A 288,358-nucleotide genomic window follows, 5' to 3' on the forward strand; every position below is an offset into this window, starting at 1 on the left:
GCAGGTGCCCCCGCGCACCCCCGGCTGCCGTCCGGGCCAGGCCGCCGGTCAGGGCCCCCCCCCGCGGCGCGGGGCGGGTCCGGGCGGCGGGGCAGGCCCGGTCCGGCGGCGCCGCCCCTCGCGCTGCCCGGTGGGGCGGGGGCGCCGAGAGCCCCCGGGGCGGCCCTGCGCTCCGCTCCGCTCCGCAGGCGCCGGCCGCCGGCGGGAACAAAGGCGGCGGCAGGCGGCGGTGGCGGCGCGGCCCGTGCGAGGCAGCCCGCCCGCCCCTGCTTCCTGGGCCGGGCCGGGCTGGGCGAGGCGAGGCGGCCTCCGCGCCCCCGCCCCGCCCCGCCGGCGCGGAGCGGAGCCGCCGCCGCCGCAGCAGCGCCGGTCGCGGGGCGCGCTCGCCGCCCGTCGCAGGAGCTGCATGTGCGCGGGAGGAGCGGCGGAGGATGGCAGTGCTCAAGCTCGCCGACCAGGTGGGCGCCGCGGGGCGGGCGGGAGCGGGGCGGCGGGCTTTCCCTCAGCCTGCCGCGGCAGCGCGCCCCGGCCCGGCTCCGCGTTGCGCGAGGCGGCCGAGCCGCCGGGGGAGGCCCTTCCGCGCAGCCGGGGGCTCGGAGGCGGCCGCGGCGGGAGCAGCGCGGTCCCCCGTTCCCCGGAGCGCCGCCGCTCGCCGTGTGGTGCCGGCTCCCCGCTGCCCCCCGCCCGCCGAGCCGCTGCAGATGCGCTTCTCTTCGCCTGCTGGCGGACATTGTCTCTGCCCGCGCAGGCGGCGTGTGCGGGCGGGCCGGGGCCGGGGGCGCGGGGCCGGGCAGGGCGCAGCTCGCCGGGCGTCGCGACGGCGGGAGCCGGCTGCCCGCCGCAGGCACTCGCCCGACCCCCGCCGCGCAGCCGAACGTGCCGCCGTCGCCCCGCGGTCCTCGGTGAAATCCTGACGTCTCCCGTCGGGGGGGTGGGATGGAAGTGGATGTTGGCTCGCTTCGGAAGGCCTCCCGGCTCTGCTTGTCCTTCCTTGGGATTTCTCCCTCGTTTCATTGCCGTGGCATATGTATAAATGATTTTTCCTGACGCCTTTTTACTTAGGAAGTGCCTGTTCGGTTTAGCTGTCGCCGTTCTTCGCAGGCTACTAGGAAAACCATAGTATTAAGCCCTTAGATCGTGTTAAATTTAGCAATGGCCAGACAGCTGTAATCAGTATTAAAGTATTTCTTATCGCTGGTAGTTAGAAGCATTTAAAAATATTTAGTAAATTGATATTATGGCTCCCACACCCTGATTTGTCCGCATACTCTACCAACTGTTACACACTTTGCGTGCTTTAATCTGCTATTTTTAATTTAACGTGGTCTGCCTGTGATCTGCAGCGTGGGTGTCCTGCAAGCCTCAGACCTTCCTGTTGGGTTCAGGAGTGTCTGCAACCAGCCCCTCTCCAAATACCCCTTACTTATAGATCGCAAGCCTCGCTCGCAGTCTATTTATGCTTTTCTAAGAAAATCTTCCACATGCACAAAGCTGCTATATAGCATATTGAAAAGAGTTCTGAAAGGAAAAAAGGATAAAAGCTGCTTCTAAAGTAAAAGTGGCACTGTGTGACCAAGCACAGTCTGTAACGCGTTTTCGTGTGTAACAGAAGGCAGTATTTATGGGCTGTCTCCTGACATGTCCCTCGAACATCCTCATCTTTAGATGTGGTGCTTATGACTGGCAAAGAAAATGTTTCACACCATGAGGCTTCACTACCCTGTGGTGCACAGACTGAGTCTCATAAATAAGGAGATTCAGGTAGGATCTGTGTATTAAAAATCCAAACAGCAAACATTAATACTAAAAATACATACATTATAGGGGACCAAAATTGCACCATTTCAGTGCTTTTCACATGTTTAATGAAGCCCTTGAATTCACTGCCTTTGCTGAAGTCTTGCAGCAAGGATTTTCCTTCAGCAGCAGCAGAAGTCAAAACAGATTTAAGTCAAGTGGATCACGTCTTGATGAAGTCTGTATTGCTATACAAGAAAATGACAAGCTGTTGTTTTCTCTTCTGAGAACCCTGAAAGCTGAGGGATGAGTCTCCTTAGAGCTGCCATTATGCCCCTGCAGCGCGCCTGCTTTGGGGATGCTCAAAATATTGGTGGATGCTCATGGTGGTTCCTGGCAGGCTGTGGCCTGGGACACGATATGACAGGCTGATAGTTTTTCTTCGTGGGTATGTGTCTCCTGTCATTTATGAAGGGATGTGTTGATCTACCTGTACTTATCCTACTGGATCTCTTTTGATTTTCTTCAGTTTCTTCAGCAGATCTTTTTCTTTCACTTCTGAGAGACTGGAGGAGGGGGAGGATGCGTTCAAAGCTGGCTGTGGTGCTTCCTCTTAAACCGAGTGCAGAAGTTTACGTGTGCCTGTTTCTGTGTATTCGGAGCCGTTGCTGGCGGAGCGTTTCCAACACGCAGCCTGAGCAGTTGTAACCAAGGCACTGGGGCTGCGCAGCCTGCAGCAGCAGCTCTGTGCGCATCAGGCCAAGCTGTACTTTTCATCTACATCAGGTTTGAAGAGCTCTGTCCCCAGGCTGACCCACCTCTAACTAAAAGAGGCACAGTAGCACAGTCCCACATGTTTATAGACAGACCCAGGCAAAACAGAGGTGAAGCTGGGATGAAGAATGATGTGCCTGGGAGGACTCGCTGAGCACGGTGCAGGAGCAGCCTCCTTATGCGTTTCTTCCTGCTCTTGAGGATCGAGGCAATTGTGGCAGCGATAACTTGCAGCGATTCAGGAAACTGTTTCCGTTCGCTTAAACACCAGAGGCCACAGCAGTCCGCGTGCTTGCAGTCTCCTGCAATGAGAATTACAGTACGTAGGACACTCTGTACCACGCGTACCTGTTGCGGTCGGCACCTGGGCTGCTCTGATCGTGGGCTGCTTTTCGTGCACTGAGTGTAAAGTCTGGTTCAGGTCTTAGTTGCGGTGCTCAGGGGAGGTTGACTCCGAAACCGAGAGCTCTCTCCTCTGCCTGTTGTTGTGATTTCTGTAGCACATGCTTTCCTCTGGATCCATGACTTTCTTGACCAGTGAGGAGAGCTTCGTGTAGGAGAAGACAGTGTAATGGCTTTAAACTGAAAGAGGGTAGATTTAGATTAGATATAAGGAAGAAATTCTTCACTATGAGGGTGGTGAGGCACTGGAACAGGTTGCCCTGCGAAGTTGTGGATGCCCCATCCCTGGAAGTGTTCAAGGCCAGGTTGGATGGGGCTTTGAGCAACCTGGTCTAGTGGAAGGTGTCCCTGCCTATGGCAGAGGGGTTGGAACTAGATGATGATCTTTAAGGTCCCTTCCAACCCAAACCATTCTATAATTCTATGAAGACTAGAGAACCCCCACCCTGAGAGTTTAAACACACATTTCTCTAAGTCACCTGTTTCCTCCTCGCCTCCATTCTTGGCTTCTCTTACCAACCGCATCTAACAGCACATTGAGCGTTCAGACAGATGAGAAATTAATCACACCGTTTCTCATACAGGCTTTGAAGATGGACATACTTCCATTATTGCTTCTTTTTTGATATAGCTGAAAGGTGCTAAGGTATTGCTATGCTTAATCCTTCAAAGAGATTATTGGTACTTTTGGCTGCATTCACTCCTTAGGCAGGAGAGCTTAGTTTAAGTTTAGCATTAGTGTAGAGTACTTGAATTTGCTTCTAGTGATGGTAATTGCTAGCTCATCAGTCAGGCCACGAGAAACCCTTAAATCATTTAACCACAGGAAGTGTATTCTACCATCATTCGTTTCTGCGTGAATTTCTTCCAGGCCTTCCTTTCTTCAGTTATCTCCCGCTAGCCATTTTTGAATGACTAAATGTTAAGCTGAAAACAACCTAAGATAATTCATAAAACTTAAATTAAATGCCTAGGATTGTCATCTTTTTCTGTAGTGGTGTGTCTGTGCAGTTGTAAACGTTCTGATGTTCTAAATATTTCAGTTGTCATACACAAATATCTCAAAAGTTACTCTAAATCTTAAAACTTTTATCCATTCCTTCTTTTTTATCATCTCTGTAGTGAATGTTGATTACAGCAAGCATGCAAATTCCTTTAAGGACTGAAAAAAAAATTTTTTTCAATTCTAAGAGTTATTGCTGTGTTGTTCCCCATGCAGTTTATTGGTTGTACCTTTTCCATTTTGATGTTAGTATTTTATATTATGTGAGGGTGCGGTTACATGTGATAAAAGCCTTTGCATTTAAGCTAGAGTTCAGAAGGAGCAGAAGACAAGTGCTTCAACAAGTGGGTGGCCAGAGGCTTTCAGGTGTGGGTTGCACTGACACAGCTCAAGCCTGGCTCTGCACGTATGACGGCATGAAAACCCTTGCTGTGCCCCTCGGGTGCTGTTTGAGGAAACCTGCTTGCTGCAGCTCTTCATTCCTTCCCGTGTTTTGAGTTTCCATTCCCTCCTTCTCATGAGTCTCCTTTCCCCTTCGCCAAAGCTCTCTAAGGGTGAAAGTATCGATCGGTTTTTGACTTCTGTGGGTGCTTTTTGAGCAGTAGTCGTTGCCTGGACCCACCTCTCTCCTGTCCTCTGAGTAACCAGCAGAGGCAAGGTGCTCTCCCTGCCCGCTGCCTGCAGTTCTTTGCACAGCTTATTCTTCATACTTGCACCGAGTAACTTGGTTTCTTGAGAACTGTTTGTTGCAAACTTTTCAAGAGAAAGCCTGTTAGTCAAAGTCCTGCTGAGTGTGCTTTTAATCTTCAGGGTTTCCATTGATGGTTCTGGGCAGCAAGCACAGACAATTGCTCCTCTCAGTGCTCTGTTGAGAGGGTAAAATATCTTAAATCATTTCTCTATGTAAGCTTCTGTGATATTTCTCTGTGTAAGCTTCTGTGAGTTAGCTTTTGGAAAATTATTTTGGAAGAATCCAAGTTTTGCAGTGTCTCCATCTCATTTCCAGGCTTGCCTTGCCAGCTGAGGCCCTCCTTGCAGGACTGCCAGCAGCGCCCACAGGCCTGCAGGTTGTCTCTGTAGCTGACTCCATCCTCTTCTTCCTGTCTGAAGCCAACGAAGTTGCTCCGTGCGTGGCTGTGTTCGATTTGGGATGCCAGCTCTCTGCCTGTGCAGACCAGGTCGCCTTCACACGCCTCGGCACAAATGCGCCCATCGTGCCGCGTCGGAGGCAGCGACGGTCAGAGCGGCTCCTGCGCGGGGACATCCTGCTTGTTGATGTCTGTCAGAGGCTGATGCAAGCTCTCCCCTGCCTAGTTGTTGATTATAGTATGCATGTTTACAGGGGAAATGTATCATTCTGTCTTTGAAAGACACTGAGAATGTTTTCTATAAACAAAAATAAAACGGGAAGTTACCTAGAGGTGAAGCCTGCGTAGCTACTTTTAAGAGATGTAGTGCTTAGTGTTTTTATGCCTGCACCATCGAATTCGGTGGGAAGCTCGCTGTAAATCTGAGACTGACGCTGTCTAGCCTTGAGCCAGCGCACCTGGGGGTCAAAATTCACTGTGACTTCAGTGTCACCGGCTCAGGCCCTGTATGTACAAAACAACAGAATTATTTTTAGGCTACCCTTACAAGCATGCATATGCATGCCTAAGGGTAATGAAGCCCAGATAAATGGTTGGTGTGTGCACTTAGGCTGCTATTAACTGCAAAACCTCATCCTGTCTCCTGGTATTTTGCCTGTTGTCCTTGATTGCTGAGAGTAATGCAGTGTGACTAGAACTGAAAGGACCATTTCTCTCCCTCCCTTTCCCAAATGTTTTCCTGTGTTTGACAGTTCTCTGCTGACCATCAGGATCCTTTTTTACTATGGTCACAGAGAAACAGCATTAAACAGATGTTTCAATAATTTTAAACAGATGTCAAAGATCATAAAAGTCAGCTGGGCAAAGGCTGGACTTGCGTCTGAATACACTTAAAACTAAAATGAATACAACACTAACAAATAATCTCCTAACAAACCTAATTAAATTTCCAAACAATGGTGTGTCTTTAACTTATTTCAGAACCATTCAATTGACAAGACTGTCTTTCTGTGTATCCTCTGACAAGTAAAAGCATCTGAGAAGATGCCCCTGAACCTGCTGTATAAAATAGGAAAAATAACGAACCTGTGCCCTGTGGCCACAGCCAGCCTGTGGGTTAATTTTGTGTGGCATGAGGTCCCACGATTCCTCCCCTCCTCATATTCTTGCTAGATAATACTAAGGTGTATATTAATTTGCAGGCTGCCAAGTCTTTTTGAAAGGGCTCACAGCAAGGAAGAGATAATCCGTTTTAGTACAAAATACTCAGGTAGCCACAAAACAAAGGTAACTGTGGGGGAGGAAGAAGGAGGAATTTACCCACAGGAGTGTTTCTCTCTTATTTCTTGTGACATGAAAATGTGGTTGGTCCAACATAACTCCACCGTGGCAGCCATTGGTTCTAGAGCCGTCATGTTCCTAGGCATGCCGTACCTATTGCGAGACGTGGCTCTGTGCGTTTTAAAATAAAATAAAACTTTTGAAAAAATGGGATGTACCAGCATTCCTGCCCTTGTTCAGACCTGTAGGAACGATGGTCGCTGCGGTCTGGTATAGATGGCACCTGAGCTCTGACACATAGTATCATAGAATCATAATATCATTGGGGTTGGAAAAGACCTTTAAGATCATCAAGTCCAACTGTAAACCTAACACTGCCAAGTCCACCACTAAACCATGTCCCCACACGTCTTTTAAGTGCCTCCAGGCATGGTCCTGTTCAGAGGAGGGGGGCGGAAGCTTTGAGTCGCCAAAGAGAGCAAGATACAGGCTTGAAAAGGAAGCTGCTTGCTTTTTTTTGGTCATGGCTTCTGCAGCAAGTATCACTTTCTGATTGTTTTGTAGCTTGTCTCAAGGTAAACGAGAAGCACTTTAATCAGGAGAATTTCCTGAGTGGTGTTGTGCGCTCAAGTCTATCGTAGATATTTCTTTAGCAGAGAAATCCTCCAGAAGTTTGCTGTTTGGTAATACTGTAAGGGTTTTGCAGTGGTTGCACCTAGATGCCTGGGCTGTTTTGAGGGGGTGTGTGCCTGTCATGTTAGGATGTTAGTTTTCTTGAATTGCAGAATGGTATCCAGCAAAACTTACCCTCCTGTGTGCACTTGAGGTGTGGTATTTTATCCCTGCATGACAAGTGCCTCATGACCTCTTCCTGCTCATCTCTTAAATGAAGATGTGGTTGTCATGACTACATTTAGGAGAGAAATAAATGTTCCTCGCCGCTTGGGCGCTTGTGTAATGGCTTGGTTCGGGCAAGGTGGTGTTTTTATGTGGATCCTTGCTCAAGAGCGGGCAGATGATTTCTGTGACCTGGGAATAAAAGTGCTCAAGCTGGAGCTAGCCGGTCTCTGAACGCGGTGGCTGCTCACGCTGCGGCTCTCCTGGGGGTGGTTTTGAGCCGGTGCTGCTCCATCGACAGCACCGCGGCAGTGCTGTCGGTCATGTGCTGGACTCGGGGGCAAATCCCTCAAAGCCAGCAAAGAAAACTTTTAAGGGTTGTTTCTAGAGGTCTGGGTGTAGCTGATCCTGCTGCTTCGTTTCCGGAGAGGCAGAGGCTCTGGGAGGTGGTGCTGACGGGAAGGGTTTCCCCGTGCTGGCCTGGCACTCTGCGGGCCAAGCCCCTTCTCCTCTTCCTAAAGCTGTCCCCCGATCAGCAGATCTCTGACTGCTAGAGAAACGAGCAGCTTCCTCTTTAGGAGCTATCGTTTCAAGTTGTCTGCAGGTTTGGGCAATATTTGTAGAAAATAATTAATGCTTCGGCATATTATCTTTTTAATCTCTGTTGCCTGGAATTTGTTTTTCTTTCAGTGGTACTAATACAGGTTCTAGTGTCATCAGATGCCTACAGGAGCCAGATATTGTAGGTATAAGCCTATTAGGCAAATGTTTCAAAGTATATTCTGACAACGTTGACTATTTCTTCTGTTTTTTATTCCTGCTTTTCTGCTCGAATGCCCTGCTTCACATATTGCTGCCTGTGTGTGTTGCAGAACATACAGGTGAGCTAAACTTGCTGGCAGAATACCTCTGTATTTTAACCATTTAGTTTGAACGCTTATTAGCTGAAAAACGTTGCATTTTCAGCTGTTTCCATTTTTAAATTAACAGTTTTTTTCCAGAAGTACATATCTGATGTTTGTCACTTTTTTCGTTAGCTGGAAAGCTTGAGCTGGAAAGTTCCCACAGCTGCTGTCTGTGGCTTCAGCTTTGTTTTAATTGCTGCACTAGAAACATGTAGCAGCATGCTGTTGGAGCCTGGTGATGGGTGGGAATCAAAGCATTACAAAATTACATTTAAAGGGGGGAAATTATTTTGCAGTTTTATCCAAGGGTTTGAGGTCATTATTGAAGTTTGCAAGGAGTTGGTCAACAAATTACAGCATTTAGTTGTGGCTAGGTAATTGTGACATTCTGAAAAAGTACGTGCTTTTTGATGACAGGCATTTGCATGTGTTTTGCTTTTGGGGGAAGAAAAAGTCTTTCCTGGCTGCAGATGTACAACCAGAAATGGAGGCTGTTTAATACGTTTCTGCCATGCCTCGCCTAACGTAGGCTTGTCTGGTTGATGTTTGTACTTCATGTTACGAGCTGGTTTTATGTACAGACGTGCGTTTTTGTGCTGGAATTATTTGTAATGGCTTGCTTTCTTATTTTAAAAAGAGTACTTGGAGAGAATGCCCTTGCAAAGCCCCCGCTTCCTCCTCGCAGCTGCCTGCTACTGCATCTTTATGAGGAAGTAAGCAAAACCGTAATGGTTGACTTCTGCACACCGTCTTAACAGATGTACCTGATGGCATCTGTTTATTGAGCTAAGGCTTTAGCTTTTTTGCATAAAGGAGTTGGTTTCTCATGAAAAACCCTTGTACTATTGAATAATGTATGTGTAGGATTGCTCCAAGGGCAACATGTTGATATCCTTAATGACACAGAAAGTCTGCAAATAATCGCTAGTGATGAATAATTTGCTGCTTAAGCATTACCATTTCGATTCTGGCATATTTTGTGATCTCATTATATGACCTTTTTTTCCCCATCTTGCAGCCTTTGTAATTTTACAGACTTGTTGCTTGATCAAATGTCTTTTGTCCATGTAAAAGCTTTTAGCAGAATAGTTGTTTGGTACCTACCGAGTTGCATCCCTTTAACTGATGTCTCTGTAAACGAAGTCTTACCAGCAGTAGAGAGCATGTAACTTGAAGAAATTTAATAGTAAAAATGTAAAAATCAAGTATTGCGATCTGCAATGTATAAACTGAAGAGAAGACAGCAGTCAGCTGCACCGTTAGATGCACAAGCTTTCACGTTCTAAATATGATCAAATCATTTCTGGGAAAGGAAACTAGTGTGAACATTAATAAGCTCTTATATGCATTTCATCATTAATAATGTAGACAGTACCATTCAGATGGAGAACATAACCCATTTTATCATAGCGTCATTTTACCGTGATAGGCTCCTTGCCTTTCCAAGGTGAAAGGGCTGCAGATTGCCTTCTGAAATCTCATCCTCGGACAAAGTTTTGCTCTCGGCTGCATTGAATCTAGACCAGCTTTGCAGGAATATGGGGAAGCTGCTTTGTGTTCATAGTAACACGCTGGTAGCAGCACCTGCCTTTCTTTGTTTCTATGTATGAAGTTCATTTTTTCCATACTTACAATAGACAAAGGTGGACAACATGTCCTTTTCACTAGTGTTTTCATTCTCTCCTTCCTAGCTGTTTTTTTTTTAAAATAAAGGTTATTTCTTTTGTCTTCTGTGCAGTAAGGCAGCACAGCAAAGCCGTGCCTGTGCTGTTGGGCCGTGCAGGCAGTAGGAGCCTGGGTCCACAGGCCACCAAGTTGGGCTGGTGTCTCTGCCTGAGCCAGCCCTTGCCCTGTGCGCTGGTGCCAGCAGGGAGCCTGGGATTTCGAAGCTAGAAGCCTGCAGTATTATCTGCTAAAACACTGATTTGCTCAGTGTGCTCTTTAGTTGTTTAACATGCCAAGGGTAAAAAATGAGAGAACAAAGGCCTGAAATACCCCATATTGTCTTTGTGCTTCCAGCTGCTTTAATGTGCTTGCCAATGCGACATGCAGCATTTATCTCCAATTTAAAATCAAGAGAGGGACTTATTTAGTCATTGACTCCAGGAACATTTCCAAAGTGCTCTACCAACCAAGTAAACGTGGTGTGCCAGATCTTGCCACCATTGCCTCTGTTTGAGGGGATGGCGCTTAGGTGAGTGATCCTGCTGCATCCCGCTCAGCGTGAATCAAGCCTAGTATGAGGAAATTTCCTTCTTTTAATGTAAACAAGCCCTGATCCTTACATGTGTAATCCTCTGTTAGGAGATGTGGCCCTGCTTCTGGTGGGGTTTTCTGCAGATGGAGCCTGTGGCTCGGATAGCCTTGGCTGGAGGCAAATCTGAGATTTTAAGAAGCTGCCAAGGTGGGAGAGAGGGAGGAGGAGTGGGAAGAGCTGCCCTGCAGAGCCAAGGCAGAGACCATGAGGGATGTGAGGAGGAGGCAGAGGAGGCAGGCAACAGGTAGCTGAAGGCGCAGTGCTGCTGCCTGATGGCACCGTCAAGAGAAGGTGGTCGGTACCCCGGTTTGCAGCGGGAGAAGTGGGGTGCAGAGAAACTGTGTGACCGAGGTCAGGCTGAGAAGGGAGCAGGTGACAGAGCAAGAGCCGAATCCTGATTTACTTCTTTCAGTGGCTGATTCACAGCGGTGCCCTTCCTCCCTGCAAGTTGTTTTAACACTGTTTACTGTGTGGGCTGGTGCCAATCTTATGATGTTGCAAGATGAGAAATGAACAGTGGCATGCAGTTTCATAGCACAGTGTTAAATTCAATGAATATATAGCTTATTTAGATATTTGTTCTATAAAGTGTAAAATCAGCGTTGGTGCTGCTTAAGAGAAAGTGCTCTGTTAGGAAATGGTTTCCAGGTCACCTGGTAGGTAAAGGTTTATTCTGGCTGATTGCAGTGGGTGGCTGTCTTTGGTCACTAATCCTGTGTCATAGGCGTAGCGTTGTGTTCTGGCAGTGCAAACGGTAAAAGTGAGATCAGCCTGTTGTGTATCAATGCCACTTGTTTAGACTAAATGTCCTAATAATCCAGGACTGTGTGACTCTTGGCCACAGAGCACACACACACAAAGCTGGGTGGGTTCAGAGAAATGGAGATAGCCTCTCAAATATAAAAACTTACTGTCAGTGAATCAGATGGTGCCCTTTGGGTGTGTTCGCACAAGGTCCATTTCATGTCAGGCTGAAACTGAGCAGTCTTCTCACTAAGTTTTGTTTATTACATGTAAATATTTATAGACATATAATCTAGTTTCTAATTAGGAGAGCGTGCTCCTTTTAGAAGCATTTTCACAAAGACTGGCAAATTTGTGCATCACCCCTGCTACCCAGAGGAGTGTTATTTCTTCTCTGCAATTGGAGCAAATGGAGCTGAACGATTTGTCCTCCTCCACAGAGAAGGGTAAGACTAGCTCACACAGCCGTGTAGCCAGTATCTCCAGGTAGCTCAGAGAGTGAACTGTCCGGACCTGAGTCTCTGAGGATGCGCCCACGGTTGGTGGGGAGATCGCACAGCCCAGGAGCGCCCGCGTGCCCTGGCTTTGCAGGTGCAGTTACCTGGGGTAGCTGGTCACAGCGAGCCTCGCTGTTAGCCTCTTCCTACAGGCATAGGCACAGCTTTCACGTTAATCAGGGATTGCATTTAGGATCTCCTGGTTCCTGTTCCTGGGTAGAGTTTGCATATCTTTAATGTTTTTTTATGAGTGCTTCGTGCCCTCCAAGGCAGGTATGTGATTTACCAGAGAGTTACCTGGAAAAGTAGACACAAATGACAGCAAACCGCAGAGCAGGCATGTGATCTTCAGCACTTCTTGTTCCCGCAGGGCCGGCTGAAGACAAGTCCAGACAACTGTCTGAAAACCCTTGTGTGACTCCTTAGAGATGACTCTGTGCAGACACATGGTCTCCAGCACTTTAAGAGGTCTTTAAAGACCTGTAGACTTTCAGACAGTTGTCTGGAGAATTTTTCAGTTGCCTCTGTTGTAGGGACAAAAATTAAAAGGAGGTGGACAAGCAGATGTAATTCAGTGCCTTAAGCTTTGCTCCTTTATATTCTGCCTCCGAAAAGCTCTAGCATGGAGCAAGCTTTCACCTAGTGCCTGTTGACAGCTGTCTGTCCAGTACCCAGCAAAGAGGGAAGGCTCTGACCCACAGAAGTAACAAAATCTCTTCGTCTATTATCTGGCCCTGTAAGATTATTGAACTGTTCAGAGTCTGCTGGATTGAATTGCACTGCTGCTTGCTGGGATACTGGAGCATCAAAAATAAGTGCTGTGTAAATAACTCTGCTTCAGCTATGTGGATGCAATCCCAGGAATAGCGTTGTATTTGAGGAAGAGTGATTGTTTCATTCCTGACACTGCTTCTGCTGGTGTATTTTGTTTGCTTTCAAGCAGTAGGCTTGGAGAGAAAACAGTCCAGATTTTTGCCTATTTTTAATAAAGTGTTCAGCTAATATATTAATTGCACCTCGAACGCATGCAGTAATCATTTTAAGCCACGGTAGATGTTTCACCAGAAAGGTAATTTTCTCTAAGGAGGGATAAACAGTTTGCTCAGCCAGCGGAGAGCTTGGTTACCTGTGCCTTACCGCATACGTTCATGCGCGTTGTATTCCCTGTAAAGTGGTCCCTGGTGTTTGTAGCATGACAAGTGGAATCAATGCAAAAGCCATCTCTCTGCAGAGGTCTGCTTTAAATGAGTTTAAAACGCAGTCAGACCTAGTTTATGCTGCTCATGTCCCTTTTTTTTGGAAACAAATGTGGTTGAAGAAAAGGGTTGCATTACCGACAAGCCCTTAGAGGGTAGTTAAAACTGCCGGCAGAAATACACATAGAAGGGGCTTTACTTGGTGGGGGCACAGGTGATGCTGCAGGAGCGAGGGTCTGTTCCCCGGTGGACTCCTGGGACCGATGCTCTCCCCACCTGCGTGGCAGAGCCGGGCTTGGGACGCTGTTTCTGATTTCTTGCCGTACTGCCAGGCAGGCCTGTGCGCTGAATTGCCTCGAGATGGGGGGGGATCGGCCACAGGTTGCTTAAAGCCGGCGTAGCTTTTTTGGCAGTGACTGCCCAGGTCCTTGCTGCTGGGAAGGGGCCACGTCTGTGTGAAGCATTTGCTTCCCCATCCTTAGGAGTAGGGATCCAACCTGTGGGCTTCTTTCTTTCACAGCAGGGATCTGCTTTGTTATGCTGCCAGCCCTTTCCCTAAGCAGAGGCTAACCCTGGATTTAAAGATCCCAGAAGAGACAAAGGAGTTCAAGTGTCTTTTTGATCTTTGTTGCTACCCTCAGGCGAAGTTAGATCATTTGCTGTGAGCTGATCTCAGTTGTGCTTGGAAATTTACTGAAACAGCTACTCCAAAATAATTATTCTGAATAGATATTTTGGTGTGGGCGCTCATAGTCTTGCATAAGAACATCTTTTGCTAGTCTGTCTTCTACCATAGAAGTAGAATAACTGCTGACTAATTATTCGAGAATAGCTCTTTTGGTAAGTGCCTGAGCACAGAAAAGTCCCACTACAAAGAACAAAGACACCCCCCATCCTACCCCCATTCAGTCTTCCCAAGGTATTAAAATAGTTCTGTTCATTCATGGCTGTTTAGAAAAGAGCATACCAGTGGTAAGTTTTATGGTGCATGACTTAAAATATTTCATATTAATTAACAAACAAGTACCAATTAATTTTACATTATGATGCTTAAGGAGTAGACTGCAAGGAATGGTATTTAGCTGTGGCTGTTTGGCAATTATGACCTTGTATATAATAACAGACTCAATAAATTCTTGATGTGAGAGAGCACCATTAATCAACACAGAGTTAATTAACTGTGCTGCTTACACAGGAAGCGCCGTGCAGAACTGTCTGGATCTCTGTAGTGCTACGGGCTGAAAATGTTTGATTTGTCTGATACCTGGCTCGTTCCCACAGAATTTTCCCTCAAAACTGGTGCTGAAGAGGGAGGAACGTTTCCTCTAGGTGAGTGGGCTCCGCACATGGGTCCCGCAGGTCGTTTCCTTCTGGCGGCACTGACGCTCTGGCAGACCTTAGCTGTGTCACTGGGTCACTTAGGCTTTCTGTCAACTTCACGGAGAAGATGGAAGCAAGCCCTTGGAGGAAATACAAAGGGCTCTTGCAACAATGATTTTGGTCAGGTTAATCCTATAGGACTGCTCAGGAAATTAGGAATCGATGTGATAATTAAAAGTTATACTCACCAGCTCTCATTTAGACTTTATGCAGGATTTTTATTTCTTGTGGGCTTTTTTTTAATAGTTTGAAAGGCAGCCCAAAAAGGGGAAAATGAACAAGATTCAGCACACCTTCAGAAAGAAAGCATTCCGTTTCTGTACCACTCACTCCTCCACACTCCAAATAGATCTTGTCATTTTCCTGAATATATGGTGCTTAGAAGTATGAAATTAGCTTGGCCTTTTGGAGTGACACTGACCATCATTTTGTTAGTTTGCTTTATTGTTGGCTCAGTGTGCATATTAATGTGAAGCATGGATTTCTAACTTAGGATTGTACATTTTTAATCATCTGGCTTACCTGCTTTTTGATGTCCTTTGAACCACTTTCCTATCTGGGGTCGCTGTAGGCTGTCTCTCGGGAGAATTCAAAGGTCTGAGCCGTGGGAGTGCTTTAAGCTTTGCAACAACAATGCCCAGTAACAGCCAGTTTGGAGCGTTTGAGAGGCTCCAGTATGAGAAAAAGCAACTGGGTCTTGTTTTCTTACTGCTGGTTTGTACAGCCTCCTGAGTTAGAAGGCTTCATGTGCCCTGTTTTTATTCTTGAGGTTAATTTAACTTAGAGGTATAGTACACACACTCTTCTTTCTTCTCTTTTTTTTTTTTTTTTTTAAAGAAGTGCAGTTCAGTGTAATCCCTCCTCTTCTTCCCTCTTTCTGCCACCTGGGCTATTAGTCTTAATTACAGAGGCCCATTTAGTAAATCACTAATACAAGAGTAGCTTTGTACACTGCCACAAGATACGGTGACCAAATAGGGCCAGAAATAGATGAGCAAAAAATGTATAGTCTGAATCTTACTCTTCCTTCTGCCTTGCTGTGGCTGAAAATGTACTGCCTATTAATGTCTACTTTTATTGGTATAACATTTTTAGGGCTAGGAGACTTCAAAGATTTTAACTGCTCTTTACATTTTTATGTAATGATCTCTTGCTTTGAGTAGCGAAGGAGGTATTTTACTTGCCTCCTCCGTCTACCGAAACAAATGGTTTCCCCATATTCACCCTCATTTACAAAGTGTAATGGAATGCTCTTAACAGTTTATAACGATGAACTAATTATGGGGGCCTGGGAGTGGGGAAGGGAGGGAGGGAGGAAGAGGCTTTCACTTGAGATCTCAAGGCAGAGGAAAGCGATGATTCAGCTAATCTCTCTTCTGCAAATGAGATTTTTCTGCCGCAGCCACACAGCTTTTGTGTTTGATACAAAGGGAGGCAATAATTCTTAAGTGATGGAAAAACAACTTTCCTCCCCAATCTGGGAAACAGCAGTCAACTGACACCTCTCCTTATTAACCCCAAAGTGTAGCTGGTGGTTATGGCCTGGCGTTCCTACTTTTCCGCTCTCCCATCCAGCTACCTCTTTAACTGGCTGCCGTGACTCTTGCCGACTCTGGTGGCTCATCCTCTGCTCCAGCTGCCGGCCGGTCAGCGCGTTCAGAAATGCTGCTTCAATTCGGTACGCAGCACTTTCTCAAATTCAAACTTGTGCCTGGTTTGTCACGAGCCGCAGGAGATTAAATGCAATGAATGGGCAATACTGTATTAAGCTAATATTAATGACAACTATTCCGTTTTAGTACTATGGCCAGTGGTCCAACATACGTATGTTTAAACATATGCACTACATAGTGCATGTATAGACCCTTAAGATATATTTTTTGGGATATCTAAGTTGCCTCAGCCATGGTTTTCTTTAGAGCCATGTTTACTGTTCCTTGTTTTGAGGAGCCCTTTCTCTCTTGCCTATATGCCAGCGCAATTTGTCCTTCCTCACACCTCTCGTGTTTTCAGAGCCTGAGGGTAGATGGTCTGTGCTTTCCCCTGTCCCCAGCTTGTGTCACAGGGGACTTTTCAATGTTGGACTTTACTCCTCCATTTCCCCCCCTTTTACGTTTTCAGCACAGTCTCTCTTTTCCTTTCTTGACACTGCCGCAGCATCTGCAGTGCCGTGGAGTCGGATGAAAGGTAGCGGTTAAAGCTCCCTTTGCAGCAGTCCTTCCCTTTCCTTAGGCGTGCTGGTCGAAATCCCTTGGATCTCCACTGAGGTTTCATCATCCCCTTCATTCTTAGCTTCAGAAGAACTAGGATCATTTTCTCCTAACCACAGTAAAAAACTGGAGCTGGTGGCAGTACAAGCAAGAGTCATTAGTTCTCAAATAGTTTTAGGTATCATATGTCATTTGTGGCTCATCGTTTCGTACATTTCTGAAGAGACTTTTCCCCGTTCTTTTTGGCCTTACGAACAGCCCATACTTTTTCTCTTTAAATAAAAAGGAAATGTTTTTATAAATATATTGGATGTAAGTTGAAGACAATAATAAATGATAGTAAAGATCTGTTACGTGATGTAACAGATGTAACCTCGTGATGTGGAAGGTGTGCAAATAATGGACGCAATCAGAAAAGACTGAAAAATTAAAATGTAAAATACCCATAGCAATGTGAAATCTTATAAAGATTATTTTTAAGTCTGTGAAGAATGGGGAAAATACAGGACTGGAGATAGACAAATGTTATGCCTTTTTTAAAAGGGGGGAAGTGAGGAGCCAGGGAATTAGTCAATGTAATGCCAACATTGTGAAGTATACAAAGCAAATTGTTGGACAGCAGATTTATAGGCATCTAGAGGATGTTAAGGTAATTAAAAAAAGAAAACCACAAAAAAGCATGGAAACAAATGTTCATCCTAATGAGGGGCCCATATCTTTACTTTTTTCTTGCAAAGATTCAAAGTGACGGGAAGACTGGCATTATTTCAGAGTTTGAAACTACAGTACCATTTGCTGTCTGTTCATGTTTTAAAGCCGTAAGTACAGAGGGCTGCATCCTGGTGCCCCAAATTTCAGCCCCATTTGAACTTCCCTCATTTAATGGCATCCAGCCTTTTTGATAGTATGAGAGAAGGAGGAGGAGCATAATGTTGAGAAGTCATAAAATGTCTTGTTCCCAAAAGGCTCTGGGATGGCAGAGGTCAGGATTTCTGAGAAATAAAGTCTCTGCTGTTGATTTTTCTACTCCATTCAGGGAAATGGGACTTTGTGCACCCTTTTTGAAACTTATATTCACAACACCAGCAGAAACAACCCGGTAAAGGCCCTGGACTTTGCTAACCGCTCTAGCCACAAGGGAATAGTAAGGAACAGTAAGTGCTAGGCTTGTTCCTCATACGAGTGTGATGAGATGGGCTGACACCTGGGCAATTTTTGGCTGTTTCTAAATTGAGAAGCTGATAAAAGAACCCGCTGTCTCTTCACCACTCGCTTTCTGTGACTCTCTTCTTTGCAGACCCTCGGAAAGGTGCTTTTCACTTTCTGCCAGTAATACAGCTTTCTGATCAAGCTCTTGCCATAGCTGCAGCAAACTTGGTCAGTGATACAGGAAGAAAAACGCTTTTGGCATGAATAGAAATTGCAGGATTTTGTTGCCAAGGCAAGCAATTCCAGTTTCAGCATGCAAAGAGGGAAAAAATATGCCATTGTCTGGTTTAATGAAAGCTGTAAAACTGAGGGAAAATAAATGTACTCTAAAGTATCCTTGTAAATATGCAAGGAATTTAACAGCGTCTGAATCTACCCAGCATTATAAGGTAGCAATGGCTTGTAGATACTGATTCTTCTATTCAGAAGCATTTTTAATCCTTAAATGGTGCACTATAGTTGCTTTCTTGCATGCCAGTACAAATATTTCCAGCGTGTTACAAGACAGATGAATGAATGGAAGGGAGAGAGATAAAGTGATGTTTTCTGATCAGAAGTTTTCTTTTTAATAGGTCTAGAAGAGCTGTCTGTTCAGGGCATTTTGGTTGTATGGTATAGCTGAAGGATGACAGAACGGAAATGTTGATGTTAGGAGGGTGACATGGGTCTGTTAGTATCAGAACTCTTGCTTGAAAAAGGCTTTTTTGCTTAATGACTTGCCAGATGCACAAGTTAACATCTTATAATATTTGTTAAATATTCAGGATTTTGAATACTTTATTCTTCTGGCTGCCACTGAACAAACCAGAATTTCTGCTGCTGTACGGATTTTAAAGGTTTGATATATTTGGCTTCTTTTTACATTTATAATAAGTTCCAGCTGAAAGGAATAGTGATTTAAGAGAGTTAAGAGCTGCGATCTATACACAGCAGATCTGAGAGTACATTTAACTGTTTCTCACGATTGCAGAACATACACTGTAATTGCTTGAGAGGCCTTTGAGGTGAAATGAATTAAATCAAATCTTGAAAACAAACGGATAAGTTAGATGAGGAGAGTAACAGTAGGGAACATGATTTCCGCATGCCTTAAATACCTGGGACAGGTTGTTTTGTGATTTGCAAAGCCTTTGTGATAAGACAGGAGCTCTCTGTGGCTGATGCCAGTTCTTTCTTTGAAGTCCGTGCTCTCAAACCACATTGTAAACTCTACTTTTACCGTAGCAGGTTGGCTGGGTCTCTCAGCTATATTTAATGCATTCTTGAAAGCATTTGAGCTTGTTGATCTCTTTCCCATTCCAGTCAGTTCCTAATGAAACCACTGCAGGTGCTTGTTCCAAACACAGGAGCCCTCAGAGGGACAGAGTGGAGAACAGGAATGATGCACTGCTGTGTTTCCATTGGGAAGGAGCAATACGGACATCATGCTTACAGCATTTCCTTTTGCAAATGTTAAGAATTGTCTTTCAATTGACTATGCTGCACCAACATGGAGGCTTCAGCATTCCTCTTCCTCCTCCCCATGAATGTAGAAGGAACGTCCCACCTGGTTTTGTAAAGATGTAGGTCTGCACATAACCAGCCACGCTTCCCTAATGTTCGAGAGGCGCTGACCCCACTGCGAGCTTACGTTGCAACCGAGCACCCCTGCGTTTGTAGTTCTGGTACTGGATAGCTTAGGTGAACCCGGTGTTCAAAAAAGAATGATGCTGTTTTTTCTTTTTTTACTGTACTCCTCCAGAGCTTGTGAAAGTCAGTATACACCACTTGGAGCTATTGTCCTTCTGTTGCCAAAGCTTGCATCTTTCATAAAAACTTAACGCCTTCTTTCCCACCTCATCCTGGCTCCAAACGGTTATTAAATTCAGCGTGTTGATCCCCTGTGACATTTCTCTCCTTGTTATCAGAATAGTTGAGACCCTTTGGCTGTCTCTGCTTTTCCCTTCATGAACTTTGTCTTGCTTCCTTTTAAGCCACCCAAATTCTGTCTCTGAAATTGTCTTATAATTATTTTCATCTGTTCACTCTCTTTGAATTTTTCTCTTGCTTTATTCTTGTCTTCTGAGCTTATTTTATGCTATGTGTTCCGCCAGCTGTGATTTTGCTTGACTTATGCTCTTGGCAACATTGCTGCCTTGCAGGGTTTCTGTAGAGAGAAGAGGCCTCTGCAGATGGCCCGTGGGCAAGCTGCTGTGGCCGTGGGGATCGGCTCAACCTGTGTCCTTAAAACTAGCACCCAGGTGGGAGGCCTGGTGAGGCAAACCCCGGCATTTCTTGTTAACTGAAGAATGCTTTGCGTGACTGCGCACGCACATGGCAGTAACGATTTTACACCAAAGTACCTTGTGAACGTTGAGCCTTCCGGATAGCTTTCCCTGTTTCATAGTTGAAACCATTTCAGTCAAAAATTCCTCTTTGAAAGTCATTCTCTATCATAGGGCCACAGAATACTGTGCCTCGTATTTTGTATTCTGTCTGGTTTTGAACTATCTGGTGCTAAAATATGTGTGTGAAGCACTCTGTCATGGTATTAGAAGGCACCTACTTTTGTAGCTGCAGTTGGGTTTCTAAAAATGTTGACTTTTTTATTAAAAAGAATTTCTTCTGGTGTGTGGTTCCATGTAGCTTCATGCTTAAAACAGCAATAAAACCATATCCTGTCTCTAAACGGTAAGAAGTGTTATTGAATGTTCAGGAATGTGTTCAATATACAGATATAAATTAAAAATTCAATCCCTGAATACTGTAATAAAAAAGTTAGGACTAAAATAGCGATAGGCCTGTGGGTTTTATTATGTTGTGGCAGGATTTTCTATGAACAGTGCATAAAAGACGTGGATTCTCTGAAACTGCCTGCCCAAAACCAGCCAGGTCCCTAGGAGCCGGGGCAGTGGCCATCAGATCCCTCTGCTGGCCCAAGCACTGCCTGCCAAAGGAGCTCCCAAAACTGAGTGGTGCTCCAACAGAGCCAAGGAAGTGAAGTAAATTTATTATACCAAAATAAGAAAAGTGTGCTGTAACCTAGCCTTACAAAGTCTGCCTTAAAAATAAAAAAAAAACAATGAACGCCTGCCTCCCCCCCAAAAAACACTTCTATTTGAAGGCTCAGTAGAGCGAGGATGTGGTGGCACATCATAGAGTTACACCCAGTAACCTACTGATTTCTCTTCTCTGCACTTGCGCTGCTTTAGCAAGATGCCTTGCAGCTGTGTAATTTCACCTTTATTGGTCCTATCTGATTTATTTCTGATGCATGTCTTCCCTCTCCTTTAAATCACATTTATTTTCCCCCTGAAGACTTTGTGAAAAGGGTGACAGTATTTTAGTTTGCACAGTATCTCTTGCAACCTTTAGGCGCTTGTACATAAAACATAAGCTTGATCATGAACCTAACAGCCAGCAAAGAAAACACGCCAAGACGCAACTGGCAGAGCAGCACGGGTCCCTTGCTGCCAGCCCCTCTCCCCAGGCTGTGCCCACGTGAGCAGCGGCGCTGCATCCTGTACTGCTTATTAGACCGCTTGCCTTGGTCTGAATTACTCCTCTGAATCATTTGTGCCTTAACATGTGCCGTTCTGGGATTTCTGAGACCAGCCGGCCTGGCACGCTATCAGAGGATGCAGAGGCTCCTTTATTTGGAGGAACAAAGTATGGGGAATATTGATCTTCTGAAGGGAATTCGTTCCTGCTTCCCTTTCATTCCTGCTTCACCTTTCAAGGTGAAGATGGTATGGCAGGACAAAGGAGTCGTTTGGAGGGTTGTCTGTGGCTTGTGGGGCCATCTGTTTCGCAGGCCTGGTGTAAACTCCCTGCATATGCGTTCTTACTCCACAATATGTTTATACAGCATGTGCAGGTTCAGGCTAGCAGAAGAAATGCATTTATCTTCTGCTGGCAAACAGCAGTCCGTAGCACTAACATAAAATGTAGTTGTTTGCTTGTGGGATAAATAGAAAACTCTCTTCTCTGATTGTTAACCAGTTTCTTCGAATGTCACTTACTTTTTACAATTAGCCTCTCATAAAATACCCTAACGAAACCTTTCTGGTATTTTTCCCCCCCAGCACAGCTTTTTGGGTTTACATTAGTGGTCTATAACAATAATGGTAAATATTATTGCCATTCAGGAACTACCTTTTACATGTGCAGACATAAAAGCTTGGCTCCACTGAAATTTATGGGTGTGTTGCCATTACCTTGAGCGGGACTAGCGATTCCCCTTGGATGTTGGCTCCCGGCGCTGGGTGTGCTGGAGAGGCGGTCTTGTTTGCATTTCTTCCGTGTCTGTTGGCACGAGCTCCTCGGGCTGGAGTTGCAGTGCTTGTGGAGCACCTGCTGGAGCTTTTGTACCAAAGTGTTAATCCAGAGGAGTAATTGGGGCTAAGGTAATAGGAATTCCCAGATTGTATTTAGAATTTTGGAAGATCGTCCCTAATTTCTAACTTTTGTCCTCAATTTTGGCGTTAATTTTGGAATTATTGAAATTGATTATTGAAACTATTCAGCCCTTGAGCCTGCCTGGTAACGGCACGCGCGGATCGTGCTTTTAACTGACCCCTCATAATTTGCTTATGTTAACAAAGCGTGCTGGAGGAAGCACCCTGATGCGGCAGCTGGCCATGCGAGGCACCTTGGAGGGGTTGGTGAAGGTTTGACAAAGGGTGGGCTTTTGGATTTCACCCCCTGAAAAGTCCAGGGTGCCTTTTGGGATAGGCATCAGTAAATCTTTTGCTTAGTGGGTAATACTGAGAAGAGAAATGAATTGGGTAGAAAATAGTACCGTAGTGGCACATAAAACGTTGATCTGCTTTTCAGCTGGCTCCTCGTGGTGTGCGCTTCCCAAGTGCTGCGGTCGCGGTGGTCGTGCTTGGCCTCCAACCCGTAAGTGGGCACATGGTGCCAGACGTGGGGTGGCCGAGTACCCCAAGCCCCTGTCCCGGCTGCAGCGCTGGCTCAGTCCGGCAACCAGCCTCAATTGCGGTGGCGGCCGCCGCATTGTGGGACCCTCTGGAGATCCCCCCTCCTCTTGGAGGTGTCTGGCACCTGCTGTGCGGCTCTCGGCCAGAGGCAGGTTTTGGCACGACACTCGCAGGTGCTGCCTTCATGTGTTCCCCTGTGCTTACGTACCGATCGGGTATCTCTCCTTCCCAAGCCACAGGCATTTTTCTGCCTGTGCCCTAGGTATTTCCACTGTGGTGCCGTGGCTATAATCAAGATGTCCTCCATCTCTGTGCCAAACATCTCCTGCTGGGCCATTACACCAGCTTTTTCCTTTGCCAGAAGGAGAAAATAAAGTCTGAACACGATCTTTCACTTGTGGTTGAGTCTGTCTTTCTTGTGGCTGCTGAAACAGCCTGCAACTGGAGTGGTTTTTGGGATGTTGCTGGAAGGAATGGAATGGAAAATCATGGGGGTGTATCGGATGGCACGGGCTCAGGAATTCTGTCTGACATCTCTTGCTTGAAAGTGATGAGCTTTGCTGCATTCATCATCCTCCTGGGGACTCGATGCAATGGGCCATGGGCACTTGGGGGGACATGAGGAAAGGGTGTTATTTTGGTAAATACTGGGTGTGTGAAATATACTTCTTTTCGGTCTAATCTTCGTGGGCATGGCGGTGCTGTTAGTTTCTGAATAATTACTTTGGATTTTCTTGATACACCATTGCTTGCTTTCTGTCCTAACCTTTTCAACACTGTTTTCAACTGTTACACAGTTGTCTTTTTGCACTCGACCATGTATATAATCATTTATATCCCTTTAAAATCCCTGCGAATAACTTTATTCTGGTACTGGTATATTTGACAATCGTCACAAACAAATGCCAGTTGTTCCTGAGGTTAAAGAGACAGAACTGGAACTGACATATACTGTCCTTTCGCTTCTGTACACCTGGTTAAAAGCTAGGAAATGTTCCTTTTTGTATATGGTAATAAGCTTTAGTTTAATTTGTTGTTAATGACTGAGTTGAGGGATCTCTTTTCCTCCCAACGAGGCTTGTACCTTCAAGAATCTGCTCCAGTTATTTGAGGATGAATTTACTTATGTCTTAACATTATAAGAAAGGGGAGAACATGATGTAGCTGCCACGTAGTTATTTGTTAACCATGTTATTTTGGACACTAAAGAGTGTTTTACTGAATTTTTAATTAGTAAAAATACAATTTCTGCATGCCTTGTTGTTCATGATATTAACTGCAAGTTTAAATGAATCTCTCCTGTCTTCGATTAAATGTAAACTATATATCAGTTTGCTGCAGTTAACGGCAACAACATTCTGTAATCGCAGTATTCTGCATTGTGACAGACAATTTTATATGCATAGTTTTTTCTGCCATCATTTCTAGTGTCCAAGGATCAGTGGTCCGTGAAATCAGATTCCTGGTGTATTAGCATTACCTAATTTTCTGTGATAAACTTTGGTAATGCAATATGCTGGAGGTTTTTGGTTGCCTTTGTTCAGCTGGAAATGACCTTAGTTATATGTTAACTTGACACGCTGCCTGACATTCTGGCCTAGTTGCCTAGATATACAAATAAACTTGCTTGATGAAGTGACAGCCGCCTGTTTTTCTAGAGGGACAGGTACTGACTAATTTAGTCTGGGTAGATCTAGAGAAGAGGGATTAAGATTACAGCGTGAGGAAACAGACTGAATCACAAAATCTATCTCTTGGCCTGATGACGTCCTTTTGTATAGGCTTTACAATACTAGAAATGGATGCATGTGTTTGTGCTGGTATATGTGTGCTTCGGGTAGCTGACTTGGGGCTCCTCGATTCTTGTATACACAAGCTGCGATGAAGGCAATGCCAGATGAAGGCAGGGGAGCAGAAATTCAAGAAAAGAAGGGTCTAATTCTTGAAACATTCTCTGATGTCATCCCATTTTGCAAGTCACAGCTTCACTGTTTGTGGTTGCAGCAAACGTAAAGCTACTGTATGGGAGTATGACTGAGAACTGAGGTTCAGCTTGGAAATCACCATGCATTGAAAAATGAAGAGGAGTCCTGGAGTCAGTAGATACAGGGGAAGGCTCAGTGGATAAACCTTCACAGCCCTGTGGCAGTGATGGGCTTAGGGGAGATTTTGGAACATCCCAAAGTTTTTGGTGTTTGGAGCAGTGGTGTTTTAAGCCCATCCTCTACATCTCATCGCTTACTCGGAGCTGCAATTCTGCTGAAAACTCTTGGAGCCTTTAGAAAAATGCAACTGTTTCATTTTCTTTCTTTAAACTGGAGGACGTACCTCCTGTGCATACTTAATAAAGTTGCCGTTTAAAATAAAGACCGGTTGCTTTTTAAAAGAAAATCAATGAACAGATCTTTAAAATACAGTTAATTGCATGTTTATCGCTAATGATATTCAGGTGATACCAATGTATGTGTACGTGTGGGGTCCATTTGCTGCACGATGCCGATACCCTGTATTGAAGAAAGAGAAGCTCAGGGTTTAGCAGGAACAGTGAAAATTCATGTCTGCTTACTTCTATATATAAGTGAATATATATAAATGAAAAGGTATGTTTTCAGGCTCTGAAAACTACAGCGAAGTAGTTTTAAAAGATACTGGAAGCTTTCTGCCTCCAGTAGTGGGTGTGTGTATATACTGACCAATAATGATGTTACTTTTAGTAGTACTCTGTGCAAAATTAAAATATAGTACATAAATACGAGCAACTGATGTAATAGCTAATGTTATCTTTAAGAATGAGGAGTATGGCGAGCAGCAATGTGCACCTCCATGAAATATTGCTAAGCTAGGAGTAAACTTTTTTCAAACAGGTCCAGTTTGTGAGGGACAAAAGTGTAATGTTGTGTTGTGCTGCTGCTGGGAATGGAAAGCTTTTGAAGCTGTTTTCAAAGTGCAATGTTTAATATGACACTAAACTGTATGTCAAAATACAGCTGGAGTCATGCCAGGACTAGTACAACAAAAGGCACAACAGAAACCGTGGCTGGAAATTTTCTACGGAGAACAATAATGTGAGCAAGTTGTCACATATCAAAGTATGTATAGAAGCTTAAGCTTGCCTTCTTTCAAAGGCTGTGTTGCATTTCTGAGTTGGAAGACAATATTACTACGTCTTAAATCAACTCTTATCTGATCTGTCTTACTAGTTCTTGTTGTTTCTGTGTGTGTTGGTATAACCTCTCTGTTTCTTCCCTAAACCATCGCAATGGAAAGGTTTTGCTGCTTTCTTTACATCCAGGCAAAACTCAACGGAAAGTCTTATGCTGAGTTGGCGGAACATGTTCATCACTGAACTGCTGATCAGAAGCGGGTCGCGCCCTGCTTCCCTGCCCACTGCCACCAATTCTCCCTGCCCTCTCCTGTGAAGAAACATCACGTTATTTCTAGTCAGTGGGATGTTCTCACCAGCAGTCCAAGCAGCTCAGGGTGGAACAGACCTTGCTGGTGACACACTGAAATAACTACGTGTGATGAAAAGAGCTACAAAAGCTTATTTTCAAATATGCCATTAGTTCAAAGAAAACTGGCAGAGTTGAGGGGGCAGAAGGGGGCTGTGTTCATGGCACGGGGCTGACTCCTGTGCTTTCTCACAGATAGCTTACGTGGGTAGGTTTTGGAAATTTTCCATACAAAGGCAAACAAACCATGCGGGCAGCAGTCAGGGCCCCAAAGATAAGGCTGTGTAGCAGTGTTTGTGTTAAAATGCTGGTCAGTGCTCCAGCAAGCTCACGCTGAGAGGCACTTTCTGTATCTTATACTTTAAAATACGTGTTAGTCAGATGTAGACCTACTGCTGCCATGATTTCTTTTGCTGTGCCTCATTAATAATGAAAGGACTGAATAATACATTGTGGGCTAATGTCTGGCAGTAGAAGCAGTGGCCTGGATTTGACATGTGAGTTGGTAAAAGTGAGCAAGACTCTCTGCTTTATTTTTCCCCTCATTGTTATTCCAGTTGAATTGAAAACCACTTTTACTGTCTCCTGCTATCTCCTCTTTCGTCAGTCAGATGGGATTCGCAAAATAAGCTGCACGACTTGAGACTTTTTATCTGGAAAATACTTACTGATTCAGAGAAATTCATGAATGCCCCAGGTTCAAGTGTTGAGCTTTTTTGTTATGTCTTTCTCTCTTCCCTGTTCTTAAGTGTTGTGAGATCCCGCCTTTGATCTGAGTGATCTCAGTGTGATTCATCTTGCGAGGTAGAAGCTGACCTCCGTCTTCTGGGTGGAGGGTGGAAGTCAGTCTAGGTTTTGGGCGGTGTTAAAGAATTGCAATGGTATAGCATAGCTTTCAAATACTCCAGTTGTCTTCTGCTGAGATAAATTCTTGAAATGACTTCTTTAGCCCATAACAAATTTCAGATGTGTTCAGACTCTGCATTTTCTCTCCTGAAACTTCTCAGCTTTCTCTTTTTCCCTTGCCCTGTAGCATGTTCAGAGGAGGCTGAGGGGTTTGGAAAGTGGGTGATGACTTTTCTCTGGGCGAAGACAGTTCAGCCGTAGGTGTCCTGTTCATTGAGTCTGTATTTTCTGTATGCACCTGCAGTTTGGATTATTGAAGGTTTGCAAAGTCATGAAGTCTGCAAGCTCAGGTAAAATGGATTGAATGCTATAAACATCCTACTTCCTGCCCTCCGTGCCTTAGTGATGATCTCATTCCCCTATGCAGTGAAATTTAGGATTGTTATAAACAGGAAATATTATCAAAACAAATTGGCTGCACCCACCCTTAGAGCTTCAATTATATTTCAAGATCTTCCTTGAACAAAATAGACTATATTTGTGCAAAAGCGTAGAGTCTGATTATATCATTATATTAAAAAAAGGGATTGTAATAACATGGGAGAAAATCACAAGTTTCACAAGAAAAACTGGAAGAGATCCATTTCTAAACTTGGCAGAGTTAGTTATATAATTGAAGGTCTGGGAGGTCAATCTGTTCCATGCTATGGTCTAACTTAATTTATATAATTAAAGCTGCTTCCACCTCCTTTCCCCCAAATAAATTTGGCAAAATGCTGTTCTCTCTATTCATGGGGAATAATGAAAGTTACTAACCGTGACTATGAATCACCTGGTGAATTCTGTAGAAGTAAGGGAGATACCATCTTTGTAAGTCTCTTATCCAGATTTATTAGGGCTCATTAAATAACAATGATACTGCCCAATTATTGTTTATACTGAAGTGTGCTTGTGGGTTTGTTTCCAGGAGGAACAGAGATAAAAAAAACAATACAAAAACCAAAACAAAACAAAAAAATCCCCAACCAACTTCCGGTAGCTTTTTAAAAGAGAAATTTAGGCTAAGTTGTAGCTGCAAATTTATTTTAATTTTCTGTGGCAGTTTGCATGTCTACAGATTGCTCTTACCTGGGGACAGGGGCTCCAGCTGGCTCCTTCAAAGGCCCCTCTGTACCTGGGCGGTCTGCATGCCGGCACGGCCACCTGGCTTCTCGGGGGCCACGGCGCTGGCGGCCTTGTACCTTACTGCTCCTTTTTGACTTTGTGCCTGTGCGGTAGGTCGTGAGGAAAACCTCTTCTTGTTCTTGCCACCTATTTTATAGGGTACTTCACCCGCGCACCGCTGTACATCCCTATCTGTCTGGTCTGTTTTGGGCCAAAGCACAACTAGTACGAGCAGGTAATTTTCAGTTTGGGAGCTGGGTGCTGCCCTGAGCGGAGTCCGGCACGAGCGGTTAGATGTGATGACGCAAAAAGGAGATGTTGAGTCATGACAGGGAAGGGGAGCCCTGCTGACCAAAAGCATAGCCAGGGTCTGCTGCCGGCATCGAAGCTGTTTATTTGGGTTTATGGTGCTAGTTTGGCGTTTGCTGCTGTTAAGCTGCCTGGCTGTTGTGGCTGGAAGCTCTGCTAGTTTCTGTTTTGAAGGATGAGCAAGAAGCCTGTAGGTAAACCAGAAGCCTCAAAGAGATGATCTTGTTTTGCTCCACTTCCTAATAAATTTTTTTTCCTTTGCTTGACCTTGTGCTAAAGAGACTTTTTGGGTTACTCGAGGGGAAAGGTAGAGGAGCGGGATCGATCGGCTGTAGCTAGCGGATGCACCCCGGGTAGCTGGTGCTGAACAAGGCGCTGGCGTGCCCTGTCCTGCAGCGCGAGCAGGCTCTCCCTGCCTGTGCTGCTCTCCTCCATCATAATTACAGCGGGAGACGTCTCAGCGGAGGAAGTTGTTTGTAACCCCGCTGCCGCATGTCAGTGCTGTCTGGTCGTTACTCACCCGGGCTGTTGCTGGAGATCCAGTGTAACAGGGAGCTCAGGAAGTCCCGGGGTCAAGTGCCCTGCAAAGCAGGCATCCAGCCAAACCAGGTGGTTTACATTTCTGTCGCTTCTTTTCACAGTGAGCTGTGCGGAGATGGTTATTAAAGTTATCACAGACAAAAAAGCACCGTTCCCCTTTCTTTCCTGTATTCTTATGTTAGTCATCCTAACCTCTTAAATCTTTATACATGCATAAGCAAGACTTGACTTGTCATTGAAGTTCAGCAGGTGCATAGATGTTAAAAGCGTTGTGTCTTCTGTAATTTTTCTGATCTAGTGATTCGGCCTTTACCAATAGCCCTAGGTTTAAATGGCACAGCATATAAAAAATGAGTTAGTTATGCTGCTATGCTTTGTTTTAGTAATAATTGTAAGAAGTGCCTTTGGGTTTCTGGGGACTTACACTAGCAGAAGTTGCATTTCAGTGGCCTCACATGGTGCCTGGCTTCTGCAGTGCTCAGCTGCTGTTCTCGGAAATAAAAATCTTTGTGGGAGATTTATGGAAATGCAGTGGATTTAGCTAGTGTTTGGACTTCCCCGCATCAGCCTCAGGAAAGTCTGGCACTGGGTGTCTACAGAAGGAGTACTGGGCAGGGAGCTTTCACATCTTTAAAAAGACATATAAAACCTGCTTTTAGGGGAGGGCAGCCCTAAGGACCTGTCTGTGGCTCTTGCCCTGTAGCCAGCGAGGGCAGGGAGGCTCTGGTGCAGAACTGGCTGCTCCTGGCCGAGGAGGGAGCCTGAGTGCCTAAAGCGCCCGCAGGGCTGCTCCTCCCTGCTGGTTAAACAGCAGGACTGGTACGCTCTGAAGCAGCCCGAGATACTTCATCTGGCATGGTCGTGGTATTTGGTGCAGTGATGTAGTGAAACTCTAATATATAATTTCCTCTTGAATACTACATACTATACTATATATACTTACTATACGATCCTTGCTCTGTTGTGACGCAGTAGCCATGCAGAACGATGGGATCCCTAAACCCACTACTAGATGTTATGGTAGAGCAAAATCTAACTGTTATTTTGGGTACTTGTAAAACAGTACTATGTTTACACAGAAAAAGGGTGTATATGATTTTATTTTACAATAAGATGTTTATTAGGAGTTGACTGCAGCTGTCTTTTCCAATGCAGTTTAAGTCTCAGAAGGGTATGATACTCAGCTGAAATGTATCTCACCCATTGACTGATGAAATTCGGATACTGGAGAGCTCTTGTTTTAATAGAGCCTCTAACAATGGCATATGTATGGTAAACATAGCACTTTGCTTGGTTTCTGATTCAATGGCCTTCGTCTACCACTTAGGACATGACAGTGCTTATACCTTGTGTTATACCTCAGGCTGTCCCTTCAGCCCACCTTACCCCTTTTGTGTGACACAAAGGCCCTGAAAGAGGCTTGGCAGAAGAAACCTCAAACAGCCTGCCCGCAGCAAACTGCCCCTGCTCCTCCCTGCAAAAACCCTCGTGGGTGAAAACACATGAGAAGCATCTGATGGAGTTGGAACCAGTTCTAATCCATTGCCCCACTCCTAGTTGTGGTCAGCTTCTGAAACCGCGAGGAAGTTGCAAGGATGCTGAAGGAATACAGATGGAGGATGATCTCCCCATCCACAGAGGTTCTCTCATATGCCCCAATTGTTTGATTTGGATTAAGGCCTGAAATCCAACTTTGTAGATCTTTTTCAAAATATGTTTGTGGTATATATGTGTGTGTATATACGTGTGTGTATATAGAATATACGTGTGTGTATAAAATATTGCATATGTTACTTATGAAGTTTTGACTTCTAGATAAAACAAATTTCTTGACCTAAGGAAGTACAGTGAAAGGATCCCAGTAATTACTGGCAATTTTCAAAACTGTCTGCCTCTGTCCATGTTGAAAGAGAAGATGAATCGTCCATCCCAGCAGAAAGTTACAGGGTAAATTCTGCTTGGCATAATTTCTTAGTGACTAAGAAACTCATAATTGGCTCCGTGTGGGCAGAGGATCTGTCTGTGGCGAGCTGAGAGCTGCATAGCAGACAGGGAAAGTGTGTCGGAGGGACTAGGTAGGGTATGGCGTTTGTATGGATGCTTCATGCTCTGGTGTGTTAATCGTTGCTCTTCAGAAGCCCAGACCAGCTTGGGAAGCATTTCTTCCCCCTCCCTCCCTGCCCCATTGTCTTAAGAGGAGGAGGGTCATACTGTGGATGTTAAAGGTTAATGTACTTGCTGAGAGACAGATACTTCATTGTTTCTTTCCTATATGAATTCAATTGACAATGAATCCTAAGCAACATTCCATAGCCTTGGGTAGTTTCAAATGCTTTCAAAATAGTTAGCCAAAGCTGAAATAAATAATAATAATTAAAAAAAAAACCATAATAAATAAACCAACTCCAAATTTTGCAGGTAAATCTTCTTAGTGATGATTACCTGCTATTATCATTCTTGAGGCTACTTTGTTGTTAATTACTACTTTGATACTGTTTTACTTATGTATCTTAAGTTTAGATGCTGCCCTCCTACGCCAGCCTTACAGCTATTTGGCTTAAACACAAGAAAATGACAAATAAGTTCTGCCCATTCTTGTTTAAATGCCAACCAACTCCATTAATGCTGTCATTGTTGTTGTGAGCCTAGTATTACAGGCCTTATGTGAGCATTTATTCATATTTTAAAAAATATTGATCCTTTTTTAGTTACAAAAGGGAAAAGGCATGACTTCCAGAATAAAAGTTGACTTCTTGACGCATGTTTACTTTCCTTTAACTCTAGAAAACTGAGGCCTTTCATTTGAGACTTTGAGGATGTTTTCCATCTGCGTCGTAAACTCAGTTCTTGCTTCAAAGCATACATGCAATTTGTAGACTTGCAATGGCATTATCCTTTCATCAGGTAAAAACTCCTCATCCTCACCGCCGTGGTGAACGTGCCGCCGTCTCTCCCCAGGCTGCGGTGCCAATGCTCCATCTCTTCTCCTGTGCTGCGATGTTGCTGGTGGCCAGAGCTGGCCTCTGCGGGCACGCAGGTTGTCGATGTCTCTCTCCTGCCCTCCTTACGGAGCTGGCCATAGCCTGCACGGAAACATCCAGAAACGCTAAGCTGTTATCAAGCTTCTCTTCCAGATGTTAATGAAAACCAGTTCGACCTGTAAGGTGTTAGATACATAATTCATTTTATAAGTAATTCCATCTTCAGCTTAGCAGGCAAGTGCTTATTAGTTAAAAAATTTGCCAATGCCTCAAGAAGCAATCTGAGCGAGCAGATTTTAAGGTGCTGAATGAAGCCCAGTTCCCAGTCATCAACTAAATGAAGCTGCCTAAGGACCAGCGGTGAAGGAAGAGGGCTATAGGGAGGCGTTTGTTTCAAGAAGCAAGGAAAAAACCCCAAGCCCCCAAAACCTGTGCCAACAGGCTGTCATTCTTTGTCCTGCCTGCCTCCTGGTAGGGAGAGCCTTCTGGCCTTGGCTTTGCTCTCCTGCATTTTGGACGTCATTTGAGAGAGCTGAAGCCCAGACCACCAGCTTTGGATCACCACGGTCCCTGGGTCATTTGATCGTGATGTGGTGGGACCTCAGCAGACCTGCCGGCCTGTCACCACTTACATCCTAGCATTGCTTCTCATGCTGGAGTTGTTCTGGGATGGAGGCAATGCTGAATGCAAATGTGCACGTGTACTTCCCTCAGCTGGCGGGGAAGAAAGCAGAAAAAAACAGCCCAGTGGTATACTTGCAAACGCTGATGCAAAATACCTATCCCGTTAGATAACACTTCATTCCTTGCAGGGGAATTGGTGACGTCTCTTCTCACGGTGACGTCTCAGTGAAATGCAGAATTATTTTTGGCCCTGCCCTCTAATGGATAACAATCTTGCAATTCAGCTCTTCACAGTCCTCTTGGTGACACGCAGTTGTCCTTCAGGCCCCCGGTTTCTCTGCTGTGCAGTAGGGATAGGAGTGTGTGCGTGTCAGATGTCATCGAGACAGCCTGTGGACAGGGTTTGGAACAGGAACTGATGGAAACTTTCCATAGTATGAGGTTTTGCTATGGAAAAGCTTAAACTGTATAGAGAATTTTAATGAACGTAGTTATATCTTGACACATTATTTGTTATTAGATTGAAACTTTTCCATTTTTGCTAGAACGCATTGCAACACAACCAAAAGCTGTTTTAAAGGTTTATTTTGAAATTGCTGCTGGGATGTAAAGCTCATGTTTGCTGGGAGAGGGGAAAGACCAAAGTGCAAACCCAAGCACATTCAGCTGCAAAGGCTACAAAGCGGCATTTTCTTAAAATATGTTTTTCTAGGTTTAACTTAAAACAGTGATTAATGCTTATTATTTAACACTGGAATTCAAGGACTTACAAACTTCGGAGTAATGACTTTTTTCCCCAGATTTTATCTTGAAAAACGTGAAACAGAGGTTTGTTATGTGAAGAGTTCATAGAAGGCTTTGGGATTTGCTTTAAAGAATTAAGTCAGTCTTTCTCCAGAGAGCTTCATACTGTTAAATAGCATCTCCATGTAGACTGTGATAGTATCAAAGAGTGCTTTATTTTTGCCTCCTTCATGACCTCCAAAGGGAAGGAGCAGAAGAACATTAACCTTTTCATATGTACGTTTGAAATTAAAAACTTAAAAATCTATGAATGTGCTTCTGTAAAAATCTCTTCCCAGCTGGGTTCCCGTAGCCCAACTCATTTCACTGTTGTCTTTTGGTAGTAAAAAACACTCTTGCTATTTACGATGTGTTTTTTGGCTAGTTGCCATTGCTTGCTGTTTATCAGCGTGCCTGATGTTTTTGGTGGAGGAAATACCCATGCTTTTTTGCTACATATAATCAAGCTAAGCGTAGCTTAATTTACTACTTTTTGGCTTTGTTTTGTTTTGGTTTTGGTGGTGGAGACCTGTAGACATTTGTTTGGTATGCCAGCTCTGCTGAGGGAATTGGCGAACATGTCCTTCATATTCCCTGGTTACTGTCTACTGAGCTGGAATCTACCCTGGCATTACTCAATAAAATTCTAAAATTTAACAACAGCTCTTTTTTTCTTCATGTGTATAAACTGAAAGAGAGACAGAGATTGACGTTTTCCTATGATTTCAGTTTCTGAAGGAAAACAGAGCAAAGATATGTGAGAAAGTGGTGTAGTGGCAGGGCTCAATTTAGTAAAAAATTGGTTTAGCAAGCTTTCAGGAATAGGTTACTTTGTCTGTAACGTAATTTATATCCTCAAAATAGGGTTTCCAAAATAGCTATAGTTAACTTCTTTAAAAAAAGTACTTCATCTGGCAAAATGAAGCATAGTTTTTCACCTGTCTGAAATGAGTTAGAGATTCAGACAGCAAATGGTGGCCTCTGTAAAGTAAATTGCCTGACTTCCTTTTCTCATTTTACTCTCTTGATGAATGGGGCAATGTCTCTCACCCTTAAGTATTTTATGGTAAGCTAAGCCTTGAGTGAAATCATCTACTTATTCTAGGCCTCTTTAGAGCTGTGAGGTTTTTTAATAGGGCACCTACCAGTGTCAAAAATGATTTGGGAAACTGCTTTGTACCTGTTCCTGATCCATTTCTATAGTTGGGAGTGAAAGTAAGTGCTTATGATGTGTGAAAATATTTGCTAAAGACTCTTCCAATGTCTGAAGAAAGCTCTGATCCAAACTTTTTTTCAAGCTGGGCTGAAATACAAGGGTCACTTGTAAGGATTTTAGGAGCTGACCTTCTTCAAAGTTGATAGTGTTCATGCAGGTTTTGGATGTGAGCTGCCCTAAAATAATGTGAATGTTACTCTTGTAATTTGACACACATAAACCATGATCTTTCTTTTCTCACATCCAAGTATAGCACCATGACTTTTTTGGGGTGGGACTACCTAACATGTAGTGTGTAATGGAAATTCTCATCCTCCTCTTGCCACCCCTTAGAGGATTTGTCACCTCCTTCCTCCACCCAAGATGTTTTGAAGAAGCTAATATTTTGAGGCAAACAGATAATTGCAAATAAATGCCACTATATTGCAGCATATCCTTCCTTTTATGCCAGCCAAGCCGCGCTGGCAGGAAGCAACGTTAAGACCTTCAGAAGAAACTATAAATCCTTGCTGTAGCACATCTAATTCTGTTTCAGGTCTGAAATGGCTGCCTATGAAAAGTGATTCTGTCCTGTCGAGCAAGAAGTGGTGGCAAAAGAATGACTGCGTTTTTCCTATTGCTGTTTTCCAGCATAATGAAGTGATGGAGGTGCTCGTGAACCTGACTTTGAACATTGGCATGTTTTGTTTATCTTGAATGTTTTCTTCATGCAGCTGAAGCTTACTGAGCAACTGAACTTCTGGAAACCCATATTCCCCTGGAGACTTGTTGCTTGAATTCTTACCTGACACTAACATATTGCTCTTCCCTGTGTTTTTCTGCCCTTTCACAAAAGATTTCTGTTGTTCTCTAAGTCCTTCCTCTCTTACTGCCTCAAAATCAACAAGAAGTTATCTTGTATTTCAGCAAGAACTTTTGTTGCATTTTTAGTTTATTTAGAAGGAAATAAGTGAAACAGCTGTCTAGCAAGGGTCTGTATCAGTGATTCTGTCTTTCTTTTGGAATAATATCCGAGCTAGTTGTTCCTGCACAAAAGCCTGTGTAAACATAGAGTTGTTGCTCACTTTTTCATGCTATTTTGTAGACAAAGGAATAGATTTTTCTTTCTTTTTAAAGAAAACAGAGAAATAAATATGGACAATTTGTTATATCACCCGGGTAGCCCTCATCATAAATTAGACTGTTATTGTGCCAGCTGATGTTCAAGTACAAAACAGCACAAGAGCTTCTCCCAGCAGGACATGCTCCTTATTCCCCGGAGAGGAGCCCGCTGTGGTGAAGGGCAGGCAGGGTAGGTGCAGTGGTGGTAGCCCTCACTCTGTTCTCGGCCATTAGAAGTGCCTCCATCCTCATGCAGGTCCCTTTGGTTGCCTCAGGGGAGGATGGTGTAAACGTCCTCCACGGCCCCGTCTGAGGAAGTGATTAACTTGGATCTGGGCTGGGCTGTATCCGACTGCACGCTGCCTCTTTCTGTCCCCGGTAGCTGCAATCACGTGAGCGTGGTGGGGCTGAAATCGCTTGCCTGTGGAATGGAAAATATTTTTCCTTTTCCCCTTCTTATCTGAAGAAAACCATGATTCATTCATGTGCTGATCTCCACGTCTTGGAAGCGTTGCTTGAAATAACGCTGGGTTGCACAGGCAGTGCTGCCTGCAGGTCCCGCTGCTAACGGTGGGCTCTGCCTTTGCTCCTTCTGGGACGCTGCCCTGTCCTCGCCTCTCCGTTGCCCTGCCTGCAAAACAGGGGCAAAGCACTCAGACCTTTGGTGTTTGTAAGGGCTGTAGCGAATGGCAGTGCTGCCGTGTGGTCTCCACTTCCCTTCTCCCCATCCATTGTTTACGCTGAGCCTTAGATAAGATGAGTATCTTTTGTTTTTCCTGTAGATAATAATAACAGCCTGTCTCTACCGACACAGGATTAGGTTCTTCTTTCAGGAAGACGTGGGAGGAAAAAAATGAATGTGGGTTTTGTAAAGTATGTGTGACAGAAAAGGTTTGAGGGCAGGGAGACAGCAGGCTGCACTCTGGATGGGAATGCAAAATGGCTCTACTGAGCACTGGTGCCCTTGGAGAACCTCTCTGCCGCAGCCACGTCAGCCACGGCTTGCTCACTCACGGGTCACACAGCAAGATCTCCTCAATGTCAGCATTTTCCCTTTGTGAAAATACTGTCTTGCTGCTCAATAGCAAAAAGCAATTGTCACGCTGCTGGTATGTGATGAAAAACAGAAATACAGGAGTTGCCATATGGGTTGATGGGTTTCCGTCACTGATCCGGTCAATCTTTGGCCTCCTGTCACCTTTCTTTTCAAAATAAGTGTTGTCCCTTCCTTATGCCTGTTCAGATTTTTGTGCCTCTGTCAATATGGAAAACTGATCTGCTTGTTCTGATAATGGTAGTGGCCTGGATTCAGTTTCAGGTCTAAAAGTGAGAAGCTCCGTTGATCTCTTGTTGGCCAAAGCTAACAAGGCAAAAGCTTTCTTTTTTACACTGTGTTTATGGGAATGTTCACATGCCAGTCTATCGCTCTGGATATTCTTGGATATTTGTAGGAATGCAGGTGGGTGGATTCACAGATCAACACCTGAAAGGAATTTGAAATCTTCAGACTTGTCATGCGTTAATTGGACTGTAAGCTGGGACAGAGCCCTCTTGTCTTTTTCCTGCTCTATGCTGAAACGTGGCTGCTGTAAAGTAAATGGGAAACATGTGCAGAGTGGAAACTCCCTGGAGGGTATTCACATTTTTCTGTGTTAATTCTGCTGTTGCAGTGGGATGCATGGTTTGTTCTTTTTTTTTTTTTTTTTTTTACCTCTCACTAATTCATTCACTAGCTTTAGGTAAATCAGTCTTGTAGATCTGATTTTGTTCACAGAGACTATATAATTGAACTCTTTGCTGTTTACATGATTCCTGTCTGCAATGCGTCTTCATTATCGTACGGCTTTGCTGTAACGCAGACTTCTGAGGCTGTGAGGATGTATTGGTTCTGTTCTGCCCCAACCTAACTGTGTCCATGACGTTTGGAAGCAAGACCAAAATTTTCTGGGGCCGAGATGGAAAATTAATCCTTTTTTTTTTTGTATTTGTATATATTTTGGCTGTCTTATCCCATGAAATGTGCTGGCATTTAGCTGTAACTTGCAGTTACTCATATGATTTATTCCCTACTTGCCTTCAGAGTTTACTCTTGCTTTAAATGGGACTTATTTGGATGGCAGCCTTTCACACCGCAACTCCTCTCCAGAACATAGATTGCTAGATCTTGTGCTTACCCGTCAAAATATGACTTTGGAGCAAAGTGACCGGGTTGTCACTTAGTACTGCTTTCTGTCTTTTGATACGGTTATGTTCATTTATCTTGTGTTTTTGGCTGCTTTCTATGATTCTAAAGGGCAAAACCCTCTAAGATGTCATCTTCTGCAGTTCATCTTGCTTCTCCGGAGGAAGTGCTAATCTGAGCTAGTGGATGCGTTTTCCTTAACTTTCTAACAACATGTTAGGAAGAAATTTCGGGCTGGCACAGTGTGGCACAGCATGAGTTGTTCGTGACAGCAAGTGTAATTTACAGCAGGAATTTTCTATTAACAAGGTGTCAAAACCAAGGCTTTAATGTTGCTGTCTTCTGAAAAGGGCACCTGCATGAGTGGAATAATCCTGACGGTGTTGCACTGAAAATGAAATTGCTGATGATTTTGAGGCGTAGGTTAAGAACCAGAATATCTTTTCTAATAAGAGGTTCATGGAACATAGGACGTGTGCCAAACTTGTAGACTAAGGTTTACCTTGCTATATCTTCAGATGCTGCATTTTAATAATTTCTTGCTATCTATTTGGAAGAGAGTGTCTCTTACTCTCTGAAGACTACATGACAATTGTCTTGTGTGCCCCTATGCTTTTCTCTTCTGGTTACATTTATTAATTTTTTTGCTGTCCGAGAGTCTTTGTGGGTATTTTGCAATGCCAAAATACCAAGGCTCCAACTGTGCAAATCAGTAGAAAGTGTTTGTCGTCCGTGCAACTTGGAGATGTGTTTATCCTTCTGATCTGCACAGTCGAGGCCCATCGTATCGCTGGGTGCTCTTGGCAGCACTCTTACATAGGGGTGAAGTTTTCCAGACTCTCTGTGTTTTCTGTTCGGGTCCTGACCCTACAAACTTGCCCTAGTTATGCTGTTTGTCTTGACTGAAAAGTTATCTGGTGCAAAGGATACTCTAGCTGGCTGGGCTGTAACAGACACCTGCCTTCAGTAATACACCATCCCCTATTCTCAATTTGTTCTAATGTCATCTGAGACATTGTGATCCTGTGTTTGAAATGGGGGAGGGGGAAAAAAAACCCACTCTTGGGACCTTTCTTTAAGATAGATACAAGGAAAAGCTGTGGGAGACCTCGATGTTTTAAGGTCTGGATGCTGTTGCCTAGAAGTTGACTGTGTCTTTAAGAAAAAACTAAGTATTTATATCTAGTGTCTATCTGAAATCATGTTTACGCTACAGTGTTTATTAAACCTGAGTTAATTTTCCTCCTCTCTTTCTATGGCTGCAGGAGCTTTGCCAGTAATGCATGATAATAACTGGTAGTCTAAGGCGGCGCGGGCCACGTGCCAGGTTCCCGTTCCCGCTTTGTGGGCTGGACTGGAGACTTGCTGCCTGGCAGTGCCACGCTGCTCCTGCCCGCGCTGCTCCTGCCCGCGCTGCTCCTGCCCGCGCTGCCCTGGAGCTGTGGCCAGCTGAGCCCCGGCGATCCCTGCTGCAGGAGCCCGAGCTGCCGTGGAGAGGCTCAGCCTTGTAACTGAGCACTCTTTTGTTTAAAAATAATAATTATAAAGCCTTAATTACTCTCTCCCCTCTCCCTCCTGTCCATTACTCTGAAGGGTTCTTGAAATAGAGCAATTAGCATCTCACTGTCACATGGCAGCCTTGCGCTGTTTTAAAAAAATAAGGTTTCTGTATCTGTCACCTTTTATTCTGCAAGATGACCAAGGATTACTTGCTCTTTCTAGTCCCGTGATATTTTTGTCAGGACTGTATTGGCCAAGGTGAGTGCTATGAGTCACACAGCTCTGTCGGCGCTGGTTTTTCATCTGGTCTTCCTCAACAACAAACACTGCTAGCCTGAAGCCCAGGGAGCTGATGGGCTTATTGTCACGATGCTTTCAGAGCCAGAATTTGCAGTTGGTTCAGGCCTGAAATCTTGCTTAGCTTGGGTATTCACAAATCTAATTTTCAGAGAAACTTCTGTATCTGACATATATGTCTTTGGCAAGTTTGGAAAAAGTTGTTGCCGTCTGAGCTGCCCACAGAGCTGGGTTACCTGAGGGAGACTCAAGGGGATGGATGCCTGACGTGACCAGCATGTGCAAATAGTAGAAAGGTGCTTGGTAAGTGTGTGCGTGCGTGTCTGAACAACACAGAGATACCTGTATTGCTGTAGTTTGTTTCTCTTGCACATCTTCTGGTATCCCTTGCATTTTGCTGGCATTACTGGGGACAGCCCCTTTGCTCGGTTTTTTTTTCCCTCCGTTATCACCAGGGTTCTCTTCCAGCTCTGAAAAGCACCAAAAAAAACAATTAAAGACCTGAGGATCTGGGGAGTATGAGAGTTGTTCTTGGTCCAACAGTAAATCACGGATCTGGGCTGTGAAGCCATCTAGGAACGTGGAGGAATGCCATGTTCCTAGAAAAGTAAAAGTGAAGATTTTTCCAGCAGGTTAGTGTGGTCAGTTCAGCTGTCTGGGCCAGGACTACTTCTGTGGAGTGGGGTGAACATACACAGTGCATGTATCCACGTATGCATATATCCACATCTGAATCACAATATTTATGTAATATCCTGCTATTAACACTATAAATTTCTGTTAACGTGTCAGTGCCAACCCAAGGCACGTGTTTTTTTTCTGAAAAATTTTTTTTTGTCTCCTAGTATAGACAAAGTCATACCAGTTATACTAAATCATACCAGTTTTAGCGCTGCTGTATTTTAGTTTGTTCAGTGACCTGCATAGACTAAAATTAAAAGCAAAAACCCACAAAATCATTGAAAATTCTTCTAATCTTTCCAGTCTTCACTAGGAGGTTTTTGTTACGCAGTCACAGCAGCAAAACTAAATGTGGACTATCATTTTCCTTCTCCCTCAGCTGGGTGGTTCATAAGAGATTATTGTCTTGAGTGTCTTACAGCATTTTAATGCTCAGCAGAGCATATTCTCAGAGTGTTTGTAAGGGATGAGTAAATAAGAACCATCTTTCCTGTAGATAAAAATTTATTTCTTCTTATTCTACTGCTCTCTTCTCTGCTGATTTATTTATTTAGTTTTTTCATATTGGAAAAATCTGGTTAAATTCAGTTACCACCTAAGATAATTGCACTAGTGCGTAGCAGTAATTGTGATTTCTTGAAAATGAGATTAGTGCATGAGACCAACGCCAGCTATGCGGTCTTGGGCTATAAAGTCACCTAAGCATAAGATGCTTGCATCTAGACATGATACGCATTGGTCATAGGGACGCAGAAACAGCACCACAGTTGTTTTTCATTTTCCACATTTTGCTTTTCTAACAAATTAAGCTCTGGTTTGGGTTGAATTTTCTATGAAGAGATGTGCTTTTTAGGAATATGGATGCTATTCAGATCACTGGGTAACCCTCATGTGAGAGCTTTGTCTGTCATTGATATGGGCCGGATTGCAAGCTGGTGTTTTGAAAGGGAAGAGCTCGGTGTTCTATTACGTCTGTCTTCTGCCTTCCCAGTTACTTTGTGAAAACAAATTTCCACCATTTAGAAAAATGCATTTTATGTGGTTGATTTTGTCCAGACTCTATGCCTATATGAAGGAGAAGACATAAACTGGCTCTCAGGGTTGGTTGTTGCCTTTCGTGCAGTATACGCTGGGTGTTTTCCCTTTGGGGTTAAACTGTGAAGCCTGTTGAAGCTACAGTTTAGCGGACAGGGGCTTTTACTTTCATGAGATGAGGTACAGTATCGTGTCATTTGAAGGTACCGCTGCTGTTTGGTCTTTCAGGGTGCTTTGTTTTGTTTGCATATCTCTTCCTTGACCTCTTTCCCTTGACCTTTTTGGAGATCTCAAGAAAAGTTGAGGGAGCTGCTGACAACGAAGAAAATAGGATAATCACAAGGAAAGGAATGTTGTCCTAAAGTGCAGAAAGCCCTGAGCTAGGTTAGCAGTCATCCTTAGAGCTTTTACTGCTCCGGTACTTGAGGAAATCTTTACAAGAAATCTGTATATCATTTGCATTCATATATGGCAGTGGGTTTTTTTTGTTTTTTTTTTTTTCTTTTTTTTTAAGCAATCAAAGGAACAAAATGATGTTGTTAAAGTGTTTGTTATGAAAGCAGAGGTCTTAAACCTGCTTTCTGTTGGACCTCAGTCTTGAAAATATTTTAGGTTCCTGGCCAAAGCGTGTTTCCCCTTTTGCAAAGCTAAGCTCCAAGTGCAAGGTTGAATCACTTTATCTTTGTGTTGATTTTCAAAGCATTGACAGCAATCCAGCATGGGGCATTTGAAGCACTCTGCATTCTTCAGTTTTTCTCAACACTGATTTTAACTGGGTTGAACCCTTGCAGGAGAGGAATTTTTTGCCCCATATAAGGGCTCTGATGGACAAGTTCTGGCAGATTTGATTGCAGCGTAAGGAATTCCTCCCTCTCTGCTACGGGTTCATGGCTGTTAGGCTCATCTGAAATATTTTTCTGGTGCTTTTTGTCCCAAGATCAGTGGGAACGGAATGGATGGCTTGCCGGTGCTGTTGTTGCCCTAGCAAAAGCTTGTCCCTGCTGGCCCAGCCTGACTGAAGTGCCATCAAGGTTTCATGTTAGCCGTGAACCGATGCGCTGTCTGGCTGGAAGGGATGGTCCCGGACCCTTGTGTGCTCCTTGCCGCGCGCTCCTCTCTCATCCTGCGCACTAGTGCTAGCGTTCGCCAGGCTGCTCATTGGGCTTCTGAGGCTCTGACACCAGCAGAAAAATACTCGCCGCCTCTTGGAGAGTAGGATTCAGCTCCCCAGAGCTGTTTGCTGTGGACTGCATGGTGGCCAGAGCAGGGTTGAGGGGGGAGCAGGACGGTCCCTTCTCCCAGTACAGCCAGCTGTGCTGGCCAGCTGTGCCCCTCGGACAGCCAGCTGTGCCGTGCTGCCGATGGCTGAGAGGCTGCAGATGTGGCACGTGCCTTGTTTTGGTGTCTCTGCGACCGGAGGGGTGCAGAGTAGGTGCTTGGGGACATTAGCACCTTAGTCTGTCGCAGCTCATCCCTGCCCGCGGCTTGCCAGGGCCCTAAGACAAAGTAGGTTTTTGAACTGGAAAACAAAATGCCAAAACACTCTGGCAGTTCAGCTCTCGGGCACAGAGGCAGTGCCTAAATTGGAGGTCTCTATCTTTTCAAGTCCATGAAAGTTAAGGTGACTGAACTTTCACAACAGCCTCAGTAGTGTTTGTGACGGTCAACTGACATCTCCGAAATTGGGACGGTGGTCAGTAGGCTCCCTGCTTTAACTTCTGGGAGGCACAAAAGACGGGCAGAAAGAATTGAAGCCATGCATTTTTCAGGCTGCTAAATGGAGGATGTTGGTGGATGCAGAGTTTCCAAAAAAGGAAGCTTGTCTAAAAATCCAGTAAATGTTATATATTTTCAGAAGATTTATGTGGCTGCATGAAGTTTAAATGTCAAAAAACTATTTAACAGTAAATGAAAAAAAATGCTGAAAAATCAGAGTAATAATTCATGCTTTATGAAGCAAAGCAGTTACCTCCTGCCTAGTTTAGAAAGAAACTTCCTCTGTAGATAGGGTTTGACAAACAACATGTCTTTACACGATTTAGAAAAAAGAAGAGTTAGAAGTTTGGTCTACTCACAGTAAGCAAATACAGTAACAGAAGGCTGATGGTGCCCATTAAAAATGAGTAATTTCTGCAGGAAGAAATGGCCTCATCAGTGACTACAACAAAGAAAAAGAGGTGTAGAAAACAGGAAGGCAAATCAGACAAAACCATGAGAGAGTATATATATATTACAGAGCCATAGCCAGGAAAAATTATCTGGAAATATGTAGGAAATGTATAATTTTTTTATGCAGTAGGTTTTACAGTAAATTTACCTATTTTCTAGTAACTGAAATGTTTGGTCCAAAGCAAGTTTTATTTTGAATAATCATGGAAAACAAAGTGATTCATTGCGGGCAAAGACAAAGTGAAAGGTGGGTAACAGTGATGACGGTAGTATCAACGCTTATCACTCACATTCCACATAGACATTGTCAAAAATAAGCATTAGCCCTTTCTTGCACTCCTGTGAAATAAGAGGGTTTGGGGTCACGAGAAATTTGTATCGGGACACGTAGGTTTTTTTACTGGAATAACAAAGACTAGACTGCTAGTCTCTGACCCGGTACGCAAGTGACAGACCAGGTAATGGTTCTGATAATGCCGTTACGAGGACTGCCGATTCTGCCTCCAAACCTGGCAAGTTATTTAGATAAATCCGTGCTGCATTTTTGGCAATGGAATTGTTGTCACTGGTATAGTATGGGTGAAATTGGGATGCATTGAACTTAAATTTTTAATTTGCTTTTATTGCATCTTATTGAAGCATGAATGGGTCCCTGATACTCTCTAAAAGGTATGATGGTCTCATATTCTGGTTGTTAATTTTTACCGCTACTTAGCTCATTTTCTCCTTGAGGGCTTATTATCGGGTTCTTCATTCAGTGACATCGTTGCCCTTTTTTAATCAGCCTTCTAGAATTTAACATGTGATGTTACGTGTAAGGATGAGAACATTATTACTTCATTCTTTTCACTCTAGTAATTTTTATATTACAGTGAACACCCTGCTTAAACATTTATCTGGAAAAGGCCATGATGAAAAGAAAACGTAATTAAATATAGGAACTAAATACTGAACTCCTGACTTGAGGCTGAACTGATAAATGAAATTAAATTTACATGGGGGGAAAAAAGTATTGTAAAACTCATCCAGTATTGCATTTTAATGTTTTATTCAACTCGATCTACAAAGCGAGCTGCATATATCAACTACGGGAACTGACAATTTCTGAAGGTCTTATTTAGAGTACACTTGTAATTGTGTTATACTAGAGTTGCTTGGTCTTTGAAAAAAGAAAAAAAAAAAGAATCGTCTGCATTTGAAATTCAAGCAGCACTGGTACAGGAGAGTTGGGTATGGCACAGTTTGGGTTCCCTAGTCAGATTGGAGAAATTAAAAAAAGCAAACAAAAAACAGTGAAGCACTATACTTTATAAACAAGATTGCTAGAGAGAAATGGACCTGTCCCCCCCATATAAATTCAGGTGTCAGAGCCGGTAGGCAAACATGGCGCTCGGTGACGTCGAAGGGAGCGGGGCTGGAGCGGGGCTTGCCTCCGAAGGCTGCGTTACCTGCCCGCCCCGCCTGCCCGCTCAGGCTCCCTGGCACTCGCTGTAGCTGAATCAGGAAGACAGAATTGACTTTCCTGTCGGACTAATTATAGTTCTTTAAAGAGATTAATTAACCCTTCTTTTCTGACACAGGGACTTTATCAGTGAATCCCGTGTCAGAGGGAGTTACCGGCCGCTTGGGCTGGCTTCCAGGGACGAGCAGAGGCAGTGCAATGGCGCTGGCAGCCGGAGTCTCGTGTTGGGCAGATGTCTGGCGACCAAGCCGCATGTACGATGTAGGGCTTCCAGAATTACACCTGTGAGCCTGGAAATACTGCAGAATCCATGGCTGGCAGTGGATTTAGAAATTAAAATCAACGTGTATTTCTGGCTTTCTGCTTTGTACTTTGCACAAAGTGCTTTTCATCTTCTTTATCTATAGCACAGTAAAATTACCTACTCCTTTCCTTCCTTCCTTCCTTATGTGTGCTGTGGGCCTGAGAAATGGTTGGTTATTTCTCCGACGGATGCTGTCTGGTTAGATACGGGATGTGTTTTGTCCTCTCGGAGTACTGGGCAGCTGGCAGCTGTGGTAATTGGTACCTAAGTGACGGCCCCTGTGAAGTGTGGGTGTTGAGGACACAGACCTTCTCGCTGCTCTGCTTCGATTTCTGAACCAGTCCCATGGGGAGAAGGGGCGGGGAGGATAATTTTCCCCCTAGCAGTACATTAATTATTGTGCCATCTGTGTGACCGAGGGCGTTGGCGGGATGTTTGGTGTGAGACGAGACAGCGGTGTGCTAGAAAGTGAATGATCACTAATCCCGTTCCTGTCCTTGGGACTAATTCATGACTGACGGCCGGCCGCCTAGGAAGGAAGGGAAGACGGGTCCCTGGGCCGCCCAGCTCTCCCTCTGGCTGCGTTTTCAAAGCACCGGCCAGTGTGGGAACGAGCAGCGTTGTCTGAGAAGTCCAGCTGAGGGTGATAGAAGTGAAATGTTATCTTGGCGGTGGGAACCAAGTCTGCAAAAAGATTCCCTAAAGCGATTCCTCAGTGCTCGGGTCTTCTCTCCTGGCTTATGATTAACACAGCTGGGCACTCGACTCCCATGAGTTCCTCTGATGCAACCGGGACGCCCTGTGTCCGTGGAGGATGAGAGGCCTGAGCAGCTCGGTGCTCTCTGTGTCCCGCACCCACCTGCCCCACCGCGTCTGCGGTGCCCGAGCTGTGAAACTCCCCTGTGTTGGGTTCTGCCTCATTGGTAGGGATGTGGTTTTCAGTCACTTGACGCAGTTTCCCTCTGGAAATCTTTGTGCCCGGTTGATGTTCTGATGGATGGCCTTTAAGGAGAAGTGTTTTAAGTATGTACCTATGCATCTTTGTTTTTGCAACCAGATTGAGAGCTAGGTGGCATTTTTCATATGGCCCTGATGATTTTGTGGCACCTGCCTTGGGAAGGGGCTGGGACTGATGTTCACAGCCTGACCCCTTGCTTCCCTAGGAGAAAGCAGACAGCTGGGAGTGGAAATGAACAGTCATGGCAGAGAGCAGGTATGAGCAAGGATCTTGAAATTTGGCTTTTTGAGTGAATGGTGCATATGCAGATGTGACCCCAGTACTGTGATGCCATACAGACTTACGAATGCCTGTTCTCTGTTCACATAAATGCCTTTTTTGGGTGGGACAGGATGAAGAGAAGAGCACAAACCTTTTTTCCTAGCTTCTTGTAATTCCACTTGTTCTGGGGCCTGGGAGTTCATTTACAGATCTTATCACCAATTCTTCTATAAATGCCAATTTACTTAAGAAATTTAATAACGCTGTCACTCAACAAAAAATACTGGAGAAATATTTTCAGTGCTTTGCAAATGTTGAAAGCATAAAACCTGAAAATACTTGAAAAGAGAATCAGTCCTATAACAATTTTACATGTGCTTCTCTGTGCTTTTTTCTTAGTCTGTGAAGTGGGGATCCACCCTTACGAAGTGCTTTGAGATTGTGGGATGAAAAAACGTTGCTGTCTCCAGCTGCAAAGCGTGGTGGCTCTGAGCCCCAGTTTGGAAAAGGGGGATGTGGCAGTTCAGGTGTTTTCTGCTGAGATGTTGAAGTAGTAAAAGGGAGACCTTCAGTATGCAGCAAGTATTCAAACCTACTCACTAGTGCTGGCCACTAGGTCTGTGACTGGAAGACCCAGGGCCAAACTAGTCATGGGTTATTTTTGATGTGAGGAGATGTGTTTAGAGCACCTGCAAATTTGACGTACTCAATAGATGCATTTTTTTGCCATGTGGAGTTCTGTCAGTCTCCTGCTACCTGTCTAGCTTGCTCACAAAGTGCAGTGAGTGCTCTGTTTAGTTTGGAGGCAGCGGCGCACACGTTTACTGGCATCGGTGTGACTTTCGGCACTTGTCGAAATGAACAGTGGAAATAAGTGAGAGGAGTATGTGTCTGTGCCTCGGTGAGCCGAGCCCTGGGCATGGACGGGGGGGGAGGGAGTACTTCCCGACTCCTCTGCTCGGCTGCTGTGGGGCACACCACGTATAAAACATGGTCTGCCGGAGACACCTGCAATGGCTTTGGCAGAACAGAATGGCAGAAGCATTAATCTGTCCATTTCTTCTGATTTGTGGATTTCATGGTAGTTGTCAGTGTCACCTTAGTGGAGGTTTGTAAATGCAGCATTTCATTTACCTGTCAATTTAAATCAATTTTAGGTAACGCGATTCTGACTTACTATAAACTAGCAAAGGTACCGCTTTATAGGCTTCAGGAACCTCCAGCTTGTTCGCTGTGGGTTTTTTCCCCCTCCCATCATGCAAATAGTCTTGTCATCTGTTCATTTATCTAGAACATCTTAATTACACTTTGTACATATGGAGGTGTTTGAGCAGCAATATTTGTGAGAAACGATTAGGAGAAATGAATTTGAGAAGTGGTTTTCTGACCATGAGAATGAAATTTCTTACCACCTTCTTTTAAAAATAGCACAAATTAAAGACTCTAAAATAAACTCTGGGCAGAGGTGTGCGAAGACATCACTGTCATAGGGCAAGCATCAGGCATTACTTGAAGACTCTAACTCAGGGTATAATTCTTGACTTTTTAGAAGCACAGACTGAAAGTAGTGCAGTACGTGATGGTTTGAACTGAAGTGGCCGTTCTGGGTGCTGGATAACATTGATAGTTTTCATAAATCCATCCTGGATAGCTCTAAAGGTGTTCTCTTGTTTTAAAGCTATGTGATCTTTAACATATACATTTCTAAATCTCCTTTTCATTACGTTGTTTCTAAATTTCCAGTCAAGGCTTGTGGGGACAGCACTGTGAATTGTACTCATGTTAGGAAAACTGCTTCACCTTCATGACAGGTCATGTAATTTTTTTTTTTTAAGCTGAGGTATGTGACAGTTCTTCATGAAGGCATGAAAACTGAGTCATGTTTCATGACAATAGCAAGAGAGCATCTCGCTGTCTGCCCCCAGTCACAGCGCACTGGTGCTGCTGACACATGTAATGCTGATAATTAACGGGGACGCATTCAGTAAGCAAGAGAGGTCTGAGTTCAGGCTGTACACATGGTGAACTTCCCTTACACTCTGCATTTCAGGACTTGGTTTTCAGTGGTAGCCTTAAATCTGGCTATTCTATACTTTTTTAAAAAGAAATGTAGTTCTTTATATGTAATTAAAAAAACCTAACTTGTTGCAGCGGGCAGGTAGTCTGCCTTTTATTTCTTCGGTTACTTCTGCTGTATCAGATAAAAAGGACAAATCTTTTTCAAGTGACATTGCTCTGGACCGGTGGAGTCCATATCTCTGTGAATGTAGCCAGGAGGGAGGTTGCAGAGGGCACGGGTGGTGGTCTTCAGAGAGCTTGTATGTTTGAATATCTACAAGCTCTCATACTTGTAGCAAATGAGGGAGAACACAGTATTTATTCCTCTTTGCTTTACAATATTTGTCACTGATTTGTCTTTAGAAATCATGATTCTTCCCTGCAAAATCATAGCTCCACGGGCCTCTTCCTCTCCCATGCTATCCTACCCTTCAGGAAGCTTAGCAGGAAGGATCAGTTCAACATTAATTGTCAGGAGAGAAAGAGAAAGTAGCTGAACTTGGGCAATAAGAAAGACGTAGCAGGTTGTGAAGATGGAAGGACGTAGGATTTGCACAGCAAAGGATATGTTGGCTTGGGATTGAACATAACTGCGCATATCCAGCTGAGTCGAGTGTGGCTGGAGGCTGACCAGTGACGTCCAACTGTGATTTACTTCCCCCTTTATCTCTGTTAAACACTGCTTAGCAAACTCGCAGTGCATTGCGGCCAACTTTTGCTCGCTTAGATAGAGCAAGCTGCGTGAAAGCTGGAGTCAGATAGCCCTCCAGTGAAAAACTGCAAAAAGAATGGCACGTTATCGGTTGTTACTTCCTACAAGAGCAAGCTGTGTTGTATGGTACGTCAACTATCTGAAACAGGGCGGGCTGGTGGGGTTGGGTGCAGCCATTTAGAAAGGTGATCTGTGTTGTTCTTTCTTCACAGAAACCTGCCTAAAGTATTTCCTGAGGCTTTTCTCAGAATCTGTGTCAGCGCAGCAAGTTAGCTAGTGGCAGCTCTGTCTCCGAGAGTAGAAATTTAACACAGTGACACTGTAATATCTTTATAAGATGACCTAGATTAGAAATGTCTTGTTCTTGGTTTGCAGAAATCTGTTCAAATATTTAATATGACTTGGAGCTGGGTTTTTTCTTTTTTTTTTTTTTCCCTCCTGTAGAGACAGAAATAAAATTCAAGTGAGAAATACTTAAAATGCCTCTAGGACTGGAACAGTTTTGGGGAACAGGGAAGCTGGAATTAGAATACATCAGAAACATGCAGTCTGCCCCCATGGTCTACATGCTGCTATGGCATGGAAAGGGATGAGAGTTTTCCTGTGTTTCACTCTGCTGCTTACGGCTGTATGGATTTTACCTTCTAAATTTTACAAGATGTCCAGCTTACAAGTTAGAAGTCTGACTTAGGTCATAAATGAGACCATTGAAAATCCAGATTGCCTTACTTGAAGCACATAGCAGGATAGCTCCTTCCTGTTGAGGCCTGGAGGAGCAGGACCAGTGCAGTCCCAGTTTTGGTCCAGTCAGATCTGAAGTCTAGACCGCAGAGCTGGCTAGTCCAAAGCAGGAGGGCAGGGTGCTGTGGGTGGCTTGTCCTCACCAGGAAGACTTTGCTGCTTTTCCCTCCCCTCTCTCTGGTTACTGCCTCAAGATTCTGCCTGTGTTTAAACACCCTGAAATCATCTGTGCTGGCGTCTCACTGGGATGGAGAAGGGTACATCCACCTTTTTTGCTAACATCACTATATTCCTATGGCTCAAAGCTCTCAGCCAACCATCCTTTTAGCTCAATGCATTGGACTGAATTCCCCTTGGGCAAGTCCCATTTACAGTGTAGTTTCAGTTGGTCGATGAGACTTTGCAGATAGTGTAGAGGAACTGTCGTCCTAGTCATCTTACCCTAGAGGAGAAGGGAATCTGGGCCACGTGAAGTGGCTGCAAGCAGAAGAGTCCTGTACTTCCCCGTGCAAAACTCACAGTGAAAGCAGTTCGGCAGACTTTTGGGAACAGGCTGCTTCCTTTTTCTCTTTCCTTTTTTTATTTTTTTTTTTAAACTCCTTGCAATCATGGTGAATTAAGATGGTGAGATGACACAACCTTTCCCACCCCTTTGAAACCTCTCCCATACCTCCGAAAGATCATGCAGCTTCATATGTTGAGGGTGGCGTTTTTAAAAGCACCAAGCATTGCTCTCAGTCTCTTGGCATAGTTTGAAAGTTTTTGCCATCAACTTAAATGCAAACAGGGTTAGGTGGCCCTTAAATGCATTTTGTTTGTCTCATCCTGAAAATCTAAGGTCTGTGACGCAGCAAGACTGTGCTTTCCTACGTACTCTTCCCAAGTGTTGGGTAGCCAGTGAGCGGTGAGCTACATACACCAGTGTAAACAAGGCGTCTGAGAAGGAGACATACAGGTCTTGAATTATGATCATCACCATAAAAAGCAGGCGAGAGCTTCACAAGGACTAAGAGGAGGCGGCTGTGAGATGCAGAGAGATTTGCTTTGTTTAACAGATCAGAGCGGCGGGGTGGCCTGAGAATGGACAAACCAGACAACAAAATACGACAGTGGTTTACAAAACCAGTTCCTTGAAAAAGAGTTGAGCAAGCCTGGGCCTAGCTTAGATACTCTCAGGTCTCACGAGCTTCTGATGCTTTACCTGTCACTTGTAAAGTGTGTGAAATGAATGAAATGTATGAAAATGAATGAAGATGATTACTAATTTAGTTCCACAGACTCTGATTTGGCATTTACATGGATTTAGAAGGGAAACTGTAAGGTCAACACCTGCTTCTTCTTGAGTTCAGGTAGGGGGTTCATCTCCCATAGCATGATCCCAGAAAGACATCTCCTTTTCAAAGAAGGCATCTGGGGTAGCTAGTGGAGCACAAACATGTTCCCCATGCTCTTCCTCAAACATCCTCTTCTCTGATGGGCAGAACGACTTGAAGAGCTCCCTGTGAAAAGGAAATGTTCAAATACCACAGGCATCCGCAGTGGTGTGGCCAGAGTGGGTGGCCAAGGAATCGTAAAAGAACGGTAAAGTCAGACTGGACTGGGAAATCCTCTGGTTTGTTTTGGTTTTATCATTTAGCTAGGTTACTGTAATTCAGCTTTCCTGATCTCATTAGGCAGTTGATCAAGCTGTCACCAGCTCTTTCTGCTGTTGTCATTAGAGAGAGGTTGAGAAGAATGTGCCGCTTAACAGCGCAGACAAAAATGAGTGTAAAGCACATTGCCACTGCCTTGACAACAAGCAGTTACATGCGTTAGCTGATTAAGTGGTGGTGGGTTGCTTTTTGTTTTGTAGCAAGGTCACACATTTACTGGGCTAAATTTGACAAGACTAATACAGGAATATTTACAAAAGAACTGCAGAGGAGATCATGATCTGTAGTCTTTGGAGACTCACGGTACAGATTTGTTGTTTTTTCATATAAAACCTCAGTTTTAAAAAAAAAAGCGCGCTTTTTTTTTTGTTGTTTTTTCATATAAAGCCTCAGTTTTTTTAAAAAAAAAGCGCTTTTTTTTTTTTAAAGCTTTAAAGTATTCCTTTCTGCAAGCATTCCTTTTGGCATCAGACTCATGACGCATGACAGAACAACACAGGAGAGTAAGTTTTTCACTTTTGAAGTGGAATGGTTCACAAAAAATAAATGAGAGGCTATGCAAGTCTAATTAACTTTCACCTTTAATAAGCTATGGCCTCTCTAGCAAAATAAAAAATGGGTTTGAATTACAAATGGCACATGCAGTTTGGGTTTAAAAAGGGGGTTGTAAAAACTGACTCTTCTTCCCCCCCCGTTTCTGGCTTGCCTGAGCACTTCGTGTTGCAGAGAGACGTCTGAAGTGGACTGCACTCTTTCCCTCTCTTGTGTTGCCTTTTGCTCGCTTGATGATTCTTTGCCCTCCTCTGTTGCAAGGAGACTTTTATGAGACTCTGTTTGGAAACGAGTGGGGCTTGTTTTGACCTTGCCAGGACGTTCAGTCCATGGCTGAGCCCCCCCACACCGAGCCTTTGTCTCCAGAAAAGAAAGCTCTGTTTGGGCAGCGATTATCCCAGGCCAGAGGGGATCAATGTGTCTAGATGTGATATGGATGGAGAGAGGGTCTCCAGCGTAGCTGGGCTCTGTCTGACTGCAAACCTTACCACTTGACTTGTACGGCAGGAACTGGAAGTGATAGTGAAGAGAGAGCTGCGTGTACAAAATGAGTACAAAATGTTGGAAGCTGGGGCGCTGAGCCCCTTTCTTGCCTCCCTTCTCAGTGCTGAAGGGTTTCAGCAAGAGATTGTGACCATGGCTGGAAGCTCCTTGGGAAGAAGGAAGATTTGTATCCTGCTTACTCAGCTGATGAGAATGCATACGCTTACGCTTCTGGCTGATGCTTCTCATTCAAGATTAATTTTTCTCGGATATGGAGATGTATTTAATGCATGGGATTGTGTGTGATGAGGGGAAGGTTCATACTGACTCTCTAAACTGTGACAGTAGTCTCAGAGACATCTTGCAGCCTTTCCAGAGGATATCCAGACAAAGGTGTTCATAATTTGTGATGGTACCGTGCTGGAAGAGAGAGTGTAATAGCTCATTACAGCTCTCAGGCTCATCTTTCAGTTTAATTTGGGTCTGTACAAAGTCATTTAGAAGCTGCTGGATTTGTCACAGTCAGATGTATCATGCTTGGAAGATCCTGAACTGGTTTCTGAAGTGGAGCCAATTTTGAAACTTTTTTAAATTTCTGTTTCATTTCTTTGGCCTGGCTACCTGACATTGCATTCATCAGCAGAGCTTGATTTTTTTTTTTTTTTCTTGTCAGCTTCAATAGTTTGGTTGATGATAAGTACGAGGATATTAGCAGGGTATGTTGAATCAAGCTAACTTCACTAATCTGTTCCAGATTCAAAATAGAGGTAAAACATCTGCTTCGGTTGTTCAGCGGAGCTCCATGCCAACTGTAGCATGCCTAATGCAAAGAAAGAGATGAAATGCTGTTATGGACTGATCTGCATGTTCACACATAGTTACTCTGCTATTAGTGGAAATAACACTGTCATCAGTCTCAGTAGTTAAACATTTTTAATCTGAATTTTATACTAGCAATGCAGAAGGCGAATGCCAGTGACTAAAATCTGCAAAGGATTCTACTGTTTTATGAAAACAGTAATAACTGACCATGGTGCTCTTCAAGAGCACTGTGAGCTCCATGACCCTCAAAGAGAAATCAGGAAACATAAACATGTCTTTTAAAGTATATTTGACACTGGCTATGTATGAGAAAGTAAGTTGGGAGATTTTCTGTTTTTCTGGAGCTGGCAGGAGGATGGCTGTTGGGATGGCACTTGTTCACCAGAGGAATGAGCTACATTGCAGAGCTTAGGAGACAGGCGGTGGTGAGGCTTTGTGTCTGACGTGCAACGCAAGGGGAAGTTACTTGAATCTGAGCAAGATCCGCCTGTAATATAATGGTAAGGCCGAGCAAGTCAGATGTTTCAGATTTTGCTCAAGTCCCTAAAAATTCTTGTCCCTCCCTTATGTCACTTTCATGACCCCAGAGGTTTGCTAGGGTCTGGGGCTTGGTTTGGACACCCGTGACAGCAGGATCTTGGAAGTGTTGCAGATCACTGCTAAGAGGAAGACGAGATTCAGGAGCATGCAAGATCGTGACTGCAAAATCTGTCCATGCTTAACAGAAACTCAGCGTGTGAACTCATGTGACGAAAACCGTAGCTGTAATTACCTTCTGACCAGTGAACGAAACAAGGTCTGAAAGTTCTGCTGGGGTCATGCCGCATGTTAGTGTTTCTACCCGAAGCAGGAGACTCCCCTTGAATTTCTGGAAATATATATATTTTTATTGATTTCTGTAGAAATTTCTCTAGCACCATGTGCCACACTGTTTAAGTAATTGCCTCTTTTATGGTGTAATACCCAGCTGAAATGCTAGAAAATGCATGTTCTCCGCTTTTTATTGGAAGTGCAGTCTGCTGTAGCTTATCCTTTTTGCATTAAGGTTTGTATTTATGTACGTGCAGTGTGAATTTCGTTTGGGCTCTTTTGCTTTCATATGTTCAATCCCTTGCCTACTGAAGCCTGCAGAAAAGAATCCCTTTGACTTTCAGTGATCCTTGGACTAGATCTGGTTTTGAAACGACGGTCTTCTGCAGTTCACTGTTTGTAACTCAGCCAAATTGGGAACCAAGGTCCTGGTTTGCGTTGTCTTTAATGGAGCAGAAGTGCATCCTCCTTGCATGCAACCATTCAAGCTCTGTGTCTTGGATGTGGAAAACAGGTGATTTCTTTTAGTAACGACCTTTTACATATGGCAAATTGTTCTCATGTTCCCTTTAAATTTTCTTCTGTGTAGGTTGAGTAGCTCTGATCTGTTTAGATTTTCCCTGTAAATCATGTTTTAGAGCTCTGTTTTGCTCCTCAAGTCAAGTGGTGCCCCAAACTAAATGTCTCACTCCAGCCGCAGCCTAAGCAGTACTGAGCAGCATGGAAGGACTACTGTGTGTTTTGCAAGCCGTATTCCTATTTTAAGGTCTCTTCCTCTTTCACAACATTGTTCGCTTACATTCCGTTAGTAAACTGCAGTCCCAAATTCTTTCTTGTACAAAATTGCTATGTAACAACTCTGGATTTCTTGCTAAAAGGCAAGCTGTGTTCTCCTCCGTTCTGAACAGTGTCCTCATCACCCTCCAGCCCAGTTGTTTGTGTAACTTGTCGAGGTGGTTGTAAATTCTGACCCTGCCCTCCAATGTCCTTGTATTCTCTTGTAGTTCAGAAGTCTCTGCAAATTTATGAAGGCACTCTTTGTTTCATAGCTGCCTTCTTTGTGTGTATGTTAACATAAAACAGACACCGTTCACCAGCGGAAGTCCTAATCTTACCGAGTAAGATCTTACAGCATCAGATGACACTTTATAGTTCTCTAAATCAGGATTAATTTTCTAAAATGAAAGGATTTTTATTACAGTGCATGATGAGTATCAATGCATGCTGCGTATATCAGATATAGCACCTAATTACAGTACAGATAGAGATTCATTGGACTATTGCTCAGTACCGTGGGATGTTCAGGACGTGAGATGAAAGGCAGGTCTCACTGCTGCTGCACCGAAGGAGGAAAATGAAAAGGTTGCTTAAACCAGCTGCGGTGTGTGTAGAGGTCCTTGCTGATGCTTACCTCTGCAAGGAAGAGAGGGGTAAGTCATGGTTTCATAAACTGAAGGAAGATAACCTTGCAACATTTCCGTTTCTCTCCTTTTTTTTTCTTTTTTTTTTTCTTTCGGTTGCCATTGCTGCTGGTACAGTCAGGTGAAGGCAGGATGTCAGAGGGTGTTGGGCCACTGAACGCAGGAGACGTGTCAGTTTAGGTGGACAGCTGCAGCCAGCATGAACCTGTTTGTTCCCCAAAGCATTTCCCTTGCACACACAATTGTTTTTATCGCTTTTTTTTTTTTCCCTTCTGGAATACAAGACCTTATGAAATTGGCCAAAAAGAAAAAAAAAAAAAAAATTTGGTGGTGTGCTTGAAATGAGTTGGAATCACTGCAGGACAAGCGAGCAGGAAATGAAGCTTTCGCTAGGGTTGATGTTTTTCAAGTGAGTTTCTCCCCTCACTGCTTTATTCTGAAATCTCTAGCGAGGAGCGGACCTGTCACCGGGGTTGCTGTTGCTCTGCCCTGCTGCTGGCCATTTTATGTCTCTTGAGGTTGGTAACCTCGTGCTGCCTGGCCACCTCTCAGCCCTGCTTCTGGCCGGGGGAGAGCTCAGGGCTCTTCTGAAAGCAGGTGGTGTAACGTGGCACAGTGCCTCTGGCTTGGGGGTTCACTTAAACTGATTTGCACCAGCTGGAATTTATGCCCCCAGAGATTTTACTTTCTGCTATCCTCTTGTTCAGAAACACTGCAGGGAAGGTGCCAGGACTTCTTCCCTACTCCTGTCTAGATGATAGATGGATTTTGGGGGAAGGGGGGAAAAAAAGGAGGAAAAAAAAGGCGGGGGGAAGAAAAAAGGTAAAAGCTCTGGGAGTCAAAATATCGATGTGACAAGAAGTCCTCAGATGGATTAGTAGTGCAGCACTCACTGCTGGGAATGTATAAAAAGAATTGGATCCTTTTTTTGGTAAAGCCATTACAATCCCATGACTGTTACTTAATGGTGTCGTTGATATGCCTGTTGTGAGATATTACACAGCACACACTTTGTATCAAGACAAACCCTCAAGAAATTGCGAAGAAACAAATTCAAGAGTACAAGAAAAATTCAGGATACCAACAGATCGATTATCCTCAATCTTTGTAGATATTCCAACAAATTTTATTATGCTGTCTGCAACAGACTTTTCTCCACTAAAATGGGTAACAAATGCTGGTGAATATAACAAGTTGTTATGTTACTATGTTTATTTTTGTCTCCTTTAAAAAATGCTTTCTTATTTTAACTAGTCTGCAGCATGCTGAGTCTTTGTCTCCACGTGATTAATGTAACTTCAAGACAGTATTTGTAATTAATTTTCTGATATGATCTGCAGGCACTTAAAAAAACCACACACCCCTCAATCCCAAATGCCAAAACCAAAACCCACCACTTACATTGAGACCAGTGGACAGCCTCCAGTAATGAGGATGAAGGGAAGGACACTGGGCAAGCTGAATTAAACATGCTTAGCTCTTTTCCTTTTTAGAAGTGATCTAAATTTAACATGCCATGAGTTATTTTGGTGCCTTTAACTGATAAGTTTAACAAAAGATAGGCCACTCACAGCGCATGTAGTGTGTAGAGGAATTTCAGGATTCCAGGAACGGCAGGATGTAACCTTCGCTTCACCTGGAAACATAAGCAATTCTTGGGGCAGTTGATAGGTTTCATAATGAAATATGGGAGGCAGCCAAAACCTGGAGCCAAGCTAACAGCCAGAAATAGATCTGCCGAGAGGCTTGTTTTGCACCGTCCGGAATGGCGTATCAGAAATGTGCGAACAGAAATACCGGGCTTGATCCAGCATTGCACAAGCAGAATCAATCCTGACTATTTTCCTTTTTAAGTATCATGAAAGCTTGACTAAATAAACATTGTGTTAAAGTTTCAGCTGTCACAATATGTTGTAACACTTTTTCTCCAGATAGTTTTCATTTTGCGTATGGTTTTCTTTCTTTCTCGCTTGAAACACAAGTGTGTATTTGATCGTGTGTATTTGCAATTAAAGGTGTTCAAGTGTGCGTCACCTAACAACTCCAGCTCCCCTGCTCCAGCAGCGTGGAAATGGGGCAGCAGAGAGAGAGGCAAAGGTTTAAATCTCTTGGAGAAGGCGAGTAGAAGAGGGGAAAGGGCCGGGCGCAGAGAGGACCAGAACAGGGGGGTGCGGGGGGTGACGGGGAGGCAGGGGTGTGAAGCAGATGTATTCTCGTTACTTCACAAGCTTATGGGAGAGTGAACTGAAGTATGTTCTGGTTTGCACATCACTTACTAAATGATTAATTGTGATTATGTTTAATTATAGAATCAGATCTGTTGCCTTCTCCGTCTGGCTGGAGACACGGAGTTTTGCGGGTGGGGTGTGAGCAAAAGCCGGGGTCCTGCTGACTGGGAGCAGAAAGCCAGAAGCCCCTGGGAGCCCAGCCTGGGTATCCAGTCCCAAGCCCAGTTGCAAAGGCCTAAACTGGTACAGAGGGGAAATAATTTTAAAGCAGGTGATGCAGGATGTGTTGTGACGACTCTGCTCTCTTTCCAGGGTCGAGCCATGCTCTAAGCAGTTTGGGTTGTCCTTTTCCAAACATAGAGTAAGCAATGTTCAAAGCAAGAGCCTTAATGGAAGGTGTTTTTCAGCTTGGCATCGGACAATCTTATTTCAGGCACCTTTACTGCTACTACTTCAACCCTTTGCCAGTGATCATACTTTTTTTTCCTTCCCCTAATGATGTACAGTAGCTGTAATGAAGGAGAACTTGTATTTCTGGAAAATACACTTGTTCACCTAAAGCTGATGATTTGATTTTTCCATCCTCAAGATGCAGAAAGGTGGTTTTTTTTCCACCTCCGTACCTGATCAGTATTGGATACCAGGCTCCCAGCGGAATTCAGCTGGAGGGGTGGGAGTGCTCCTGGGACGCGGGCCCTCCCCTGCTGCCCGGAGGCTTCGCAGTCTGCGCAAGCCACCGGCTGTCTGGCAGAGTAAGGTTGGAGCTGCTCTATTTCTGTAGCTGTTTGGTAGCTTGCGATTAATCGTCCTGCAGCTAGCAATGTATACCAGTGATTAAACTCAGGTTTTATTAATGTCACCAGCAATGGCGATGTCTGATGATCATGTTAGAATCACTGTGTTCCAACTACTTCTGCACCAAATATTTCTGGAAATATTCAAGTCTTCACTTGTGAAGCCACTATGGGAAAGGCCAAGTGCATGCCTAAGTGGGAACTACCTACAGACCATGTTAGCATAACGTGAATTATTCAGACATTTCTGAACAATTACTTAAAATCGGGAACCACTTATGCGTTACTGAGCGTTTAACTAATCGTTGGGAGGGGGGAGAAAGCACTGAATACAGAGCTAGCATTGTTTGTAAGACACTGAACGTCTTTGCAGACATCCTCGCCTGATGCCGTTGATGCTGTTCGGTACCTGTCCCTTAGGGTTAGACCATACCTGTAGCCGTAGGTGTGCGCTGGGGTATTTCCTCATTTGGTCACTGAGCATTTCTTCACGTTTTAATGAAGTTGCCATTCACCGTTCGAATCGACAGATTGGAGGGACAGGCTCTCGGGCACTGAGGCTGTGGGCAGGTTCAGGAGATGCTGGGTTGTCCAGGCAAACGCAGACAGGCCCCTCCAGCTCCTCTTTCTTTAAAAAGTTGAGGTGCAAAGTTGCTTTTGACGCTAAACATATGCTCTAGTTACAGTTTATAGATACGTTTTTTTTCCTAATCTCAGGAGGGAGTAACAGCAAATGAAGCAGTGATGGATTCTCCGCTGCTCCCAGAGCACGTTTGCTGTGTGCCCTGTGCCATCGACGCGAAAGTCCTTTTTATGGTCTGAAGGATGAACGCAGCCTGAGGTTTTGGAGAAGCTAAATAGAAAGAGGCTGTTATGAATGACATGGAGAGAAATGGGGAGCCATTACAGGAAAAACTAACACTTCTTGCAATGCAACTTAAATGCCCACCACATCCCTCTCTAAGCAACTTAGAGCCTCGTGTGGCAGGGACTTACAAAGTCATTGGGCGAGGGAAGGTGTCAGAGCACAGTTCTTTTGTGCCCTTTAAACAGTAACTTAAAAACAACATGAAGATCTCTTGAAGTTTGTAAGAGCCATCTACCCAGAGTTTTTCTTACCTTCAGGAGTGTTGATTTGTGTTTTGTTGAATACCTCCGTGTGTCATGTAAGTTTGTTGGTCCTTGAGCATGGAAACACAGTGGAAGAAATTGAAATAAGTAGCAACATAAGTGTAGGCATACATGCTTCCTTTCTGCAGTGGATTATGTGCAATCCTTAGAAATAATAGGGCTAGTCTGCAAAGAATGGAAGGACATAAGAAGATAAAATTAAATTAATGGAAAACTTTTTTCCTGCCGTATTTGAAATAGTGCAGTGTACAGGGTAATTGTTGATCTGGTCAGTATAAATGTCCTAGGTATGTACATTTGCTCACTTAACAATGCTGTCAGTTTGCCGTAGTGCTTCCAGAGGACCGTTACACCCTATTTAAGGATTTGATTCTCTCCACTGGCCTTTCAGTAGCTTGGATAAGTATTCCTTAGGAGTCGCTCAGTAGAAATCTGTAATTGCTCTGAAAGACCCCTTAGCAACCATCCAAGGACATTCTTCTCCAAATACCAGCTCTGTGAAAGTACTTTTCTGTCAGAAACCAGTATATAGAAATTCCAATAACAGAAATGCAATCTTTGAAATAATAACAAATTAAGAGTAAACTTCTCTTTGTATTTACCCAGCAATTAATTCCTAAAACACAGTAAAAGGCTAACCACTGATGCAAGTGAAATAGCCTGCAAGGCCTGTTAAAAAATGATCAGTGTTGAATAATTTCTGTACACGGAACTGTATAAATACCAAGCACCAGGGAAATGCGCTCTGAGAATTAAGAGAAATCCAGTGTATGACTGCTCACTCCTGCAGACTTGTAAGTTAAAACAGTATTTCAGATATTCATGTGTTGTACGCTCGGAGGGAGAAAGTCCTAAATTAAAATTAGGAAGAGGAGTAGTCTTTGTGCTGTGACCAGTGGAAGGAAATAGGTGTACATGATGTGACATCGCAGACAACCTTGTAATCTTGATTAATGGAGTACCTGCAGAAAAAAAGAGGTGTTTGGCAAAACACTGACAAAATCAATACCCCTTTGAAATGATTATGTGTCTTGCTACATTGTCTTGCCAGTTAAAGAGAAATGAGTACATGGACATATCCAAGTGTTTAGTCCAGCAGCTTGATGTAATGTAATTAGAACAAGTAAAGGATCAATATATGACTTCTTTTCACTCACAAGAGCAAATGGTAGTATATTATATCAAATCAGCATGGGAATCGATCATCCTTTCCCCGTCTGCCTCCGGGTCCTGTCAAATGAAAATCTGGCTTAAATAAGTCCTTGTTAGCAAGTCAGGATATCTAAACTCAAGACAAAATATTGAATGTATGTCACAGTTACTCGACAGAAATACTAACTGGTTTGCTAGGAGCTTCAGCACCCACTTCGGACATAGTAATTAAAATGATACTTGAAACGTACTTATGAAGGCATAAATGCTTCATCTCATTTGGGATTCGGAGACCTGCGAATGCCGCTTGGTGATAGTCTCGGCTTTCCTCTGTGCTGTCAGATCTATGGAGGAGAATTTCCCAAGGCCGGATTTTTTCTGCTGGTGTGGCTTGTCAGCTCCGTGGACGCCAGCTGAGCCACAGGACATTCTTCCATCTGGGTTTAAGCTCTCCGTTGCTGGAACAATCATTGTGCCTTCAGCACAATGAGCTCATTTTACCTGGTGGAGTGAAGTCCAGCTTGCGATTGGCCCGCATGCAGTAAAGATAGGGATATGTTCCATTGGAAGATGTCTGCAGATAAAATTTTATTTTTACTATAATGCTCGTTATGGCAGAAAGTAAAGGACACTCTAATAACACTTGTTGATGAGTTTCGTACTTATGATAGTAACTCTGTAGAAAAAGTAACACGGAAAGGTTTTTGTTAGCTGCTGGTGTATATTTTCAGGAAAAAAATGTGAACACTCCCAACTGAAACTCTTTTTAAGAATTTGGAAGCTCCAGAGAGCCGGGTTGGTGAAACAGTTGTTCATCATTCCAAATCCTGCACCCTTGCTTAATACTAATAATAGTTATACATAATGTGCTCCGTGATTTCTTTTTGTTTTTTTCTTCATTCTGAGTGTTTAACGACTTCTGAATTTGAAGAATTTTAAAGCAAAATATTTCTGTTAATGAAATAACCCGTTAATGATGTTGTCACAGGTTTTAGAACTTATTTCCAAAAATATACTGTATCCTTCTTTGGTAATTAGGAAGTGTCACGATCTGCCCTTCAGGAATTTAAAAAAAAAAAAAAAAAAAACAAGTTATTTAAGGTTGAAGTCATTCGTGCATGAACATGGTTATCACTGAAGATCAAGAAAGCAATCTGTTCAGGTCATTGGACATCCATCATCAACACGTACGTAACTGCACAAGCTCCGTTTCATCACTGTCAGCTGCTGAATGGAGCAATACTTTTTCCATCGTGCTGATGGATGCGAATGCACATTCTCGGCTCTGACCTCAAATTGCAGCAACAACGCTGCAACGTACTTCTGACATATTTTTCCTAAACAGGTCATTATACATGACTGTCCATCTTACACAGAAACATGTCTTAATATGTAATAAAAATTCCTTAACAATAACGTGTTTCTTATTTCAAAACTAATACTTTTGAAAAAGAAATAAAATCATGAAACAGTTAATTAGAGAAATGGCCAATTGGAGAAGGCTGCACAGCAGTGACTCGGGGTGGTTATTAACCTGTACTGGTTTTAGCTGTTCTTTCCAATTCACAGGCTCTGATCGTTCTCTGTTATCTCTGTCTCTTGCTGTTACAATTAGCAGTGATAGATTCTATTGTAATTCATTTACAAAAAGTAAATCTCATGGAAAAAAGGGCTGAAGGACTAAAGCCTTTGCAATTGGGTGTATGGCAGCTATCTCCTGTCAGCAAAGGTTATGTATATTAGCAGTGTGAGACTTATAATTTGCTTCAGAGGCACAGTAAATACTGGGATTTGATATAAGGAACTGCGTGTAGATACAACTGTGGTATGGTGGACAAAAATTGAGATGAGGATCTTATATATGTTACAGGTCTAAAGAACACAGTGTTATTCTCAGTCTGCTTTCTGCGTTAAGTAGGTGATGCTAATTAAAAAGGTCAAGCATTTCCTGTAAAACCAGGTGTCTCATTCAGATTTCTGGCAGAGGGAAGACGTGTCTAACAGTCTTATTGTAGACTTTCCTCTCTTTTTAAGATAACGATGCACAGTACTTTACTCTGTCCGTATTAAAAGAAAAAAGTCTCCTGTAACAGTATTTGAACTTTTAAAAAAAATCCAATAGATTTGAAGTTTGTTGAGTTTCTCTCTTGGTGATGGTACCTCTATCTGAAGTCTCAGAGCTTGGCTGATACCTTTCGCTGGGTGCCGGCTGTACCTGCGAGTGGGTTCAGAGACTAATGCAAGCTGCTGGGGGTACTTGTTGCTTGGCCACTGGATTGTGTTGCTATTCAGCTTGAAATTGAGGAGTTCTCTGCTTTCCTGTTCTATTTTGTTATTTAAATGTTATGATAAATGTACATGAAATGGAAATATTTTGGTGTGAGCATTCTAATTTCATAAACATTCTCTGATTCTTCATAGCTGTTAGCGTTAGGTTTGCGCCAAGTCTAGGAAATACTAATTTTTATTAGTGTGCTAGTGGGCATAAGGTTAGAGGATCGCTTTAAACGATTTCTTTTGGTGGAGAAAAATGCAGAAATGAGACCGTCTCTCTCTTAGCTAAATTCTGATTTGTTTGAGTTTGGCAGATGAGGGAGAAGGGAACAGACTCCGAGGTCTGGTGTTTGCAGTGGGCAATAGTCTGTGGCTGTTCTGACGTGGGCTGGGAAGGAAGCATGCTAAATGGTTCAAGTGAAATGCAATTTTTTTTTTCTTTCTTTTTCAAACATCCACTACAGTACATAAGACTGCAGACAGTTGTGATGAAAGATGCTGCTTTAGTTCTTTTTCCATCAGAGGAGTGGCGAGAATGAAATTCCAGTGTGAATCTTTCTCAAGGACATAAGGGATTAATATGTCTTAAAATAGACACCATCAGCTTAGAAATGTATTTTCCACATTTGAATATGATGAATTTTGCAGTGAAAAGGTTGGGCCAAAATGCTATTTTTTTTGTTCTTCCAACTTGTTTGTGAATCTTGAGATAACCTGTTTACAAGATAGTTAAATTCTGCAGAGTTAAGAACTGTTGCGGTTTCATGTGCTTAAGTAGTCATGCATGCTTCCATTTTGCAGGGTTATTTTAAATTCTGGTGATTGCATAGCACCACAAACTCTTTTTTGCTAGTAGGACTGTGAGGCAGCCTGGAGGCGGGCAGCGAGCTCGGGGGGGCACACGCTGCCTGCAGGAGGGGTGACGGTGGAAGTGGGGCCACCGCCTGTTTCAGCTGTGTGCTTCAGGGGATCGGTATCTTCGTAGTTTGTCCTTTTCTTTTTCTGAGTCTCCAGCAGCAAGGTTTTTGTTCTTTCAGTTCAGCAGATTGTGTTCTGCCAGCTTGGTTAATAACTCGGGTATTTGCTGCTGGGGGTCCAGAGCAAACCTAGGCAGAAGGACTGAAATTGCCAGCTCTGGACGTGTAACGGAGCAGTTGAGCATATGCGGCGCTCCCTCCCACCGACGGGCAGTGACGCCGGCATTGCCAGGGGAATGAGCATGGCATATTGTTTCTCCCGTATGCCTGATGATTTATTTATGCATTCCGATTCATAATAGCATAATAACAGACTTGAAACAATAAGATAATTATTTCGCTTCTTGGGTGGTTAAAATTAACTGTGCTCATTGCATATTTATTCAGTAAAAAGATACAAGATGTTTAGTAATTGACCAGAAATTCATTATCTGCATAATGTTCTGTTTCTAAATGTGTATTGCATGACCATTAATCTGTGCCAACAGCAAGAACGCAGCAATATCTGATGTAATTAGTTTTCCCCTTACATGCCAAGGAGAACATCTGGGCTAATTGCTTGTTGTTGACAAAAGTTGCCGTTCTAATGGGGGTCCCTGTTTTGTGCACACACACACTCATTACACGTACAAACATACTCCTGATTTCAGTTTACCCTCAAGCAAACTGATAGTTCTTACTGAAGAGACGCTCTTGGTGATTTGTTACTGGGGTCATACAATGTCTGCAGGCAGCATTAGTAAATGTTAGCAGGAATAATATGCTGTCCTTTTAAACGGAAAACAAACAAACCTGTAATGCTGCTGCTTCTGTTTTATTTTTCCAGCCACCACTGGTCCAAGCGATTTTCAGTGGCGATCCAGAAGAGATACGGATGTTGATCTACAAAACTGAGGATGTCAACGCCTTGGTATGTGACTTGGCATGTTACGTGCCTGTGATACGTAAGCAGCATGCTTATGAACTGTTGCAATGACAGTATTAATCATGTCCTTAGTAATTAACACGTAACAGAATGGAAATTATTTGGAAGTTAGAGATTTGGGGCTTCAGTGGAATCCTAATTAGTAGTCTGAACTATAATTATCTCCAGCAGGTGACTTTAAATTTTCTAAGTGTATGGTAATTATGCCAAATGTGCAGGTCAGTCAGGGACATTGTTTTCTCTCTTACTGAGAAAATGAATGAAAACAGCTGAAAGCTGCATATTTTTACTCTCTGTAGAGTTTCCTTTTATGAAGAGTCTTTGCAGATCAGGAGCTGTTATTCAGCATTTGACTGTACTTGAAATAAAACTTCACTATAGGTCTCAGCAGTGAGAGTAAGGAAGCAGTATCTTGGCCACGATTTGCCCACAAAGGAATTGCTGTTCTGCAGATTGGCTTATTCTAGCCAGAATAAGCAGCTGTAAACAAGTAGTAGTTAAGTGTTTTGGCAGTGAAAAAAAAATCTCCATTTGAACTTGGTCTTTTTGCAAAAGTTGGGTTCCTCCCCCGCTTTGATTTTAACTTAAATTTGTACTGTTAGAAATGAACCACTCTTGACTACAGTCTGTGGCCTCTGACAGTGGTGAAAATATCAAGCAGCAGCAGAACGGTGATTTCTAGGTGTTTCCTGGACTTTTGAATCAACCTTCCTTTTCTTCATGTCTTTCTCTAACATAAAGCCATCAGTTTATTCATAGCTAACTCCAGCAGTTTGTCTGGTGTAGTCTTGGCACAGCAGCTTTTGCAGGCAGTTAGGTCCAGCCATCTGGTTCAGAGCTGCAGAAAGGAACTGGAGAAGTGGTGCTGCAGGTCGGGTTAACTGGGGCTCCACTCCGTTTGCTGTCAAGTGGAAGGAAGGACTTGCTGCTGTTTTAAATGGGGAATCTGATCAAAGAAGACCTTGACGTTAGGCTTTCCCTGTGATTATCAGTACCTGGTTGTTTTCTTGAAATATTTCTTGAAACAAGTTCCTAAAAGTGCTTCCTTAAAGCATCATCTCCCTTGAGTTTCCTCCTTACTTGTTTTCCCTGACGGTCTTAAAAAAACAAAGAAAAAACCTCAAACCAACCAAACAACAAAAAAACCCCAAGCTAGATGAACATGATAGTCCTAAAATTTCCTCTGTATTTCATGTTGGTTTTTCAAAATAGCATTTCCTGTACAAGGTTATTGCAGGCTTCTCAAATGTTTTTATATCCTTCGGCTGCAGGTGTGGTAGTGATGGTTGCTAGGGAGATGCTCTCAACTGTCAGGTGCGATGTTAAATGAAGAATATGTATTTTATAGATGAGTACTATAGTACTTAATAGAAAAAGTCATTGAACTTGAATGGTCTTGCCCAGAATCCTGTTTAAGATGCTAAAAGTCCGTCCAAGAATGCTTTGCCTGAACAGCTATTTTGCCAGGAGCAAACCCAAAGCTTTTCTTTGGAGTAATTAGAAAAATACTGACTGGTCAACATGAATTCTGAAGATTGCGTTCTAGATAGTGATTGCAGACAAGTCTCAAATGCTTAAAATGTCACTAAAGAAGGATAAAAAGATAGCATTTTCCCCCCTTGTGCTGTGAGCTGGCAATTTGCACTGTGTGCTTACATTTCTATTTTAAGGGTGTTTTTAATTACTTCCATGTTAGTGTTTCTCTAGTGCTTGGTTGCTCACGTGAGAGGAAACTCTGACACTGTTTGGCAGCAATTTGTCCTTTGTTGATCGTTTTGGTTAGCTGTGTTAATATTGGAATAATTCAAATATAGGTAGGACAGGGAAACAAAATAAAACTCTGTTTTTGCAGCAAGCTTTGGGGATTTCTGAAGTTTTAAAAATTGTTTTTTGGGATCTGCAGCAAGAGAGGTATTTGGAAGGCAGAAGAAAAAAGCACATGGGGATACTATGCAAAATTAGGGATGTATATGCATATTTCCTAAGAGAAAATTAATCTCACAGGGAAGAGTTTAGAGCAAATCAGAAGTTTAGAAGGTTACTTTTTTTTTTGTCTGGTAAAATAATTAGTATCTTTCCAAGCCGGGAAGTGTATGTTGGTGGAAATGGCTATGTTCTGGATGCTGCTATAATTGTGGCTTCTATTTTGCGACAAAGTGAAAGCTGTAACTGTTTGGCTTAGAAGTGTGGTTTTAGTAATCATCACTGCCTCCGTAATCGTCACTTTGACCTCTCCAGTCCCTAGCTATGCTTTGGGGGAAGATGATGCTCCTTTTGCACCCTGAGGGCATGGACAGCGTTACACTTGGCTGGCGGTGAGCGATTCCCTAGCACTGAGTACTGAATACGCGCCGTTTCCGTGGGAAATGTGGTCTGGCTGTGGGCGATGTTCAGCAGCCTGTTTTCCCAGGGCATTTGGGATATTGGGTTGGACTATCGACACCATCGGATTAGTTTCAGGTAGACATCCTCTACACTTGCCGTTTGATACATTTAGAAATATCAGGGTGATCGTGCTATGTGTGTGTAGGTGGGGATTTTTTGGGGTGCTATTTTTACTTTGGGAAGAACGTGAGGGAATGACCCCCAGAATCTAGGGATCATTCTGGATCCAGTGGTAACCCCTGGTTAGCTGGGATTCGTAATACATGCAGCTGTGAAACACCCTGCATCTGCAGAGTCCAGTTCTTATGTGCGATGTCATCATTTTACCAGAATCCTTCTTGTAAAATTTCCATTTTCATCTCAGTCTTCCAGCTTAGTTTCCCTTCAAAATATTCAAAGCCAAACAAAAAAGGCAGTATTCCAGTATTCTTCCCCATAACTAATGTGATGTTTGCAAGCCAAACCAGACATTTCTTTCCCTCCAGTTTACTCTTTATCTCCTAATCCTGCATTTTCTCTTGGATAGAACCCTAAAAACCAAAATATATGCAAACCTTTGATGTCCCTAGAATATCTTCTATTGCATTCATATTTTTTTGGAAAGTAAATAATATACCACTTCACCTCACTAGTGAGACTGTTGAAGGCAACATCTGCTTTCCCAAAACTTAGTTACTTCTGTTTCTGCAGTTGGGGCATGCCTGCTGATACGGCCTTCTGGGCTGGATCCTCGTAGCCTCTTTGCTCGATGCTCTGCCAGCTGGAAAAGCTGCTGCTTCTCACTGCCCGTCAGTGTCAAGAGCTGCTTGTGCAAATGCTCCCCCACCCACTTTCGCCAAAACGAGATAGGTTAGGAGAAGGTAATGGTTTAGCTGAATTTGGCTTGTTTTCGTTAAAGCAGAGCTGCAGAGCCAGCAGATCTCGGTGGGCTGCAGGAACTCCTGATGGGCCAGGCTGGGGACGGGCTCCAGCCTGTTTCTCGCTGCAGAGGAAGGGGCAGTGGCACCAGCAGAGATTGCAAGGTCTTACATGCAGGACCATGTGTTTAGAGGGTGGTTTAGTACAGGATAAGGAGCGCAAGAAGGAAGCCCTTATGGAGAGACATGGATGTATGCTGTCATTACTTCTTTTTCTCATTATCCTACTTGGTAAGGCATAGATTTGCAGGACTGCTTTTGTTAGGGGGATTAAGGCTTTATCTAGGCACACAAAGTTGTATATATTTCTGTAATATTGCTAAGCATGCTTTTTGAGGTGGTATGAGTGCTTGAGGGTACAAGTGCGTAAACGTTTAGGATTGTGAGTCTGAAAGGCTTTGCACGCTTGGGATAGCTAATGTGGAAAACAGCTTGTCGTTCAGTTTGGAGTGACATGTTTGACTTGGGACTAAGAGAGACCGTAATGTGGTATTTCAGTAATCTTGGGAACCAGACCCTCATCTCTGCTCTCGTCCAAGGAATGATGATTTTCTTTTTGGCACTGTGGAGTCTTGCAGGAGAATAAAGCTATCCTGGAAGTAAATGCTCCTCTTCTAGATGTAGTTCTGCTGTGCTGGAAAGTCTTCTGGAGGATTTAGTCAAGAACTTTGGAAGGCTTCTGCTTTGACACAGTATGACAGTTTGGTGCTAGGTAATAGCTGTGTTTTCAGTGGGTATTTAGCCTCTAGTAGTGCTTGATATGCTGTTAATTTAAGTGGGAAGTGATGGAGAATTTTTTTTTCTACAGAAGGAAATTATGAACAATTCTCAATCATGTAAGGAAATTGAGTAATTGCATTGATGCTTGCGATGCAAAATAATTAGCATGACTTTTATTTAGAAAAAATATTTTTTCTTTTAGAAAATAAATATAATTTTTTGTATTTTACAAAGAAGATGTTTGAACTGTGAAGAAGATTCTGCTGGAGTTTACTGAGAGTCTGAAATATTCTAAGTTGCTTTGTATGGCATGCTAGTATACTAGTGGGTACTAAGTTATGTATATCTATGCTGGTGACTCATGTTATCAGCGTCCTCAAAATGTTTGAGACAGTTAAGGATGTATAGGCCATTAAAAGCTCATGGCAGTGTTCGGCTGTAGCTGCTTTATTTTCTTCAAAGGTAGCAATGTCAGCCTGAAATATCTGAATTGTCTAAATCTGCTTTTCCCATCAACTCACGAGTGATGTATGTTCCCCATGCCGTCAACCCCCCCCCCCCCAAGTCAATATTGCATTTATAAAAATGGAGGAGTTATTTAAGTCTATCTTTTGAGCCTTACATTGGAAACTTGCTGCTATAAACATTAAAATATTTCCATTAATTAGGATAATAGTCTCTACAGTCTCAGTCTAGGATTAGTAATTAATTTTAAAAGTTGTCTTTTTCTAGCATGAAAGCTACTGTCAGCTTCATGGAAGGAAAGTGTTAGTTGGGGGGGAGAGGGAAGATAATTTTTCTTGTCTCTAGAAGATCAAAGTATTTGCCTCTTCCACCTCATGGGCACTTGGCAATTAAAGACTCAGTCCAGAAAAGTCTTTGTTTCTGAGGCTAAACTGAGGACTGTGGACATGAGAGGTGCTGGAACCAGGATCTGTGTTTGCAGATGGGAATTTCTGTGCTTGGTAATAGCAGAAGAAAGAGCACCAGGCATAAGCTACACAGCTTGACTGTCACCTCCCAGCTGGTGCTCACAGTTAAGCATTTCGATTTGCTTTGTGAATTACGGGCTTTAATAAAAGAATCTGTGAGAGGGAGGAAATCCTGAAGCAGCAGAGATTTTCTTTGTACAGCATCAGCTTTTGGCTCTGAACGGTTGTAAATAGCCCAAGAAGTAGCTGCTCATTTGCTTTTAGCCTCTTCAGTAGTTCCTAACCAGTTCCCAATATTTAATTTTCCTGAAGTCAAGTTGTATCTGAATGTTTGATTTTTTTTGATGGTACCAGCTGTTTTGTGCTATTTAAATAAGGTGTGCTCAGATGTAACAACAGTAAATGGAGTTAATGAGCAGGAGGTTTGTTTCTGTTATTGTTTTGGTTAGACTTGTATCAATGGAAGTTGTAGCCATTCATGTGCCTCTAATAGCGTTCAGTTTATTCTGCCACCCTGACGGGCAGATCGCTGGCCGCCTGAAGGCGGTGGGAATCCAAACACTTCTTACCAGTGAGACTTCATTAACTCGGTTTCTGTGGTGCATTAACTCCTTCTGTGCTGAACTGTTCCTGTTGGCTGCTCAGGCAATTTGGTGACATAAAGAAGATACAGACATTTATTTTCTGTAGCAGTTGCACTTACATTTTAATAGTAAATAATTGTCCCAAACATCTTCTGATCTGAACAGCTGCAGTTGACACAAAAGTTCAAATCCATTATCTCCTTTGAGATGTAGGCTGTGTCGAGCAGAAACTGTTGGCCTTTTTCTTAATGTGCCTGAATACTTTACATATGCTGATACGATTCATCCAAGCCACTGTTCTGCTAATCTTCGTGTACTCCAAGGCTCTGATCCAATAAAGCACTTAAGGACTAGCCCAACTTTAAGCCTGTGAAGGGCCTTATCAGTGTCACTGTGATCACTTGAACGGTTTAAGCATGTGTTGAGTGTTTTTCTTGCTGAGGCCTTCTGTCCTCGATCGCCTGTTTGTTAAATTCTTAATTTCCTTTCTCTGTACTTGAAAAAAAAAAAGTGTACAGATAATGTTAACGTGCAGCATCATCTTTTCTGTGAACTAATATAAGTCACTAATACAGTTTTGGGGAGAGAACGTTTATGTCATCTCAGCATGATTTTCTAGCCACTGTTTAGCTTATTTGCTGTCTCTTACTGACCTTTTGTTCCTCTGAGAACTGCACTTGAAGCAGGTCTGATTATTTGTCTTAATGCTGTTTGTAATCCTGTTATCATTTCTTCTCCCCAGCTCCTTTCCTTGCCTTGATAATGTGTGTTCAGGTTTGGGGTACTGCCAGACCTTTCCCTGAAACGACACATTTTCTTTTTATTCCTCTCTCCGTTCGTAGCCTTCAGTTTTTAGATCATTATTGGTTGACTTATTTGTACTCCTTTTACTACCATCATGCCACAGGGACATCTGTAGCTCAGTAGACGTTAGTGCGTGGGCCAGATGCAAAGCCAGTGAGCTACTGAAGTCTCGCTGAAGCGGGACACGGCTCTGAGGAGGACGCAAGGAGTGTGGTTGGACAGATAGGCAGATGCCCCCGTTCCTCTCTTTCTGTCTCAGCCTCGAGCAGAGCGTAAACAGGAACTTGAGGATGTTCCTCCGTTGAGTTGCTCAACTGCAGGCGTTGTGTGCGGACTTCTCCCCGCCAAACTCCTGAAAACGTTGCCTGTAGGGCTCTTTCCTGTGTTTTTAATTTTCTGTACCACACATCGGGTTTTGTCGTCTGCTAGTTCATGTGAGGGCGAGCTCTGATTTGTGCCTGGTTGTGATAAATGGAGAAGTTTTAGAGTTTTTTTCCTCTTGGAGAAATTAAGCTTAAATTCAGTTGCGTGACTAAACCCATCTTTCTCTGAAGACTTCATTCTCACTTAATTTGATAGGATTTTGTGTCGATTTTAAAAAGTGAAAGCTGAGAATACTTACAGAGAGTTATTCCTGTTACAGAAGGATAAAAATTCGACTTTTCTGTTTCATGTCCTTTCCACCCTCAATTATCAAATTTCCATCAGATTTACAGTTTAGTATAAAATATTACTTATAATCAATAAAGCACTGAATAGCCTTGGTTCCTTGATATAGAAAATTGGTCTTGTATCATGAACATTCAACTTCAAACTACTCTGTTCTGTTGCCAAACTTGGCTGTGTTGCAAGAAGCTGCCGCAAAATTTATCACTGACAGGTACGATAGCTATTACAAATACTACATTGTGCTAATGAGAGATTCATGCATTAAAATGAACAAGCTAAAAAAATAAATAAAACCGATTCTATTTTTGTGCAAATGTTTGATCAGTCTTAGCATATTTTTTGCCGTGGATAGCCTTAGGATAGGTAATATGAAGCAATACTTATGGAAGGTCTCGTATGCACTCATGTAGCCTGTAAAAGCTAGTCCGTGGTGGATTATGTCGTAGGAACTGAGCTTATGAGAGAATCCAGCTTGTGATTTCAGTCCCTGAGCAGACACTGCTGGGTGGACGCTGCTTAATATTGTTTTAATTCGCCTACCGTGTGAGGAGGTGAAGTTCTGTAAGATAGCTTTCCCTCTGACCTGTGAGAACCAGGCTGTCATGTAATCTGTCTTTTGAGTGTTTTATGTGCATGCCCAATATGTAAGATCAAAACCCACTGCAGCAGAATTTGAGGACTACATACATCATGTATGTTTGAAAAAACATACAAATACAAAAATTAAACATAACTTATTCTGGTGACCGGTGGTTCTGTGCCTCGCAGTGCTGGAAAACAATTTTCGGCTTTCACATGGCAAATGGTTCTGCTGATCTGCACTGATTTGTCCACATTTATAGCATACTTTGAAGGTAGTCCAAAATAGCTTGCAGTTGATGACCTCTTGGGCACGTTAAAAGTGATATTTTACTTGACAGGCTCAGAGATATGTTTCAGGGAGTGTAAATACCAGTAGGGTTTCTGTGTCGGTATCATTTGCAGGAAGTGTTGAATCCGGTACCAGCTTACAGTATTTAGTGCTCGTAGGTTGTAATTTGATAAGTTTGATTGATGAGTTTCTTAGAACTTTTTTTTGTATTAGCGGTTAAGAAACTGAAATGAAATACATTTAGGACTGGAAACAGGGGTCGAATAACGTGATTAGCAGTTCTCATGATTTTATTTTGCCCATATTACAGTGTTTAGCAGTTTCTTTTAAAGGCCTATGTTCTGGAATCATCTGAATAAAGCAATAAAAGAAAGGGTTTTTTGTAAACACTGTGTTTACACCCCTGGAAGTTAGAAAAGAAAATCTTGAAAACGTGACTCCCTAAAGCTGAAAACTACAGAAATCAAATAGTTGATGTATTTCAGAAGTTGTATATATGATTATTAGCAATTCTTCTAAGTTTAAAGACACAGACCTGACTGGTAATATTTTCTTTATTTGTGTTTAAAGGTCGATCAAGGTGTACAAGCCCATTTTGGGCTGCTGTAGACAACCAGGCTAAATGGTGTACAAGAACCTTTGTAGCCTCAGAGGATTGCATCTTGTCCTTGTATGTGGTTCCAAGCCATTCTCCAGACATATCCTTCTGAAGAGTCTGGTGTTGCAAACTGCATTACCAAGTCGGATGTCCAGAAGCATCTGAATTAAGTTGCTGCAATACTTACAGTGGAAAATGTTTCCGAAAGAGACCCAAGGATGACGTCTTTCCTCATTTTAGATTTGATTTTATTTGATCTACCTGTAAACAGGATATCAGAGTAAAGACAGTGTCTCTGCAAGGTCTGGTGGAACCAAGTGATAGAAAAGTTGAGGATTATTGGGAGGAAGTGTGTTGTTCAGACCTTGAATTTTATTCTTTCACTGGTTGAGATTGCATTTCTAATTATAAACAGAAATACACATAGAAAAATAAACACTATATACAAATCTATTGCTCTTTAACACTTTAACGCTTGCAGTTGTTGACCATTTTTATAACTGGACAATCTATGGTTTTGTAGGATGCTGAGAAACGAACTCCTCTTCATGTTGCGTCATTCCTGGGGGATGCCGACATCATTGAGCTTCTCATTTTGTCAGGTAAGGTGGTGTCCCTCACTGTTATTAACAGGTAAATTAGCTAATTTTAAAGCTACAAGGAATCCCCAGCAAAGCATGTATGAGTGAGCTTTGGGCAGTGCCTATTTCTGAGTTTCATAGAGCTGGTTGCAGTTCTTGCAAGCTTAGAAAATATATTTAAATTTGATGACACAATTATAAAACATGCACTATGACTGAGCAGAATTAATAAACAAAGCAACTAGTTTTTAAAAACTTCTAAAGCATTCAAACTGACAATATTTGTGGATTCAGAAACTTGCTGAAGTACATGTTTGAAATGTGGGCTCACGTCCTGGAGTACAAGCCAAGAATTCCTGTTAAGCAAAAATTATTATGGAATAATAGCAAAAAAGTTATGAATGTGTTTGAATGAATTGTAAGTGGTATTTACATTAGAAACATGATTCTAAGAGACAGGGAGTTGATTTGGAGAATAGAAACTGTGCAGTAGGATGTATCTAAACAAAAAATCATGATCATGTGACAAAAAGCATGATCAAAATATGTCAGAAGAAAGCATAAAGCAGACATCTTTCAAGAAGTACACATAATTCATGGCAAACTCCTGGATGTGCTTGCAGATTTCAAAGGCAGTGTTTTTCTAAACTGGAGAACTGTAAGGGTAAAGCTTATGGGGGTTTAAGAATGTGGGATTGAAAGGAACCTTGTGGTACAAACGTCTAACCCCTTACTATATGATTGGTTTCACAAATTATTAGACTGCTTCTTCAAACGAGTTGCATATTTTTTTTAGAAAGTTATTTCAGATCTGTCAGTCCTGTGATTGTGAGGCACCTTTTAATTTCCAACCTCAAATGCTAGAATAATTCAGGCTGGAAGGGATTTCTAGGGGTTACCGGATCCAGCCCCCTGCCTAGAGCACCAGCCAATTTCAGAGTTAGATCAGGCTGCTAACGGGCACATGCAGACCACACAAACATATTTCTTTGGATTACCAGCCTAACCACACCTGGAGAAGGCAGAAAATGAGAATTCAGTTTGCTGTAGCTATGTGTTTCTTCTGTACATTTTTGGGCATTTTGAGTTGTCTAATTGCTTAATGAGGATAACTAGTGGGACATACATCATACATCAGATCTTTCTGCTCTAACCCTGATGCCAGCAGAATGATTTAAATGAAGATTCCTCCGCTGACAGGTTATGCTTGGGTGGGTTTTCAATATGCTAAATGCAACCATGATTTTCTTCACTGGCAGGTAAGAGTTAATAAACTTCATCTGTGCATGTGTTCTTGCAGTGTGTGTTGTTTGTCACATACTGTTGTTCCATTGTGGTGTGAGAAGGTTGCAGGAGCAGTATCTTTTTTCAAGTTTTGCAAGTAACAGCACAAGCAATATCCACATAAAGAGAAAGGTGTTCTGCCCATTTCTCCTCTGAATCCCAATAGCATTAAAAAATGTCCTGGTGAACATTCTTGTTTTCTATCACATTCCTAATGAGGCAAGGAGACTTTCTAGTGTTCTTCTGGGATGCTTAGTTCCAGCACCTCACTGCCAAAATGTCATCCACAGGCTATAGGGTTTGTCTGGTCAACAGCATAAAATGCAAGTGATATATCTTGGGTTTTTTTTTATATATCCAAGCGAGTGTGAAAAACTTATAATGTGGGCTTTTAAAAATTGGACTTTGTGTCAGTGGGACTTTGCTGGGGTTCAGTCTGCAGGAACTCTGTGGATCTTTCCCAACTAGCTCAGCACGAGTCAAAATAAATCTTGTGTTGCATATTCTACCTATTCATTGTCCTTTAATCTCTGAAGTATCATTACTCATGATAAGCATCAGTACTTGTATCCAAGAGCAGGTTTGGAGGTTTATGAGGTTTGGAGGAGCAGATTTATGATTTATTATAAACAACTCTTTGTTATTGTGATCTCTCTGTGAACGAGGCTCCAAAGACAACAGCAGCATCTTCCCTTTGCATCACCTCTTCATTCAGTAAACTGTATTAGTAAAAGTGTGTCATAAAAGATTATCTGATCGTAAAATTTAGTTACGTAAGCAGAAAAACTTTGTTGTCTGACTTAAAATGGGAGGGTGTTTTCACAGAGAGAAAGCACAAAAATTCTTGCTGTTGGCGTTAAACAATAATATTCTCAGCATGAGTAGAAGCTCGGAGGAGTAGCAACCCATTGCATTTTGCACAGGGCTCAGGAGAGAAATTAAACGAAATATGCACATTCTGAGATTTGTGGCCCATGAACTTGTGGCAGCAGAAATAAATGTAGTGTCTGTTGAATAAAACTTCTGCCCAGGTGGTTGGAGACAGATCAGAAATGGCTTTCTAGGTAGCCACTGAAATGTTTGGAATTGATACAAGAGAGAAAGTGCCAGATCCCTCAACTGGTATGAATCACCCCGGCCCATTAAATGTCAGAGCTAGGTAGATTTACACCAGCTCAGATGTCTGATCCATAATCATACGGTTCAAACTGGGGAAATGTGGTGTGTGGTTTTGTTTTTCCAGGCTACATGAAAGCAGGGAGCTTTGAGCACTTCTCTTTCACCTGCTTTCTGTCAAGAAGGAGAAGGACCAGGGTAACCATCTCACATAAATGAAGCTCTGTATGATGACACAGTCATGGCTGTGCAAGAACAACTGTCTGGGCAAATACAAGCTCCATTCTCATTTGTGCTGGTGCCTCTCCCCCTCCTGGGCTTTGAGCTGGTGCCCGAGGACATAATGTTTGAGCTCAGTCCCTCACCCCTTGTTCCCCACCAAGGAGCTTGCGATCTTGGCAATATTACCATGCCTTACTATTTCAAAAGGCTCTGAGCTTCTTGGCAAGAATTTTATGCACTGGGGGTGTGCATGCAATATTGACATCCCTCCTTCATAAATTGCACAATAGCTGAGGAAAAGGACAAACCCCAGCATGCTTTGGAAAGGTTCCTAGTAAGCTCTGCCACATGGATTTGGAAGCAAGACCGTCACGTGCACAGCAGGTTCTGGGCCATCCCTGTTGTGTAGGCAGCAGGGGAAGGTGCTGAACACGTATTCAGGGCTTCCTCTTTTATGGCAGGCTAAAGAATAGGCGGGTTGGAGAGGTGGCTTCTCCCTGCGTTTCCCATGGCTTTGAGACTCCTGTCCTTAGGGATTAGGAGTACCCCCTTCGGGTGAAAGTTTGGAGGGTGTCCTGGGACTATCTCCTTTCTCCTTCATGAGTGACCCAGGACCTGTGTGCTCTCACCGGCTGGGACCCCTGGGCCATTTCCCTCCCTAGCAAGTGACCCGGACTTGCCTCCGAGGAGGTCCTGCCTAACCTCCTGTTTCTGCTACGTAGGTGTTCGGTTCCTGTTTCACATCTAGCACGGTGGTGTGTTGCTCTCATGTTGTGCGTCCCAGTTCCATCTATCAGGTGGTGCCGCTCTGTTGTTATATTTTATTCCTGCTGATCTTTACTTTGTATTGTGTGTCTGTGGGGCGGGGGGGGGGGGGGGGGGGGGGGGGGGGCATTTAACTTACATTTTTGTGTGTCTGTTGCTGTGTTTCATAGCAGGAGTTGGTGCACGTTATTAATGTCATTAATAGGTTAAAGAGTAGAGTTTCCTTCCTCCATTGACCATCCCTAATTTCAGAGATTTACACTGCAGAATCTAGATTTATTAGAGACCTGTGGATTTGGCAGATGTGCTGGATGGAAAATTGTACTTTGGTTAGGATAAAGAGATACTAACTTTATTCCTGAAAGCCAGCATCGGGTTGTTTATTTCGGAACTCAAAAGAACAGAGGCAATTTCAGATTTATTTCCTCTTTTGGCAGAAAAATTTGAGAGTGAAAGATGGCAAAGATTACAAAACAGCCATATTAAAGAAGAGTGGATTACAGAAAGTTTCCTCTCTGTTGATTTTATCTGTAACGTTATACGTTATGTTGCGTACTTCAGCCTCACAGAGCAAATCCAACAGCCAAGCCTTTCCTGCAGGCCCACGAGTACGAGCCCTCCCGAGGGCAGAGTGCAGAGGATGGGGCTGAGAAAAGGTTTTTCTCTGGAGAAGGGTTTTTTTAAGTGGATATTTTATGGGGTGGGTGGGTGCTGTGGCTACCTGAAAGGATGTTAAGGGAAATCTTTAAAGCAGCTTATCTTTTCAAGGAAGATTGTACTGTGAAGGACATCATATACACCAATTTGAGTGTGTTATCAGCCCTCTTTGTCCTTATGAATACACAGATTAATTCATGGAGTATTGTAGGAAGTGCACTGAAACATGGTTAAGGTACTTGGTCCAGCGTGAAGAGAGGAACACTGAATTTCTGAGTGACTTTGAGGAAGTGTTGGGGGATGGACTTGAAAATTTAAGCTTCAGGTTTTTGGACACAGCTCATTTTAGGTGCCTTAGCATGTTGTAGAGCACTTAGAGTTGGATTTCTGTGTTACTCAGTGCTTTCAAAGAGCTGTCCCCCAGGCTGTTGCAGGATGGACACTTAAGTTCGTGAAGGGTAGAGGATGCCTTTGAAAACATGAGCATTGCTCCCCAGGTGCCTCTGCTTGATCTCCTTTAAAATGGCAGTATTTTCTGTCCCTGAAGGAGTGCATCAGTGCTGGTGAAGTTTTTTCATTGTCATTAACAGTTGCCTGCAAGGAACTGCTGGGAACCTAAAAGCTGAATTTTGGTGAAGGAAATGGGCAGTACGGAGGGAAACGTTTTGAAACGTCTCTTCAGAAAATGTGCACCTCAGTCAATGGACAACGGCGGCTCCTGTAACAGGCAACAGCTGAATTGTGCAGCTCTTTAAAAACAGAAATCACAAACGTATTCAGCCGATGCATTGCATTAGATATGTGAGAGCAATTTCACTTTGTCACATAAAGAGCCCCAAAGCACAAAGAGGTAAAGGGGTGTGGAAAACAGCTGAGGAAGAAAAGGCTGATAGCATGCTGTGTATGATTTTATTTATACTGGTATTGTTTTGCTTTTGTTATTTTCTTTAGCTGTTTTCTTGGCAACTATTTCAAAGGGTAAGTGGATCAGTGAAAGGCATGAATAGCTACTGACGGAGACACTTCCCTAGGTTTTCTAATCATCTTCGTATTCACCAATGCCACTGGAGTTGTTGAATACTGAGAAATGATATGTTTGTCACACTTTGCTACTCCACACATAAGCCTTTCTGATTTGCAACCATCTGCTTGTAGGAGTTAGTGAATGGGTAGAAATAAACCAAAAGAAACCTTAGTTAAGAACATAAGGCAAAAAACCAAGGCAAATACAAAATAAATTTCTAAACCCGAAAAGAGGTATTTGGTGGCAGTCATTAGGAATTCATCTAGGCAATTTGAACCCCCGAGGCCCTACCAGGACAAATCAGTATAATGGGATGGTGGGGGAGGTTGTTGGTGTCTCTAGAGCCTCGGGCAGTGTAGGCAAAGGGCAGGATCCTAACGTGTATCAACCATAATGGCCTTCTCATGAAGACAAAAGAAGGTAACAGCTTCCTTGATTAGACAGATTCATTAGAAAACTCTTTGAAACTGTTGTCTTTTCTAAATGGTGTTTTTCCAGAGGGCAGGTTGTACCACCAGGTACCAGGTTCTGAGGTGAGTTTGGAGGATTGCCTCTAATTGTTGCAATAGTTATGAAAGTAGCTTTCTTTTTCTTGCAGCCAAAAAATTATATCCCAACTTGTGGAAATATGAAAGAACTTGTTTCTTCTCTGATTATCTAGCACAATTCCCAGTAACCACTGTGATTCAGAGGCAAGCACCTTAATATTCCTGAGAAACAGCTCTCAGAAAGTACTTCTGATTCAGAGAGTGTGATTTATTAATTACAGGCTTTTGTATGCACTTAAGTTATGGTGAAAAATGAAGCTTAAGAATCCCTTTGTTCATGAAGTTCAGAGGCTCATCCAGGCTATGTGCCTGACGCTTGTGCTTCTCTAAAATTTTTCTGCACGTGCTAGTCTTCTCAGACTAGTACTGCTACCTGCAGACCTGAGAGGTATAACGTTTTCAGGTTAAGCCCTTTTTAAAATTGGTTTCTCTAGTCCTTTTCACTAGATTTCCTTTCTGGGGTATCACATCAGTGAATAGCTTTAATATGTCTTTCAAACAAATCTGTTTTCTCACACAAATATGCAGGATCCTTTTTTTTTTTGTCTGCAGGCAGCCAGCACCGCTCTAGTTGTTAAATATTCTTCCTTTACCCTTTATTCTGGCAAGCCACCCCAAACCCATCCTCTTGCACAGCTGTCTTTGTCAGAGTACACATTAGCACTGAACTGCACAGAAGGCAAACGGATAGTCTCCTTCATCCCTCTTCTTCTGATGTTTGCTGAATAACACCCACAGAAGCTGAGGTAGTAAGTGCCCAGTTCCTCAACCTGAGCATTTCTTGGTACTGTTTTCTTGATCCCAGCAAGATCTGCGAAGCAGGGAAGCGGTTATATCTTTTAGTGGTCTGCCTGATGGAGCTGGAAGCAAAAGGTGGTTGCTCAGGCTTGTTCCCTTCATTACGCCTGCAGACAGCAGCAGTGCTCTGAGCAAAGGGTTGCTTTATTTCCCCCAACGGTATCAGTTGATCTAAAAAAAATGCATACACATAGAGATGCCTGTACATACATACATACATATGTAATCCCCTTGCTTCTTTTGTGTCCTGTAAACAAAGCTATTCCTGATAATAATCTGACCTATCCAGTTCCTTTCTTTCCGAATCACGCTTCAGCTCCTATCTATCTGGGATCTGGAAATGCATTTCCAAGGTGAACCGGGTGCCAGGAGAGTCATGGGGAGCGCTGAGAGTACCACATACGGCTCAGCTCTTGTCACTAGGAAACAGCTGGGCAAGGCTGTCAGTGTCCCACCCAAGGCATGGATGTAACCTCTGCTGTTTACTTGCAGGCGCTCGTGTTAATGCCAAGGACAATATGTGGCTGACTCCTCTCCATCGAGCAGTTGCTTCAAGGAGCGAAGTGAGTAAGATTTGATCACCCTACTTTTGCACATAAACTATATGCTGCGGGAGAAAGCAAACCGTCGAGAGGCGTAGTAGGTAGCACAGTGATGCAAACAGGGAAAGCATTTTCTGTGTGCAGGGCCTTTAGCATTGCAGCCGGAGGCCAGCTTTTACGAGTTAGTTATAGCTGCTTTTGAGCCTTAATGTGGTTGATTTTCGCCTTGTGGAATGCTTTATATTACTGTAGCGAGTCATGTTGAGCAACCATCAGCTGGAGTGGGTGACCATGTCTGAAGTGGGATAGAGTGCACAGTGGTCTACAGCGGCCTCATCATCTTCAAGTGGTGAAATAAAGAGGAATAAATCCATATGGATGTGCGCACGCTGTGCGTGTGCCAGAAGGGAGTGGATGCGTATGTGATCCAACACGTATTACCACATAGTTTGTTTTGTTTGCATTTCAAGGCATCCATTAGGTGTTCCGTTAATGCATTTGATTCATGCATAAAGGAGGGTTAGCCCATATTTCTCGTACTTGACAACTAGAAATCTTCTGGCATCACGTTGTGCTTCTTCCGTTGCTATCTCAAAAAGGAGCAGCAATAACTATCAGGAATGCAGCTCAGGCAAGACTGTGTTTTCAACTCCACCATTATTCTTGGCTTTCCATTTTGGACCTCCCTGTATATTTTATCCTCCTAATACTTAGTTAACAGTGAGCCCAACTGCAGACCGAATTGGCTGCTGGGGGTGAGGGGAGGGGTTGTAAAAGAGACAGAGGGTGGCTGTCTTCCAGAGATTGATGGACTCGAATCACCTCCGTAACAGTCCCAGTGCTTGCCAAGCCTGGAGGCAGGAATCCTGGGCTCGCTTCTGAACTCGGGCATTGTTTGGCTGCTGGCTGAGCTTCCCAGCTGCTGGCATCCGCTGAAATCCTCTGAAAGGAATATCTGATAGAGTATGAATGCTGTAATGAGGCAAAATACAAAAAGCCATGTTGGAAAACAAAGGTCAGACTTGAACCTTAAAAAACAGCCACAATCTTTCTGATGTGGGAATTGCAGTGTGCTTGGTTTCTTTTTTTGGATATGTCAGAGTACATGATTTTTATTGTCAGTGACAGTCCTAATAGAAAATGTATGTCTTTCTGTGGGTTTGTGTCTCATCTCTGTCAGCTGAAGGCCAACTGCACAATGAGAAACTGTCTTCCATTGTGCCGGCAGTTCTGGTACCTGAAAGTGAGTACCCAGGTGCAACAGGGAGGCAGCAAGGAAAGGCACCAGCCTTTGATCCCTTTTCGTGGTCTGCCATATATTTTATAAACACACATAGCTTTCTTCTCCTGGTCTTTTTTCTTTGTTATTTATATGATAATTGCTACTTTTGGTAATAATTTTGAAACAAGATTCAGCGCTTTGAGGCTCTTTCAGTGCTGCTTTTACTTTATTATGCAAGCTAACAAATGTGCAGCTTCAATAGAATAGAATACAATTCAATATAATAACTTTCTAATAGAAACTGATAGTGATAGTAGTAGATTGCAGTAGGTGAATTCATAGTTCACATTGATAGCAGGAGATGAATTAATGGTCCAGAAGTTGACCAGTAGGACTTAGTGTGGTTTTTGAAGTTCCTGTGAGCACAGTTACTTTTAGAATGATCACCTACAAATTTTAAGTTCTATTATCAATCTTTTACTATGAAGCTTTAACAGGATTCAGAAGCTGTCTCCATGCACCCTTTTGTAGCTTGATTAAAAGCATGAACACATTTTTACTTAAGTCTTAATGATTTTTCAAGTGAGCTTTAGGGATTTAAATGTTTATTTATAAATCAACAACCCTCAGGTGTGTCTGTGCAGGATTGTTAATGGATGTCTTAGCTTTCAGCCTTATACGCTTTGAAAAAGCAAAGAGATTTCACTCGCATAACTTGGGATAGCTAGAGACACTGAATACAGAGGCTTACACCATAGCTGTGGACTGCACGCACGTGTAGAAATTATGTTAATAAAAAGGGATAGCTCATGCTCTCAAAAGCAATAAAATTAAAACTTCTCCGTAAGGATTTTAACATTTTGATCCCAAATCTGATAGAGCAGCAGATTTGCAGATGTAAATAAAATTGTGTAAATGTTTTTTTAAAAGTCTAAATATTTGTAGCTTAGTCTTTTCAGTCCTTACTATTTACTTCTAGAAATTCTGCTTTAACTTTTTCTTTCCTTCATTAAGAGTCAAAGTGCATGAATTTTCCTACTGACTTCATGTCCCAGCTGGGTAGGTCTCCAGTGAATTACATTTAAATGATTTTAAAAATAGTAGGCCTGTAATTTAAAAAGCAAAGTCCTGTTGAGACATCAACAGTGATATATCATTATTGGTGCTGTAAGAGATGCAATGTCACTAACTGAACAAATCTGTTAGAGGACAGTTGTGAGATGGCTGTGGAAAATGAAATTGCTGAAATCGGTTGAGGACAAAGAACTAATACTCCTAATAATGGCTGTACTGTTGATACAGACCGCAGCCACTCTCCTGGGCCATTCTAGACACAAAAGTGCTATTTAAACACATTTATGTGTTTGTTACTTATTAATAAAATTTTGGCTGGGCTTGCCAGAAAACTTTTCAGTTTATGGAAAAAGAATAAGGTACTATGTAGGACTAGGGGTCTCCCATTTACCAGCTGTGAGCTGTAATTAGCAGACAAGGCTACTTGAATGCTACTGTGTCCCAGTGGTTCCTTTGTGTTTTGTTTGTTTGTGGGGAAAAAAGGAAGAAGAAACAAAATGTAATTTTGTGAGAGGCTTGTTTTTTCATCTGACTTGCTTAATGGCAGATGTACAAGTAGAAACAGAAAAGAACTGATTGTGAATTCTCCAGTGAGACAGTCTCTCAAGAGAGAACAGTACATTTTTCTCACTGGGAAATATTCACTTTTAACCAACAAAATTAACCTTAAAAGATGTTGTTTGGTCTCAGGCTGACAGAATGGATGTTGCAGTGAAGACCCTTGGCCTGTGCTTAGCCCTCGGGGAGGGAAGGAATGCTAATGCTAACTTGGGGACACCAGCATCAACCCTTGCCTGTGATTCTCATGTTTTTGAAAGCTAAAATTTTGTTTTCACATATTCTGTTTTATTTTCTCCTTTTTCCTGTTTATAAATAAAACTTACAGCAATTTGCTATGATTTTACTGTCCAAAATGATGTGCTTTTCATTTTGTAAATAATTTTTGTAACAGTGAGCTCAAATAAGTACATTCATTTCTTCAATGAAAGCACAGTTATGATGACTGAAGGTTAATCAACCATACAGGTTGGGCTCTCTGCGTAGGCAGCTTTGTACATCCTAAAATCAAATCGGGAAATTTTGATTGTGAGGACGCTGCTCTAAATGACAGCAAAGGTGGTGTGTACTCTGGCATGTGAATCAATACCATTTCCCTAGCCTGGGAGGTTGTTTTGATAAATGTTGTTCTCTTTCCCTCCTCCTGGCCACGTCTGATATGCATAAGTAATATGCGTAGGTAATATGAACGAGCTGTCAAGAAGGTGGGCCATGTATTTGTCCAAACTGCTTGGTTATGGATACAGCTGTGTTGCCGTTGCAGGAAGCAGTGCAAGTATTGATTAAGCACTCGGCCGACGTCAATGCTCGGGACAAGAACTGGCAGACACCGTTGCACGTGGCAGCTGCAAACAAGGCAGTGAAGTGTGCGGAAGTCATCATCCCCATGCTGAGCAGCGTCAACGTCTCTGACCGAGGGGGCCGGACGGCATTGCACCATGCAGCTCTGAATGGCCACATTGAGGTGAGTTGTTTAAGAGCGTAATTGATCGTTGGTTTATTTTATTTATTTTCCCAGTTCAGACAGTTGAACCCCGCTGTGGCTGGGTCTAGACTGAGCCCCATATCCCTGACCCCCACGATTCCTATCATTCAGCTGCTTTCCATACTGTGCGACGGGTTTCCTACCTGCAGAAATGAGACAGTGGCTGGAAAGTACCTGTGCAGAGCCAGCATGCAATGAGTCGTGCATATGCAGGCTTGGAGAGCTGGCTGCGCCACTGGCTCTGGCAACTCAAGTGTGTCCTTGGCTCTTTTGGGCTTGACTGCCTGCGAAAATAAGAGTGGCAGAATGGAAAGAAGGGAAGACTGGGGGATTCATTTCATACTGAAGAAACATTCAGCTGTGTGAGATCCAGTCGGTCTGCTTTTCCAATTAGTCTTCTAGAAAATGTGCTTCTGGTTTTTCTACTTATCTTATACAAGCAAACCCTTCTAGTCTAATTACTGTTTCTGTATGAAAAAAACATACTTTTGTAAATAAAGTCCCTATTCAAAGGGTTTTCTAGTGTCTTTAGATGCAGGTGCAAGGATCCTCATTTGCCCATTCCAGACCTGAAGATCTAGGTATGGAATAAAACCCCTTAGACTGGAAGAGTAGGCTTCTGTCAACAAAAGTTGATCGGTTGTACTGTAATTTAAAAGAAGGAAGAGGAAGGGTAGTTCCTGTAAAACGATGATGGTGTTTGGCCCTTAAAATACTGCACTCTAGGAAAGAGAGAGTAATGCTTGAGTCTAACCGTCATAATCTAAAGCTCCTGAGCTTTTAGATAGAGATAGAGTATATCAGAAATGTTAACTGAGTATATGCTGTTACTAGCCAATCTCTGTGGCAAAGCAGTGTACAAGAGGAAGACAATCATCCAGCTCTGTAATTTATGATTTTAGAATGTTTTGCTGAAAAAGACAGTTATTGAATGTGTTTTCCATTCAGTTTCCTTTCCTTTTTGTCCCTGATTTTTCCTATGTTTAATGTTGGATGACTGGCGATGGGGAAAGCAGCTTTTCACCTCTTAGCCATGCTGTCTAAAAGGCCAGCGTCGTGTGCGAGGCTGCCATGGGCACGGGGGAGCTTAATGAAAATCACCGTGGTGTGGCGAGAAATAGACACTCCTTGTTGAAAGATCAAGCAGATTTTAGGGTTTGTTACCTCACGGTCTGGAGGAATCTTGTCCCAATCCACAAGAAAACGCCTTAAATTGGTTTTAGCGGTAAAAACTAAGAGCAGTGTTTCTCTTCCAGGTTGTTTGCCAAGCTGAATTTGAAGCACGCTGGAGTAGCAGCACCCTGCTTGCTCTCAGCCCCCTCCAAGGACACAGAACTTGTCCTGGTTACCTGTGTCCGTCACCGGTCCATGTCATTAATGCACACAGCTTTGAAAAGTATTTGTGTAATTCACGTATTTATCGTTCAAAAGCAGGATTTTGTGATCCCAACCTTATTGTTAGAATGGTTTGTTATAAACTGTCGCGCGTGTGATCTACAGGGTTGGTTTACTTGCTGTTGTTACTTCTAGATGGTGAACTTGCTCTTAGCCAAGGGGGCGAACATCAATGCTTTTGACAAAAAGGACAGAAGAGCTCTTCACTGGGCAGCGTACATGGGTAAGGCCTGGGCTGATGCTCCTTCTTTTTAGTTTCCTATTCACAAACCAACAGCATGTTTTAAAATGGACAAGAGCAGTCCTGGCCATGGAAAGTGGGCGTTGTATTTACCCTGAAGAGAGAAGGGTTCAGCTAATCTAAATACACACCGTCCATTTACGGTTTTGCAGCTGGTGAGAACTTGGCTGTGATTTTACTTTTTAACACAGTTAATTGTGGGGTTTTTGTGTTGCTTTTTTCATTTTGGTCTTTTTATCCTGACTCTAATTCCAGCCTGAAGTATATTTGGGCTTGAAAAAATACAGGTTATATTTTTTTCAGTTTTTGCTAAAAACTATATAAAATGAAGATAAATACGATCATAAATTTTGCTATTTATCTATGTTTATAAGTAGCTAAGTTATGATATTGTTATGAAGTGCTTCATAGACTTTCTTCCTGTTAGGAGCAAATTGTCGTCTTTTATTCCAGAGTGGACAAGAGCAACTGATTCATCTATTCAAAACATCAGTGGTGTTACCAAATACTGCTTAATTAAATCAACTGACCTTATAATTCCTTTCAAGTTACAGGAAAATTTCTTGTAGTGGGGCATTATAATTTAAAAATACTAGAACAAGATTGCCTGTGATAGTGGTCATGCTTGTTCAAGAGCTTTTGTTGGCCAAGCGATATATTCCAGATTATAATTTGTGAGGTGTTGTGTGCCCTCAGCCAGGAACTCTTTCATCTGACCTGTCAAAATCTTGATTTTAATCCTGGCACTTTTGGAAATGAGATAATAGGAGATTTCAAACTGTGAGAAAAGCATATTGTGCATTTTTTTGATATACACAGACAGATGGAAAGACTCTTGCCAACGAATGTGATTTGGCTTTTGAGCTAGCGGGCTTTGAACTCCACTCTGTAGAGGTGAAAGGCTTTTACATTGTGCTGCGCAATTCCACATCTCTTTTGCTTTTAATTCTTTTCAGAAATTTGTGATGTACTTTTCAAAATATTTAGATAACATTTAAGGCTTAAATTAGCAATGGGATTTAGGGGTCTATAGTGTAATTTGGACAGAATTTAGATAATGAGACATGAGCATCTTATGCTGTAAACCCTCACGTATTTTCTTGAATGCTTAAATATCTTTGGGCACTTCGGACTTTGTCCATAAAGTTTCCTAGGTTCCGCACGTGACCAGAGCTGCCTCTGTCATGAAACTGCTGTACAACTCCAATGGTGCACAATTTTATATGGTGTTTGACATAATAAATTTTTAATTCTAAGAAGGAGAGCTCTGCTTCAACATGAAGCAATAAGGACTATTCCTCAGTTAGCCTTGATATAATTTTGGTGGTTAGGGCACTACCTGGGAAGGCAGGCCAGATGGTTTGAGACCTTCAGGGAGAGGAGGAAATTGAAGATACAGGTGGGTTATAAGTTGCATTTTGAGATGCTTAGCTCTTCCCCTGTATTCTGTACAGAGATCCTAATTCAGAGGTAGGCATTTCGCTCCTGAAGATAGGTGTCCCATTGATCTGGCAGTCAGCTCTCAATCTGTGTGACTGTTGAGGCTATTGCAATTATTTTAGTCTGCAGACTAAGTATATATGTATAGACTATGAGTTCAGATTCAAACATTTTTAGACCTATATTTAGGATTTTTTGTACAGTTTTGTGTTAATGATACAGTTTTGGAGAGTCAAAAACCTGATCCAAAGATCAGTAGATTCTGTGGAAAGTCTTGTGTTTGTATTGGTAGGCTTTGGCTCAAATTCTGCACTCACTTGAAATTTAGTTTTCTGTCTTCAATGGTGCTAGAAAAGAGGATACCTTCATTTTATCATTTATTAAAGTTATTTTGTATTGCTAACAAAAACCAAGAAGTGTTAGCGGTTATGTTTGCAGATGACATCAACAGGATGCTGTTTTGGGAGACTTGTATTGTCATGCTCCCGTGCTCGCTGTTCTTTCTGTAACAGGGGGAATAAAACACATACTGTTATTTTTAGAGAAATAAATGGGAAAGAGGTGTTCTTTTAATTACTGGAAAACTGATTCAGTAAAGAGAACTTCGACACATCTGGTGAAGGTGAATGCATGGATTTCTTGACAAGACCTGGAGCTAGGATTAAGGACACTTACGAAAATGCTTTTTTTCCCTGTGTAAAACTGTGGGAGCATTGTGAAACAGCAGTGAAAGGGGCAGTGCGTTAGCAAGAACACAGTAGTTTGGGAGAAGTGATGCTGCAGGATGATATACTCATTGATTACTATCTTTCATCCTTTGAAGGTCACCTGGAAGTTGTTGCCTTACTGATTAATCATGGTGCAGAAGTGACTTGTAAAGACAAGAAGGGTTACACCCCACTTCATGCAGCTGCATCCAATGGGCAGATTAACATTGTGAAACACCTCCTTAACCTGGGGGTAGAGGTATGTGGTAATGTGCTCTTTGTGGCTTCCATGTTCCTCCATATTTGGAGATATTCTTTTCTTCTTTCTTATTGATGCTGCTACAGACATTGGCAGAGCTTCTAAAGAAAATGGTTTCCATTTTCTGGACCGCCTTGTGCTTCATGTGGTTTATTGCTTCAAGAGCCAGGAAACATTCTGGAATAAAAAATGTCTGATATGGACAGTAAATTCCAGGCCACCTTGCTGAAGAAATCAGGAAATATATGCTGTTCCTGCAGAGGAAGATGGAATAATGAAATTTCCCTTGGCTCAGCATTCCCTTTGATATGATGAGTGGTTGTTCTCAACATATACACTGCGTACTTTACTAAACAGCAGTTCAGACTGTTTAAGTCTAGGGACCTGTATTTCCTCTGCAGCTGACGGAGGGAAGGAGAAGAATTATTGTCACTTCGGAAAAGAACGTTTTTTCAGGGCACAGACTTCTCTTAATGTAATATTGTCAACTCAGTGATTCAAAGCAGCAGTGAGATGACCAGAAGAGCCCGCACTGGTTAATCAGAGATGTCAAATAAAGCCATTGCATTTGCCATTGCATTTTCAGCTGACTTGACCTGCCAAAAAAATGTCAGAAGTTCGTGTTCACAGGCTGTTGACTGTGAAGTTGACAGGGAATAGGTGTTTCCTGTTATTAGCAGTACTATGTTAATAACTACCTTTAGCTTCCACGTTCTCCACCACTGGGGATATGATCTTTGAGACGCCTGTATTTCATGGAAGGGAATTCACGTAATCCCCCAGTCTTTTGTACAATCTGTCTTGTCCTATTTTACAGAACAGCAGTTGAATACTAAGCCGGTCATCAAGAAGTAACATAATCTTAATTACATCTTTATAATACTGAGCTACTGAAAGTGGTTTCTTATTGAAGTGTAAATGGCTGTGCAGTTTCACCTTCCCTTCACTCAGACACCTTTACTCCCTTCCCAAAAGAAATCCGGTGAAAGAGCTCTTAAGCCTGATTCTGTTCACAAAAATTCAATAGTCAGTGCTGTATTTTTTTTTAATAAAGATTGTGAGCTTTTTATTTATCCTACTTTCCCACTTATATGTAAAAGCTTTCCAGCTTGTTAGGATTTCTGTCATCATCATCATCATTACATAGTCCTGCTATCAGCTTTAAGCTTTGTACTGGCTTTTAGAAATTGCCAGTAGGATAACAAGTTAATAATAGTAAAGGTAAAGCATTCCAAATTAAGCTCTCTGGGAGTATATTTTTGTCAATGAAATTTGCTGGTGAGAAATACACCCTATGACAGTTCAAGCCTCCAGCTATTTCCATTTACGGTATGTGATGCATTATGTAAAATGGTAAGCTGATGTCTGTAATTTTAACTATGTCTCCTTGTCTCATTTTAGATTGATGAAATGAACATCTATGGAAATACTGCACTTCATATTGCCTGCTACAATGGTCAGGATTCTGTTGTTAATGAGCTGATTGACTATGGTGCTAATGTAAATCAGCCTAATAATAATGGATTCACTCCCTTGCATTTTGCTGCTGCCTCCACTCATGGAGCACTGTGTCTTGAACTACTAGTGAATAATGGGGCAGATGTTAACATTCAGGTAAAACTTGCATTGCAGCTCTTCAGTTTTACTTTATCCTATTTTGCATACCTCAGGAGACTGGAGACTATAATAACGAGTGCAGCATGGCTTTAAATCCTTGATGGAAGTAGAGTGATGCTGAGAATGTTGATCACTAAACTGTTTGGATGAGATTACTTCCCAGCAGAGGAAGTAATCTCTGTGCCTTCATAAATATAATGACAGCTTTAAACTCTAGGCTAGCCACTCTCCTGAAGGCATGAGCCACTACTAAAATATAGTCCCAGGAGCTCTGTCAAAATGTTATCTCAGGGAGTGGTGGTAAGTCGAGGAACTATTCCTTTCTGGTGTTTTCCTTCCCTTTACAATATGGATTTAATTAAACCTGATTCTAAAAAGTTCCTTTTGACTTTCCCAGGGAAGTAAGAACTGAAGGTTGTTTGTTTACCTATTTTCGAGCCTGAGTTTACAAAGTCTGATTCTGTTTAGGATATCTGAATGCTCTTGAGATACAATTGATACATCTTGATGAAGCTGAAAGGGACTTGCTGTTATCCAACTTGCTATAATCCAATATATAGGTTATATACCTATACTCTTCTGGTATAGGTACCAGAAGACTTGATATCTCTGAGTTCATATAAGATTTTGACTGCTTTTCTTTAAACTCTGTGTGTTTCAGTTTCCCATCTGTAAAACTGGTCTCCTAGCATTTAACACCTCTGGCAAGTCCCTTGAGATCAGTGAATAGTCAGTGCACTATTTAAACTCAGAATTATTAAAACGAAATTAGGGGTCATGCCTGCCAATGAATGCAAAACCCCATGCCGATAAACATGAAGTGATGTGAGTAGTAAGGCTGGTACCCGTCCCTTGCTTCCCTCAGCTTCTTGGCTTCCCTAATCTCAGTTTCTTTCTTTGGAACCCAATACATTGATCTCTAGTCATTGTACCTTTCCTTTCATCTGACTTCTCTGTTTTCTAATTGTCTTTTGTAGACATCCTATTTTTGATTGCGTGGAAATTTATTAAGCAAAACTTTTTAATATAGTGGCTTTTATTCTGGGATGTATCTATAAAATGCAGATTGATAAACAGGATATAGTTCTTGAATCTCTCAGAGGCTGCTCCTACTTAGCTTTATGATTCCATTGCTTTTCTTTATTCCCCTTGTTAGGGGGATAAAGGGTTAGGGTTAGGGAAAATAGTGACTGAATGGGAAATGTTGCTTAAAAATAGTAATCAAGAATAATGTCATATATCTGTAGGTTTCTAGCAGGTATTGTGTACAGCCAGGCTGTAAGAACAGGCTCCACTCCAGCCCATTTCCTATTCATTGCTGAGGAACTGTTTTACTTGTATGCTTATATCTTCTGCATTTACCATCATGTATAGATTCAGTCCTACAGACTTTTGAAGCTCGTGGAGGTTTTATCTGAAGAATAGCTGTAGGATGTTGAGCTGAGAGACTTCAAATTGTTACCACCGCTTTACATGCTAAGTGATTGTTTTTATATTTTGTTTCTGTCAGAGTAAGGACGGGAAGAGCCCGCTGCACATGACAGCTGTCCATGGGAGGTTCACGCGGTCGCAGACCCTCATTCAGAACGGTGAGTTTCTGTGCCTGTTTGACTACTCTCCAAAAGATTATGCATTTCCAAGGTTGCAATTTTTAGTTGTTCTGACCCAGAGTGCCAAAGGACTATTCTGAGAGCTGCTTAGTTCTCCACCATCTCTGACTTTGAGCTGCACTGACAGCTCTCATTCCAGCATGTCATCACAAGTTGAGATTTTCGTTGATAACAAAATCCCATATTCCTCCAGCCGATGGTGGTCCAGCTGGTCTGTTGTGGTTCTTAACTTGAAAACAAGAATTCAAAGCTGTATTTAGGTCTTTTTTCTGCTGAGAAGCAGGCACAACTTTCTTTCTCAAATTATTTAAAAACTAAAAAAAGGAAAAGTTTCTGGTGTCCTCCCTTGGGAGCCCTGGTGTTCTGAGAGCTGAGACCATTTTCTCTACCTTCCATTCAGCAGCTGTACTTCTCTCACCTCCCTCAGCTCCACCCTCACCACTGTCTTCATTAAGTGTTGAATAAATACTCAGGAGGGTGGACCAGCACCACCTCGTTTGTTCTGGCATAGCCAGGATTCCTGATTATCAGTCATTTATCAGGTATCTCTTTTGTCTGAGAATACTACAGAGTATAACAAATATTATTGTTGGAGAACTGGCAGAAGCCTGTTTCCAATTGACAGAGGCTGCTATTAATGGTTGTTGACTTACGCTTCCCAGCTTTGGCCACTATACCAGACAGGGTGGTCTGGGGTTTGTTGGTTGGTTGGGTTTTTTGTTTGTTTTCCAAAATCCCAAACTTGGAACTTAAGTGTGAAATGTTGAAGATGGCTGAATAGTTACGCTGTAAACGTAAAGACACATTTACAGAAGATTTTATTTTAAAATGGAGGTCTTCAGTACATCATGCTTCTTTCAGGTCATCACGCAAATTGTTGTCATATCTCTCCTTGGATAAATAAAATAGTAATAATAAAAGGAGTTTGGGCAAACTGGAAGAAACTGTGCTTTAATGCAGTTTTTAGTTGTTTAGTCAAATATGCTCTCTGACTTGCAGCTGTTGTTTGCTCTCTGTTGGATTTGTGTGTGAAAGGACTGGCAGTTCTTCATCTGTCCTTCACGCCTCTCTAGTCTTCTTCAAGTTACTTGGGTTTCGCTTCTTTCTTTCTTCGTTTGCTGCCCCTCTAATTTTAGTGTTGTACACAGATCTGATTGCAAGTGACTTTATACCTCATTGCTATGAGGTATTGTGGAAGAGAGAAATGTCAATGATTTAAAGAAATGGAGTTTCATTCTGCATTAAGTAATGAGTTGGCTAAAGATGTCTCAGTTTCAGGCTGCTGTCTCTAGCGACTTGTAGAGGAAGACTGGATTACCTTAAAATTGAAAAATTGCAAATGTGATACCTATCTTTAAAAATGGGGAAAAAGAATAGAGAATTTTACATAGGTCAGCCAAACATTCAGAAATAAGTGAATGAACAAACTGTTTGTAAACACTGAGAGAGGAGTGGGCAATACATGGCATAGATTTCTCAAGAGTAAAAGATGCTGAAACATCATAATTCTCTTCTACAGCAGGGTGATAGGCTTTGTGAACACAGCACAGTCCTCTGACTTCTCTGTAATGGGCAGGTAATGTTTGTGGAGACCTCCGCTGGTGGAGGCTCCACCCCAGGGAACCTGTTCCAGCATTTCACTGACCTTTATTTACCGTTAGAAAATGCTGTATAGTGCTTTACTAGAACTTTTCTTGTTGCAGTTGTGGCCTGTTATCTCCTGTGAATAGTGAACATGCAGTAAATATTACCATATCCTGATGTTAGCAAGATTTTTTACATGCGTTCATAAAGTATTCTCACAGCAAACCAGTGGAGTATTAAAATATTACCGTGTTGGAGCATAACTAGTTGAAAAACTACACTCAGAGATTAGTAATAAATGGATTGCTGTTGAAATGGAAGGTGTAGTGAGGGGGTTTTCAGTTTCCCTCCTGGGTCTGGAACTATCCAGTATTTTCATTAACAACTTGGATAGTGGAATAGAAAATGTGCTTTTAACATTTGGAGGAAACATGAAGTTCGGAGAGACTGTTAGTTTGGCAGAAGGTGGAGTCAGAATGGAAAATGATCCTGTAAAATTGGAGATAGGAGTTATAACGCAAGTGAAGCAAAGGAAAGATCCCACACACAGGCAGGAGTATCAGTTGGACAGGTTCAGAATGGCAACGGCTGGGTGGGTGGCCGTTCCTCCAGAAAGGATCTGGGGCTTGTAGAAGGTCAGAAGCTTGTTGACCACAAGTCAACGGTGTCATGGTGCTTAAAAAAAAGATCAACAATGTACATGGTGCTGTACAATGTACAGGAGTGTATAGATAGGAGCATAGCCAGCAGGCATGAAGTAATCCTTTTGCTTAGCTCAGCGTTGGGAGACGTCAGCTGTAGTACTGTTTCTGGCTTTTGACATTTTACTTCCAGAAGGATGTGGGCCAGCTGGAGATGACTGGGGGAAGGACGAGAATAGTTGGAGTGCAGCAAACCTGACTTACAAGCAGAGACTGAAAAAATTACAGTTCCTTGGTCCAAAAAGAAAACAAGGACTTGATAGCAATCATTGCATGGGTCAAAAGCCGTAGCAGAGAAGAAAGAAATAATCTGTTTTTCCTGCTTGTGAGGATAAAATGTGAGATGACAGCTTAAATTGCAACAGGAAAAGCTCTACTTAGGCACTGTTTGGTTGTTCTTTGGTAAAGCACAGAGAAGGCACACAATACGCTTGTTGTTTGCAGTGTGTTCCTGCTGGCCTCTTGAACGAACTCTATTTAACTTTGTTGTCCTACAGGTAAGGTTAAGTGGCAATGCCTTTACGAATGAGGGCATAGTTTCAGCAGTTCATTTTGTTAGTTTAATTCAAGGCATCCATTTGTACCTTTAGATGAGCAGCATGTCTGAACCACGTACTTGACCGTTGTATGTCATCCTGTTTACCTATTTCCCACCATTTTTCCCCACCACTGCAGTTGGAGAGGGAGGTGCAAATGCTGCTGCCAGACCACGTTCAGTGCCAGTGGCTGGCAGCTTGCTGTGTGCTGGTTCTTGGCCTCTGAAATATAGTGTCTCTGTGGCCGCACTGGTTACGCTGCGTTCGCTAGTGAGAAATAATGTTTGTGGTCACTGGTTCATGCGTAATCTTTCAGTGTTAAACTGTATGAAAATGTCTTTTGCAGGAGGGGAAATCGACTGTGTTGATAAGGATGGTAACACCCCTCTGCACGTGGCTGCAAGATACGGACACGAGCTTTTGATTAACACCCTCATAACCAGCGGAGCTGATACTGCCAAGTAGGTGGCTGAAGTGGAGCTGTTTCTAATGATCAAGTGTTACGTCCGATGCCTGGAAACACAGTTACTCTTCAGGTTCTGAAGTGTGAAGGTTAAAATGGATAAGCGTGATTGTACTGTACTTCAGTGGGTGACACGGGGCTAAGATATGAACGCTTGGGAAGCGTGGAGGGGAAGGAAGCCCTGCTAAGTTCCTATTGTGCCCAGTTACGCGTTTACAAGTAGTGCAAGTACTGCTCCTTTTTCCTAAAGCATTGATGTGGCACAGTGGTATATAATGTACATGAAGTACGTACGTATATAAAGTGCATCTTGATCACAGTTATTCCAGAAAGTCTGCAGCAATGAGTTTGTATAGGAAACGTAATTGAAAAAAATTCAGATGCCTTCCAAGGGAATTGTGTGCATATACCTTAGTATCTAAATTAGCCTAATGTTTAGTGGCCTGCCATACATGGTGATTATTCTTTTGTCTTGTATCTTTTGGTGTGACATAGGATAATCAATATAAATGCAGTATTGCAAAGCAGATGTTACTAAGTATTTCTGATCTCAGTATAACTAGACCCTGTCTTCATGTTGCATGGTTTCTGATATTCAGGTGGCTGAAATAATAGGACTGCTTTTATCTGATTTGTGAGTTTGGGAGTCTTTTTTGAATAGAAGGACAAGGAGTTGAAATTAGACACATTTCTAAATGTTGTTAGTGCTTTCTGCTTCAATTCAATTTTTTGTTTGTTTGTTTTTTTTTTTTTTCTCTTGCACATGTGTCAAGACTGCACCCACAATATGATAAGTATTTTTCAGAGTACTTGAGTATTGGTTAGTTATGTTCAGGTTCTTATGGTCTGACAAAAGAAAATAGCAAACCTGAAGGTAAACGAAGGGGTATAAGACCAGAGTAATGCAATGCCATAAAGGATATCTGTACCAGGTGTTTAATAGCAGCATCAGATTTCATGACTGTAAGTTTTCGGCAATTAACTCCCCATGTCTCCAAAATACAATTTAAGAGTCTTCTACCTAGAACCTACTGTAGAAATCAGTGACTTCTCTTGACTTACCTAGTTAGGAAAACCTGCTTTCAGATGCAAATGAGCTGGTTTTAATTTTGAAGATACTTGCAGCTCTCAGTATCTTGTTTGTTTGCTTGACGACGTTTAAGAAAGTGGCACATTTGCCCATATTCCTTTATCAAGTTCGACTGTCGCCATGCAAACTCAGAAGGTGGAACAGATCTTCAATTGGTATGGATAATGAAATTCCACAGGCTTCAGCTAACGTCACTGGATTTTCTTAACATAGCCAGCATGAAGATCTTGGTGTCTAAATAGATGTGTATTTTTCCTAGCTCTTTCTCCAGTACAGTAAGTCTCAGTCTGTCTCTTACCTTGAGGCTTAAAGGGAAAATGAGATGCAGTGGATAGCCCACTCTTGGAATCAGGGTTATCCAGTTAGAAATTTCTATTTCACACTTGGGTGACTGGAACATTGATCGAATAAAATACCTTTTCCAGCAGCAGAAATAAGTGAAATAAGAAGTTGGCTCAGAGATGCCAGGCGGATCCAAACGATGCTGCTGTCTGTGCTAAACAAGGAGCATTGAAACACTGGGAATGGGCTTTCATATGTGCTGCATGTAAATAACTCTGGCTGAGCTCCCCGAACTGGCTCTGAAAAGAAAATTCTGCAGCGTTGTTAGCAACAACTGCAGGCAGCTCGGTCAGTCTTTGAGGCAACTGTATTTGAAGGGGAAAGTGTGTAAGTGATGGGAGGAACCAGTGTGAACAGCGCTATAGAAGTGTGACACTGGTTAGCAGATGTGCAGATAGTGTATTTTGATGGAAACCGGCCAAAACATGTGCTGGGTGGAAATCTTGACCTAAAAGAAGAAAAATACTGCTTTAGATAACTAGGTGGAGGACGAGATAGAGGGCAAGAGGTGTAGGAAGAAGAACAGCAATACAGAATGTCCAATGTTAGCTTAAATAAATGAATTCACAGCTGAAAAATGCAACCTGTTTTTACAGATGCAGCAGCTTGGTGGAGCTTGTGCTGTTTCCTTCAAAGAATAGGCTGTCAGATCATCTTTTAATAGATTTACTCTAAGATGTAGGTGCTGACACTAGCAAAATTAAAATTTGTACAGCACCACAAGTCACTCCTTGGTGTAGTGAAGCAGCAAGGAGGACACATTTAATGTGAAGACAGAGGAAGGATGGGCCTGTGGATTCTGGAAAGAATAAGTTTTTTAAAAAAAAACCCAAATTAGTTAAATACGTGTATGTATAAAATGTTGGAGAGAGCAAGATATCTTTACAAACATCCGCATTCATTTTTGTCTGAAGCTTCATAAGTAATTATGATTTATGGTGGGTCTTGCAGAAAGACAAGTTCCTTCGTCTGTGGGTCTGTATCTGAAATCCTCTTCCATGAGGTGACCATACTCTCCCATCCACCAATTGTCTCGCAGAAATGAAGGGCAGATATGAATCCATCTGCTATTGTTCAAGAGTTTGTCATTTTTCAAAAATATATCTGCTGAAGCAGACAGTAGATGATAATCTTGTCAAGATAGTTGGTTTCAGAGGCTCCATGTTTTTGTGCACTTGGAGGACTGGCGGTAAGATAATATTTCTAGAATAACAAGATGCTCTTCACAAAACAATGCTAAATGACAGAAGCCAAGATGTCCAAACCCAAAAGTCTTCTAAGACAGTAAACACGGGCATGCTTAGGGACTGAACTGGGGCAATTTGATGATATTAATAAAAGCTGCTGAGCTCTCAGCTTGTTTAAAAACTATGTGGTTGCCTGATACAGATTTAGCCTGATGATAGGTGCCTGCCTTTTTTTTTTTTACCCAGCATGTCTGCTCTGAGAAGTTTATAGTGTAATTGAAAAGAGGATCATGTGTTAAAGGGAGGAAAAAGCGAAGGGGAGTGTGAGGAGAGTAGCTGGAGCAAATAGGAACATTAGATGTTTAATTCTTAGGATGTGGGAAGAAAACTGTAAGTGTCACGGCAGCCTAAAGGAAAATGTGAAGAAGAGTCATCAGCTACCCCAGCCCCAGGGGAGAGAGAGAGAGGGAAGAAGGGGAGGCTTTGAAAACCCATATGGGAGTCATCTAAAGGATGTTAACTGCAGGAAAAATGGGTTTCAGAAGTAATAGTGAGAAGATTTCGGCATTTACTTTTACCTCAGAATGGCAGTTGCAGCACGTGTAGCTGATGCAGAAATTTGTGCATCCCACACCGGGAAATTGCCTCCAAGCACTATCTGCTCTCTTGCTTCTTCCCTTACCTTGGCTTTCGCCTTGAACTTTTAGAAACCTTCCTGCCACATTCTGTTCAAAGCGTAACACCAAGATTTTGCTGTATCAGAATATTTTTAACTCCTGAGAAGGCTGGTAAGGAAATACAGATAAAAAATAACATGACAGGAAGAATCTTCCTCGAAAAGGATAAAACATGCTGCCTTTGTGGAAGGAGCTTTTGATGTGTTGTGTCTGGATGCAACCTGCATTTTCACATGACTCTCTGTAATGACGCTGTTGTGCTTTTCAGGTGTGGGATCCACAACATGTTCCCTTTACACTTAGCAGCGCTGAATGCTCACTCAGACTGCTGCAGGAAATTGTTGTCATCGGGTAAGTAAATGCCGCAGTGTCTGTGGAGCTCGAGTAGTGTGTGTGTCTGCTGCTTACAGCCCCTTTACACTCCTCGTTGTGAATTGTTCAAATGAAAGACTTCCCGTGCTGCCGTGTTCGGCTGCGTGGTGTGGTGTACCGGAGCGTGCGAGGCTTTCCGAACGGCATGCTGGTACTTCCTCGCGTCCTGTATTCTTCATGCCCGAAGCTCTTTTCTCCTGGCTTCAGGAGAGTTTGTATTGATTCATATTAATATATTAATACTCATATATTAACTCTCCTGGTTCAGAGAGTTTATATTAATTCACCAGGAGGAGGGAGGAAATTTAAGATCCTTTTCCAAACTATAGGAATGTGAGATGCTGTTTTGTTTTGGGTTTTTTTTTCCCCAAAGGAATAATTCAATAATCCTCCTTGGGGCCTGCACTGGCGCAGGTATTTACATCTCACTGATGAGATATGTTTTAGATACAGCTCAAGTGTGTTTCTGAATCCGGCCAGAGTAAAGGAGTTAGGCTGGCCAAAGCTCTGTGGGCACGAGAGGGGAAAGGAGTGAAAGTGTAGTGTGGAGAAAGCAGTCTCAGGATCCTCACCAGAGCTCAAAACAGAAGCAGCAGGAGTTTGCTGACACAACCATTTCAAAAGAGGCAGTAATCAGGTGCCAAATTCCAAATTCTTTTTTTCCAGGCAAGAGTTCCCATGAGTTAAAAAATCACAAGGCAGATCATATGCTTTTTCTAGAAAATTCCTTCATTACTTACACATAAAATCTCCTACGACTACTTTTTCCCCTAAACTTGAGTCCTGTAGGATACAGAAAAGGTGTGAAAAATGGCAATTACGCACCCCGTTACATTAAGCCTTGGTGTGCTCTGGCCTTGACCACCAGATCAGGAAGGAAGAGAAAAAGCTCTGGGTGACCAGAGTTAACACTGCCAGCCTTATATCTTTGGCCTTGTGCATCTCAATGAATATCCCTGCGTGCCCCTGGAAGCCTCTTTCCAACCTGAAAACCACACGCAATAAAAATGGCCCCATTTCATGTTCAGGCTGACTCTGTGGTTTTTCCTCATTTCTTCATGTTTTCTGTCTTCATGTCCTGCTGTCGCAGTCTTCTTGATAAGTATCTGCCTCATAAATGCCTGTCACATGGTTTTAAATAGGGATGTGGCGCAGAGCTGGATGTGGAAATAGATGCTCGTCGACTTTGCAGCTCTTTTTATAGAGCTGCCAAACTGGAGCAGCCTCTCGCCGTTCCCGTGACAACTTCTTTCTGACTGTAGTTGCTTGCGTTCTGTTTTTTTCCAACTAACTGATTTTTCTGTCTCTGCAATGTTTCTTGTGGTTTAACTAGGACAAAAGTATAGCATAGTGTCCTTGTTTAGTAATGAGCACGTGCTGTCTGCAGGCTTTGACATAGACACCCCTGATAGTTTTGGAAGAACGTGCCTCCACGCTGCCGCTGCAGGAGGGTGAGTAGCTGCGACTGTAGCTGTTGTAAGTTATTTTGTGGCTTCATTGCAGATTTGGTGCCAGCCAACTTGCCTGTGCTATCCACAGAGGAATTTATTGCGGTGCAAGGGACGCAAAGCGGTCTGATGTCAAATTTTGGTCACTTGAGGCTGTCTTTTCCCACTGCCCTCATGTAGGGGTTGCTTGCAAAGTAAAGGAGGTGGTGTGACTCCCTCTGGCACAGGCAACCGGTTTGTCATTTGAAGCATGGGTTTCAGGCATAGGGTAACCCCCTTCCTTTTCACGCCCCTGTGAAGACTGCTTCAGGTTTGGGTGCTGGTGCTACATGGCTGTACAACACCCAGGTCTGTCTGTTGGCCACAACGGTCGCTGAGGGCCAGCAGTCAGCAGGAATTCCTCAGTTCCTAGGGAACTGACGGCTGGACTCGATGATCTTAGAGGTCTTTTCCAACCTTCATGATTCTATGATTCTATGAAAAGCGAGTGAGGAGAAGGAGCTGTGGCTCCTGGGATGCTGCTGGCAGGGGTTATTCCTGGCCTCCACCTTTGGACTGTGTCCTTGTCCGAAAATGCAACTACGCAACAGTGCCCATCAGATTGCAACCCTGGAGTCCAAATGCAGCTCATCTCCCTCTTTTTTAGGTGCAAGTTTAAAAGTTTCTAAAAGAAAAAACAACAAACCAAAACAACAACAAAAAACCAACCCCAAAACAAACAACCAACCCCCAACCTTCAAATTAGAAGTCAAAAGACCGTTGTTCTCTCAGGGTGATGCATTCCTGATAAGTGCTGGGAGGCCAGAAATGGAAACAAATAAAAACTGAAATACGTCGATTTAAGTTGTAAATGTAACATCCAGTTAGTTTAAATATTTCCAAATAATTGTCAGCGAAGTGCTGTGAAGTTAACCTAGCAAAAGAACAAAACATTTGGCAAGCATTGAATTTTGACTCCTCTGTTGAGGACTTTATGGCTCAGAAAACAGCTGAAATGGAGCCTTGGCTAGAACCCAGCTTGGATTCTCTGTGATTATAGCAAGCAGAAATGGTCATCCACAGCAAATACTTGGCAGTCTTTCTGGAAGTTGTTTTTTCTTCTCAGTGGACCAAAATGTACATCACAAAGTTTTAGTTATTACAAAAAACTAATAAAATGGATCCAAATAGTGTTTTTATTATTCTTATTATATTATTCTTCTTGATACTTGTCTCATATTAATAGAGGAGGTATGACTGTTGCTTGGATGGAGATTATTATAGTATAGTTCAAATGCTACCTCTTCGATAAGGTTGTACCCCAAAAGAATAATAAAAACAATCTGGAAGGCCTAAAGAGAAGGAGAGGCTTCATAAGAAGCAAAATGGCTCATGAAAATAAACCATATTTTTCCAGTGGTTTACTACAATTGTCATCTCTAACAAGTTTTTTTATTTTTAGTACGTTGTGGTGAGTGTTCTGAAGCTATTTTATGCAATAGCAATTTAGAGTAGGGATGAACATACGCCAAGATATTGCATCCAGTCGTTTTTTTTTTCCTGAGGCTGGAGCTATACAAAAGGCATTCATTTTTTTCCTGACACTTGCCTGTTACTCCCATTACATTAATGGGAGTTGCATGGGTACTAGGAAGAGAACACACTTCAAAGACCTGCTCATCTGATTGTGAACACAAATGATTTATTGCCCCTGTGAATGACAAGGAGTCTTGGAAAGTGCTGCGCTTCTTTACGTCATTTTATGGCTTGGAGTCATGCCTTGATTCGCTTGAATTACAAAAGATGTGAGAATTCATCTGTTTTATTTTCTGTTAAAAATCACCTGGCTTTAAACAAGAAGCAGCAGCTATGATGTGGTAAATTCTTTCAACAGATACAAAGCAATAGGGCCCAACTCATCCACTTATGTAAATGCAATATTGGTATGACAGTCACTTTAAATAGCTATGCCCCTTATTCAGCGAAGCATTTGGAGATGTGTTTAAATCTATCAATAGTCAACAAATCATATGAGAGTAAACCTAAAAGTAACTCCTGTGATTAAATCTCACTAAGTAAACAGGATTTGAGGAAAGTGCTTACTGTTGAATGCTTTGCTGAACGGGGGTGGATTTCGTTAAATGTCACCTCTTCATTATTAGACTGGCATTTTATAAGCTAGCAACAACTTTCTTTTAAAGTTCTCTTATAAAATACCAGTTCAGTGTGGGAAGCATTAAGAGTACAGCTCCCATTGAAAAGCTCCAAACACTGAATTCAGATCACATTTACTGTGCTCTCTTTGGAAAATTATTTTTTTTTTATTCTGTAGAAGAGAAGTTTGAGGTTTTCTAGAAAAAAAGGAAATGGTATTTTAAAGCTTCATTTTTTGTTTGATTGAATTTCACGTTGTAGTTGGTTGTACCCTGGTTTCGCACGGCAAATAATACAAAAATAGTTAGAGTAACTTTTTCCTTTTTGGGGGCAGGGGGCAACACAGATGTAAACTTCTGTTTTGTTCATGTTTTGTTTTCTTTACTTCTCTTTCCAGTAATGTTGAATGTATAAAACTCTTGCAAAGCAGTGGAGCAGATTTTAATAAGAAGGACAAATGTGGGAGGTAGGTAAATTATGAAGCTCATTTAAAAAAGAAAAAAAAAAAAGAATCTAGCGGGCAAGGAAGAAAGACCACCTCAGTCTGGAAATCATATGTTCTATGAAAAATGACAGTAAAATAAAGCAGGAGTTTGGCCTTCCCTGCAGAACTCCTGCTGCTGCAGTTATATGCCAGACAGACAGGTGCAGACTTCATTAAATACATAAAAGCCATCCCATCCTCTTGAGTTTTCTGTTTTAAAAATATCACAGGTTTATTTTTTTTCCTTATTGCTTCTCTTATTGCCTAAATTCTTGTGCTTGTGTGCCCAGACAACACCTGGGTTATGATGGGAGGATTGCTGCTATTTGACGTGCTTCCTGGAGGTTTTTTCCCCCCCTACGAAGTGTTGCTATGAGTGTTGCTATGCCAGCTAAATAAGATGCTGCGAGGGACACCATGCTTTGCTCTGTCTCCCAACTGGAAGAAAGTAGCGTGTATGTGGAGCAACAGCAGAGGCTGTCACTGGGAATACGTTGTTTGCAAGACACAGATTGATGATCTGTGTCCTGTTAGGCTTTGTAGGAGCACCAAAACTTCCTATTAACACAATATTTTGTTAAATTTCCATGACTTTGCATTTCATCACAGGAACATAAGGCACTGATATTGACTGCTGGAAATCTATAGGAATGCAGCAATTAAGATTTATCCTTATCCTCGGTGGTGCATATTGGAATATGAGGTAACAAATTGTCACTTATATTCCAGGACACCTTTGCATTATGCAGCTGCAAATTGTCATTTCCACTGTATTGAGACACTGGTAACAACAGGAGCCAATATTAATGAAACAGATGACTGGGGACGCACCCCTTTGCACTATGCTGCTGCTTCTGACATGGACCGAAAGTAAGAAAGCCTCTTTTTATTCTTTGTTTAAAGTGTTTTGCTAAATCAGTGTCATTCTGTTATCTTCATGATGCTATGTCATTTGAGCCAAAACAATGATCCCGCTAGCAAAGGAATTTCTCTCAGATGTATGCATAACTCCACACCGAGTTGCTCTGACTATAAGCCAAATCCCCAGATGATGTGGCATTTCAGCTCTACGGTTTACCTTTGATGTAACGCACAGTTTTGCAGCCACCCTACTGAACTATTTTCACAACATTTTGTCTTCTGTTTTCCTCTATGTGATTTCTTCACAAGAATAAGCTCAGAGAATTTTCTACATCTGCTTTGCAAGTCCAGCAGAAGGGATGGAGTGAGAGACAGCAGAAGGAGAGGTTTTCCCAGATGGGCTGCTGTGACAGACAAACATCTGGCCATTCTGACAGACTTTCTGGAAAAGATGGGATAGATCTACCCATCAGTCTCTCTCCATTGTCAGAGCTGATAAAAATGCTCACCCTGTCCAAACAGGTTGCTTTTTAGAGACTTTAAAAAGAGAGAGGCCTGGGGAATATCCTTTGGCAGAATGCAGTGCTGTTCTTGTGAGGAAGGGGGAAAACAGCTGCAAACCTTAGAAATCCTGTGGTTAGTGACTGCAATTTCTAATTCCCAGGTAGTTGCATATTTTGGCAATCTCTTCCTTATAACAGATTGTATAAAACAGGCTCAATTATCCTGTTAGTTCTCTCTTAAAACTGTTAGCAACCTGTATTTATTTTAGGTCATCCCGTGTTTCTCTGTCTCATTCCTTTAGACACTAAGGAACCATTTCTTTGGTTTCTTGTATAGTGAGATCTGGTAAAAATACGTCTGGCTCATTCCCAGCAGAATACCACCTCAAAGCCACTGCAGAAGAACTTAGGCTGAACTTTATGGTAGATGTTTGGATGCCGTACCAGAGCCTTGGTAGCTTCTTCATCATTTGCTGTGATAATACTGATATAAAAAATGTCTTCCCTATCACCCTCAAACCTGAACAGCTCTGGGAAGAAGGCAGCAGGATCTTCAAAGGCCCGTGCAATGGCGTTACAAGCAGAGTAGGCTTGTAGGAAGGCTTTCACCACTGGCTGTTTCTAATTCTGTCTTGCCAGGGTGAGATGTTGTTTGTGGTGTTGAGAATTGCAATTCAGTGTGTGTTTTTCAGCTTTCGGCTCTTCATAGGTGAGGCTCCTGCATGTAAACAAGCTCTTGGTAAACTTAAGGATATAGCTACTTCCATCACTAATTTAAAAAAAAAAAAAAAAAAAAAGCTCACTTTAGTCACATCCTGAACATTGGCAGGAATATGTGGCCTTTATTTGCCCTCATACTCCAAACCTAAATTGATTCTGATGTGGTGATGTTGTCTTCTCATTAAATTTTCCAGTTTGAGATGTTCTGGAAGAAGCCTTGTTACATAGATGGAATGCTATTTGCAGTCTGTGATTTTATAGGTCAGCATATTTTTTCTCCTGCTGAATAGCAAAAAACTCCCAAGGTCAGGCGATCTCAGTCCAAAAAATATTCATAATTATTTAACTTTGGGTGTGGGCAGTTAATGAACAGGGAGAAGTCTTGGTGCAGCGAGGTTGCCCTACTGTTTCAGCTACTTTGGTAACTGTTGTTGCTTATGGTCTTCAGAAAGTACCCTTTCCTGCAATGGAAATCACAACAGCATTTTCATTAAATAGATGATTGCAATTTCTTAGTATGTACTGTTTCTCCAGATCATCACTTATTCTGAATCTTATTTTGGGATCACACTGATTTGTACTTAACTGAAAGCAGATGCAGGTAGGACTCCCACCTGTTATGCAAGGTGTTTGAATTCCTGGTCTGTACACGGGTATCTCCTGCTGCTTTTCTGAGCTTTGAACAGTTGTCTTGATTCAGCATAGCACGAGTACTGTCCATGAGCTTACAATGTTAATATTCAGGGGAGCTATTTTATTAATAATTTTTTTTTTTCTGAGTCATTGGACATCAGAGAGACCCTGGGTTTGTGGAACAATCCATTATTGCTAGCACCCACATTGAAGAACGTCAAATCTTGATGTTACAAGTGGGAAATTGCATGTTAAAGAAAGAATGTACAGTTCTGCATTGTGCAGAATCCAGTCTGGAATTTGCCTGTTATATTGGGATTGAAATTAGGAAACTGTCCTTCTACAAACCTTTCAAGCTACTAATCTGTGATGATTCATAGCAGTTTGGAAACGTGGCCTTGGTGGCCAAGAAAGATCATAATCACAAGCTCATGATTGTAAGATCACAAATCGTAGTCTTCTGTCTGCCATCCATCCAGCTGGGAAGCAGAGATGCCAAAAATGATCCAGGTGTACAGGAATATGAAGACTGAGCTCTTTGAAGAATCTAGAGAATGTGACCAGGAGATCCACACAGTGTTGCCAAGATATTTCATAGAAAGTGAGGGGAGTCAGCAACACAGCTAATGCAGGTTCAAGATAGACTGATTTAGTATCAGTGATTAAAGTTTCCCAGTGCTCTGAATCTTAAAAGCCAGAGAAGAACCGGCAGGTTACTGTAGGAAGAAGCAAGCTGTGGTAATTTTGAGTTCCTCCCTGCAAAGGAAACAAAATGCACAACATTGCTGTGGGAGAAACGGAAGGATTCTAGAAAGTGATGATCAAACTCTTTCCGATAGAAACCAGAATTTTCCAGGTTTTTTTTCTGACATTGACTTGCAGGCTGATAAACTGCCTTGTAGTTGTCTCCATTGCTTGCAAAACTTATTAGCTGCTAGACCCGTGCAGTACACTCATTTAACTTGCATAATTCTTACTGTTGGCTGGAGGAGGTCAACTCCTTGAAGAGGAAATTGGGGATGGGTGGCAGACTGTGTCAAAATCATTGGTATGATATTTTGAAAATAAGTTGCATCTTTCTGTCCTCTATGCTAAGAAGAAAGAATATTTTAGGTAACTCCCATGAAAATGCTGAAGAACTTGAAAGAGCCAGTGAGATGAAGGAAAAAGAAGCTGCATTGTAAGTTTGGTGTCGATAAAGCAGTTAGATCTCGTTTCTGGAGAATGCCACTGCTTTGGGCTGCAGTTTTACACTCTGCTTTTGCTCATTCATTGCTCTGCTAAATACAGTGCTTGGCTTTAATGAGGGCTTGCCTAAAGGAAAAAGCTCTAAGCTCTTCTCTGTGCACATGTTCCCTAATATTTCTGTTTCTACGCTTGTTGCTGTTTCGTAATTGAAAATGTAGTGCTTCAGTAATTTAATAGTTCTTTAGTATCATGCACTGTCTTATTTTAATGCTTTGCACTGAGAATGTATATTGCAAAAAGAAGTAGCCAATGGCTTCCTCAATGTATTTACTCAGATTGACACTTTCATCTAGCTGCTTAATGATTTCTTTGTTTTAAAAATCCCCTGTTTCATACGACAGCCTTACATTCAGTACAAATTACAAGCTATGGAAGAAAGTACTAACAGCAAAATGATGATTTCTTGATGGTATAAGAAAAAGTGGTAGGAGCTATAAAGAGCATAAGGGATTCTTTGAAAAACACATGATATAAAAAAAAAAAGCCAACAAAGAAGAAAATATATCTATGTACGAACATGCCAGGAAATTAAGTCAGTTAAGTCTTTATTTTCCAGCTTGCCATAGCACATGTTTGGAGGCCAATGGTTTGATATATGAGTTATATGTGAGTAGTAGCAATTCTAGGCTGTTTACATCATGGTACAGAGTCATGTAGTTTTCTTTCAAGATTTGTAATAGAAAATAATTTTGTAATCTAGAGTAGCCGCAGAAGTTAGGTTGAACATTGTTTTTTATGAAGGTGATCTTGAAAGATGAGTGGGGATTGCCTGTGTAAAAAAAATGGTGAATTTGGGGAGCTGTTGGTGAAAAGTAAAGTCATTTGAGGTGCTGCTAGAAATACAGAATTAACTGCCAGTTTTCGGTGCCACTCCTAGTTGCAGTGAGGGATGAGTCTGTTAAATATTGCGAGCTCACATTTCACATTTACACTAGTGAATTGTCCACAGGTGTCTAGAGTTCCTTCTACAGAACGACGCCAACCCATCCATCCAAGACAAAGAGGGGTACAACACTGTGCATTACGCTGCTGCATACGGGCACCGGCAGTGTTTGGAACTGGTGAGTGCTCAGACAGTTCGGAGGTCTCTTAACTGCTGATATATATATGTGTATATGCTAGTATTATGAACTCCCCTGATGGTCACTATTTGAGTTCTTTGGATATTTACAAATCTGTGAATACCTGCAATATGGTGCAGTAAACTCAAATATATGCAACCAGATGTATCTTAAAACCATGTTAATCCCGTCCTTGTTCAACAAGCTGGTGCTTAAATGTTGTCTTTGAGTTTATGTGTGCTCAAATTATTTTTAACTGTGATCAAAATATTCCCGGTGTATTGTGTATGTGCCAGTAGTAAGGGATAGTTCCCAGTGCATGACAGTGTATGTGCCTTCTGCAGCTGGCACATTACCTGACTCACAAACTGAGTGAGTAAATAGCTGTTGTCAGCTGCATACCTGCAGTGCTTTTTTGCCTCTGGTGAAAAAATAGCAGCATTGATAAAGTTACCATAATCAAGATTAACCTTCTGTGCAATGTAGCTGGGTTTTTGTTGTTTGTTGTTTTTTAATATCCTGGACCTAAATGATTAGAAGTTGCCTCTCATAAGAAGCCAAAAATTTTTAGCCAAAAATTGGATTTGGGAGATGTATAGTATGGATTTATAGAAGTTTGTGACTGGTAAAAATAAGTGTTAAGAAGATGGGTGTTAATTGCTTGATATACAGGATGATCCAAAATTATTGTGTCACATATAAATAGACTTTAATTGCTTTTAAAAAAAAAAAGCTCTAATTAGAAAATTGTACAGATATTCATGCTTTAGTAAGAACACTGTGTGTGTTTAGTGTTTGATGTCGTTTGGTTCTTTCTTTCTTTGTTGAAGAGTCAAAATACTTAATTATTGAAAAGGAGCTCTGCACAGCACGTGCTGCTTTCCCACCACATTTACCAGGACTCTCAGTTACTGCTGCCACAGGAGAAATACTGCAGCTGGCCCACGTCAGGGTCACAACAGCCGGGAAACCTTGACCTGTAATTACGCCAGGGCAGCCCTGGGTCAGAATTTCAGGTGGGATGTTAAGCCTTTTTAGGTCCCACCTGCGAGCATATATATTTAGGACACTTAAAATATCACTGCTCCTTTGTTGCCGGTGGCAATGAGTTTGGCCTTTCCTTGTGTAGAGCCTTTTCCTAGAGATGATCTCTCATGACTCTGCCCGTGGGGATGGAGGGGTCCTCTGCTGAGCCTGCCGCCCGTTTGGAACAAAAGCAAATGTTCTTGATATTTGAAGGGTGTATATGTAGAGTAGCCTCCTCTGTGCTGTGTACAAGCCTATGCCTGTATGGCCACAGCAACGTGTATTACAACCTGTCTTACCACCAGATTCTTGCATGACTTGCATGAGCAGAGATCTCTGTAACAGCACCTTCACTGGGGAATTCTCTTTCAGCCTTCATGTCACAGTTCCTGTGTGCCGCGAGGCGTGGAGCAGGCACGGAGCAAGGTCCCCTCTCTTTTCTTTTGCTTGTTGCTGTGCACATTTTCTGGCAACATACCAGCTGCAGACAGTGACCTGCTATCGAGTCCTAGTGTTGCTTAGCCTTGCCAGACAAAAGGAAAAGCTGGGAATGCAGTGCATAGCAGAGGTGTTGGGTTTTCCTTTAATTTTGGAGGGTGAAATGCAAACTGTGGGCTAGAGACAGCTGTGCAGCAAGTGTTCTATATTTGGACAGAGAAATACAATGTGTTTCCATGTCAGTCTTCCCATATTTGTGACTATAGCTGCAGTATAGAAACCCAAGGTCAAGCGTCATTTGCGGAGTTATAGTCATCCAGCTATTCTGTGTACACGGGTGAAAGAAATGCTGTGAATTTTAGCCTTTTGCATGCAAAGGACTATTGTGTACTAGGGTGTCTGCCTGAAAGTTTTTTGGGGACCAGGATTTTGCACATTGGTGTTTAGAGGTTGACAGGCATCTCATTTTCTCTCTGGAATACAACAGCTAAATGTACCAGAAAGCATTTGTGCTCGATCAACAGTAGGACCAGGACTCGTCATCTTTGCACCCACTGTCAGAAGAAGGTGATTCTGTTTTGTTCGTGTGAGCGCTTGTCCCTTAGCTGTAACGAGTTACTGAGGCTTGAGTGTAATAACTTTATATTTCATAACAGTGACTAATTGATACGGGCACTGCCTTTACACTGATTTTTGTGCATTGCTTGGATGGCAAAAGGGCTGAGACCAAAGTCTGGAGTAGCTGAAAGGTAATTGTGCTGTGGGCATGAAATGGAAATAATCCTTGTGCCTAGGTTTATGCACTTACTCCAACGTGAGACTCCCAGGTGTTAAGACAATTGTTGATTCCCTTGCTTCATCTGATAAAGTAGTGTAGATCTATAGACATCACTATCCTGTAATGCAATCGAATTGGTTTTGACAGAGTTACGGTTATTCATGGCTGTTCAAAGGCTGTGTGTAAAAGCTGCAATAAGAATTTGTCTGGTGCAGATGGAAAGGAGCCTCGCTGCCTTGTGAGCCTCACTGGTGGCTTGGTCACAGTTTGTTGTGCTCTCTCTGGCAGACCTATGACAAGGACTTCGTCATGAACCATGGTCTTTATTCCTGGTAGCTATTAACCACAGTACATTGACTGCTCTAGTTACTCATAGTTGAATGAAGCATCCAGTAAGGTCTAATTGCTTCTAGGCATGACCTTTATCTAGAGGCCCCTTCTTTTCCACATAGCAGAAAGAACAGTAAGTCATCAAATGCCATCTTAGTCCTTAAGCCTTCTGTTTATCAGTTTTGAAACTTAAACCAACGGACATCCAGAAAATTGGCAAGTCTCTGCCTCGTTTCTCTCTCCTGAGCCGCCCCGGGCTCTCCCCAGTAATGGTGCAGGGAGCTGCCGATTCCAGTTGACGCTGCAGGTTGACTTGGTGGGTTAGTGTGTAGAGTAGGTGCACAAGGACAGCTGGTTATGTCTGAGGAGTACTTGGCTGGTTGTATTGCTGTATCTTAGAAATATATTTTTCTTGTTGTTTTTCTTATCTTCAGTGCTAATGAAAAGGAAAATAAGATTCACAATATTTTTAGTTGCTGTTACTTAAGGAACAGTGGGAGCCCAGCAGCCCTAATTCCAATATAAATATGTCTGTAGATAGGCAGGGAGATTTTTTGTTTGTTTGTTTTGGCTTCATGCATGCAATAAAGAGATAAATGGGTGTCTTTCTTAAAAGTGCTAACTTTGAATCACTAATCTGTATCACAGGAACTCTGACATATGGAATACTCCTCCTAAAATGTTTCCAATCCCTTCCATCCTGAAGAAGAGATTTTCAGGCAGGATTATTGAAACCAAAAAATTATTTTTCAGTACCAAACTAACAGTTCTTTTGCTATTTTGTCCCTTGGGTAAATATTTTCAGTTTATTATTGACAAATCATAGATGAAAATACATAGGAATGATCTTCCGTAGAACAAGACGGTTCTTTATGGCCATAAAACTGTTAGAAGAAAGAGTTCATATAAAATATGAAGCTTTAATTCTGATCCAAATTAAGGCAAAGTAGGTGCAACAATGAGCTTGAGTTTGAGTACAGTTTAGGAAAGGCTGGTTTATCTATGAAAATATATTTTCATTTTTTTGGCTTTTGTGTTTACTGTAAGCCCAATACCTTGGAATTTAGCTAAATTTCTTTGTGGGGAGAGAAGACCTATTAGGAGAAACAAGGATTAAAAGTGAAAAGGTCATGTCCTTTGACCCAAACAAATAAAGTTTGTGTTTGTGTGTTCAGCCACAGAGCTCAATGACAGAAGCTTTTTTCCTGGAGTACCTTTAGGTTGTCTGGGATATTAGTGGGGTAGTTGCCCTGCAATGAATGACGTGATGTTGCTAAAAAGAGAAGAGTGGGGAAGCAGATTCTTGAATTATTCCTCCATCTGTAAGGAGCCATTCATAAAAGCTGAATGGTGGGCACGTGTGCTCGCAAGCATCTGAAACTCCCATCTGCTTTCCTACTTCTAAAAATAACCTCACGTTTGTTTAGATTGGGACTGACTTCTTTGGTGTTCAGTAGTCGGGGATATCGGTCACAATCGCTAGCTGGTATTTTAGACCTGATCACATCACCAAACTAATTTGAAAAGAAGAAAAATGTGGTGGGTTTTTTCATTGAAATGATCTCTTACCACACAATCCTTATTGGTGTGAAAAGAGTGAAATTTAAATTGTAATTTCGCATTAAAATTCTATCTGGAGAGCCAGTCAAAGAGTCTGTGCTGATAAAAATAGGTTTCTGTGCAGTGTTAGGGCAAACAGAATTAAATGCCTGTCTTCCGTAGTGAAATCTCTTCTCTGACTGTAAGAATTGATGGTTTTTTTTTCTTTTAATCTGCTCTTCTCTTTATTCCAGCAAATGAAATTCACTCTTTGGCTAGTAGAAATTGAATTGGCACAGGGGCTAATTCATCTGAGGGTGGGAGGAGAGCATGGTTTAACCGAAAACCATGTCCAAAAGAAAAGGCACATCTCGGTCTGCCTGCCTGAGCAAGGTGATCTGCACAGTGTGTGTGTCAGGCAGAAGGGGCAGGGGCAGATTTCTCGCTAGCCATCTTGGCTGTGCCACGGAAGGAGAGGCTCGGTTTGAAGAGGAAAGACAACGCCTTTTATTAGGTGGGCTGTTACCACTGGAAAAAATAGTTAAGCCATGCCTTCAAACTCTTCGTTCCTTAACTCATGGAGAAATTGAAATCACAGACCCTATAAATCTTCGATGTGGCTGCTACTAATTATATATGTCTGTTATCAACAAGAATTTGTTCATTCATCCATCTGAGAGCAGGACACTGGTAATTAGTGACAAATGAATCTCAAGTGTGGTTGGGATAGGTGTTAAAAAACTTTTTGCCACATGGGGATCTGGCTCGGGTGCTTGTCCAGCGGCAGCCCCTGGGCCACCTCCTGGCCTGAATCTCTTCATTCAGGGGACATGTTCTGGGTGTTCTCCTTTGTGAATGCCTGTCCATTTCTGTGACCAACACCCTCTTTCTTAAAGAGAGCGTTTTGTCGGAAACCAGTGAATGGTTTCGTGTGGTGAATGGCTTCGTACCTATGTCTATGAGAGCTTTCCCACGTGGAAGCTCCTTTATTAGTGGAGGAAGCTCAAAGTCATTAACTCAGCTGGCTCTGAAAAGGAAAAGAACTTAGGAACCTAATGCTTGAAAACAGCTTTAATAAACCTAATTTGTCTGTCAGTCCTAGAACCCTGCTAATAATGGTAGATTGATTCAGTTACTTAAGTTGTGATGTCAACCTTAGTGCAATATGTACCCACTGGTTAAATGATCAATAGGAGCCTATATATGTTAGGTATGTCAGTATATTTTGGCTTAGATTTTATGTGTTGGAAACTAGGTAATTTTGATCCTAAAAATGTTTTCTAGAAAGCTAATGCTGCTTGTGAACTCCATGAGTGCAGGAATTTATAATTTTCTTTGGCACCCTGCTGGCACTTTGGCTTGTAGGGTAGGAGTATTGCCTAGCATCTCTGAGGTTTATTTTCTGTCTCTCTGACAGATTTTGTCTTTTTTTAGCTTATATTTTTATTTTCCTGGGGTGGAGAAGCAAGGCACTTACATCTGCTGTCTTCTGAGAGAGAATAACAAGGCCATTGCAGAACTGCAGGAGACATTTTTCCCTTAGTTTGGAAAGAGGTCGTGGATTTGTGCCGTTGCCTTAAATACCTGTCTGTGAGTGTGTATCTGTGTGTGTGGTGTTTAAATGTAAATGTGTGCAGAATATCTGATTCCCTCAAATTTACTGAATCCAATGAAAAGGGCATTTGATCATGGCATCTGGCATTGCATTAGACTGTATAGCTCAGAAAGAGCTGTGGGCACTGGGATGTTGGGGGTGTAATCAGGCTTATTTATACAAGGCAAGATGTTTGCCTGCATGAGCAGACTTTCAAAAAGAAACTATCACTGGTATTTGTAGGCTTACAAAGCAATCTAACTTCATTAGCCAAAGTCTCCCACAGTGTGTGCATTTTGTATCTGTATATCTGTATTTTGTCAGTTGAGTAGATTGATCTTAAACATTCTCATTGAACATTATTTTCCTCTTTCCCCTCCTCCCTTACGAAGTAATGCAGCTGGTATCTATTCACAGTGGCTGTCTGACAGTAGGCAGTAGTCCCATTGCTTCAGGAGTATGTCATCCATAGGTGGACAGCGTAGAGATGGATGCGCTCAGGATCAGGTCCTGCTTTACGATTCTGTTCGTGCAGCACTTGCAATGCAGTTTATTCTACTGGAAAAACAAAACAAAACAAAAAACCAAGAAACACTTGCAGATTACCATTATACTTGAATATTTATGACTTTAATTATTCTAATTGACATTTTTAATTAGATTGGAAGCAAAACTCCATTGGATATAGTGAGTAAATGAAAAATGATTGCATGTTGTGTATTTTCATTTTTATTTAAACTTCTTGTAGTATTTTGCAAATCCTTGTATTCACTCTGATAAAGCCTGAAGAAGAAAAATCACAACTCTTAACTAGCATGCCATGTACTTCAATCCACTGCATGTGTGCTGCTTTCGTTTCCGTTGGATTTCCTTCTTGCCGTTGCTTACAGCTCAAGCTTTGCTAGAAAGTCTGTTGCTTTTCCTCAGTCAGTCCTAGGAGCTGCGAGTCAAGTGCACGTACCTGACTGGCATGACATTTTTCTGGATGTTAAAGTAACTTTGCATTTGTTAATGTGAAATGGAACCAACACTTGTCTGTTTTCTGGAAGTTTGTGGCCAATTTCAAAGTGGTTCAGAAAAGAAATGTAAATTACACGTCTTCAAGTGAGTCAATTCAAAAAGCACTTGTGCGTATTTCACAATAAAGGCACAAATGAGAGGAGAGTAGCAAAAATACCATTGAAATGCACATTTTTAAAATTGACTGTCACTGTATTTCACCAGCGCTCAAATTTTCTAGCTAAAAAGGAAATTTTTTAAGGATAATAATTTCTCTAAATAAAAGCCTTCCTATACCTTTTACACAAGCATATGAAATTTTGCAAAACTTTCACTGAGTAAGAGGGTCCTTAAACCAAAGTATGAGGCTTTACAGAACCTCTCAGGTAGAATTTCTGGCCAGAAAGAAACATGATATATGTGATTCGAGTGTGAAAGTTTCAGGTTCAAATCTCTGCCCTGAGTGACAAAGAAGTTGGACTTCTACATCCCGGGAAGTGACCAACATATGATGCTGGTTGGTACTGGGCAAGATCTCTTGCTCTCCTTTGGAGCTGTCCTGCTTCCTATAAATACTCAGTGGGTGAGAATCTCCTGTATAACCCACTGAGTATGGCACTCGTATGGCTTAATATGAAACGATTTCGTATGAAATGGAAGAGCTCCAACAGAAGATTAGTGTCCCATGTGAGAACAGCCAGTGGCCAGGAGGTCTGCTTGAATTTTGAGATTTAGATATGTTTAAAGACTTGAACATTGTTCTCTTATATGCCAGGTAAGTGTCCTGTTTGTCATGGTAGTGACTGTTCTGGTAGGTTATTGGATATTTAAACTTTGTACTGGAAGAGTTGCATGGAACTACTAATAAATTTCTTCAAGACTCAGTCTGCCTAAGCTCTTGTGAAACAACTTCTTGCTTATGTTATTTTAGCTTCACCCGTAATCTACACACGTGAGTGAAATTGATGTAAACACTGATTAATCTGATTTTTTTAAAGTCTGATTTTAGGAAAGTGTATCAGACACTGGGTTAAGGATGTGTATTGGTTTTAACCTGATCAAATTAAAATACTTTGATCATTTGTTTTTACAAATATGGAGAGAGCTTATAGGATTGCTTGTCCCCTCTGAGGGTATGTTTGTACCACTTCACCTTTGAATTATTCAATCAAGAATAATTCTCAGATTTAAAAATGTGCTTCCCTGGTATAAAGTAATACAGAAGTTAATTCTATTACTCTTTTCTATCTCATCTGAAACAACTGATGAGAGTCTTCAATCTTGTGCTGGAAAAGCCTTTGTTTAAAAGAAGCTGCTGCTGGTATGTTTTCCCCCAGTAGAGACAATTATCTATTGCAATTTATCAGGAAAGATGAGATTCAAAGTGACATCCTAGCTGATATATTTTTATTCAGTTCTGAAAGTGACATTAAAAATTGTTACTAATTGCCACTTCTGAATGACCTTGTAAGCGATAAGCTACACCGCTCTGTAATTATTGCAGAAGAGCAATGTTCAACTATTTCTTTTGTCTTAATTGCCTTTTGATCAGCTCTTCGCATGTGTGAAAATTTCTGAATGCTGTTTGCTTAATAACCTTTCAGAGTAAAGGCCGTTTATAGATTATACACATGTAATCTAACGTTTTGCCATTTTATCATTAGTATTAAGAGCACCAAACTGAAGAAGTTCATTAACAGTGCTGGAAGTATACGTGTTGGAATGTAGAAGTTGCCTTAGTCACTAAAATAGTAAAGCTCTCAAAGAAAAGTCACTTTAACTTCAGTGTGGTTAGATCAAACCTTTAACACAACTACAGCAGTGCACTTAGATGGCTGTGCCTGGAGGTGTGGGTGCATGACGGCTTGTTCTGAATCACGCGTTCTGTTCTCTTTTAGGATTTGAGATAGCACCCATCGTTACAGTGTCTATGGTTTGAAGTTGCTTATGACATCTTCCTTTCAAAAGTGTAGCTTAAACCTCTTATGCATGATGAAAGTAGTATCTCCTTTTCTGCCTAGTGGTAATTTTAAATTACTGAGATGCTCCATGAAGCTTTTTTTTTTTTTTTTTACCTAGAGCTGCATTTTAGAATATATTACAGTCTATAAGAACTACCCTGACTCATTAACTGGCATTATCTGAGTCAAAAAAAAAAAAAATGGAGGGGGGGAAACCCCCATACCATATCCTGCCATGTAATCCTTTATTATAACCACAGAATAAAATCAAGCAGTAAAGCCTCTTATGTCTGTAAATACCCTTACCGTACAAATAAAATAAAATTGTGAGAACTGAAAATGTTATTAATCTTCATACAGAGCTGGGGGAGAGAAGACAGTTTCTAATAGCAGCCTTGTAGTGCTATTAGTTTGTAGCAACAGAACTGAATAATTGACATGTTTTATCTTACTTTGTCTGCATCCCACTCCCAAAGCATTCAAGTTCCTGTTTCTGAGTGTGAAGAAGACTTTACAAAATAATTACATGCAGTGTTAAATAGCACTGTAACGGGAAGTGAAGGGGTCGTGCTGGGAATTTCCAAGAGGCAGAAAGAGAAGTAAGGGTATCCTTGCCTTTTAAAAGGTTATAACCTAACCAAAGAGAACTGTGCCCACCAATTTCACTTGTGTCTCTGCACAGTTCTGACATCTGCTTAAAATCTGCAGACAATCAATATATAGAAGTGTAATCAGCTAAAAGACATAATTTCAATGGCACAAGAAATTAGAACTGAGATACGCTGGGATATTCTCCAGTCAGCCACCGGTAACCGTAAGCTGTTAGTAATTCATGCTTATTTGTCCGTCTTCAGTGAAATGCGTTGGCCAGCTTCTAGCAGGCAGGTGTGTCCCGCAGCACAGCAGACACGCTTGGATTGCTCTGTGGATTTAAGCTTCCATGGCTGTCAGGGCTGTCCATATTGTTTTGAGCTATAAATTCACCTTTTTTAGAAACAGATTCAACTGTGGGTAGCTTCTGCAAGTATACTCTAAGATGGAAGCATTATGGAGCTAGAGCCCCCCAAGGACATCCTGCTTTATGTGTTCTTATAACAAGTATATGTAATTTACTATAAATGCATTCTTAGAACCATAGAAACACTGGTGAAACTGGAGAATTTGCTTGGTAACTGGGACCTGGTACTTTTTGTCTCTTTGAGCGTGATGTTCATCCTTCACATGACTTAGTTTTAATTGTTGTAAAGCAGCGCTTGACAAGGCATACTAAAAAATTATTAGTGCTGTGTCTTTAATCTTCCTCTTCTTACTCTCCTTTATGATTTCTCTTTTTGCACTGGCTGGCTGGCTGAGAGCTACCAGGTTTACCATCAAATTCTTGTTTATGCTTGACTTTATGATGGAGACATTCAGCTTATGAGTAATAAGCTCATTAAGGTTAGTTTGCATCAGCCTAAGCTGCTTTAACTCTAAGCCATGGAGATGCCTTTTGTGAGGGGCTCTCCAATCCCACAATTTGTTCCTTTAGAGCCTTAATTTTGTCAATTTTCTGTGTGGTTTTTTTCATCTACTCGAAAGGCAATTATCAACCTTGTTCTAGGAGACTTTTGCAGCCTTCTGACAGCTTAAGGAAAGTATTTCTATGTTAAGATTTTGATCCTGGAATTTCAACAGATGATGATAAATGTAATTAAAAGTGATTAAATTAGTCTGCTGTGCTGGCCTTATGGACTCAGAGTAAAGGCCAGTATTAGGCAGGCAGAGGAACAGGGTTAGTGCTTGGGTTGGTTTGGTGGGATTTTTTTCGTTTCTTTACTCACTAGAGAAAATCAGAATGCTTTCACGTATTCAGGGCTGGCTACTGCTTCACCCTGTTTACAGCTATCTTGTATAAGAGAAGAACAATATTTTAAACTGGAGGTGGCTCTGCATGGTAGGACCAAATGTGTTTCCTAACCCTGCCTCAAACCTACAGAAAAACTGGTGTGGGATTTTTTTTTTTCCTTAGCTGCAGGGATGTGTTAAAATCTGTATTACCTGTTAATACACACACCCACTTGCTCATGAGTGGTATTTGCATCAACGCACATTTGTTTCCCAGTCCTGACATACACAAATAAACAAAATTCCTGCTTAATTTTCTAGCTTTTCCATAGGATTCAGATTAGCGTCCTTGTAATAAGAGATTTGTGACATCTTATGCATTATTAATACTAGCTTGTATTCCAGTTTGATTTTTGGATAAATTTGTCCTTGATCTATTAAAGACTAATTTGTTACACCGAAAGTTCAGGCATACATCAGAGTTTAGGATATGCCATCACCTTGCCGTGTAGGCAGGTAAATTCTGTACCTACCATAGGCTTTCACTGGCTTCTTTGGAGACTATTCCATGTTGTCATACCCTAGAATTGTCCAGATTGTCACAAAAACTTCCTTTCCTCTTTTTCTCTTGCAGTCTTTTAGTTTATTCCTTACTCTGTCAAAAAAAAACCCTCAAAAAACCTGTGTGAAAAATTGACTTCTAACCTTAGAAACATTACAAGTCAGTCGTAGTTACCTGTCATGCTTTTCTTTCCTTTTTACTATCTCCTCTTACTCATTTTCTGTAAAATGCTAATTTCCAGTCACAAAGGTATTTGGAGGCCAATTCTTTGGGTAGTTATTAAGTAAAAGGCCATGCACGTGAGCAGTGCGACTCAACGAATGTTGAATGCTCAATATTGTTGTCAATACTGTGTGTGATTTCCTTTGCTAAGTTGTCAGGGTTCATGGGCTATTGTGGAGTGGTGCTAATCCATAGTTCCTCCTTCTAGGTGGACAGAAATGCCCTGTTTGTTAAGCCTTAAAATGCTTTGGGATCCCTTGAAATGAAAAGGATCATATAAAAGTGTGATGCTTGTTGATGTTTGTAGGAGTTTAAGGATGTGTTGTGTTTCGGAAGATTGTCATTATAGGAGCAGGTTCTACTTTGATAAATTATAAAAATGACTGTGAATGACTCACAGCTCGGTTATAATTATTCCCAGTGCTAATTATGTGTCAGAATTATCCGAAACGCTGTATCAGACATGGCTTGCATATGCATTACCCATGTAATCATGAAACTGCGCTTTTTCCAATGTAAACTTACTGAGGGCTCTACTCCACAAATCCTTCCTTTTGAGGGCTCCTTTCTCACCCAAGCAGGCCCTGTGATTTTAGGGAAACTAGTTAATCAGGGTGAGGATGTTCATGTCAAGCTTTTAAACTAGTTTTGTAATTTTACCCTGTGGGGAAAAACTTGAAAATACTTTACAGAAAAGCTTGTGAAGTATTTATTCCTCCTAGTCCTTCAATACTCACTGCGGACAGCTGAGGACAAAATATATCTTTGTCTGCTGATTTATAGTCCGTGAGAACTTGTCCTGTCCAATGCAAAGATGTTTTAAGACTGTCTTTTTTTTTTATTATTTTTTAAAATTTTATTTATTTTCAGCTTCTGGACAAAACCAACAATATGTTTGAGGAATCTGATTCTGCAGCTACGAAAAGTCCTTTGCATTTAGCTGTAAGTATGAGACGTGTAAAGTGTTTGATCATTATCTCCTAGAATAATTCCTTAAATCTCTGTCTTTGAAGCGGGTTTAATCATAGTCTGTTTTGAAAAAGCTGGGAAGGGATGTAGGCCTAGATGTAACAAAAACAGGTTCTGGGCTGGAATCGTTAATTAAGTTTTTGACAGTGGAAGCTCCTGGTTCTTTCTGACTCTAACACTCAGGTAAGAAGGCGGCACAGGCACTGAAGTGAAATTAAATGGAAAGTTGCAACTTTTATTTGTAACTAGTTTATAAATTTGGGGCCGAAGCTTGAGCCTATGGCTTTGATCATGGAATGGGATACTCTGATGTTCTCCTGGAGATACGCAGAGTGCAAAAAACTGTCTGGTACACAGCAAGGTGTGGGAAAGCATGCTTAAACCCCAGCAGTGCCCTGGGAGCGTGCCATGGAAGCTGTGCTATCAAAAGGGGATCCAGCAGATGTGGCCTCAGGGATCACAATAGCTCCCGTTTCCCAACAGCTCAAGATTCGTCATACCTCTTCCCAGTTTTCTTGTGCAGAATCACAGAATAGTTGAGGTTGACATGGACCTCTGGAGATCAGCTAGTCCCACCTCCGAGTTAAAAGCAGAGTCAGCTAGAGCAGGTTTTCTCAGGGCCGTGACCCATCACATTTTGAATATCTCCAAACATGGAGAGTTCACAGCCTCCAAGCAATCTATTCCAGTGTCTGACCACCATTTAAACACATGTCTGTGTTTGAATTTGGACCCTCTTGTCTTGTCGCTGGGCACCCCGCAGAAGAGCCTGGCTCTCTCTTCTTTGCTCCCCCATCAGGTGTTTCTACACATTGGTAAGACCCCCCTGAGAATTTTCTTTTTGAGGCTGAACAGTCCCAGCTCTCTCAAACTCTCCTCATACGTCTTTCACAGACTGGCTCTTCACTGAATATCCAACCTCACCATGAAGCTGCCCTCCTCTTGAAAGGAAAGCAACTTGCTTACTCAAAAATAGGGGCAAGTTTTAGTTCTGTAGCGATCATATCTCTCTTTCCCAGTCAGCCAGAAGAGCTCTGACCTGACATTTGAATTACTCACACGTAATCTGAGGGAACAAGAGCCAAAACAGTTGGGTTAAAAGGCTGAGTTTGTCACTGAACTCTTCTCCCCATCTTTTTTTCTGCAATTTGAAGCCTGCAGAAGGAGACTGTCACTCCCGAGCCCAAAGAGAAGTTAAAACCTGCACTATCACCAACACAAATTCTTGTGCTGGGAAGGGACTTGCCCTGCAGCTGGCCAGGCAGCAAACTCGTTTCCTCTCTGGTCCCTCTCGGGCAGAATCCTTGCAAGGACACTGCCAGTGGCTCTCCGTCTTGTATCTGTTGCTGGTTAACAGCAGTTCATTCACCTGAGACACAGTTTAAAAATAAAAAAAAGCTTACATAAAACATCACTATTTCACAGTTCAATTGCAGCTATCCAGGAGTGTCTCTGACATTTGTTTCAAACCCTCCCATGTGTTGGGTGCCTGTGGTCATCCTTCCCCAGGTCCACACAAATGTCTCCACACATGGATCCAGAAAGCCAGCAAACTACACCAAAACATGAAGTCCTGTCAAATGACTAGATACGACACAGTGGCCAAGGCCTCTGCTTACAGACATTTGACCCTAGATTGGAAATAGGATTTAGGAACAAGGGATGGACTAGCAGCCAGCAAAATACCCACCTGCCATTCTCTAAGGCTATGGTACGTGATTATGGTGATGGTTGAGTAAATGACTGCACAAGGCAAACCAACAGGAAGAAAAAGTCAACTTCATTATCCTTTCAAGGAGAGGATGGGCTATACAATCTGCATGGCACCTTCAAGATAGATACCTCATATTGTGTCAAAGATCAGGTTGTTGCTAGTTGTTTTCTAAGTAAAATTGTCATGAAGAAGAAAAGCTGACAACTGCGTCGGAGTATTTTCTGTGTTATGGGTTCCCTGTGCCCTGATCTCCCTTTGCTTTTCTTTTTCTGCTTTTGCCTTTGCTTTCCTTAAGTAGTTGTCTTGGTCTAACTGTTTGTTCCCTGCACTGTCCTCTTCTTTTGAACTTTTGACCATGGTCAATAGGAGCAAGCTGCTGCCACCACTTAGCCTTGAAATTCAGTGGCTCTTTGGTTCCTTCATGCTTGCATTTCTCTTCTGTTTTCATTAATTGCTTCAACTCTGGTAACACTACTCATATGTTCATATATACGTTCGTATAAATAAAAAGGATGTTCTCTGTGAGTCTGGCAGTAAGGAGAGGAGGGCAGTCCCTACAAAGCTGAATGAAATGTTTCCAGTTTCTGGGGCTATCCACTGGGTTTTTGCAATGTCACCTGTGTTTGTGCTGTTGGCCCAAATGTGGCTGTAGGTCTGGAAGGGCATCTGCTTGTCCGCTGTAGATCTACCAAATGATCCTATTGGCAGGAATATTCCATGAAGCATCAGCTATAAACAGCAGGTCAAGTTGGTGTCGGTATTTGCACAAAAATCTGGTTTGAGAATTGCTTTCATTTAGTTGGAGGCCAGCAAATGTGTTGAATTTAGCGCCCAGTTAGGTGATAATCCATGCGACCTCTGACCAGCATCACTAGTGAGTTTTTGAAGTAAACATTTCCCTGAAAGATACTGTAGAATGTGAAAAATGAATTGTTGATTCACCTGTGCTGAACTGGCAAGTTATTGCCTGAAATTCCTCACCTTGGGTTGTATTAGAAGGTTAGAGCAAATCAACAATCATAATTTCTGTCCCTAAACACTAGGAATTTTTTAGTTTCTTGGCTACAGTGTAATTTGGGAAAATTCTTTCAAGTTGAAGAGAGAGTCATAAGGAATGAAGAAAACTGTGTCATTTCTTCTGTGTTTAGGAGACTGTGACAACAATGGGTTTTATTCACGTTTTATGTGGGAGTCTTTGAAAGACAAGAGTTGTGTTCTTTACATGACTTATTTCCTATTTCTAGGCCTATAATGGTCATCATCAAGCCTTGGAGGTCCTTCTCCAATCTTTGGTAGATCTGGATATTAAGGACGAGAAGGGACGCACTGCTTTGGACCTGGCTGCGTTTAAAGGACATGCAGAGTGCGTGGAAGCTCTTATCAGCCAGGGTGCTTCTGTCACTGTAAAAGACAATGTCACCAAAAGGACCCCCCTCCACGCCTCAGGTGAGTGTGGTGATCTGTTACGCTTGTGGTATACGCGCTACAACACAGAAGCAGTTACCTTTACCTACCTACTATCCCTATGCACATTTCTTCTCAACGGAAGAAGGAGATTTTGACTTGTACTGAGGACTGCTGCTTGTTTGCTGAGGTCCTACAGTTAACTCTTGTCTTTCATTTCCTTGGTCTTTTTTCCTCTGTTCCAGTAGTTCAGTCCTCCCCCATACAAAATCCCATATTTTTCCACACCACTACTGCTCTGCCCTTACCTGCTTGCCTCTACTTTACCTTACCTCTCTATTACCACCTACTCTTTAAGATGTGTGATGTTTCTCCTATGACACCTTCTCGTAATGGTTCCTCACCTAAAAAATCAGGGGAAGAGAGAACACTTGCCTCCTTGCTTCTCCTAAAGAAGAAAGGTTAAATATACAGGTAGGCTCTCATTGGTGATGAAAGTATCCTGGTGTTCAAAACTTTCAAAACCTCTGCCTTTTGCAGAGGCAACACTACAGAAATTCACCCCCTTTCAGACCCGTCCTGAGCTAGCTTGTGAACTTGCTGTTGCTGAGAGTCTGCTCCATTCCTCATGTGTTGAGTGTTAATTATGCAACGTGCATAATTAACTGGGAAATGTAGAATTTGCCATTTATTTAAAGGTTATTATTAATATGTACCTGTCAGATAAATACGCAGGGGTGCCAAAGGGAATGGTGCTCCTCTGGCGGTTCATCGGTACAGCATAGCAGTGACCTCTAGTGGGAAGTAAAATTAATACTTCATTGGATAACAATTATTTGAGGGCCAGACTTAATTATCTTTCTGTTTATCTTTTACTTTGCTTAGATTAAAATGCATATACATCCTCTAATACCAGTTTGCTCTCTGTGGGATCATATAAGTGCAACCTGGAAGCATAAGGTCAAATAGACTATTATCAATTTTGTGTGCAGTGCTGAAGAAAATGTGCATAGTAGATCTTCACAGCAAACTAAAAAATGCTTTCTGCGTTCTTAAATTTTGCATCAGAACTGAGTACATTACTCCCCACAATAAACTACTGATATAGAGATGTGCTACCAGAGCTTACATATCAGAAGTTTGAGACCAGAATAGTGAGAGGGGGTTTTAGCTGTTTTTGATAAAAACACAAAATAGTAAATCTAGCTGATCCTCACCCTGTTAAAACTGTTGGTTTAATGAATTTAAATCAAGATCAGTGCCGCCACAAAAATGGAGCTGTGTTGGTCAAGAGCTTTCCTATAGTCACTTCAAACATAGCTTGGGGTCTGATGATGAACAAGGTGTAATTTTGTCTGGTACATCATCACTATAGCAATGATTTTGCATTTATTTAAAAATTTGGTTATAGTGACATAGGTTTCTTGTTGTCACAGCTGAATTGTAAGGGTTCTGCAGTACTGAGAAAAGTAAATGGTAACAAAGTCATATTTTTGTTAGCAGCTCTAACTTAAAATATGGATTCATTGAATAGATTTGTTGAATAGAATTGAGTAGATTTGTTGAATAGAAGGTGTTATTTTAATACACACGTTTCTCACCTTCATGCAGATTCTCATTGTGGGTTTTTTCCTCCTATTTTAATTTCTTTTTTATTGCCCCCTTCACTGTAGTATGAGTGCCTTCCTTGTAAAACCAGTAGGAAGATTCATTGTAAACTTTTCTAGATTTTAAATTTTAAAAGATTGGAAGAAATCTTCCAGGGATACAAGCAAAATGTTCTTTAAATCTGCAGTGGAAAAAAAAAAGTTAGGTGTACGTTTAAAAAATGGGGGGGAAAAAAGGCAAGAAGCAAGAATGCCCTACCCACAGGAATGAGACACTAAAGAAAACATGTACCTTAAGAAGGGAAAATACTGCACAGACAGGTTGAACATTTGAACTCAGTAAAGGAAATTTATCACTGTCATGAATTTGGAGGCTTTAAAATGGGAGATAAGTGCACTTTGGGTAAATATCATTAAGACAACATTTAGGTCAAGAGCTTTGCAGAGTTCTGTGGAAATTAGCTCTGGAATAAAGCTTCTACCTCCAACTATTATGAAAAGCCACTTGCAATCTGATGATTTTTATTATGCTGTTTCATAACAGTATATTTTGTTTAGGAGTCTTTTAGCAAAGAACTGTGCCGCCTATCGGAAACTCTCTGTGGTGCCACTGCAGTATCCAGCATTTTTTATTTGCGATACAAGTCTAAGAGGTAAATTGGCACATTTTGAGAAATCAAACAGAATTCTTGCTGAATTAATCCCTTGAGTGACAGTGTGCATTTGCACACACGGAAGTGAATACTTGCATGTGTTTCCTATGCACTGGAAAGAAACAAGAAGGCATGTGTGCCCATCCCCTTAAACGTGTTTGCCTTCATTCCTTCTAATTACACAAGCACAATTGCAGAACACAACAGTTAAGGAGACCTGAAGTGGTGGATTGGATTACAGGATTCTGCAGAGCTCCGTTCAGTAAAGGGATTTGTAACTTTAGTAGAGAAATCACCTAATTGAAGTATTTCTTCTTTCTGTCTGTCCCCTTCAGGGAATAGACTTCCTCTGACCTCATAATATGAAGAATTTCCTTAGCCTAAATTATATGTTCCCTGTATAATTTTATTACCACCAGTCTTTCCTCTGGCTAGCTTTGGGAATCCGTTGCAAATGTTCCCCTGGTGTTAGTGTTGTAGCTCTGTTGGCAAACCTAATGTTCCCTGCAGGGTCTGTAATGCTTAGCAATCGCTGGGTCAGCTCCTAGGAGCTTCTGGGAGTATCTGTTCTAAAATTCATTTACCAAAATCCTTTGCAGACGTTGGTGTGAACAAGTTATGATTTCTTTTCCTCCTGCTGGGAGAAAGAGCAGATTTTTTTTTTCCCCCTAAGCCAGTGACTCATCAGCCCCGCAGAACTGTTTACATGTTATGTATATGGCATTACTTAGTGGTAAATAACTAAAAATGTCTTTTATTTTTCTGGGTAGACCAACTAAGATTATTTTTGGATGAGTGATTTAAATGTGATGATGCCTGCCCATTTCTCTGCCAGAATGATATGACATAGGTGGTGTCCAAGGGTTTTGCCTCAGCCCACAGGGTGTAGGCAGCGTGAATGCACGACTTGCTGTAATAAGAACACGATCTATATCTACCGAGTACCGGAATTATTGTTTTTCAAAGAAGAAAATACTGTTCTGTTCATCCCATGAGTTGGATAAAGCTGAAGCCTTTAAGCCAGCTGACACACAGATGGGTTTCCAGTGTCAAGCCCTGCAAAACGTAGTAATTCAGAGCTGTTTTCCAACAGCAATGGGTTACATATTAAAAAGCAAACCCCATTTTTGAGAAGTAGCTGTGGCTTCCAGTAATGTTAAACTAGAAAAGCTGGAAAAACCCAGACGAAATTTTAGTCTCTGGTATTATGTGCTGTTATGTATATGACATTTGTATCGTTGGTCATTCTTTGCAGATGCTTCTTTTTTCATAGCAGCACTGAAGAACTTGCTTGTACGGTGCACACAAAATTAACGAGCCTTGTCGACGTACTTCCTACTGTGTTCCAAATCTGATCGCAGAAAGCCTTGTCTGCCTGCTCGGTCTGAGGGATTTTGAAATACTGTCTCGTTTAGTAGAAATCTTCTCAGTGAAAATCGTGATTTCTGTTTTACTCATTTGGGATTTTTGTATGTAAGAGAACTAATCCTCTTCTTACTGAGGTCAGGGAAAAAACAGCTCACCATTTCATCGGCACAAGTTAAATGAAAATTGTGAGACTATTAATTTCTTATACTGTGGAATATTTTCCTTGTTTATAAGAAAATTTCTTATCCATAAGCATTCCAATGGAAAAGTATCTGAAATTAAACATATTTTAATTAAATATACTTTTTTCTTTATAGTCATTAACGGCCATACACCTTGTTTACGGTTGTTGCTAGAAGTTGCAGACAACCCTGACGTGACAGATGCCAAAGGACAGTAAGTTTTCTTTGTTATGTTTTTTTTTCAGCTCTGTGATTCAAATAGCATCTCAGATTTCTTACAAAAAAAGCATTTATTTGAAATACTGTATTTCCTGCACGACTCCTTATAGAATTTGGCAGACATTACAAAGTACACATTCAGTTGATCTAAGCCATGTGGAAAGGATTATTCATTAATCTTAGCCTTTGCTTCATACTTTAAACAATTCTTCATAGATGCTGAGGGCCAGATTCAATAAAAACTAACAAGCTCTTGAGATGTTTCTATAGAGAGTCTTTTTCTTTCTAAAACATTGATCTTTCAGGGTTTATTTGGTATATTAGGCTGGTGCAGTGAGACAGAATGTTTATTTTAGGTGACACATGAATCTGAGCTGTTCCCACAAAAAATTTATTTCTTGTTAAATGACAGTTATAGAGGGAGAATTAAGTATATTTTTAAAGTGAAAATGTGAATGGTTTAAAAAACTCGTTTGAGGTGCCTGGAACATATCTGGCTATACATATAATTTTAAATGGTATTAGTCTTATCAAAAAATAGAAGGAGAATAGATCCCTTTCAAAAAAAAATGGAAGATATGTTAGTCCAAATTTTGGCTTGAATAGTTTCCTCATGTCCCTTCATCCCCTTTAAGCAATTGTGCAGCATTTGCAAAAGAAATGTTTTGGGTTGTTGCCATCTTGGTAACTAGCAGGGATGTTCATTCACAACGCTTGGGTATTGCAAAGCTCGTGTGTTGCTGGAGGTGACAATAATTGTAGGTTATTAAGAGAACAGATTGTCTTGAATGATGTTGCTCTGTAAACTGCTTACAAATGAGTTTGTTTCTATTTCAGTTATGATAGTTGGTTGTTAAACATCTTAATAATTTCATACAAAAGGTCTTCACTTGGGTGTTATATAGATGAGTACGGTGAAAGAAACAGGATTGTGGGTAGGAACAGAGAGAAATGCAAGGCTTCCTGATTTCTCTATTCCTGTAAGTTGGCAGTGGCAAGTAGTATGTCATTTTATTGCTATGACTGGTTTGTTTTTGTTTTTTCTAGAACCCCACTAATGCTTGCAGTGGCATATGGGCACATTGATGCTGTTTCTTTATTACTTGAAAAAGAAGCATCTGTAGATGCAGCTGATCTCCTGGGATGCACAGCTTTACACCGAGGGGTGACTTAATTTTTATGATTCTTAATTATTTGTTTTGCTGTGACTACAACTCACTTATAAATACAGGGACATTGAATGATTGGAATATAAATACAGAGAATACTGTAAATGATTGGAAAGCTGACCAAGCACCAATAAGGTAAAAAGCAGGACAGACCTGCTCTCACTAATGCTTTTGACTTTATTTCACATTCACTTTAATTAATTAGATAAAATACCGATTAGATAAATTTTTCTTGACACTTCAGTATAGCAATCATTATTTTTATAACTGCGCACCTTATGAATTCTGAAAATAATTTATTTAAAAGAACTGCCCAGCAGTTATTTTCATTTTTCTTGGGGAAGATGGCGTAAATAAGTAAGCCTTACGTTTTAATCTGGAGGCAGTGAAACTCGAGGCAGATCTAACCTGTTCTAGGAGTCAGGTTCTTACCCAACGTGAAGTTGGTGCAAGAGATGATATTTGTACAGAACTCTATAACTGAAGTGAACAGTTCAGCTTAGGAGTCCAGCAAGAGTCTGTAATAAAAGCTATGGCATAAAATTTTTGTTCTGTATTGATAGCAACACCTGAGCCTGACCAAGATACCAAAGCTACCCTATGTATGACACAGAGGTCACTGATAGTGGCTGGCCAGCTGTTAAAACAGCTTTTCATATTTCTCATGGTATTCTTGATCCTTTTTTTCCTCAGTTCTTCTCTCACATTCATACATGGTTTTGAGAAGCCAGACTCAGATTTTCTGAACCTCACCTCTTGTCCATGTTTCCTTAGTCTTAAACTGCTCCTTGCTTTTGTGCCTCACTTAGTGGAGTCTCTTCCACAGACTAGGAATCAATGCCTTTGAAAGACAGCACCAAATACATTTCAGTGTATCAGTTATCACAGGTACTCATGGGAGCGAAGGAGCTTTCATCTCTGCCTTCTGGATCCCATCCAGGCCGTTTCATGTTCACAGGCATCAATCATATTCCATATTTCCTGGGCAAGAAATCTGTATTATGTCAACCTCTTTACTCATTTCTTTGTTATCAGATTATGACTGGGCACGAAGAGTGTGTTCAGATGCTGTTAGAGAAAGAAGTATCTATTTTATGTAAAGACGCCAGAGGCAGAACACCTCTGCACTTTGCAGCAGCTCGGGGTCACGCCACTTGGCTGAGTGAATTACTGCAGATAGCACTTTCAGAGGAAGACTGCAGTTTGAAAGATAATCAAGGTTATACACCACTGCACTGGGCTTGTTACAACGGTAAGGTTCTCCCTGTGGACTTTTGCCAAGTTCAAATGTGGCCGCAGTTTTAGGGAAATATGATAACAAAGCAGCCTAAGACTTTGCGAAGCTTGAAATGAAGAGGGAAATGATCTCCCCTCTACTTGCTCTCTGTAGTTAGCATTTGCTATGTTCACCCTTCAGTTCAGAAGCCAGGGAAATTCCAGCAATACCTCCCAGTGGCTTTGCAGCTTATTTGCTCCCAGTCACAGGGGGCCAGGGTGAAATTCTGGTTTTACTGACGTCAGTGATGAAATTCTCATCGATTTCTGCGGGATCAGGAATGCTCCTTTGAGGTGTCCTCCTTCTTATTTATTGATGCAAGAGACCACGTGAATAGATGGATATTCTGAACTGAACTGATTATTCTAAACTGGATAATCTGAACTTGTTGCTTAATATCAGGGATAAAGCTTCCTAATACCATCATTTAAGACCATCTTTGGAGATGTGTGAGGCAACATACATAACATCACATAAAAAGGAGACTTTTTTTTTCCTTTCCCTTTTTTCCAGTAAGTGCTAATATTAGCCTGGATCTATGCTGCTGCTGCCATTAAAGAAAAAAAAAATCTGTTTATAATTTTATCACATAAGAGCTTATATACACATTGTGTTCGACTTTGAACTTGGTGTTAAATTCTAATCTGTATAAGCCTAATATGAATTAAGTGAATTACTTGCTTTGTACAACACTGTGAAATGTCTGATCTCTTATAGGTCATGAAAACTGCATAGAGGTACTACTGGAACAAAAATTTTTCCGCACATTCTATGGTAATAGCTTCTCTCCATTGCACTGTGCCGTGTAAGTAAAAATCTCCAGTAACAAATGCTTTAGTTTGGAAAAAGTAGCAGTAAGAGAAGAAAACTTTTTTTTCTTAGATTATTTGCATGAGAAAATAATTTTAAAGCTGATCATAAAATTGTGCTTATACTTCTGCTGAAAAAGTGGCAGAATAAAGAGTATTTTTGCATAAATTTCATACATTTAGGCTATTTGATGAAATGCTGACTTGTAATTAAATAGCTGCATTTCTGCTCCCTTTCTAGTTTCTTTTCCCTTGCTTACAACTACAGACCTTTGCCTTTTCTTCACACAGGCTGGAACTTCATAGCTCTTCCATTCTTAGGCCATGACCTGGGCTATAGTGCATACAAAAATACGAGCTTTTGAGGTCCCTTTGAAACCCAAAGGCTGAAAGTTAAGAAATTTGTCAGAATCAAGATGATTCTTTTTTAGCAATAGGAACGAAGCATTAATGAACCTACGTCATGCTAGAATGGTGTTCTGTGCAGGTCATATTTTTTCCAAGACATCCTCAGCTGAGTGTTTTCCAGACTGGTTTTCTTCATGGTCTTTTTTCCTTCTGAGATAATTTCTGTCTTGAAGGTTTGGTACTTCTTCCCCAGGTTCTAACCAAAGGGATTGGTTGGTTATAGAGGCAGACCCTGTATCCAAAGTTCTTGTATTACTTATGAACAACAAAAAGGTGGTGGCTATTACGAGTTATTCATCTTCTTCCATGCATGTATTTTATACATATTCCGTATTCAAATAAAGCAGTATGATTTCATATGGGAAGGATTTTAATAAAGCAAAATCGTAACTTTTCATAAAATAATTGCAAATGCATTTTTTTTAAAATGCAAGATTACTTTAGTTTGTAGGACTTAACATGCTTATTAAAACATGTAAGCCATCAGAAGAGTAAGGAGTTAAGCACTGAAAAAACAAATGCAAACCTTCCTAATTTCTGCCAAGAATTAGAATGACTGTATTCTATTCTATGTTCTATTAGAAGAATGAATGTCTTCCAGAAGTAATGATAGCAGTTACTATTGTGTAGGCTTCCCTTCTACAGTCCACATCGTTGGAAAGTAGAAGGATAATACGTCATGTGTCAAACTTTGAAATTATAAAAAACCCCAATATATTAGAGAAATAAAAGCATAGATAAAGAACTGTTTTTACTCTGCTTAAAATAAAATCATTTGTGGCTGAAACATAGTATTTGAAATCTGAATTTCTAGTGATGGCTTTGAAAATCTTTTTTTCAATATTTATATTCTTTTAAACTAGTATGTAATTCTCAAACCCATTAAAAATGTGTGCAACTTAAAAATGCATGCAAATTTAAAATGAAAACAGCTGCTAATCCAGCGTGGGTATGTGTTAGCTGTACTATATGTCCAATACTGTTACTAAACACTGTTCATTTTCATAATGAAATGAGACAAATTAATAATAACCAGAAAGAGTATTAATTGAGTACATCCATCAAGGAAAAGTATTAAATGTATGAGTGGGAAGAGATGTGGGCTTCAGTACCTAAAACATTAGAATAAAGCTTTCTATATGTAGGTATCTATGAGTGCTTTTCAGATCCAGGTGTATTTGACATTTAGACTAAAGGATTTTAAAGTGTTCAGGTCTTAGTCCTAGGTTTGTGCTTCATTTCAGTTACCTTTGTGCATAGTGAATTGCAGGATCAGCTTTGCTTTAGAGACTGAAATTCATAGTAGCAGATGCAGTTTGGTTAAATGGAGAGATGATGAATAATCAAAAATGTGACCGAAAGCATTACGGCAAAGGTATGTTAGGATAACTCATAAATAACCAATAAGAAATATTAATGGGAAGTGAAGTAAATTAGTATTGGAAAGTGAGAAAAGATGTAGACTTTTTACCTTTTTGGAAATGTCTTTTCTTTGGCAGAATCAATGATCACGAAAACTGTGCATCACTGCTCATCGGAGCCATCGATGCCAGCATTGTCAATTGCAAAGATGACAAAGGAAGGTAATAGTTTCTTAAATAAATTTCATTTTGTCTTCATGAATCCATCTAGTATTTTTCATAATTCTTTCTGAACCTCTGGAACTCATCCTTATCTGATATGATTGAGCTAAGGCTTGTCATGCTGACTCTTTCAGACAGCAGTTTACTCTGCAACAGTTACATGGTGGCTCACTTGAAGCAAGAATACTATGAAGTATTCAATTTCATAGTACATATGAAAAGAAATACAAAATAGTGTTTTATTTGTTTAGAACAGCTATGACTATAGGCTGGTTTCCTGAACCAGTTTTCTTTGTTAAATATTTAAACAGGTTTATCTTTGCTAAATGGAGTGATACTATGTAGACATAGAAAAGTATTTCATTAAAAGCTTTAATGTTATGTGAGCATTCTCAGGGCACACAACTCAAAACATCTATGCAGCAAAATAATACTGATGCAGCAAGAGATATGCAGTTAGCCAAATCCTTAATTTGTCACGTTGATAATCTCCTCACTATGTGTGTGTGTATATATATATTTAATTAAAATTGCTGAAATTCTAAAAATGGAATACTCAGAGTTTCTATTAATTAAAACAAATTCAAGACTTTCAGTAATGGTGATTACTTACTCCTTTAAGGGTAAGACCACCTCACCCTTACTGATAAGCAAAACCTGAAGTGACACTATGAGCAGGGTTGTGTACCAACTGTCTTTCATCTCTATTAGTCACGCTTCAGAGCCAAAATGCCACAGGGAGACAGCAAATGAATTCTAGTGTCTCAGTCTTGTGGAAACTGATAACGTCCAAAGTGGATAGAATTCCTTCTGCCTTCTATAGTAATACTGTTATTGTAGCTTGTTGCTGCAGTATTTTTGACTATAACTTAAAATACTTCAGGTTTTTTAAATAATAGATCTGTTCTTTTCTGATAGTCCTTCCCATCTTAGGCTTGTTAAAAAAAATAAAATCAGATGAATAAGAATGAGGGATTGTACTGCTTTTCATATTACGCAGTATGCTCCATTAAAATAAGTATGCTACTAATATGAGATTCTCCACAGTATCGTATCTCCACAGTATCATATCCACCTTATGCCTCCCTTTTTTTAAAGTTTATATTGCACCAGGGCAGAGACTGTAAATATTATTTAACTTATTTCAGATGCTGCTACTATAAGGTTCCCCTGGTGATAACTCAAAGTTTCATAGGAAAAAAAAAAATTAAAAGCATCTTGCACTTGCAGGTTCTTGGGAAGGTAAGTAAACAGGAATATTGTCATTCTTTAGCAACAGCTGTGGTCATGTTCCTCTCCCCACAGAACGCCCCTTCACGCAGCAGCCTTCGCGGATCACGTGGAGTGCCTCCAGCTCCTCCTGAGTCACAGCGCACAGGTGAATGCTGCGGATCACGCAGGGAAAACACCTCTCATGATGGCAGCTCAAAACGGTCACGTAGGTGCTGTAGGTAAGTACATCCTTGCCTCTGTTTGTCTTGAGGGGTGAGTGCTACTGCAGTTACTATCCCAAATAGGTAGTCATTCTTTTTCCTGTGAAAACTAAGGAAGAAAAATAAATTGTGTGGATGTCTGTAAGAAGCTGCCTTTACATCTGTAAAAAACTTCTTTTTCTTCTCAGTTGTTGTTTCTCAGCAGTCTTGGTGAGCATTTGCAATAACAAACTTGAGTCTTATTTCCGCCTAAGAGCACACTGGAAAGAGCATGAGGGGTGTAGTGGTTCTATTCTGTTTACTTCCTTGATTTTACAGAGCAGTAAAACCGCACGTGTGAAAAAGATTGTGTAACCTTTTTTTCGGCTCTATTATAGGAAGTCCTATTCCTAAAATGGCAGCTATCAGCAGCTGCTTTTCCAGGCTAGACTATATACTATAGACATACAGATTAAGGTCATATTGGCTTAACAGAATACCCTTTTCTCTAGCTTCAACAGCACAGACTGCACCCTAAATTCTTTATATCCACTTAGTCCTCTCAAAGCAGTATCCACAGTTGTTCTCAGGAGATGATGATTCAGGCAGAACTTGCTGATGTGCAAATGGGGAAGTTTATAAATAAATTAAGATGAATATATGTTTGACAGTTTGGGGCACAGTGAATGAGCTATTATCTCTGCCTTTGCTTGCTGATTAACTGCACGAGGTTAGTCTGTTCTCATTCATTATTTTCACTTCATGTTCATAAAGCATACATCACGTAAAGGCTTAATTGATTAGCATGTATGCACACGTACATTGAAGTAGTAATTTTTTTCCTCTGTTTTTACATGTTCGTCTGCCCATTGGGTTTGTTCGTTGATTTCTGTTATATACCTCAGACTTTTTGGTGAACATTGCCAAGGCTGACCTGACATTAAAAGATAAGGAGTTGAATACATCTTTGCACTTGGCTAGCAGTAAAGTAAGTTGAAGACCTCTGTATGCTTCTATTCTCTTCACAGTCTGTATGTAGGTCTGTGTGTGTTTATGCTCAAAAAAATTTTTTGCAATGGAAAAGTGATGGTCAAACTCATGGTGAGGGAGGGAGCATTGTTCCAAGTTTTTTCTCAAGTCTGTTTCAAGATTTAGTAAATTGAGAAATATGGATGCCTCTTACGACAACTAAACATAAGGAAGGGAAACTAAGAGAAATAATGGAAAATCCTTTGAGATTTTACCAAATAATCTCACTGTAAAATAGCTTAACGTAGGTTCAGTGGCAAAGGGAAAAAAAAAAAAAGAGATATTTATTCTTTTTTCTTATTCTCCAATTTCTGTGGAGGGAACCCAAGATTTTCCCTTATGCTCTGTGGCAGTAAAACCAGGGGCATTGATGAGATTGGTGGTGCTGTCTTTTCCCAACCTTCCTTTCTCTTAATTCCAATTGCTACTGCTGTTTCTGCAAGAAAAAATACCTGTGGGATTCCCTCTCCTGGGCTTTTTCTTTTGCTCCTATCCACAGATTGGATTCCAGTGTGATCATATTACTCCAGTTTCTGCAGACACATGAGCCTCGCTGAATTCTCAAGGTCCTGCGGGCAGCTGTTCACCTGCCAGGGCTGTAGGCTCGGCATCTGTGACTTGCCGTGCTGAAACAGTCTCAGAAATAAGGCCCGGATCTGTATTATTTCCAAAGTTTCATTATTAGACCTCTCACACTGAAGGGATTTTGTAGTAGCTTACTAATAATACAGAAAGGCATTTAAAGACCCAGGAAGTATAGTATTAGTTTTTGAGATTAAACCATCTCTTTCTATGTTACTATGTAGTTCTAATAAATAATCCATTGAACGCTCTCTCAAGAGAAATAGCAGTCTTCTCTGAAAGCTGAGGCGGTGAATTCATATATAATGAATGGAGGGTTGAAAGACATTTCTAAATGTGCTAAAGCATCCTAGCAGTGGCGGTTTGTAAATGGTATTTTAAGGCTCCTACAGTACACCTACCACACATCCTTATAAGATGAGTAGCATGTTTTGTATTTCAAAGTGAGTTATAAAATTTCACTTCTATATGTAACATTTCTTTTGCCTCAATTTCAAACTCCTCAGCAAATTAACACTATTTGGTCTATTTCCCCAACTACAGGGTCATGAAAAATGTGCCTTGCTAATACTTGACAAGATACAAGAACAGAGCCTTATTAATGCAAAAAATAATGCTTTGCAGACGTAAGTATAGCCTGATCATCTCAAGTTCAGTTGACTTATCAGAAGATTCTGATTTAGCATTTCAAATTCATGTCTCAGATTTTTTTCATAGAACAAAAAAGTTAATTTCTGATTTTTTTGAGTGCTTGCCCTTGAAAAGACCAGATTTGTATTGCATTTTCACTTCTAATTTTGATTCTTTTGATGCCAATTCTATACATGGTCTGGTGGAAAAATTATATGAGGTCATTTATTTGAAGACTATATCAAAATGTCTATTAATCATGTGAATGTATAAGTATACATCTGGCATTTCCTATCTTTTTGAGCTTCACCTTAAATCTAAATCATTTATTTAGACTTAAGGTGGTACATTTTAATTTTCAGAAGTTTTTTTAGGTGATATTTTATGTGGAACTCCCATCCATACCATACATTATCAGCGGAGTTAGAACCATCGATATTCTTACTCCAGCTACAACTGTGTGACTGGTATGGGGGAATCCCACAGGAGAAGATTCAACCACGAGTTCAGGTGGCAGATCATCTAGTGCTTGCAGAAGAATTCATTCCATCTTAGCCCTTTTTCTCCCTTTCAATATGAAATTGTTTTTCTTGTCCCACTAGCTGTCCCCAAACAGGAGCATTGGGTGTTGGCCCAGGAAGGGAGCAAACCAGTGGTTATTTTTAATTTCCAGCTGCTCTGCAGTAACAGAGCAATCGAGTATTCAAGGATAAAAAGGCAAAACAATAATTTTCAATGATCTGTAGTAGCCAGAATGAAGGATGGAACAAAGGCATTTCTTCAGTCTTAGCATTTCTTCAGTCTTAGATTCATTTTCCTTTTAAATGTCAATTGTTTGCTGCAAACAGTGGAAAAATGAGAGCTTTTTAAAGAAAGCCTTTAGACTGGAAAGTATTAAGCAATCTTTGTGTATGTAAAGCTAATTATATTTGTCTTGCACATATGTTTTATAGATGTGGAACATGAGGATTATTTTAAAGGCTGTAATATAACTTAATGCCTACAATATAATTGTAATGATCCAAAAAGGAAAACATTCTCTTTCTGATGCTGGGTATGCTTTAAGCATTACCTAACTTTTTTTAGAAAGTCTATTTTAAACTGAACTTGAATTTAGTTGTTATGTTTTTGTAGACCTCTCCATATTGCTGCACGAAATGGCTTAAAGATGGTGGTTGAAGAGTTGCTAGCCAAAGGGGCATGTGTCCTTGCAGTAGATGAAAATGGTAAGTAAATCATACACTTTGACAATCTTCAGTAGGACCCAACAGGTAATTTTACAGACCGAAGCAATAGGCTTAAATGCTGATGATAGACATCATTGATGCTTTTACCCTTCCAAGAACAGACAATGAGGTGTGTGAGTACCTATTAAAAAAAAGATAGTATTTATTTTTCTTTAATATAAAAATGTATTCTAAACATCACAGCGGTCCCTTTTACTGTTCATTTTGCATGTACTGTCAACAGCTAGTCTTTTTTAATGCTTGAGTGCAGTGGTAACTTGAATTTCCTAAACATGCAAGTGGCACCGGATAATTCTGACACCTTGCAGAAGAAATAAGGATTATGCATTCAATCAGCGCATGTTTTAATGGGTAGGAAGAAAACCATCAACATATGTTTGATTGTGTCCTAGTTCATTCTGAGATCAAAGCTTGCGCTTACTAATTGTCTGACCTAATCCAAGATGCAAGTAAATTACTGTTGCCTCATAAAATACATGAGTAGTTAATAAACCTGATAATTTTGTTTCAGATCTCAATGAAGTCCTTCTCTAAACATTATATAGCCCATAGAGAGCTGTGCTTCTATAATTAAAGTTTTAAAAAAAAGTCTTCCTGAAATAAGCTGGTCTTTCTTACAATACTGACTTCATGGCATTAATGTAACAATTCAGTACCTCCATCTTCCCATATCTGTAAAGTAACAATAATAATACTCACCCATCATTGCAAGACATTTGAGATCTATGGATGAAAAGAACTGAGTGGTGAGTATTTACTATTAACTAAACGCTAAACCTAGATACACTTGCATGAATGAGTTCCACTGAAGTCACCTGGCCGTAACCTCACTATAGAGATAGGGGACAGAAAAATGAACCAGACTAGCTTCTAACCACAATTTTTATCTTTAAAATTGTACATACAGATCCAGCTAATTTGCATGTATGTAACGAATGAAAATTAAGTTTAAATTTGATACACATTTAATTTTTCTAGGAACAACTGCATATGCAGTTTAAAAGAGAGAAATTTAACTACAATCTCAGTATAAGTACAACTCTAAAGAATACTCACGCTTGGAACTCAAGTGGAAGAGGAAATTCCATTTAGGGTATGCATTCACTGCAGTCAGTGCTTAAATGTGGGTAGTTTGCTACAAAACTGTACTCACATTTGTCCACCAAACTCGTCTACACTGCAGGTGTTCTCAGCTTACTTGAGGCAGTAGCATATCAGTAGTGGTCATTGCCTCAGATTACTATTGCTGCAGCACTTAAGATTTAGCCATCTTCAAAAGAATTTGTTTGCTCTCAGTACAAAGGAGGATTTGTTGGAAAGTGCTGCAGTACTACACAGCAGCCTGCAAAATATATAGATAGCAAGTGTAATCAGCATACTGGTTTCCAAGATTTGTATATGTAAAGGGCTGCTTTAGGGGCAGCACTTGGACAGGAGCCATGTTAAACTGCAGTGAAGACAAACTTTTAATAGTTCCCCAGTTCTTCGTTTTACTGACATCTGTAGAATATTAACTTTGTATTTAAAGTGTACGCCATGCTTTCTGAATACAGTCATTATTCTCCTAACATAACGTAAATTTGGGTAACTAAACATCCACGTAGTCATACCTGCTATACCTGTAGCACATGCACTGGTCTAATTCTTTTCTCTCATAATTTAATTCCTAAATAAACTGCTTTCTGAGTTGAGTAGATACTCAACTGATCAGTCTTGAAAATAATTTGCTTATTACTTCGAAATGTTTTTAAATTAGTATTTTCTATGTTCTAATGAAAGTCGTTGTTCTCAGAATGAGACTTGTTCTTACGCACAGAAACTGAAGCCAGTTTCTGTCCCTGTTGCTGTACTCCCCACGTTCTGTATTCATCACACTGTCTGTGCTGTAGAACTGTGTTTAGCAAGTGCTTTTATTCATATTGTGAAGTCTGTTTGCTGCCTGATTTTAAAAAAATAGTGCTTGTTGTGGTCACAGTGATTTAAATGCTCCATAAAGTGTGTATTTTCCCAGCATGTCTAATTTAAAATAAGTAACATACCCCTGTTGCCTGGCATGATTGTAACTGAACATACATCTCCTGCTTACGACGTCATCTAGAGATGTATATGAGGAATGCTCAGTGCCATTCTCAGTACCCTTAGTACTAACCATTGCCTTGTCTGCATTTGTGCCCAGGTCATACGCCAGCCCTGGCTTGCGCTCCTAACAAAGACGTGGCTGACTGCCTGGCACTCATTTTGGCTACCATGATGCCTTTTTCTCCTTCCAGTTCAATGACGGCTTTCAACTTCGTTTGTTTTAAAAAAGACAATTTGGGCAGGACACATCTCTGCGATGGCTCCAGTATGGGCAGCATTAACTCTTACAATAAGCCCTTGAGTAATAACATAGGAACAGAGGATGGGTACAATGAAAATGATTCGGATTCTGAAACATTTTGACTTTTTGGTATTCAAAAACTTTTTTTCATTATTATTTCATTTCAGCTTTATTTTTGTCTTTTTAAACAGCTTAAATCCCACAGCTATATTCTTAACTATTATTCTTGACAAGTAGGTATTGAAAGATTTGTAGTGTTGATGAGAATCAAGCCTTTAAATAACAAAGTTAGAGGGATTTACTGGAACGTATTCCCATTAATGTTCTGCAGCTTTTCAGCTTCCTCATGTTTTCTAAGTGCCCCTGTGGAAAGTCTCTACCTCTTATTTTAAGTAGAAAAAGAGAAAATGCCTTTTTTCTTTTTGACAGCACAAATAAACAGGGAACTATTTGTAAAAAGTTCTTACGTGTTTTAGCTGTACCTTTAGTACACAAACGTATTTCCAGTGTAGCCTTCATAGATTCGAGCATCATCCCTTTCCTCTGTTTGCCTGTTTCCTGCTTCCAGGGGCTCTGTTAATTAGATAATTTTTTTTACAAAAACCAAAGGTAAAGTTGTAAATCTTAAAACTGCCTGTATTACTTTTCTACAGGAAACGAAACCTTTACATACTGCATGTATTAAGCACTTAAACCTACAGAAGGCACTTTTTACAATTCTTAGTTGCAGCACACAATTAGAAAAATATAGTTATAAACCCTTAAGGCCAAATTCTACTTGTCTCACCATATTTTCCCACGGACATTAGTGGAACCACTTGTGTGAAATGAAAATCACTTGGCCCTTTTTTTTTTTCCCAATTCCGCACAAACATGTACGGTTTATTTGCACTACAGATTAGGGTCATTAGATGTTTCTGTCACCTGAGCCATTAACCATGAATCTAGTATCAGAAAAAAAAAAAAAGAATCAGGTGTAGACAAAGGTGTATGTAAAAGTTTGTAATGACTTGCCAACTTAAATGGATTTTTTTTCCTTTTCTATGCTTAAATAACTTATTTTTACTGTAAACAGTATCAAATTTTAAAATACTTTTGCCAGTGTTTGGATTAACAGAGCAAAGGTAAAGCAATGAAAGCGTAACACCAAAAGTTGAAATACCAAACACCAGAAAACATAGCAGTGTACCGTGCAGGGGATTGGAGATACATGCTAAAAAAGCCTATTGTCACCAGCTTTTAAAGCAATGTCAACTTTGTGAATATGTTTACTCCTTCTGCCAAAGTTTCTAGGTCAAATGGACCACGACCCTCCTCTGCAACAGATGTACAAAAGGAAGAATGAGACTTTGTAAACAAAAACAAACAAAAAACCCTAAACAAAAAGCTATCATGAACTAACCAGCTGTACCAAGAGGACCAAAATGCTTCAGTAATTAAATGGAAGACTTTGCTACTTTTATTTTTTCTTCAAATGTGAGTGACATAATGAAGTAGTTTTTTTAAACCATAAAAATATAAACTTTTGAGGTAATGAGTAGGCTTGAGTGAATTTTACATTTTATGACGCAGGTTTCAAGTTGACATTTGTAACTGATGATGTGTTGACCACAGGTTTGTTTTTTTTCCAGACTAAAGAATATGTTCATATACTTTTAATGTAAATGTGTTTATATTTATTTGAAATGAAACGAATGCCCAGGAAAAATAACTATGGCTTGTTCTCCTAGTTAGTATTTGTGCATACTATTTGGCATGATGCAAAATGAAATGTGAATCTAGGCAAGACTGGTGGCCTGAGTAGAAAAAGGAAGGGCCGATGCCCTTCGGGAGGGTGCCCATCTTCTTGTACGGAATGCAAAGATAAAAGTCCACAGGCTATATCGCTAAAAAGCAGAGAGCAAACCACCTTCCACCATTTAAGACCATAAAAAAGGGGTCCAAACCCCTTGCTAGACAAGTGAGAGAACACTGTACAGCTACAGTGAAGAGGGGAAAAGGTAATACAGCATGGAGTCAAGGTGTTAAAGTTCCCATGATGCGCACGCAGGCTATCTGCAGGCCTACGTCTGTGCTGGGAGGATGAGGTGAGCTTCCTCCGTGCACGCTTTCGGCAGGGTAAATGAAAAGTAAGGATTTTTAGTTTAGTTGCAGTTTTTAGCTGTGTTCCACTGAATTGTTAAAAATTTATTGGCAGATTCCAGTTCTTTAATTAGGAAAAATATGTATACATTAAGTTTATTTTGCCCTGCTAAAATTAAAGTTTCCTTGAACATTAGGTAAAATTAAATATTGTTTCCTAGAACATTAACAAATTTCCAAAGTTTACAATGAAAAGTCACAAGGAGTGTCTCTAAAGGTGAACATTTCTTTTCCCTCAACTCTATATTTTCTGCAGTAGAGTGACAGAGCACCTGAAACCCTGGTTTTCTCCTCAGAAATAGCACAGAATAACATTTTTATGATTGATTTTTCTCAACGTATTTTTGCTTTTAAGAGTTGCAGAATAGCAATAACCACCTTACTTTAAGCACTGAAAATAAGAGGAGAGATCAGTTATTAAAATTTTTAGTGGTGTCTGTTCAGAAATGAATAGAAATCCCAAATTTTGCTTTTTTTATGTGGAATGATGGCATTTAAAACAAATCAACAAATGGGAAATGACTGCCACCTGTCATTTCAGGATCAGCCTTTTAATCTTAGTTTAACCAGAGATGTAGGTAGGCTCCTTGGCAGGATTAATTAAAAGTCTCTCCCTAAAATACAGAAAGTTACGTTATCCTACATGAAGTCACTTCATTAGGAGAAAACTAGTCCTCTTTACAAAGAGGATGTTGTATTATTTTAAGCAGCCATTTAAAAAATTTCAGTATTTTTACTTGCTACCGTACAGAGTTACTGAAAATATTTCTGTATATTTGCAACACCTTGTAACTCTGGTAATTGTGTAGTGCAACAACTGCTGCCTCTTAATGATGTATACAACATTATAGAAGCATAGGTGATTACTGAATTACTTTGATCCTTCTAGGAACCTGATTAGATTTTTCTGTAAACTAACCATGATGTAAGTATGCAATATTCCAAAAATCATAGCAAGATATGATTTGTTAGCATCTTAAGGGCATTGGGAAAGTCAAGTTTTGAGTATGGTGTATTTAGGAGGAAAACTGTCATGAGCATGAACTTGGAAGTACTCAGTGTTGGCCTATCCCACATCTCATGTGAGTTACCAGAATCCCTTTCTTTTGTATGCTAGTACATTAATCTGTAATATAATTTATCACATGTAGAAATAAATTTGTAATCTAGGGCAGATATTTAAGCATGGGAATAATTTTACTCTTGTAAATAATCACCTTGCCTTTCTGTGGACTTTTTACAAGAGTAGAGTTAATCATACATAATTGTTGCACTTAACCCTGGATCCTGCAATTTACAGTACGTGGACGACTTCTGTGTCTGCACCAAGCAAAGGGTATTTGGGGAGGGGCAGCCGTCTGCCCAGGTGTATTAGCAGGATCCTTTCATCCTGTATTTTAACCACAGCTGCAGGTGGAATCCATCGCAGGATGGGGTCCCAAGTCTCTCTCATAAATACTGAGTTGCAACTTCTGGACTGCCTGAAATTGCTGTGAAATAGCTCAGGGGATTTCTGTTCATCGCTACTAAAAGGGCACCATAATGTGTTTGGTACTTTTATGCAGTAAACAACTGCCAGGTTATTGAATTAGAACAAACACATGAAATGACTTGTTTATCCATTGTACTGTTGAGAAACTTGGTTATGTATCTTGAGTATGATTTTAAAAAAATTTGTGATTTTTATTCTTAGTCATGTAAGAAATATTAGAGTGCCTTTTTATATTTGTGTATTATGGAAATGTTTTGTGAAACTTGTCTTTTTTTTTTTTTTCATTTGAGTGTTATAAAAGCAATATATTACCAGTAAATTTTCATTTCAGACCTTCTTTGAATGTATAAAGTGTTTCTTCTTTTCATATGTTCTACCTGCATTGAAATGAAAATTAATATGCTAAATTTCTATAGGAATAATGTATAATTTTTGCAGTGCTGAAAATGCTTTCTTATTACACGAAAAGTAAACCTTAGGTCAGTGTTATAGGAAAGGGCGTTTTAAACTAGTGACAATCTGAGTGTGTATATAAAATGTAATTTTATGCGTTTCTTATGCAGTGATCTACATATTAAAGCCAATATCTTATGTTTTGTAGGTTTTGTCTTATATTTTATGCTTTAGCATGTGCAATATATCTTTACAAACCATGGTGATACGAATCTGGTGCCAGTGTTATATTTTGCATTTTAACATTTGTAATAAACAATATAAAATATTGTTTGATGGTTTCAGTGGGGTTTTGTCGGTATTGTTTGCTTTTGTAAATTGAAGTTTAAAGACTTGGGTAAATGTCTCATACGAAATGAGGAAAAAGACTTACTTCAGTGAATGACTTGGAATTCAAGCTGAATCTTCTCAAGCACAGTTTAGTAACTTTTTCAACTACTGAATGCTGTATTAATGTAATGAAGAACCCTAACTGTAAACTACTATTGCAATGCATTCAGATGGTTATTTTTACAAATAAAAATGGTACAAATACTGTTGGAAAACTGAGTAAATTGTGTTTCTTTTAAAGGAGGGGGAAAGGCTTAAGTATTTAGCAGAGAAGATGATGAAAATACAACTCTATGTATTTCTACTTTGTATTTCCCTCATAGGTAACTACCCCTTGTCTTAGTAAGTTGATGTTAGTCTTACTTCCTCTGTAGATTGAGGGGAAAAAAAGAAAGTAACTGTTTTGTCAGATATTAAATATTTTACTGTTAGTTTTCACTGATGAGCAACACCAGCAATCGTGGGTGTATCATGCATCAGGGTGGGGTGGCTGTCCCACAGAGACTAAAATCCAGAGAAGTGCCTAAAGATACTAAAAGACAGTAAGTTGTTAAAGCAAACCAACAAAACCCACAAAAAAACCCCACTCCCCCCCACCTCAAAAAAAAACCCAAACCCAACACCAACCACCATTCACAACGTCTTGTACGTGTTGAGTGCGTGAAGCTTTATGGATGTTGTGACAGGCCAGGAACCGTGAAAGCACTTGAACCGTGGGGTTTCCAGGTTTATTTTCGGCACGGTGAACCGCAGCGAGGCCCGTCCCCCGCCGGTACGCCCGCAGGGGGCGGGGGCGAGGCCCTGGCCCGGCTCCGTCGGCGCCCCCGGCCCTTGCCGGGCGGGGCGGGGGTAAATCTGCGCCCCCCAACACCCCGGGGGGGGGCGTTTTGGAGTCCGCAAAAGCCGACGAGCCGCCGCCTCCCCCTGCGCCGTCTGAAGCCCGGCTGCCTGCTGAGAGGGGCGAGGGGAAGCAGCCTCCTCACGGGCCTCATCCCGGGGCGGCGACCCTTCAGCGGCAGCCGAACGCGGCCAGGCAGGCGCACCGCAGCGGCAGTGCGATGGCTTGACCTCCCTATCATGGCGGACACGCCTTCCCCCCGCAAACTACCGGCTGGGGGAAGCCCGTAGGTAGGTTCCTGACCTCCCCGTAATGGCTCCCACGCCCGCGACATGGCGGACAGACCCGCCTCAGCCTGGCGGAGCGGCAGCCAGCCAAGCTTCTGACCTTCCCAATATGGCGGCCGTCCTCCCGCAACCCGGCGGCGGCCAGGTTGTGGCGCCAGCCCGCCCGCCCCGCCTCCCGGGCGGTGGCGCCCCGCCCCGCCCTGCCGTGCCGTGCCTGTGTGCGCGGAGAGCCCGCGGGGGGACGGGGGCTCCGCTCCGCACCTCGGCGCGGCGGGGCGCGATGGGGCGGGCGGGCCGCCGGCTGCCCGCGTTGGCGGCCCTCTTCTACGGGGCGCTGGCGGCGCTGGTGCTGCTAGGGGTGCGGGACGTGCTGTTCCTCTACGAGGAGAACCGGTGCAGCATGACCTACATGTACGAGTACCCCGAGTATCTGGTGAGTGCGGCGGGAGGCGCTGAGGCGGCGGGCGCCGGTGTAACAGGTGGGAGCCCGCTGGTCCCGGGGCGCCGCCGCTGGGCGGGGTGCGGCGGCTCCGCGCCGGCCTCACGCCGCCCGGCGGCCGTTGGGGCGTCGCCGCACCGCATCGCCGCGGCCGGGAGCCGCCCGCCGGAGGCGCAGCCCTCCTGTGGCTTCCCTCCTCTTCCCTGTTCCCCGCTCAGGCGAGGGAGAGCCACCGCACGGGCGAGTCCTGACTGCGCCCATAACTTCTGGGCGCCCTCTGCAGAATAGCAAGCTGTAAGTGGGGCAGAAATAGCTCAGGCTTATGTGAGGGGTCGGTGTATTTGGCAAAACGCGCTGCTTTGGCTGCATCGTATGATGGTGCACCTTGGGTAGCTACAGAAGGGAAGAGCTGTCTACCTGTGAAGTAACGAGGTGTTTCGTACTGCCACCTGTACAAAAGAGAACGAATAGAAAAGCTTCCAATTTTCTACCTTGTAAATGCCTGTAGTTACCTGTAGTCCTGGTAAAACCGGTCAAAAGCTCATCCAGGCTTACGCAAAGGATGAGGCTGGGCCAGGTCCTCTGACAGCGCTCACAGCGCTAACCTGGGAGGTTGTGTCTTGTATTTCTTGGTCCTTTTTGTGATTTTATAGAGTGTGGAGCAACTAATGTGTCAAAAAAGTGAATAACTTTTCAAATATGAGTGTATTTCTCAAGCTAGTGAACAGTAGTGCAAAGTCTTCTCAGTGAGCACTTTGTAGGTGGCACGTCCCACAATTTATGGGAGAACTCGTAAATCTGTCTGAAGTCCTCTTGCTTTGCTGACGAAGCCTTTAGGAAACCTCTCTGAAGAGCCCTTTGAAAACCTTGGATCAGTTTGAGAGAGAGGACTGCTGATGGAACTGTTGTTTTCTAGACACGGTATTATGGTTTAATAGTGGGAGGATGTAAATATGTGAGTATATATAGGTTCACTGCTAATACTGCATGCAGTTGTTAGAAAACAATTTCTCTTTTAATAGTAGTTCTTATTACAGGATTTTCTGTCCTCTTAAAAGCATCCCAAAGCATAATTTGTTGGTTCCTAAACATTCATTTAGCATTATCTAGGATACAATCTATGTTGGAAAAAATATGAACTATTCTAAATAATATTCTGTTCTGAAGTAGGTTGCGAGCTGTCTTGCATAGTAAAGAAGATCTTAAAACAAAACCTTAGTACCCCAATTGGTAATGAAGAACGAAGTTAATTTTTGGATCTATTAACCTTCATTTGCTAACCTTGACATAGTCGTGCTAGCCTATGAAAGAGAACCTTGGTATAGCTACAAGGGTTGTTTTGTCAGTGCAGTAGGACAAAATTGTTTAAGCAGCTATAAATACTTAAATACTACACAGGAAGTTTTCAGATCTCCTAGCAGCCAGAGTCTACTTCAGCTTTAATCTGAAGCCAACCAACGGAAAGTTACTAGCAAAATCTGTGCGATGTTATTGGCGGTTGCCTGAAATTCTCCTCCGCCACCACACACCTTTTGTATTTACTCATTATGTCAGGGCTTAAATTCTAAGCATCTTTAGGCAAGTGTTGTGCTGGTAAGAGATGGAAGGCTTAAGGGTAAGCAATAGTTCTAAGCAGGAAACGCAAGTGGCAGCTGGCTGTGTTGCCTCTCAGAGTTTCTATTCCCTGAATAATCGCTTTTACCGTGTGGAAAACAGTACTTTTGGGGAGGGAGAAATTATGAGTTTGTCTGGGTTTGCTAAGGCATTCTCCTTTTCAAGTACCTCTTTGTTGTTGGAGGGGTGGTTTGTTTAATTTTTAATGTCTTTGTAGTGCTGGCATTGGTAGGAAACCACAAGGTAGGAATTTCAGGTGAAAGGTACCTGTCCTCCCTTCCAGACTTGGTATCACATTACAAAACAAATAACTATTTGAGCAATTAAGCATAAGAAGTTTCATTTCTTTTATGTCTAACAGTGTGGGTTAGCTCACAGTCAAGCTAATACTGAGTAATGGAATTGGTTTGGATTTTTTTTTTTCTTTTTTGTACTTAACCATCTTATTTTGCCTGAGTTGTGGAATTGCAGTATTTGAATTTAACCTACCCTTGTCCTGTTCAGCTAAGCTTGGTAAGAGATTTGGACGTTAGTAATGAGGACTTTTTCACATAAGCCTAATTTCTTTGGGAACCAGGGTGAAAAATGAAGCCTACATTGACGTTGTAAAAAGTTACTCTAGCTCATTACAACCAATTGTATAACCAGTGTCCTGGGAATTCAGAATTTAAGACCACTGTCATGGAACGCGAATGTCTGTTTTCCTTTGGAGTTATGCGTTGCCATTTTGTTATAATATTTGAGCACTGTGATTTACCTAAAATCCCTAATATTTTGGTAGTACAGTTCGCATGGATTGTGTAGTTTTTTGCTTTCGACATTGACCCAAAGAAGGGCAGCTCATTAATCTTATGTTCTGTAAAAGTTTTTGAAAAGACAATGAACCAGGATGATACTGTGGAAGAACAGTTGATTTGATCTGTCAGGAAGTCATATAAACATATCTTGATGGCACTCTTAGTTTAGTAATGGAAACTGATTAATTTAAGTTTTTTTCACAGGATTTTGAAAGCCTTTGAAAAAGGAGCAGTAGAAAAGAATGAGAAAGGGACAGTGAGGTCAGTGAAGTTGGAAGAGTGAGATGATGGAGAAAAGGGAAAGAACATGGAAAGGATGATCTGAAGACATAAGCCCTGAACAAAGCTTAACCTTTTTTGCTCACAGTGAAGGAATTAAACACACTCTCTCTCTCTCGAATATGTGTATTTTGTTATAATATATTAAAATATATTAATATATTTTAAATTATATGTATCAAACATCATAAGAAGAGGTTGCAAATAACCAATATGGCAAACAATTTGAAGGCTAAAGGAGAAAGGAAATAGTCTTTAGCTGAGGGGAGACAGAGAAGAACAGGGGAAGGGAAGGAGTGTGTGTGGGCAGGGAATTAAAGCTAAATCGCGTTTACTGTAGATGCAGTTGAGAGAAACAACTGAAATGTCTGAAATAGAGATGCTTCTATTTCGAGAAAGCAATTAAGAGAGACTTTAGAGAAGATTTCTGATGCAAAACTGAGTTTAGTTTTGACCTTATTCTGGAAAATAAAGTGTTTCCTTAAAACATAAATTACACCATAATAAATGTATTTTTTAATTACCTTATTATTTGTCATAACATAAGTAATCAAATGCTAGAACAAGTGTATTCACATTCATAGAAATTTTACAAATCTATATCTTAGAAACTCAAAATTATAAACCAACCGATCTCCATACAGGAGTTAATTGAATGTTTTCTTGCTTACTACTTATTTGGTTTAAAGCAGTGTCATATGGCTCTAAGAGTCATAACTTACTGGTCTAAGACTTAATTATCACCTAACCCTCAGGTGCAAAGGTATTTTGTTCTTTTCTCTTTGGCAATTCATAATCCTGGAATAAATTATGTGATAGGTTAGGTGGTTAGTTGTTTCCTTCTTTGTTTTAACACAAGAAATATGGCCTTTTTTAAGATGACAATTGACTGTGTAAACTGGGTCCTGAGTTGTTACAAAACCAGGTGGTTTTTCACTAGGCCACATAACCGACTCTGAAAACAACAACAAAAAAAGGCTCCCAAAGTATTGTGGGTTTATTTTTTTCTGATGAGCCATAGTAAGATGGTTAAATTCCCACTGCAGGTTCCATCTCTGTAAAAATCGCCTAAGAGAATTCACACTGCATCTGTAATTTACACTGACATAATAGTTGTCATCTGGCAGTCACCTCCAGAACCCTGTTCTCAGGATTTAGCTTTGGTATCCGTCCGGTGCAGTAGCATATCCTTGTTCTGTTACGTGGTACTGGAAAGAATTCCAGAACCGTTCAGGTGCAGTAGGAGTAATTAGGATCACTCACGTGCCTCAGTTTCTGCTCTCAAATTCTCAGGTCCTGGGAGAAGTGGTTGGGTTTTGACATGCTTTTTTTTTTTTTTTTTCCTCCTTCCCCCTTCCCCTTTTCCCCCTGTAATATAAGGCTAGGTTTACTTTATGAATGTGCAACTTGAAAAGATACATAATTGTGTTCATTTGCAGCTTGTTTCAAAGCAGTTAAAGTTAATAGCTGTTTCAAGTAAGTAACTGCAGCCACTCATTACGCACAGTAATACCTACTTAAACAAAATACTTGATACTTTATTTTTAATTATTTTTTTAAAGCAAAACCCAGTTTTTCATTCGTTTTCTTTAGACTGTAATTTAAAACAATACATAAAATACAAACCAGATCATTTAAATTACTGGATAGCCACTATATTTTCTTATTTGCAACAATATAGACAAGGTAAGTGTTTTTTTTTTTAACTTTTGCAACAGAAAATAAAGTTACCCAAGAAAACAGCCAGACGATACCCAGCGTATGAGCTCTATCTCTATGGGGAAGGGAACTACGCCGAAGAAAACAAAAATCTCCTATTGACAGGAATTCCAGTTCTCTTTCTTCCTGGGAATGCTGGCAGTTACAAACAAGGTAAGCATTTAGCTAAGTTATAGGTGTGTTACAAAGAGCTCTCATATTTATGCATTAGTCAATGGCAAGAAGTTTTCTGTTTGAAATAGTATCAACAAAAGTGATAATGGTTGATTGTATTATGATGTAGATATCCTTGTTAGTCCATGGTTAATTTCAAGCAGTACAAAGACTTCATTTTTGTTTGAAATCAGTTGAACAGTTGAGCTATAATATTTTTCTGGAGTAAGACTTTCACTTTTGAAAGCCAGAAAAAGTACAGTTTATGCCGTACTATGGCAGCACTGCACCCTTGCTGTGTTTTTGATCGCAAACATCTAGTTGGTTTTGATTTGAACAACGTTTAGTGCGGTTATGTCAAATAAAACAAGACCTGAATTTGATTAGAAGAAACTGAACAAGCTGCCATCTGTGATGTGAAGTAATTACGTGCTATAGGAATAAGCATCATCTTGTGGCTTGCCCTATAGCTTCTTTATATCCTACCTCTCTATGTAGTGGTGTCTTTTCTTCAGCATCATCTTCCCACTTTACACATAGCCTGCTTTTGTTTTCCAGGTTATTCCCTCTTGCGCTCCAAATGAAAAGAAGTAATGGTTTTAAAGTATTTTTATTTTTCATTGTAAATACCGAAGCTAGTAGCTTGATGAACATGAAGTATTGTGTTTAAGTGTTTATTCAAGTATCCGGTATTCCTTCCAGGCGGGGTTTGTCAGACTGTTATTTTTGTTCTCTAAAATATGCTTTGAAACAATTAGTAACACTCTTACAACGTTAGCAAAATTGACGTGCATGTGTGGGGAAAACCAGCACAGTCTAAACCCTGATGTCTTACTGTGATAATTTTTCCTGATATTTGCACTGAACTTGATGATTAAATTATCTGATTTCAGAGAACCTTTACAAAGTTATTTTCTTTGAGAACATACCTGCTTAGCTTATAACAAAGTAAAATATTTTATCAACTCATACTTTCAGAAAACCCATACAGACTTGCAGGCAAAATAGTATCCAAAGAAGATTACGAACATAATGATTATGAGGGATACCATATGGACTTTTGTAATTGTGTATAAAGTACTGCAAATCTGTGAATTAAGGCTGTCTCTAAAAACATGGCAGTACCTCACTATGCAGGAAATAAAATGGTACTTTCAGGGTATGTTAGGAATCAAAAGGAAGTACATGAAGAAAAATGTAAACTAGGTGAGTAGAAGTACTACATGCTGTGGTTATAATGTGCTATTTAAGATCAGTAAATATTTAAATATTTATTCTTTGTTTTGAGAAATTAGTTTAGGGAGACTGGCAATAAGTCATACGTGCATTTTTCAAAATCTTTGTTAAAATAAATTGTTCTACCTTAATCAGTGACTCAGAATAGTTTTTGTTTTATTATGGAATTTATGAAAATTCATATTTCGTTCAGAATTTCTTGTGGGATAACACATTTTAATTCTGATAGCTAGATGAGCAGAGAAGGTGTTGCTATTGCTATTTTCATACTTGTTTAAAATATAGTCATATTTGCTGAGCAATGAAGACGGAAGTGCTGCTGCTGCCTTTTCTGGGCTTGTTATTTTGATGTGTTACAGGCACTTTTGAAACATGTTAATTCATCATCTTCCATGGGCGCTAAAATGAACTTTAAAATGTACAAAATTGAGACTTTGAGTAAAAGATGGTGGTCTGGTTTCATTGTTGGGAATGAACCTGAGACTGGGAGAATTGAGATCCTGAGTTCTGTTTAGGAATCTGTGACACGCTTGCCTTGTGATCTTTGGCAATATTCTTGTTCCTTTTACCATGACCTCCAAGATATAAAGTTGTGATAAGATACTTGACCTTTTAAATCCTTTTTAGGTCTTTTCACACCATTTTGAAGATGTTGTTATTGCTTATTAGCTTTAGATAGAATTGGTGAAATGACTGACTACAACTCAGATTTATAATTTTCATCATGCTGATAATATCTGGGTGTTTGAACATATAAAGTATTTCATAAATATTATTCTCCCATTTCATGAGCTTTGCTGAAATTTGTTTGATATGTTAATTTCTATAGCAAACTTTTCCAAGAACGAGGATTCTGCAGGCTGCAGATCTCTGACACTGTTGCACTCTAGAAGAATCTTGCTTCTCGGTGCCAGATTTGGGCAGACCTTTCTGGCGATCATTAGTTATTTTATATACTCGCTTTTGGGGCCTTCTCTTTTATTTTCTTCTTTTCCTACCATGCTTTTCTATCTGCAACCATTGCTGTTCCCATCCTGCCATGTCTCCATGGAAACCCAGGGACAATTCTGCACTCAGAAGGCTGCATTAAATAGCAGCCGGGGTTAAGACGGAGAAGACAGGTCAGAAGCAAGACCTTGTAAACTGAACATTTTCTCCCTCAAGATTTTAGGTGGAAAAGTGTCCTTTAGGGTTTGGTTTTCCAATCCCCCATACATATCTTGGTGGTATTTGGGAATGTTGTCCTAGAGTTGATGGTCTTCAAAGGAATTTTAGGAAAGCCTAGCAGTAGCAATGCCTCTAGAGTTGAAATCAAGAATGCTTGTTTTGCCTTCTTGTCCTGGTGGCGGTAAGAAGGTGCAAATGAGATGAGAAAAGCAGCCCTCAGGTGGAGGAACATAATCCTTGATCTTGTATAAATTTTTTTTTTTTACATAAAATATCTCTGTAGTCAGTGGTAAGCTAAGTCACATGGTTAAATGCCATAAGCATAGTATGCAGCTCTTGGTAACTCGTTCCAAACTTTCTTTTATCTAATCAGGTTTGTTCTTTTCCACATTCTTCTGTAAGCTCTTGTTGTGATATGTTTACTAACACTTTTGTTATCAGAGGGATTCTTATAAAAATAGGAAATAATTATTTCTTTTCTCATTTTACAATTTGGTTCTGACGGTGACTGGCTGATACTTTTGCTCTGATTATATCTTCAAATCTGCTTTTGTAAAACAAGTGTGATTACGTATTAGAAAAGAGATTATTTGCTTTTGGATGTCTTTTTCATCCTTCTTTTACTTTTTTAAATGACTTGAGATGAATAATGGATTTAAGATAACATTTGTTTCTAAATAGGTTATATATTTATGTGTTTGTCTACTAATGATGGTGCTAAGCAATGCCTATTAGACTGTTCTAATTGATGTGGTTTCTTTTCCTAGTACGTTCTCTTGGCTCCATTGCACTTAGAAAAGCAGAAGATGTTGACTTCAAGTATCATTTTAATTTCTTCAGTGTCAACTTTAATGAGGAGTTGGTTGCCTTGTATGGTGGTAGTCTACAACGACAGACCAAGTTTGTGCATGAATGCATAAAAGTAATTCTTAAGTTGTACAGGGTAAGTAGTGACATATGCTGAATAATGTACTTGCATTTTGGAATGGAATTCTGGGCTGCCTTTTCTGCTGGAAAACTGAAGAATGATGAATAAGGGAGGGAGACTTTATAACGTGTGTAGATAATTGAATGTGATAATAGTGCAGTAGAGAAGTGGTGCTTTTTAATAGATTTTTAATGCTTCTGACAATCCCAGAGTCTTGGTGTTAGGTTCTGTATTGTGTTTCTAAATAAATACTTCCATGCACAATGTATGCTTTTTTTGTAGTAGAGATGTAAACTTTCCCTAGCTTATTAAAATATTAATATAGCATCACCTTACATCCATTTTTCTCTAGGAAAATTCTTTGATAGCCTATGTCCCTAAAAGTCTCAGAAATTAAAATAAGCTGAAGTTTCTTATGCTTACACAGGCTATATAATATTTCCTTTTGAGCTGCAAACTTCACATTAAGCAGGTTTTTTGAGATAGCAACTAAATTTATATTCATTTTGTAAACTTGTCAAGTTGATACTAGTTAATATTATCCTGGGGAGGACATAAGTTAATTGTGGGGAAAAAAAATGTACAACTGATAACCGTAGTTCAATGTGAAATGTATTTTTGATGTGTCTAATTACTCTCTGCTCTTTGCCTAAGGATCGAGAATTTGCACCGACCAGTGTTGCAATAGTAGGTCATTCCATGGGTGGTCTTGTTGCAAGAGCATTGCTTACTCTGAAGAATTTTAAGCCTGAACTTATAAACCTCCTCATTACACAAGCCACACCTCATGTTGCACCTGTAATGCCTTTAGACAAATATCTTACCGGTAAGTACTGCAGGTTATCTAATTACATTGTATTTCTTTATTGATCCTCTCAAGCATTGATAAGTGAGATTCTTGCAATTCAACAGCAAAATGTGCTGGTTTGTTTAGTGTAATTAATCCATTCCTTTGTTACTCAGGTAGTTGTGTGAGAGCACTAGGATACTGAGAGAAAGTAAGGTGTCATATGAAATGGATTATGTGGACTTAAGCTTCTGTGCAGGGCCTGGAGCTCTCAATAATTTGTAATTTTAGTAAGTTGCAGAGCATGTTACTAGATTTGTAAGCTCTCCAGCGAATGACATTTTTTCTTTCTTTTCTGTAAAACTTGACCTCTCTAATGGCTTTCTTTATCAAATGAATTGCCTCAATAGAATTGCTAAATTTAATGCTTGTCACACCCAAAGGTTGGGGGGGGGTGAGAATATTTAATATTGATATAATTATATATTTTATATATATTTACATAAAAGATAGATCATATTTTCTGCTCACTTAAATAACTGTGGCATTATAAAATGAGGTATAATCATTATGAATATACACTTCTTGAAAAGCTAGATTTGACTAAACTATACTGATGAAATATGTGCTTAGTGATAATTGCGCTGCTACATGTAGATATTGAGGGATTTGGTGAAGGAAAGGGAATAGACACTTATTTTCATTGTTCTCTGTGGCACCCGAGAGGAATGGATTATCTTTAGCTGCTGAATTTGATTTATTGTGTTTGTATTAATTCTCCCTCCTACGATTGATTGCAATGCAATGCTTCTTCCTTGCTGACTGTTTCTGGACTGTGGCTGTCCTTAAAATAAATCTGTGGTTTGCTACTTACACAATGTATGTGCTTAGCTGATATAGAAAGTGTAAGTGTATCTGTCTTTCCCAACTGCTTCCTCTTTGGGGTTAAAACAATAATTTTCCTTCCTTATATGAATCAAAAGTGATAATCAGAGCTTGAATGCCTCTAGGGGGGCTTACAGAAACTTTTACTTAGATGTTTCTATAGCTTTTTTGTATATCAAATAGACTTATGAGGAAATTGTGATTGATTTTAATATATTTTATAGATTTTTATACAGCTGTAAACAATCATTGGATTCTAAAGGCCCAAGATTTAAGAAATTTAACTACCCTTTCTGTGGCGGGAGGATTCAGAGATTACCAAGTTCGTTCAGGACTGGCTTTTCTACCAAGATTGAGTCAACATGACAGTGCCTTATCTGTTGTGGTAAAAAAGCAAACTATTTTTTTGGTTTTGCATGGAGCTATGTTAGATAGCTATTTACGTAATGCATGTATCGATGTCTAATTGTAGTCTGTATGTGCAGCATAGTATAACTAAATATGAAAATACTACATGTGAAAACACAAACTAGATAGCGTTCGGTTATAAAACCATAAATAGTTGATGTAGTATAAATGAGTGTCCACTGGAAGATGATGTGTTGGGGTGGAATTAAATCATCTACCACTTGGTGCTGTTTCTTCTCACCACCTTCTTGCACCTTTTTAGTTTCAGAACTCAGGTTTTATTTTCCTGCGTTTTTACAAGAGATGTGTATGTGGAGATTGACAGATGTGCAATATAGGAGTACACTGCTGGTTTGATTATAAAAAGACAGCTTTGGCTTCGAGCCTTCTTTTTGTATTTATTGTTTTTCAAAGAACTTAGGAATAGAAAGGATCTACTGGATCATCAAGTCCAGTCTTCTGCTTTTGCAGGCATCTATCTCCTTCCACAATTAATCAAGCAACATCATAGAAGCAGTTAGGTTTGTCATTCTGTCCCCCCGCCATCAAGCTGTTCCCAACATGGAAAAAGCTGGAAAACACTCCTCCGTAGGAAGAAAATTTGTAATTTCCAACTTCCACTTACTGCGCAAGCCAACTTTTTAAACGCGTTTGTTCTGACATCAACTTGAAATGTTATCTGAAATAGTTGTCATTCCCTTGGTATTTACCTCCCTGTCCATTGTACAGAAAGGTGTCTATAAATAGTCTCAGCTCTGATTCTGCTAGGCTAAGAAGATTAACTCTGCGTTCCCTTTGTCCTAGTAACCATTCTCTGTATCTGCTCTATTTTCATTTCTCTTGAGTGACGGTGACCAGAATTTTGCATGAGATCTCATGTGTAGTGGTACCAGTTCTTTCTCATGTTTTTTTGGTTTTTGGTTTGGGGGTTTTTGTTTTGTTTTGGGGGTTGTTTTGTTGTTGTTTGGTTTGGTTTTTTTCTTCCTGGCTGTAATGTATTAACAGTTCATAGCTTACTTGAATCAAGTTGTACAACTAGGTGATAAGCTCCATTGATGGGGGACGTTTTTGATATTATTAGTCCCTAAAATGCAATACATGCAATGCACTTATACAAATTAATAGCTTCAGACTGTCCAGTTCTTTCTGCATGATGTTCTGATGCTCCGTTCTGTTGAGGATGCCCTTGCTTTTTCAGCAGCAGCTTTCATTGGCATGCTTCTATTCTTGTGTGTCAGGATCACTTATTAAAATAGTAAGATTAGTCGTAGAAGCAGTCTTTGAAGAAATTTTTGGTAAGTTTCCTCCACACCATTATTTGCCCTTTCACCATTAGTCTCTGCTATCTAACATAGATAACTTAGTCATTTTGTTTTACAAGTCCTGTTTTACAAGTGCTTCAGCACTTGTAAGATTTTTGACTGAAGAAGTCATTCTGTTGTACCCTAGTCCCTGAAACTCTTAAGATAAACACTGTTCTTTTTAATAATTGCGCAAATACGTTTAAACGAGGAGAGGAAAGGCTTGCTTAGAATTTTAAAATGTTGAATACTAACAAAATCTTAACTTTTGTCCTTCCCCAAACAGAGCTCAGCTGTGCCTAGAGCTTGGGCCTCAACAGACCATCTCTCCATAGTGTGGTAAGCTAATGGAACAAAGGTTATTTGACTAATGGTACATCCCTCGGTTCTCTGCTGTTATCACATTATACAATAATTTAACTTCAGCATAATATTATGATGATGTCTCTTCTGACCAATTTTATTCTCCTGGATATTTCCTTTCTAGATTTAATTTCACTTATTCTGTCTTCTAGGTGCAAAGAATTGATCCTGGCTACCATTAGAGCTTTTTTTGATCTCATAGATGAAAATACAAGGCAGGTTTGTATATGTGATCGCCTGTATATTTCCCTGTCACACTTTCTTGTTCCATCCCAGCATGCTTAATCAGGACAAATATCACCCTACTATCCAGAAAACTCCTTTTTGATTATTCTAATTCATGCTGAGAAAATTGTTGCCATTTTGTACCAGTCACTGAAAAATCCTGTCTTTGTGTTGTTTGACCAATGTGTCAGAAATAATTAGGTGTTAACTCAGTTTTTATTATTGACTGCTTGATGCTTTATAGCTGGAGTGTGGACTGAACTTTTCTTCCATAATGCAGCAGGTTTAGTTGACCTTGCACCAGGATAAACAAATTTTGCTAGCTGTGTAGCTTTGAATGTGACCTCTCAATGAGTGTTAGAGTCACCTTCTCTGACTCGTATACAAAGGGTGAAAAACTGTGATAGTTTAACTCAGACATAATACTTCTCGAACTTCCCCATGTATTGTCATCATAGTGGCCAGCACGTATTTGTGGTATTCTTTTGCAAATAGCACTTACAAAAATAGAATGCAAGTAAAATACTAGCATATTTGTTTACTTCCAGCTACCGTTATTTATTGCTTTTCTAAATAAATATCCTGCATCTTACGTTTTGAAAACTGTTGGAGAAATCTCCAGTTGTACTCTGTTCTCTTTCTGGAATGTTATGCAGCAGTAAACATGAATTGGAATTAAGGTCCAAGAGGTTGAAAATACGTAAGAGCATAGACCTAGAAGAGGAAGGCTTCCAGGTGTTCGTTCTGAGGCTGTTTGAGGCAGACTTCTCTAGTTTCTTAGGTGTACTCACTTTAACATGGGATTTAAAGAGACCAAAAGGGGGTACAGTTGTTCTGGAGTTGACTGGCGGTATGCTGGAAGGTAAAAATTTTCAGAAATCAGTTGTAATGGCCACAATTTTGAAAAGCTGAATAGACAAAAATTAGTCTTGGAAACCTGATTTTGAAAAAAACAAACAAAACAAAACCAAAAAACCAACCCCAAACAAAAACGAATCCCAATGTAGCTCTACAGCTATTTGGATGCTTGAAATATTAAGATGAGATGTAGTAAGCTGGATTTGTGAACTCAGATAGTAAATATAAATGTGAGAATTTTTCCTGAACTCTGGCGTAAGTGTGTTATTTCAGGAAGAATGCATGTGTGTCTATAAAGAAAGTTTAATAGAATGGTTTTCTTGTGTTAAGAATAGACAAGGATATAAAACTCTTAAAAGTTTTAGCTATGCTTTATAACATGTGCAGACTTTCTGATTGGCTATCGATGGCACTTTATTTCTTCAGATTATCGAATTTAGAATAGAAAGTGTACCATGTCTTCTAACAATCTCTCCTGCCTCTCATCCCCAAAACTGTATTGCTAGCTATGATCATGCGATGATTGTAAATCACATAAATTGGTAAATAAAATTTGACAATGTGCTCTTTTTTAGATAACTGAGGATCCAAAGAAGAGAATGTCTGTACTGAATCACCACTTTGTGAGACACCCTGCAAAGATATTTGAGGAAAATCCTGAAGCTTTTACGGAACTCACAGGTGTGCAGCAGTTTTTTTTGAACAGGATTCAATGATACTCCTTTGTTAATAGTTAATCTTCTCACTAACAAACTTCTGGAATACGTTTTGTCCTTCTTCAGATATTGCTAAAATGATATATGGGTTATAGACCTAAACTATCAGCTTTTGTGTGGAAAAAGTACTTCACCAGGAGGGTGTTCAAACACTGGAACAGGTGCCCAAAGAGGTTGTGGAACTGATTTTTTTGTTTGTTTGTTTGCCTTTTTTTGGGTCAGTTTTTAGCAATAAGGAGGAGTATGTTTAAATTGGATTTCATGTTTGCATCTTCCTATTTGTGGTGACCTCTTGACACTGAGCTAAGTTTCTGTGATGAACTTGTTACTTTAATTACATAGAAGAAAGATATTAACCTTCTTGCATGACAATTTGCATTGTTTGTATCTCTGATCTCTTCGTTACTGTCTTGTTCTTTTTCTCCAGACATATCTTTAAACTGCTACTGTTTTCTTGTACGTGTCTTTCACTTCATCGTTGACTTGCTTCTACACAAGTTTCTGTATTAGTTTTCTTAAAAGGCTGACAGGAACAAAGATTGGGGCTGTTTCTAATGTTGCCTCAGCTTTAATCAATCACCCTGTAATTACATTAGTATCATTCAGTTTCTTGTTTGTTTTGTTGCCTTAAGAGCTTTGTTTCAAGATCCATAGGGTTTTTATTTTACAATTAATATGTAGTAATTGGATCCTAGGGTTTTGCTGTTTCCTGTGTAACTGATGAGAACTGTTGCATGTAATTCTAAGCAGTAGCAATCCTGAGTGTTGATTAAAGCTTATAAAGTTTACGGCCGTTTACAGATAAGAGATGAGACCTCGGCGAAAAGTGAAAGATAAAATTTTGGAGATAAGGATAACAGTTCCTGCAGTGTGGCATATAAAAACGTATTTATTTTTAGGAGCTTTCATGTGGATTACAGTCAAAACCTCAAAATGGACTTACTCAGTTTACAATGTAAGTAACATTTTTTTCCTCATTGTGTTTTTATGGTTTTTTTTTTTACTAATGAGCAATTTTTTTTTTTTTAAGGATTCTGATGGAAAATATTTCACATTTCCTCTTGCAAGCCACAGAAAATCATACAGTCATGTTTACTGTGAAAACAGTATGTTGGTGAGAAAATACTTTAATGTCTGGGGTTTGTTTATAAAGCTGTATTTTTTTAATTTAGATTTGCTGCAGTTTTAAGACAAGTTGTTGAAATTACTGACATCCGTTTACATTCACAGCCTAATCCGTCGTGTTAGATGTACTTCCTGTTTTAGCGTGTCACACTTAGTGTTCAAGAACTGAAACCTTCAATGCCACCCGAACCTCAGATGTTTTATTTTTGACTCTCTTATGGTTAGCCCCAGATTACTTTTGCCTTTAATTTAGTGCAGTTCTGTATTGATGGTTTTGACTGAAGAAGTTATTTTTAGTGCTGCCATGATTCAGCCATACTTCTAATTTGGGAAAACTGTTTATAGGTTTGCCTTCCCGTAATAAAAATTAAGTGAGCCTGAAAGGCTACAGAGATCTTCCACTAAGCAGTGGAAGCGAATGGAAGCCAGATGAGAAAACAGCACCTTCTCAGTTGTCTCCTCTATTGAGAGGAAAGGCAATAATGTGCATTTCTTATATTTTTAGCTCAAAACACATAAATTCAGCCAAAATATTTTTGAAAATTTTTTAAAAATATTTTTTGAAAGGAATGAATGTAATCTCTTGGCAAACTGGAGATGATGGATAAATACGTTTTCAGAATTATGTGAGTATTTTAGATTAGTGGCAAGAAAATTGAGATGCTTTCCCATTCCATCCTGCATTAACAAAGAAGAGGTTGTCACCTCTCCCCTTAACAAAGCAGAGGTTCATACCACCATTGTGAAAAAAGATTGTATATTCTCAGTGCTTTTCTAATTGTCGGTCCCAGTAGCACCTTCAACATTTACACATTTTTTGTGATCTTAGTTGTGCTTTAATAGGGTAACTTTTGCCTTTGTTATAGTATCTTAAAGACAGGACTAGTATTGCTGGAGGAGGGGGAGGTACAGAACAATGTCTGAGATATTTGCATCATGGTGCTATCGCTTCAGAACGCTTAAATTCTCGAGGCGGGGAGCAGTAGAACATTAAAAATCTAAAGTATTCCTTGACTACTTAGGATAGTACCTTGAGTTGTTTCTTTTAGTTAGAAAAAATTAAACCTAATAAAATTGAATTTTACATCATATGTAAGGCAGATTTTTTTTTTGTTTAAGAGAAATGATGAAAGTTTGTTTGCTTAACCTTGTATCTGTTTTTAGAAAATGTATTGATTCATAACTGGAAAAGGTGGCAAATGGAAGTTATTTAAAACGGTTCCTAGAAAACCCCACCTTTCACTCTTATGTTTCATCTTTCCGTCCCTGTAATTATAATTCCAAGATTATGATATCAGACTTTTAATGGAGGATATCACTTGCTGTTAACACAAAAGTCTGACTTCACTGTGAAATGAATTAAAAAAGTTGGTGGATATCTTTCATTATAAATAATTGAGGAAATCTGAGAGAGACTGTTTTTATCATCATCTTCGCTTTTACACTTCAGCATTTGACATCCTTATGAGAGTTTGGTCACTATAGTGTTAGCTGCTGCAGACACACTTAGTAGAAAAGGAGTGAGATGAAGATGGAAGTTTGTTCCTCTTTTTAGTAAGTTAATTGCACCAAGGTTCTGCTATCGGAGGATTTTTAGAACAGTTGCTGACATCCGGTGTACTGAAACAGCATAATAGAAATTTTGGAGAAGATTATCAGCATTAACTCCTGTATTGTTTGGAGTAAAGAATTGCTATTTTTTAATATATTTATAAATATAGTCGCACACAGGTAATGTACTATTTTATGGTATTGACTTTACAGGACACAAGTAGCTGGATTTATGGCTGCCTGAACAGTAATTCATCGATGTGGTGAGTATAAACAATTCCTGTTCTTTATTCAAATGGACCTTGTGAGACTACATTTGAATTTAAGGCATATAAAATATCCTCCTCCTTACGAAGGGATTGGGAAGAAAAGTAAAATTCTTACTGTGGATAATTCATGCTTTCTGTATCACCAAGAAAACAGGAAAGAATAGGTTTTCTCAAAATTACTGTATGAATGCAGAATAAAATAGGTGAACTTTTTCTTCTTTAAGCTATATTTTTGACCTTCATAGCAGTGAAAAGTTGCTCCTGTTGCTCTCTTGTGGACACTACAGGCTGTGTTGGATTCCTAAATGGTGCGTTTTGTAGCATCTCTTTAGAATCCTATGACAGAAGACATCAAATGTCACTCAAAGCCTTCAGAAGAGTGGATTGAAGCTTCTCTCTTATTTTTTTTCTTATTCCAAAATTGCTATTGTCATATTAAATATTTAGAAATGTGGGTGATTTAGTGATTATTTGAATCGGGTCATTACAATCGTTACAAAATGGATTTAAAACACTGGCTTAGCTTACATTTGCAAAGTAAGCTCAAAGTAAATTCAATCTATCCCTCAGATTAGGGAAAACTTCCAGGTGGAATTGGGTTAGCATAGTATTTATCTGTTCTGGGATCTGTGCTGAGGTCTATAGCCACAGTGTCTTGCCTCCAGCTGATAGCCAGATGTCATAATTACTTTTTCCTGATCCAAGGAGAAGTTGGCTGTTACTCCTTTGTACAACCTTTGATCAGATCAAGCGCAGGTTAGCCTAGTTCAGGACTGCTACCTAAAACCTCATCTAATAAGAGTGTTTTTGCTGTGGGCTGTGTCCTGAGGTCATGTAACACCGTTTAGAGAAACAGAAGTATCTTGGTATTCTAAAATCGTAACTTAAAATGACTGAATTAATATGATGCAGTTTAGTCTGTTAACCTAATATAAGTATACACCATTTTAGAACTGCTGCAAGCTCTGCAGCAGCTAACAATTTTTGTTTTATGTGGTATGTTTTAGATGTTCCCATAGGAATAATTGGTATTTTTAATGTTTAAAAGATGCTAATAAAACTGTTTGTTAATTCAATGCCAGTGCTGTTTTAGCTCATTAAGAGTTTTCATTACGTGTCTGAAGTTGCATGGCTAATAATTGCTTAATATTTTTGTATGACAAAGTTAGAGCTTTGCTTAACTTGTTTTTGCAGAAACAAGATTTACAGTATCTGAAATGATTATAGTTTGATAAATTACTCTGGTAGCTAACTGCAGTAAACCCAAACTTGTTCTCAGTTTAAAATCATGTGAATCCATATATATATAGAGAAAAGCTGGTATGTTAATCCACTGTCATAACGTAGTGCCTGCATAATAAATATGCTCATCCTTCAATGTGCATGAATTTTTACAGCCTGGGAGCTACTGATTTATCCTGGAGAGCTGAGTTACTTCCAACCACCAAGGTAAGTATTGTACATAACTTGTAGGAGGGAGAGGTGCTTCATGGGGTAGTTGCATGTTATGGGAGAAGGATCTGTTCTGTTTACGGCATTGGAACATGCAGTTGTATTCCAGAGGAAGGGGTACAAGAGGTGGACATCTGAGAACTGGCAAGGGGCAAGCTAAGGGGCATGTTCAGTAATGGCTTTTCTTTTTCTTTTTTTTTTTTTTTTCCCTTTTTTTCTTTCTTTTTTTTTTTAAAAAGGTTGTAATACTGAAACTTCAGGACTATCCTTCTTTGTCCCACATTGTCATTCAGGTACCACCCACAGTCGGCAATAAGGTAAAAAAAAAAAATGAAATGCAGAAATTGCTTAGTGTGTTCGTAGCTTTCAGATGCTATGACAGAAGGAAAAGGAAGTATATTAAATATACTGCTGCTAAGTTGCTTTGAGAAACCATAGACCTACACTCTAGTGTGGTTTGAAGGTAACTTTATCTTTTGCAAGCTCAGAAACATTTTCATTTGATAAAATACCAAACGCAAGGCATGAATAGTACTTGAAACATAAAAAGCAACAGTTCTCAAACCACTTCTTAGAGTTCCTTTTGAAGATTCTACTGTTCTTCCTTGTTTTTCGTAATATTCTGATTGCATTCCTGAATATTTATCTCTATGAACAGTCAGTTCTCTTATCCAGGGTAGCGGAGAATGCTGTAGATAATTGAAGGCACCACATATGGATTCTGGGGGGCGTGGTATAGATACCTCTGCAAGCTCTTGAGACCACAAATAATGCGGTAGGCTGAGTTGTGCAGAGTTTGAGAGTTTTGAGTCTCACAGATGAGTTAGATATCTTTGCATCAAGGCCTCTCAGGATCCCAGTAAGAGGAACACTTGCAATGAATCTAAGCAGACTTTGCGTATTACCCAGCGGGGTCTGGCAGGCCTTTCTAGTTAGTCCTGAAAATGGCAGAAGACTGAACTTGAATTTAAAGTCTAAATAGATCTGGCATTCCTTTCTGCAACACAAATACAGTCTCTGTGTCTGTGGTATAATAATCCATGATCCAAGAAATTATTCATAGCTGAAGTGGTTATAATGCTTGTCTATGAGTGTCTGCAGATAGTTGTGACAGAGACATCTTGCAGTTGAATTAGTAATATAAAACGTTCTGGATAAGCAAAGATAGAAGAGAGATCACTTGTGAAATGTAACCTGCTAAGCTGCAGTCCAGTGTTAAATCTTGGAAACTGCTTTTAAAGAGCAAACAAATGCTGGATTTACAATGGGATGGAAAATAATTTTCAAGTGAACTAAATACTTATTAGAGATGGTACAACTCATACCTGCTGGATACTTTGCTTTGCTTTTGCATGATTAAACTTCAGGAGACAAACTAAAGGTTCTTTTTGCTTAGGAAATTGTATCCTGAGTTTAGACAAGTCACTCTCCTTTGCAACGCCCCCCTCCCCCCCCCCCCCAAAAAGATATACCTGAGAAGGGGGGATGTGAACTGGATTCTAATCATTCTCAGCTGTTTGAATAGCCTTTTGAAGGCTGTTGCAAATGGGTGAGAGCTAGAGTAACCTGGAATTCATGCTTAAACTACCCAAACTTGTACTGCTGTGTACAGGAACAAACTACCTGCCAGTCCCTATCACTGGAGTGTGGAGAGGTGGCTTTTCAGTATTTGTGTCCTGGACTCTGCCTGAGCCTGTGAGTGGAATTTGGCAAGTGCAAAGGCTTTATAGTCTCATGCTCGGTTTAGATCTGTATTTAATATCCTGACTTGCAGTATACTTTGGACTGTGAATTCTTCAAAGAGGATTCCAGAACAGTACAGCTTCCTGTAACGCATCTTTTTTCGTTTGGTAAGTATAGCATATTACTTTTGGAAAAAAATGGAAAACTAATATTACTAACATTTGAATAATAAATTTGCCTAAAAATTCCAATGGTCAGGAGGTTTTGGAGGGTTTGTTTTTACTAAAGTTAATACTGCTTTTGTTATTGAGAGACAAAGAAATAAGAAATGTGGGGGTTTTGACTAACAGATGTAGAAGCACATAAGTCTCCTTGGGGAAAAAAAAATCTGAAGATGTAGTCAGGTCTCAAATAATTTTATCTAATATGTGAAAATAATACATCCTTTACAGGGCTTTCTTCAAGCAAAATTCTATTAAACTCGACTGGCTTACTTTACAATGTACAGCTCCAGCACTTTAACCAAGTAAGAATACTACTTAATTTTTTAGGCTAATGTAACCACTGTTTGGAGAATGTAAGTGATTTTTTTTTTCTTTTTTTTTAATGTTCTAGATATATCAAGCTTTCAAAATTTATATAGGCAGCCACTGCCAGTCACTCAAAGGTAAATATAAGTCTTCTAAAGTATAAATTTATAAAACAAAGCTTGTTGAAAATTCTTAAGACTGAAGCTGGTGGAAGCAAAAGTCCTCTCATGCAATAGGGTTTAGGCAGTATTGTTATAATCTGCTCAAATGTCTCTGCTAATATCTCTCACTTTTTCCACTTTTTGTTAAGAAGAATAGCTCAAAGAAAATGTGGAATTAGTCCTCATATGTTTGTTCTTCATACTTCCCAGCAAAGGGAAGTTGACCTTTCAGCAGGATTCTGCATTATGTTGAAAGTGTTTCTCAAGAATAGCACATTTGGCTAAGATTTTTATTTGGTAATTATGGGACTCAAATTTGAATGTTGAGCTACATAAGCTTAAATAGAATGAGATGCTAAAGGACTTTGTTTCCAAAAAAAAAAAAGTGATGGATTTATTAGCTTGAGGTTACTGCTTTGTATTGAAAACCAAAAGTCTTCTCATAACTGTCCTGCCTTTAAACATTGATCTCTCACTCTCTTGTTCTGTAGCAGCATGAGTTAAAAAATGTCATTTTTGTTCAGTGTTAACTGCACTGACCTCCATTGCAATGTCAATTGCAATGTAACTGCAAGCCCAGTGATTCTGTGTAGTGATCTATATGCCATCCTTGTTTTACGTGCATTTTAGTTTTTGGAGACAGTTGCCGCATCTTGTTCTTAATTAATTTTATATTTTTAAATTTTCTTCCATTTCAGAAAGAAAACCTAGTGTTTACAGACTTCATATACCCTGGTCACATGAAGACTCAATAATAGTAGCGAAGTAAGGACTTTAACAATTATAGCTTACTACTTTACATGTTTTTGAAGAATGTTTGCATCCTGTTGTGGTAATATTACTGATATGAGACAGCTTCTCCAGTCTTAAGTGTTTGGCTTCTGCATCTTTTCCTCATTTGCCTTTCTGGCCTTGTTGACAAAGTTGTTTTGACTTTTCCTTAGAATAAGAATATCTACTAATTATTTGTTTAATAGTTCTCACTAATTTTCTCGAAGAGGAAGTCAGATTTGCTGGTCTGAAATTCTCAGCATAATCTTTGACCCCCTCATGAGTAGGGAATAGAGGCTGCTCTGGATGCTGGCTTGTTCCCGTAACTCAGGGTTTAGATCACACAGCAGCCCTAAGCTGTGTCAGCAGCATAGTCCTGACAAAATCAAATGATATGGCTTGAAATATGCGTCACTCATGAATCCCAGTTGAACAACCTGACTTTATTTTAGATGGTTGGAAAACTGTTTTCCGTGTTTATTTTAGAGGTCTTAAGGATACCTCCCTATTTTTTCTTTTTCCCCTGTATTTTCTAACAACGTAATACTTGCAGGAAACTGAATTGTATCCTGGAGAATCTGTCCTTCCCATTCTTGTCACTCAGCATATTTACATGTTCTGTGAGGCAGTGTGTACACTAATGCTGAACTTGTCTGTTTTCATTAGTACCATGCCCCTTGATAGTTCAGAGGACAGTAGATTGAGAATGTTAGGTAGTTCTTTGTGATAGAATAAACAAGTTCATTATACCATTTCGCTCATAGCTTGTGGTGACACTTGGTGTACTAGATCTGCTTTACGTGCATGTGTTGAAGACTAAGGCGTGTCTGGCTTTTTTTGATTATAAGGACAACAGTTACCAATTAAGTTGCTATTTCAGAGTTCCGTCTTTTACTGAGATTTCTGCAAAACTACATATTGCTCAGCCTCAAAATGACAGCAGAGTTCCAGAGTTAAATATTTACTCTTCCTCAGACTGTCAGTATGAAGTGAGTAATACAAACCTATTTTGTAGCTAGTTTGCATTGCTGTATTATTTTTGCATAATTCAGTCTTTTAAAACATGTAGCTAATTAATCAAAATAAATGCTAAGCAAATCTAAAGGTGGGCTGCTTGGCCTTTCTGTAACTGTAGTGCATGTTACAAGTATTTTGCAACAGCTGGAGTAATATTGAAAGTTGGGCTCTCATTTGTAAGAAAAACGTTAAAGCATTGGTTTTTAAAAAATCAGTAGTAAGCTGTTGTACATTTTAGTTATGGGATTGCTATATTTGAATACTTAAGTTGGCTTCTTAAAAATAAAAGTATTTTGTACTTATGCTTACCATTGTATAAAATAATAAAATACCTATTTTTTTATCAAGGTAATTCTGAAGACGTCACTTTTACAGGTTCTTGGACAAGTAAGAAAACCTTCTAGTACTAGATTGTTTTTTTTTATGTCGGTGGCATCTATAGAAATTTTCCCTTCCTCTCTTCCCTACTATGGCACTTCAGATTCCTTCTTAATGCCAAGAGGAACACTATTTAATGATTATTTAAAACCTTGTCACTTGGCAAGGCATCCCATCCGGATAAATGTCAGGCCTCAGTTTTCAGAAGAGTAGAAAAGCACTCTAGCTCTAAAGAGCTAATATAAATGTTGAGCATTTGACTTTGTGGTTAGCCGAATATCTGTAAAGGGATGACACAGTAGGTCACTTTCACTTTCTTGCCTGATGAGTCAGTAGTGTTAAAACTTTAAAACACATTTGGCATCAACTAAAAGTTAGGAAAAAAGTCTAAGTAGATCCATATGCTCCTTTTCAAAAATTTTCTTTGGATACAATGAAGAATACCTTTTGGCATTGGTATCAGTAAAAATAGACTAGCCACCTGCAGTTTTCTGATTCTAAAGAGTAATTAATTCGCAAGTACCTAAGTGTAGTGCTGGAATATTACTAGCAAGTTTCTCTGTTTGAATGTATGCATTTATATCAAAGATTTTTCATTTTGTTATTTTAGAAGAATTTATGTGCTATTTGTATGTTAATCATGACTTGGGACAGTGGAAGCCAATTAAAACGTGAATGAAATTGCTTCCAAAAATTCTTTGCCCAAAGGCATATATAACTATATGCAGGGATTGCTTGGAAAGTGGCCTTTTAATTTTTTAATTTATTTTACTGAAACACCATTAACGTGCTATTGTATTCTTTTAATATTTGTCTTGACTGGGAAAAAAGCATTCATTTATAATTTGGTCATTTATCAAAACATGTTTGATTAGCCGTTTATGAGAGATCCGTGTGTTTTCCATTAATTCCATTGATTGCTAATGGTGGTTATCAAATACTTATGCATCAAAATGAATAACTGAATCTTTTTAAGAAAGCTTTTCTGATCATGTTGGCATGCTGGCTTCATGATAATATTTTTGTATGTGTATTTTTTTAATATATTTTTATATATATAAATTAAAAGTTATCCTTATATCCTTGTCTTTCAGATAATAAGGTTCCATGCTGGCGCTCTTCCTGTCTATATTGTTTCTAATATTCTTCTTACTTATGGAGGACAATTGAGCACATTGATATCAACAGGTAGCTTTCAAGAAAATTTTTTTTTTCCCGACACAAGTGTTTTTAGAGAAATTACTTATCCAGCTTACTGTTGAAAGACTAGCTAGTTGTTGTGAATTTTTTAAGCTAAGTATCATTCAACTTGTGCAAGTACTTGGATCTATGTTCTTCAGTTTCGTTTTTTGTTTGTTGGTAGTTCTCCAAGGTTGTAGCAGAATATTTCCTTATTATTTTACTCTGCAGTCCCTTCTTTGGGAATGATTGGTGTTGCACAACATTTTAGAATTAATAGAAGTCTCCTTAAAAATATGTGTAAAAGTTTAAAATATATTGTTAACATGCACAAGCCACTTTATTTCTTGCATGAAGATGAGATTTGCAGACTAACTTTTAGACATGTCTTCAGACGAAATGCATTTTTATTTAAATTCAGGTGGTGTTTGTAACAAACTCCGTAATCTCTCTAGAAGCTCTTGTGACATATTATCTGAGTGATCCAGTGAATAAGGGCCTTGATGATGAACTGCGCTGACTTGCAGCACAGTTATAAGACATGGTTATCTTGTTTTAAAGTAAACTTTTAAACCATTGTCTGAATTTACTTTTTGTTGTGGATCTTCATTGTTAAAGTTCATGACAAAATAATAATTATAGATGCTTTCTGTTCTTGATTCTAGGCCAGTGTTCAGACTTTTCCCTTGAACTAGTTAGGACAGCTAAACCCTACAAAGTAGAACCTCTTATAAGCATTGTTGTGTTTCTGCAGGGGTGAGTTTGCTTAACTTACTTATTTACTTAAAGCAGTTTCCAAAACAGAAGTTTCAGTAAAACTATTGGTGGGGAGGAATATTATTTTATCTGTAGTCGTTGTGAACACTGACTGTGATTTTGTTTGAAAGGCTGTAGTAGGAGGAATAGTTGATAGATATCTTACTGTAATGGCAATTGGAAGTGATAAGTAATGCTGCTTTCATGTTTTTGGCAGGTTTAACTGGTTTAGAGAGATATGGGAATCACTGTCCCTACCAGAGGTGGATGCTGCTGTACTGAGTAGTCAGGATGCATGGTTCCCCCTTGTGTCCCTGATGCTATTTCTTTTTGGGACAGGCATTGCCTACTGGAGTGGAGTATTTTTCTCTACATCTCTGAGACTCTTTTCTTCATTATGGTTAACTCTGATTAGGTAAAATAACATTATGCTATATAATTATGTTCTTTTAGATGACTGTGACCCTGTCAATTTTTTTCTGTTCAGTGTGAATGCTTGGGCAGATTGAATTCTGCAGTATAGTTCATACATGATTTTAGACATCTGGGTTTGTCAGTGTTAAGTACTAACGAAGTATGAGGATTGCCTTATATTCCTTAGTCCGCATCTCCAAAAGGGAACATAAACGGCTTTCTTGTTTCCTTCACCAGCTGTTGTAAGGTTTACAGTTTGTTTTTGAGGAAAGCTTGTTGGGGAAAAGAAAGCAACTGAACTATTCCTTTTTCAGCAGCTCAAAAAATAAATGTATATATTTAGGAAAGGGACTGTAAGCATTGCAATCCATTCTTCATTATTCATATTGAATAAACTGCACTAAAGAATACAAACAGGTTTGTAAAACAAAAACTTCTTGGATGTCCATTTTACTCTAATAGACTGATGAATTTTATATATCATGTCTAAGAACAGTGGAATGTTTTTGCTTGTACAGATGAGTATTCAAATATGAAAGTGAGTTTGAAAAAAGCAAAGAAGATAAGATTTTGAAAGAGTAAATTGAATAACATGCTTAGCTATTTTAATGTTTGACTGTTCTGACACTGATAACAGTCCTCAGCTAGATTTTAGCCAACTCTGTCTCCGGAAAGTTGCTTGGGATGCTCTTTACTCAGAAAATATCCGCTAAATGAACTCCTCCTTTTTTCATCACTAGCAATTCTGGTCCTATTCTGCCAAATAATAGATTTGGTGTCAGCTTTTTCTTCTCAGCCGTCTTGTTTATAAATTACAGTGGATGCTTCAGTATTAGTTTTAAGTGATGAAGTGATGAACTTCTAAGTTTTGAAACTTACTAAATTTGTAAGGGTTTTAGCTCAATTTGTACTCTTTTCATTACAGCTTTTTTCATTAAACCCTGAGAATGTCTTGGGCAGAGGCAGGAAAATAAGATTTTGTGTGCCTAAGTCAGGTCGTTCATTTTGAAATTCTAGTGCCTTACACAGTTCTAGTACCTTACACAGTTTTTGATCTACTCCTGAATTTCTTGGGAAAAAAACCAAAATGTTCTATAAATCTCTTTCAAGTAGATAGTATTCACTTGACTTTTGCTCAGTGTTCTGAAATTATCTGATATGGCCAGCAGCAAAGAATTTGTCACTAGCTGTCCATGGAATTCTTTGTTCTTGTCAGCTAGTCGTCTTTTTGTGGTTATTTTCAATATTTTTTGCAAAGGCTTTTAAAATTGTATTTTCCAAATAATGCTTTTTCTGTTTTCAATGTCTATTTTAATACTGGAATATCCCGTGAATATCCAAGAAGTACAGACTTTTTCCGAATTCCCCACCGCATTCCCCACACTGTCACACCTTCTCAGCTTATCTTTGTCATTTCAGATTCATACTTGTCTCTTAGTCGTAACAGCTGGAATCCAGAAACTTAAAATAAGCTTTTCTGTGTGTCTCAGACTGTGAGCAAGCAGGGAGGAATGTGTGTCACAGGATTAATCTCTTGGAGACTTATTGTTGTATACTGCTGTACTATCATTGAACACTGCAGTGCATTAACATTTGTAGTAGGAGTCACTTTCATGATGCAGCTGTGCAGTAGTAAGATACTCATTCGTTTGGGCTGAACTGAACTTAGTGACTGATGCAGACCTACAGTTAGCATTATCTAATGTTTTATGTTCACCAATGTATCCTTTATGTTCCCCAAATAAAGTAAAAATAATAGTTACAGACATATATTCTAGAAGGTGTAAGATTGTTTTGTTAGTTCATTTGATAAGAAAGTTTTTCTTACAAAGTACCTTATGTAGCAGTTGGTATGTATGTTAAAATTTGTCTAACTTTATTTTTCCTGTGTTTAATCAATATTCAGGAACAACTTATTCTTTTCAGGCATTCACAAAACAGAATTATTCTTTGATCTTTGTAGGTTTGATGTTGTTACAGAAATATAACAGCAGTTTTTTTTTTTTTTTTTTTTTTAGACCTACTGTACTTCAAAAAGATAAGTTGATTACACCCAGAAGACTCTGCGGGGTGTTATCCCTTGCTTTGGTTAGCTGGACCACTTGCGGTGCATTTGCTGTATTCATTATTTATCTTCAATACTTGTTTAAGGTAATGAAAGGCTAAACGTTTTGAATTTATAATTGAATTCAAAATTTCGTATGCTTTGAATTAACCCCATGTTAAAAGCAAAAATACAGATTACCATTTTTCATACTTAAAAGAAATATTATTTGCGTACTTGAAATGGGTCTTTTTTTGAACTTACCAGTCTCTCACAATCTTGTAATTTTTAGAATTATTTTTCTTCTTTTGATAACACCTCTTCCAAAGAAATGTATGGTCCCATATACCCACTACAATAATGCATAAAATTGCAATTTTTAACTTACGGATAGGTAATGTTATAAAATCAAAGAATAATAACTCCTTTGAAGAGAAGAGGGAGGCAAAGGGAGGACTTGGAATGTTCTGTAGAATACTTTCTATGTTTAAAGACTTTTCACAAATCTTTATGGAGTAAAAGGAAGGAGGGTGGATATATTGTAGAATTAGGATAGTCTTATTGTATGTCTAATCTGATCCCTTGGGTAGTGCCACAAAGATCCGTATTTAGTCCCTGCCATTCAGTTTCCATGGTCTTCCTTGCATCAGAGCGTCTAACTTATCTGATTCACCCTATGGTTATATAGCTGCTAAATCAGCTACTATACTTAGCTACCAAGGAAGCACTGGAGCACGCATCTGGGAATAGGGACACAAAGCAGAGCAGCATGCAGGTGGTCTGAAGCAGGTAGGTGGCAGCCGAAAGCACAGCCTAAGGAACAGTGCTATCTCTAATTGAACTCCCTGTGACATAAGGTTACCCTGTGAAGGATGTTCCCATGCTGACATTACTCCCCCTTCTGCAGTAAATCTCTGACATAGGACTTTTCCTATGTGGCCTGTTTATGGGTTTCTGCAGAAAGTGAAATAGAACTGAATTAGCAGGAGGAGGTGAGGAATATGCAGATTTTCCACTCTGTATTCTCTGTCGAGCACAGTGGAAGGGGAGAAAGCAGAGCAGCGTAAGTTTTCTCGGTGCTTGGAAACGCTTCCTAAAGAGACCACTTCGGATATTGCTGATAAAAAAGGTAGAGAGAGTTCTTGCATTGCAGCTCCATTGGGGCCCTAGAATTGTCTAGCTATAAAAAGGGACAAAAAATAATTAGCCCAAATTTTTTTTGCTTCTTTGTGTGAAGAAACATTACTAAAAAAGCTGAACTGTTTGTCTTACAGGTTATAAAACTGCATGTGAATGTAAGAGCAGAACAAAACATGCTCAATGGGGTAAGTCTATTTCCAGCTTCTCTTCAAAACTCTGACCAAAAATTGTTTGGCAAAGCTATGCATTATGAATTGTTATCGTCTTGCCTTGGTGGTATTAGGTTGTGCTGTGATGACTGGATGGCTGTAGTTTACTTGCTGTGCGCATGATGTGAAAGAAAAGCCAGGACATGAGTAGCTTAGAATCATAGAATAGAATCATAGAATCATTAAGGTTGGAAAAGACCTCTAAGATCATCGAGTCCAACCACCAACTCAACACCACCATGCCCACTAAACCATGTCCCTACGCACCACATCTACACGTCTTTTAAATACTTCCAGGGATGGGGACTCAACCACTTCCCTGGGCAGCCTGTTCCAAGGCCTGACCACTCTTTCAGTGAAGAAATTTCTCCTAATGTCCAAGCTAAACCTCCCTTGGCACAACTTGAGGCCATTTCCTCTCGTCCTATCGGTTGTTACTTGGGAGAAGAGACCAACACCCACCTCACTACAACCTCCCTTCAGGTAGTTGTAGAGCGCGATGAGGTCTCCCCTCAGCCTCCTCTTCTCCAGGCTAAACAGTCCCAGTTCCCTCAGCCGCTCCTCATAAGGCTTGTGCTCCAGGCCCTTCACCAGCTTCGTTGCCCTTCTCTGGACACGCTCCAGCACCTCCATGTCCTTCTTGTAGTGAGGGGCCCAGAACTGAACACAGGATTCGAGGTGCGGCCTCACCAGTGCCGAGTACAGGGGCACGATCACCTCCCTGCTCCTGCTGGCCACACTATTTCTGATACATCTTGTTCCATCATGTATGACTATTGCATTCACTGTTCAAGATCACTGCCGTGTGAACTTGTCTGAAGTACATTTAAGAAGAAAACTTAGTCTCTGAATACATACAGAACAATAGTTTTTGTCTAAATTTTGGTATTTGATTATGCATGCCTTATCTAAAAAAAAAAATTTAATTTCTAGGTAATCATTTATACCACAGGTAAATATTTTTTTCCAGATAGGTAGTTTGTGGAGTTTAGGGGTTTTTTAATCAGGAGATGACAGGTATGATTTATTGGATGGATATGGATTGAGACTGCAGTAAATTGGGAGCTGTTTAAAAAGGAGTGAAGAAGCATTGGGTTTCATGCATTGTGAACTTTGCTTCTTTTTTCAGTTACTCTAAGGTATAGGATCGAAGATGTAAGCAGGTGTGGATACAAGCATATAATAACTACCTGGGTTTTTTGCAAACATAGAATGTTGTTGAAAAAGCAGTCTGCCCGAAAAAGTTGTTGACAGTTATCTTTGGTTTCTTTGAGTGTTTTTTGTGTTTTTAGTTTTAAATCCTCTCCTTCTCTTCTTTCATCTCCATATAATTTTGTTTTGTTTCATTTGTGGGTTTTTTTTTCCTGTCATTGGAAGTTAGCATCTGCCTACTCATTAGTTTATCTTTGTTATTTATTCCTACAGGTAATATTTTACTCCCAGTTGCATTACCTCCTGTATCTTTTTCCATGAGTGATCATCTGTGATTTTCACCCGCATGCTTTATGACTCCTTTTATTCTGTTCTTCCTCCTTCCAGGAATTCCATTTCTTATCACTGCCCTGGTGTCAGGGCATCTCCACTCTCCATTCTTTTCTTCCAAAGACATATAAACTATTAGTGTATGAGAAATTTGTGGTTAAATCTAGATGCTTTAAAATTGAACTATTGAACTTTGCTTTTGATGGCTTTTTGAGGGATAAATTGCAAATTTTCTTCTTAAATCAGAGCTGGTATGATACTGTTATGACAGTTTTTCCCTCTTCCTCCCCCAGCATTGGCTCTTACAAGCCTGTGCATGTTTTTGTGACTTCTGTCTTTTATTTTCAGGGTTCAGACCACTCAAAAGAAATTTCACAGGACTCCAGTATACACACAGTCAAAAACCAGAGTTCGATGGACAGTATTTCAGAAGCAACGCAATCTCTTTCCAACAGTACAATTGCTGAAGCCGTTAACAGTCTTAAGATACATGTTACAATTCTCAATTTATTCACATGGGTTGTGCTGCTCAACTTGCCATCTTTAATTTATTGGTTAAAAAATCTCAGGTAAATTCTTAAATTGCCGGTAAGGTGGAAGAAAAGAATATGAAACTTTGAAGATAAGAAAAATTGCAAATGTTTGACTCTTTACATTATTAGCTACCTTATAGCATCAAAAACTTCTGGTAATTATAATTGTTTTTTCTATGCAATCTGGTTTATGTTATGGTATAAGTAGGTGTTAAGTGAATCAGTGATATGTTGAAGAAAGTAATGATTCAGAAAGGATTTAAAATCGGGCTGTGATGCTGTATACATTTCATGTATGTTTGTTGTTATCAGCACATGCTTGTTGCCAGCTTCGATTTTATTTGGTAGCCTAGTTTAGAAGTAACATGCTTTTTAAATCATTTCTTTGCAGGTACAATGTTAGACTTGATCCTGATCCATGTAGATCTACAGCTATTATCATCGTATGCATTTTAGAAATTCTCATGAATTCAAGTACTTCTGAAGTGAAATCAAGGTACTGTAGCCTAATCTCCAGTTTTTGTTTTCCTGCTTCTTTCTTACTACTTCCATTTGTGTGGTAAAACCTAATCTATGCTGCACATGAACTGATATGGTTACAACTTAAAGACTAGGTAAAATGCATGCAAATTACCTGTAGTTCAGCTGAGTGGAGAAAATCACCTGTATTTACCACATGGACTTAAATGAAGTATTTGCTATCTAAACAATCAATTGCATAAAGACTTCTTTAACTGTGACTTTTTCATTCATAATTCATCGTATCCTTCCAAATGTTACAGAATCCTAATACATTTAGCAATTATTGTCAGAAAGTTACAAGGAAGAGTGAATTCTAAACCATTGTAGTTATGTTTTTGTAATTCCCACTTGTGGAAATGTAACGTGCTTTCTACTGGATTAAGAAGTTTTGAGCACTTGGTTTTGCTGACAGGTAGAGCTTTTCTTGTTCAGATATAAAATTAGTCAGTGCCTCATGAAAGACAATGAATAATAACCAATGTAGTTTATCCTCTTAACCAGTACCTGTTAACTTAAATGATCTAAAACATTAAATCTTTCTTTGTTATAGAGAACTTATTTCTAAATTAATATAAGAATATTTTTAAATTACATTTTATTAGCCTTTTTGAATAATTGATCTTGCTTATGCATCAATTGTTATTGTCCATTAGACCTATTTGTTCTGTTTTAAAAATGAACAAAGCCTTGAAATCTAGAAATTATTTTTCAAAAGAAAGTGAAATATGGTATTTGCATACCTTCTGCATGTATGGCTACAAAAATGGCAATTTTTTCTTTATATTCTTACAGTAAACTCTTGAAGATCGCAGCCAAAGTTCCACTCCCTTTGTCAGTTGCAATGTTGGCCTTTGGACGAATGCATTTATACAAAGTACCACACTTTGTAACCTTTTCTCTTCTTCTACATGTGCTGTGTTGTATTGTGTAACGTTCCTTATACATGGGAAGAACAGTGCAGCCTAGAAACTTAACACTGGAAGTGGGGCAAATTTCAACAAAGAAATGCCTAGATTAATATCATCAGTAGTTCACATTATGTGGGAAAGAGGACAGAACTGTGAATATTTTATGAAAAGTTTGTGGTTCTGTTCATGTTGCTTAGAAAGCTTTTCATGGTGTTTATTTCCTGACTGTGAAAATTAAGTGAATTAACTGTGTGTGTGTGTAAGCACATAAATCATATCAGTGTAACATCTCAATACGCTGTTTGCCTTGTAGACACTTTGATATTTCACTATACTTCTTTGTTGAAACAGACTTTTTTTAATCACTATGCCATACGGCGCGTATGTTCTGAACTTGCATCTCTTGCAGGTCTAAATTATGCTGGTTAAAACTTAATACATTTCAAGCACACTGTGACTATCACAAAAACTACACAGCCAAGTATACTTTTAATCATTTTATGCTACATTTAAAAGCTGCCACAGTTGAGTCTAGACAAACTAGAATGTACTGCTTAGAACTGTTATTTCTATCAAATCATTTGTTCAATTAATGTGAGTTGAACATTTGTGAGATTATTGAAAGTCTTATACTTTTTACTTTTCGTGAGAGTGAGAAAACAACAATATTCTGTGTAGCTTTCTATTCAGGAAGGATACCAGCAGATTCATAAACAATTTGCTGTAATGTTGTTTTAAAACATCGTCAGTTTTCTCTGGAATTTTGTCAATTCTGAAACTACTCCTTGGACCTTGTCCATATGTAGAAGCTAGCTAACGTTGAGGTATGGTGTAAGTTTACAATGGAGTTGCTGTACCGCACTGATTCCAAGTAGACAAGGCAGGTTTTTTTCCTATTGTAAATGGAGAATAACCGTCTCATAATAAATGTCCATACACAAAATTAATGTGGAATAGTGACAACACTGTAAATTCACGCCCTGCCATACAGTACTAACTTCCTCACGTGGACAAACTCTTAGTAATAGTGGGAAATACTGACCATAATTATTAGCTCTGTATAAAGTATTGTCTTAGTGCCTAGATGCTACAGTGACTGCCATTTACAATAAAGCCTAAAATAGCTATGTGTAAGGAATTCTGTCCCCTGGGTATGTGTTTTGCCAACAGAAGAAATCTCAGTAGCCGTTAGGTTAAAATGATGTATTGATTCTGTGTAGAGATGAGCCTACTACTTGCTTCTGTGTTAGCTGTCTCCGCTCTGTCCGAGATACCTGTTATCTTCATATGGAAATACTAGACCAGCTCAATCATCTTATACGAATAGTAAGAAGAAATCTGCTACCCACAGTCAATCAAGTATATTCTTGATATAGTAGTATGGCCAGCCTGACCCATTAATTTTATCATATCTCATTAATCTTGCCTAAAGTGCCTCAGTTAGTTCTAGCATGTTATCAGGGTCAATTCGTTTGAGCTGGCTGGAAAGACTTAATTCACACAGTGACTTTCCAAAAGGAAGGACAAATGTGAAGTAAGCATGTGTTTTGTCCACTTATATCCAAGTCAGCAGTTCAAGTTACGAGTAAGTCATTAAAACTGCTTTAACTAAGTAAGACTATTGTAGTTAACCAAACCCCTGTCGCTGTTATCAGTAATGTATGTGCTGGTATTCTAGTCTTAACCTTTTTTAAAAAAGGTTACATTATACATAGTGTTTGTAAATCAGAAAAATTATTTGAATAGATTATATCTTGATACTTTCTAATCAAATGTATGCTACAGTATATGTATATAAGATAATTTGTGTGTCTAAATATACTTGTAGCTAAATTCACCAGTTGGTTTAACCTAAAAATTGTTGTTCAGACATAGAAGAATAGAGGAGGTTTTTTGCTTTCAAATGGCTGTGAATGAAAGATGGTGGCAGAACTGCACTGGGGCTGGTAAGAGGCCGTCTGTGAAATGCGCAGGATCTGATTTCCATGGAAGGTAATTTTCCTTGACCTTCGTGGTCCTTTTGGCTTGCTACCGTATTTTACTTCTGATTTTGTTTTGCCAAATGGGCTCTTTATGCATGAATCTATTTGTTGGAGCTGTTGGTGGAATAAAATAGTAATCAGAATAAGGAGAGCAAACAGTCTATGCATCTCATTCCAAAATCTGCCACAATGTGAAACTTACTGAATTACAGCAGCATAGAATAACACCAATTTTTTCATTTAATGATATTTTTAAAGCCGGGAATTGTATTGATAGTTGTCATGAATGTAACCCCTGCATTCATGAAATGGGTTACAGAATCTTGCATAGATTCCTACCTGATTTTCAAGTTGGAGGTAGGAATAGATATAATCCTGAGTCTGAGATCCCAGATGACAGAATTTATCACATCTTCCTCAATGCTCCCTTTTTTCAGAGATGGTTTACCTTCACTGGGGAAAGGAGGGGAAGTCTTACTGCTATTTTGGATTTATATGAATTCTGTGTCATTTGCTAGATGAAAACTATTCTCAGAGATGTGTGTCTGGATTTTGCAGTGATTGTGGACTGTGTAACTTCAGCTATTTGAGAGATTAGGTGTCTAATCCCAACTAGATTTTCTATATAATCAGTGGAGGGGGATAGGATTAGAACAAGTCCAGAGAACAATTCATCCCATTCTAAGAGAGGATGAATTATGCTACTTGCCATTCTGAAAAGGACAAGATTTTATAACAGTCTAAAATTGTTTTTCAGGTAAAATACAGTGATTGTTTGTTGTTACTTTTGGAGAAGAGGCTTCTGTTATGCGAATCTCTAGTTCTGCCACTGTTCACAATTATAATCTCAGCAGAAACGTAGGCTAACCCAATATAAATACTTTTAATTGCTTGTATAAAGAAGTGTAAATATTACTGAAATATTCGTTATTATGAGTAGGCTGCATTTATAAAACAGTTTTTGGCAAATATATTGTAATGTCTCTTAATACCTTTAACTAAAATAAAATTCCAGTTTATTCTTCAAATTTTAGATTATTTAGACTGTGTGGGAGAAGATCAAGACACAAATTTAACGTGTAATGGATTAGACCTCTGCTCTATAAGGGAAGAGTCCTATTAACATGCAGACCCAAATTCTGTTGTTCTCTCCTTTTTCAGAAGTTGAGGTATTAATTTTGCAAAACCACTGTTCTTCATCCATGTGGATGTTCACCACATTTAGATGGAGATTATGCCACATAATCAAGCATTTAGATTGAGATTAAACCACCATTTTTTGGTTTGTACCTTAGGATGCATTCAAAATAAGACCTATTTGTGTGGCTCTTTTCTAATACTTTTTATAACCTACCAGAAACAGAATAAAAAAACAGGGTAAGAACCTAGAGTACCAAATGTCACTAATTTTAGGTACAGCATATATGTACAGCAGAATCTTTCTTTGGCAGGGGGAGGGGGAGATTTAATGAGAAGCTTTTAGTGACATTTCCATACCCTGAATTGCTCTTGAAGTCTGTAATCTTTTCTGGTTGATATGATCGAACATGTGTTCGTCATAGTCTTATCACACTGCGATCATAATAGCTACACCTTAGCTATACCTGTCTATATTTGTCTGGTAAGGAAAAACTGTTACCTCTGAACTGGAATTACCAAATGTACCTTGAAACTGAATGAATGAATGTTGTCCAAAGGTGGTATTTTCAGTTTTGATTTAAAAGTTGGTTGTACTATGTCACGTTTCAGCATCCTGTTAAAAGGGGGATTGGGTTTTTTGGGTTTTGGTTGGGGTTTCTTGTTGTTTGTTTTGTTTTGTTTAAAAGAAAAAATTGCAGTAGCTGGAATTTAAGTTAATATTATTTCTAATATTTAGAGTTTTGCTCTGATTTTGATTTTGAGTGAGCTGAGACATGTAGCAATTCATTCCAAAATATTAATTTGCTAAGTTTTAAAACAAACAAATGAATAACATAACAAAACCCTAAACACTGTAGTAGTAATATATTGCAGAAGATGTAGAGACTGCTTGTTTGTCTAAGTGAACTTTTCAACTATAACCTAATTGGGCTACCTTTAAAGTGTTTTAAAAAAAAAAAAATTATTGGTCCTTAAAAAAACCAAAAAGCATCGTTGTATATGTTGGTATTTGATACGAAGTCTAATTATGCATGTGTTTGCGAGTAACAAGGTTATGAACTTGTTACTTGACTTTTTTCTGAAATCTGATACATCTGCTTCTAAGCTTTGAGAGGACAGAATAAAGTCGATTATGTGCCTGTGAACAAATGTAAACATTTGAGAAGCTTTCATTTGATCAAGCTTATTTCAATACAGTGATGAGTGTGTTGTAGACTTTTGTCTTATTTATACTGAGAAAAAAACAGCCATTTACAGACCTTCAGTACTCTTGAGTTACTGAAAATGTTTTTGGAAGCAGCTGTAGTGTCTGTACAATAATTGTGCTGCTCTTGTAAGTCACTAAGCTACTAGAAAATTATTAGCTGTAAAACAGACTAAATTCTTAATGCGTATTTTCCATTTCGTGATGAATGTTAGTCACAATTTACAGCTTTGACTTTTTACATTTCTTTTTTCTGGGAGATAATCAAGCTAGCTTTTATAAGCACTTAGCACTGTACTGTAAAATGTTTTAAAACTTTTCATCACCGTTCCTTTAGTGGAGACATACTTTTGTCACCAAAACTGCATGCTGCTCTTTTATACCTCTGGAAATGTGTGCCAATGAATGACAATTGAAACCAGATTCATTTTTATGTTAAAGTAAAATAGTTTTTCTACCTTTTTTAGATCCAGAACTTTAATTCTGTTCATAATAGAATCCTTAAAATCTCTAAAAGTTTATTTGAAAACCTTTTAGAAATATTCTATTTTCTAATGCATATTCTTATTTATGGAAGAATATATTCAAAGTTTGTAATCAGCTTATTTATCTTAAAGCTTAAATAAAATCTATAAACGTCATCTTGTTAATAAACATTACTGCTTTTAAAAATAAATTTTAAGCATTTTAAGGAGAAAATTCTATAGCTCTTACTTAAGCGAATCTGCCCAGCACCTGAATTTTTCAGGTATCTAAGCACGTAACTGCCTTAAATATGTGCTTATTGTTTTGTAGTATGAAAACCTGAGTCAAAACTGTGATGTTTTGACTTTAATTTTGCTTAAGATTTAGGGTCTCATTCTGCATTCTTAAATGCAAACAGATTTTGCTACTTATGCTGTCATAAACAGATCTTGGCTTCTCTATAGTTATTGGCAGGTTGCGGTCTAGATTCTGTAGGAATCTGTGTGGTACCAGAGCTAATTTTGTGTCTATAAAAGTCAGTAATGACACACGCAAACTTGTTATTTTGCGGCACATCATTCCAGTTCCTCCTTCCATACACGGTTATCCTTGGCCTGCAGTATCCTTCCGCTGTAGTACAAAACCTAATGTTCACAGTAGTAGTAGGCACCGTGACTGACCTCGTGCAGACACACAGCAGCTGTCCTGTAGATTGTTGTTCTATTGAAGTTTTGCATGTTTGTTGAAATACCAGCAAAGACTTTTTTTCCCTCCAACTTAAATAATTTCAGGATATATATATATTAAGTATGAAACTTGTGCAAGTGTGTTGATGTTTAGTTTTATAAAATGCTAAGTGCACTATTTTGGGATCAATTCAGGCTTCAGTATTTTCCACTTACATCACTTTCAGTGTGAAAACAGTATTTGAGGCTGCAGGACCTGACAACTGAAATATTTTACAGAGTCTACAAGTAGTAGATGTGACATATATAATTAGAGTGCCAGACCAAAACTAAAATGTGAAATTCCTCACTGTGACCTTAAACTTGTAGCTTTCTAGAGCTAAAAAATTACTGTGCCTTAAACCAGTAAATGAATACACTCTGCCTGTGGACTTCTGTAGCCCTATATTTGATTTTTGAAGTTGACCAAAAATATTTGTGCGGATCATACTGAAACTTGATTTGGGGAAAATACTTTTAAAATATTATTTTGATCCCCGTTTACTACACTTACAGAAATGAAGATTTATGACAAGTACAGTATATTTGTCATTTGGAATCACACCAACCAAAGTCAGAAAGCTTTAGCTGACCTTAATTTCTCAAATCTTTCTATTGTGAGAAAAAAAAAAAAAAGGGAAGGAAAACTAGTCTCAGATATCTGTCTCAACTTCAAGTCTGTGTGTCAAATTCTTTTTAAAAATTTTGTTCTTTAGTTTCTTCAAAATAAAAAAATCCTCTAATTGTAGTTTAAGCAAAATACTGTATTTAAGCCATTGAGTATCAATATCTACGCCAGTGTGAGAAGAAAACTAGATGGGGGTGGGGTTGGTTAGTTGTGTTAAAGCTCCAGAAGTTTTGAATAACAAATCTCACTTTTTAGGAAAAATACTCATATATAAAACCCTGAAAGGTTTTTTTTTTGGAAAAAAAAAAGGTTTATACTTTCTGTTTTTCTCAATTCATTAAAGAAAACCAGAAATAGTCAAGATCTTAAAATCTTGTTTTGATATAGTAGAAGGATTTCTTATGTATATTTTTTAATATGAAAAGCTCAGGAAAAGCCACCACTGGCTTTTCTTATGTGTCTCTACAGGATTCTTTGTATGTTTTGAACAAAACCCCCCAAATTCTGACCTTTTTCCATCCCAGTATTAGCACTATGTAACATTGAATCTTGAATAAAGTTGCCATCTCAAAGCTTATCATTGTACTGTGGATACTTATATATGCACACAAAATGACTGCATGTCAGATGATCACAGTAATTTTTTGAAGCAATACAAATCAAAGTTACTAACCTTCTTTTATTGAGAACTAACTTGAACCTGGCTGCCACGATGCCACTGATGCTGTGGCACAACAGGTAACATGCAATTTTTGTGTCTTCCCTGGTACTTCCTTCTGTATGTTATTTTAGGACTCTTAAAACTCTCGTTCTGGTCACCTAACTTACTCTTCTTTCTTTTGTGGTGGTGTTGTTTCAGTAATCCTAGCCATTGTTGATTTCCTAGCTACAGGAATATTCTAGTATTAAAGTCATTGAGAGGGCAGAACTACCTTTAAGGCCTTTATATATGATGATTAGCCTAGAAAAACTGTGTAACCTAGGCCTAGTAACTTGATTTCCTACTTACCTTTTAATTGTTTTTCCAAGCACAAAGACAGAATAATGTTGGCCAAAATACCTGTTTTGGGTAACTGGGGGGGAGGCAGGGGGCTGTCCTTTGTTTGGTTTTAAGAGGACTTAAAACTTCGAAGAACACATACGTAATTTTTGGAAAAATTTATTGCTTCACAAGCAACCTGTCTTACATGTTTTTAACTCTTCCTCTGTTTTCAGTTCTTATACAGCTAGTGTAAATCTGGTATTGTAGGTGGAGTTAACTCTTAATAGGTACAGGTTTCTAGAGATGTTGACAGGGTCTTATCTGTAAATGTTTGAATAATGCTATAATAAATTATTGTGCTTATTAAAATGTTTATAACTGAATTCTCAGATACAGATCATGCAATGTGTGATAAGTTTTGGCAAAGTCCTTGTCTTGTGAGATGCTGTGAAAACCTTGGGGGATAGGTACCTTCAGCTAATGTTGAAATTGCTGAAAGTTGAAATCTCAGACTCTTTAAAAACTGTGCTTTTAGATACTGGTACTTTTTTGTTGAAGTTGAGGGCAACTTGAGTGGGAGCTACTCTGGGAAGTTCGTATTTTGTTTGACGGTTTCCCTGTCTGCAGTGTGTACTTTTTTTTTTAATTTGTCTTTTTTTTACCTAAGTGTGCATGAATTACATACACTATAGCATATGCTCTGCTAAATAAACACTTCTGTATATTTTTGTATGGTGTTCTAACATTGTTTCATTAGTACAAATGGTTGTAATTCACAAAAAGTGCTACTTACCAGTCATACTCTGTTGAGAGTTGTGAATGTTACCTGTACTTCTGTTGTACAAACACGCTAATGAGTGTCGCGATGAACGTTTTGCCTTTGGTCTTTGCTCAGGTACTCATGTGGAGCAGTCTGGTGCTTTTCCTTCTAACTTGTAATACTTGGGATTATAAGCAGAAAATAAAAACAGTGAACAAAAGCATTGTGGTTAGAGCAGTACTTTAAGTAACAGACACTATTTTGACATTTCAAGTAGAATACAATAAAGATCATATCTGATGAAGCTTGTCTCAATATCTTAACTCACGCACCTTAGGCTGTTATACCTGCCTTGCTATCATGAATGGGAAGTGCAATAAAATGGAAAATTTTTGGTGAATAATATAGTTTACGTAGAGCATCATATGTATAAAACTTGTTCTCAGCTAAATAATTAATTTTATATTTGCCTTTTGTTCTAGAACAAGACTTTTACATTTTTTGAAGTAACTTGCATGAAACTGAACAAGCAATGCTATGAGCATTTTCAGCTTCAGTTGAATTGAATTCATACAATTGAATACATGAATATTACTTACTGTGCCATAAGGGCTATATAATTAGTATAGCCACTTCCAAAAGATTCAATTTACTGAAGATGTGTGTCTATATACATAATTTGTCAAGAAAACCTAGTGCTTAAATTTGGTTGTATTAAAAAGGCAGCACACTGACATCTGGCTTGGAAAGCATTTGTTAAACTAGCTACTGTTCTCAAGGGAGGATGCATTTTTGTCCAATCAGTATAACTATACTAATAGTAATTTAGTATGAATGTGTTCCGTTTATATTTGACTTTCATTGAAGGAAAGAGCTATAATGAAATTGTTTTTTAAAAAAAAAGAAAATCACCAAAAAACCCACATTAAAATGAGCACTCAGTCTAAACAGACTTTTAGCTCAGTTTCTCAAACACTTTCAGCTCTGGAAGCAACAATACAAGTTTGTAGAGATTTTTTTTTTTTTTTTTAAGATAGCTCACAGAAAATATATGCTAACTGAATCTCTTGCATATCTGCATACATCAGTCAACCAAACTGCCTAAATTCCTACAGTAATAAAACTTGTTTCAAATTTACAGATGACTTTGATATGTTTTACTAGCTGAATATACTGTGTATCCCCCATTTTTTTCTTTCTAAATAAATCAAATGAATAAAAGAATTGAGGGTGGAAAAAAAAAAAAAAGGATGGAAGAAAACTAACTGCTCTTCTGGCCTTTTTTTTTTTTTTTAAAGCTAAATAAGGAACTAAAATCTAATCCCAAACTGTAAATCAAGGCTTTTCCCCGTCCCGTCATTTTCCTCTAGAGGAACATGTTTCTACTTCTGGTTGATTTAGAAGGTAAATTATGCACAAAATTAAACTAGAAATAAGTTTCTACCTAGAAAATCAACAGAGAAAGTTCCCTTACATTGGGGCCCACCTTTTTACAAGTTCTTCTGTTGCTACTGCTGTTGTGGCTCTTGATGAGTCTACTACCTGGAATTTGGCTGTTATGAAAAGTAATTGATGGGTTTTGATGGATTTTCTTTTTTGTGTGTGTGAATTTTTTTTTTATTCCAAGTCTGTAGGATGATTAACAAGCTGGATAAGTTGACTTGTATTTTTATATGTTACTGCAGTCATGAAAATAACACTGCTAGGATTTTGTTTATTGTGTTGCTAATGACGTTTGGATGTCCACAACTTTGCCTGCCTGGAAGGATGGTGTTAGGTTTTTGTTTTGCTTTCCAAATTTAAACCAAGGAAAGATGTAAAGCTTCTAGTCAGAAAGAAACATCTATAATCTGGAGTAAGATAATGGCCAAAAATCTTTAGTTTTAACACGTCTATTTAGAGATATATTTTATGTGATATTAGCTAAAGTATCATCTAAACAGTGGAGAGAAGAGTATAATGAAATTATAAGCAGAAAAATTTGAGCAGCTTTGAGCTAAAGAATGATATGAAATAAGGCCAAGGTAAATTAGCATAGTCCTCCTTGCAGACTTTGTCTTAGTTTCTAGTCTGACAGGGGGATATTGACTGCCGATAAAATCAGGGTAGGAAACCAACACTTCCGTTAAAATGTTATGGTTTTGGATCTTGAAACAGACCTTACTTTCCCCTCTCTCTCCAGCATCAAGAAAATGATCCATATTGCATCTTGCTTGCAAACCATTCAACCAGCTGTAATTATCTGTTAGTCACCATTCTAGAGATATGGCTAATTACTTTTAATTAAAAGTAATATTTTGATAGGCTCTGGTATCTCTGCTGGGAATTGTTTTAAACTTATATGCTTACCACCAATTTTCTGCAATACGGCTTAGAGAGGAGGAATTTGCAGTGGACTGTTCAATAGCAACAGGTCTTAAGAGTATTAAGGATGAAATTCTCAAGGGTCTTTATGTCATGGATGGAAATGGAATCATTACTGTATTTTTGAACTCCTGCTAACGTCATTGACACCCACCTACAGTCCACTAGAAATATAAGTGCAGAGATCAGTTTGTTCACAGATTACAAGGAGACTAACCAAGAAGGGGCAAGCCAGAGCCAAATTCACTGGTAAGCTTTATTTTAAAGAACGTGAAAGGGAGAATTATTTCTTCTTTTCTTTTTCCCCTTGAATCAAGTTGTGAAATGGGTCTCTAGTATATTATACCAGGCTGTATTATTATTGCACTTATTAATATATGTAGTACACTTTCATTTCATGCAATTTTAAAAATTGAGCTATCTGGATCTCAAGCCATATTTTTGCATTCTCCTTGGAGCACACAAAGATGTGACGCTGTAACTAATCAGCCAATGAAAATGGCTGTATGTAATAATAAATGTAAATTTGCAGATGTAAATATTTTGTGTTAAGTGTCATACTAGTCCCTCTCAAAAAGAGAATCCAGTGTCTAGAAATAGCTTTGGTATGGGAAACACTTCTTCAGAATAATTTGTTCTTCCTAGTACATTAGTACTAGGAAACCAAAAAAAAGTTGATAGCCCACAGATGTGATCTGCAGTAGGCAGATTTTCCTTGCCATGGATAAATTATTTTCGGCACTCCACTGGATTGTCATGCTTGCTTTATTTGTTACTGGTGACAGCTCTGTAGGACTTAAGGAGTCTGGTTCGTTGTCCTTCTTACAGATAGTCTGTTCATCTCTTCAACATGTGGAAAGTGGTGCTCCTGGGTCTATGTACAGTATTGGCTGTGAGAGGATTGGCAAAGGGTGCTCCTTTCCAACCAGAAGAAAAATGGAAACCTCTAGATAACCCTAGAAACAGAGACCTGGTAAGGAAATGCTGCAAGAAAGATAGCCTAAGTTTTGTGTGGGTTTTTTGTTTTTCATCATGAGAATTTTTATCTTCTAAATTTAAAGCTAAAAGGGGCCCACTAAATGTAGTGTTAGTAATGGTGCACTTTGTATAGTCAATAACCACAACTGGATGAGCATTCTTCAGTCAAGATGTACCCCTTAACTGAAGAGACGTTCTCAGTGTGCAGTAGTGCATAAAACTTCCTTGTATCTCCATCCAGCAGATTTAGTTTTTTAAAATGTATTTTGATTATACAACCATTCGTTTTATGAAACAGCAGAGGAATGATTATTTTGTTTCTCTCAAATGTGTACTCTGTTGATTGCATGTTGTTTCATCTTCTGGGAGTACAAATAAGTTTGCGCCTGATACGTTGCCGTGAATAGTGGCTAAAGATCTGAAAGTGAATTACAGCTAAGAAAATATCATTAAGAGAACATTTGCAAGATCTTATAAGGAATTTGTGAAGGAAAAAAATCAGTTTCCCACGATTTTTCCTCACTGTTTTAAGAAGCATTAATTTCTACTTGTAAGTGATCTAGGGGGCCAGTTCAAATCAATTGCCCACTGTTGCTAACTCTTAGAGAACATTTCTCTTAGAGAAATGTGTAACAGAACTGTACTGTTTGCTCTCAGCAAGGGTTTAGCTGTGCCTGTTTTATAAGTGATAAGAGTTTGAATCCTCTGTGGTTCAGTGGGGAGCACAGACGATCGGGAAACAGTTGGTGGTCTTTCGACACCACGAAAGGTGTACAAGCCATGGACAGAGTGGACATGTCTGAATTATATGGCCTATATTGTACTAGTTTATGATCAAAATAGAGGATTTCATCCCACATAGGAACAAATATTACATCTACTTTGTGTCAGTAGAAATAATTAATCTCCGTTGGGCATGCTCTATTTTCACATATGCAATATGTTCAGTTTTTCAGAACGCTCCAGGCTTATTTTTCGGGCAGGGGTCTTGATCTCGGAAAGTTCCCAGCTACTTTCGCTATGAACAATGAAGGACCAAGGCCTGTCATGTTCTACTCAGATCCTATTGCTTCTGCATTTGCAGATTACGAAGAAAGGAAAAATTCTTTTCCAAATTATTTCAAAGGCTGAAGGATGCTGCTGACCAAGGTAGAAGAGGATGCCTTTTCCTCTAATGTTGTTACATGTAACCAAGTGAAAGATTTGGATTCAAGTGATTATCGCTTCTGTCTGAAGTATAAAAACAACTTATTTTTCAGAAGAAATTAAAAATGTAGTACCTTAACTCTTGCCTGAAGTTGGTTTAAAATTGTTGAGGTAGAGCTTTATGAGGTATTTACTACTTTTTGGTAAAATAACACATGGTGCTTGTGCAGACCTACATAGACCATGGGTTTTTTTTTTTCTTTCTTCTTTTTCTCCCCTTTTTCACGTGGAGAAGAATTCTGAAAATGTACAGGTAATAGAGAATGCAGGTTTTATTTAAGTAATTGATATCAGTAAAATTATAAATTGAGACTAATGCTTTCCTGTAATATATGTATATTGACAAAATTAATTTAGACATAAGATACTGCACTAACAAAGTATACATTATCTTTTACATCTTTGTCCATTCATGCTGATTTCCTTATTTCTACCACTAAAATTGAAGGTTGATAAAAGGATTGCAAACTTATCCACATGTCTTCATAAATATGAAGTAAAATTGAAGTGGGTCAAGCTTGCATTATTAATAAATCCAGCCTCAATTTATAGCAGGTACTTCTCAGCTATTTTATCTATGTATAACCATACTCTGTAACAAATAAATCCTTTTATATCTCATTTTGAGAGTCAGTGAATACTGGCAATTCTGAGGAAAGGTAAATAATTGTTTTCTCCCATTTTACAAATAGTTGAAGATTTCAGTAGGATTTGAATCTAAGCATTTTGGTGATTTACTCAATATCTGAAAAGAGATTAATTTGTAATCAATATTCAGCTTAGGATTTCTAGCTCTGTCCTGCTCTCTGCCTGCTTAACCACATCTCTCTTTGCAATCAAAAGCACCACCCCACTATTTTTCTGATCATGAATCATAATGAAGACTGCACTCAAATTTTAATACTAAGTTCTCTTTTTGGAAAGTTTTTGTGTTAGGAAGAAGAAATTGCACCACACAATGAGTATCGTGCGTGACAAATAAATGAAAAGGGACCTTAGAAGGGATGCTGTAGCTCTACTATAAGTTACAGCAGCAGCGAGAAAATGACTGGTGGAGGTAGTTTGTCCTGTGTAATTCGGGATGATCACGGCAGTTCTTTTCAGCGTTCAGTACTGTTTTCTGCGCTCGGTTGGGGTATTTCAGCCGGTGTTAGCAGGTCTTGGGTCATACTCTGCATGCATATAAATATTTCTGTATTTGTCTCACATCCTTTTTTTTTTTTTTCTCTTTTTCAGGCATAACTTTTGAACTTCACGCGAAGTGGTTATCTTCACAGCAAAATATTACTGTTTTGACTTTTTAACTGTTACCTGACAATTTAAAATTTTCCTCACTATCACAGTTTTTACCTATGGAATCTGATGTCATGCTGTGATTAGCACATTTGCTGTCTCTTGACAAATGTGTGATGTTTGGCTGCTACAGTTTGCCTAGCAGAATTGTGTTTGTTTAAACGTGAATAAATGAGGAGTGCAACAGAGCGCTTTTAACTGCCGCTAAGTGTCTTTGTTCAAAACCGGAAAATAAATGTTACCTTTCAATTTATTAGAAGTCATGAGGTGTTTTGCAGCAATTTTTCAGATGCTCTTTTATCTGAAGTCTTCTGGTTTCTTGGGAGATGGAAGCGAATGGGGAAATGGCGGCCCTGGCAGACACACCTGCTTGTACCTGCCCCCCGCCCTCACACCCATTCTCACCGTGCCCCAGTCAGTAAGTCAGCTGCGCGATAACTGTATACGTATATGAAGTTAAGAAACCCTTCTCATGTAAAAACAGCCCCCGTTTCTGGGGAAATAAAAGAGAATCCAACACCTACAGTGAGGTCGGAAACGGGGGAGCTTTCCTCACGCGTCCTGGTCTTTCACTGCTGGCCCCTCCGAGGCAGCGAGCACAGCAACAGCGCCTACCCCCGCGGCTCCCCGCAGCCCCCCGGGCTCCGCAGACCCTCCACCCCGAACCACGTCGGCTGCCCGCTCCGAGGGGCCATGCTTCCCCCGCCCCAAGGCAGCAGCGCCGGGCCGGGCGGAACTCCTGCGTGAGGGCGCGGGGCGGACGCCATAACGGGAGGGACCGCGTCCTGCCCTAAACAAGGTTCCCCTGCGCCGGCTGCGGCTGCTCCCGCTCCCGGCTGGTGCAGGCGCGATGTCGGGCTTCAGCCCGGAGCTGATCGATTACCTGGAGGGGAAGATCTCCTTCGAGGAGTTCGAACGGCGGCGAGAGGAGCGCAAGAGCCGCGAGAAGGTGAGTCTGCCCCGCCTGACAGCCCCACGGCCCGGCCCGGCCCGCTCCCTCCATGGCAGCACCGCAGGGCAGGGACCACTTCAGGAGCAGCGCGGCTGCCTCTCTTTGTGTCTGTGGGCCTGTGTCAGGTGCTGCTGTGCTCAGCTGGTGCTCAGCTATTGATTATGACTACGTAATTGTTAATTTCTCTGCAAAAATTGCAAGAAACTAACTTTAATTTGTAAGGGTTATTAGGTACTGGTAGAGCAAGTTGTTCAGGGGAGCGTACACCTTTCAGAAGTGCGGAATGCAGCATTTTGGTTCATGCTGGTGTCCCTGGACTTGGCAAAAGCTAGTGGCAGTTACCTTCAGGCACCATAATTAATTTCTTCTTTAGGCTGGAGCAATGAGCAGAAGCAGGTTTTGATATAAAATCATGTAGCGTTTACTGCTACCGCTCCCCCACCATCTTCTGTGTGAGATCTAAGGAAGAGATCCAGTTTGTCTCCTGTTGGTAATCGTTGTGGCTTCTTGGCAGCAATAAGTACAGAGAGACACACCTTTGTGCCTAAAAGTAAGCAGATGGAGGTATTATGAGAAATTGTGTATGCTTGAATGGAGTGGTTTAGTTAAATTTAACTTTGCCATCTTTATGTCAAAATGCAACTGAGTTTCTGTATTTCCCGCTCTTCAGAGAACAAATTCAGCAGAACTCGGCTGTCATGGAAGGATAAGTGATATCCTAGGGCAACCTTTATACTGGATTAACAAGTGCTATTTTGATATCTCATTTGGTGTTTAAAAAGGCAGGCTTCTAAAAGGATTTGTCACACACTTGTAACTTTGTTTTTAATACAGTCAACCATGTCTTCTCTACTTCACTGTAGTGCCAAATAAGCAACGATCTAATCTCTTCAGTCAAAAGTAATGTGAACAGTCACCATCTGAGTCACCTCACATTGATAAGAATATAAATGTCTTGAAAGCAAGTAATGCTGGGTTTTGTTCGTTTAAAAATATAGCGCTTATTCCACCTGTTTCACTGGCAGTGCAAAAGCTGGAAACCTGAATGCTAACTGTAAATGTTAGGGGAAATAGGAATGAGTCATGTTATAAAGCTCATAACTTATGTTGGTGGTGTGCGTAGGATGGGGAAAATGCGTCTGCTGAGGAAAACGCCGAAGATGTAGAGGCTCCATCTTCATCCAGAAAAGCATCTGGGAAATCCCAAAGTCAGGATGAAACTGACGGTAAATGTTAACGTAATAATTTCAGTGAAAAATGTACTTAAAGGGTCGTTGAAAGCATTTGCTCTTTGCTAGCTGACTTTTTATAGATACCTGGCTGCTTCTTTTGAACCTGTGGGTATTGAAGCGCATTGTTAGAATGTATATCTCTGTAGGGTGTTCCGAGTCATAGCCTGGGTTTTAATTTGTTCAGTGTTTTTAAGGGGCTGGATCTGGACAATTGGCCATCTTTTTCTGGGAAACCCTCCATTTTTCCCCTCCTGGCTTCTTAACCATGTGGTCTCAATTATTTATTCTCTCTAAAGTTACAAATAATTTGAAGGTCTTCCATCTGTTTTGTTTTGGCTTTTTTCCTGTTCATCTCTTTGCTAGTCTTTTGCTGAGACTTGAATGTTTCAGAATATTTGATTCTGCTGTGTGTGTTGCCTTCTTCCATTGTCATCCAAAGTGAAATAAAATAGCTAAAAAGAGACGTTTCTTTTTGTCTCTTTCTTTGTGTTTTTTCTCCTGCTCAGTTATCCTGTTTAGAGTGCCTACATTTATTTCTCTCCTTATTTTCTGCTGGATATTCCTAGCTACAGTTTCCCTGGCTGGCTTTCTTTGTGCAGTTACTGGGATGGTGGTATCTCCTGAGGTGCCTTAGCAAAATAAGCTTAACTTCCTTGGGGTTCCTACACAGTGAAAGGGCTTGCAGGAAGTGGTAGGAGCAGCACTTCTCTCTTTAGTTTGGATCAGTGCTTGTTGATCCCGTGCCTCAGGTTCTGGATTTGAGCTTGGGATTTAGAGTGCTGCAGTCTGTTTCAGACACCTTCTCTTCAGAAGCTGTACTCCATGCACCGGTCAGGGCATATTCTGGTGGGATTGCCAATGCTGTGAGATAGCAAAGTGCAATTTTTCATCTCTTTGTGTTGGTTCTTAGACTCCTCTTGCTACTTTCACTGCAAATTCTCATCATTCTGTTTGGGTGGTATTTTTTTCTTTTCTTAAATTACAAAAATAGACCTTAAATTGTCTCACCTAAACTGTGCATCAGTGGTGCCTCATTTTTGAAAGTATGGCCAGACCTCATCCTGGAAGGACAGAAGATGAACACTGGAAGTGTGGTTGGAGTCAGATATCTGTGGTTCCTTATTGACCCCTTCTTTTTGCTGACGTCTCTGAAGTACTTCCAAGCTGCTCTTTTCTGCTCCGTATTCTACCCAGTCTGTTACATGCACGTCATCTTATCTAAGAAAAAACATATCCTGATAGATTTGTGTGATAGTGTTACTTCTGCTCTTACTACAGAGAACACAGAAGTCTCAAGAGCAGTCAGAATCAAGGAAGCATTGATAATATTTATCACTCTTTAAGAGTTGCTATTAGAATCGGACTTAGGATATGCAGAAGAAAAATGTTAGAAAAGGTCATTGTTAAAGTCACTTCTGATACACGAATCTTCAGAGCTAGTCTGCTACCATCTTCAGATGATTCCTGCAGCCAAGGAGATAAAAATAAAAGAGAAATTAAATTAATAATTTTTTTTTCAGATGGAGGGGAAGAAAAGTCTTGATTTTTAGATGCTTAATATCCAAGTCAGAATAAAAATAACCAAATATATCCAAGTCAGAAAAAAAAAACAAAACCAAAAAATAACCATAAACTCAGGAGTAGTATCCAATTCCCTCTTGTGTATAGGCAATACATGATAGATCTATTTTTCAGTCCCAACTTGATACTGTGGTTATTCTTTTATCAACTCTTTAGTTGCCCAATCTCCCAGCTGAAACCTTTGACACTACATACTTTGATATTTTGCATAGGCATAGGCTTGTGGGCGGTTATAATCCTGGGCTGACTCAGTAATGAAAAGTTGTAATTAAAAAATGTGAAATTTTTTAAAATTACATGCTTTAAGCATATTTATTTTGGATAGATACCATCATATTCTTATTTATTTTAAAGAATTTTGTTATTTCTTTTTCTGGAGAAATGTGAATAATCTGGGTTTTGCATTTACACACGTTAAAAGGTACTTATTGTCATGGATAGAATGGTTACAAGATCTTGTTTTAAATTACTTCTAAAAATTGGTTGCTGCATTATTGTTTAGTATAATTCTCTGCTCACCTAGCCTCTTCAGCTGAAAAGCTTTATTCCATCCAGCCAGTTCAGTGCTTGAAAATTGCTTAATATGCTTCTCTTGTATGGATTGAGAAAAATGTTGAATAAACTGTTGCTTTGTTCTGTGTGTTCCTCCATGCTTTCATTTCAAATATCCAAAAAATGTTAGAGGCTGGGGTATACTAAGCACTGGTGATGAATAATGCAGAGTTTTAAGACCAAAGAGGTTGTTAATAGTTTTTCTGCATTTCTGCAGGCCTTTTGCTTATAGAATGGCTGTTTCAAGTGGGCCACTAATTATGAAGAATTCCGTTTTCTCTGCACTTGTCTTGATAAGCAGCGTGTACTCTTGATTATATCATAAACTTTTTTTGCTTCTTTCTCTGCCAGGAGAAACTTCAGATGGCGTCAGCAAATCTGTTCATCGGGTCTTTGCATCCATGCTTGGGGAAAATGAAGAGGAGGAGGAGGACGAAGAGGAAGAGGAAGAAGAGGAAGAAGAAACTACTGAGCAACCCACAGCTGGAGATGTTTTTGTGTTGGAGATGGTACTTAATCGAGAGACCAAGAAAATGATGAAAGCAAGTATTTAAACTTCCATGTAACTTCCCTGTATCTCTTGAAGCATAGTGCGTAAATGCTAGTTTGTGTGATTTTAGCTACTTGCTGAGAAACTTGCCTGAAAACAATTCCGTGTAGGATACTTCTGCTTACGTTGGTGTCGCCTGTCTTTGTTTTTTAAAAAATTACTGTAGCTTACTGTTTGAAAACTTTCAAAAATAATGAAGTGAGTTTTTCCAGTGTCTGGATTGTGCTTGTATTAGATATCAGAGTTACTCTGTCAGTTATGAAAATTAGCAGATATTTTGGTCAGTCATTTTAATATCGCTAGCACTTAAATAACTTGTTATTAGGTTGTGTTAAGCGCAAGTGTGACTGATGTCTCCTGAATTTGGGCACAACTGAATCCTCGGTAGAAATAATATCCCTTTTCCATTTAGGAGAAAAGACCTCGCAGCAAACTTCCTCGTGCCTTGAGGGGTCTGATGGGAGAGGCCAATATCAGGTTTGCTCGAGGAGAGCGTGAGGAGGCTATTCTAATGTGCATGGAAATCATTCGACAAGGTATGTTAGAATCGTAAAACTTTTTGGCTTTAAGGATGGGGTGAAATTGCCATGTGCATCAGGAAAATTCAGTGTGGCTTCACTGATGATGAAAATACTCAGTACAAGGAAAGTCACTGTATAAGTAGTGTGGAATTAAGAATATGTAGTGCATTTCCTTTGTTGTTTTGCTTATTAAAAGAAACTAGGACCCTAATTCTGCAGAGGCCTGGGCCTTTGCTTAGCTTTACACAGTTTGCTTTTATTGTCTTTGTAGAACCGAGGTATAAACATCAGAATGACTTACAATGCAGAATAATGCTATAAAAGGTTGTTGTTAGATTCAGTCAGGCTGTTTAATAATTTATAAAAAGGAATTGGAGGCTTGTCTGCAAGTTTTTTCTGAATTTAAACAGAGCAGTGTTGATGTTTCATATAATTCTGATATCTGTTGTTTGCAGAAAGGCAAGTTATTTGTTGTCAAGGTGGTTTTAAAACAATAGTTCTTAATCATTCCTGTTGTCTTTCCACAGCTCCTCTTGCTCATGAGCCATTTTCCACTCTTGCCATGATCTATGAAGACCAGGGTGATATGGAGAAGTCATTGCAGTTTGAACTGATTGCAGCTCACTTAAATCCTAGTGATACCGAGGAATGGGTTAGACTAGCAGAAATGTCACTGGAACAGGACAATATTAAACAGGCTGTTTTTTGCTACACAAAAGGTAGCGTAGCAACCATTTTAATAGTTTAAAATAAATGTTAGGTGCTAATGGCAATCATTTTGTTTTCTTGGGCTTTCTAATTTAGTTTGCTGCAGTTTGCTAGGATTCTGGTACCTCTGTCCGGACTTTGGTAAAAGATTAATGAATCTTTAATATAGGATGTCCTCTTCTCCCAAAAACCTTGTGTGTGTCCATTAACATTCATCTAATCAGGGAAACGAATGTGAAATCCGTTGTTGCCTTTTCCTAAACTAGGCTAGTAATATGCTTTTTCTTGTAGCTCTGAAATATGACCCAACCAATGTGCGTTATCTATGGGAGAGATCAAGCCTGTATGAACAGCTGGGGGAACATAAGATGGCTATGGATGGCTACAGGCGTATTTTGAATCTCCTGTCTCCCTCGGATGGAGAGCGCTTCATGCAGTTGGCTCGAGACATGGCAAAGTAAGTTGGATTTAGAAATATTGTGATTTGGTTCTCCAGAGTTTCTCAAAAGCTGGTATTAATAAGCTCTGCAGCCGTTTCAAGCTGGGTATGTAGCTGAAATCAAGGAATGCAGGTGTTTCTGCTGGGGGTGACCCCCACACGAGCATGCACCCCCCAACTACTGTGATGTTTCCAAAGCCTGACATGTGGGAATTATCCCGTGTAGGATCGATGCATCATCTTAGAAGTGTTGCATTCTCTTAGAGTAAGAGAATAAAATGCAAATACTGATTACTAGAAAAATGCCAATAGTGTACAATTATATACAAATGCAGTACATTTTTAATCTATATAATATCACTAGAGACCTGGAAACTTGTTGTCAGCAAATCTGAATGAAACAAGGTATTCAATCCGAAATACAAACCATCTGCAACAGAATATAATTTATATGTCATTTGTGATTTGTTTCTGGAGCAAGTAGAAATCTGCCTCCTCCCCTTTCTGCTCATGAGAGCAGATGAAGTCATAGAAGCTTGCCTGAGGCAGGGAAGGCTTGTGGTTAAAGTGTGTAGCTTTCTTACTGTAGTTTTTAGTAAGTTGTTTAAATACTTTAGGCCAATTGTATGAGGTTCAACAAGGTTCAGCAAGGCCAAGTGCCGGGTCCTGCACTTCGGCCACAATAACCCCATGCAACGCTACAGGCTCGGGGAATCATAGAATCATAGAATCATTAAGGTTGGAAAAGACCTCTAAGATCATCGAGTCCAACCGTCAACCCAACACACCATGCCCACTACACCATGTCCCTAAGCGCCTCATCTACACGTCTTTTAAATACCTCCAGGGATGGGGACTCCACCACTTCCCTGGGCAGCCTGTTCCAAGGCCTGACCACTCTTTCAGTAAAGAAATTTCTCCTCATGTCCAATCTAAACCTCCCCTGGCGCAACTTGAGGCCATTTCCTCTCATCCTATCGCTTGTTACTTGGGAGAAGAGACCAACACCCACCTCACTACAACCTCCTTTCAGGTAGTTGTAGAGCACGATGAGGTCTCCCCTCAGCCTCTTCTTCTCCAGACTAAACAGTCCCAGTTCCCTCAGCCGCTCCTCATCAGACTTGTGCTCCAGGCCCTTCACCAGCTTCGTTGCCCTCCTCTGGACACGCTCCAGCACCTCCATGTCCTTCTTGTAGTGAGGGGCCCAAAACTGAACACAGGATTCGAGGTGCGGAAGAGTGGCTGGAAAGGACCAGAGGAAAAGGACCTGGGGGTGCTGGTTGACAGCCGGCTGAACATGAGCCGGCAGTGTGCCCAGGTGGCAAAAATAAAAGAAATATGAAAATCCTTTTGCTAGTGTTCAAAGTACACATTGTCAGTTATCTCAAATACTTAGTATCTCATATCTGTGTTTTATAGGAGTTATTATGAAGCCAATGATGTGACCTCTGCTATTGAGATAATAGAAGAAGCCTTTACAAAACACCAGAGCCTTGTCTCCATGGAAGATGTTAACATCGCAGCTGAACTATATATTTCTTCCAAACAGTATGACAAAGCATTGGCGGTATGGAGAATTAAGTGCATTTCTGTATCATGCACCTCTTTGCCAGTCAGGATGGACAGTTTATATTCCTGTAGTGCTTAAATAGGGTCATGTTTCAATAGTGATAGAGCTGATCAGATACAGATTGCTTGCTATTAGTTCAGTAGTAATTAGCATTGAAATTAATGGCTTGATTTAATAAGTTGGGGGCTGATAGACTTGTATGCTGTTCCGGGTTTAAAATTTTGGGATCCTTCCCCTCCTTCTCTACAATTGCCATAATCTTAGTAGCCAGCGAAGACCTACAAGCTGGTTTTGTGAGTACTGGCGGCAAAGGGCATTCTCCAAGTTGAAGGTTAAAGGGTGACACTGAATGGTCTAATGGTTCAAATGCAGACCGTAGTGCTTTACCAGGCATACTTGTGTTATGACTAATAATTTATTCAGTAAGCATCTAAGTAGTCCAAAAATAGTGGACAAAGACATAAGTTGATCAAACTCAATGCTAGTCAACTAACCCCATGTGAAATGAATGCAGCTTTTCTTCTGATAACTTTTGTGATGTCTAAAACAACTGGCATGCGGATTGGTTATTCCATGTATCCTTTAAATCTTTAAAATGATCCGAGTTACTCATCTGTTCTAGGTTATTACAGATTTTGCAGGAATTGTACTTGAAAAGAAAGTATCAGAAAAAAGTCCAACCGAGGAGAAAAAAGGTAAGTAGCTAACAAGCAATTAGTATGACCCCGCTGTTCATCTAATATGACATTTTTCTTTCCATTACCTTTTCAACTCATTTCAACTTGATGCATGTTGACAGGCTTTTCTCTTTTGAAACTTTTCAGTATTTTTAATGAGTTACATGGCATGACCTCAGTTTTCTTTAAGGAGTTACTCTGATGTTGAATTAGCCCTGCTGACTCATTAAGGACAAGGACTGCTCTCTAGGCAACTGGAGGCCTTTTAAAGTTCTAAACATTCCTCGGAGTGTTCACATCAGGCCAGTTATTTCTGCCAGCTAAATAGCTTCTGAAAAAAAAATTAGATCAGTTTATTGGCATCTATACTCAAGAATATCAACCTTTGACCTGAGAATAATATTCTTCATCAGTCCTACTTGTGTTATTAAACATTTAAATGTTTTGGTATATAGAAATCTAGGCATATTAGTTTGTAATTGAATAAAGTAGGTCGTCTTTGAGAAACCTGCTTTGGGAAAGTCATTGCTTAAGTCTGAAAATGTTTGTTTGGGCTGTAGAATGACCACAGCATGCCGCCTCCATAAGCAGACAGTCTGTCCTATGATTGAACTGGTTGGTTGTATCAGCAATCTGGTCCAAACCCAATGTAGTATAAGAGACTTCTTTTGGCTTTAATGGATCAGGTAAAAATACAGTTGATCAATGGACAACTGTCCTGATAGAGAATTTTAACAGATAATTTATAAGAAGCAAAACTATAATAAGTGTAGGACTTAAAACACAGTGTTGCCAAGTTGCCTGGGGTGTGTAATTTCATAAGACAAAGCTTCTAAACTACCCAAGAACTTGGTTCCCTGCCCTCTGTTGCTTTATAACTTTTTTTGAATGCTTCCTGCTCTGCTGTCCTTCCAAAAAAAAAAAAAAAAAAAGTCCACTTTTCAGAGTAAGCTACCGATCAAGTATGGATTCAAAACTGAGTAACTTTTGGCTTACCTGGTGCTACTAGGGTAATCCGTTAATCTTTTTAAAAAGATACAGGGGCAGTGGTAGAAACTCAGGAAAGCCAGGAGGCAGTGACTGACGACCAAAGTCATCCAGTTGCTGAATCCAGTGCTGCACGTAAGTAATTTAATTTTTGAATTTCATACAAGTCTATGAACTGATCATATGCTCAGGAACCAGGTTGCAATCATATAAAAATTGGGAAAGATTTCTAACAGTGGAGAAATAGGGCTTGATCCAGAACAGGTTTCTTGTGTACTGTCTTCCTTACTCAGAACTTACTTCTAACCCAGCCAGCCACCAAAGCCAAAAACATTCTCCCAGGGCTTACCCACTTTGAAAAGAAAATTTTTCATTTTGTAAGAATTTGTTGGTAGGTGAATAGTTACTCTCATGCTGGGCATTAAGATGTTCAGAGAATGATGAATTAATCTGCATGTTGTGATTTGCAGTAATTGGATGTGAACGTAGAAGGTGATAGGGAAGCCTTATGTTGGAAATCACAGTTTTCTCGGTTTATAGCAGTCACCCTTTGAATGTCTGGTATAGGAATTAAGGTAAAGGAGAAATTAGGGTAGTAAAGGAGGTGTCATGACTGCATGTGAAGGAAATATAATAACAGATTTTTACCGTATGACCTGTAATTTGCTAGCATTGTTGTGGGTAACTGCTTTGTCTTGTGTTTGCATTGTCAAATGTGTAAAGTTCTGTAGTTAACTGTGTTTAACACTGTGTACAGCCAGGTCCCTGATACACAGGACTTAGCTTCATAGGGACAAATAGCTTAATACAGGGTATTTCCTTCGGAAAGCAAGAAGAGGGTACAGGTGCATAAATTGCTAAAGAAAAGCTTTATGAAGCAAGCACATCTTAAGAGGGCGAAGGCTCTAAGCACATCCTACGGGACCCTGCTGTTGAAGTCGATGCAGACTGACAGCACTTGATACTTCAGATGAAATTATTAGGATCAGAGATCTTGGGAAGAAGTTGTTCCGACTATCAGGAAAGATATAGAGGAAAGGGAGAGGGCAGGCCTACACCAACATTTGCTGGAGTCAATGAGAATGTATTTTCTTCATTGGAGCTGAACATGGCCTGGAGGGGATGTGGAGCTTGTGAAGTGCTTGTTAGAGCCTGTGGGTTCAGAAAGAAATTCTGTATCTTCTCACAGCTGTGGAGAAGGTCAGCTGCTGCATACCTGAGGGTGTTCCCATAGACATCACGGTCAAGCTGATGGTGTGCTTGGTTCACTTGAACATCCTAGAGCCGCTCAATGTAAGTAGAAATCAACTCAGAAGTTGGAGGATGTTCTAATAAATTACCAAAGCAAGTAATTTTTCCTGTCTTCGTATGACTGAGGTCATTGAGAGAGCTGCAGAGATTCTTTTTGCTTCCCTCCCACTCCAAGAGAGAAACCTAGCAGACCTGTAATAGCAGAAATACTATTTTTGTCCTTATAAATTATGCCTTCAGTGGAAGTATTACTAAAGCACAGTAAATCACAGCCTATGTGCTGTGACAGGCCCAGGACCACATTGCAAAGTTGAACACTAAGGAACACATCGTACTTTGTTTTAAAGCCCTGCTAAATCTGAAGACTGTTCTTTCATAAAGAGCACTCCTCATTGATGGGCACTTTCATTCATTGGATGTGAAATGTATGGATGGGTAGGATGTGAAATGTCTAGAATAGAAAAATGTGGCTTCTTCAGGAATTCTGAAATTCAGGGCTTTATTTTTCACTTTTAAACTAACATGTAAATAAAGGAAGTGTAGTTCAGAATGCAAATAGAATAAAAATCATAACATAAAAATGTAAGCTTCCAATAGCCATATCTTAAAGAAATGTTCTTGTCGGTTATTTGTGTGTTTTTTTTAAAGCCTCTTTTGACCACTCTGGTGGAACAAAATCCAGAAGAAATGGGTGACTTGTATTTGGACGTCGCAGAGGCATTTCTGGATGTTGGAGAATACAACTCAGCACTGCCTCTCTTGAGTTCCCTTGTCTGTTCAGAACGATACAACTTGGCTGTTGTCTGGCTCCGGCACGCGGGTGAGAAGGAGCAGGGCTGCTGAACACGTGGTGCTGAGAGATGATAATACAATACTGAGCATTTCCAGGGACCTTTATCTGAGATCACTGGAATTTTAGATTCAGATGTTGATTGATAGTTGGTATTTGCAAAACTATAATTGGAGTTTATTATGACAACCCTGTCATGGAGCATTTTCAATATAGATTGAAATTTACTTCAGCTAGAACTACTTTATTTTCATGTGAGTGAAACAGCATCTATTCTGCATTCCATCTTGTGTCAACTGATGACGCTTTAAGTGAAACTGCATGCATCGGTACATATTTCTGAATATTTTCACTTTAATAATACATGTTTTGGGTGGTTTTAACTGCAAAAGTATCTGAAAAATATGTTAACTATTTTGCAAGCTTTGAAATCTTCTTTTTCTGCCATTTAAGTGTATTGTGTTGTTTATGATATTTCTAGAGTGCTTGAAGGCTTTGGGACACATGGAGTGTGCCGCAGAGAGCTATGCCAAAGTTGTTGATCTTGCTCCATTGCATCTGGATGCAAGAATCTCACTTTCAACACTTCAGCAGCAGCTGGGCCGACCTGAAAAAGCTCTGGAGGCTCTGGAACCAATGTATGATCCAGATACACTGGCTCAGGACGCTAACGCTGCCCAGCAGGTGGGTAAAGTGTTCTGTGCTTCCAGTTTAGGATATATTATTCTGCTAGACCATGGTAGTCGTCAAAGATGTCAACTATATAGGACCAGGGATTGAGGCTTTCTTATCTACAGCATGGTGAGCCGTCAGGCACAGCGAATGGTTCACTGCAGAGTATCAGGGGTGAGTCCTCGTGGCTCTTTCTCCCTGACCGTTTTATCAGTATTTCCCCTGTCCCATCTGATCACTTTTGTGTGATGTACGAGCTCTTGGCCACTGAGAACTGGTCTTGACGCCAGTCGCTTTGCATCCAGTTGATCAGCAGTTGCTACCTACGAGCTACATTGATTGTAGCAAAGGTTCTATATGCCCTGTCCCGCAGCACCGTCACTATAGGTAAGAATTATGCCGAATTTCTCTGAGATTTGAGAATTTGAAACAGTAACTACTGCAGGGCAGTTTAGGGAGATCTTACTGGCTGTCGCTAAGATTCTTACAGCTTTCTAGAAGCTTTTACAGTCCTATTAGTACTGTATTGAGTCAAAATTGTTTGTTTTATAAACTCACTCTCCGTGCAAGAGGTTGAATAATAACGTTCAATATTATCTAGGAATTAAAGCTACTTCTCCATCGTTCGACACTGTTATATTCCCAAGGCAAAATGTATGGTTACATCGACACTTTACTTACGATGCTGGCAATGCTGTTGAAGGTAAGCCAATCTTTCCAGCTACACTTTAAGAAATTGGAAAGCTATGACTTGGGTTAAGACAAGCGACAAACAAACTCAGGAGGAAAGCTAGTGGGTTTTATATGCAAATGGTTTCGTAATTTTGTTGGATAATAGTCTCGCAGGGAGCCTATAGTACTGGTGTTCCTGTAGTGTTCAGAACAGAGGGCCACTTGTGTGTATGATTCTTAATACAGTGACTGCAACTCCCTGTTTCCCAGTGTGCACAGAATGCACTGACTATTAAAGCTGCTTCTTACCTTTCTAGCAGTCAGCATAGTGCTTTCTTGAAGTGTTGATACTCTCTTCTATTTCAACAATTTTCTTTTGAATTTCTTAAATTGTTTTTAAATATTGTCTTGTGATAAAATGTCTAAAGAAGAATTTGTTTAGCCAGTAAATACAGTGGTGTGGTTTTGTGTTGTTTTTTTGTTTGTTTTTAAATAGAGAGTGAGGGAGGGGAATATTTACACCTCAATTTTATCCATCAGGTCTGAGCCGTTACTATTGTATTACACTGGCTGAATAGCTGACTATCTACGTATTTCTGAAACTGCTACAGAAAGGCATTGTTCCTGTTATGCCTCTGTGCAAATAGTTTTGATTTCAATATATACAGGGATGTTCCAATCCCAGGAAGAGTCTTTTAAGTCGTTTAGAGAGTTTGTATCTTTCTTTTGCATAGCCCAGGTTGCACTGGAGCACGAGACAATGCAGAGATAATACTGCTCTTGGGAATGTTCTCTCTCATGGTCTTGCTCTGTTGTGGCGTTCCTAAGTTCCAGACTGTTTTGGCATGCAACGTGAGCAAGATGGATTGGCCATAAAGCTGCCTTTGTCATAGGATGTATTAATGTAATCTGAAATGCTGCCCTTAAATTTGTTTCTAGGTGGCGATGAGCAGAGCTCAGGTGTGTTTGATATCTAGTTCCAAATCTGGAGAGAGACACCTCTATCTTATTAAGGTGTCAAGGGATAAAATTTCTGACAATGACGACCAAGAGACAGCAAATTGCGATGCGAAAGGTAACAAATGTTTATTAAAAACACAGCAACAAGATGAACAAGTTCTGAAAAATGAGATGTTACTATTCTGCATGCTAAATCCGTGCAGTTCATGTTAACATTGCTTTATTTCTAGGGCAAAGAAGGCAGCAAAAATGAAGATAATATAACTTAAGGGAACAATCCCCATTCAGAGGAAAATAGTAAGGTTACAGAATAATTCAGATTGAGAAGGACCCCTAGGGATCATATGGTCTAACATTCTCCTCCGTGCAAATATAATACACGCAAATCTAGAACATAATAGAAATACATGTTTTAAAAGCGGTGTGGTTTTTTTAACTGGCCCAGACTCGGTTGAGCCAGACTACACATCCTTAAGCACCGTTTGGTAGATTAGGAAGAGTAACTTGAATGCGTTCATGTAGTATGTTTACAACTTGAACTGTGTGTATTTCTCGCCATTTGTTCCCAAGTTTTGACTGTTTTTTTTCTGTTTTACAAACTGCACTTAAACTGAAAAAAGTAAATATTTTATCTTTATTTTACCTTTTAATGCTGAGGTATTTTTGAAAAGATCAGTTTGATGTATGCACTTTTTTTTTTAAGAGTTTAGCTCTCTTGTTTTAATTTTCTCAATTTACTGACTTCAATATTTTTAGCAATTTTTGCTGTTCTCACGAGTGTTCTGACAAAGGATGACTGGTGGAACCTCCTCCTGAAGGCTATATATTCCTTGTGTGACCTGTCCCGGTACAAGGAGGCAGAGCTATTAGTGGATTCCTCATTGGAATATTATTCGTTTTATGATGATAGACAAAAGCGCAAGGAGCTGGAATACTTTGGGCTCTCTGCTGCAATTCTGGACAAGAACTTCAGAAAAGCGTACAACTATATCAGGTGGGGTACTGAGAAGGTAGAGCAATCTGTTCTGTAATTGCTTCCCCTGAGGCTGTAGTCATACTGCTGAAAATATCGCTAAAGCAGGCTGATGCTTTCCAGCTTTCGCTAAAACAGTAAGGCTATTGAAACTAAAGGAGCTTTCTTGATAGCCTTTGATTTTAAAAAATGCATAATGCAGTAGATTGGCTGATTGGCCAGGACCGTTGGTTCTGTCTTTCACTCTCAACTTTGCCTCAGTCACTGACCTGCTCCTGGAGTGTCTCTTCTTTGCTATCTTCCCTAAACGGTCGAGGTTCTATTGCAGATACGGTATTCACTACAGCGTTTACTAATTTCTTGTATACTTTTCATTCTGTAGAATCATGGTGATGGAAAATGTCAATAAACCTCAGCTATGGAACATATTCAATCAAGTTACTATGCAATCTCAGGACGTCCGTCACCATCGCTTTTGTCTCCGCTTAATGCTGAAAAATCCTGATAATCACGCATTGTGCGTCCTAAACGGGCATAATGCATTTGTATCTGGCAGTTTCAAGCATGCTCTTGGTAATGTCATTAATGTTCTAATATTAACAAATATAACAAGTGAATGTTTTTTTTCAGAGAAAGATTTATTAAAGTAATTTTTTTCATACATTAGAAAATTCTAGGTGGCTTCACAGTGTTAGCCTGGTGCTTTAATTGTTTTGTACACAAATCAAAACATCGCTAAGAGTTTTGCTAATAAAAATTAAGCTGGTATGTTTCAAGTTTAGCACACATTGCAAATATAATAACTTGCAAAGATAATTGAAAGCTAATGATAATAAAGAATAGGAACGACAGAAACAGACCAATTTAAACAGCAAATAAAGTTGGTTGGACATTTTAAGCAGGCCTTTGAAGCAGACCTACTGCTTTCAGTCAGGCCCTCCAAATGTCACACTTTGGCCACTGTGTGGCCTCCAGGATATAAATCCCAGCAAGGGCCTTGTTTGCCTTCTGTGTCTGATTCCTTTCTGCTTACGTTTTTACATCACAGTTTGCATTTTTCCTTCAGAATCCAAGGAGTGCTGAAAATACAAAATTTTCTTCCATGTTTTTTCCTGTGTATTTTGATGTAGGGATATTAAACTGTTTCTTCTCTTTAGTTCACACTTCTAATTTGAAGATTTTCTTTTTTGCCCTTAAATTCTGAAGGAATGCTTTTCACAACAAACATCCTGATTCAATTATTTGCATTTAGGACAGTATGTGCAAGCCTTTCGTGCAAACCCAGATGAACCTCTGTACAGTCTTTGTATTGGCTTGACTTTCATCCACATGGCTTCTCAGAAATACGTGTTGAAAAGGCATGCTCTTCTAGTACAGGTGAGTTAGTGTGATTATTTTTACCTATAGCGATTCCTGGCTTTGTATCTTGCAGACAGTTACGGCTACAACATACTCTGTTTAAATAACTTTTCATAATTAATATGGTATTTCAAAAGAGGGAAGTGGCGGAAGATGAACACGGATGAGTATGCTTTTGAACTATAGTTATACGCATCTGAATCTCCTCTCCTTTTAGTTAAATGTACTTTGTTCTGCTGTGCGTATACAGTGATTACTCACATAGATGTTAGCAGCTGCCAGCTGTTTGGGAAAACATTACTAATTTCAGTCTTGGTGGCTGTAGTCTGGATTTTCTTCCAAATTTTTCTCCTTGCCCTGCCTTGCTCTGAAGAAGTGCTGTAGAGTAGAATCTATGCCACGTGCCCTTCATAGACATCTCATATACTGCATTGTTGAAGCAAACTTTACAGACTTAGAAAGTGGGGTTTTTTCCCTGTCTTCCTTTTTTCTTCCCCCTTTTAGGTGCCTCTTATAGTTCTCTTTGTAAAGATCTCGTGAACCCCAGTTTAGGCTACCCTCAATTTTCCAGCTTCCTTATTCACATTTGTCTTTCATCTGCCAGATCCAGTTACCAACCACAGGCTGGTTATTCCCAAACAGAATCTTGACAGTAATTTCCTCTACTCTCCACCAAGTATTTTCATTAACTTGAAATGCCTTTTAATTCCTGTGGCCACTGAGCTCAGGGTCAGCAGAATATGGTGGGGATCCTGAGCTCTCACGACTTCTGAAATTGCTGAAAAACTGTAGCTTGCACTGATTTTGAAAAAAGCGACAGGTCCTCAGCTACTCTAAAACAAGACCAATTATGTCAGTGTCCAACTCGAGACATTTTGAACTTGCAAACTTTGGCCTAATTTTAATATTTTTGTCCACTTCTTTCTGTAATCAGCCTGCCTTTCTTACATGGGCTGCTATGTTGTCCTTTTGTAATGTACTTGAACAACGTCCTATTTATGTTACCCGCTGGTGATACAGTTCCCTGCTTGCTTTCTTCTCATTTCTTGCTTACTATACTTGGTATTTTTACATCCTTTCTTGCTCCTATTGTAGTCGATTAATAATTCAACCACAGTGACATACTGGTGACCTAAATTATCATCATTAGCTGCTTGTGTATGAACTAATTCCTTGTGGTTGAAGGAGGTATCGTCTCTAATCATGGTCCCTAGAAAGAAAGTCCTCTATTTACAACAGAATCATCACATTCCAGAATGGTAACAAAATGAAATGCACGGGAGAGGATGAAAAAGTTGTGTGGTCGATTTCTCCCTTCTGAATTCACCTCTTCTATCTGTCCCTCCTAAGTTTCCCCCCAGGGCTCCTTCAGTGTCAAATGAAACACTGCATTTTAATGTAAAATAATACTGTATGTCTCTTTGTCTTTCCCTTTGTTCTGTGTGAGAGGTAGCTCTGGTCTAATGCCATTCATCTTCATAGCATCGTACAAACCTTGAGTCCTGAAGAGTCCGTAACACACCAAGCTGGTAGGCAGCGACATCCTACAGATGAGAAACAAATCACTTCTCTCGCTTTACAGCTTGTCAGTGTATAAATGAGGCTAGTTTGTTCCACCGGTGCCTGGTGACGGTCACTTTATGCATTGCCCTGTTTTACATCTTCTGGGACATCAGCACCCGAGGAGGCGCGTAGTACCTGTTGGGTCCTGCTCCTCTGTCTGAACCACAGTGTGCCACATAGGAGGAGCGGGTATTCAGACTAAGGTTGGCAACGAAATTATGTACACCTGGGATTCTGCTAGTCATATAGTTTAAATATTTGAGCATATATTTTAATTTTAAACTAAAAGCAAAATAAGAAAGTATAAATTGTTACAGAGTGCTTCGACTTTAAATTTGTTAAAGCATAGCACGGGAATTGCTGGGTACAAGTTTCCTTTCAAATTCTGCTGGAGACTTGGCAGTAAAACATCCGCTGGCTTCAAGAAGAGACATGAACTCTCACCTACTGCTTAGGATATGGATTTTTCATGCCCTTATTCAGTGATGTTTATTTTTGGCCACTTTATAAAATTATATACTGATAATTTCCCTGATAACTGGTATTGGAGTAAACATTTATATGGCGCACACGATCAAGAAAAGAACATGCTTGCATTGCAGAAATAATACTTTGATATGCACTTCATGGAGTTCAGAATTTTGTAGAATTCTGAAAAGTTGTAGAATTAAACCATTTCTTGCTGCTATCCAAGGCAAAAAGTGAAGGAAAGGGAGTGACGGCTTGTTTTTTTTTCTCCTTTTAAAAAAAAAAAGTGGGGGAGAGTTATCTTTTAAAGATTTTTTTAAGAAAAATAATATCTTGCTCTAGCCTGTCGTTTCGCTGCATGTTTTTTAAGGAGGTCAGCTCTTCCAAACATGAACTGGTCTTATCTGTGTGTATATTACATAAACACATACATACATACTTACATATTTAGCAAGCTAGTGCCATAAGTCAATATACTAAATAACTGCGTGTTCAATTTATTAACTGTTATCAATGGCAGCGAGGCTGACAGAGCACAGCTTTTATGGTCTCAGCTGTCGAACATGACATTTTTTGCCTTCACCTTGCACGTGGTTTTATGGGGAAGCATACATCGAAAGTTTTAAATAGATACATTTAAACACCTGTTCTCCAGCATATTTTACTGCCGTCTTTTCAAAGGGAACATTCACAAATGTGCATAATATCTGTACAGGGATTCTCATTCCTTCACCGGTACTTGGACCTGCGTGGACCATGTCAAGAGTCTTTCTACAACCTTGGCCGTGGCCTTCACCAGCTGGGATTACTGCACCTGGCAATCCACTATTACCAAAAAGTGCTTGAACTTCCTCCTCTCACCTTAGAGGTACTGTATCTTTGTAAGTTATGTACAGAGAATAAAGTCAGGTCAATGTTAATAATTTCTCAGCCATAGTTAAAATAGGTGCATAAAATCTGTGTAGTTGTTTCCTTTAACTTGTATTGTAATTCCTTGTCATTGGAAGACCAAAGCTGATTGTCACCTGCTACTGTATTTAAGCATGTTAATGTCACAGGTTTATGAATTTTGAAGGATTTACTAATACGCTGAAGTAGTAGCAAAAGGGTTGCTAAACAACTTTACCTGAATAAGTAGCTGAACTTTATCTATCTTACACGCAATAAATTATAACTGAAAGTTCTATATACTCACCCATGCTATAAAACAGCATGCTGGAGCAATATGAACCAGTATTAAGAATGCCTAAATGCATCTGAGCCATGGTTTTGCTCTAATTGATCTGTATTAGATCATCCTAATTGATGTGTCATACAAGTCTGGTCTGAGAGAAAGTTTTTGCCTAGCTTTGGCATGGGTAGGTAGAAAAACTACAAGTGTATTTAGAAAACGGGAAGGGTTGGTAAGGTGACAAACATGAGTGTTGGTCGGCGCTGGGAGTTCAAAGCAGCGATCTTGTGAGCATGTAAAAGACACAGGCAGTATTCACATTCTGATTGTAGAAACAAATACTTTGCATACAAAGACAAATTAACATAGTACTTTCCTGTTTTGTGAGCTGGCTGTCTAATTTACGGCTAATGTTTTGAGTATGTAATTATATAACTCTTTGGTGTTAGAACATGTGGAAACTCATTAAAGAGGGAGGGCACGAGGAATACTACTTCTGTTTCTATGCAGCTGAAAGCCTATATAAACCCTATGTGATTTGATTCCACTGTAATTGCTACTCATGTTTCAAGTTTTATATTATTTTTGCATATAGATAACTTTTTTTAATCATTATTTTTACAGGGAATAGAATCTGATCAGACAGACTTGAGAAGAGATACTGCCTTTAACTTGTCGCTTATTTATCAGAGCAGTGGGAATATGAGAATGGCTCAAAAGATGTTGTATACCTACGCAATTGTATGATGAGGTTTGTGGCAGGTGGAATTGATACTCTTTGTATTAACCTTTGCATTATGCAGTGCTGGGGAAACTGGTTTTATGCACAACTTTCTCTGTAGTTGGTCAGAGACATGGTTTGTGCTGTATATAGCTTTATGGACTTTCTGACATTTGAACTGTATTGCATATGGATGGAAACTGTCTGTTCTGAGTACAACGCTGACATGCTCAAGTGTGTCTGTTATTAGCTCTTCTCCTTTGATGCACTGCTCTGTAATCTGATATTCAGCCTTGTATATAGAATCAAAAAACTGAAGCCCAGTGCAGTTTGTTGTTTTGTTTTGTTTTTTAGGGAAAATTTACAATGTGCAATATTACAACTAGTTGCCAGTGAGGTTGTTCAAGAAGCAATATTCACTGGTGATCAGGGTTTTTTTTTTAAAGTACAGCATTAAATTGCTATAATACAGAAAAAGGCTCATACTAATCCCTAGAGGATGGAGAACTCAGTATTTCAAGATGTTTAAAGTATTCAGAATTTTCTAGGAGTTCATATTCCTAGCAGCTGTTCTATTTGAAGATTGATTTCTGTTTTACTGAAATCAGTGTGACCTTTGTTATTCTTCTGAACTTAATAAAAATTCTGAGGTTAATGGTAACGTTTACTCATTCTCAGCAAACATATATCCTACTGAATAGCTTATAGCAAAAATTACTATAATAATATCATACAGCTTATTATTTAACATAAATGGTCTGGGTTTTTAATTATTTCTGACAGTTGAACAGTAGCATATGATGCTGGAAGCATGCTGCTTCCAACCCAGCAAGAGGAACAGGATATAATGCTTTATCATAAATAGAGTGTATAGTTATATGTATATATAGAAATGGCTATATGTTACACGCTACAGCAAAATAAGGCTGAAAAATATTTTTCAGCAAGGTATTTGCTGAATAGAACACAAACCGTGCTGTTGCCTCCCAAGCACTCGTGTTAGTTATGGTTTCACAGCTAACTACTGCTATTCGCTTTCAGCCCACTTTTATAGGTATTTGTGTTCTGCAATCATTTCACACAATTGCAATCAATGATTAAGAAACAAGTCTTGTGGAATTGACTAGACTAATTTTAAAGGGTAAGGCAAATTTATCTCAAATCAAACATTAAATTACAATATATTGCACGTCCACTTCACTAGAGATACGCTGGGCCATAGTGAGAATACAAAGGTAAGAGACAAATACCAAGAAAGTCTCACTAACTCGCAAAAGGACAGCGTGTTTTACTTGGAAGACTACTTGGCAGCACTGCCTAAATACAAGTCCCATGCGAAGTTTGCAGAACTATAAATTAAATAATCATTTTAATTATGTTAGCCTAGGGTATTCATAAGCTGCAGAAGAAGGGAGAGAACAACTCCCTTACCTCTGTTTCGTTTCTCATTCTTTATGATTGCTGTTTTTGACATGATAGCCAACTGTTTGCTGTATGAACTGGAGCAGACTCACAACATATGTACAAGCATAGTATTGTTGCATCATCTTGGGGTAAAAATGATTCCGTTGAAGCTTGCCTTATTCTTTATTGGCCTTTTCACATCTTGTAACCCCATTGATTTTTTTCTTCTTGCGGCAAATGACTCCTGTCCTTTCATACGGAAAAAGTTTATCATGTCCCAGGAAATACAGCCCTCAGCACTGAACTAAAGCTTAGAAAAGAGAAGTCAGAGATCCAGTACACAGACTCCCTTTGCATTATTCTTTTCCAAAACTAAGTCTGAAATACTCAGAATCCTGTTTCTTTTACATTTTTTTAAATAGAGTTGACATAGAGGAAGGTTGTGGGGTTTTTTTAAAGAATTGTCTTAAAAATTGACCGACATCAAGGCATTACTATTAATTACTTTATTTCTGATCCCTACTGCTGCTAGAATTCTGAAGTAGTTTAGTTTTTAAACCTAGGAGGTCTCTATCTTTAGCATTCATACAAATAAAAAGGAAAAATACAATCTGAATGCTGATGACTTTTAAACTGCTTTCTAAATTGCTTTTAAGCACCAAAAAACCAGAAACTGGCATTTACTTAAACCCAGTCAATATGGACTGGAAAATTCATACTGCTAACAAATAGTGTTCTGAAGAGATGTTCTAAACAATTTTTGAGCATCTGGAAGGAAGAGATACTACTTGTCTCAATGCCAATTATCTAAAGCTTTCTCAAATGCTTTTGGAAAAGAACTATATATGAAGATAGAACTTAGATTTTTTCCTTAGCTATAGCCAACTTGCATTTATGGTTATGAGATAAATAGTCTTTTAGTTAGATTTCACTTTTACACAATATTACAGATACGTTATATTGTAATGGTGCAGCAGCAACGGATTAGACTAGACAAGACTACAGACAAAGCAAGAGACAAAATAGATGCTGTAGGAATGTGAGCTCCCCAATAAAAATTAGTTTAAATAGGCGCAGCTCATGTGAACTGACCTGCTTAAGGAAAAGCAAAGCACAGAACATGAGATGTGTACAGAAAATACATATGCTAATCTAGGCTTTAAGTATATAGCCACAGCTGTACTGTCCAATACACAATCGGGTAAGTTTTAAACCACGTTTCACTTGCAGTACTGCTAATAAAGTGCCTTTACTTTGGAATTTTTTTCCAAACAATGAAGTTGTGAAAGTTACTCCACACTTCATTATTGTACACTATGTAAGTGATGGAGGATACACAGGGGATTGTGAGTTTGAAACACAAATATTTCTTGGGGTATGAGCATCTGTATGGGATTTATTTTGGCATGCGCTACAGTCACATTTAGGCTTACCTGGCTGTAGCTTGTTTTAAGGATGCTCACAAGAACATAACACTGGGGGAGATGAACCCAGCACCTTTCCTAATTCTCCTTCACAGTAAGGACTATGTTACTGAAATGTAAAATCATAGAATAGTTTGGGTTGGAAGGGACCTTTAAAGGTCATCTAGTCCAACCCCCCTGCAATGAGCAGGGACATCATCAATTTGATCAGGTTGCTCAGAGCCTGACCTTGAATGCGTGGGAACAAACAGCAACGCAGGAAAAGCTTGAAATCCAGCAACAAACAGCAACACAGGAAAAGCTTGAAATCCAGCCATTGTTACAATTTTGGGAAAGCTTTCATAAATCACTGGGACCAAGAGACTAAGAGGGAAAGAATACTTAAATCAATGCCAGCCTCACCTGTCCACATGTTGGGAATATTCCTCAAGCCTAAGAGAATTAGTAACAGTTTCAGTCAAACACACTACATATATTGTCAAACTACTTGCTTTAACCATGATAATTTTGTTAGCTGTTCATTGCTGAAGAGCTATTTTATATAAAACACTAACTCAAGGCATACTTAAAAGACTGCTCATAAAAGCATCTACTGATTGTCTTAAAAACTGAATCATACCTTTTCAGTTGTGCTTACCTGATGCTAGCATTGACAAGTGTAGAAAGCCATTTGCCATCCACATTTGCTGAAGGCCACAGACTGACAGGAAAAAAACAACCAACCTTTTCTCTGCTTTTAGAAAAATTCATTTTTAAATACTGCAAATACTACTATAACTAACGAAGAGAGGCTTAACAGCTACCAAGCCTGGGGAAAGGCTAGCAATGTAGACCTCAGTGATTGATCCTGCAGGTGGCAGCAGTGTTAGATTACTACAACTTTATTGAAATTACTATGTTTAAAGAAAATAACAAGTTCTTGTCTGTTGTGTACTTCCGATGTTTCGAACGGGTGAGCTGCCACTCACGATGCTGTGGTTCACACTGCAGAGCAGGCTCTGAGCACACTAGCTTCCTTTCAAATGAAATCAAGTTAGAATATGGCTTCCAGAAGTGCGCCAGTTGCTACTGAGCATTCAGTCAGCAGGATCAGACTAGAGCAAGTCTGAAGTAAAAACCAATCCAAAACACATCCAAGACATCTGGACCAGCTCTTTCATTCTGCATGTGACCCACTAAGCTGCACCACTTGCTAAAGCAGGCAGAGCCAAAACTTAAGGTAGTGCTAAAGTTGAAAGCTACTGGGATACAGTAATCCTTCACAATTACACTGTACCTTACTGCTTTCCACCCTAAACAGGTTTAGAAGAAGCAACAGGATGTGTTGAACCTGGAATAGACTGTCACTATGCAAATATAAGTACCACGTTTAATGGCCACAGCCATATAATCAGACTTTGCATTCAATGTACAAAGTAACTGCAGATGCATGGCCCTAGAGAGAGCAGGGGATTCTGAAACAAGGAAGGGGTGAAGAACCAGCCCTTGAGGTATACTGTATGTTGGTAAAACACTCCCGCAGAGGGAAAATGGGGGTGGTTGGTGCTGCTGCCCTGCCAACATGCAGTTCATACAAACGCAGCTGCTGTATGCTTCGTCCTTTTGCACAGACAAAGGTCACAATCATTTGTCCCTTGTTAGGCAACCTACTTAAGCATTCAATATAAACAAAAGTGTTAAATGGTAAGTGCTATTTGAGAAGACTGTTCTGCAGCTGTGATTGATTACTCTACGGTTTGAATTCATAGCAAGCAAAACTCGATGACAGTTTTGACTGCTGTTTGCCTGAGGGCACTGTGAAGGTAGAGAGGCACAGCTTATGCTAAGCCACCTAAGCAGCTTTACAGAGCAAATGTGGCATAGATGCCAGTTGATTTCTGAAGGAACCAGCTTGACTGGGACAAACCTAAAGCCATATTGCATAGGCCTGCTTTTAAGCAGCACAATTTAATGAAGCCCAGGTGTGCATTAGCTTCCATAGTGTGCTCAGCCACCACTTGTTCCTTAGAACAGCCATTTGCTTCAAGGAGGAGAGACTCAGGTCACCATGAATTAGTTCAGAGTCCTATCACGTAAGTTATAGTTTAAGACCAAATTTCTTGAGGAGCAGAATGAGCTAATTACAGTGTGTCCTCGGGCTGCTCCTCGGCGCCAGAGGTATGCAAGACTTCCCTCCCCACTAAACAAGTATTGCAAATAACATGTATAGATCCCAAGTAGTACCATTGATCACAGAGGAGTTTGCAAACAGCTCTGTTGAAGCAGCTCAGTGCAACACCACCTGTACTGAAGCTAGGTTGTTGTATTGAAACCACGTGGAAGAGTAAGCCATGACGAAGATTAGCTGATCCTTAGTCAAACAAACTAATGTTATAATCACCTTCAACATGACGTTAAGTCATCTGCTTCAACTACTCTTTCCCCAGTGTGTTGTTCCACAGTAGGAAAGGTTGAACAAATTCCACTAATTCTTACGCAGGTAAGATGATGTGTGGTATAACATCACACACCTAATGAATTCCTTATTGCTCCTAAAATAGCCCAAGGCTTATGTTCTCTCATGACCCAGCTATCATCTACATTAGAAGCAGCCAGTCCTGCCAGTTCCCCCTGTCCCAGTCACGTCAGCATCCAGCCACAGACACATGACTCAGTCTTCAGTAATTCACCTGAACCCTCTGCAAACCAGTCTGAGATTTGTTTTGATAGCACCTGCCAGGCCTTAGTCTAAAGCTGGTAAAAGAAAAGTGATGAAAGCAAAGATGTAGCATATCAACAGCATATAGTTTACCGTAATGATAAATAAAGAACAATTGTTTTGCTATGAATAGTACGTTTGTTAATATCAGCCTCTCAATGCAAAGCACCTGAGTCAAAAAGACAAGGTGAGAGGTATGAGTTAACTCAAATCGAAGTTTATGCTTTAAACAAACATTCCTAGGTCCCCTATATATGGATGCCCTTTGCAGGGCCTTCTCAGTGACACAGACCTATCTAACTATGCCAGATCAAGTGAAGTTCCCGATTCTTCCAGCACCTGGGTGCTAACAGGGAGTCTCCTGGCGGCAGGTGATGCTCTCCCTGGGCTGGGAATCACCCAGTCAAGTGAGCTCATTTCCTGCCTGGCTCACGTGGGCCTTCCTGGTGATGAGCCGGAGGTATTGGGTCCTTGTCCTGCTGCCCAGGGAGGTGTGAGTGGGAAGCTCCTCTTGCTTTTTCTCCTGGGAAAAGATGCAATGTTTTATGAAGCTGATGACTGTTTGGGGAATCTTTGTCATTACTAAAGAAGAGATTAGAGTTTTAGCAGTTTACTACATACATCTCTAAAAAGCTAATTAGACAGCTATATAAGAACTATCAATTATGGAGAAGGCTGATGAATCTACACAAACAAGGTAAGCATGGCTTTTGAAAGGGTATCTGTAAAAGGTAGGGAGGAGGGGAGGGAGAACCACTGAAACAGAGGTGAATGCAGAGAAGAAAATATACTATGTTAGCTTTCAGACAAGTATCTGGTTAACTAGCATCAACAAAACATGAAGTATGTGCAATAGAACTTCAGAAACAGTCCCTTGAAGCTATCTTGTACCTGTAATATTCTTTGCTGCTTAAATAGGTCCTTTGGCAAAAGAGGAGGAAACAAACTAAGAGGGGTCTGTTTTCCACCCCTGTGTAAGGAACTACAAAAGAAAGTTTAGGAAACTGAAATCCTGACTGATAATGAGCTACGAAATACTTCCCCCACCTATTTTCTTTGCTTCCCGCTTTGAAATGAATGTGCTTGCTTTCTTTACCTCCTTTTTGGAGCTGCTCTCTTCAGCATTTTGTAGCTGGTGGTTTTTCACAACTTCTAGCTGCAGGCTGTCAAACTTAGATTTGAACCAACGCTGAGCTTCTTCTAGGCTAGTTGTGATCTATGCAAGACAGTGTAATTAGAACTGCAGAGAGAACAGTTAACGCACGCTGTGTTCCAGGTCTTGAGCTCTGTGCAAGAGGGGGCAGAACAGCATACAACTGAAATCTTTCTCCTGTACATAGGGGCAGGAGCTCTCCATGACGCCCTCTTCCATTGCTGTGAAAAGGATGTATCAGAGACATCCTCACTACAAAGTTGCCCCTCTCTTAGGGGGGTAATGAAGTCAACACAGGTCTCCAACACAGCATAAAATACAGAGGAAGAAGGGGGGAAAAAATGGATGCTGAGTATCACAAACTCCTCAAAAAGATGAGGGAAGACTAACTTTGCCTGAAGAATGCTGTAGAAATACTCTCTTGCTGTTAAGGTCTCTCTCTAATCACAGAACAGTACTTGGACTGATAAGCAGCACGTAAGACCTCAGGCAACTCTATTACTTTTTAAATTTTACTTTATGCTGGTTAATACCCTATAAAACATCTAAATCCCTAGATTTTCACCCCAAACTACTATAGTAATTCATGCAAGCTACAATAATTTGGATATTGTGGTACAGTAGCGCGAGGATGAGGTGATGCAAGGACAAGTGACTTCTTAGGGCAGTGGGTGGGAAATGGTTTTGCATGGTGTCACATATAGAGTGACACGAGCAGCTCAGGGGGGGCAATTTACCTGGCCACAACACTTTTGTTTGGTTGGTTAACACAGATATCCCGAGCCTGATATAAGCAATAGGCTGTGGGGGATAAAAGCTCTTCTTACAAGCCTCACTAAATTGAAGTGATTCACAGAAAAGATAAAAACTTTAATTTTTTTTCTTAAAAAAAAAAAAAAAGTATCATAAATGCTACTTAGTTGTAAAGGCCGAGGATGCACCTCACTCTTCACCAGAGATCCATATCTGAGATTGAAAGGGTTACTTGGTGCACATGCTGAAATACTCTCTTGTTACTTTCAATGAATTATTATTCTAATGCTAACTAGTCTCACCTGTTCTGACTCTATGCTGGCTTCCCTCAGTTTCTTTTCTGTCTCCTCTTTATATTTCTTCAGATGTTTGACTGTTTTTTCCAGTTTCTAGGTAGAAAAAGAAGTAACATTGATTTCTATACATTTTTTTCATGGCACAAATAAAAAATTGCAATATAACGGGAACTCTCCAATCTTTATTGTAAATAGCTTAGAGTTCTATCATTTAAAAAAACCTGTCTCTCTAAAGTGAAATATACAATGAATGTACGTTAAGTCATTACTCAGGCTTTCTGGAGCAGACACAGTAAGATTTATAGGAATATCTTTTGAGTGAGTTCATAAAGTCTTTCTACCGCCTCTTCTACAATCCCATAGATGTTGCACAAAAATGCTTCCATGGGTGTCTCACCACTTTTTCATGCTGTTATCATTTTACCTGACATTCGTCTTCCAGCTGTTGCCTTCGCCTTCTCTCTGCTTCCAGCTGGGTCTCCAGCTGCCTGTTCTGCACTTGCACTTCGTGTTGGTTTTTCAACACCACCTGCATCTTGCTCTGCAGGCTTTTCAACTCTGACACAAATTTCTGGATGTCCTGTGACTGAAGACAACACAAGAATGAAATTCCAACATTTTAGCAGATCAGTCTCTTCAGGAAACTGGTCAAGAAAACTCACTTGTTCATAATTCTTCTTTTGATACTCCTCTTTTATTGCTTCCATTTTCCTCAGTTCAGATTCAGTCTCCTGGAAATCGAGAGAAACAAAACTTCAGGAATTTTTCAGGCTCACTGGCTGTTACATGGGAACTATTTCTGCAGATGTCCGCACATTGTGTCCTTATTTTTTGCCATATGAGATTGAAGTTAAGGGAACTCATGCCCCACTGGGGAAAGGGGAACAAGCAGGTGGCAGATTTGCAAAGGAGTCTAGATTCTCATTTAGAATCAGGTACCAGTTGAACCATAAGTTCTACAGCTATAAAGGATGGAAAGGGACTAATTACTACACAAGCAACGTTTGGCCCAATCAATAATTAGATAGGCTGTATCCATAAAACCATAAAGAGGACAAATGCTACTATAAAAATCTAATGGGGGGATGGCACTCTTTGGCGTCATATTTAATATGGGGGAGAGGGATGACAGGAGAAGCCACACAATTACTGTAGCTGCTATCGATCTACTCACCTTCTGTTCAGAACTTGAGTTCAGAGTTAGTTTTATTTTCAAGTCTAGCTCCACTGCAAAGGATCAACAGCAGTCCTACCCAGTAGGAGAAAAAAGGAGTTCTCAACTAGGTCATCTGTCTTTATTGAAAAATGTGTGCATACCTTTACCCTTTCTGTGTTGGCTTTACAGGCCAGGCATTGTCTGACTTGAGCTCTTTGGCTCTTCAGCTTTTCCTTGTAACTGAACAAAGACTTTTCCAGCTCTACTACTTTCTGCCGCAGCTCCCTGTTAGCACGAGACACTTCAGCCAACTTGAAGGAGGATTCTTCAAGGGATTTCTTTACCTAGGGGAAAGAGGAAAAAGTGAGTTCACGTTAACTGTAAGAATTAGTTCATTCTGTACAACAATTAATAAGCAGCACACCCAATTGATCTGCTGTATCTGAAGCATGCTACAGCACCTGGTATTTTGACTTTTCTTTAATACCCTTCTAACAAAGGGGAAAAAAGTGAATGCTGGCATCTGAGTAATACTAAGGTTATGCTGAGCTTTATGATAGAGCCCCCAAGAAACAAAGCAGACTTCCAAACCAGTATTTTATCCCTGGAGATTGCTATACAACCCCAGATTATCCTTTTGAAGCACTGAAATGACTGATACCAATGTCTAGATCTTATGTACAATGAGGTATATAGTGTTGGGGGATACAGAGTGGTACTTGAAAAAGTTAAGAGAGCACAGATATCACTATGCATGGCCACCAAAATGTGCGTCCACCACATGACAAAATTCTATTTGTTGTATACAAGTGATGGACAACTCCATGATGAATGGAAAAGGAGACAAATATTTGTCATGAGCTGCTCTTGTTCTGTTGGAAAATTGTAAAGCAGACCTCTTTCTCTGGAAATCATTCACTGAAGTCTTTTAATTCTAACCCTTCTCACCTCAGCAGATTCTTGACAGGCAGCTTTCCTGGAAGCCTCTTGTTCAGTTTGAAACTGCTTCTTCAAAGACTCTAAGCGTTCAGCATACATCTTTTCCTCAGTCTTGGCTTTTTCCATTAATTGTTCCCTTTAAAGAGAAGAAACAAATTCAGTTATTCACATTTATATTTAATATGCTTTACTTTTTACACACAAGAATAGGAAAGACAAATCCATTGTAAATACTTCTGTCTTGGATATACTCTCTGTACCACTACTGTTTAAAGATTGGAATGTGTTTTCTAGTATTTCATATTCCCTTTATTTAAAAGGAGGTTCAAAATAGCTATGCAAGGTAAATAGACTTTTTGGAAAAAACACTTCAGGACAACTTACTTTCCTTCAGAAAATTAAATGGCTAAGCCTGTTTAGACAAAGGATAATGCGGAGATTCAGACTGCACCTACACTTAGGTTTGAGGTTTTACTTACTAGCGTTCAGTTTTGGGTGGGGAATTTAAACAGCTATCCTGTGCTCTCCTTGCTATAGCTACTGCAGGCCACTTCAAAGTGGAAGTGATATCTGCTGTCCTCATGGAAAAGCTGTTTGTGGAAGTGCCATAATGACCCTGAGTAAGCAGTTCCTCGGTACAGCAGAGTAGGTCGAAGAGTCATTAGGGAACGAGTGAAAGAGCCCATTTCTATAGCTCTGCATGAATCTATCTTTATCATGCTGCTGGCTCAGCATACAGTCAATGCTGATATTGGTAGATGAGTAAAGTTATAAAGTCTGATGTTAGTGCAAAGTAATGTTTCTCCTCAAGTGTAGTATCATGGATCTGGTCTTACCTGCAGACCATCAGCTGTTGATGCTCAGTTTCTTTACTTTTCAGTTCATATTGAGTTTGGATCAGCTTGCTCTGCAGGGTATTAGTGACCTGCAGAACTTCTTCCAAACGAAGAACAAGTTTCCTGTTGTCTGTTCTAGCACTTTCTAGTGCCTTACAAAGTGGTTCCACCTGCGCAGTAACAACAAATCAGGTTTATACTTACCCAAATGAAAAAGCTGAGAAAGGAATATTTCTTCCTTCCCAGTCAGTACCAACTTACAGGAAGCATCAGTGTGTTCACCAACTGTCTGATTACAAATGTCCTAAGCACAGGCATCTAGATGGGAATCTTTATAACGCCAATCCACTGACTGGCTTAGTCAGAAGGATCAGAACAACTTGTCATATAGCCATGACTTTCTTGGAAAAAAAAATTTCTTTGCCAATAGTAAGTGTGTTTGGGTTGTGAGGTAATCCTTTTGACACTAAGTATTATGAGGAGAGATGAAAGCAATTCCTTGGACTCTTTTCCCCTCCATTCTAATAAGAAAAAAATAAAGGCTATGTAAACTTCCAAAATCTCTGTTCATATTATGTATCTAGCTGCAGACTGTAAAACCGTAACCTGTGCCAAGGAATTTTTCGTTAGAGAGGAGATGCTTGCCTCCTTCAACACTGGATAACGATTTTCCTGCTCCACAGTCAAAAGTTGATAGAATATTTTTGCCTTGATTCACGTGAATGTGTCGCACCGTATTGTATTCAGAAAAAGAAAAGGTACTTGGCTTAACATCCAAAATGCAGTGGTGGCTGTTACTAAGGAAAAAATGTGGTCTCTACCTGGCTGCTCTGCTGCCTTCTCATGGCAACCAGTTTGGCTTGGCAATGTTCCAATTCTGTTTCTAACCTCTGTATTTTCTGTTGAGTCTGGCTCCTGAAAATGGAAATCAGATTTAAAAAATCATGCATTAAGTCAATTTGTGCACATCTCTCCTAAAGTGGTGACCATCTCACAGTTTGGTTCTCTACCTTAACCATACTAAGTTTTGCATGTCACTGAAGTTAAACTTAAATTGTTTTTTACCTACTTTCCACAAGATGCACAAGGCCTGCCAAACTTGCAGAGTTAGCTACAAGCACTTGGTGTACTTGGTTCACTAGTACTAAGTATGTTTCAGTGTTGCAGGAAAGGATATAGGAAGCTTTTCAAACTTGTCCTATAGCTTATTAGCCAGAACCATGGGGAAGATGCCACTCTTCAACTGTATCTGTCTTCACCACACTGCTGATAGACCACAGAAACAGAATCAGTTTCACTTACTTGTCTTTTCTGAGGTTGCTGATTTCAGTGTCCTTGTGTCCCAGCTCAGTTTGTACTGCATCCAGAGCTGCTTGCATCTTGTTGTGAGAAGATAACACAAGCTCCAGCATGGCTGCCGCCTTACTGTTATCATTCTTTGCTGCATCCAGCTGGTGCTGCAGGTTTTCCATCTGCAGTACAAGAAATCATTAAGAAAAGGAGCAGGAAAATCAGTCATCTATTAGATTTTATTAAAGGATTCTTTTATAAGTAACCCGCATGCTTGCAGCGCTGCCAAGAGTATGCAATGATTCTGAACATGGAAATAGCTTCCTCTAATTACATAACCTTTGTTCTACCCCGGGTTTAAGCCCAAGCTGAGTGTGTGGTGGTGTTCTTGGGGTTTTTTTGTGGGCGTTTTAACTGATAGCTCCAATGCTTCTGAACTCTTGGCACCCAGGCTTCAGGAAGTGCCACAGATGCATGAAGCTGGGTTTTTAGTCAAAACCGTTGTTGATTCTGATGTTGCTTAGCCTAAGTTTTCATCTGCATCTCTTTCAAACGAAAAACACTCAAAGGTTTTGGTCCCTGTTAATTTTCAGCCATTTCTTCATTGTCATCAATTAGTCGATTGAAATTAACCATCATTCTAACTTGCATTTCATGGTCATCACTCACCACATTAAAGTCTCCTTCATTAATCCCAGTAGCGCATCCAGTTTTCAATGATCTTGGAGCGAGAATGCCTATTATATTCTCCAGTTTTTCTCCTATGTTCTTTATAGCATTTAACAGAATCCTGTGGCTGACCCTAGGACCATCTCCGCATTCAGACACTGAGTTTCTTGAATGTTCATCTTGTTCAGAGTGAACTTGGTGTAAAGTAGAGCGGTGAGCACAAGCACGTAAATTGCATTTCATAGTTTCTTCTCTTGAGCCTGCAGCTGACCTAGCATTACCATCAGGAGACTTCTGTTGCCAAGACCTTGCTGGGGATTTTTTTCTTTTTGGTGCCATTCCTACCACAAAATCAGTCAGCCCTTGGAGGCAGTGAAGATGTGAGTACCAAAAACAGAAATTGAAAAAATACTCTCCAAAACATCTATTCACTGGAGCAGAAGTAGATGCTACATCTTATTCCTAAGTCTGCATTACTTCAGGAAGATCCTTAAGCTCTCTTCTGTGATACTTTCCACAGCACGTTATCCAAAGTCATGTGATTTCCCTCCGTATCTCGGCAGCAGCGAGACACAGTGCTGACTGGAACTTCATTAGAAGTCTGTGATGTCAGCCGTTGTCATAGCTCTGCAGAGCCAGCGCAGAGCACCCCTCTGGTTTGCTTCCACTGTGAGACCTTTCTATACCTAGTTCTCTATATCCACAAACCAATAGAACTGAGTGTTTTAACTTTCCCAAAATCTGAAAGCATTCAGGTCATGGATTCCAATCATCAACGTAATATCCAATTGCCTTTGACTATCTGATGGACCATTCCCTATGATGGAGAATAAAGTACAAGAGAAACTCTGATTAATTTTGCTTTCTGGAAACAGAAGGCAAAAATACGGCCTCCTATTTTCCAGGGAAGTGTCCTAAATGTGGTTACATCCTTTGTCTAATTTCTAGATCAATGGAGATCATGGATATGATTGACCGTTTGTCACTTTTGCCTCTTTTAGTTTTCCAACTCAAAATGATTACAAGATTGCTTTGGTATCTGAGAAGCAAGGGAGGTCTGTAAAGCGCATTTACTGTTACGAGTTCATTCTTGCTTGTGAACAGAAGTCGCAATGCAGTTACTTGAATTTACAGCTTAGAATAGCAAACTCATGACAGAGCAGAGTCCACTTCACAGTCTTATACCTACAAGCTTGGTTTCACTGCCCAGGATAACACACCTCTTTACTTCTGTCTATTAAGACTGAGCAAACTGAAGCAGAATAACTGTCTGCCACCCAGCAATATAGCTAGACAAGTATTATCTGCAACTATTTGTCCTCTTACTGGGAAATAATGATAAATCTTGAGGACTATCTTTATAATCCTGTAAACTGTGTGTTTTCTAGCCTGAATACATGCCATCAACTTGCATGAAAAACAACTCTGTTCAGCTGAGCTTCCATAGTTCTCATGTTTGATTTGATGAAATCAGGTTCTGTTTCCAGCTGCAGACTAGAATGCTACAGTTAACATTAAACGTATGCTCTGTTCTTAGGGAAAAAGTATGTTGAATTTGACTTCTAATGGCTATGTAAGCATTAGTTAGTCTGACCCTAATTCTGAGGGGTAAGAAGTTTTCAAAGTTCTGTTTCACCTGAGTATATTTGGTCTCTATGCAATGCACTTGCAAAGCTCACTCTTGTCTAAATGTGCACCTACAGCTCTTCCTCCAGCTTCTGCACTTCAGTCTTAAGAAAAGAGATGAGGCAAATTAGCTCAGCTTTGTTTTAGTGCAGAAACCGAAAAGCATTATCTTATCTGGAACACAGAAGCAGAGTGATGTGACAATGTCTCTCTGCCCAGAGCAAATGTTTTCTTCTCCCCGAGTCCCATAGGAGGAGAAGCAGCAAGTGAATGGCTTCTAACTTACCCTTCCATAGAAATAATTCCAGATTAGAATTTAATCTAAGTACGATGTCTTGGTCACTTCCTTCTAGCACTACCATCAGACTAGGACTATTGCATAAATGTAGCTTTCTTGCTCTCTAATAATCATTACACATTCTGTGCTGTTTTTAAAATGAACTCGGGAATATTTGCACCACTGTCCCAAATTCTATGACATAGGTCACACTGAAATAAAAGCTTTACTTCCAGCACCTCATTTACTGTCTAGCTTACTTCCGCTTAAGAAAGCTTACATAGAATCATAGAATCATTAAGGTTGGAAAAGACCTCTAAGATCATCGAGTCCAACCATCAACCCAACACACCATGCCCACTACACCATGTCCCTAAGCGCCTCATCTACACGTCTTTTAAATATTTCCAGGGATGGGGACTCCACCACTTCCCTGGGCAGCCTGTTCCAAGGCCTGACCACTCTTTCAGTAAAGAAATTTTTCCTAATGTCCAATCTAAACCTCCCCTGGCGCAACTTGAGGCCATTTCCTCTCGTCCTGTCGCTTGTTACTTGGGAGAAGAGACCAACACCCACCTCACTACAACCTCCTTTCAGGTAGTTGTAGAGCGCGATGACGTCTCCCCTCAGCCTCCTCTTCTCCAGGCTAAACAACCCCAGTTCCCTCAGCCGCTCCTCATAAGACTTGTGCTCCAGGCCCTTCACCAGCTTCGTTGCCCTCTTCTGGACACGCTCCAGCACCTCCATGTCCTTCTCGTAGTGAGGGGCCCAGAACTGAACACAGTATTCGTGGTGCGGCCTCACCAGTGCCGAGTACAGGGGCACGATCACCTCCCTGCTCCTGCTGGCCACACTATTTCTGATACAGGCCAGGATGCCGTTGGCCTTCTTGGCCACCTGGGCACACTGCCGGCTCATGTTCAGCCGGCTGTCAACCAGTACCCCCAGGTCCTTTTCCTCTGGGCAGCTTTCCAGCCACTCTTTCCCAAGCCTGTAGCGTTGCCTGGGGTTGTTGTGGCCGAAGTGCAGGACCCGGCACTTGGCCTTGTTGAACCTCATACAGTTGGCCTCGGCCCATCGATCCAGCCTGTCCAGGTCCCTCTGCAGAGCCTTCCTGCCCTCCAGCAGATCAACACTCCCGCCCAGCTTGGTGTCGTCTGCAAACTTACTGAGGGAGCACTCGATCCCCTCGTCCAGATCATTGATAAAGATATTGAATAGGACCGGCCCCAGTACTGAGCCCTGGGGAACACCGCTCGTGACCGGCCGCCAACTGGATTTAACTCCGTTGACCACAACTCTCTGGGCTCAGCCGTCCAGCCAGTTCTTTACCCAGCCAATGTACCCAGCGAACCATATGCTGTTTATTTTTACTTACCAGCATGGTTTGCCTCCCTCCTTATTAATTTGTACTTTTTATAAAGTTTTCTACGTTTCTAAACTTTCAACCAATTTTCTACCCATATATTTTGTTTTATTGCCCCCTGGTGGTTCTTAGCCATTCTGCTATTTTCACACATTAAGCAATTTAATTATCACAAATCCTAGAGATGCTACATCAACAGCATCTTGCCACCCAAAGGCAGTATAAGCAGGATCGAAGATGATTTTGATACAGAACTCTCTTAATATATGTGCTTGACACTACACAAATAAATAAGCACTTCCCTCCAAATTAAGTACCGAAGAGCTAAGGTTAAACAACCTTATCTTAGACGAACATAAAAAACGAGTATCCCTTTTGAACTGACAAATAGGATGCTGAGAGGTACCTGAAGTTTTCTTTTGTCACAGGTCAGTTTATTCTTGCTGTCAGTCAGCTCTGCCAGCACCTGTTGTACCTGCTGCTGGGCATACTGAGGAAAAAAGAGCAGATGTCACCATTCTGTAGGAAAAACAAGGCAAAAAGCAACAAAAAGGTGCTCAGTGTCCTGTTTCTCCCTGAGTATTTTAATTTTCCTCTGTTGCTTCAGGTATAAATTTTCAATTAGGTGAAACACTGAAACATTTAAAAAAAAAAAAAACAGAAATATCGAAATGGCATAAATTCCTCCAAGACACCTTAATCTTTAGGAAGAACAGCTCAAATTGGTACAACCTTCCAGATGGCCACAAGAAGGCCACCGTCCTAGAAGCACAGGCAACATAAATGGAGAGATGAAAGGAACCTTTGACAACAGGGAACAGAGAAGCAAAAATAACTAGAATGAGAAAGCATGGACAGAATTAAAATAACTTAGAAAGACAGTAAAGAATACAAAAAAAAAAAGGGCAACCTTTTAAGGTTCTGAATGCTCTATTGATTCATATTCTTTAACTGATGACTGCCAAAGGAGTTCTGTGTTAAAACAGAAAAAATATATACGTATGTTACAGACTAACTACTGTAGAAATGTAACTTTGATTATCAAATAACGAACACTCAAAAGGTGTTTCAGTTAATTCTTCTTTAGCATTGTGAAATTAGGACCTTATCAGCAGCTAAGTGTTTCTTAGGATCTCCAAAATATACAACTGGTCATTACATCCAACACTGTAAAAAAACCCAATGGTAAAAGCACTGGTAGCACAGTATTACTAAGCTTTTACTCAACTTTTCTGGAACCGGTCAAGTATCCTGATCCAGGTGTCTGAGAGTAGTGAGAAATTATGGAATAGGAACAAGTTAAAAATGGGAATGAGGTCCCAAGTGCAAATTTGTCCACAAAGGGCATAAAACTGTTGTTAATAGCTTCCCAATGTACACAAGCTGAATATATATGTACAGATACACAAGCTGTATACCTGTACTAGAAAATGGAATGGAGTCACAGGATTTTAATGACATACCTAAATGTCCAATACCTGAAGCTCTACATAGTCCTCTTAGCTCATCCCACACAGACATCTAAAAAGATGGAGTAACATTTGAGATATCTTATCCTTTTGTTTTCATTTTTCCCCTTTTTGATTCCTTAATTTGATCAGCCGCTCTCCGTAAAATACAGATTACTTCAAAGAGCACCTTGATTCCTGCTACAGTTACTTATCAGTCAGGTCATCAGTTATCTACTTTATTAGTGGCTTACCTCCTCATGTATCAGTGCAGCCAAGTGATCCAATAGCCTCTTGTTCTCTTCCTCTAGTGTTTGCAAAGTGAATTTCATTGAAACCATTTCTAGCTATGAACAAGAAAATCCAACTCTAATTGTACCACTTCAAGATTTCCACAGTCACAATACATGAATATCACAAAACCTCAGCACTAGATATGGATTAGGTATAGTCTCTCCTGTTTCAGAGAGCTCTTCCGCAACAGTCAAAGAATCATGCTGACTTCAGTCACATCACTAAGGAATTTCTCATTTATACCACAAACGCTACCTTTCCTTTTCCAGGGTATGCATAGGCAAGGAAGCTATAGAGGTAAAACAGCTAGGAGAAGCTGAAAATTATTTATCATTTGCCATAGTAGCATAACGAACTTATTACTACAAATGGGGCCTTGTGGAGGTAGCAGTAGGGTTGCTGCTCCAAAGGACACATCCATACAGACAAGAAAAATATCAAACAGCAAAGTGAACGATATGGCTACGGTAAATATCATGTTATTTAGAAATAATTTAGTTAAGAGAGAGTAAGCAAAATGAAAGGAAAACTTAAAGAAAGACAACACTAAATTTAAAGAACAGCCATATATATTGCAAGATACCTCATTCTCTGCTTTTTCTACTTCCAATTTGTTCCTTTCCTGTATTGTTTCATTTGCTGTTGTCCTTATCTGTCAAAAGAAATGTGAAATCACTGTCACCTGAAAACGTCCAGATTCGTAGAAGTACTACACATCTTCAGAACAGTTTATTTGAAGGTTGCAAGTCAACTCCAAAGTTCAGAAATAATATCTGCATAGCTGCCCCGTCTTCTCTTCCTTTTCATGCTTCAGAGAAGAAACATTACAAGTCAAAATATAAGCATATAGGAAAGGGGAGTGTGTGTCACACTTGCCACTGCAATAGCAAAAAAGTCATTCTGAAAGCAAAACTGGTATGTAAATAAGAACTCTTGTGATGTGGGTCCGAAAGCAGCCTTCAAGAATATAGCTTTAAAACAGTAAGTTTTCTGTACCTCCTGTTGAAGATCTTCCTTTTCTGCCAGCAGAGATCCTTTCTCTTGCAAAGCTGTCTCAAGTTCACCTTCCAGTCTAGCAACAGTACATTCCAAAAGCTGTCTCTGTGTGGTTGCTGCCTCCTCAGCAAGACTTGCTTTCTGCCTGTATTTGCCATGCTCTGTACGCAAGGCCTCCCTAAAGACAAAATAGCCAAGCTGGAGTTCTAGCACAACAGAATAACAGAAGATGGCCTCCATATTAAACACCAAACTGGCCCTTCTGTGTTAATAAGTAACAACTGCTAGAGAAGCAGAAATCAAAGTGGTGAGAATGCAATGGAGAAGGGGAGACAGAGGCTGCAGCCGAGAAAACTCCTCACAGCTCTCTCTGAAGCTGAGCCCTCTCATGCTGCACACTCTGCAGCTCTCCGAGAATGTTGGCATGGGCAGCATTCAGAAGCGAGTCTTGCTCTTGCAGCTCACGAGTCTTTTCTTGTTCTGCCTAAAGGGGAAAAATTACTCAGGCAATAACACTAACATCAGAATAATGAGGGACGAGTAATTAATTTACAAAGCTGTTAATTTGTCATCGAGCTCCTGCATCACCTCTATAGTTCTGCATATTGTGGTGTGCTGCTTCTTGAATAGGGTATCAAAAGCTAGGTAAGGTGAACTGAGCTGTATATATGTATTTAATCTCAGATCCTTATTACTTCCACTCAGCTTCTGCATTTACAGTACTTACAATGCCCATTAATTCCTACATTCCTCTTCCTCAGTGATTGTTACAGGATGTTTCTACAAATAGTATTATCATATTTGCACTCTTTCTCCACAACATATGACTTCATTTTTCTGTACTGAAAATAAATCTTTGCCAAAGAAGGACACTAACACTTTCTTATCACCACCTTTATAGAACTTCCATTGCTATATGTGAAGTATTTTACTGTATTCCCACAGATTATCAGTATTAGGAATTAGTCTGTTGTCTAATGTCTGAGCTGCAGACAACTTTCTTGGACAGTAATAGTAGGCTACATACCTTAAGCATGGTCTGATGATCTGAAATGAGTTTAGCATTCTCCATGGCAACACTTTGGAGTGTGGTGCTGAGCTCTGAGCATTGCTGGTGTAAGTGGTCATTAAGGACCTGGTTAGATAGAAGGAGAAGCAGGAGGATGACAAACATGTTTTCAGGGTTTTAGGGTTTTTTTTCTGCACAGAAGGTGTCAGAAACTTTTTAAAAATCTCTTGCAGACGTGGAAAAATCTATTTTAGGTAGAAAGTGTCCAAAAAATTAGTTCAGGTAGTCCCAATTTATGGTAGACTTATTTCAAGGTGTTAAAAGTTTACAGTAATGGGAAAAAAGAGAACATAGTTTAAACTACCAATCAAGCATAATCACTTATTAGTTTTGAAGTCCAGAAAAAAGTTACGTTTTTAAGGCAAAGAAGGCAAAAATTGAAAATGGACCCCTACTAATTTCACAGTTGAATTACCATAGAAAACCAAAGAAAAATGGAATTTTCTGTGAAGGACTTATCCAAATCCCATTATCAGTGAACACTACCCAATAAACAAGTATCTGTTGGGGGGAAGGGAAAAAACAGAAAAATGTTTTCTAAAATATGTTCTAAAAAGAGGGAAAGTAGAATAAATAAAATTTTTTAGAATGTACTGAGGTCAACCTTTTGTCCCAAAAGGCACAGGAAATTTTAGCCAAGCAGGTACTCCATATTTGACTCATTAATAGAAACATATTCATGTAGAATCTAAAGGTGCAAAGGAATATAAATGTACTACTACAAGGGTAAATAGAAGAGGGAGCAGCAGTGGTTCTGCACACCCTCGCCCCTGAAGAAGACACTTTCAAAAAAGCTGATTCAAAATAAATATTGGGAAGAAAACTTTCCAGCCTTAAGGCTGGGAAATCTGGAACAGTTACCTAGGCTAGTGATTGAATTCCTTCACTGGAAGTTGTTCATTAGCCTGCATTACCTGAGGGCACTAAACTTTGTTGCCTGACCTGCATTTGAGGCTTCCCTATAAATGTATAATCATTTCCCACTATAATCACTTGTTTTGTTATATTCTATTTCCATTTTAAAAACAAGAGTAGCTATTCTCATTACCTGTACTTTCTCTGCTGCTTCTCGCAGGGCGGTCATTTTAGACTGAAGTTGCAGGTTCTCTTTGTGTTCTTTGCTAAAGGACAGCTGTGCATTCTACGGGGCAATAAAACAGAATGTCCAGAGAAAAAATTTACATGTCATTTAGCCAGGCATTTCACAAATATCAAGTCTTTGTTTCATACTTGCCTATTGCTTTTAAGCTATTGTCACATCACTATGTGCTCTTGCAAGCACCGGATATGGCTCCTATAGTACAAGCCTCTTTCCAAAATGGACCTTGAAATAATAACCAAAGTGCTACCTGCTTTAACTTAGCTTTGAAAGTTGAGGGTGACTTCATACTCTTCTGAGCTCAAACTCATCAGTCTCCACTATAATTAATCTCAATACTTCTGAACTTAAAAGATCTCTACCAGAAGTGGTACAATTCATAAATGAAGGAATCCTTTGCCAGCACTGTCTAAGCTGAACTTTTACCTCATCTTCACTGAAACTTACTTTTTCAGAGAGGACTTCAGACAGCACACACAGTCCCTACATAGGCAGTAAGCATACCTCTTCGCCCCTTTAGTACCCAGTTGACCAAGGTTCTGATTTTCTGTAGTATTAATTACCAATCCATCTATTTGTCTCCTTTGTATCCAATACTTGTCCTACCACAACTGTGTTTTGTGGTCAGTCCTAGCTTTACAAGGAAGGCATTCATGCCACTGTTTTGATATTTCAGTAGAATACGAAAGTTAATCTTTCAGAAAGTAAGTAGGGCAACCCCAAACTGATAAAATAATAAAATAAGACATTCAATGGTTAGTAGCCTGGGTGGCATTTGTCCACATAAAAATTCTGCCTCTGAAGTGTGGTACATTTGAAAGGCCCCATGTAGGCTGTTCTGATCTTTATTTAGCTATTTTCCTCACCAATACTTGTTTACAACTTACTTTTGCTTCTTCACCAAGCTGGGAAATGATACAGTTCCTGGAGTCTAAAAATAAAAAAGAATGTCAGGACATGCTTTGTTATCTGTTTGGTAATTTTAAAAGGTGACATTTTGATTTAATGTTTGAGTTTAGCTAAGTTACTGAATATGCCACAAACAGGTAAGACTTCTACAAATGTGTTGCTCTTTAACACTTTTCTTGATAACTTCAATATTTCAGCAAAAATTACTTTTTAAAATTGATTCCATAAATTAATTGTAATTTATTTAATTTTAAAATTAAGCATGCCATCATGCCAATCTCCTACACATATCACTTCTGTGATTGCTTGAGCAAATCAAACAACCCTAAGTCTCTTATTCAGCTGTCTAGTGTGTAAGCAACTGATTTGTCTTGACTATAACCCACAGCCTATATGCAACTTTACAAGTTTTTGACAAAGAACAATAGTTAGATCCCTGCTTAAACCATACAGATCTAAAAGCAGAAGCATTTTTGTTGGAATTTGAGTCAACCTGCCTATAATAGCTAGCCTCTTATTCTGCTGTGCTGTATAACATACTGGAAAAAAAGGAAGACAACAAGAGACAATTCAGCATGAGCACAGTAGGGAGGGAAATCTAGTCAAAATATTATGACATCCAAGGTATCATCAAACGATGCCTCAAAAGTTCCTTCAATTAACAAAGGTAATAAGCCTGATCAGCAGGATTATTTGACACAGAAGTAAAAAAAATTTGTACGACTCATTGAAATTTGTCATTTGCATATGGATTTGTTCTGAAGGAAAGAATTATTCTGCAATCATTCCCCCCCATTCAGCCAACTCTGCCACAACATGACAAGTTTCTCTCCTCTTGCCATGCCTTACACAGAAACGCTGACTGCCTCTTGTGAGCTACAGGTTAATTATCCCATGTGTGACTTGCAGAATAACAAACAAAACATATGGGAAACAGGAACACTTCTGTAAAAGGAGTAGCTAGAAATCTGAAATGGGTCCTGAGGGAAGGATCACAAGAACAATAATTAGCTAGGATTTAGGCTTGGTTAACTGGAAGTTATTTGGGAATAAGGAACAGACTTTAGGTTAGGAACATCTACCTTTAATTTTGACAATATGGAGCTTCCCCCTACCCTGGAGTGCATTAAATAACAGTTAGCTCCCTTATAAGCAGCTACTTTGACATCAATAGACTGGAAATCTAAAGGCAATCAACTAGAGGCTTATCCAAGATACTTGTCCTTATACTGATGTTTAATGGAGCATTTTTTTTTAATCGGCTGCAAAAAGACTCAATAGCAATGAGCATTCTACTTGCCCATCAGTTCAGGAATCATGCATTAATGATTACTTGCTAGATGAAGTCTCCCCTGAAAAGAATTTATGGTGATGGAATCTTTTCATATGATTGTTGTGTATTCCTTACCCTGACTACCACTGTTGTCAGTTTCCTCTAGGTAAGAAGAGGCTTTAGAAACATCACATGCAAACTAAAGGCCTTTAATATTCCACCACCTCCTAAGCTGCCCTCCATTCCTGTTGACTGATACATCTGCCACAGGTCTGGAGGACCTCAGTGCTTGTCTCCTCTCACTGTGGAAGCAGCAAGAGGAGGGCTAAAAAGATATGACAAGAACCCACTGTTATACCTAGCTCAGCTTTCAGTTGTGTGCACTGTTGCTCCAGTTGGGCAGCTCTTTTCGCCTCTTCTTGCAGCCTCACTCGGGCTAGCCGGACATCTTTACGCAACTCTTGGCAGTCCTGCTGTAATATCTGTACCTGCAATGATATCACAGATTATTCTTTAAGCTGCAGAATTCAGTCAGGCAAACCTAAGTAAATTTCAGAGCCTGAAAAGTTGATCTAACTGGAAAAGATACAGCCTGATCAGCTGCTTCTCTCTTTCTGCTTGTCACAATCTTATGCAGAGGACTTTTATGGCAAGCAACTCAATTTCTCTATGTAACGCAGTGTATGTGTGCTTATATCATCTTCACATGACAGTCAGAATCTAACAAGTTGGCACAATTAAAGATTACAGAAAAGATCAAGCTATAAAAGATGAAGGTGAATGCAACACTCAAGGCACTTAACAAGTCTGTCTCATGCCATTTTGGGAGGAATTTTTTTTATTTTAACACTAACTAATAAATATACCACAGGGTCAACTATACCCATCAGAAAGCAATAGATTAATTAAACTAAGCCTTTGCTTCTCACATGATGTATAATTCATACCGTTCAATAATGTATCCATCATTTTTCTACTTCTGCTTAGAAAAACACAAAGATGATAAAAGGCACATAGGAAAAAAGTCTAATAATTTCTAACAGAACTTTGTATGTTTCAGGAACAAAGAGACCTTGATGATCATCAAAAAATTGAAAAAAAAAAAAACCCTTAGTTATTCAAGTTTTGATACTTTGCTATTCGCTTTCTTTTATCCTTACTAAACTGTTGCTATGAATTCAGAAGCGTTAGAGTGACCGCATGTGGCTTGTGCGTGTGCAGGCACACACACATATGCAGAGAGGGGACTGGTTTTGTTTATTTGAATTATGTGCAAGCCAGTTCATTTCAACCATGAACTATAGCCCCTCCCCACACTCCAAAATAGCTAGATAATACAAATATAGCTGAGAACAAAAATCTAGCTTTGTCATCATTGCAATTAATGGAGAAGACATTCTTACTCCCAGAAGGTTTAAGATCTCAACAGAATATTTTTCAGAAATGGCATTTGCTATCTATTTCTCTCTATTTATCAGTACCCCAATTATAAAGAGGCTTGTTTAGCCTGATGAAGAGGTTAAGGCAGGATCCAGTTGTGGCCCACAAATCTGAGATAGTTACAAAGATTATGAAGTCATTACTGCAGCACTATAAAAAAAATACCTAAAGCAGACATGGAATCATAGTCCTTGAACTCTATTACAAAATCCACCACTGCCCCAATCCAGTGTCTGTGATACTCCTTCTTTGAGCATGAAGTTTGACTACATGATCTCTTCCGATCAACGTTTGTACAAAATATTGTAGTTATAAAGTGTTTTAACTGGTTTCTAGGAATGACATCCAAGTTCTCGCTCTTCCTCCCAGATGAGAAAATGAAAACAGATACAAAAGAAGACTGAAAGTTTCTCAAACCTGCTTCCGTTCTGCTTCTACTGTTGTCTCCATGTCCTGTACATGACACATCACAGTTGCTTGGGATTCCTCCAAAGACTCCCGCAGGCTGATCTCCTGGGACAGCTGTTCTGTTAGCTAGAAAAAATAAACACTTTCTGACCCAGGTCTCATAAAGTAGATTGAACAAATACTTTGAGATCATATATGACAGATGTTCTGTCTGGATATTTAATTATGAGCGTAGCTGGCAGGTTCCTTTGGGCTGTGCACATTCCAAAATTGCACCCAGAATATTATTTAAGGATCATCTTCTTCAAATCTTTAATATTTGGCCAATTCAACCTCCTACTAAGCTCCTTGCTCTTGTACTTACCTCCTGAAGTCTACAGTTAATTTTCTGTTTTGTGTTCCTCAGTTCCTCAGCTGCAATCACTACATCCATCTAAAGAAGATGAAAGGAACAGATATTTTTATCTTTTCATGTTCATAACTACTGCAAAAGCAATAGGTATTATAAAATGCAACGGCCACACTAACACCCAGAACCTGATTTCTATCTCCAGTCTGATGTTCTCTGTTCTGAAGCACTGAATATAAGAGTGCAAGCACTAAGAAGCAACGCATTCTTTAATACAATTAATGAGACTGAGTGACATACTCCATTGAAGTTCTCTTCAGGGGAGATAATAATAGAAGTGTAAGAAAGACTTCCAAAGAAACGCAAGTTCCTGGAAAAACAGAGAAGCTATTGAAAACTCTACACGTGAAAGCTAGGATGAACTTAAGTCACAAAGATGAGAGAATTACAAATCTCAAATATTTTTATTCTTTATTTGCTATGTAATTTTTTTTTTCATTGATGGAAGCACAGATTCTCATTATCAAAAGTGTTTGCTCTTACCGCCAACAATATATCATAAACTCCTTTTTCCAGCTGAGTATGCTTTCTGTTTAACTATGCCAGAGATGAACATACTTAAAAAGAAGTCTGTTAATACTTGAAACTATAATAAAATCATAATCTTTTGTACCTTGGATGCAGTTGTAATCTCCAGAGCAGTACTCAGTCTCTGAACTTCTTCTTTTGCCTTTTCTTCAGCCTCTTTCATATCACTTAAGCGTTGGTGCAACTTCATTGCTTCTTGCTGTAGAATCTTCATTTCTTGCAAATGTTCCTCATGGACTGCATTCAGGCGCTGCTCCAACTGGGCTGCCACAAGGAAAAGGCAAAAAACTTTCATTGACAGAAAAAGCATATGGAGGGACAATGAAGAACAAAGTGGTAAAAAAACCCTCTTTTACTACCTGCGTACTTTGGATTCAGTTCCTTTTCTGTCTGCAGCCGGAAGATGTTTAATTTCAGTGTCTGTACGACACTCTCTAACCGACACATTCGATTCACCAGCGTTTCACAGTTTTTCCACAGTGTATTGTCTCCCACAAATGCTACCCTGGCCTGCACAGGGCTAATGGCTGGGTGACTAGCAGGTGTTTTTGAGGTCTTTGAGTCGAAATGATCGAGGCTGAAAAGGAGAAAAGACTGACCTACTCTGTGTATGCATACCTACCCGACATTGCACGTATGCATTACAGATATGATTAGATTAGAATCCACGTTCCATAGAGCTGGAAGGTCTCCTGTGACGCCAGGTTGCTGTAGCCCACTCTCACTGACTCTGCCAGTACCAGCTCCCTCATGGAGAGAAGGGCAAAGCATGGCAAATGGGTGCAAAGAGGAACAAGATGAGGTAAACCAAGAAAAGCGTGAGCTCTCGAAGAAGAAAAAGCTTACCCCTGCTTTCTCCCTACCTCTGCCCATCGACGCCGAGCGCCTCCAGATCTCGCACCAGTGCACTGGTTTGCTCTTCCACCACCCTCATCCTCAGGTGGAGCACCATGAAGGCCTCGGGCGCGGTCGCCCTGACGCTCGTGGGCATGACGGTTGGCCTGGCCATTGTCGCTCCGGCGGCCTCCCGCTCCCGCCCTGCGGGGATCCGCATCAGCCATGGCTGAGGCACCGCACACACGCCGGCCGTCCCGGGCCTGGGGCACCTCGCCCGCCAGCCTCCCCTTCCGCGCGCCCCCTCACCCCCTCCACACCCCCAACCGCCACCCACCGTGGCCGGGCCAGCCCACCGCCATGGCGCTCCCTCCCCTTCAAACCCACCCGCTTAGCCGCACGGCCGATCCCGCATGCGCGCCGACATCTGCGGCGGCGGCCGTCCAGAACGCGGGACAAGGCACCCGGAGGCGCACGCGCGGCGGCCTGGACGCCATGCTATGCTGGGAGTTGTAGTTCCCCCGTTTCCGCGGGACGGCAGTTTACGCGAAGTGCGTGAGGTGGCGGCGCTCGCGGCAGGCGGGCGCCCCGGGGGTCCGGCCTCACCCTCCGGTGTCAGGCTGTGCCTGAGCCGCTGCTGGTGAGCGGGGTCCTGGGATTCGCCCAGGAGACTCTGCTTCTCCTCTCTTCCTTCCCTCCGCCCCTCCGCGCAGCTCACACCCTGCCTCACACCTCCGCGGCCTCAGCAGCCGCGGGCGCGCTGGCGCCTCATCCCGCACGGACCGGCCGCGGGGCCCTCACCTGCCCCGCCGCTCTCCTGCCCTCGCCCCTGCACGCCGCGGCCAGCGGCAGCGGGGTGGCGGGTCTCGCCCCCCGGCCGGGCCCTGAGGAGAGAGAGGCCGGGGCGGAGCGCGGAGCCCCGCTGGCCCCGGCCTCAGGCGGGGGTGCGCAGCCGGGCGCGCTCCTGTCACAGAGCGGCCGGGCTGAGCTGCACGGCGGCTGTAGCGTGAATGCCTGTGAAGCACTTCAGCAGGGCTGCGTGAATTACGTGTTGCTTTTTTCTCGTGCTTAGATAGATCTCGCAGCGAAGCATGTTTTACAACTACATACTATAGTATTTAGCATTTGAAGGAGTATGCTTGCAGGGTATGTAGGCTCAAACCTCCATGGGGAGGATGCTCTGCAGCAGCATGCTAACCTGTAGGCTCAATTTATTGCATATCAAATGACATGTTCACTTTGGGCGCTAAGCAAGCATAGTGTTTTGTACTTAAAGGGCATGCAGTCATTTAATACAGATCAGCAATGAGTTATGTTGTCCCCACTGTGCATCTGAGGTGTCAGTCTTTTGAAAATGTACCACTTTGGTCTACTGAGTTTCATTTTTATGCAGAGAGGGAAACTAGCTTTGTAGCCTCCTGGTTAGAACATACAGCTGTGAAACTGGAAATGTGTTTGAAGGAGGCATCAAATAACAATGCTGCAACCATTAAGCATTAGATATTCTGGGGACTCAAGCAAAGGTGTTTAAGATATCCATACTAGAGATTTAGAATCTCCTTTTCACTTTTGGCAGCTCATCCAGCTTCTGAGGGGCATCTATGTACGAGCTGACTCTTCCCAAGCATTGAACAGGGAACACGAGCACCTATTCCCAGCTGAGGATTTCACACAGGATCAGGCATCACTCAGCGTGGCAACATCTAAATACCTTTCGACGACGTATCACTTGGGCTTAGCTTTGCCTGAAGCTTCTAATATGTTGAGGTAATACTGTTGAGGTAATACGTGTTTGGGGTGAACTGGTTTTTAGGGCATGTTGAGGTCCTATTATTAAATATATATCTGGAAGTGAAAGGTAGATGTTTAAAAAATTTGAAATCTATCTGTAGATGGCAGCAGAGAGGAACTGTATTTATTGGAACATCTAAACATGGTGACTACGCATTTTATAATTTGTGCAATTGCAGCTGGTGGCTATCCTTTAGTGCTGAAAATTTTGCATTCTGTTGATGAATATAATTGTTTTGATTTAAGGATCTTTTGGCATGACTGTTTTATTTTGGAGGAAGAGTTGCAGCTTGAGCAAAGAAAGTGACACTGCAGACAGGCCAACACTGCATTTGATCAGTAATGTGTATGTAGTAAAAAGGTCCTCAGCTGATGTAAAGATGTCATTGCTCCACTTGAGAATTTGCTCCAGGAAGCTTTTGCCTGGGGGATGTTGCCGGGAGGCTTATGAAGAAACATGAATATAAAGATCCCTAGGGATAAAGGAGATTAAAAATGATAAAATAAGCAACTCTTAAGCTTCTCACCTAAGGAAGAGATGGATACATAACATTGAATATTAAAAGTAACATTGTTTTTATTGTGTCATTTCTCAATAACTACTGGTGTTGTACTTAACCTGTTCTTTAATCAAAGGATATTGATACGATGGCAATGTAGGGATGCCTAGTTTATGCAGTAGCATAGTATGCATAGGAAGTGAGAACATAAAAGAGCAACTGATATGTAGGTCAAATGGGAACTACATTTCAGAGATCCTTTCATGAGTGGAGGTAGGATAACAATATTTGACAGAAAGATAGTTAATTCTGAAGGCACTGTATAAATTTTGAAACAAACAGATCAAACGCTATTCTTAATTTAGTTTGCATTAAAAGAACTGATTGATCTGAGCTTTTTATTCACGTTATTTTACTTTCAGAAGTTGGTCTATAGTTCAATAAAGAGTAAATTCATATAAAAATGTAGGAGTAAAACGTATACGTCAAACTGTCTGTAGCATGTTTTCCACATGAACTTTTAAGACGACGACTGTGATCAAAGAAGTAAGTGTTGAAAGCTGAAGTTAAACAATTTGATGTCCTTTTCTGCTCCAAATATCCTGCCCAATAGTTTCACAGGAGTCTTCAAAATAACCTAAAAATGGTATTTTCTTTTCTTTTTAATATCATTTATATGGCAATAGGAGATGGGGCAGGCAAGTGCATTATGATGACAGACTACCTACTTTTTTCTTCAAATCAGTATCATTTCCTCCGTAGTTTGACACCTACATATATGCCTGGTGGAATCATCATTGCTACACAAAGTTCCAAGCTGAAATGGGATAGAAGAATGTTTTGGTTTGTGGTTAAGAACACAGGTGGACTTTTGTTTCTTATCAAAACACCTGTCCTTTCTGTGAGATGTACAGCAGCTCACGTGTCTCAGTAAAACTTTCATGTAAATTATATATATATAAAAAAAATTGGATAATTCATATAATGTTTTTATTTCAGCAGTTTTATGGCTCCAGTTTATTTTTGTATATTGTCTCCAATCAGCTTTTCAGTCTGATTCCAAATTTTTCAGGGAATGGGGCTTTCCCTGGGAAGTTTTTCCATATTCCAATAGAGCTCACTGCTTAAAGGTGCTGTTACATTTTCCATTCCTGTAATGACATTTCTTTTAGTTATAGCCTTTTTACTATTCTGATAATTTCTTTTCATTTCTTCTTAGATTTCCCATGTATTTATAGATAATTATGTGCTACAACTGTCATTAGTTAATAAAGTTTTATTCCAGCATATGTAAAATACTTTCCTTCTTCATAGTTTTGTTGATCTTTCTTGAATTCCTTCTGCTGTTTTGCAGTAGGACTGAAGTCTTTGTTCAAGGTGGAGTCTGAGCTACCAGCACTTCTGCAGTGCTTGTCTTTAGAATTCTTTTCATCTCACTCAGTTACTTGCTTATGCAGAATGCTTTGGTATGAAGGTAAATCGGAGAGCAAACACTAGTGCAAAGATCTCTATTTTGGATTCCTTCCATGGTATGAAAGAATGCTGCAGCCGTAGATGGAACTTGCAAGTTTGAATTGAGAGGTGGGATAAATAAATCTGCTCAATTGGATCGGTTTGTGCATCCAGGTTAGCATTCTGCCGAGGAAGGTACTTTGTAGGAGTAAGAGCCTCAACTCTGTTCTATCACTGGTGTAAGTCTGCTTTCCTCAAGTGTTGCTTCGAATAGTTTGTCCCCTTCTTCTAAATTGCCCTGTTTTATTGCATCAGATATAAGCTGTAGAAATTGTTAGCTGAAAGCTTCCTCTTCAGAACCCTTGATTTTTCTTCATCCTGCTTGGTATGTTTCATCATTAATGCGGTACCAACTCTTGAGTTTGCTTGGCCCATGCTGCCGGACTCCAACATGCTTTAATTTAATTCAATTCTCAAACAAGCACATCTGTGGGGTTTTTTTTATTCTTATCACTTGCACACTTAGAAGGGTATCAACAAAAATACGCTGAAAGCACTGTTCTTTGATCCAGCCTTAAAACTCTTCTACATTGTTACATCTGCAAAAACTTGGTGAGAATTCAGGTTATCAGTGTATTTCTACCACTGTGGTAGTTTACTGGTAATAACTCTGTACTTTGTGCTGCCCAGCCTGTTTGCATCCATCTGTTCTTTGTAGCAACTTGTCAGATCTTTAGGAAGGCTGGAGACCAGCTTTTCAGTAGAGTATCATGAAAAGATCCTCTGTGGCTTAGCATTATTAGCTGCTATAGAGTCTTACAGTAAGTATGTTATTAGCTATATTTCATAATAGTATAGCATTATAAGTATTCTATATAACATTTTTTTTCCTCCTTACGCTGCTGGTATTGATAATCCTCATTTTGTATACCAGATAAAGAACAATGTTCTGTTTTTATCTCTCAGTGCTTACCTGCCTCTGACCTGCTGTCCTTTTCCCCTCCTCCCCTCTTTTTGTAGTTTGACAGCTTTGTCTCAGACAAGGAGGGATAATAGTCAGCAATGCAGGTAGGCAATAGCAGAATCCTTAGATATCCAACTCTCAAGTGTTTAATCAGTACTGCTGACAGAAATTAACCTTTTTTGCGAGTATGGTATAAGAATGTTTATGCAAACCAGTGAACATAAAGTTAATGTTTCATTGAAGATGCTATTGTATTAAAATATTAATCAGCAGAAGACCACTTTTGTTTTTCAATTTCCTACTTATCTTGTCATTTTTACAGCAGTGTAAATTTAATATACAATGCTAATACTCTGATTTATTTCATACAGTGTAGACCAGTGCAAAAGGGATTAGGCTTTCAAGTGCCTAAACACAGAAGTCTAGTGCCAGTTTAGGTATTGCAGGCCACTGAAGATATTCTCACAGGGCTAACAGATGTCATGCAAAATGTAAGGGGGTCCCAAGTCTCTAGTTAAAATGTTGCAAAAATAAGACTCATGTTTCTCCTGCTCTGGTTTTCCTTTCAATGTCTTACAATTTCAGTCATTAAAAAATGAACATGCTGTATACATAATGTACAATGTTCTGGCTATGAAGGTTCATAATATTCTCTAAAAAGGAGAGGATGCAAAACTGTTTGTCAGTCTTTTCTGCACAACTTTGTGGACAGAATAAATAACATTCTTCTCTTCATCTTAATGAATATTCCAATAGATAATATTAATATTTATAGCATGTAAATACATATATGAGAAGTTTGGAACACTTGTAAAAGAATTGTCATTTTATCTGTCTTCTATTAATTCCCTTGAAGAAGGGTCCAATAAGATGGCAATTTAGGCGGTATATTGATTCTGAATCAGAACTCTCACTTTTGGAAATCAGGGAACAGGCCACAGAGCACTAGATCAAGGGACAATCAATATCTGGAAAATGTGTCAATTTGCTGTCCAACTCCTTTCTGAGAAGTCTGCAAAATATGAGATGGCGTCTGCTCCTTTATGAGTAAGTAAAAGTCCCATTGCTTTAAACAATGTTTTTATGGCACTCAGGTTTACTTCAGCAAGTAGCTATTAGTCAAAGTGCAATAATTTATCATTTTTAACTTCTGTGTACAGTACTAAGAAATTAGAAGGACAAGAAATAATGACAACGCTTTCATATCATTCCTGTTTCACTCTGAGATACGGGAGCAGAATCGGCTTCTATCTTAATTAGTTCACATCAGCTTATCAGACCAGCTCTGTATCTTCAGGGGTTTAGCATTAAAAACCTAATGTGGCAGTAGACATTCTTTTTACCTTTCAGAGACAAATACCCCCTTTTCAGGCACTGAACTAAAAGAATACAGAATTCTGTGTAATCAAAGTGTCATTGTACAGGACAAGTTAATGCATAAGTTTCAGCAGATTTAGATATATGACAAGTCTAAATGACATCTAAACTAGTCAAACATGATAGTCCTGCAATGACAGAAATGTTTGTCATTATTTTAATTGTCACTCTTTGCACCTCTTTCACTGAAATCAAATGAAATCATACCAGAACATTTGGTACATTCAGATTATAGAACAGTGACCTACACTCCTGCTGAGAAGCAATATTTCATGTAAGCAGAGTACAGTGAATTCTGCTAGGTGTTTGAATCCATTTTAAACAGATTGTCAGTAGTACTCCTACAAACAGTAACATTCCTTATTTACATCTGTGTGATTCAACGAAGTGTGAAACAATTGCGTAAATTTTGGGAAAATGAAAGAAAAATTCTGTTCTTCGTAGAGTTTGTCTTTTCTAATGCTTTAGGAGCTGGCAGTGGAAATGTTGATCTTTAATCTCAGAAAAACATTGTAAGAATGCAAAAAGATTTATAATAGCTTTTATTGTTTTCCATATTATGACTTTCTATACGTTCTGGCTACCTGGCTGAAAATCTCCAATCACAGTACATAATATCACAAGTTTCAGTTGTTAAATCAATAGCAATGCTCTTAGTAATATTTTTTTCTATTTTTAAATTAAAAAATTGAAAGCTGTAAATCCTATTTAAGTGCTTTTTGTAAAATAGAATTAAATTCTGAGTAAGGGTTTTCCTCTTGCCTTAATGCCAGTGACACATAAGCTTAACATATCTGCTGGCCTATTTTTGAAGTGCAAGAGTCTCTAAGGGTAACACACTGACGAAGAGGTAAATGGCTGTTGTGTTTTCAGTTTGGTACTGGAAGAATGACTTCTCCTTCAGAACAAGTAAACAACAAAGCAGGAGAACCCCATCAGATAGTAAGATAACTAGCCTCAGATTTAAACCAGAGATGCATAGAAAACAAAGGCATCACACAGGATATGTTACATTTTAATTAACATTTTATATTTGAGTTCAGGAATTGTTTATGCAGTCCTTAGGAGGAATGTTTTCTTTTTGAATATAATCAAAAGTCAGCATATATTTGTGGAAGGGATTTTGCCTTATTATATACTAAACCTGCATTGTGCAGTCTTTGAAGTGCTGTGCTATTTTTGTGTGAATAACCAGAGACTGCTGCATAGCTTTCGTGAGCGTGGCCCAAATCCTGGGAGTTGCAGACTGACACATGCTGTAAACCAGATGCGTGCACAAAAGGAGAATACAGCTTGCCTTTTTTCACTTCAAATTCTTGCGTCCACTTCGTACAGAATTCATTCATCAGTGGGAGGGAAAGTGTCGTTTATCTGCTTGAAAGTTATGGTGGTCCTGTGGGGACTGAACCACAGGACTAAGGGATTTGGGCCTGGATTTATGCCAGCAGCAGGGAAAAAGCAGAGGAGCATAACCTACACTGTTAGCATCCATTTTACGCTGGGATCCTTTTGGGTCTAATGGAGTACACTGCAGTGCAGTGCAAAACACCTGTTCCACACTGGAGAATCTGGTCTGTTATCTCTTAAAACAACTTGCATCAGTAACAGATGTTAATGCAGCTAACATATTTAGTTATCTTGAGTAGCAGAGTTTAATTTATATTTGAAGCTTAATACATTCAGAAAAATATATCACTCTGCTTATTGTTTTGAATGTACTGAAGTTAATTTATCTATCCATCTAAGAATTAATATTCTAATATTAATAGTTTTATTTTTCTCTACTGGCTGTCATTTTTGTTGATGTACTTATGAAAAGGTGATGGTCTGATTAAAAGACTTAACTGCATTTACAAACAATGCAGGGTCTTCTGAACTTCCTTCCAATGGTGCAGTATTTAATTACATTAAAATGCAATTGCCCTAAATACTGCTTTATAAAATACTATTTCTCCCTTCAGACTTTGTTTCCTTAAATATTGACAGATTTATGTTCTTAACTCTCTACGTCAAACTGCAGACAACATCCTGGTTCCTGCTCAAATAAAGTATTGATGAATAAATACCATTTATTTAAAGAGAACATTAAAATTCTTCTGCTAACGTTGACCTTTGACAGCCTGCTCACACCATATGGAATTTGTTGTTTTTCTCCTGATTTTTTTTTTAAATAGTCTCTAGCACTGGAGACTATGTAAGTGGCTTTTCCTGCCACTCACAAAGACTTGTGTGATTATGGAAAGAATGCACAATTGCATTCAATGGGGCAGTGTCAGACCATTTAAAAAAAATCACAGAGTTGGAATATCTTTCAGTTACTGATAGGCTGCAGGATGCAATGAGCACAGATTCTTACCTGTATGGTCAAAATTACTGAATCATAGAAAATATAGGCCAAATGAAATGTTGGCTTTCACTGAAGTCTGTAGCGCTTACTAGCTGAGTTTACTAGGACAGATTTTTTGTCCATTATATTTTGTAAACAGAATTCATAACTAGGTACACCAGAAGCATATAATATGCTGTAATCTCACTATGCATTTTCAAGGTAATCACTATTCTTTATAGAATTTGGGGCCAAAGACAGTGTTTTGATCATTTGCTCTGGTGTCCTGCATAAAATATCTCAGAAATGGTTCAGTCATAATTCATTCTACTGTAGGGCAGAAGGGTGGACTAGACCTATATGAAATCCATGGTCCACAGACCCTGGTGGTATCTTAAACAAGAGATGATGGCCTCATCATGTGTAAAGAATTGGAGTTACAAAAAGCAAAATAAAACCTCATACATTTTTGTGTGAGTTAGCAGCTATGTGTCATTGACTTTTGACAGGCAAAGTCAGGAATTAGGTCATATTAGTATAACTTTTCTAATGAATATTTTAAATGAAGATGGTACATATGGTAACATTTTAATTTAGTACAACTTCTTTTGCCTAAATGCTAAATATTTATCATATGCCTTCCTACCAAAAAAAGAATACAACATTTTCCATAGATTTTTTTCCCCAAAGTACTATCTGGTCCTTGGATTTTAAAAAAGGATTGGAAGCAGTGTACTAGATGACCTCTCTCTATTCCTTTCCATCCTTTCCAATAAATTTGAAAAAAATGAGGAAAGCTCTGAACGTGGAGTCCAAACAGACTGTAGAAAGAATGTAGCTTTGTGCCATAGAACGGAAAACTAGAACTTGGTGGCCAGGAGCTCATATAATGTCAGATATTTCATATCAATGTATGCTAGTTGAGAATCTGATACCAGAATTCTTGGGTTCCAGCTAAGGTGCTGTTTTTGTTAGTAACTCCAGCTAAATCACTTAATATCTCCATTTGTCCCTTGATATACACCTAGCTAAGAATGTGTCTAGCAGTCTCCTGCGGTATCTTTATCAGTGTAGAAAGCCTACGTTTTGCCAAAGTAAGTGAATCTTCTTTATTGAACTATACTGTATGTGTAAAATAATAATGATAAAAGCACTTAATGCCAGAGCAGCAGTCAGGTTTTTGTCGAGCCCCTCTGTTAAGGTAATAAAGTCTGCATTAATCTCTCAAATCAAGAAATAGCGTCTTCCCTGATCAGAGTTTAATGGAGCACATTGGGAAAGGTCATGGAAGTAGAATAGCCATCATTTGCAATGCACCAGTATTATTCTGTAAACTGTATGAACACCTGTTGATATATTTATTTAATATTAACGATAGTATTTAATGCTGTAAATACACTTTTTTGTATAGTGCTGCTAGTAAATTTACAGTTGAAGTTGATTTTAAGTAGTATTCTTCATTCCCATATTACACTTGCTATGTTAGAAGTTATTTACTATTCCATGAGGTTGCAGTAAACTGATCACATGGAAGAACAGGACTACAGAAATGTTTTATGGTTTTATTAAAGTAGAAGAAGCTATATTCCAACATTTATGAAAATATGAATTGCAATGATGAGGTGCATAAAAAAAGGAAAAACAAATAAACAAAAACCTTCAAACAAAACCGATTGAACCCTTCAATTACGTTTTTTTTTTTTCAGTATACAAAATCAACAGGGAAAGTTTAATCCCTTTGTAGCAATAGTGACAGTGAAATCTGTCGCTACATTGAAATGGCGATTGCAAAGGAATTAAGCCTCGTGGATTAAAATATTGCAAATTATGTTTTGGGGTTTTTTCAGTGAACTGAATAGATGAACTCAAGTACATTTATAATAAACAAGAAAAGAAAAACACTACCATCTGTCTATAAAAGCAGAATTTAACCATAGAGTCTTACATGGAATTTAAAATTAAGCTTTTACAATTTAACATAAAAGCTTTATGTTTGACTGACTTCATTATTGCCAAATTTTGGTTTAGGATTTTCATTATAAAAAACTTTCTTGGTACATTTCTATTGCCTCAAATAATCTGATGGGAAAAAAATCATGACCTACTTCAGTCTAATACTGTATCTATGTTTGGGTCCATTATCAAATACATGAAATATAAAACATTGAATGAAAAAGTTACATCTTTTCCTATGCAGTCACAACATTTTGTGTTCCAGATCTTCATATCCTCTCCAATACTCACTTGGATAAAATTCCTACTGGATTCATTCTGAAGTTCTTATTTCTTATTCCACTCTTAGAACTTTTAGACCTGAAATGATGGACGTGTCTGTTGTTCATGGGTTTAGTGCTGCACTTGGGTGTGATGTAAATGAACTTAAAAAGCATACAGCTAAAAGCAGAAGCAACCTGTCCAGGGACTAGAAAACAGTTAATGTTTAGATTAGAAGTCAAAATAACAGCATTGTACTTTCAGACAGAAGTTGTCTCATTGCCTTCTCGCTTGCCGCCTCTTCCCAATCATGGGATCACCTGTCTGTCATATCAGATGTTGTGCCACTCGGATTGCATGGTGAACCCATTCAATCTGCTAAGTCAGCAATAAAATACACACTTTTACTGGGTTGGTATTCTGTTGTTTTAGTGAATAGAACATTCTTTGCCCTGCAATTTGGCGGTTGCTAAAGCAGAGGTAAAGTAAGTGATGGGACTGCTTGGGGAGAATTGGTAGGGATTTGGACCTCACTTTCTTGATGGTGGTGAGATGTTAACTTGGCTAAAGCTGTAACATGAAACTGCCTTTTTGTAGCTTTTATAGTACTGATATATTTTCTTTCTAAAATCTAGAATCTGGAAACGCATACCCAAGAAAATGTACATTAAATTTTCCTCATTTCATTCAAAGATTTGAAAGTATGGTATCTTCTGTGAGTCTAGAGAATTGTATGTTCAGTTCTAGTCCTCTGGTTCAAAGATTTGAGAAAATAGCGAGTCCTGGACACATTCCAATCAGAGACTGATAAATCTTTGCTTAATTGAGCGTCAACCATATGGTGCAGTTCAAAGGTCTAAGCAAAAATGTGCTGCTGCTGCTTCACTTTTAAGCTTCACATTAGTGTGCTTGCTGTGGGAGAAATAAGATTTCTTCTCCTGCCACTTTCAGTTCATGTGTCAACCTAGCACTTCTCAGAAAAAAATAGACCTAATACCTGAAATAAATAGGTATTAAATCATGTGTAATTTGAGGCAAATTAAGAGGTTTAACAAATATACACATAATCAAAATCAAATAATGTTATTTTCCAACATATACCAAGTTGTAATCATAATGATTTTTAAATAGTTATGTTACCTGGAATATTTTGTTTTTCTCAGAGTGTCATACCTGCCTTTGTGAAAGTAACGTTATAACTTCATGTGAAAGCGGTAGCTTGATGCCTAAATAGCATTCATTATTCACAAGAATATTATGTGGCTATGATGTTTTCTGCAGTAATATATTATAGTGCTTTACTGAAGTTCTTCAGACACCTTTGATAATAGTGCAGTAAAGTACCATGAATTAGCCATCAAGGCTAAACGAAGTAACATTTATTCCCTTTTTTTCCTGCTGCATTCAGCTTTTCACTAGGAAATTAATTCCACTCATGCTTAACAAGATGCATTAGCTTAGAATTAAGTGTGCTATTCAAATCTGATTAGAACAGACTTCTCAGAATTTACAGTCCTTTTCCTATTCACTGGTAAAATCCAGGTACAAATACTCACCTTGCAGAATACTCACCTTGCAGTAATCTGGTCACGTAATAACCAGATCATTTACATCGCCTAGCTCACATGATTAAACAGTATCTGTTGTCAAGTAATCCCATCTTTGTCCCCTGAACTAGAGTCCTTAGGGTGAGATAAATTTTTGCATGTGTAGACTGCACTCTGTCATTGCAGGATTATTCTTCGTAGAATAATGATAGCACTCTATGCAGTCTTGCTTTAAAAAACTATAGTTATGATCTGTACAACACATTCAGGCTTCACTAAAAAATGGGAGGTAACATTTCATACAAGATACTAGGCAATGGAGAGTAGCTCCTAGAGGTTGCAAGTACATGATGCCATCAGTCCATCATCGGGCAAAACCTCATTATGGAAATCTGGATACCCATCATTGTGTAGTACACGGGTTATGTTGTTATGTCTGTACTTTCAGCCTGTCAACATGTAAATCCAAGTTTCATAATACATGGTTTGGTACTTTGCTTCAGAGTTAGAAAGTGGGTCTTTATCACAAACAAAGTTTGGATAAATGGAGTGTGAGTGAAGTCTTTAAAGTTGCCTTGTAAAACAACTGTTGTAGTAAAACACAAAACTAAGGCTTGCACCCACCAAAAACAACAGAGGGGTGTTGATGTGGCAAGAATGATAGGCCCTGCAAATTCTACCATACAATAAAGAAGACAGGCGACTTTTTGGTTTTTGTATAAAGCAAAGCAGGCGAGGCCACAAATGTAGAACAGTGTGCTGCCTACGTCAACTTAGCAATGTTGCTATAAAAACAAAACCACATGTCAGTGAGAGAAACGCTTGTATGTGGTGTCAGTACTCCTGGAATAATTGCCATGTGGTAGTTTGGATTCCTGCTCTGAAATCAGATACCAGCCCAGAATCTTGCATGGGATTTAAATGGTTGCCTAATACAGTCATGCGAGCTTAGCTGAAACCTGACAGATATTCCTGATCCAAATATGCCAGGATAAGAGTGACTTTGATCTGTTCAAACTGCACTCCAGATATCCTTGCAGTGTGTCATCTGCATATCAGAATATTTAAAACTGCAAGTACTTGTAGAGATTTATTTTCTCCATGCTTCAGTTTTTAGAGAGTTTGTGCAGCCATACTCTGGACTGGTCTTACTCTAATTATTTTTTCTTATCTTTGAGTTTTTAATGTTTGTCTCAAGAATTCCGGTTCTTCTTGGCTCTGCTCTTCCAAAGCACCTGCAGGGCTTCACGTTTAGTCTCCAGTCCGCAGATTACATGAACAAGAGTTACTGCATATTCAGCACTATACAGCAGTGTACACCACCACTACTTTTCTCTACAGGTCACACAGGCAGATGGAGATTTGGGTACAAGGCTCAGCAGTTAGCTGTACTGTTGATCACTCTGGAGTTCTTATTTGAGCCTTATTTCCTACACTCTGTATTTTTATTTACTCTGTAAACCCAAATATTTATTTGTTGTTCTTTGTTAGTGTGAAGATTTCTAGTATTGTTGCTTCCTCTAATGTCCTTTGCTACTATCATTTCTTCTGTATGTGTCATCACACTCTTCTCCTGAGCAGTTTTTAAATTTTGAATGGGATTGTTTTTCACAGATACATGTGATGTTTTTGCCTGTCGATGTTTGGCTTAACTTGAAGTGCATGTTTAAATTTGTCCCTCTTCAGTTAAGCAGTTAAGTTTGTGTTTGAATTTGAGTGCATGCTTAATGCACAAGCGCTTTGCGGCATGTTAATATGCCTCATTGTGGCTTTAGTTTGAAGCCACAAACTTATTTTTGTGTGCTGTTCAGCTGAGGTCCTCATTCTCAGCTGTACTGGTTGCTACACCACCACATCACCAGGTCTGGGTATTCAGAATCTATAAGCCTCAAAAATCTATTTTTTTTGTTTGCTTAATTTTTTTGTAATACATAGAACAGACATTGGAAATCTGAGTAAGAGTTTTGTAAAACCTTTCTATTACAAGGCAGAGGAACATTTTTTAAAAAGTTATTTATATTATATTTCACGTAAACTTTCTAAGAGAGAGGTACACCTACAGGCCTCTTTCTACTCCTGTGGTTGTTTTCTGAATGTTTGATTTATGAGCAAAAGTGTTGACTCGCACAGTAGAGCCTCCCAGTGGGCTACTGTTAAATGAATATATATTAGGAATGGATAGGCTGCAACATTTCATGGTGGTCAGATAGCTTACACTGTATTAAAAAAATAGAATAAGTTAGATTTATATTCTCAAGGAATGTATGTTACCATTGTTACGAACTAATGGTTTGCCACTGCTGCCTTTCCATGTGATGCCAAGGAAAAAATGCCAGGTGAAAATTAACATTGAAGTTGTATAATACCTTGCAGTAAGAACAAGGTAAAAATACCAAAATACAAGCTCTTCCTTTTGCTTTGAGCCTCAACAGGGAGCGAGATTATATTAATGTCTGTTAGGATTTTGCAGTTATCCTTGTGGTGGATATGGTTATGGTGACACTTCTACACAGAAAACTAACTGAACACTGGTTTTAAGGTCACCATCATTTGTATATTATGCAGTCACTGAAAGAAAATCTTCTCTCCATGAAATCGGCAAAGGAGTTGTGGAAGGTAAAGCCCTAGTAATTTTCACCATCTGAATTGAATTCTTAGCCAAAATAATAGTTTCAGTATCTGTACTTTAGACAACTCTGTGGATTCTTAAATATAAACGTATAGTCCTTTCATAAATGGAAGAGGATATAATGGGTAAGAAAGCTATTGTGGATGGAAATCACGTCAAGTATCTATTTTGAATGGGACTTTAAGAAGGTTTAGCTGGATTATGCACAGGCAAGAAGCTTCTTTTTTGATTCTTCAGGCTTTCAGAGTGGCTTTATTTTTCTAGCATTAATGTTTATTCTCTGCAGCATAAATGTGGCTCAAGTGTTTGACAGTTCTCTCAGTTCATGAAAAGTTGAGTTTCCACTGCTGATCAAGCCTGTTAGTGAAATGTATATTCGTGTTACCCTGTTTGATAAAGAGCAGTGAAGCACAAGCATCTCCTGAAGAGAAGCTTCCACTTAGAGTGAGAAGTGTATTATTTCTGCCACAGTTGCAGGGGCATTTTCCAGCTCTGCTAATTCCACATTAAATCCTATGTAGGATGCAGAAGGAATTAATGTCACTAGGGTAACCTGCTGCCTGGTTGCCAAAGAAATTACTGCTTTCTTCAAATCATTTAAAGAAAATTCATTGGTAGTATAGCTCGCTCACTTAATATCTGCTGTATTTGCTTACTAAATGCATCTATGTGGTAATTGCTGTTGTGGGAAGTGGTCAGACTCCTAAAGAGACCATTTGAGGATTTTAGTCAAATTACTGACCAAATGTGTAATTCAAATAACCATTGTTATTGTCTAGAGAGGTGTAAACTAACGTGAAGACGGGTACCAGATAAATACTCTGGGATTTGAGTCCTAGTGATATTAGCGATGTGGCAGTTCTGTGCCACCTGCCTGAGTCTTTCCTGCTCTCCTTTCACTGGGGAAAACCAGGAATTGTTCCACTACTGTCAGTACAGATCTTTAAATTCTCCAGGGTTCTAATACAGATTTGTGATCCTCTTTTCAGCCTCACTAAGGTCTTGATACCTTCACAATCTTTATATCATTTGTCTTCTCAGCATGATATTGGACTGTTTCCCCACAGACTCCTTTTACTTGTTTCAGCAAGAATATTCCACTACATATACTGCAGGCTTTCTCTGCAGATTTGACTGACAAGTTGGTAAGTCAAATAGCAAGATCGTGAAAGTGTGTTTTATAAGGGACATTTCAGTATGACTTTGGATGCATGGATGTGTATGGATCTAATCCTGTATTACTTGCCTAAGGATACAGTTCTAAAATTAAATCTCTGCAAGTACCAACAGAAACTGACCATTGCTTTTATCATCATAAATTTAACCCCAATTCAGTGGTCTTTATGCACATTTCAGTAACTATCTGGAAGCATAAGGAACTGCAGCAGATTTCATTTCTGTACGCACGAACTATTTCCATAATTTCATAAAATGTTATTGGTAGGAGATTGCTTTAAGATTTGCAATTAATATACTTCTCATTAATGATTTAAATCTTTCTAAATCAAAACTTGGCCATGTGTTTATTTGCTTTATGTATTAATGTTCTTCTAGGTCCAAGACCAGAAGGCCAACTCAGCTAAGCGCTCAGCGGTATCTATGGGAGTTTTGCCAGATTAGGGTCTGCAGATTTGAGCTCTAACCAGATTAGCCCAGATGGCCCGGTGCAGTGGGTCTTTTCTCTGTACACCAGAAGGGTGGAGAGCTGCTGTGAAGCCCCTTGACTCTCTGGCTGGATAAATGCCTGCCCTGGCACCAGGTAGTACCAGATGGCGACAGCTCCAGGGCCCATGGACCAGCTGCAGGCGGCTGGAGCAGCAAACCCCAGGCGTACTTTCCCTCACTCTGCGCTCCCCTTTCCTGCTCAGATTGCAGGGGCGTGTGGCCTCCCATGGGGTGACAACTCCACAGTCACTCAGGGACTCTTTTATATCACAAAAGTCCCCAGCTGGGGAGCTGCAGATGGTTTTCACTCTCATTAAGTCTTTTGTGCAGCACAAAAGAGGCAGGACAGGCCAGAGAATATGTCCTGCAGATTTTGGCACCTAGGGTGATTCTTTCAGTTAATACTTTCACCTGCTGCACAGTAATCTGTCCAGAAGTCTTGTGAAACATTGCATTTCCATCCCACGTGAGTGTTCTTCCAATTGATCCTTTTAGCCTTTTTATGTTTGGCTTTTTAATGGTCATGGCAAAGAAACTCTTATTTTGGGTATTCAGCTTGGCTCATTGTGTTGCAGAGAATTGAATTGCTGGGAAAATAGGAAATCTTCATATAATATAGAACTGCATTTCTTGTCTTTTAACACTTCTAGCTGTTGCATAGGAAAGTTACCCTCTCAAAGGGCATTGTTCTTCATACACTCTACTGCTGATCACAGGGTGCTAGATGATGACCTTCAGTAATGATTCATGAAGTCCTTTGTTTGGTCTAAATGATAACCTAAAGGAAGAGAAAGGAGATGGGAAGTACTGGAATATTGCTTTATTTTCTTTATTTATTGCTTGCTGAAAAGTTTTATTTTGCTTTTTCTGTACTCTTCTCTTAAGTATTTGAGTGGGAAATAAGTAATACTGCCCGGCAAAATGTATATTGCTTTTTAATATTAACGTCTAATGAATTATATTCAATATATGTCTTCTTCTGTTAAGTTGCCAATGTCCAAAGTTAGAGCAGCTGAAAATCCCTTTTATAGAGGGTGCATCCTTGTGTCAGTATGTCATAGGTTCTCATCATATACCGAACTTTAAGGGCATTAATTAGAAATTTTGGATATCTAATTTATTTTTATGGTAAAAAATTTTTACAGTTCATAGCATTTTGCATTTTTTTTTTCACTAAATAATTTCTGGGGATGACTGAAAATTGTTTTTTATCCAGTGAAACCTGTTCCAAGAACGTAACACAAACATCCTTCGGAAGTTTTAGTATTCTAGTACTACTTCAGCTATTTTTAGGTCCTCATCTCCAGGTGAGAGTAATATAATTTTTCCAACTTTCACCCAAAAATAGCTATGCCTCAGATACTTAACTTTAAAAAGGTATTTCTCAGTCCGGAAAGGTGCTGCCATGCGTTGTGCACTGCACATTTCTGTTACAGAATGTTACTAGAGCCCTTGCGAAGACAGTAGGAATACCCACTTGGGCAAAGCTGATTTTGTATGAGTTTCTGTCACGTTGGTTTCTTTTGTATTAACTTTTTGGCAAAGGAGAGATGAGATGGATCCAGGTAGGGGGCAAAAAAAAAGCAGTAGAGTTGGAAAGAGCAGAAAAGACAGCTGTTTCTCCAGAAAAGCAGGCTGATTTTCTCTATTTTTGAGTCTATTGAAGGTTAACTACCCACAGCCTCAGTGCACGCATCTGAAAAGTTAGCCTATTCCTTATTAGCGTAGCGTTTGTTGGTGTGTAAGCATCCGTGGAGACAGAAGTAGCAATATGAAATGTGTTCATTTTCTAGTGTGCACCCAACTCTGTTTAGTTACAGTCACAGTTACATCTGGGGAAAATAGAAAAGAATCCTAAATCCAAAGAATACCAAAGACACAGGAACTGTTAATAAAGAACTATGCATATAGCATTGCATATAATGAGAATATATCAGAAATATAAGCATAGAAATCAACAGGTTTGTAATTACTGGAAAGCAATAGTCCTGAATTTCTACAATACTTTATATGTTACTATTGTTGTGATCGCTGCCATTTATGTTTGGGGGGAAGTCAAAGGGATTTAAAGATTCATATGAATCAACATTTTTGCTCAGTGGAAATAGAATTTTTCTAGCATGGGTGCAAGAACATTCTCAAAATCCATTTTGAGGGAGAGAAACATGAAAATCCAATGTATGATTTATGTAGTTTTTTAATTTGACAGATGAGAAGTCTTAACTTAAAGACAGTCTGCACTCGTGTCACACCGTCAAAGGGCTTTTACAGCTTGCAAATCCACTGAGAATAATTCATTAGCTAACGTTTTTCATCTTCTCAGTTTCTCATCTTATCATCATAAAAATGTCATAATAACCAAAAACAAAGCACAAATAATTATAAATGTTATGAAACTCTTGGCAATACACATCCTTTTTTCTCTTTTCATCTTGTTTCAGAGAGTAAAATAGGCATTATCAATGCCAAGTCAAGGTACTGCTGAAGAGAGAGATGTATCTAAGAATGCCCAAATTGCCACTAACCTATATATGATCATCCAAATCTGAGCCTTTAATGTAAATCCAAACAGATTTATTGCAATGATACATCAGAGTAATATTCTCTCAAGTATAAGAAGTCAGGGAAAATTTTTATAAGACTAATCAGTTGCACCCCGAACATTTGCACACTAAGCATGTTTAAACTACATTGTAAGTGCCAATTCGTGTGCAATTCACAGAAAAGAACTGAAACAAAGTTTTAAAGCTTCAGATAGATGGAAGAGTGTTAATGACTTTCATAGCTTGACCTACTTTGGAATACAGCCACATACACTCATATCTGGAGCAGTTTGTCTAGTATCGTACAGAAGGGCTGAACAGCAAATTCCCTCCTTCTATTGAAGCCCAAGACAAAAGTGCCATGGGCTTCAGTACAGGAAGGATTTCCAGCCCAAGGCTTTGAGAATACGCTATAAGCTATACAAGATTTACTTTGTATTTTGACGTACATTAATTTCATATAGTTGCCAGCTGGTTATTCTGAAGAAACAGTGTCTACAGAAACCCATTTAGTTGCCCATATATTGGTAGATATGTGAGATTTAGAAACCAGATGTAGAATACAAAGTAGTTAGGACTGATGTGCTCCTTGCTTGTGGGAAGATTTTGCCTTCGTGTGACTCAGAAAAGAAAACGAAGCAGGAGGTGTTGTCTCATAATAATAACCAGGACCTGGATCATGTAAAATTAAGTCTAATGTGTCCATTTTTGCCATCATTGGCATTACGGTGTTTTGGTTGGGCTGTGATTCTGCAGTGTTTCACATCACTGATCCTCTGATAATTACTGTGTGTATTTTAAGTTTTCATTTCACTTAGGTTTTTTGTAACCACATTTTCCTACAAAAACATTCCTGAATTCATTGCGATGGACAAAGCACAAGTAAAACTGCCGAAAAGTAGGAAATGTAGAGCTGATTGCACCTAACTGCTTTCAAACAGACAGAAAAATTGACACTCAGAAAATGATAAAGGCTGGCTCATATTCACGTTGATGACACCGATAAGTGTCAGTGCCAATAACTGTATGTAGATTAAAAAAATACATCGGCATTTCAAAGCACCGTTTCAGTGGTGCTTGCTCATAAATAGCGGGTAAAATGCAGCCGCTGCAGGACCATCTCCCCAGGACCCGCACGGGGAAGGCTTCTCACCAGCCTGACCGCATTTACCTATTCTGGGTGCGCGGGCCGGGGCTCGCCGGCGGATCCCGCTGGGGACCGGGATCCCCCGCAGCCCGCTCTAGGGGGGCCCGGGCGGCCAGCGAGCCGCGGCCTGGCGCGGGGCGGGCGGAATCTCCGCAGCCCCCTCCCCCGGCGGGGCGCGGGGCGGTCGCATCCCCCTGCCTTGCTTTCGCCTCGGGGGGCGGGCGGCTTTGTTAGCGGCTGCCCGCGGAGAGCTACCCGCCCCCGGCGCCGCCCAGGCCCGCGGGGCTGCGGCCTCGGCCCCGGCCCGGCCGCCCCCACCCCCGTACTGCCGTGCCTGTTGGTGATTGAGGGGAAGATGCCGGCGCGGAGGCGGAGGCCGGCGAAGGGGCGGGGGGCCCAGCCCCGCCGCTGAGGCGGTGCGGGGGCGGGAGGGGCGGCGCGGGCGCCCCTGCGCGGGGAGGCGCTCGCCCCGCCGTGGGCGCGGAGGGGCCGCCGCCGCCGCCACCGGCGGGAGCCGCCTGCCGCAAGGACGGGGTGACTCCGGCCGCCGCCCGGCTCCGCAGCGGCACGGCGCGGCGCGGGAGCCGCCCTCCTCCAGAGCCCGCCGCGGGGCGCGGAGCCGCAGTGCGCGCCTCTGCGAGGTGAGTGGGCGCCGCCGCCGCGGGGCCGCCCGGCGAGGGACGTGGCTGAGCCCGAAGGGCAGCCGGGGCGGCGGCACCCTGGGGGGACCGGGCCGCGGCGGGGCTTTCTGCGAGCGGCGCCGGTGCGGCGGCAGGTGCGGGCCCCCCGGCCCCCGCCCGCGGTACTCCCGGGGCGGGCCCGGCGCCACGCGGGCCGGGGCGCCCGCTGCCCCCGCGCCGGGCTCCTCTTCTTCGCTCCAGCGCCTGCCTCGGCTGCCCCGTCATGCGGGAGGCTCGGGCGGCGGGCTGCCGCGGAGCTCCGCAGCGTTCCCTTTGCCTTTAATGTAATCGCTTTTGGGCCATTTAATTATAACTCGTTTCCTGCCCGGAGAATGCATTCAGCACTTTGTGCGCCGCCTTTATTTCCTTCGCTCTTTTTTCCCTCGCCATTTAGTATATTTATTTATTTATGTATAAGGCTATTCTCCAGATTCTATACAGCAGTGTCCGTGGTGGGGAAAAAAGATCACTGCAGATTTCAAGCATGTTGTTTTCAAAATAGTGAGGTTTAATGTGTGTTTCTGTTCTTGTGTGGACGAAATACAGCACAATGACAGTGGGGGGAAAAATAGGCTTATATTCATGTTCTCACCATTCTGTGGATTGTTTGTTGATGTGGTGATCTTTTTTTTTTTTTTTCTTAGTGGACTTGTTTGTTTCTCTTAACCTTTTTTGTGCGCATCACTACAAACCATGAGGGTATTTTTAAAAAAGAAACCAAAAAATTCTTTTTTGGGCTCTATGATGTCAAAATACAGTGAGTGTGGTGTATGTAGACAGTAATAGTTACATAATTTATTATCTCTTGTTCTGTTGCTGGATATATGTCAGGAGCATGGAGAGAGTATTTGTAACGTCTTTTTTTTCTTTTCTTTGCTGGGATGCTGTGTGAGACAGCCTTTGCACTACACTACGTTGCACTGAAATGTTTGTAAGAGATTCAGCCTTGAACCCCTCCTGTACCCAAAATCCCAGCAGGGGCCTTACCTTGCTTCACTTCATAAATGTCCAGGGCTGCTTCCTGTTTGCTCAAAAACTTCTTTTGTAGATTTTTTTCCTTCTTCCCCCAACAATTATATTATTTTTTTACTTTTTTAAAAAAAGTAAATCAAACCATTATAAATATTTTGGTAGTAATTTATTCACAGCAGTAAGGAACAGAAAGAAATCTGTCATGGATGGATTAAAAAAACTTCCTGTATGCGGGTGAGCAGTTTGCCCAATTCTTAGACTGCTTTGGAAAAATTTTCCATATAAGATGACAGTGTGTGGTTGCAGCATCAGGCCGTAAGGTATGATGTCATTATTAGCATATGAAAGGAGCAAACCTGCTGTCTTTCAATCACTGCTGCTCTTCAGGCTCTAAATTTCCCAAAATGTGGATGCTTTCATGTCAGCTGGAGATACCACAGTGGATGTTAGATGATAGTCTGCATGTGTGTATCTAGCTTTCTATCCTTATTTATATCTTACGTAGGAATTTAAATATATCATCTTAAAATGGGCTCTGAGATTGCTTGGAGCTCATATGGTTGACTGGACACCATTTTTAAAGTTACGCTTAGTAGTGGTTTAACTTCACAGAATTGTAGTTGAAAAGCCTTCCTTCCGTTCATCTGTCTTTGTAAACAGCTTTCTGGTCATGCTGGTGCAAACTCGTGGCATGTCTTTCAGTCTTGTTGGCACTATGGAATTGGTTTGGCTTGGAGCATTTGCCAGGCTTCACAAGGACCCTCTGCCTTCCTTAAAGACTTATTTACTATCCTGCTATTTATTTTAAAAGTGAGTTTAGCTAATGGGCATTTCTGTTGGTTTTACACTTCCAGTGCTTTTTCAAACCTGGTAGAATTCACAATGTTACGCCTTTAAGAAGCCCTATGATAGTACAGTGCTGCCAGCCGGAAAGAGTATACTGTTTTGTCAGATTTCCTGGGAAGAAATGGAATGCATTTTGTGTTGCCCCCCTTATAAGATTAAACGGTAATGTCTAACTGAAAAAAAATTAACTTTTTTTTTCCCCCCTTTATCTGCCAACATTCTTTAAATTGCAGCTAAAGCTCTGGTATGCTGCAAAATAAGGGGGCTTTCTGCATATGGGACTCAATCTGCCAATTACATTCTTGAATAATTAAGTGGAATTCCTTTTCAATTTTTTCTTTTTTAATCCAACTCAGCATTTTGGTTTTTTCAAAAACTCTGCTTTAGTCAGACAGAAACAGGATGCTTAGGCTATTGCATTTACTCCATTGGCTAATGTGTACTGATACAAGGGAGGTGGTGACAAAGCACCTATTTCGGTAATGTTACTTAATCATTAAAAATGAGGTGTAAATATGTGCTTAAAATTAAGTGGCATGTTCAAAACCCCTTGTTTGAGACCACATCCAACAACGCTGCCTTTCAGTATGGGTTGTTCCGAGTAGCTGAGCCTAATTTCGTTTGATCCTACTGTCATCATGCATGGCACGGTCATAGCCTTTGTCTTCACGTTGTCCGTTGCTGATCTTTTGGTTATATTACAAATGAGGAGAGGCTGGGGTGAAGTTACTCACTCACCAGTAGGAAGAGTATTAATTTCATTGCCCAACAGATGGAATTGAATTGAACGTTTCATATAGAAATCCTCCAACTTAAAAGGAGACGGACTCTTGCAACCTTGTGAGCTTGTGTTTTGGCACTTTGAAGCTAATGGCGTTATAGGAGGTGTTTATGTAATCATACCAGGGCCCTTTGCAAGATGAAACACTGATTAACTATTATTGTTACAAATTATTTTGATATTTGAGTTTAGCATCTTAAGAAAAGTTCCATGTAATTTCCATTGAAATTGAAGTAAACTCTGCACGGTTTATATAGACAGTGATACAGGGCCTCTGTGATGTTCCTCCGCGGCAGCTTGTTTGTGATCAGTTGGAATATCAGTGATATTGAAGGAAAAGTTGAAAATGCCCGTTTCTCTGGCAAGAAGATCGACAATGGTGATAAAGCTTTGTGTAGCATGGACATGTGTTACAAGGGCACGTCTTCATGGGATAAGATGCCGAGTAGGATGTGATCCTAAAATACTGTAGTACTTGTAGAAGAGTTCAAGCAACACTTTTTTTTTAATGTATATTTTTTACAGAAATCTAGACATCAGTGCTTGAAACCTGTGTCTTTTCTTAAAATTGATCATAGACTTGGTGAAAGTAGCACAGTAGTTGCGTGCTGTCTTCCGAGCATCTTGATAAAACTTCTGAGTAGTCGTGTTAAAAGACTGCATTCAGATTGCGAACTCTCATTGGAAGTGCAGGCGCTGGACTGTTAGTCACTCACGTTACAAGCATACGCATCCCAGTCATCCCTTCCAGCCCCTGGGAATCCTATTATTTGTTTTGATAATGTTGGTGTTAGGTTTCCAAGTTCTGCTGACAGGATGTATGAATTTAGATTTCAAGGCACATGGCTAGTCATAGCCTTCATATCTCTCTGTCTTGTTTGTGGAGAGCTGTTCCTTCTTCTCGTGATACCCTGTAGTACTGGGGAGAAAATTAAAAGTGACTGAGGCCAAATCTGGTTTGGATGTAGACAGGTATGACTACTATCTTGATTGTGCCAGTATTTTGTATTATGTTACGTTTACACAGTTTTGTGTCACAACTGTATTTTTTTATGATTGAGAAGGACTGGTATGCTGACACCAGTTGCTTAATGGACAATAATACTTGTATTTCATAATTTGTTTAGTAAATTTGCCCTGAAATAGCAATTTTGAAAAAAATAGACAATAATTACGTTTGAAAGATAGTTTTGAAAGATGAAAAGAAAATTTTGAACGAGGATCTTTTCTTTGACGTGTAGTCATCAACCTTTCTACATGGCACAATTGCAGCTTGTGTGTGTTCTGGAGAAGCAGTAATAATTGAAGTGAATTTGAAATTGAAATTTGAATCTAGCATTATTTGTCCAAAAGACCCAATTAGTACAGTCAAGCCGAACTTAATGGTTGAAATAGTGCACTATTTGTCCTTTAGAATTAAGGAAGTACCCAAAAATGGATGACTGAGCTGTTTGCTTTTGGGGGGGTTAAGGAGTGATTGTGACATAATTAATAATTTGGGTTTTTGTTCTTTGTATGAAATGAAAAAAATCTTGAAAATAAAGAATGTTGAAATAAAAAAAAAAAACAACCTACTGTCGAGCTGGTGTTTCTTGATGCTGGCATACAACAAATCATGAGATCAGACAAACTGGGGAGTTGTTCAGATAGTGTTTTGGTTCAGATTTCTTAAGGTGCGTGCCTCTGTTCATCTGTGAAGCTATATATACACATATATAATTTGACTTGTGGACTTCTAGTCATAAAAACTTTAATAACATTGTCAATATGCCTATATGCCTTGTATTGACCACCAGAGAAAGATACTAGGTAATTAACATTTCGATAATAAGCCCACCTAAATATTGCAAGGAGAACAGTCAAATGTGTTTTGTTAAGTGCTGTGGTGGCGAGGATCCATGGCTAGGATCCACTTGAAAAATCAGATTAAAAGTTTCTGTGCTTGACAAATACAATGTCATTAGTTTAAAAATTCCCTGAAGGCTACGTATTGTAATTAGATGAGCCCAAAGCATGCAACGGTAAAATTCATTTTCTTCCAGGAATGACCAGCATCATCTTTAAAAAAAGAAAACATTGACTGATCCTTGTCGGATAGAGTAACCACAGTAAGAAAGAAGAGTTTGCCAGGAATGAATGTGACAGCTGAAGCCACAGCACCTTTTGGTGAGTGGAGTGGATGAGCCGCAGCCTGGTGGGAAGCAGTGAGGATCCTGCTGAAAGAATGCTCAAAGGTGATCATTCACCAGGTGCCCCATTTCAAGGGCTTCACTAAATTGGATATTACAGATGCTGAGTATTGGCAAAATAGCAATAAAGAATTACAAAACCAGCAACTTCCTTTGGATCCTGATTGTCACAAAAAAGCATATGCCCATCTGTGTGTGATTCCTTAACTTTGCTCTCTCAAGAGCATGTGAGCTTCATAGTGCTAGGCTACAACATTCCAGCTTCAAAGGGTGTGCCTGTTAAGCTGTGTGTTTTCTTTATTTAAGATGCATTTTAAAAACAGGTAGTCTGCTTGGTTGATCTTGTTATTCTTCTGCTAGATTACCGATCTGAATCTGTTTCGAGCTGGTGGTTTGATAAAAGAGTTATTTCTCCCACTAGAAATAACAAAGAGTAGAGGTTGTAACCTTTCATCGTTTTAAAATGTAGCCATAGCTAGCATAAAAAACATAATATATGCTTCTTGATTCATTGCTCTAATAAAAATGTCTACATTGTCTTCATGAACGTAAGTATTGTTGTCAAGGAAATAATTTCCCAAGTATTTGTATTGCATAGGAAAATAGGAAAATCACAAATGTAACTGTGGTGGGCACCCTGAGACTTGCAAAACTTTCACTGGGATCAGTAAGGCATGGCTGTACCCGCTATCTGAGTGGGCTTAGAGCCTGAACTTGAATGCTGTCCCAGGGTTGTGGTGCTGTTTAATTGTTAGTGGGCTCCTTGGCATGCTTTTGGCCAGTGTCAGCCCCCCAAACAAGGCACAGCTCAGGGAAAGCCATGGAGCAGGGACTATCCCAAAATGGACTATGGATAAGGCAGCCCCATTTTGTGAGAGAAGAGCATTTACCATGTGTGCTGTACTGCATGGCTTCAGCATGTTTCCTGGCCTGTTCAGCATTCGAGTGCAGATGTAGCCATAAAGACTGCTGCATGTTTTTGGATAAGAAAAAGCTCCAATTGCATGCTGTTTACCTAGAGAAAAACAAGAAGCCACGGTCATTTATGAGAAAGCAACACTTAAGAAAGTTTATTGCATGTTGCTGTTTCATATTTGTGTGTATAAAAAAATAAATACACACACACACACAATTTCATATAACAACTAGCTTCTTATGTTTTGAATAATGCCATGTTGAGTGATGTCCAGATCTTCCCAAAATGCTGTTAGGGTCTTGTAAGCACGTGTAGCAAAGTATCGAACCTAGAATAAATGTCAGAGTTCATGGTTGTCTTACATGGTGTTTTTGTCTCAAATGTTCACCTAATAATCTCTGAGTGTGTAGATATGACACCACTTCTCTGTTTCATTTCCTAAAAGGTGTTTTGACTTTCTTAGAATGAAATAACGTCCAGCAAAATATAACTTAGACCTAGCTCGACATTTGTAAACACATTCTGTTAACTTGAGTAAGTGTGTATCATGAACTTACTCTGAACTTGGATAAGTATGTGTTATGTTGGGCTGTTAAGTGTGACAGGTTGACATTTTTCATTATGAAACTATTGGTTAATGTAGAGAGCCACGGTAAACACAGCGGTGCTGCTGCTGCTGCTCAGCAGTTGTAAATTGTCACGCTCCTTCCTGTTCCACAGAATTTCGACAATTTCCACTTCTTGCCTTAGTTTGTGTCACACGTTTAGTTACACTGAACAGTTTAGATGTGTTTTTGTTCCTGATACCAAAGATGCAGGCTTTTTTTTTTGAGAGAGAGTTTTTTTTTTCTCCTTAGGCATTGTGTGAAACATGCTGAATATTGCAAATTCTGGAAGGCTGGTTTTTCTGGAGTTGATTGTGCATACCTTATAATAAATAGGTAAATGAAGTCAAATTGTCAGACTTGACATTCTAAGAGGTGAACTAATCGCTGGTTTAAAATTTTACCCTTATTTTCCTTAATTGAATTTGGGTGGGTGTTTTTTGTTTGTTTATTTTATTGAAGTGGGTGTTGTGTTAATTTTGCCTTGTAGTCTTGAAAATACTAATTTCCAGTGAGATCTTGTGTCTTTTAAAAACTGACTCACTGTTTTGGAAGAAATCTTTGCCTTTATATTAAGTTGTTTCATTTCTTCTTAATACTGATATTGATACTGAGTGTGTGCAAAGACATGGACTTAAGTACTGGATTTCTAGCTAACATAAGTTAATAGGTAAAAGGCTTTGGCTTACATATAGTACAAAGAAGTCTAGTTTTGACTTATGTTGAGCTTAAGACATGTTTGCCTCATCATTATAGGATAAATCACTAACTGAAACAATTTACTGCCAAGGCGCTAAGAACATGAAGTCAGGGGGGTTTTAAAGCTTGCTTATGCAAGCCTCTCTTAAAGCTTGCTTATGCTTATCTCGGTTTGTAAAGAGTTTGAGGTACTATAGATGCAAGAAGTATGTTCAACGCTTCTTGGTGTAAGCTTCATCAGTTGTCAGCTGTACGGGGACAGCCCTTTAGTAAGGGGGGAAAAAAAAAAGCTACAAGTTTTGTTTTTTGCTTCTGTAGATAAATTTATTTCTTTACCTTTCTTGATTATAAGTGGGTGGGGTAAATAAAGTCAATATAAGGAGGACTAATGCATGTATTTAATTTTTCTTTTTATTTTAATGGAAGAATTACCCTATATTGGCACGAAAGAAGCCTTTGTTTTAATCTTACGGCTTTTTTTCTTACTGTAAATTGGTCATTCCTACAATGCTGGTTTTTTTAAGTGACACAGTCCATTTTGAATCTGTTCATAGAAAAAAATGTAACCCTCAGGTCTTGTGCATGTCACTGTGTCTCCTTTCCAAGGTTGATGTTATTATTGTCACCATGTAAGTGCTTTTCTTTCCAATGCTTTGATAAAAATCCACCCAAACAAACAGGAGACTGCTATGGGGGAGCAAAACACAAGCATTGACAAACTCTCAAGTACTCAATCTGGAAAAACAGAAATACTTTTCCTCAAGTCTTTCTTCGGTGTAATTTCAGTTTTGTTGGTGAGGCTCTAATACATGGAAACTTTTCGGACAGATTAATGAGATTTTTAAATTAATGACATCCCTTTACTAATGCATAAGACAGTGTTGGCTACCTGTATATTAAACAAAGACTTTGTTAACTAAAATATGCATCGATTAACCATATGTGAAACGTTTTTAAGCAGAATAGAAACAATCTTCGTAAGTATGGATGACGAGGAGTTCAGTCTTCCAAATGCCTCAGAAATAAGAGACGCCTGGAATAAGTCATATATCCGAACTTCATTTCCAAAGGAAAAACGTGTTGACTTAGTGTTTTAGCTGAGTGCGTGTCATTTGGAAAACAAAAAGCAGTATTGAAAGAGTAAAGGATTTAGCTTTCTACTGAATATGCTTCATGACTTGCGATGTAGCCTGTAAGTCAGCTGCAAGCAAGCCTTATTTGTCAAATAATTATTTTGATCTTAGTTCACAACCCTAACAGAAATTGATTAATGTTTACTCATGTAAGTAGCCCCACGAAAAATCAATATCGTAATAATTCCTTGTTAGTACAGAAACGGTTGTGAAGTCCCTCCCTGCCCCTGCAGTCTTGACAGCAGCGGGGGCAGGACGAATAGGATCCATACAGTATCACAACAGATTCTGGTCGTATGTCTTCTTGCTGTCGTGGATGGCTTATCCTTTTGTTCCTCCTCTATCCAAAATACATTTTAAATGTAAACCTCATTCATTAGCTCTTGGGAAACTGGTAATGAAATCTTTTACTCTCAGATTGACAACCTAAGTCCAATGCGGATTGTTGAAGCCTAGAAATTGTGTCTTCTAAGGGAGGAGAAGTTAAGGGAAGTTTTGCATCCTGTGGATTAAAAATGAGTTTTCTCAACTGAGTTCTGTACTTAATGATTTGAATACGGGAAGCTGGTCTTGTGTGTAATACTATTGTTATTTTTTGAATGTTTTCAAACTTACTGAGTTTTACTGAAAAAGGAAACACTTGTAGGCCTGATTCCAGCTAATGTAAATGGGCATGACACTTAATTGGGCTACTGTGATTTACAGTTCTTAAATCAGGCCAAGTACAGTTTAAATTGTTAAGTGGATTAACAGAATGTAATCTGCTTTGATTGGTGTATCTGATCAGTTTTTCCTTCAATCAAGGAAAGTGTACATTCCTTAAATGTACACTTAAAAGTACATTCCTTAGTGCCACGTACTAAGAAACTAATTTAAAAATTTGGTGAAATGTGGTTTACTACAGAAAAATAGCAGAAGTATTGTATGATACATTCACGTTTCCTGTATATGGGGAAAAAGTTTTCTTGTATGAATATTCTACTTTCCGAGTTACTCATTGGGTGTCTGTATTACTGCACACTCTCATCTTCGTAAGACCCTAGATAGTTCAGTCTAACTGAGCTTGATTGAAGGCATTTTATCTCATTAAAATATAAATGTAGGTAATCATACTTTGCATTTTGGTAGCTCTTCACTTAAAAGTTCAGTTCTTCTTGTTGTTAGTTACCTGGAATTAAAAATAGTCCATATGTGATGTCTAGAGCATGAATATTCCAAGCTGTAGTTAGGTGCTATAGCCATATTTTCATCTGCAGGTGATATTTTACTTATCTATAGTTTGTATTAAATAGCATGGCTAAAAATCTTACTGAGGTGAAGAGAATATCACCTATTTTACAGTTAGCAGGAACTGAACGTGTAAGAGTGCAAACTGTCTGCTTTTTTTTTTGGACAGAAATACAGAGTAGATTTAAGTATTTATCCATTATTCATACATGGAAAAGACCCAGGGACTAAAGAGTTACAAGTGTTTATAGCACTGTTCCTCTCACACTGTGTAGGAAAAATTTTTGTATAGACATCTGTGGTGGAAGGAATGAGTCGGACTGTGAACTGTCCCGTAGGTGTGCCGTTCTGGCACAATGCAGGTAGCAAAGCCCAGGATTAATGTTGGAAGAACTGGGGATAAAGTGCTCTTGGTTGTAAGGATTCAACTATGGAAGAGTCTTCCAAATCAGATCAGTGAAATCTGAACTCCTACAAATGCTTCCAGACTTCTGGTTTTGAGAAAGCCCTTTCATGACAAGTGATGTCTCAATGTGAAAAGCTTCCTCTTGCCACTCTTATCTGGCTTTCAAAAAGCATGCAATAAAAAATGCTACCCTAAACAGTGCTTTTGTTTCTTAAATGTGACGACCTCCATTAAATCTGTTAAGGACTTCACTATTGCTTTTGAGTTACAAATGCTGTAATATTGGTCTTGGTTGTGGTTTAAAACCCAAAGACTAGAGCATACATCCTCCTGTTTGCTGTTGAAACTTAGGATTGGAAAGTAATGCATCCCCAAAACACTATCAAGCTTCATAAGTATCATACCTTCACAGAAATAATGTTCTATAAAGAGTTATGCCTGACTTACCCTCCAATTCTTGAGTGATAGTTCAACCATTATGGAATTGATTGTTTTAAATTCAGCTTGCTTATTGTGAGAGTCCAAGTGATTTTATGTAATATCAGATCATGGGATTCTTTTCATGGCTTTTTTAATGTGGCTTTTTTTTAAATCACAAAATCACCAAACTTCGATCAATTTAAGCATAGAACAAGAACAAATTGAGTTTTAAGAATATATATTCTGAAATGTCATGTATCTGTTATCTTTAAATTATTTTCTTGATTCCTTTCTTTGAAGTTCCCTTATCATCTCATATGTCCCAAAGCACATTCTCTTCTGATTTCCTTCCTTGACCAATTTCCCCCCCCCTTCTCCCCCCCCCCTTAGTTTTGTCTTCAGGCATCTCTGCAGTTCTCTCGCCATTCTCATCCCTCCCCAGATCTCCAGTAATTTTGGATTTCTGCAGTTCTCTGCATACACATTCATTCTCATGGTCTTGGTCATCCTTTTCTTTCTTGTCCTTTCTGGTTTAGTAAGGATGGGAGCCTGGAGAGTGAGATAAAGTTTGATTACCTTTGCGTAGGGTAATAGAAAAAATGTTTTTTAGAAGGACATATTCTAGCTGTGGGGGACAGCTCTAGAGACAGCCATGCTGGCCAACCACGGGACTGGCAAAATGTGAATTGACAGGAGGTGTGCCCAGAAAGTAGGGGATGTGTTTAGGATTCAACTCCCTCTCCCCTCTGCCTGGTCTGTAGCAGGTGCCTTGGGTCACCTTTTTTATCAGTTGCTGAACTCTGCCAGTGCTCTGACTTTTCTTAAAGATACTGCATCTGAGAGACTGAAAGTCCTTGATGTCAAATTTTCTCCCATGTGTCAGGAAAGGGTGGCACATACTAGCTTTTGCTTTCACCTCCAACAGCTCCGGTGTGTTGGTAATAAGGAGGAACATTCACTTGAGATTTTTTCCTCTCTTCCTTAATGGAAGAGAGGGATGCTGTATTCCAAAATATGCAACAAGGCAAATAGAGCAAGGAGTGATTGGGATCAATCTGCAAACCCATTTGCTGCAGGTATGCATATGTTTTTTATCAGTTGGAGTGAGTTTTACTGTTTTTTTTTATAGAACTTAGCCATAAAAGATTAAGGTTAGTACACAAAATTTTTTTTAGTCTCTTCAGAAAATTAAAAATACAGTGGTATGCCTACACACAGAATACTAATTTTAGGTTAAGATTTTTTTTAGCAAAATCAGAGCCATTTCTGAGCTGAGAACAAACTTGTAACATTTTTACAATGTTTTCTGCATACAGTAATTTTGAAGCATCAGTCTAGAAGTGATCCATGATGCTTTATTAGCTTTTGAAAAGTAATTTTATCAGAAGCCAGGAGTGTGAGTAATAAGTAAATGTAAGTGATTTATATGTACTTAGGCAGACATAAGTGTTGCAGAAATAGTTGCTGCATGTTAGTGGTGCTTCTAAGATTCCTGAATAATGAAAACTCTTTTCTGTTTCTTTTAGGACAGTGGTGCTTTAATTGCATATGCTCTTGGAACTCCTTGACACAGGCAATTATATTTTTTTGAATTACTGGAAAAAATAATTCTGCTGGCACTTATGATGTCCAGAAACCTTTTGTGCTCTCATTTGCTTTGTTAGCTTTAAATATTATCATTAGCATAAACACTTAGAAACTCTCCATAGGCTAACTTTGCTGTCGTAACTGATCCTACTGAAATGTGTTTGTGTCTAAAATTCTGAATTTCGATCCTTTTGGCTTTCCTATCTAATGGTCTTGTTGGAGTTGGTTGCCCACAGCAAAGAATTTAAAAAGCAGCTGCATAAGGATTTCCAGTCATTAACTTGTATCAGTGTCCTCTGTTCTTTCAGTCTGCCTGAATTCCTATGTTCAGTTTGCAGTTGTCTCATTTGAGGCACAAAATTGTAGGCCATGCTCTTGAATTTCTGTTGTCCTTGATGAGAATTTAGCATTGGGTAATGCCTACTGAGCTGCAGCTATGTTTTGCCCTGCAAAATAACATACCAGGTATATAATTAATAACAAGGAGATCAGTTAGTAAAATTAGAATACCCTTTCTTTGGGAAATCTATGGAGACAAACAAGCAGTTTCATGGGAGATGAACCACTTTTGCAGAATCAAAGGCATAAGTCACAGTTTCATTGTAAATATTTGTTATAGCTTGATACTTAACACTGTGTTGCGCTACAGTTGTACTCAGGTGCAAATTAACAGCTTATTTTCACCGTTATTAACACGTTCAGAAGAAAGCTCAGCTCTACGGAAAGCGGAAGAGAAAAAATATGCATGTCAAAATGCAATTAAGTATTTAGCCATAATTATTTTGTCTCGAAAAGACTGGGAATTGCTATATGTTGGATGTATAGCCATCACTAGTCGTACAAACCAGTAGTATATGACTGTAAAAGTGTACTAAAGTGAAAGGCAAGTTGATCTGTGAGGAAGAAATGACTCTGGGTTGTCTTTACAGTTAAAATAAGTTCATAGAAGTACAGGCGGTCAGTAGCATTTTTAGGGAAATCACTGATCCACATTGGAAGTGTCTACCCATCACCTCAAATACCACAGTTGCCCATGTGCATGTTCCTTGTGCTTTCCAAATGCTAAGTAAAAGGGTTCTTTTAAAACAGCATAAGCATCTTTTTAAAAACAAACAAACAAACAAACAAACAAGTCGCACCAAAACCCCCACAAACGAAACAGAAAAAACACCGAGAGATAAGTTGCATTGCGTTGCACTGCATTCTGAAGGTGATCGAAGATGGACTTGCTGTGATTTGATACAGTAAAATTCCACCTTCTGAAGTGGCTTTTCTGCTTTTCATCCTTCCCTTTGAGAGCTGCAAGTGTCCAGCTGAGAGTGGAGATCTTGACAGATTACAGAAAGGAGATCTCTAACGTAGCTTTCTCCTAGCATGTTGGTGGTCATGAAGAACAGGAACAGGGCCTTGACGTGAAACTTGTGCAGAACGAGGAGCCTGCTGTATGACTCAACTTTGCTTCTGTTGCTGGTGGTGGAAGAGCTAACTGATGCGGTGGGGGTGCGTTTGCAATATATTTGGGATTTGGGAAATATAAAAATAAATAAAATGAATGGGAGAAAGAGAATTTTGAAAATGTAGTTCAACAAAATGGATTGGATCATGAAGATTGAAGAATAGGACATAAAAGCATCAGGCTTCAGGGTAGCAATTTAAGCAAAATTAAGTTTGTTGCAAGCCGTAATGAATCCATACATCTTCATTTGTTTTCATTAAAATCCTGGAGTGCAACCTAACTTTTAAAAAGATACATTGTATATTTTATTGTTTAACTTCTTAGGAAGTGGAAACTGCCATTATTTTGGTAAGTGGATGGAAAGTTTGTCAGCTTTTGTGGTTCAGAAAGAGCCTCTGAGGTAACGTTATCTTGAAACTCTTAACAGTACCAGCCCCCTAAATTACAGTGTCTTACCCTGTTCTTCCTATATTCATTAAACAGGAGGGGTAACAAGTTTTGTTCTTCTTTTAGCAGCTGAAGAACATCAGCATCAGAAAAATAGACTCGGATAGCTTGTTCTTCTAGTACAGAGTCTAGGAGGTTTTATACTTTATATAGAAGGTTAAAATCACAAAAGTATTTTTTAAATGTACTGTCTAAAGCTGTAGGAATTTCAGAATGACTAAAGAAGAATATAGTAGACCTAGACAAAAGATGTTAAAAAGTATCAAAGAGCTTTAATGAAACTAAGCTGAGGAGATCTTTTTTTATGTTGTAAATACATATAGAATCGTGAAAACAGAGAAACTGAATAGATTTGGTGTTTTTTTCATTGTTTCAGATATTGTAAAATCTAGGAGGCATCTAGCAAAACCGTCATGGAACAAGCTTTAAGAAAGCATAATTAATTCATAAAATATTATTGGAGCCATACCCAGATACATTCCATGACAATAGTACTCGGACATGGCTCAGAGCGGTGCACAAATGTGGCAAGAGGTGGGGGGAATGGGAGGTGGAAGATAGAGCTTATACTGAGTGAACTGGTAAGACTGAGGGGGGAAAATAAACAGGCTTTTGAACATACAAGTCCTTTTTCAGGCTTCAGATAGCAGCACCAATCTTTGAAACTAAATGCACATTGAAAATAACAGCTCTGAGTTTAACTAGTAAGATAAACTTACTACTAGTGAGTTGATCAGGTACCCAAGAATGTTCTCAGAGACAATAGGATCTGTAAAAGATACCTGCAGTTTCCCTTCCTTGTTTGCAGACTGAGTTTACCATTGTATTTGTTGTTAAAGGGAGAAGGATTTACATAACCCTGGTGCTAGTATATTTTAGTTCCCTCCTTTTCTGTCTTTGGCTGGTTGCTTTGTGCTTATTAATATTTCATAAGACTGATATTAGATCATTCAGCATGCATTTTTTTTTGCTGTTGGCTCTTTACAGGGCAGATAACAGGACAGACAACTCTTGGTTTTTGCTGATTACGGAATATATGGGCAGCTGTACAGTTCTGGAATTGATATTGTTGTCAGAGTGAGAACATTGAAGGGTACAGGAAATATATGTAGTATTTTATAATTGTTGTATCTCCAGTTGCATGACTGTTACTGTGTTCTCCTCTGTGCAATTTCAAGAGGATAATTCAATAACCTGATGTTTTGAAAAATACTAAGGAAGATGAGTAACAGTTCACACATACTAGACACCCGTGATGTTTTCTCCCATTAGAAAGCACGCAGTGGCCCATGTGATTAGGGCTACGGGGATGTAGTAAACTTTAACTAATGGCTGTGCTCACAGCCAGTCCTTAATGCAAAAGTGAGGGAAAGGACTGGGGGAAAGGAAGAGGCAGAATTTGGCTGGAAATCAGGGTAACTACTGGTTCCCCAAAGCTACCCTTAAAAACAGAAAAACAAATTGACTGCTGTTGTGGTGAGAACCTTTTATTCTTTTTACGCTTTGCTTCCAGTGTGGAGGCTACATGATACTTGCTTTGGCAATCCTGTTTCATGTCAATGCATTCATGCAGTAATTCTGTGGAAGGGAAGACTTTCCTGCTAGAGAAAAGCTTTGGATAACTTAATTACGTTTCAGCCCACTGACGAGTTGCAGGAGGTGCTCTGACTGGTCTTCCAGAAAACAGTGACTCATCATGACCTACAGCGGGGTTAAGACGTAGGTAGACCCACATGGTGCTGAGTTTTAGTTGAACTAAGACATATATTTGGGTTTTTTCCACAATGTTTTCTAGACAATTAAATACACTCAGTTGTGATTCAATAAAAGTTGTTCTTTTTTGACAGAAATGCCAAGCTTGTTAAAATGCTTCTGGATTCTTTAAGAGAAGTCTTTAAAATGCTTTCTATAACTTTATTTTATGAGGTGTTTCAGAATAAGGAAAAATAAATGTTGTGAGAAAAACGGGTTAACTGGTTGAGAGCAAAAAAAAAAGTAGCTACTATGCTTGGAAGGAAAGGTACATAGGGATAATTTAGCAGTTTTGCAATTGAATTCATGAAGACTGTCCACTTACAGTATTGTTACAACTTATGCAAAAATTTGCTGTAGATGTGGATGAGAATTTTTGTTGTATTGCAAATTGTCTTCACCAAAAAATCTTGCTTTATTTTTTCTTATAAGCAAACCAAGCAGTCATAAGATGCTTCTAGTGATTTGGTGGGATTTTCTTGTAAATGGATTTTAATTTCTGTGAATGCATTAGTAGTGCACACCTTGAAGCTCAGCCCATACAAGTTGTGGAGATGTGATACATACAGGTTAGTCAATATGGACCAGCATCCTTGTAAGTGCAAGGAAAGTGGGTCTTGTCAGTTGGGAACTGTGAGGAAGTGGCAAGGAGACATAGAGAGTTAAATGACCTCTTTTAATTAAATTCAAATTTAACGGCCATGTCAAATCACCATTTAGTCTGTTGAAGAGTTCCTATGTTTGTCATTTGTTATTCGCATGTTAGCTTTATTTAACAGGCTAAAAATAATTAAACAATGCAATTATTACTATTCTTTGTTCTAGTTTTATGTTTCTTCATTTCAACTGATGATTTTTGGGATGAGCAGCATTGCATAATTGTTTTCTCTTTCAAGAACAAAGAAAATGGGTCTCATTTAAGTAGACACAACGTATTAGTCATACAACGTAGCGTGTTTAAATGTTAGTGCAAAAGTAGACTGAGTAGAAGAGACTGATCTCCCATACTGTGATTCTCACACTGCCACTGTTGGAGAATACAGTATTTCATATTGTCAAGAATCAGTCATATCAATGCCATTGTGTACCACTTGATTTTTTTTTTAAGCCTTTCTGCAATTCAGTTCCATTTCTGTGTTATTCTGACAATATTCCTCAGTGTTTACATTTTAAATAAATTGATATGTACACTTAGGTTTTCCCTATATTGAGTCCAGTATACAATATTTAAAACCATGTTTTCCAGCTTTGATGGGTCCCTATAGGCAAAAGCCTATTGTAATTTTTTTTTTTCCTTGGTTCTGTAATGGTCACACTTCCTTGACTCTAATCTGGAAATGTTCAGTCTGTATGGCTGAACATCACTGGCTGTAATTGAAAGAGGCAGGTTTGGACCTTAATACTTGGTTGGTCTCTCCAAGGCATTTAGTCTTAATAGGGGTATTGAAAAGAAATACTGGAGTTCATCTAGAATGTTTGTGTTTTGCTTGCGTAGTGTGCACAATATAAACCATGCTCGTTTTCGAAAAATTAATTTCCTGTTTTAACTTCTCAGGATCATCCTCTACAGAGCCTAAGCTAACATAATATTGTTGGCTCAAAGATAGGAGGCCTGTGGTCGTCTTGTTTTCCAGAGAATATATTAAGTATGTAGGAACACATTGTAATCATAAGAAGTTGTTGTTGTGGTATCATGGCTGTACTTGACTTGTGTTTAAATTTTCACATGTGAGTAGCTATTTAGGAAAATGTGTATGTGAAATTAAGTGTGTCGGTAGCTCACTATCAGAGACATGTTTGTATTTAATGTCTTCATAAAGCATTTATATTAATAATAGTTTTCAGAACAAGAAATTGTAAGAGGGAATTTATGTAAAATTATTTTCCTTTAAGAAAGGAAAAAGAAGTGGTTTAATAAACACCATGGGTATTCAGACTCTGGCTTTGATGCATTTTTCAGGAAAAAATTGGTTTCAAGCACCCAGATATGTAGGGTTACATAGCTGAACTTTGTTTTATAAAATGAAAGCAGTCTTAAACAGTTTTAAAATATATTTCTGATATAATTGATCTTTAGGCATGAGAGAGGAACTGCAAAGCAAAAGTTAAATTTCATGTATGATTCTGATAGAAAGGTATCAGGCACTGAGTGGGTGTTACACACTTAATTTTGAACTGTATCTTTCAGACTTTCTCCTTCATTTTCTTGTGGACCTTGCAGCCAGAACCTTAGTGCAGGACTGGGGTTCTGCGTAATATTTTTTATTAAAAAAAAGTGTCATGTACTTTATCAGCCTTCAAAAGGTAGTTACTTCTGTGGTAGAAATGTGGGACTGAAAATTCGTGGCGTTATGGCAAACTCTGGCCAGAAGGAAAGAAGATATTGTCCTTGTCCTGAAAAAAGTTGCCAAAGAATTGTGGGCCAAATTTGAACACTAAGCAAGAAATCTGACTGTGTTTTATAGTGGAGTGTCCTGGTTTTGGCTGGGATAGAGTTAAATTTCTTCCTAGTGCTGTGTTTTGGATTCAGTATGAGAAGAATGTTGATAACACACTGATGTTTTTAGCTGTTGCTAAGTACCCTATGGTCAAGGACTCTTCAGCTTCCCCTGCACAAGAGGCTGGGAGGGAGCATAGCCGGGACAGCTGGCCCAGCTGGCCAACGGGGTATTCTATACCATGTGACGTCATGCTCAGTATATGAATGGTAGGCATGTCCAGGAAGTAGTGATCGCTGTTTTTTGGGCAGTGGGTACACTAATTTTGTGTATTCTGTCATTATTATTATTATTCTTCATTATTATTATTATTATTATTATTATTATTATTATTATTATTATTATTATTTTCCCTTCCTTTTCTGTTCTATTAAACTGTCTTTATCTCGACCCACGAGTTTTCTCGCTCTTACCCTGCGATTCTCTCCCTGTCCCACTGCGGGGGGGGGGTGGGGAGGTGGTGGAGGAGTGAGCGAACGGCTGTGCGGTGTTTGGCTGCCTGCCGGGTTAAAACCCTGACATGGAGTGTATTTAAGACCTGAACTGTTTTGAAGATGAAATCCCAAATCATCCAAGTATTGCAGCATGTTTTTCAGTCCAGTTTGGCAGAATGCTGAAGTGCCTTCTTAATTTCCATAGATGCTTAATCAGATGCCTGGGGGGAGAGCTGCAGTTGCAGATGTTGAGAAGTTTAAGTCAGACTACTTCCTCTTTTGAAAATCAGCTCTACTTTTACAAAATAGAGTCCCTACATTATCTTTTAAAAGCAGGTTCTTATAAGGAATTTTTTTCCCCCTAGAGAAAAGGTTTTAGATTAAAAAAAGATTGAGAATTTCCTGTTGGAATGGAGAAATACGAGTGTATGGATGAAATTAATCCTAGAGCTTCCCATCTTTTGAAGACAAACACAAATAAATTTAGTGTGTTATTACTCAGAATATTCTTCTCCCTGTTATTTTCTTGTTGTTTGCTGTAGATCACTGTGTATTTAAGCACCAATATTTTGTCCAGATTGTTTTATTCATATTACATATGCAATTTTTGATTGACTCATGCCTTATGTGTAACTCTCTGAAGATAAATGAAATGCAGGTGAATGTTCTTTTTTGTGATTTTGCAGTATTTGGGGTCTAATGGGATTATTGGGGCTTTAGCCTGATCTCCTGCAAATCAGTAAATCACTGTCAGTTTGGTTTCAGGCAGGCACTATACTGACCGCAGTGGCATTAGACTGAACAGTTGCGTGGTTAGAAACCAGAAGAAACAGGGTGGTCAGTAATGCTCAGGGCCTGTCTGTTAAATGTGCTGTCTTCAGACGAGCCATGTAACAGAGAAAAGCAAAATAATCCTTTATTCAACTCCCTGCTCCCTAGCCAAAATGCATGCAAAAATGCAAAACAAAGATCTAACAGTCTAACTGGATGAAGTAATCTGTTCCTACACCAGATCTGGCGATCTGCTTTACTTCAGTCAAGTGATCCGTGTTTGTTTTTATGTTTGTTTAAAGCGTTCTGCAGGTCATCTGGGAGCGCTTGTGTAAGGAACATGGTTTGGGTGTTAAAAGGTACCTCCTTCTCCCTGTGGCTCACAAAGAACGAGTAAAGAAAAGTATTTGTAGATCAAGAGATGCAGACCCCAGAAAGAAATGCTGTTCATTTCACAGCCTTTACATAAATTCTTCCAGAGATAAAGCCTTCACTTCACAAGCGTATCATGTGACAAAGATTCTGCCTGATGGTAAGCCTTGCGTTTTTGCCCTGTCTTTCCCGGTAAACTGTTCCAAGGTTCAGCTGCAGTCACTGCTAGGAAATTGCAGACTGTTTCAAGGTTGAATTGATCTAGCTTTAATTGTTAGCTGCTGGATCCTATTGCATTTTTATCAGCAAGGTTGAAAAGGTCTTGCTACCAGATCTCCTTCTCAGTGAGTAAGTGCTTATGTCTGGTAATCAAATGACCTCTCAGTCTTCTCTTCATTTAGCTGACATAGGCAGGGCTCCCTAAGACTTCAAAAATGGAAAAAGTAGATGGCAGAGGAAAATAAATGGTGAATGATAATAAGAGCATAGGAGGTAAAGCAAATAAGATGACATTTATGAAACGTCTCCCACTTCAGAGACAGAAAAATTGTCTGAGAAAATTTGAGTAGACCTTTAGGTCCTTTCCCAGGTCCTTGTAGTCCTTCAAATATGTGGAATGGTGCCCGGCATGGCCGGTGGTGCCAGCGTGGATCTTGGCCAAGCACTGCATTGCAATTTTCAATGACTCCCTTTAAAGCAATTACCATAAAACAGGAAGGCGTAATAAAAACTTACAGCTTGGCTGAGGCACTGGGAATGATGTTTCTTGGAATTAGTATTTAGGATATTAATTCACATGTTTCATTAAGAAAAACAGAAGAAATATCATATCCAGTATATAAACACTTTTCCCTCTCCAACATTATTGACTTCCCATTTACATCTGTATCCAGTGTTGATTTAAGCTCTAATTTTGGGACCACTTACTTTTGTGCAAATTTCCATTACATTCATTATGGAAGTGCAGAGTCTGCTTGCACAAAAAGAACTGCAATGTTGTAATCCTCTAAATTTAAGGACTTGTAAGGTAACAGAGGAAGGGCTAAGAATAGCTCTAGGAAAATGGTGATTGAAGGTTCCTACTACCAGAACCATTCATCCAGCCTGCAGCCCACTCTCTGTGTGCTCTGCAGCTGTGCCAGAAAATATGCTGCGTGAATGATTCGGACAGTTGTGGCCTGTTCCCTATTTCTTGGCTCAACTTCAGAACGAATCAGGAGGTGTGCATGTGCACATGCTCTCTGGCAAAATACCCTTTTCAGAAGTGTTGGCGGAGGGCATGTAACCCAGTAATATGTATGTACAGACTTTGGTGCACACATGCAAATTCAAGGGACAGAGAGGAGACGCAGGATGTGGTCTTCCGTTGACACTGGAAGAATCTTGGGTGTCTTGCCTGGTCAGGAAGACTGGATATACTGTATTCTCCTGCTGAGTACAGATCAAAACTTTTTCTAGTCTTGTTGGATGAGTTAACACACAGCTTCTGGGGAGGTGAGATGCAGGATTTGATGGGTGAATTCTCCAGCCTGTGCCGTGCAGGGAGGCAGATTAGTTAGACTGAATTCTGTCCTCAGAAGCTAATTCTGTGGCAGTTGCTACATCTTCCAGGATCAGAACCTGTGTATGGCCTTTGTACAGTTTTCAAGTGTCGGCATTTGTCTTTTTCCCACGTTTTAAAATTTATTTACTGCATTCCTCTATTTTCATTCCTTCTACTAGCTTTCCTTTTGTGTCCTTTTAGCTTTTGCCATTTGTTATTAGTTCTGATCCTGTTGGTATAACTTTTTTTTCATTTGAAAAAAATGCAACTCGGCTGATGATATCTGGAAGCAAGCCAGTAATAGCTAAAGAACGAGTGGAAACAAAGTCTGCCAAAGTGTCCTCATTTTAGATGAAACTGCCTGACTTGGATCTCATCGGTTTCAATTTTTCTTTTTTTTTTGAATGGAAGCTGGATTTTGACTGTAAGGTGATATTGGTGATGATGTCCACACAACCACAAGCCTCTCAGATACCTGTTTTTCCTTGGCCTATGTGATTATTGGCACACCAGTTGATGCTGTTACCCTGTAGAATCATAGAATCATTTAGGTTGGAAAAGACCCTTAAGATTAAGTCCAACTGTTAATCTAACACTGCCAAGTCCACCACTAAACCATGTCCCTAAGCACCATGTCGACACATCTTTTAAATGGTGACTCAACCGCTTCCCTGGGCAGCCTGTTCCAAGGCCTGACAACCCTTTCAGTTATGAAATTTTTCCTAATATCCAATCTAAACCTCCCTTGGCGCAACTTGAGGCTGTTTCCTCTTGTCCTATCGCTTGTTACTTGGGAGAAGAGACCAACACCCACCTCACTACAACCTCCCTTCAGGTAGTTGTAGAGCGCGATGAGGTCTCCCCTCAGCCTCCTCTTCTCCAGACTAAACAACCCCAGTTCCCTCAGCCGCTCCTCATCAGACTTGTGCTCCAGGCCCTTCACCAGCTTCGTTGCCCTTCTCTGGACACGCTCCAGCACCTCCATGTCCTTCTTGTAGTGAGGGGCCCAGAACTGAACGCAGGATTCAAGGTGCGGCCTCACCAGTGCCGAGTACTAGAGCCCTGGTGTTTAAATGAATTCATGCTGTCTTCACTTATGTTAGGTGTCTTGTGTTCATGCTGTGTCACCCTAAGAAAACAAAAATTATATGACACTGAAGGAAAGAAAAAGCCTTTCTATTTTTCCTGTGTGGTTTTGTTGTGTAAATAGTATGGCAGTGCAGCACTGCTGAAATTAAGAGTTCTTTGTTGATGGTTAAATATACCCGAAGCTCATTTTAGTTCAAGTCAACAAGTATGCATATGCTGGTTAATGAGCGGAAAGTGAGAGTGTTGGGAAGACAGGCCATGGAACTGGCAAGCTTCTCCCTTGCTCCAAGACATGCCGCATCACAGGGTGAAGGCACGCATGACAGGAAATTTGTCCCTTGGATATATTTGCCTCAGAGACAGTGGTGGAGCACTAGAAGCAAACACCGTTAATAGTATTAACTTTGCATTTTATGGTGGTATTGTATTTGTATGTAGTGTGCAAAATAAGAGGCTCCATGTTTTTAGGAAATCCCAAAGCTATCAGGAAATTTGATGCACGTGTAGCTCAAGGAAGCTTTATTAGCTGGAAGCAATGGTTTTTGTTGAATGGGAGGAGTCCTCAGTGTTTGTAAGTCTTGTGAATTTTCTGGTTTTTTACTAATTGGACATCAATAGAGAGAATGGATGTCCTTCAAAGTACTGTACTAGCTAATTCAGTGCAGAGAAAGTCATCTTTCTTACTGCTTTGTTTTCAGTGAAATGCAAATTGGCTTTCAGGTTGAAGATAATACCATAGATACATTGCAAATAGGATGTATGTAATAAAGAATATGGATGTGTATTATTAAATAAACTTAAAGCTTTGGTCTAGGAAAAATTTTGAATCAAACGGTATATAAGCATTACAATGAAATGCAGATGAATGTGAGATTTAACTCAGGGTTAAGCTTTGGAAACATTTAACTAGGCTTAAAAATTCAGTGATTTTAAAGGTTAAGTGAAATGTGTATAGCTTTAGACTAATGAGCTATATAATCAACATATCAGAGTTTCCTTTATTTTCTTCTTCTGCCATCACTCCTCTGGTTTGTCAGGTGTCTTTTCTTGTGTGGAGAAATTCAGGATCAGTGTCTAAGGATTAACAGAAGTTTTGGATAATTCATTAGTCTGATAAAAAGGGCATGCTGCAGGATTTGGCAATTGATTCCATTTCTTCTGGAAATGACTATGTTGGGAGATACCAGGCTAATAAATATATTCAGTATCATTGTAAAGATAAACTAAAACCGTGATTAGCTTTGAACTTAAGTGTGAGAAAATATACTTGCATGGAGGGAGGGGAGGTAACCCATCTCTTACTAAAACTGGTTTTGCTGCATAGTTGGTCCTACTGGAGGATTCTGAATCTGGCATTAATGACCATTGACATGGCTTAGCTAAATATTGGGGTCTTTTCAGGCCTGAAAACTGCAGGAAAGACCTATGTGTTTTTTCTTACTTTTTTTTCCTAGGTGAGGAATCATGTTTAACTGTGCGCTGCTGATTGTAGTCCATAGTAAATTTGTGAGATTTCAGAGTAACAAGACCAGACAGAGAATCAATCAAAGGCATTCTTGTGTTGGGTTTGGCTTTTGCTGCTGCCAGTGATGCAGCTTCTAATCCTTCAGAAAAGATGAGTTCTGCTTCTTTTTATCACCGAGATTCCAGATAATTGTTTCTGTCAGGATCTCTTCATTTTCTATCTACTTCCTTTCATTGAATGAAAATCTACATTAACCCTCACTGCATGTTATGTTAATTTTTATTTGATGTTGGTTTTTTATTTTGTTGGTGTTTGCAATTCTGTGGCATTGCTCTGATTTCCTAGCTTTCTACTTCAGCATTTGTTGAGGTAACGGATAATAGTAGTCTTGCAAGTACAGCTTCAGAGTCCAAACGTGTAGAGAATTAGAGCTTGACCTAGAACAGTACCCTTCATCCTGAGGAGAGGACTTAAATACTGGTTTGTGGAGCTGAGAATACTGTATTCTGAATCCAAATTTGCTGGCTTATTCTTGTCTACATTTGCTACTTTCCTTCCAATCCAAATTTCAGTTTTAACGACATACATCTTAATTTGGGTACCCACCACTCACTGACCAACCTCCTTTTCTTTCTATATGTGGATGCTTCCCAGATCATTTCCCATTAAAGTTTTGTTCCCTGTTCCAAGCAGTGAAATTTTAAGTCCCAAACTTTCTGTTCTGGAGGTCTGTGCATTCTCTCCCTGCTGGCATAAACCCTTCACTGTGCTGCACAGACCTTGCACCGCGGCAATTTATGGGGCACCCTTGCCGTCAACATAAATAATCCCTGTTTCATTGTTTGCTAGGTAAGAGGCATTTCTTTTGTGGAGTACTGGTTGTATAATGCTTATAGTAGCATGGGTGCTTCTTGGTGAAAAAGCGTGTTCCTTGGCAATACTGGGTAAGCTTTTAAAGGTTATTACTCATTCTTAAACAAACAAGAAGCTACAGGATTAAAAATTTTGAAAATACATGCCTGTCTCCTTCATGGGAGTGAGTTTCATCCAGCCTAACTAGGCAAGAATTACCTCCTCAAGTCCCTCCCAACCTGGATTGCACTGTGATTCTATTACGGATGCAGAAAAATAAGCCTTCCACAAATAAAACTTAAGAAAGGCGACAGAGGCTGGTTTATACAATATGTATGACTAGCCTAAGCACTTCTGTCTCCAGGGTGGCCTTATTTGTGAATCTTCACACATCCTCTTCTATGTGAACGGGCTGCATAACTGGCGTTTAATATTGCATGGCTGATGTATTGAATAAGGAGACAGTACTTCAGGATATCGTGTAATATTTTTTGTTATAGGGAGAAGATACAAGAAAATAAGAGGATAGGTCCTCAAGCTAGAGAAATAGAAAGGTAGAAGGCATGAGAGAGGACGAGGATATGAATGGATTCTACAAGTCATAACAATTTCTAAGGTTTTTACAAAAATAAACATTTTCTCAGATTCTAAGATGCTCTTGGCCTTTTGTAAGCTTACTGAACACTAGGGAGCTGCTAAGCAGTTCAAGACTAAAAAAGTGCTCGTACAGTGGTAAGGTTTCCACAGTGATAAGAGGGCAAGGTTGGCCTTTCATCTGCATTTTTAACTGAACACTGTCAGTTGAGAGCGAGATAGTTAGAGCCATTCTTCAGGCATACATAGTGCTCTGCTCTGGCAGACCTGCGGAGAAAAGATGTCAAGTCCTACCTTGGATCAATATACATAAGTTCCCCCTGACTTCTTGAGAGCCCTCAAGAGTGCTTTCTAAAATGCAGGCTCTAGCAGATTGGACATTGTTTTGAGATTTTGCTGTGCTGTTGACCTGGCAGCTGCTTCTCATTTTGGTATTTATTTTCTCTCTCTTTACTTCTCCTTTGTTTACATTCTTCAGGGCAGGAATTGTTTCTCACTCTGTCTAGGCATAGCCCCTTGCTTGATCCCTGACACCTTGCTCAGTATCTTAACACATGAATACCCCTTGGGCAGTTGCTTGCAGCATACCTGGAGCTTCACGTTCACATTCCTGAAATGTCAGAATGATTTTTTTTTCAAGTCTGTTAAAGCTGGATAGACCAATCTAAACTGAATGTAGCCTTCCATGAAGAAATCCAATAGAAAGCTTCCCAGAGTTGATGCTTATGGATGTTTCCAGTCAATAATGATTTTGTTTGATAGAGATTTTTTTTGTAGTGCAGACTGTCTCTTCCCAAGCATCCAAAACATCCTGGGCATCCAGGTTTTGACCTCTACCTGTTAGAGAACATGGTTGGGTTTTTTTATTTAATTTTTTTTTTTTCAAAGTTCGCTCCCACTGCCCAGACTGCTGCCATCATACTTCTGTCACTGTAAGGGATGTCAAAGTAAGGAATGTTTTCCCTGGTTTTTCTGGCTCCAGGCTAAGTGAAGGCTTGTGTGCAATCCCACAGTTCTGTGATGATTATGCCACTTTCAGAGCGTATGTGGGTTAGCAAATTTTGGAATAGCTTTGCAATCAGAATAGAAATTGAAACTCGAGGGTTGGATTCTTTCCTACATTTTTACCATGGCTACAGCAAATGAAGCTTGAGACACACAAAGAGCAAAGTTCGTCATGACAGTTCTGTATAAACAAGTAAGTTTACCTTTGCAAGCATAGAAAAATAAAAAGATTATGCTATAAAAAACTGCATTTCTGAAAGCTTGATGAATTTAACCAGTGCTGAAGTCGTCTAATCCACTTGTGTAGTATATGTGCACTTGGTTGTGGTTTGTTTTTTGTTTGGTGTTTTTTTTTTTTTTGAGTCTAAACAGTTTAGGATTTCACGAGTGAGGTTTCCATGTCAGTGGTTTGAGAGCGCAGGTATACTGTGGAAAGAATGTCAGTGCAGAGCAGGAGTCGTTTCTCAAACAAAACCTGACAGCTTCTCTGTGACTCCTGTTGCTTAGTGGACTTCATGCTGAGCAGCTCTAGTTATGATTTCTGACCAGCAGTAAACTATGGCATATCCAAGCACTAGAACACAGGTCATTCTCACCGAGGTAAAAGGTAAAGTACCAGGTCCTTACCATGTATAAACTGGCATAGCTCCTTGGAAGATCAGGTAAGGTAACCTTGGTTTATGCCAGCCTATGTATTCTTAGAATATGGCTGAGAACTGTTCTTACAAATTATACACAAAAATAATTTTCAAGGTGAATGGGAAGCTACTGTATATTATATATACTTAATCTACTTAGATCAGTCTTTAAAGATTCTAGTTTTCTCCATTGAGAGTTCATCAGTAATCGTGAATGTTACACAAGTAACACCTTTTAATTTGCTTTCAGGGTATGATACTATTGTATGCTGCGACTTTTGGATATACAGGGATCCGCTAAATCCAGGTTTTACAATATTATAAGTCTAATTTTAAATGATGAATTTTATTGTGTTGATATATGAGATGTTGGTGAGTGTAATGTTTTGTCTTTATAGATTCGGATTTTTAATATATGAAGGAAAACAAAAACCTGACAATCATAGAATCATAGTAATAATTTCATAATTCCATAGTGTTTCATGTTGTTAGAGGACTTGGAAAAGTACCAGCAAAAGAAGCACAAAGAGAAAAACTACAGGAAATGAGGGGTGGGAGATGAACTATAGAATATAATATATTAAATAAAATAAAACTATGCAAGGTAAAGGATTGTAACTTTATTGCAGTGGTATTAGCCTGTAACTATTGTTAGCAGTTTTTCTTGCTTGTCAGCAGAGTTCCTCAGTTTCACCTTTTGATTTTGAACATTTTGAATGAAATTAATTTTGTTCAGACATCTCTCATTCCAACATATTTTTGTGACTTGCATGGAAACAGATTATTTTTGTATTGTATCGTATTTTGCTCCAGTAATACATGTTCAAGGGATGTCTGTAATTTTGAGGATCATCTTTTTCTTCCATAATGATGATCTGTCCATGATACCCATCTGTTTTCATGTGGGGTTTTTGTGCATTGCCATTGTTTGTTATAAATACCAATGAATTCAGATACTGCCATGACTCACTGGTGGTAAATGTCTAATAACTGTCTCTGGAATATTACAGTGTTGCAGGCTTCATAAATAAATAGATCAGATAGATGTGGCGATATCTTCTTGTGGAGGTCTTCCACAAAATAATTATTAGTGTGTGGTAAAAGTTTAAGTGTGCATGTTCTGCAGAAATGAAGAGTGATAAGGAGTATTTTAATATAATTCCCACTACACCAGTAAAACTTTCTAAAAAGTAACATTAGGTGAGTGAAGGTGAAGTAGCGGCTATCGAAAGTATTTATGTATTAGTCACTCACTGAAAATGCTTTTCCATTTAATCCTGGAAAAAATAGATATGATACATCAAATTTGATAAATGTATGGGTAATTCAGGGTGAGGCATATCCCTCTTCAAAAGGAACAAATGCTTTGTTCTCCACAAATGTATTTATGAACCTAAAAAATAATCTTTGTGTGGAAGAAATGACATAAAGTTATATTGAAAGATTCTCCTAAACACTATTAAATACTTTTGGAAGCTCAACTCTAACAAAATTGCTGTTATGAGCTCCTTCCTTCATCCATGCACTAATAAGTTTTATTTATATAAAATATCTAGCAGTCTGTACCCATGTCCCACTGAATTTGAACACTTGGCATGAGTTTTGTCTTAAGTGCTGCCTAAGGATTGTATAATTTAACATCATGAATACATTAGTAAGCATGGATCCATGTCTTTTTGGTAGATGAGCTTCACTGGAGCAAGGGCCTCTACCTGCAAATACAAAACATCTTAATTTTTTATTTAGTTAAGCTTTTGAATTTGAGATTTAAAAAAATTTATAACTTCAACCCTGGTAATTTCCATTTATATACTTATATGTGTATGTATAAATATATGTATGTGTATACACACACATTTTTTATAATTATGTATAATATGTAAGTGTGTGTGTATGTGCCTACACAGCACAGGCATCCTTTCCATTTTACAACAGAAAAACTGAAAATCCAGAACTGAGACGCAGTGGAACGGAGCTGCATGGCAGCTCCCGTTGCCTTGGTTACAGGGGGGCTAAGTCTTTTCTGGACTGTTCACTCAGTGTATGGTGTTTAAATAGAAAAGCGTGTGAATATTTTCATAACAGTTTTGCTCACGCGTTGTTACGGTGTATCAGAGCACACTGTAGCTAATAATTCATTTCCAATTCCCTAATGCTAAACTTATGAATGATTTACTATCCGCAGCAGCAAAAGCTGCATAATTTAAGAGCAATGTAGAGTAAGGATGGCTTTCTGCTCGTTGCAGTAGATACCCATGCATAAAACAACTTTAAGGTCACGCTGATTCTTTTTTCTATGCTCAGGAAATACCTTTTAGAGGTGTGAATATAAATAGGGGAGAGTGAAGGATGCCGGAGCTGAGCATTCCCTCCTGAGTGCGCCTGACGCTGCGTAGTTCAGCAGCCCAGGGTAGGGGAAGGGAAAGCCTCCGGCAGCCCCAGGGCACGGGCTGCTGCAGGAGGGAGGAGAAGTGGGGGCTATGCAGTGAAGTGGGCACTGGAAGGAATTAGCAGAAGAGCTTGTGGAAGGAAATTGG

General features: G+C 39.9%; 6 protein-coding genes and 1 long non-coding RNA gene across 13 annotated transcripts in view; 5 read left to right on the top strand and 2 right to left on the bottom strand.

The window, feature by feature from the left end:
* The first annotated feature begins 296 nt into the window (after nucleotides 1-296).
* ANKRD44 (ankyrin repeat domain 44) lies at nucleotides 297-144,690 on the top strand. Of its 4 annotated transcripts, none has more exons than XM_075153609.1 (28): nucleotides 297-458; nucleotides 64,938-65,021; nucleotides 74,040-74,118; nucleotides 81,004-81,074; nucleotides 84,671-84,871; nucleotides 86,423-86,510; nucleotides 88,792-88,934; nucleotides 90,336-90,548; nucleotides 92,062-92,140; nucleotides 95,329-95,443; nucleotides 99,010-99,092; nucleotides 100,447-100,564; nucleotides 103,092-103,160; nucleotides 103,908-104,048; nucleotides 106,992-107,075; nucleotides 108,093-108,204; nucleotides 120,348-120,419; nucleotides 123,405-123,606; nucleotides 127,510-127,588; nucleotides 128,641-128,758; nucleotides 129,798-130,014; nucleotides 130,756-130,843; nucleotides 132,755-132,838; nucleotides 134,144-134,289; nucleotides 135,156-135,238; nucleotides 136,405-136,487; nucleotides 137,626-137,717; nucleotides 139,915-140,804. In XM_075153609.1, the coding sequence occupies exons 1-28, from the start codon at nucleotides 432-434 to the stop codon at nucleotides 140,178-140,180; spliced, it is 3,237 nt and encodes a 1,078-aa protein (XP_075009710.1). In that variant the 5' UTR covers nucleotides 297-431; the 3' UTR covers nucleotides 140,181-140,804. The 4 variants fall into 4 exon arrangements, with proteins under 4 accessions (XP_075009710.1, XP_075009711.1, XP_075009713.1 ...); XM_075153610.1 differs by having other exon boundaries at nucleotides 336-458; nucleotides 100,501-100,564; nucleotides 139,915-144,690; XM_075153612.1 differs by having other exon boundaries at nucleotides 336-458; nucleotides 100,501-100,564; nucleotides 106,995-107,075; nucleotides 139,915-144,690.
* Nucleotides 144,047-145,701, bottom strand: LOC142083730 (uncharacterized). Its single transcript, XR_012674155.1, has 2 exons — nucleotides 145,103-145,701; nucleotides 144,047-144,998 (listed from the first exon to the last, which is right to left on the bottom strand). It is a non-coding gene; the product is annotated as an uncharacterized LOC142083730 (long non-coding RNA).
* A 118-nt stretch (nucleotides 145,702-145,819) lies between these two features.
* On the top strand, nucleotides 145,820-179,727 carry PGAP1 (post-GPI attachment to proteins inositol deacylase 1). Of its 3 annotated transcripts, none has more exons than XM_075153615.1 (27): nucleotides 145,820-146,033; nucleotides 150,448-150,601; nucleotides 153,772-153,947; nucleotides 154,587-154,758; nucleotides 155,829-155,989; nucleotides 157,600-157,652; nucleotides 157,829-157,895; nucleotides 159,335-159,440; nucleotides 160,375-160,589; nucleotides 162,365-162,414; nucleotides 163,818-163,869; nucleotides 164,112-164,189; nucleotides 165,647-165,722; nucleotides 166,008-166,081; nucleotides 166,171-166,222; nucleotides 166,945-167,011; nucleotides 167,898-168,006; nucleotides 168,383-168,421; nucleotides 169,507-169,600; nucleotides 170,257-170,347; nucleotides 170,565-170,762; nucleotides 172,780-172,912; nucleotides 174,080-174,130; nucleotides 175,985-176,205; nucleotides 176,561-176,665; nucleotides 177,484-177,565; nucleotides 179,469-179,727. In XM_075153615.1, the coding sequence occupies exons 1-27, from the start codon at nucleotides 145,881-145,883 to the stop codon at nucleotides 179,472-179,474; spliced, it is 2,835 nt and encodes a 944-aa protein (XP_075009716.1). In that variant the 5' UTR covers nucleotides 145,820-145,880; the 3' UTR covers nucleotides 179,475-179,727. The 3 variants fall into 3 exon arrangements, with proteins under 3 accessions (XP_075009716.1, XP_075009717.1, XP_075009715.1); XM_075153616.1 differs by having other exon boundaries at nucleotides 160,375-160,430; nucleotides 160,506-160,589; nucleotides 177,484-179,727; XM_075153614.1 differs by having other exon boundaries at nucleotides 177,484-179,727.
* Nucleotides 179,728-186,710: 6,983 nt separating this feature from the next.
* On the top strand, nucleotides 186,711-191,592 carry C6H2orf66 (chromosome 6 C2orf66 homolog). Its single transcript, XM_075153617.1, is given in 4 exon segments — nucleotides 186,711-188,692; nucleotides 188,694-188,822; nucleotides 189,776-189,976; nucleotides 191,270-191,592. Coding segments are annotated over 3 exon segments (435 nt in total). The 5' UTR covers nucleotides 186,711-188,569; the 3' UTR covers nucleotides 189,959-189,976; nucleotides 191,270-191,592.
* A 332-nt stretch (nucleotides 191,593-191,924) lies between these two features.
* Nucleotides 191,925-212,022, top strand: GTF3C3 (general transcription factor IIIC subunit 3). Its single transcript, XM_075153618.1, has 19 exons — nucleotides 191,925-192,275; nucleotides 193,402-193,504; nucleotides 195,995-196,185; nucleotides 196,606-196,729; nucleotides 197,242-197,433; nucleotides 197,714-197,879; nucleotides 199,281-199,428; nucleotides 200,054-200,126; nucleotides 201,144-201,230; nucleotides 202,285-202,388; nucleotides 202,995-203,166; nucleotides 203,618-203,820; nucleotides 204,410-204,511; nucleotides 205,420-205,555; nucleotides 206,197-206,434; nucleotides 206,796-206,986; nucleotides 207,666-207,790; nucleotides 210,519-210,671; nucleotides 211,599-212,022. Exons 1-19 carry the CDS (start codon nucleotides 192,177-192,179, stop codon nucleotides 211,719-211,721), a joined length of 2,730 nt encoding a protein of 909 aa, XP_075009719.1. The 5' UTR covers nucleotides 191,925-192,176; the 3' UTR covers nucleotides 211,722-212,022.
* Nucleotides 212,023-217,317: 5,295 nt separating this feature from the next.
* Nucleotides 217,318-238,537, bottom strand: CCDC150 (coiled-coil domain containing 150). Of its 2 annotated transcripts, XM_075153620.1 has the most exons (24): nucleotides 238,319-238,537; nucleotides 237,815-238,032; nucleotides 237,541-237,719; nucleotides 236,883-236,951; nucleotides 236,528-236,644; nucleotides 235,029-235,158; nucleotides 233,376-233,419; nucleotides 232,438-232,530; nucleotides 231,348-231,455; nucleotides 230,683-230,804; nucleotides 230,321-230,498; nucleotides 229,908-229,976; nucleotides 229,285-229,377; nucleotides 227,989-228,072; nucleotides 223,657-223,826; nucleotides 223,176-223,269; nucleotides 222,355-222,524; nucleotides 221,528-221,654; nucleotides 220,741-220,923; nucleotides 220,086-220,154; nucleotides 219,848-220,009; nucleotides 219,430-219,516; nucleotides 218,318-218,437; nucleotides 217,318-217,744 (listed from the first exon to the last, which is right to left on the bottom strand). In XM_075153620.1, the coding sequence occupies exons 1-24, from the start codon at nucleotides 238,507-238,509 to the stop codon at nucleotides 217,625-217,627; spliced, it is 2,997 nt and encodes a 998-aa protein (XP_075009721.1). In that variant the 5' UTR covers nucleotides 238,510-238,537; the 3' UTR covers nucleotides 217,318-217,624. The 2 variants fall into 2 exon arrangements, with proteins under 2 accessions (XP_075009721.1, XP_075009722.1); XM_075153621.1 differs by lacking the exons at nucleotides 217,318-217,744; nucleotides 218,318-218,437; nucleotides 219,430-219,516; nucleotides 219,848-220,009 and having other exon boundaries at nucleotides 220,097-220,154; nucleotides 220,598-220,923.
* Nucleotides 238,538-258,941: 20,404 nt separating this feature from the next.
* HECW2 (HECT, C2 and WW domain containing E3 ubiquitin protein ligase 2) overlaps nucleotides 258,942-288,358 on the top strand; it is a 167,137-nt gene continuing 137,720 nt past the window's right edge. Inside the window, exon 1 of the mRNA XM_075153622.1 lies at nucleotides 258,942-259,085. The gene's annotated coding sequence lies outside the window, so the exon portion shown is untranslated. The remainder of the gene's footprint in view (nucleotides 259,086-288,358) is intronic.

The sequence above is a fragment of the Calonectris borealis genome, chromosome 6 (genome assembly GCF_964195595.1).
Source record: "Calonectris borealis chromosome 6, bCalBor7.hap1.2, whole genome shotgun sequence".
Classification (NCBI taxonomy): domain Eukaryota; kingdom Metazoa; phylum Chordata; class Aves; order Procellariiformes; family Procellariidae; genus Calonectris; species Calonectris borealis.

Coding starts and splice junctions, on each gene's coding strand:
- ANKRD44 (XM_075153609.1), top strand. CDS start 432: ATGGCAGTGCTCAAGCTCGCCGACCAG. Junction 86,511..88,791: donor TCACTGGGCAGCGTACATGG/GTAAGGCCTGGG, acceptor CATCCTTTGAAG/GTCACCTGGAAGTTGTTGCC. Junction 130,015..130,755: donor GCACTGGGCTTGTTACAACG/GTAAGGTTCTCC, acceptor GATCTCTTATAG/GTCATGAAAACTGCATAGAG.
- PGAP1 (XM_075153614.1), top strand. CDS start 145,881: ATGGGGCGGGCGGGCCGCCGGCTGCCCGCGTTGGCGGCCCTCTTCTAC. Junction 150,602..153,771: donor TGCTGGCAGTTACAAACAAG/GTAAGCATTTAG, acceptor TTCTTTTCCTAG/TACGTTCTCTTGGCTCCATT. Junction 168,007..168,382: donor CCTCAGACTGTCAGTATGAA/GTGAGTAATACA, acceptor TTTTTTATCAAG/GTAATTCTGAAGACGTCACT.
- GTF3C3 (XM_075153618.1), top strand. CDS start 192,177: ATGTCGGGCTTCAGCCCGGAGCTGATCGATTACCTGGAGGGGAAGATC. Junction 193,505..195,994: donor AAGTCAGGATGAAACTGACG/GTAAATGTTAAC, acceptor TTTCTCTGCCAG/GAGAAACTTCAGATGGCGTC. Junction 203,821..204,409: donor ACGCTAACGCTGCCCAGCAG/GTGGGTAAAGTG, acceptor AATATTATCTAG/GAATTAAAGCTACTTCTCCA.
- CCDC150 (XM_075153620.1), bottom strand. CDS start 238,509: ATGCGGATCCCCGCAGGGCGGGAGCGGGAGGCCGCCGGAGCGACAATG. Junction 236,645..236,882: donor TTAACTGTAGACTTCAGGAG/GTAAGTACAAGA, acceptor TATTTTTTCTAG/CTAACAGAACAGCTGTCCCA. Junction 228,073..229,284: donor CTGCACTGATACATGAGGAG/GTAAGCCACTAA, acceptor TTTTTTCCTCAG/TATGCCCAGCAGCAGGTACA.